We start from the raw sequence: 288,358 nt of genomic DNA, 5'->3' as shown, positions 1-288,358 counted from the left end.
GAGTGACAAATGCAGGTCATGTAACCTTGGATTCATTTGTCTAATCAACAGACTAATTCGTTTGATTGACATACACTGCTGTTTGAATGGTGTCCCCAACCGACAAAGCTGAGATGGTATAAATAACACATTTGTAGCTGATAGAGTGGATAGGACTAATGTGTGCTGCCCAGGATGTGTTTTCATTCTGACATGTGTGTCAAGGAGTGATTGCTTAAACTGAATCTTATTTATCTTTTGCTTGCATCGCCAATGCTTATAGCACTGTAGGAAAACGATTATAGGAAAACAGAGCAGGTTCTGTGTGACTGAGTGGTTAACTCAGTGTGAAAGTGTAGAGGCAATGAGAAGATAAAGTGGTGGACCTGACTGCCACCCTCCCAGTGTGAAAATTATCTCATTAATTCAGTTTCCCCTGGCCTCTTGGTCTCTGAATGCTACAGAGACTCTCTCTATATTTCTCTCATTCTCATTCTCTCTCTCTCTCTCTCTCTCTCTCTCTCTCTCTCTTTTCATACCAAGTCAACATTAGCATACCCTGGTTTCCCAGGCAACCAGCTCAGAATGATTCCCCTCAGCTTCCTCAGCACAAAAGCAGAGTAAACAGTAGAGTTTATCTTCTCCCAGTGTATGACAAATAGTATGACATGTTTGCTTGTCATAACGACTGGCTCTTTTGCTTCACCTGCAACTGCAGGCTGATTTTGCCTACAAGTACAAAGACCTCCTGACACACGTTCTGCAGAGTAACATTACCATATGGAATAAAACATGTTTGGTTAAGCAGCTCTCTCAAAGACAATGTCTTTCTTTATGTAGCTATATAATAAATAGCTTCCTTATTATTCCTTCCTTATTATTATGACATCAAAAATTTGGCACCAGCACAAGCTGGTAAATAGGAAAAAAGTAGAACTGAAAATTGATTTTCATTGATTATTTAATGGGAAAAATTGTATATTAGATACTGCCTTTTTTTATTTAGGATCCCATCAACGAGTGTTGGAGTAAATTTGTTAAAGAGTTTGTAAAACCAAAAAGCCAACCTGATCCCAACTTCCTGATTATCGTGAGAGGATATATCAAGCATTGCAGTAAACAGTTGTTGTTATCTTAATGCAAATATATTTCAGCATTCGTGACCTGCACATACAATACATATGTTTATGTTGACTCTATAAATCTAATCTCTAAATTTCTTTCCATGTTTTACAAGATTGCAATGTGTACAAAACTAACCATACCGAATGTGTAGTAGTGCCATTAGTGTACACCCAGTGCAGTAATACTTTTTTGCTTTTTCCACTACCACACAAAAACTGTAAGATGATAGAGAAGCGTTTATCGGTCTACACGCCAATCATAGTGAAAAAGCATATGAACTGTACATACTTCATATTTTCCATATTTCAGATTTTACATATTGTCCTAATGTCAGAGATGGTTGTAACAGTCATTTATTATTCTGTAAATAAACCCACAGTATAATAACCAGAAATAAATAAAAAATACTTGTAATATTTTGTTACAACTATTTGCTATAGATTCCTTTTGAAATCGAACACCAGCGTAAGTTTCAAAGAAATATAATGCAACATATTTTGTATATTTGTGTGTAACTGACAACAATTCATTTCATTCATATTCATCTTTATTAATTGCAGAGAAACTAAGACAATTTTTTATTATATTACATTTATACCTTTTAATGGATGGATAAATGTAGGCCTATTTGCCAAAGTGTATGAATTTATATATGGGAGTTAATTAAACTCAGGGTTTTGGAGCATTGTAGCATGAGTATAATTGTAATATTGTTATTCTCTCCACTAACCACCTTGTACATGTCTTGAATTCTTAAAAATCCAGAATTATAGCATCCTTACATGTTACACAACATCACTTATTTAAGTCAGTGACTGCAACAATACACACTTCATTTCAATGTCAAGTACACAAAAGGAGCTATCTAAAAATAAATCAAGGTAAAAGAAAAAAGGAAAAACTTAAATGGTAAATATGAAAAATAGGAAATATCTAAAAAACAATGCTGAAAAGTGAAAAAGGACAAACACACTTTTATTGATATCTATGTAGTGGAGATGTGTATTTAGTTATTTTTTCCCATGAAAATTTGCAAAGGAAAATTTTTACTGTGGTCATAATATTCAAGATTTTTGAAATTTATAATGAGATGTTACAATGTCATGCTGTTAGAACTGTACACAGGCTACGCCACCACAGCATGTGATTTTGGATGCAGGAAACATTACCACATGGTACTTATGTTACCAAGATTATTATGAAGGAAATCGTTGGTTGTTTTGACATTTGACATATAGTGCGGCTGTATGCACTTTCAGATGTAGCAAATTGAGCACGCAACCATCCGTGTGTAACCCATTGCATTAATTTTGCACACACATACACACACACACACACACACACACACACACACGCACACACACAGACACACAGACAAACACGCACTTGTCTTACTAGCCTTGTGAGGACCTTACATTGACATAATTATTAATGTAACTAAAGAACTCAGTGTCCCTACACCTAAATCTAACCATAATCATAACCTAAGTAACCAAATGGCGTTATAATAAAAGCTTCAGTTTTGCTTGTTGGGACCAGGCAAATCCCCACAAAGTCAAAACTATCAGATTTTCCAATCCTTGTTCCTTGTGGGGAAATTTGGTCATCACCAAGACATGAAAATGTCTCTCCAATCCCCCCCTCCCCCAGCAAACACAAAAACAAACACACACACACACACACATCTTACTAGCCTTGTGAGGACCTTACATTGACGTAATTATTAATGTATTAATGTAACGAAAGAATGCTGTTTCTACACCTAAAGCTAACCATAACCATAACCTATGTAACCAAATAAAAAAGTTCTCCTCATGGGGACCAGCCACATGTCCCCACAAAATCAAAACTGTCAGATATCCCTATTTTGTGGGGACATTTGGTCCCCATGAAGACATGAAAACATTTCTCACACACACACACACACACACACACACACACTTGTCTTACTAGTCTTGTGAGGAGCTTACATTGACATAATTATTGATGTAATGAAAGAATGCTCTCCCTACACCTAAATCTAACCATAACCATAACCTATGTAACCAAGTGGCTTTAAAAAAAAAAAAAAAAAAACTAAATAAAAGCTGCAGTTTTTGTAGCAAAAAAAAAAAAGTTCTCCTCATGAGGACCAGCCAAATGTCCCCACAAAATCAAAAGTTAGTCAGACACTTGGTCCCCACCAAGATATGAAAATGTCTCTTTCTCTCTCTCTCTCTCTCTCTCTCTCTCTCACACACACACACACACACACATCTTACTAGTCTTGTGAGGACCTTACACTGACATAATTATTATTGTAACGAAAGAATGCTGTCCCTACACCTAAATCTGACCATAACTATAATCTAAGTAGCCTACACCAAATGACCAAATGAGTAACCAAAACTATTTTATAAAATAAAAGCTGCAGTTTTTATAGCAAAAAAAAAAAAAGTTCTCCTCATGGGGACCAGCCACATGTCCCCACAAAATCAAAACTGTCAGATATCCCAGATATTGTGGGTACATTTGGTCCCCATGAAGACATGAAAACGTCTCTCTCTCTCTCTCTCACACACACACACACACACACACACACACACACACACACACACACACACAGAGTCAGTTCAATCCGGGTGGAGGAGTTTCACACCAGGCTTTGCAGCAGCTCCAGCAGCTCCTTGCTGGTGACATTGTATCAATCTGTCTGGCGGCTCTTGCGGGGCTCCACACAGGGAAGATTACAGTGGAGACTGACTGAAAGCGAAGCGACATGAAAATCTCCCAATCGTCGGAATTTATCTCCTTCGTAATCTGAGGAGGCGAGCAGCTGCAGGGTTTCGGGACTCAGGAGTCAGGACTGGGAGCTGAACAGGAATGAAGTGAGATGTCCAGGCGGCGCTGCGCTGCGCTCTAACAGCGGGGTCTGAGTGCGCGATGGCCGCGATCCGCTGAGCTGGCTTTTCCGCGGTCTCTCCGGATCTCTGCCTGTGCGTGTGTGAGTGAGTGAGTGTGTGTGAGAAACCCAGCGATTCCAGGCTCGTTTTTTCAGTTTTGCCTTTGCCATTAGGGATCTATGGAGTGCACATAAGCATCATTTGGACCGGGGACATCTCAGTGGGGTAAGCAGCAATGTTTCACTGATCTTTTGTGCAGGAATTTCTTTGCCCACTTTCAGCCACGGTTTAACCGAGTAGCTGTTCCCGGCTAACGAGCTAGCCAGATTAGCGCTGTAGCAGGCTAGCTAGCCTCAGCAATACAGTTCTTCCAGCGGTTATTTGTGCATATGTTTTGCATTGCTGAAATTCTGGTGGAAAACTGTGTGAGTTTTTTGAATGAGAGGGGGAAAAAAAAGTCCAGCAGTGTGTTTGTTTGTCGCTGTTTTGACTGGTCGTGGTTTTCCTATGCTATTTGTTGCTATGATGTCTTTAATGTCATTGCATGTGTGTTTGGGGGTGATCTGGTAACTGGCTGCAGAGGGGGAGGAAAAAAAGGCATACTAGGTGCCTATGGTGTGGTCCAGATCCCTATGACCTGCTAGCAAGCTAGTATTAATGTGCACTCTTTATGGAATAAAGCCCATGAGTGCAGTTGCACTAACGTTGTGCTAGTCCATGCCCTTCGCTTTGTCACATCTCTTTATGACTGCGTTAGCCTGCTAGCATTGCTGCTCTATAAGAGAGCATGTCTAGTCAGTTTAGCTATCAAAGAGGCATGCAGTGATTTGCAGTCAAACACTACACTTCCTGCCACAAAGTCCGCGTTTTCCCTTAACCTCAGTCTCACTCGAAATTCTCTCGCAGCTTATCAGTGCAAACACAACTTCTTTTTATTATTATTATTATTAATTGACCCCAGACACTTGAAGCTAGTCCTGCTCTCTGAGCTTAGCCAGCTAACTAGCGTGCCCTTGTATGGAGTCCTGCGAGCTAACAAGGGCCCACAGAGCAAAGCTCTCTCAGCTCTCTCAGCTCTCACAAAACACCTCAGGGAAGACAGACAAAGCATAATTGTCTGCTTCTAAGCAAACAATAATAGCTGCTTAAATGTTTTGTCTCTTCTTTTATGCTTCTTCCAATACATTGTTTGTTTTTTTTTCTCTCACAAAATAAGTACCAGTGCCATTTTCATGAACAGCTTCATGTGGTGAGGATCCAGGCTCATTCCTCACATCATCTCCTCTACAGAGTCCCAAAACTGCAGTATCTTTAAAAACCATTTGAAAGGATTTACAGCCTTAATTAATATAAAAGACCTGCCATTAACAACATTTAAAGCTGCCAGTAACTGGCTGATTTAAAAGCTCTTTACTTTAACAAGTGTATCTCACTGATATTGTGAGGAATGGAAACAAGGCAAAACTGACTTATAAGTTAATTTCAAGTGTAGGCAGTACAAGTATTTTTATTTTTGGCATGGTTGCTTAGTGGTTAGCACGTTTGTCTCGCACCTCTGGGGTTCGGGGTTCGATTCCCGCCTCCTCGCTGCGTGTGTGGAGTTTGCATGTTCTCCCCGTTCTTCAGGGGTTTCCCCTGGGTACTCCGGTTTCCTCCCCCAGTCCAAAGACTTGTAGGCTGACTGGCATTTCCAAATTGCCCATGGGTGAATGGGTGTGCGAGTGTGTGTGCGATTTCGCCCTGCGATGAGCTGGCACCCCATCCAAGGTGTCCCCCGGCTTGTGCCCCAAGTTCCCTGAGATAGGCTCCAGGTTTCCCCGTGACCCTGTGTAGGATAAGAGGTACAGAGAATGAATGGATGGATGGGTTATTATTTTGGTCATTGCCAGGGGAGCATGGTGGTGCAGTGGGTAGTGTTGTCACCTCACAACTCAAGCTCCAGACTTCTTGCATCTCTAGAGCTCAGATTAATATCTGTGTGGAGTTTTTCTGCATGTTCTTTTCTCTGGGTTCTTCAGTCTCCTTTTAAAAAAACATGCCAGTAGGTGGAATGGCTGGTCTAAATTGCCCCTATGTGAGTGTGTATATGCATGGTGCGCTGTAATGGGGGACTGGCGACCCATCCAGGATATTTCAGTGTTCCCGGGATACACTCCAGATCCACCACCAGGATAAAGCATTACTGAAGATCAATGCATGGCCACTTCCCACCCACTAACTAGCTCTCCCTTATCACACGACAGCTACAACCCAGATAGGGCGAAGCCATCTTTTCAGTCTGCTACTCATGCTACTGAACACAGGGCAGTGAAACTCCCTTCTGCATACATGAACTCACAGACACCCATGACTGGTTAATGCCGCTCAGATTGACGGGAGAGTGTAATGCCATTACCCTCGAGAGAACATGGCTGGTTCTTGCTCTCTTGGACTCTCACCCACCGGTGGCTGTGGCATTGCCAGGTTTTCGGTCTCACAATCTACCCATGATGAAGCGTAAAGTTTTTCTTATGTTGCACCACTCAGGAGCCTTGTTTTCCTGATTTGTTATACAACGCTGTTGAGCCATAACACAATTGAGACATAACATCATTTCTCCGTTGAGGACTGACTGATTCAAGTTCACTTACACTTAAGCATCAAGCCTGTGAGTAATGCGACATTGTGAGTAATGCGGCAAATGATAGAATGATTATTTCCTGAGCAGTTATAAGTTGTAAAAGTGCCACAACAGTTAATTACTAATAATGTCTAAATAGTGTCTGCTGCTTTAACAGACGCTGGGCCGTGAAATATCACATATGCAGAGAGTCTGTTTCCATTGGTGCAGTGAATGTTCAAATTTAATAGAAATAAAAAGGTAGTGTTTGCTGACGTATTGTCTTTCAAGAGAGTCAGGATTTTTGACGCTGATATAAGTTCACTGTTTTGAACTTATAATTACACTTGACTCAATTATGATATTTCAAGAAGACTTTCCAATCATAACGTTGCCTCACTTTTCACTATTCCATCATAAGAGACTATTTCTAATCTTGTGCAGAATCTAATAAGCAAATTGCATCTAATGGATCAGTGGACACACTTTCTAGTGTGCCTCATAAGTACACTTTAAATTATATGCAAGTTAATGATGTCGATTTTGAAACGCAATATCTGGAAGCCATAATGTGCAACTTTAATGTGCAGTAATAGTGTAGAAATCTTGTGTGGAATAGTGTGGAAATCTTTATTCTAAATTCAACTACACTATTTATTTACATTACGTCTTGACAGTGGTCTCTATGTGTTTCATTTTTCTGACAATCATAATTGTGAATTGCAATTTGGTCATCTTGGGTTTTGAAGAGAGTATTTCAATTTGAGTAGTTTTAAAAGTGATATGAAGCTACACAGCCAAGGGTTTAGAAAATATGTAGTACGGTACGTCCTGGTACAGTAACAAGCCTGTGATCTCATATTTGGTGACTTTCCATTGCCAAGTGACTCATAATTAAGTACTCTGGCTGATTTGGTTCTTACAAAGATACCAGATGTACTGCACATGGACATATGGAGCTACCATGTTGTTGTTCTTGTTTTTATTTCGCTGACGTATTTTATTAATTGATTAGGAATTATATAATAGTAGTCCGTTAGTTGATTACTTGTGGCCATCACTAGACAGCACTCAACACCCTTTAGAAAACTTCCTCTCCTTTCATGTGTAAAAACATATTGTCATGCTAGATCAAATAGGTCAGAGTCTAATAACATTATCAAGCTAAAACCCTGTTAGAGAGGAATTAGTTCAACAAGCTGGTACACCAACAAAAACAAGTTAAGGTTTGTTTTAAAATTGGCGCTCATTTAACTGCTTGGTGAAGAGGGAGCTCTTCAGTCTTCGACAGTCAGTGACTCGGGAAGTTCATTCCACCCGCTGGTTGCCAGACCAGAGAAGAGTCTTGACACATGTCTTCCTTGTATCTTGGTGGATGGTGGTACAGCTGAGCTGTCCTAGAGGCTCAGAAGGAACGTGGTGCAGAGCAATGTTTGAAAAGTGCGTTTAGGTAGGTGGCTGCTGGTCTGTTTTTAGATTTATAGGCAAGCATCTGTGTTTTAAATCTGATGTGAGCAGCTCCAGGAAGCTAGTGGAGAGAACTCATCAATGGCTTGATCGGGGAAAACTTGTGGAGATTGAAAACAAGTTGTGCATCTGCATTCTGGATCAGATGCAAGGGTGGATAGCACACAGGGGAAGACCTGCAAGGAGCAAGTTGCTGTAGTCCAATCTTGAGATGACAAGGGACTGAACAAGCAACTGAGTGGTCTCCATGGCATTGTCAGAAGATGTGATCTGTAAGTTCTCCAGGGAGGTCACAAGATCTTGACATGGGGTTGTGTCTTGCTGGTATTTAGTTTCCACTGATGAGCTGCCATCCATGTCGAGATGTCTGCCGGACACTCTGAGATCCGGGCAGAGACATGAGTGTCTGAGGGACGAAAGGAGAGCATGCACTGAGTACCATCAGCACAGCAGTGATATAAAAAAACCATGTGAGGATATGAACTCACTGAAAGCGTGTACAGAGGTATACATGTTACCATAAAGCATTAAAGCCACTGATAAATCTAGACAGTTGGTGATATACTTGCTGTTTTACTTCTGTTTTTGTTTCCCGTGAAGAGGCCCAAAGAGTGATAAAAGTGTCACCACATATCACTGGAAAACGAAATCACTATTGATTTAAATAACTTTTACTGTCGTCCATATTCTGCCTCTTCAACATGTGTTGGCTTGCTTCGTTAAAGCGGGTGATCCAACAAGTGTTCGAATGGCCATGATCAGGACGTATTTTACGCTCAATAATTGCAAGCTATCAAAGGAAAAAAGTCAGCAACTATTTCGTTTAATATACCAGTTAGGTAGATCAGTCCATGTTACTCTTTTATAAACAGCCTTGATTTGTTACAGCAGACTGTCCTCTTACTGATGGACATCGATGAATCACCATGTGCTTCACTAAGTGCGCAGAAAATGAGAACATGCCAATATTAGGAGCTCTTCTGACACACCATACCTGTACACAAACGTGTACAGGCAATTCGTTTGCGCCTTTACAAGTGAAAGTTACTGGCTAGCAATCAAACTCATAAATGGTAATTAACATCCAAGCATTAATAGGAGAAGAGAATGTTTCATGTTACTGCCAGATTAGAAATGAGGTATGTTCATTTCTCAGGAAGTGAAATGTGAATCTTTTAAATATTTGGGTGCTTATCAGTGGGCACAGTGCCAAAGTATCACCTATGTGTCAGAAACATTATGGGTATTTTTATTTATTTATTTATTTATTTTTTTTATATCCAATAGCTGATTTGTGCAGGTCAACAACCAGTGATCTCTTTTGTGTTGAAAGTTCTTTGGGTTTTTCCATGACAATGGATTACATAGCAATTTCATATTTATACACCAGAGAAACAGGACATGGTTAAAGGTAACTGAGAGCAAGAATGCCATTTTAAAAATGCATTCATTTAAAATAATCCATGGTGGTATCAATTTTGGTACATATACACTATATGGTCAAAAGTATACAGGCACCTAACCATCACAATCATATGTGCTTGTTGAACATCCCATTCCAGATTTAGTCCCTCTTTGGTGCTATAGCAGCCTCCACTCTTCTGGGAAGGATTTCCACTAGAGTTTGGAGTGTGGTTGTGGGGATTTGTTTTCATTCAGCCACAAGAGCACTGATGTTGGGCGAGTAGGCCTGGTGTAGAGTCGGTGTTCCACTTCATGCAAAAGGTGTTCAGTGGGGTTGAGGTCAGGGCTCTGTGCAGGACACTCAAGTTCTAGCACTCCAAATTTGGCAAACCATGTCTTTATAAACCTCGCTTTGTGCACGGGGGCATTGTCATGCTGAAGCAGGTTTGGGGCTCTTAATTTCAGTGAAGGGAAATCTTAATGTTACAGCATACAGAGACATTCTGTATAATTGTGTGTGTCCAGATTTGTGGCAGCAGTTTGGAGAAGAACCACATATGGGTGTGATGGTCTGGTGTCCACATACTTTTGGCCATATTGTGTATTTCTGAGAGAAGATACTATTTATTTTTTTTTTAAAAATGTTCTAAATAGGAAAGAGTCTCTCCTGTTGTGTGAGTGGAAAATTTAAATTGTGTATAATGTTTACTTTATCCAGTGATTTTTATGTAATTTTATGAAGGGTGCCAATAATTCTGGAGGGCCCTGTATTCATGAATATGTATACTTTAGTCTCCACCTAATGAAAAATAAATGTGGAAAATGGTCTGGCTCAGGCAGTCTGAATGTTAGAAAGCATTTCTTCACTGGTTTGAGAAACTGCCATTGTAAGTTGTCTCTCGTGTATTTAAACATTCAAAGCACAAAACATTTGCATCAGTGAGTTCCCAGATTTGATGGGTCAATTAACTCATTTTGGCGTACAGTGGCATTATGGCTCGTATTTAGCCAGCGAAGCTTCCAGAAGATAAATTGCCTGGTGCAGATTTCTGTTCTGCTGTTGAGTGCAGCAAGGTGATGTGAGGATAAGGTCTGCTAAGTCACTCGCTCTCACACTGACATTTTGTTATCCTGCTGCTATCTGGCTGGCACCCAAGTGGATTTTGGTGCAGTGGAGGAAGGAGGCGGAAGATTGTGCTCCCCTTTCAAGACTGACTGGCTCTACTGCAAATGCTATGTTTTGACAATGCTGAGAGGTCTTTTTTAGCGCTCAGTACTTGCAATGTCTGGAAGATTTTTTTTTTTTGTACAAACAAATACCATATATGCAGACCATGAAAAGTATTTGCACTGTATCTGATATGGTGTTCACCATTCAGACGCTTTCTGGATTTATCATTTGGTGCTTTCAAATGATTCAGAAACATAAAGACGCCATTGTTGAACAGAGCAAGAAGAAGAAAGTGTTTTGTGAAAAAGGTTTATTGAAACCTGGACCCGTTTGAGCTACTGTGGCAAACCCTGAAATAAACAGTTTGAAAACCTTTGGCGTTTTTCTGTATGGAGAAATAGGCCAAAATTCCTCCCTTAGTGAGAAGTCTATAATTACTGGAAACATTTGGTTTCAGTCATTGCTACTAAACATGTATAAGCGCTGTATGAGCAATAAAGCACATTTTATACATGGTTACTGGGTGTAGTAAAACTTTAGTATTTTTTACCCTGTTTAATGTACTATTAATTAGAGGTGTGGTCATATTAATGTTAGAAAAGCCTGCTTCATTATTATTATTATTATTTTTTTTTAAACAACGCTTTAGTACTCTATGACAGTTGTTTTTCTTTGTCCGACTGACTAATCTTGACGTGTATATTTGTTGCAATGCACCTTGTCAACGTTACTGTGTTTTGACTCGCGGGTAGACTTCAGCGAGACAGTGTAAGAAACCTGAGCTGCCGAGAGAACAGTAATCACACTTTATCTAAAGACTAACTGCCTTTAGGGTGGGACACAACAAAAGACAGACAAGTAGAAAACAATTTAGCAGTGCAATTAAATGCAATGCAGTTTAATGTGCATCAGATTTTTGGCATCAGCAACTGGTTCATTTAAAAGGTTGCAGTTAAAGCATATCGTTCAGTTGTATGTGTTTTATGGTCTCACACAAACGATAAAATGGATGTGCTACTAAATCACCGGGTTTGGAAAGCTGTGACCAAGCGGTTTATGTAGGACTATGTATAAACTGCTAATGCTTTGCTTCTTAAGTATTGCTTCAGGCTTAGACATCTCTTATGTAACCGCTCTGATCCCACAAGAATAACTTTGCATCCACCTTTTCAGAGTTTTATTTATGATTTGCTATAGATACATGGTGTGTACAAAGTGCTTGAAGTTTTGAATTTAGGGTTTTTTTTTTTGTATTTAAGTAAAGAACAAGCCTAGAACCTAGCTGTCTTTTACTGAGAAGTGCTTAACTGTGCTTGAATTAAAAAAACCTATTTACTAAATCTTTAACAGATGACATCTCTAGTGCTTGAGAAGTCCTTGAAAATCCTGTAATTTCATTTTGAAGCACCTTTGTAAATACTGTAGTTAGAAACCCGGTCAGTTTAGAAGGTACAGTATGAAAAAGCAAGGTAAACATTTTACACTGTGACTTTCAAGGACTTTTCAAGCACAAGAGATGTCATTTGTCAAACATTTAGTATTAACATACAGTTTTGAAGCATCTTTATAAATGCTGTAAGTAAAACTCAGATCATGTCGATTTTAAAAGGTATGGAAAACCAATGTGAAAAATTTTACCATCAAGCAAAAAAGATCCTAACTCGGAATGTTTCTTCTTGCTGTTTAGGAAAAATGGGAAATTAATGTTGCGTTTTAGGCAAAGTTGCAGCTTGTAGTTCCCCGCCTACAACCAGTAAAAGCCACCGAAATCGCCCCGTCAACTTGAAATTTTAGCTCGTCAGCTTCTTCTCAACTACAAGTTCCTTCCACGTTTACAGAGTGACGTCAGGTCAACATTTTTGTGCATGCCGTGGACAGTGTAAAGTCCACCTTCTCTACTTTTACATTAGTTTATAGTAGTATTGCTATATATTAGATCAGTTAATACACAGTGCTTTGTTGAATCTGTAACACTGACTGTACTAATTGCTGGTTTGAAAATCATCAACATCAGAGTTATTACTAACATTATCCGGCTAGCTTTTTATTAACGCTACTCGCTGTCGTCCGCTGTTGCTGTTCTGCAGTTTCAGTCCAGAATGTTGCGTGAATGTCTGAAGTTCAGTGTAGTAGAACAGCACCAACAGACACACAGGCCTAAAACTGTAAAAGAGCAGTTAAAGACGCTTTTTATGAGCTTTACGTGCTCTGACAGAGCAAACAAAAGAGACGCTTCCGTGGATGCCTCCATGTTTTATTTTCCCCTCACTTTGCATGTCTAACATTCCGAAGTGGGAAATGATGTTATTACAATTTGCAAATTACCACTTACAAGGTACCATGAACACAGCATAAGCCTAAATATTGGTAGGGGTGAGATGATCTGACAGTGTAGCATTATCTCCTCATACCCTTAATGTTATAGTATAAATAATGACATTGCAATACATTATTAGTTTATTCCTTCAAGATTTTTAAAACAAGCCTGGTTTTTAAATTAATGGGTGGCCTGGTGTTTAAAGAGGAAACCTGCCAGACTATATAAACTAATAAAGAAGGATGAAGAAAAGTGAGATTTCCCAAACAAATAATTTTTGCAGGGATTTAATGTCATCTTCTTTTGAAATGCGAAGTTGAAGTCAAGGTTGGATTTTATTACAGGGCAGATTTTTTTTTATACTATTCCTCCTGTAAATAGAGGTTGCGTGTTAAATATGCTGTGGAATGTTAACCTAGTAAAAGTCTCAGCATCGCTGGGTTTTCTTTCTTCAACATTTTTAAATCTAATGATCAGTTTGGTTGGGTAAGCGATATCATTTCCTCTGCTGGAGTTTTCACAAGTTATGCGGAAATGAATAATGCCACGCTGTCAGGTTGTGTAATAACCTTGTGAGAAAATGGATTAATGTTAATTCCCTCTTGCTTTTTCAGCCCTCAGTATATAATAATTTAGCAGTAATGTAGTCCCTGTGTGTGTATTAAAGTGTTGGTGTTGCTGGAGCCATTAGATCACTGGCTGAGGATTCTTCTGAGATCTGCTGACCGGCAACTGATCCTGCGCACTGACCGGAGAAATATTTATAAATTCAGGGAAAGCAGGACAAGAAGGAGGACGGAGAATAAAAATGGATTGAGAGATGTCCTCAGGAGGTCTGCATTGGAGCTTTTAACATTTCAAGTTTAATGGTTGCAGACCAAAAATTTGTTTCTCTACCACTTTAAATTTATGTTCTTACACGCAACATTTAACCAAGCTTCAAAAGTACTAACTGTGTCTTTTGCCCTCTTCAGTGCAGCTTATTTTTGGTGTCATGACAATGACTATGTTCGGTTAAACTACACGTGATATTTGAGAGTCCCGAAAGATCGCTTAAATCATTAGTAAGACCCAGAATCTGTGCTAATGATGAAGTTCATGCTGATGGTTGAATCATCGTGTTATTTGTATTGTGAAATGTGTCCCTAAGGATGGCAGAACCTCTTTGGTACTTGATGAGATAATGAGCTGTTGGCACTGTGGTCAAATAGTCACTATAGCATCATTAAAACAGCCTGCCATCTGACACGTAAGGGTTTTGGCTTGGTTACAGAAGAACATTTCTCAGAAACATTCAACTCCTGAGCCATAGGATACTGATACTGAGTAGGTCGCAGTGTCGGAAATTAACAGGGGCTTGGGGCAAAAATGACACCGAAAATGACCAAAATGCCCCTGTTTAAAATGTAAGGGCAAAAAAAAAAAGCCCCCATAATTCCTGTTTTTATTATGAACATTTGGTATACTATATATACGCTAAATGTAAAGACCAATCTAGGTTAGTTCACACAATGTTTCTGAAATCTCTGCACATACATATTTTATTATTATTTTTTAAATCTCTGCATGTCCACCTGTGTGCTGTGTTGATTAATGCACAGCAAAGATGGAGAGGTTTTGATTAAAAACAGTAAAATCAGCCATGTGAACCCAGACACGCCATCAAACACTCCAATATGACAGAAACTGGAGACTTCCAAATCCACTGTGAAAATATCTACTATTGGGTCATGGAAAATGGATTGGCTCAATACTGAAACTCATGCTAATCTTCTGGCTCTGTGATCTATAGGCATTCTTGTATATGTGTGGGTGCGTGTATATATGTATGTACAACAAATAAAAAAAGTTTGATGTAAATGGGTGGTGACACTGTGTTTTGTATGGTTAGAAAAAAAAATGCCCTCATAAAGATAATAAATGCCCCTGAAAATCAACTCCAGAGGGCAAATATTTGCCCCTTAATTAAAAAGATAATTTCTGACCCTGGTGGCCCGGGTGCCCAGTTTCATGTTGGGATTGAGTTTTGTTTTGTTTTGTTTTTTTTTTGTTTTTTTTTTTTTTTTGGGTAAGTTTTGGCAAGTTTCTTTTTATTTTCATGCATCATGGTGGTGCACCCGCTAGCTCAACACGCACAGTACGTCACCTTGCAGTTAAAAGGCTCGAGAGAAAGTAAAGACATTAGCCAGACCTGAATACTATTTTTACTTGCAATGTGAGGAGAGAACTCATAGACTACAAGGACTATGGCTGCTTAAAGTTATCTTCTCCCCAGGAATTCATATACTTGCTCATTTGCTCGTAGCATTGCTAAATATAAAAAGAGTTCGCAAGTGAATAAATGGATATTTTAAAACAGTGTTCCCATGTTTGTCCCTGGGAAAACCTCCGTAGACTCCACATAATCTGTTTTTCCCATCATGCTAAATATGGAATAGCGATGACACTGCCTCTCACTCTACCCCCTAAAAACACGCGTGAAGAAGAACATTGCATTAGCTAGGCGCTGCCGTGGCAATGAAACCATGGCAACCAGAAATACACTCGAAGCAGGAATACCTCCTGGCGACAAACATAACAATTAACAATCTGGAGAGCGAGATTTTCTGGTTTGAATACTGATAAAACACTCTCGTCATGATGCATCAGGTGGAGGAAAATGTCAAATTTCTAATTGCAGTGAAGAGCAAGTATTACTCTATTGACTCATCAGATAGTGGGTTTTTTTTTTTTTTTTTTTTTTTTTTTTCCCCCTTTTCTTTCCTCTTGCGTCTGCCCTTGCATGTTTGAGTTGATGTACATGTAAGAATGGTTGTATAGAGAAGACCCGGATGAGGCAAAGTGGAGTTCAAACCTCACTGAACCTGAAATTCAAACCTCAATAGACTTTTAAAAAAAATTATCCCAAATCATAACACTTCCATTTCTTATGATACTCCTCTGGTCTGGAGAGCTTGCTGAACACACACAAATAATAATGCATTTAAATATATTCCTGTAGCATCTGACCACTTCTTCGCAAAGGTCTTTTTCTTGGAAACAGTATAAACAACATCTTCATATTTATTTACCAGGCTCTGGAACGGTGTACTCCGCTGCTGAATGATGGGCTGTGGTGCAATATGTGAAGGAAACTTAACACCATATTATCTACGACTGGTTGATAGTGAGGATGCTGGATATTGCAGTGACCAAAGATTGATGCATGTAACCTCTCCAACGATCCAATTTTTTTATTTCTGTTACTGTGGACTATTTTATATATATATATATATATATATATATATATATATATATATATATAAAATAGAATCTGTACTATTTTACAACAGCCTAGACTTGCAACTTGAGGTTGAATTTTGCTTAAGGGCAGAAACACTGTGTCTAGTGCTAGGACGTGAACTGGCAGAAGAAGGATTGAACCAGAACTCACTCACGTCTGGATCCTGGTGTACAGCCTGCCGGCACCGCTGCACTTAGGCAGCATTTATATTCTGTGTCATATATGCTATATGTAAATCAGTGATAAAGCCATTCCCTGCCATTCCATGAATTGAAAAGCGTTGGTTTTTGTAATGTAGATGTACTTGTATTCACCAGCTGCAGTTAAGCTTCAGTAATTCTTCTGTATTTCTCCCTGCCCTTAAATTGACATTGTGTAATTGATGGCCTTTTCTCAGTGGAGCAAATCTTGACTGATGTTTCAGCTTCAGTCACTTATTCATGTGGACAGCCTTCCTCCTCTTCTGGCAAATTCCCAATGGGATAGACAATTACATATTTCCTCACAACTGGGTCATGGTGAGGCAAGGGCAGTGCAATTTAAACAATGCCTAGTGGGAGGCCATCAGCAAAACACAGGCATCTTCCTGTTTGTGGTCATTGATATGTTCCCTTTTAAGCCCATTGCTGTGAATCTTTCAGGCACCTGGTGACAGCCTTCTTGGTCTTGTCAGCTTAATGAAAAGGAAGTATTTTAAAAAGGATCACCATCTTGGCCCATGTCAGTCACATGGACTTGGGATAAAACAGGTTCATTACTTACACACTTCTAGCCCTTAAATTGGAGTGATGTGGCCCAAGCCACAGTTCTTCCCTTCTACATATTTAACAGTTATGGAGAAATCTGTGTTATAAACTAAATCTCTATAATATGGTATAACTCCCTATGAACATAGAAGATGCATTCTCTTCAAGCTGCAAATCTGATGATATATTTGATTAGGAATCCTACAGAAAATGTTTTGACCTATGAATCTGTTCAAGAATTTTAAAGATGAAGTGCACCTTCCTTGTCCCTGGCAGGCCACATCAGTACGGTCAGAATGAACACATTGCCAGAATTTCCAAAGTTCTTTACTGCCCTACATAAGTGGTGAACTTTACCTTTGGGCAGTTAACATCCAAGTATGCTCTTCTGAATAAGTTCATGTACCAAAGAAAGCCCTACCTGCATATGTATTGAAAACATAATCACTTCTAACTAGTTCCTTGCCTGGGGAACTATTGTTGTATAAGAAACTCAAAAAATCTTGGTGCAGTTGTCTTTCGTCTACTGTAAATAGATAATAATCATGGTTTAAAATCTGGTACAGCGAAAATACGTGTGTGTGTGTGTATGTGTGTACTCTGTGGTAAACAGCAGCAGAGATACTTATTAAATTCTTGTATAGTGAAGTCGCCCTGATAAACACGTTGTTTCCCTTTCTTAATTTAAACCTCCATTCATGTTTTGCAAGTAAAGACATTTGGAGGTGTTTGGAAGCTAAGATGCATAAGAGAAATATATTTTTTTTGCTCTGCTCAAAAAGTCAGACAGCAGGTTCATATAGTACGCAAAACAGGCTAACAGAAAATACGTATTACAAAATACAACACATTTTATTTTTTGTTGATCTTAAAGCTGCAAGCACATTTTCCAAAAGACATTTAAGTCGTCCAGCTTGATAGCCATTGTGATGGTTGGATAGAATCTATCAGTGATTCCAGATACGATCGTCAACCGTCCCAAGTTTAGTGTCCAAGATTTGTTTTGTAAAGAAATTTGGAGTTACCCACAATGCCATTCAACTGCTCCATGATATTAATGTCAATAGGAATTATCCCTTGTTTCAGCACTACCTAAAAGACCTAGTGCAGCCGCACTTTTGTCCTTTTCAGCTCTCAACTCGTCATCTGTACATTCTGTAACAGATAAGGTTCCAAAACCTGAACTTCCATGGTAATACCACCATCCTCTATGAAAATCATTTTTGCTTCATATCTTGTAGATTGATCACTAGCTGAGTTGGTTGCATAAATAACAACAAATATGAGGAACCTCCAAGTGGTGTAACTGTCTAAGATTTCACCTTATTGTTGAGGGGTGTTGAGTTTAAATTCCAGTGAATCCAGAGCCTTCAGTTGGTGGGAGCTCAAGATTTTGAAGTCCTATAAAGTTTCATCAGCAGCGTTTGTATGGCTTTGCATGAAAACATGGGTTCACACTGGGAAACATCTTAGCATTCACGCTTCCATGTTGATAGCTATTGTGCGAGAGGGGCGAGTTAGCTAGTCGCAAGTGATGACGAATAAATCGTTCCCTCCATACTTGCTGGAAACAACCTTTGTGGAACTCCGTGGACTACTGTACACTATTGCTAAGTCTCACTACAGAAATATTGTTACTCATCCAATGATTAATTCTAAAGCAGTTAAGAAAATGTGAAACATGATTTGTGACTTGTCCAGTAACATCAGCATTTTATGATAAATAATATCAGTTGAAGTGAATTTTACAGTGTCCTGAAAAAGAAACGGCATGTTAAATTTGTCAGCAGTCACAAAGACAAGCATACAAATCCAGCGTGTGTATTTTGTGGTGCGGCATGTGGTGCTTGGGTGGTTTGAATGGCTTATTTTATATTCGTCCTTTGGCTTCAGCCTTGTCACTGGAGTCTTTGTCCAACTCTGACGCATTCTGCTTCAGTGCATATAAAGCACAGACTGGATAGATCCAATGTGAGTGGTGTGAATCACTGGACCAACTTTTGGCTGTAACTAAAGTGATTAAAGAAAAATGGAAGTTATAGCCAGGCTAAAGGCCCGGTTGTAAGTCTCATTTGCTAACATTAATATCTAACCACAAGACATCGATCAGGACCTGTCCAGGATGTGTGTCTGATATTTTTTCTGGAAAGAAACTCAACAGTCTGTGTTGGCCTGGAAAATGTGCTTCAGTCCATTCCAGCACCAGTCCTGAGACTCCTGAAAACCCATCTATATGATTAATGATTAGTTTCCCGCTGGCCTGTAATAGGGTCATAAATCAGTTTCCTGATCTCTTACTTCGTCTTCTTTTTCTTTTCTTTTTCTTTTTCTTTCTCACCCTTTTGTCTATTTAAAGCATATTTTTTTGACATGGCAGAATTGCATGAATATTTCAAGACATTTTCTCTTAAACAATTTTCTATGTGAAAATGAGATTTTGCTGTGAACATGAAAAAAAAACGCACTGCGTTTGTTAGGGGAAGTGCTTCATGACGCAGTGATAGTACCGAATGACTTTATCTCTGGTGATAGTGGGGTTGTCTTTGATTTTCTTGCAGCACTTTTGAGATTAAGTTGCTCAGAAGCTGCCAAACAGAACCGGTAGAATGCTCTTGCTTTTCTAGGAAAGCTTGTCTGTGTGTTTCTCGCTTAGCCGCTGACCTTCTCTTCTCACATAATGAGTCACACTGTTGCAAGGATGATGAACGCACACTGAGAACTGCTACCGCTGATTTAATAACATTACTAATCACATTGTGAGTGCATCAGTTTATAAAGAGTGAGTGGTGCCTGAGTGAATTGTTTTGAATATTAGTTGATAACTTAAGGCTGTACAGTATGACTATAACTATCGTATTGAATGGGTTGTTTCTAAGTTCAGCCGATCACCAACATTCTTACAGAAAGCTGCTAACAAAAACCACCACACTAATAAATATCACAAGGCACATCTGTAAAATGGATGTTGAAATCTATTTGCTTCATTCAACTTGGCCAGTCATGTGAAAGTAATGTGAATACTACGATGCCAAATAACATACTGCTTTCTTGCTACTGTCATTAATCCAAACATGTCTAGAAGAAATATACCATTTTGTTGTCCAACATCATCTCGTTTGCGCTCATGCTTTTGGAAAAACATCTTCCAAATGTGAGGGTTTTTTTTTTTTTCCCTCAAATACTTCATCCACCCCAGCCTGCCCCCAGCCTCCGCCTCCCCCCAGCACAGACTTTATGATGCCAGTAACTCAGTGGTAGGATAAATTGTTGCCATTATGTTTTGTATTAATAAATACGATTTATATATCCATCCTAGACTATCCGTCTGGAGCTCGTGTTTTGGTCTCATTTTACTCCTATAGTTTTACTAAGGAATAAAACATGACAGGGATAGCTGTTATAGGAAAATCATCAATAACTTGGTGGTGCAATGCGTCCCGATGCAAAGCGGCACACCGTTACCTTTACCCCGGCCTATTTTCTTCTAACAGCATGTCTCAAAGTGTTTTATTCGTCCATAGCAGTTTGGCAACACTAACAATTTTTTTATTGAATAACGGCACATCTGCGAAACAAGTTAGTTCCTCGTATTATTTATGTTAAACAGTCATTCCTTCACAAGGCTCTCGTTTCTCTCCCTCTTATTAAGTTAAGGCAAGAACTAGACGGCTTGTAATGTTACCAAGAAACTGCACAGAGCAACATCCTCTGTTCATAGACTTTTCCTTGGGGGAAACTTTTGTGGAAATGAAACAGCTTTACCACTGAATGTTACAAAGCACTAACACTGGAGACTCCTTCCATAAATGTTACCTAAACAGCTCCTCGCAGAAAACTTTACCATGTCAGTGGTTATAGATATTTTTAATGGGTTCATGTGGAGCAGCCCTCGTACAAGTCTCTAAGGAAGTTGTCACTATGTAAATGATAATGTATTACAGTGGATTAATATAAATCCATGACATGCCTTGCAAACAGAACTACTATCAGAGCCGTGCTGTAAATTAATCAACACCTTCTGACCAATCTGATTTGAGAATTGAACAGCGTTGTGCTGTAAGTTTCTTTAACATCTTGCTGTTAACCATTCCACGCTCTTGATTTCAAGTGTGATCAAGGCTTTTGGTTGTTCCACGTCTACGGAACAGTTTATCGTTTTAAAATAATGATTTTTAAATAAATTTCAAAACGTACTTATTGTCCCTGGATGTTTATATATACAATGATCTGGCCTACTAGTGGTTCATCTCTTGGGGTCTTTTATAGTTTTATTCAATCTCTTTCATTCTGATATCTATTTTATGTGTGTGTAAATTTTGTTTGAATTTACTTACTGCACACAATCTGGCACACGTCTTAAAATGTATCCTATAGATAAAGGGGACTTGACTTGTCCTGAGGCAGTTTTCACCCGTCTGCCTACCGTGTATTCAATAATTCAACCAAAGTCCCTGTTCCTGGCAACACTGGCATTCAGATAGTGACTTCAGTCTTAGTACCTGAAGTTCTTGCCACATGTGACCACAATTCGAGACAGGATCAACTGATTTTTCATGCAGATGCATAGACGAATTCTACAACTTATCAAGGTTCATCTGATAAATTAGGTTTGTACTGTTACTCATTGCTCGTTATATTTCTAAAACATTGCTATAACACAATGGCCTTCAAAATAAAACAGAATAAAACAGAAATCCTAATTTAACGTTTCAGAATCAGGATCTGTGACAGAAGCTACAAAACCAGGATCTAGAAAATTGGTCAAGTGTAACGCGAGAAAAAAGACTCGCTTTTCTTTTATCTGCTCTAGCTAAACCAGTGCCAGCTTCTGCAGATCTGTTTCCATTAATTGACCGTCATTACCTGAAATTATCCAGTAGACTACACAGCATGAAATGGCATTTGTACAATTGCATGTGAGAGTAGATGAAAATGGGGCTGCTGGGAAAATGTTTTAACTGGAGCTTGATATTAATGTTGAAAATGTTGACTTTGATTGCATCAGTTGTGATTGCTTAAAAATCCCTGAGCACTGGTTGTGTAAATATTGAGCAGCTTTATTTTTTTTGTCAGGTTCTTGCCTTTGCTGGTTTAAAAAGAAATAAACCTGACTGCCTTCAGCACCTCATTGCTCTATTCAGTAAATGCATTGCTCGTGATAGATTGGAATTACAGTATTTTTTGGGACATGACTGATAATCTAAAAAGTAATTGGGAATATAAAGAGCTTGATATGTCTGAATACCCCTAAGGAAGGATCAAAAGAGTTATGGTTGTTAGGATTTTCTGTTTTTTCTTTTTTTTTTCAGGTAATTGGGTTGATGAACTTTGTACTACATTGCTCCGTGTCTGTTTTGTAGTGTTCACACTTTTCTTCACAGTCTAGAAGAGGCGTTTAAGATATTTGTGTGGGTGTGAGCCTAAAAGGTTTAGTCACTGAAGCAAGAATGTACAGGTGTTTCTGTGAGTGCTCATGGAAATACACTTGGATTTTCGCTCAACAATCCAGTTAGAGTCCGTGTTTTCTGATAGAAGTGCACAATCCTTTTCACCCCTTCAGCCTGTTCCAGCCCTCAGGCCTCATGGCAGCCACATGGCAAGATCTCTCCTGAAAACAACATTCTCTCCTGAGTGTCTAAACCAAGAACTCACACCAGACATGCACATCTAATCCACGCCTCTTGCGACTAAATTTCCTTCCTCCCAGCGTGAATAATGCAGTGGCGCACTTTATCCAGAAAAAGAATGGCCATACTTGCAATAGTGTCAGAAGGACATGGGGTAGGAACAGTCAAAGCTGGGCCTGCTGTGATTATAACCAGACACTGTATGGAGTAGCGTCAGGTCACTGCTTGAAATATAAATGGAGCTGCATGTAACACTCAACTGTATGACGCAAGTCCTTACTTCAGTCGCCTTATTGACGAAGGTGTAAAGAGGATAAAATGCCACGCCTAGCAGATTGTTACACTGACGCATGCACAGATTTAGGGCACAGTCTCTGCAATAGTCCAGACTGGTTTTAGACTTAAGTCCTCGTAATGGATGCATTATATCTTAGTTTCCTCTCCATATCAAATGCAGCAGCCAAGCTTTGGACTGGATATGATGAAAATGTTTCGAATAAGAAATGAATTTTCTGTAACAGCTCAGCTGACGGTAGTGCTGGCTGTACGTCAATGAGCTTGTTTTAATACACGATTGTTTCTACACTGAAAACCCTAACAAGTTGACTGTATTCAACTGATTGAGTAAACTCGTTCCCTCAATTTAATTGAGTAATGGGTTCTCCCAAAACTTGCATATTCATGTAGACTGGATTTAAATTTTTTAGTTCTCTTAACACGGTGCTTATGGTCCCTGGAGGACTAGTGGTTAGGCCACCAGTAGAGCTGCCGCCTGGGTTCGATTCCCAGCCAGGGAACCGACCCCAGCTGCTGGGGTTGCATGCAACAGTGCGCTCTCAGTGCCGGTCCCAAGCCGGGATAAAACTGGGGAAGGTTACATTAGGAAGGGCATCACGGACCAGTACACGAACCAATGATCGGCGGTGGCGACCCCTAACGGTTGTATAGTGTACTTTATAGCTTACTGACTGTGAATCGAACCCGAGCCGTGGCAGTGAGAGCGCTGCATACTACCCACTAGTCCACCAGGGAACCAGTGAAATAATTAAGGTCACTCAGTACTACACCGGGACCAGCAACAGAGGAGACGAAGAGGACTGACTTGTGCAATTATCTGTGCATTAGTTCTCTTGTTGCCAGGCGGAACTCCTTGCATGGCCAATTACATCACTTGAATTCATTTGAGTTCAACACTTGAAACCGTAAGTTTTATGTATTATGTAGGTAAATAACTTAAACAAGCTTAGAATTTTGATTCATAGGTTAAAAAAATGCAACATTTTAAGTAATGTTTAGTCATGATTACTTGATAGTTTAACTAAAGACAACATTAGAGTTTACAGCGTATAGTAACAGCTCATACACAGGGTCTTATGTCAGATGCACCACATAATCTTGTCTATCAGTAAACCGGTTAAGAAAATGTGTTATTTATGAAAGATGGACGTACATATAATCGTTAGTATGGTGAAGTTTTCTCTTATGAGATGTTTATGTGGGTGTCAATGCTTTGAAATGATCAGTTAGTTTTCCAAGAGAGGAAAGTCTTCATGACTGAGAAGTTTGAGCTTTTTTGGTTTCTCAGTAACATGACTAGCTGCAGTTTTTTTGGTCTTCTTAACTTTGATCAATAGAAAACAGAAAGACTGTTGAGGGAAAGAGTTTATAGCTGCTATAACATTTGTGGTAACATGAACTAACTTGTATCTCAGGCATTCCGTAACCCAGAATTTAACTGTAAACAGCTAAAAAAGTATGACCTGTTATTCGTTGATGAGTTAAATTTGCAATAGTTTGCAAATTAGTGTGGTATACGAGGAATAAACCAATGAACATGCTGTTGTAGGAACATAATCCACTTTTGGAGGGTAACAGTGACAGGTTGTATCACACCACTTCATCAAGGATTATAACAGTACGCCTGATGGTTTTTGTTTCTTACTTAGCTACATCTGTAAAAACAGAAAAGATGCCTGTGATCCCCCTATTCCATGATTAATGAGAGTACTTTGGCTACTACCTTAATAATAATATCTCTTGCTTTGGCATAGATGCAGACCAAGAGGAATATTTATGAACTTTAATAGAAATAAACTGAACAAAAGAGCAAAAAAAAAAACATAGGTTAAAAAAATGGAGCAAATTGAAGTTTTAATTGGAATTTTAATTAAAATAAAGACTTGAACATTTGGTCTTTGACGCACATATTGGTGCTGCATGGTTTAAGCCAGAGACGTGTCTTAGTTACGAGCATGGCTGGGTTTCCCACGCTGACTCATGTGCAGTTCGATACTTAATCTTTGCCTCTACAGGGCTTGTGCTATTCGTCTCTTAATTATGCATGACTGCATAAATAATGCTCTGTCCCAGTCAAAACCAAAAAGGTAGTGGTTTTGGTTTGTGTTTGTGGTCGTTTTCAGAGGCACAAATTTCACCAGCAACCACATTTGAATATTGGTCTCTGTCTCGCTCATGCTCTGATTCTCTTTCGGTCTCTCTTGCTATCTTCCTCTTTCTTCTGGGTATGACCTGCCTAGTAAATGTCAGGCTTTTCCCGCTCGATCAGCTCTCCATGTCTTCCCTGCTGTAACATCTGGTGTGTGGGGGATGGGTGAGCTTTGAACGAGAGTTTATGAACTTGTGCTTGTTTGAAAATGGGCGCAGGATGAAACCAGCCCCTGAAGGGCTGAGGGTCGGCGGCTCTTGACTTCAGTTAAGAGCTTAATTGATAAATCATCTGTGCCAAGAAACCATTTTGTGATTTAAGAGCCTCAGCTTTTGAAGGGCAAAAGATTAGTAGGCTTGTTAAAGTTCAATATAAGCGCATAGTTGATTTGCTGAAATATCTTATACCACAGCATGGTTGAATGCTCGAATCTGATTGGTCAGAAGGTGTGCATTATTTTCGTATAACAGCATGGCTGGGAAAGTAAAGTTTTGGCTTTAAAATTAACGACAGGTTAATATTAATGCGCTCGTTCTAATACATTGTTGTTTCTATAGTAACAGTTTATACACAGGCACTTGTAAAGCAGATGCTCCACATAATCTAAGACTAAGATAATAAGTGGATTTAAAAGCTTGTTGTTTAACAAAGTAAATCTGGGTGAGAGGGAGAGCGAGGGAGAGAGAGGGAGAGGCTGGTGAGGGAACAACTGTTTATCATGGCTATAACATAAATGGGAACAGGAACTAACTTGTCTGTTGGACATCCCACAACATTAATTCTGACTATAAACCACAACCTTTAACAAAACCCCCACCACCACCTACCACCACTGCACGGGGTGCATTACTTTCATATAACAGCACAGTCCGTCATACGTTAATCTTTACTAATAAAAAATACATTTTCCACTGCACTACATTGATTATTACTGTCAGCACAGACATATTCATTCATGCTGGCAGTTAAAAATTAGTCAAAATCAGTAAACACTAAATCTTGCAGTTAGCTGTTAAAGCTTGAACATACATAACCACCTACTAAAACCTTAAAGATAGAATGATTATCGCAGTAGTTCTTGGCAGGGTGTTTGTAACTGTACAATCAAGTTGAAAACACTCGTTATATTTCCAGTAAGTAAATCTTTTATGGCCCATATGCTCATCTCAGAAGCCGAAGCAGTAAAAAGACATGGCTCTGGGTTTATGTGCTCTCTGAGTATCACACTTGTTGGCTCACTACTGTGCACAGATTTTAGCTACGGTTCAAACTGGCTATTTGTCTGTATGTTGGCTATAATTGTTGGGAAAGTCTGTAGAATAGCCAGATTAATTTTTTTATTTCTTTGCAATGTAAAGCAATGCTCACAGGACTCCTAGCTTTCGTTCTCTTTCAGTAACCAGTTCTTGTGTGATTATGGTGAACAGGGTTAGGGTTAGTAATAGCGGCTGTAATACGATGTAACACGCCGCTGAGCCGGCTGTGACCTCGTCTATTAGAATCCATGTTTACGCTGAAATGTAAGAAACATCTGTTCGTACAGGTAGAGATTAAGATCAGGGATGATATGTATAAAGTAAACAGAGGTAAGAATAAAATTCTGGTCTTAAATACTGAAACATTCATAATGCTTATTAATCCTAGGAATGTAAAGCAATATACAAAAAGTCTTTGACCTTAAAAGTACTCTTAGTATTCAGAGGCGTCTCAACCTGAATGCACTGAGAGAGAAGATCTTCAGCTCTCGGGAAAACGATGGATGATGCATTTCTCTTAAAGATGTAGCTGATCGATCTGGACGTTGTCTTTTTTTTTTCGCTCGCAGATTTAATTAGTGATCAAATATTACACAATTACAGCCTATTGATGCACTACCAATTTGGACACACCACAAAATGTGGATTGTACATATAAATAAAAAATAAATATTAATAAATATTTGCTCAGGTCTAACCACTGTATTGTTGACTTTAGTTGGTATAGCTTCAGGAGCGCTGTGTCGTCGCTGTTCCTGTGACGTCTCCGCTGGAGGAACCGATCACAGAACAAACCATTTCTTCCAATAAGCATGAATTTTGTGTGCATACCGTCTTTTCTCACGCTCTTCTGTGGTTCACGGCATAGCTGGATATGACACATTAATCGCCTCTACCATCTCGTGGCAAACAGTTTTCTGATCCTGACTACTCTGATTGAACCCAGATATAATCTTTATGTTGTCCTTTCACTCTTTCATGAGCTGTCGGTCCAGTGGAGCTTGTATTTGAGCAGAGAATAATTAGATATTCTCTGTAATCAGTGCTTGGGACTGGATGTCCTCAGTGGAAGTGGAATTAAATCTGTTATGACTGATGCTGTAGCTTATTAAATGCAGGTTAATTTTTTTCAGCCTTCACAGAATTAATGTAGTCGTCTTATAAAATATGACTGAATCATGCTGTTATTATTGTTATCATCACTTTGTCATGAACATAAGAGTTCTGAACAGGTATAATTGTGCTTTGTCTCCTCGTCTGTTGGCGTCTAATGGACATGAGGTGTGGCAGGTCGATTTACTGTTGTGCTTCTTACTGCTCTCAGAGGATTAACTTCTTCAGCTCGCTACTGTTCTAACACGTTTTACTCCCACTAAGAATGTATCGGGTCTTAAGTACACTTCTCAGACTATTTTTAAGATTTAATTCTCAGAAGCGTTACACATACTACTCAGAAAAGACTCCAAAGAATTGTGTTATGAGCTCCAGTATCAGGCTTCTAGAAAGGAGTAGGAACAATTTATGCACGCAGTTGTTTGTTTTACATCATCATGGCGTCATTAAGCTTTTGTGCTGATGGTTACTGGTTATCCTGATTGTATCTATGTTGACATATTGTACCTGTGTCGTGTACTACGCGGCTAAAAGTATGTAGATACCTGACCATCACACCCCTATGTGCTTGTTGAACATCCAGTTAAAAAACTATGGTGATTAATATAGAGTTGTTTCCTCTTTGCTGTTATAATAACCTCCACTCTTTTGGGAAGGCTTTCCACTAGATTTTGGAGCGTGGCTGTGGGGATTTGTGTTCATTCAGCCACAAGAGCATTAATGAGGTCAGGCACTGATGTTGGGTGAGGAGGTCTGGTGTGCAGTCAGTGCTCCAGTTCATCCCAAAGGTGTTGTGTGGGGTTGAGGTCAGGGCTCTGTGCAGGACACTCGAGTTCTTCCACTCCAACCTTAACACACCATGTCTTCATGGACCATAATTTGTGCACAGGGGCCTTGTCTTGCTGGAATAGGTTTGGGCCTCTTAGTTCCAGTGAAGGGAAATTGTAATGCTACAGCAAACAAAGACAACTATGTGCTTCCAACTTTGTGGCAACAGTTTGGGGAAGAACCACATAAGGGTCTAATGGTTTTGGCCTTTTGGCCATATAGTGTATTGTATTGTATAGTTGCAGCTGAGTCACATTGCTGAAACTCTGCAACAGCAAGCAGTTGACTGTTCTATATTAAGACTGCAGTGACATTCTATATTAAATGTCTAATATGCAAAACTGTTACATTATATTCTTCTTTCTTCTTCTGTCTCCTAAAGGTGTTTACACCCTAAAAGGTAAAAAGTAACAACAAAATGTGACAAATTTATCTGCTCTGATTATTCCTGCCATGCCAACAACCGACACAAAGACAGTGCGTCGGTGTAGTATTTCCTGTTGAGTGCTGGTGAAATAAATAATTCTGAGGCTGCATTCACACCTGGCATTAACACACGTCCTGCGTGATCAGATCACAAGCGGACAGTCGAGATGTAAAGCTGTTCACACCTGGCATTATGACCACATGTGATCAGAATTCAGTAGGCGTGTGAATCTTTGGGTTGACAGCGAATCGATTTGACTCACGATTCATTGGTTTCAGAGCGATTCGATTCACTTGACAGCGATTCGATTTGGCAATTCAGTCCAGTAACTTTTTAAAATGTATTATTCACAGTATTTAACTTCAAATGTATCTCGAGCAAGAAAAAATAATGACGGACTACTTTAAACTGTTAATTGCACCAAGTTTTTATTGCAGGAAAAGTAAACATTGCCTAAACTTTCTGAACACACAGGCAAGCAGGAATACAAAGTGCAATTATTTCAACTGTTAGGGAAGGTTAGGCAGATTAGACCTTACCATATCCGAACTTGAACTAGCGACTGCTGCATTTGCTTCTTCAGGTATCTCTGTCTTAATACCATGGCGCCTGGAGTCTGAGAGTAATGACGGAATACACCGCGTCTGCCATTCGCACCGGTCCGCTAAGATACCCTACAGTAATAATTTCTTTAAATATTGTAACCTCCATAAAATAATCTCAATGCATTTGATTTTTGGCATTTTAAAACGTTAATCGACCGGCACTATCGAATATTGAATCAAAAATCATACTTCAAGATGCATATGGATCGGCAGGATTGGTAATCGATGCGTCAAGAAAACAAGTGAATCATAAAACCCATAGAATTCAGACATTGTTTCCGCTGGAGAAACGCCGTCACGCACATTTATTACACTAGTCAAGTGTTTTAATCACATGGTCTGCTACTGAAACTTATAAATGAGTAAGAGATGAGATGCCAGATGAAACTATGAAAAGCAGCTGCTTTCGTCTCTGCCGTTATTGCATTGTCTTAATTCACTATCCACTAAATGCTCTAGCGTTCAGCAAGATTTCCAGACAGTCTCTCAATGATGACGTGTTTTCTAGCTAGGACAACGAATCGGTCAATTAGCTGCTTCCTTCCTAGCTGTCCGGGACGCATCGAGATGCATTGACGCTCACACTACAACTGAGTTGTTGCCATATGCATCCCAGACCACCTCCGCATGTGGTTTGATGAGTGATCAGAGACCCTGTTCACACCTGTACTCAGTGCTGTCCACTTGTGATCTGATCACCCAGCACTCATGTTAATGCCAGGTGTGAACGGGGCCTGAATAATGTGAAGTGCTGTAAGTGCTAACAGTGATTTAGCTACTGATTGTCTCATGATGGTTCCTAATCTTCACTGCAGTACTCTTTAATCTTCTCCATTGTCAAGAAATGCAGTGTGGCAGTAAGTTTCAGATTCTCTTCAGAGCGCAAGATTGTGCTGTAGATCTGTAACAACAATTATGCGTTGCGTCTAAACTGTATTACATAACCAGCTTATTTTCGTTCAGGATGTCTTATTTGTGATTAGGAAACGTCTCAAACTCTCCTTATTCACTAGCGAAGTATCTTATGTATCAGGAATTTTGATCAATTGCTTTTAGATGTGTGTAAAAGTAGAATTAAATTGCTTTACTCTCAGTTATAACTGATTTCCTACTCTGAAATGTTTGATGAATACAGGCCCATATTTCTTTTTTTTTATCAAAGGGAAATTGAGACCATTGGATATGAATACTAAATACAGATTTTCCCTTACCTGTATTCAACTTGAGGGGTGTATAGGCCTTTTTATTTAATTAATTATTTTAAAATCCCACTTCCTCCCACTTCCATAGACATTCTTGACCATGCCTGACTTTCCTGCAGTTATCTCTGTCTGTACCCGCCTACGATATTTCCTAATGATCTTATTTGGTTCTTGTTTCAAAAAATGTAAACAAATACCTAATCCTGACCATGATAAAATTGTATGCGTGATGGAGCCTGTGAGTGAGTTTTGCAAACCCAAAGCACCTGATTTGTATCAGTTGAGGTTTGTTATAGCTTAGACGGTTTAGCTCCTTGGCATCTGAATCAACAATCACTGAAAACATGATTAAAGTCGATTTTCCCTTTGTTTTTACGGTAGCGTCTCGACCAGCGCTGAAAGATTTTTGCATGTCTGCCGGATTCATTTTGTGTCTTTAGCGTAAGACAGCTAATGGAGCTTTACTGACAGTTATTGGGGATGTACAATCTGTCTTTGTCCCACAAGCTCCATGTACATGACCACATGAGAGTAAAAACATCCTGCTCTCAGGACATTTTTGGTGGGTCACTGGGTCCCTCGATCCCTGTCCCAATGCACACTCAAACTTTAAAAGAATAAATAAAAAGAATAAATGCATCATTCAGCACACAAGTGATGTCCTCCGGAGATAAAAGACTAATCTGGAAATCTGCCCCATTGTCATTAAATGAGACTGAAGTGAAATGCATTTTTGGCTAATTAGAGTTGGGGGTAAATGTGTGTAGGGGTAAAGGTGTGCAGTAGTTTATGTTCACATTATTTTCACACTTGCATTTTGCTGGACTCTGGGCTATTTGCCCTGAGAGTTCAGTACATTTACTGATATGTAAGAGCTGTTTTTGATCCCTAAAGCAGTCCAGCGAACCGATTCCTGGTCCTCATGATAAGGGTGGTCTGGGGTTCACTTCCACTGAATCGTGGCGTGGTCTGCATCAGGTGTGGATGCTATCCACTCTGAGTAACATGATTATCTCAACATGTTACTCCCTATTTCAGTTGTCATGGTGGTAGGGAAGGGATTCTAATGGTCCGTGGAGGAGACCATGCTTGATCGACATATAAAACCAGACTAGAGCCCTGGAATTAGCTCACCTTTGAGGTTTGAGTGCTCGCACTGACAACATCGTGAAAGACACAGGTCTCGTGCCAGCCTGCATGGCTAAAAATCTTCTAATAAGAGAAGGGCTCTTCATTTGCAGGTATTCCTGCGCAATGACATATCCAAAGCTCTGTTCTTCACCACTTAAATAAACAACAGACGGATGAAACTAGTGCCTACCATTTTGCTGACCTGCATGCACAGATGTGTGGAATTGTGTTTGGAGGGAATTCTGCCATGTGAAAGGAAACCTGAGATTCTAAGCCCTGCCCCAAATGAGCACAGAATCAGTCACATGGGTGCAGACTCGGGTATTTGTGCCAAGTGTGAAAACTCCCTTAATTGGCTCTATGTTACCAAATGGTTGTTGCATCTCTGACATTACAAAGCTAACTCGCTTATTAACGAAACCATTCGGCCATCTTTGCGTGCACTGTTTAATTGTGATTTAGCCTTTCCTTTTTATTCTCTGTGAAATACTACATAATATTTGTTGAGGGCACTCAGGTAAGCGTCTTCAATCTACTTTTAAGGATGTTAACATGACTGAATACGATTCAGAAAAGAAAAAAGAAAAAAAAAACGAATCACACTACAAATCTGCAGTTAACAAACCCACTGTAATGTATGGTTATAGCTATGTTATTGCACATTGTATTCTCAAACCATTTCCAAAATCGATAAAGGCCTATAGAGGTGGAAGGTCTAGCTGCGTCGTTTGCTCAAGTGTGCAGGATGAATCTGGGACCTCGTTTGGCTTCTGAAAGTGCAGTCTTGTGCTATAGGTGCCTGAAAGAGCTATTTCGTCACTTTCTATGAATAGGCTGGAAATGATCTGTGACATGAAAGCTATAAAAGCTTCTGCCCCCTATCTTGCTTCCTCTCAGAGAAATTTGTGTCCTGCAGAGTCTGTCATCTTGCCTTCCAATTCCTTTCATTTGGCCCTCTCTCTCTCTCTGTTGCACAGTGGGTAGAGTTAAATATGACTCGAGTTGCCAGCCTGCTTTATTCAGATGTGCATCATGGGAATTGAGATGAAAGAAGTAGGAAATGTTTCATTTCTGCCTCTCTGGTTCTTATCTGTAGGCACAAGGACAATATCAAAGCACACTCACTTCTGGGCTTCCTGGGCTTTCTGATTACATGTCCACAAATCTCACAGTGGTAACTGAAGAAGGTCGAACTCAGGAATTCTGGTCTTGGAGGCGTTGCCTGAATGCGCATGTGCCTGCCATTCTCGTGTTGTTTTCCTTTTTCTTTTCTTTTCTTTTCTTTTCTTTTTTTTTTTTTCCCCCTGTCCCTGAGTGCTCCGAGTGCCCCGTGCCCCTGACATTTTGGTGAGTTGGAGCCTAGCTGACTTCTTCTTGATTCCAATCACTTGGACCTCCCAGTGCATTTCTATTTCAGTCAACAGCTCAAGCACACAACACAATCCAATTATCCAAGTGAGCCTCGTGCGGCTCTCCGTATAGAGCAACGAACCGCTCACCACCACGCTGCATCTCAGAAATAGCTTGTTAGAAAAGTTCTGCTTCTGTAATTAAGGGCCTGAGAGAATTGCTATTTTTCAGTTTCGGAAAGTGTCTCATGGTGGCCCTTAGCCACTCTAAAGTCTAGACACTGCCTTGTTTTTTGCGGTTTGTCTGAAATTACATTTCATGAATTAAAGGCTTTTAAGTGGCAAGTTGTCTTCTCTTTGAATTTACGTTATTTTACATAGGTATATGGACATTTAGGCTATCCCTACCGCTTGTTGCTGCTACACAACCACAACAGACAAACCTGTTAGTTTTTATTTCTCCTCATGCAAATGAATGCGATTTAAAAACATTTCACGTGACCTCACATACACACCGGATCGTATTGCGTCGCTTTGGTAATGAGATGAGAAACTGGCAGGGGAATTTGTTAAACGAACATTTTCTTAGCCGTAGATATGTGCTGCTGAACAAGTATCCACAGACCTTTCTGTGGTGTGTCCTCTACAGAAGTCATGGTTTTCATATTTGGTAAAATTATAGCTATCATCAATGCAAATATGATTTCAAATCAAAAAAATATATTGATAGTAAAGCCCCTGTTAACGTATTTCACCATCATGTGAGGCTTATAAAATTCATAATATATATGTTATGGTAAATCCAAAGAACAGCTAAAGTTGGAAGGACTGCTCCTCTTGTGAAAACTGATCTTGGATAACGTATTATTTTCTGTTTTTTTTCCCCACTCGTCTACATCAAAAAGGGGAAATTAGTAAAATGAAGTTTCCCGTTTTATAATATTAGATCATATTAATTCATTTTCAGTTCAATTTTATCTGTGCACCACTTTTAACAATAGATGCTGTGGCAAGCCATCAGCAGCGACATGGGGAAGAAACCTTGAGAGGAACCAGACTCGAAAGGGAACCCATCCCCTCCTGGGTGACACCGGATAGTGGAATTGTAAATCAATACACTATGCAGTTGTAGAAGTGTAAAGTCAAAGAGTATTAAGTGTGTTGAAAAGATGTTTAGCATGAGCATATTTTGAATAAGAGTCAAAAAATAAGCACAGGACAGTCTTTATGATTACAAAACAGCTCTTAGAAGGTTGAGCAATTTAACCGACTGGAACGAAACCTACATATATGGCATCCAAGCTACAGCGAGCGAGGAACCTATTCAAGTTCGAACTTAGAAACTGAAATATTTTGAATAATATGTATATATTATCTTGGTACAGATCTACCCAGGAAAACTGATGGCAGATTGCCGTGATTAAGGCGTGTCTTATAACAGTAGATTAGTCACAGTCTCCTCATCAGTGCTACTCTAAGAACTCCCAGTGGGGGTGGTGTGCTGTTTAGGAGCTGTTCATGATCAGATAAGCAGTGGCTTGCTCGCAAAACACTGCTGGTGATTATGGAACCAGTGCTTCTTCCCTGCTGAGCCAAATCGACAGAAAAACGGAGATTAATGCTTGTACATTTCTCCATGCCTAATGTTCTTCCACATTTGCGCGCACAGACTGCATGAATGCTGCAAGGAATCATTCTCCTAATAACTAGTGTATTTCTTTCAAAATTAAGTGGGTATTGAAGCACATTATGAAGGAATTGAGAAAAAAAAAATCTTTTGAGTTCCACCATTGAAAAATGTGTAGTTTGTATGGGAATGTGGAGCTTTCCCACCTCATAATGTCTGCTATTGTCTGAAATAAATGCTGTGCACAAAAGCCTGTTATTTATTTGTCAGTTAAAGTGGGTCTGTTGGAAAAACCTTACTCTACTATTACTGGGAAGGGAAGCGCAGCAGGTCAACTCAGCCAAGCTAGAGTTTCCGTCCGTCTCATTGTGGTGTGACAGGGCAGCCCAACCCAGTCCCTGCACAGCTGCTTCCTCACGTCTGCGTTCTGATCGAACATCTCCTCATGGCTTGCTAATGTGCCTGCTGGAGGCAGCTCCTGTTTGAAATGGGGAATTGATGGGGAATCGCTGCAAAGTCAGGACGTTGGATGGCCTTTCTGATGCTGCAGTCTTGGCTTAATCAGTGCCAGAAATGCAGGCGCAGCTCCTTAGTTGACAAGGGCCACAAATACAATAATGCTGCACCAACCAGTGCCATGAGAAACCCTGTGTTCACGCTAGCAAGCAACAAAGCGACAGCCGAACAATCACAAAGCTGTGATTTCAGCGACAGCAACAAAGCAACATTTGAACTGCGGTATTCTTAATTCTATGCAGATTAGGTATGACGGGGTAGAGCGAAAAAAAACAACAACAAATGATTGGCCTGAAAGCAGCCAATCCTGTAGAGCGCATGGCCTGATGCTTCTTTACATCCCCACTCATGACTATACTTCCTAACTGCGGTTAGGTCTTGTTTAATATTTGACGCACCAAAATGGAAGAAACCAAACTGTAGTTTCATCTTATGCTAAGCATGAGACAGAATATTATTGTCTCAAATATTGCGACACAAAATACTGGCAAGACGAATTTGCTGCTTATATCATGTATCGTGATATTTCCATTTACTCTTCATTATAAGCTCTACCTCTTCTTACACACGAGGCAGCAGCACCAAAAGTAGTAGCATACAGAGCACGGAGGTTGGAAGTAGGAACCTAACTGCCTCAAAGCATGTTTACTTAATAGTCTGAAAAGTTAAGCTAATCGAAAGGAAGTGTTATGTGCCAAACACGAGACCTGCAGTCTCGTTTCACTGGACCTGTGTGACTTCGAAAAAAATAATACTGAAATAGCACGTAGTACACTACTGCTCAACATTTTCACACTACTAGATTCACAGCAGATCCATAGTGTAGCCATCTGAAGGTTAGTTACCGTAAACCACTGTATATACACGCACTCTGGTTTCTACCATGGCTGGCTTGGTCACGGTCTGAAGCGTGTGTGAAAATCAACAGCTGTGTGCTGCACTTGATGTAAGTCACACTCACGTGTTGAATTGTTTCAGAAGCAGGTCATGTGTTGTGCTGGCGTAACCAGAACCTGGAGGGATGAGGAAAGATATGAAATAAAAGCATGATTGTTTTTCAAATCTGTACAGTTAAATTAGTGAGTGTGACATGCTCGTGCATTTAAGGTCGATGTCAGACAGCAGTAGGAGCAGTGATGAGACTAATTTATTATTTCGCCTAATCATAAGGCACAGTCTACCTCCAAACAATCTTTCCATATTAATAACGTTACCATGAGATACATTTATGACACTGAAAAAGATTCAAATAATATGTTAATAATAGGGGAAAATTACACCTTATGTTATAAATCCTGATCTACTTTTCTTACAATGTAATGTGTATTTATATTATATTCAAATTAAATATTTTATTTGTGTCAATGTCGTCTCGTGAAGCCTGTATGTCTCTGTCTCGTATCATGGCTTTATCATCTCATGCCTGTCTTATACTGTCAAATACGACCTTGTCGAATGTGTGCAGAGACTTTATGGGGAAAAAAATTGAGCTTGGAAGGAAGTAGCAGAGATTTTTGGTGTCTCTGGTGAGTACACGTAGCTAGTACAGTTAGCTCATTTTACTAATCTGCCAGAAAGTTAATGTGAAGCCTACGTGACATGTGCATCATGCTTGAATGTATTTTAAACAGAAGTGCTGTGTATAAAGGGAAGGGTGGGCTGTAGGTTGTAAATTTTGGCTACTAGTGTTTCTCATTGGAAATTGCAATAAATAAATAAACGGCACACCTACAAGTGACAACAGTTGCAGTCGCTACATGCCCACAAGAGGCAAACTACAAGCAACACAAGTGACTTGTCACCTGCTAGTGTGAGCGTAAGGTAACGCAGAGGCGAGAGGCCATCCGTGCAGCTCAGTGCGAGAGTCGCAGATAAATACTCCATTGTCACTTGTGTCTGCTCTCGCATCTCTGCCCTCGATGCAAATCAAAAGCCATGTGAGAGCAGTTTGGAAAGGGGGGAAGATGGAAACCAGAGTGGCGGCGCTTTCATCTGATGCAGTGTGTAATCTAACCAGGGGGACGTTTCTCAAGCTCCCTCCCCTTCACTGAGAACTGATTTACACAGAAAGGCTGTCACGTTCCCTATCTATCAGCAGGCTTTGAAAGCCATTCTTCATTAGCGATTGTCAATTACTTTGCAGCGAAGGGGGTATTAAGTATAAAAAGCAGCTGCTAAGGTATTGAATGCAGAAAAAGCTCTGCAATCAACTTGCCTGCTTTCTTAATATAACAGTTGATTTCAGTTTTTCCTTCTGTATCATTTGTCACTTCTGTCGTTTTTATTATTTTTTATCCTTTTTTACGCCCTTTTTTCTTAAATAATTATAGTATGCAGATTAAGTCGACCAGGCAGTAATAATTAGCTGTTTCATCTCTGCAAGGTGTTTGCAAATCCTAATTTATTCTTTTATTTTATTTATTTATTTATTTATTTTTTTACCATTCTGCCCACATTTTTTCCTGCAGCAGGGCTGTCCGCTGTAGATGCCTGTGTTAATTAGGCCCATGTCGTGTCGAGAAAGGCTGGAGAAGAGAAAAGCAGTTTGCTGAGCAGTTTCTTTGCTGCCTCTCTTCTCTGCTCTCTCCCAGCGTTCGCTGGCATGTGGCACGGAGAGCTAAATTAGTTTGGAGCCGTTATTTACTGCTCCTGGAAGGGCACCAGTAGCTGCACACTGAGCAGATGGCGTTTGTGTGTGTCTGTAATGAAGAGGACGACCTGTTCCAGATCTATTGAAATGTTGCTGTAGTCAGGGGTTGGAGGGTGTTTGTGGGGGCGCATTGATCTCTGACTGCAAAGCAGCCATATAATATATATATATATATATATATATTTTTTTTGCTGCCGTTCTGCCATCACCGCAGATGCAAATCTTCCAAGAAGGAGCGTTGGCACGTCGTGTCCCTGTTCGACTGACTTTCCTTCGGCACCAGCTTGACCATATTACTCCGTCTGCCATCGTTACAAACCAGAGAGCGTTGATGCCTCTTCCATTTTGAAAAGCGTATTATTGTCAATAACAAGCTAAGCACCTTAGGGACCTTAATTATGTAGAAAGTTGCTGCCCTAAGCACTGATGAGTGCTGTTTCAATAAAGTGGAGGAGGATTTATGAGCTAATATTAACAGTGACTAATGAGTCAGTCCCCTAGACAGGAAATACAATTCAATTGGCTTACTCTTGGTTTATAATCACTCAGTGAAAAGGGTTGGGATTAATTCATTTCAGTTATAAGTTTTATGATAAGTTTTAATACAGACCTCGTTCCTGATAGTTCAATAGGGAACAATAGGGAACAATAGGTCTTTAGTTCTGAGCTGCTATTGCTATTCTGCAGATCAATTCAGCACTGTGTGGAAGTTAAATGCTGTACAAAACAGTCCTTTGTTGTCATCTGTGTAATCATGAGTATACAATTTTAATCAGATAAATGAGCTCTCTTACTGTTTTATAAAGACAGTTATTTTAAATGCTTGGCCCCTGCCAAGCCTAGTTGAAGTTTTATTCATTTGCTCCCCTTTTGTGCTTACATGTTTTTATTTTTAGTTTAGTTTGTGTCTTCATTGATTCGACATCATTGATGTTTTGTGTGGAACAGCTAGGAAGTGGCTCACACATCCGTGCCATCACTGATTCAATATCACAGTCAATAATGAAACAGTGGCCTCTTTTCAGGGGAGCTGCAGTTCCACCCTCGGGCTGAGGGTGCTAATGGAGTGTATTTCACATTTCCTCAGGTCTGTCTGGAAGGGAGAGAGAGAGAGCGAGAGAAAGTACGCTGGTTAGGAAGCCTGTGAAAGTGCTTTGACATCTTTTTCTGTTGAGGTGTTTGTGTAGAAGTGGGTGATATGACAAAGTATGATACCAGAATATATAAGCTTTAGTGTTTAGGTGACAATTTATTGATCAGATAATACACCACAGAAGAAGCTATGGAAAACATGCCAAAAAGTGTGTGTTTTAATCTTTCTGTGTTCACTTTAGGGAAAGAAAGAGCTACTCAAACAGTCGCAGTAAGATTAGAGAATCTCTATTTCTGCATAATTCATCTCCATCTGAGTGTTCAAGTATAAATGATTTTTTAAAAATAAATAAGCTTTTGCATTGTAAGGAAATATATTTAAATTGTGTCTTGAGTAGTATGTTAGGCATCATCATGTTAACCACAAGTGCCTGCACACTACCAGAACTTTAAGCAGCAGAATATTATTAATAACTGCTTTTTCTACTGGCCAAAGGTGCAGTACCAAAGGATGCAGTTTATTGCCTTAGATACATTTCTGGATTCGCTCAAGATTGCCGTCAACAGGACCTGATGGTACTCAGGGGTGAAGCGAACAGCACAGTTTATTGCTGCTAAGTTACACGTACAACACCCATTAATCTATGAATCAGTATAGAGACACAGGCATAATTTGATGGTTAAGCAAATATCAGGCGAAGGAACGAAGTTCATGCGCGCTCTTCTTGTTTTTATTCTGCTTGTTTTTGAATGTACATTAGTAAAGCATTGTAAAAGTCCGTATAATATTTAGCTGGTCTGCACCTAGCCACATTGTGAAGTGCAGTTATCAGGATTAGGCTGTTATTCAGTCTTTATGGCAGCATGTCCTATAAGACCCCATACCACCGAGTAGTCATTTGCATTATAAAGCCTTTGCATTATTAAACGTGCAATTGCCTTCAGTGGATTAAAGTAATCTTCCCTCCTTGGAATTGAATTTTGGCACCAAATTGCCTTTTGATATTATTTAATATTGATCATCTTGCATTGCTCCCTATCCAGCATTCACTAGCAGACTGAATGATTTGATTCACTTACTGTGAAGTGAGTCCAAAGCAGCTGAGTCCAAGCTTTGGAGAGGAGTTGTGTACTCTTTACAGCTCAATTAATATAATGAGTCTGAAAATAGATAAAGTGTTGTACCACCATCAGTTTAATCACTAAATTCCAATAGACATGTTGCATAATTAAAAACAAAATGTTGTCTAATGAAGAGCATTTTGTGTGGAATAAAAAAGGAGCTGTTTCACCAATGTGTAATAGATGGCACGTAAATTAAAAGAGATTGAATCTGAATTGAATAAATTGAAATAATAAACTTTCCAGTGTTTCTTACAAATTTGTACAAACAGTTGAGCTGATTTAATGAAAACATTTTAATGAAAATTGGCCTATAGACCTAAGCTGACATGTTCAGCATGAAACACATTTTCCTTTGTGTGGTTGTGAAATGAAAAGCCCAATGCTGTCCAAGCTGCCCTCCAAATAAGCCTGTTGTCAAAATAAGCAAAAATTCTGGCCTAGTATAGTGTATCACGTCAGCCCGCTGTTTTCTGATTTGAAGATTATTTTTGTGTCAAATTACCTGAAAATGGAGGATTTGATGCCATTAATCAGATGAGCATGAATCTTATTCCTGTATGAGTCATTTCAAGCAATTTCATAAGTCAATTACTCTTTGACCTACTGATAGCTCCCTATAATTGAGAACAATATGAACTGGCTATTTTGCCCATTAAATACATGTTTTGTCAGATATCTCGGATTGAAATCTCTAAATATATTGCTAGCTGTTGGCAGTGATTTTGATTGTAATAACAGATCGCACAGTATTTGGCCTTCTCACTCTAATTTGTTTGAATGAGTATTCAGATATTCTGTTTTTAGTCTCATGTAATGAGTACATGTGGAAAAGAGTGAGCAGTAAATGATGTCTGTTGCTTTTCAGTATAGGAATTTACTCCGCTGTTGTATTAAATAATATAACAAGCAGTGATTGGAGTAATGCTCCTCTGAATTTAGTATTCAAGCAATACTAGTTAATCACACTGAGTCATTGACGGCACCATGTGCTTGGAGTATACTTGCCTGTTCATTTCAGGCTGTGATTACATCAGGTTGTTTGTGCTGTGATGGATTCATGTATGATTCTTCTAGATGCTTCTTTCCCTAAACGGCCTCTGAGACAATGCCAGTGCACAGCCGTCAAAAAGACAGATATTCCATACTAGCCCTCAAGAGCCGAAATGCCAAAGTGTATTCTGTTAGACCTTGTAAATAGGAGTGTTTAGAGAATGTTGTGGGTGAGCTATGTGAAGGATTAACAGTTGGGACTATCTTACACCTACCTGAAGTGAATTTTTGATGGAATTGTCGCATGTCTGCCTATAGTTTTCAGAATGGGTGGCAAGTACTAAAAACCAAAATACCACTGTTAAAAAAATGCGATAAGCTAAGTCTGTTGTTTCCTAACTCTGAATTTCTTCTGATTATAATTTTCTTAAAATGAAGAATCCATGTAAATATACAGGTTTTTTTGTACATAAATATTTCTACTGTGACTAATTTGATTCTGCAATATTTTTGTTTCCAGGGCAAAAATGTGGGCATTTGGGAAGTGGAAACCAAGACAACCCTGAGGCTACAGTAACAGCATTTCTTACTGCCCCAGAACGTCTGAGAAGGTCAGACCCCACTCCGGCACGCTTGGGCCGTTGGCAATAAGATGTCCCTAAGTAGTGGCACTGCAGGCGGGAAAGGTGTGGACTCGAATGCGGTGGACACTTACGACAGCGGAGATGAATGGGACATTGGGGTTGGAAATCTGATCATCGACCTTGACGCCGACCTAGAGAAGGACAAGCTTGAGATGTCTGCCACTAAGGACGGGGGCGGAATGGCTGCACCCCCCAGCGCAGTAGCTGCTTTGCCGGACAATATCAAATTCGTGAGCCCTGTGCCTGCTCAAGGCAAGGATGGTAAGTCTAAGTCTAAGCGTAATAAAAACTCAAAGGATACTAGCAAGTCCTCAACTCCAGATGGGACCAAGAAAGAGTCGCAGGTGCGGACCCCGAGCGAGGGTACAGGGCCGGCTACAGGCACAGCTACAGGAGCGTTAGCCAGTGCCGGCAAAGGTGCAGATAAAAGTACCAAGACCCCTCGCAATGTGTCGAGTGGAAAGAAGGACAAAGATGGAGGAACTGGGAAAAATAAAAAGGACAAAAGTGAAGGAGTAGCAACTGGAAATGTGACTGCAGAAAAGGACACAGCAGCTCCAGTTTTAACCTTAGGACCATCCCGCAATACCCCGTTCGAAGGAAGGCAAAACTCAGACCTAACCTGTGCTGAACAAATTGGGAATATTGCCATTGATGCTGCTGGAATAGTTCCTCCTTTGACCATTAAAAGTGAGCCTGAGGAGATGGAGAACACTGACTGTAGGAACTTGAAGAAAGTAAAAAGTGAAAAGGTGAGTACAGTGGTGTTTTGGGGTTGATTTAAAGCTGCGTTTATATTTCTTTGCCATTCAGTGATTTCTGTATTGAGGACTCAGCCGGTTGAACGAATCCAACATTTCTCAAAAAGCAAAACATCTTTTTACATTCTTAATAAATTCATAATATTAATTAATTACAGTATACAATGAAGACTTATCTGGGTGGTCTACTGGCAGACAAGCAGTGGAAGTCTTCCCAAACAACCAGATATCACTGTTCTGCATTTTTAAAAATGTATTTATTATTATTATTTTTTACTTTAATAATAAACCTTATGCAGAACTCAATCATCCAGTATCAAGACAGGTCAAGACCAACATAAACCCCACTCTAGCTTCATTGCTGATTGTCGTTCTGAGCCATTTTAGAGCTATTCTCAACATATTTCTTATGTTCCGCTAATAACGAAGACTCTATTGTCAAGATGAATTTGGGTAAATGGACTGACGTTCATCAGCACATACAAGAGCGATGCATTCCAAGGCTTGGATATCAGCTTGAATTCTCCTCCGTGATTGGGAAAATTATGTTGCGGAGTTGTCCTCAAAAATGAACTCCTCTTGGTTTTCTCTTCAGATTTATTTGCCATTTATGGACACACTATGATGCTAGGATAAGCATTATTGATTATTATTTTGATTTATTCATTAAATAGTCCAGAATGGGCTCATTGGCTTGTATAACAAAAAGCCCTACTGTTATTCACACATCAGGTGGTCTGATTAAAAATGATTTATTGACATTATAATCTGATGGTTCCAGTGTTTATTGACTCATAAAAATGGAGCATTTATGAACGCGCTTGATCCACTCCTCACGTCAGGGCTACTCGTATGAGAAAACAGAGCAGCCACACTTCTAAAAGGTTTAGAACAGGTCCCAACTGCTGTAGCGATCAAAAACACAATCCCTTATTATGTGTTGAAATTTTTTTGTCCCGACAGCAGTTTTCTTTGCAAGTGCCTTATAATTTTATAGATGCAGTTGTCAGGCAGTGGGAGTTTTCGCCCCTCGAGGCGAACGTTGTCTATTACACATAATTATTGGCTCTGTGGCTCTTCAGTATTCCAACAACATATTGCAATGTTCTGCGCGTGAGCCAGATAGTTGTAGGGGGGAAAAATAATAGACCCAGCATGAAAAGTATTTTTTTTCCCCTGTCCTGTGCTAGTTTAACTCCTAATATGTTGTTGACTATGCAACTATCTCAGAGAAAATATAAACTAAACAATACGTCACTGCTCAGAGTATACTGTGCAGCAGTGTGTGATGCGGCTAAGCAACAATGTGACTGTTCATCAATATCGCAGGATCCGGCAGGATCAATATATTTGCACTGAAACGTGATGGGAAAGGGTTAAAAAACTTTCGAGAAACCTCAGCTCTGTGATGTATGTAATTTTTTACAGTGTGCGGTTTGTATCGTTATTTATCATAGTTCATCCAAGTTCTGGGAAAAAATCCAAGGAAATCTAGGAAAATTAGGAAATATGGTGGTTTTTTTCCAACTTCTGTGATAGCCACCAAATTCTCTGGTCTTGGCATGTCTTGAGTTTCTAAACGCTGGAATGTCTTGAGTTCCTAAACGCGGCTTGGTTTTCAGCCAGTTTTACCATGAAATTGAATCCACTCCTATCTAGATCATTGCAGTGGGTCCTGTTGCTTGTCTGTCTTCGGAAAGTCCCATGCAACCTTTTCTCACTTTAGCAGTCATAATGAAGTGAAGATATCTTACTAATAAATTTCTGAATGATGATGGATCGTAAACGATAAATGTGCATGCCAAAATAAGGACAAGCTTAAGATGTCTTCCAGTAAGAACGGCAGCTGTTTTTCAGATGTGGAGTAGTGCTTGACAGTTTATGGTAAAGACTTAATCTATCAACCATGATCCATGCTGTGATTGTGTTAAAACCACTTAATTGGGCAATGTGCAGCCATTTACCAAACACACACACAAAAAAATCCCTGTTCCAATCTTTTACTGTTTAATTATTTATTTATTTAAATTTTTAATTTGAAAGTCACGCTCTATGAGGCTTTAGTGATTTGCAGTGAAACCAGTGCCAAGTTTCCAGTTTTGTTTATTAAGGGAATTCGTATTATCTGGCACGCTAGCCAAGGCTTCTTGGTATATTATCAGCAGTTAAGCCTGGATTTGCTTTTGGCTACCAAACCTGCTTCTCTTTAAGAACTGCTGAAATGTAATGTTTCTGTTCTTCTGCTCCATTTGCTTTTCACCGATAAAGTGCAAAGAGAAATTTACTGCCTTAAAAAAAAAAGGTTCTTATTTTTGTTCAATCATTTGTTAATTAAAACTTGCCCTGGACTGAGGACAAGGTCATGCCTTAATTTGTTTGACTTTTCTGTTCCATGTTTAGTTTAGTGTTATTTGGAGCTTTCCAGTGTGCTAGTGTTAATAATGATGTAACGATTCTATGTGCCAGTTCCTGACAACATGATGCTGTGCTGTCTAATAACATAAGGCTCAAGAGCCTAAATATAGGTTCCTTGTAATTGAAGAGTCTGGTGTAACTCTCATTCCAAAGCAATGTGTGCAGCCATTCCAGCCAGTGGTCCAGCTGAATGGTCGATAGAGAGGAATGCCATTCCCTAAAACCATAAAACTCTTCTTACATGGCTTTGCTACCACTATCCTCCATTCACAGCTGCCTCTGACTGCCACCATTCGCTTCTAAAGCATTCCTTGCACAAGCATGAGGGCTTTGTTCAGGGCATCGGAGGTAGCGTGGAAGCAGAAGAAATAAAAACATGAAATCTGAAGACAAAAAAACACGCCTGAAGGTGCGAGCGGATGCTATCGAGTAACGGAGGGGAACCAGACCTGCTTTTCAGCCCTCTCTAAAGTGGTTTATGGTTTCCGCATCCCACGGTGCAGCCAGATTGGAGTGGGCTGTCGGCACGGCTGCTTTCTCTCCCCACAGAAACCTCACTCTCATTCGGGCCATGCTGGAATGTGAGACTGTTGGGTCACGCTGGGCTCCTCTGCCAGACTGGCATCTGCAAACATGGCACACGCACACATTTTCCAACAGAATAACACTGGCTACTTTCATGCTCAGCCCTGTTTCTTATCTGTGGAGCACAGCCTTGAATTGGGTGGTGATGTGGTGTTCTAACTGAGGTTGTAAAGAAAAGAAACCTAAAGACCGTGTTTTTTCTCTGTAAGGGCAAATATTGTGTTTGAGGAAAAGGCACTAGTCCCTTTTTTTAAGCGCAAATGTAAATGAACTGTTAAGTGTTTGTCACTTTGAGTCAAGTAAATCCAAGATTCTTCCTTTTCAGCTCCGGTCTTCACTCCACGGCTGTTGTAGACACAGCTTTCGTTAGAATCTTGAAGCCTAACTCTAGCAGATGAATAGCAATCATCAGAATATGTTAGGAAGTGACAGACTTATGCCATTTTAACCGTGAGCTGTAGACATTTCCATTTGTCTTCTCCGGTTGCAAACTAATGCTGCCGGATTTCCACAGAGTAAACAAGCCTCCATTGTGGTTGCAGGCTCAGCTCCATTCTAAATGGGAGCCATTGAAGTGCGTGCAATTCTTTAAGTGGTAGCTGCTTCCTTTGAAATGAGCTGGTGGATAATTGAGAGCATGGATGAATAGTTCAGGGATCTGCCAATTTTTTTGTAGCTTTTTCCCTTTTTTTTTTTCTTTGTACTTTTTTTCTTTTCTCCTCTCAACATTTACCATCTCCATCAGTGTCATCTGGATTATAGCATTTGGATTATAAACTGCTTTGGTTGATTTTAAAACTCCAAATCAAAGTGTAGTTCATGGGTTTCTGAGACTCAGTTATACTGAGACACTCCAAAGGCATACACTGATCTAGTAAGAGGTAGTAGGAAGCAATTTTTATTTGGTCACCATTGCTTGCATCTAGGTTCAAGGTTCAAGGTTCTTTATTTGTCACATACATTACATACATGTGAAGTGTTAATGTAGTGAAATGTTTTTCCTTAGTGCCTCGTCCCACAGCGCAACAGTGATACATAATAAAACGGAGTATAATAAAAGCAGAATATAATGAATAAAATAGAAAAATAGAATAGAATAGGATCTACATGAGGAAATGTGAAACTTGGGTAATAAAACTAACGGTTAATAATGCATTCTCAGATAAATTTGAAAAAGAAATGCTAGGTAGTTGTCAGAAGGAGTGTGATGTCCATATCCATCCAAGTTATTGGGTAATTTTATCCAGCATTTGGTATAAACCTCATTGTGAATATATATCTTTGTATTTGGAAGGCTTGCTTTAGTTCATGGCAACTTTCTTAAAACAAAATAACGGCTGATGTCAGTATTTTTTCATCATATGGAGTTGAAACATTTTAGCTTTCTGGGTTTTGTTTGCGTAATGACGTTTCATCTTGAAGTGCACTCCGTTCCCTATTATAGCAATTCGAACTGTCCCAGAAACTAAAACGTTTGAAAACGTCATGTATGTTATTTGTGTATGTTATAAGGAGACTAAATCCTAGTTGAACGTAGATTTTCTTCAATCAGTAGTTCATGCTGGGCGTAAACCATTGAGCACAATGCAGACCAAGTCATGAGATCATACTTGTACTGCTGATTGACGGGCGTTGCTAGCTTTATAGTGAAGCTGGACAGCCATCCAGGAAATTCTTGTCAAAGCACTGAAGGTGCACTGTGTGTGTGGAAATGTTTAACTGTCCAACATCTGGCTCTCTGCTTGACCCAAAGCGAGCTGGCCCTAATCCACACCCTGCTAGTCCTCGTTGCTAGCTCAAATGAGGAATTAGCTGCCATTGTGTACAGCCCAGTGGATTTGCCAAGTGTCAGTGAATAATGTCTTACCAGATTAAGCTGAGTGAAAGGTCTGGAACACTATAATGCCTGAGATTCAACGTCTTGTGCTTCTGAAAAGGGGTGATAGCTTTCAGTGGCTATTATTGTTGTATTGTGATAGGGATTACTATGACATGCTTAGACACAATTAAAAATTAAAAATGTTTAACCATTTCGTCCAATCATTGGCAGTTAGAGTTTGTTTGAGTTTTTGTGTCATTGTTCAAGCAGATAATTTTAGTAACCAACCCAGTACTAGTAACACTTTTTATCAATTATATTTATATATTTTTTTTCAGATAGCTTTTAAGAATGCCTTTGACAAAAGAACATCATACAGTTGGGGTCATGAGTTTTCGTACGCCTTGCAGAATCTGTGGAATTTTAATGGTTTTTTTTTTCTTTTTTAAATTGCATTGTGTTTTTTTTATTTAGTACTGCCCTGAATAAGCTATTTGACAAAGCAGATGTTTACATATAGTCCACAAGACACAATAATAACTCATTTACACAAATGAACCATACTGTGTTGTTACCTGGATGTTGGATACAAACATTCACTGATGCTCAAGAAGGCAACACGATACATTAAGAGCCAGGGGCGTGTAAACCTTTGAACAGGATGATTGTTGTAAATTGTTATTTTGGTTAAAGATCTTTTTTTTTTCATTTAGTACTGCTTTTCAGAAGCTACATAAGATGTTTACATGTTTCCCGGAAGACAAAATAATAACAATTTTCACCAATCATCCTGTTCAAAAGTTTACACCCCCCCTTTTGTAATAGTTGTTTGAGTCCCTGAGTTGTGCTCAGTGTGAAAAGCTGGATCTTGTCATCATATAGCCACTGTCGGAAAGGGGTCAAATATGCACAAGATGCTGGAAAACCAGAGAATGTGTAGGACCTGGAGGATTTTTCTGAAGAACAGTGGGCAGGTTAACTGCTCAGGACAAGCAAGGGACCCATGAACAGCTATCACAAAACATAAAAACAGTCGTCCAGGTAACAGCACAGTATTAAGAATCAAGCGTATGTAAACTTTCGAAGTAGTTAATTTGTGTAAATTGAGTTATTATTGTGTCTTATGGTCTCTATGTAAACGTCTGTTATGTGAAATAGCTTATTCAGAGCAGTACTAAATAAACACAATGCAATTTATATGATCCCTTTTCCCATGATGGTCACATCACAAACACGACACTGTTGCCAAACTTATTAACAAACTCAAAAAGACTGGAAATGTTGCGGGCCAATCAGGAAGTGGACATCCACGAACACCCACTGACGAAGGCACAACCGACGTGGTGCTGGCTAACGTAGTCCCCTATGCATGGAGACCTGAAGGACCCTGTATTATGCTTTCCTCCAGTCATCTGAAACAGGCACAGGCATGCTTTCCCTCATCTTGAAAGGAACCAGATAACTGATACCTCTAACTATTTTTCACCTTTCCAGCTTGTCCTCGTGGACTCAGTAGCCTAGAAGATTCCATTTTTCTCATGTTTCCAAAGACTTAATTATTTGGAAGAATGGGTTCCCAGGGGTAATCTGTGTATCACAGCGTGTTTGGAGGCTCGGCAGACCAATAGCTCGGCATAATCCTGGCTGACATGCGGCAACAAGATTAGGTTTCTATTTATCATGGTGTGGTTTGGGAGAGCGTAGTTTCAGGATCATCAAATACCGGGCTTGTGGTTTTTCTAGTCCCAACACATCCTTCCTTACTTTTTTCCATTTACCTTAAAAGTGTGCCAATTTTTTGTAAATTGTTAAATTGTTGAACTTTTGTCATAGTTCACTGCATCTAAATTCTGAAAAAACCAAAAGAATTATTGAACGTTTGGAACTGTTGTTATGCCTCCTCCATTGAATGGTGGAGGTGTTATGTTTTCGGGTTGTCCATCCGTTCGTCTGCCCGATATTCTCGTTAGCAATGGTATCTCAAGAAGGAATGGTTGAATGTTTCTAGGATTTATATGGAAAAATCATTTTTACTAGCAGTTGAACTGTTTAATTTTTAGATTTTTGAATTGATCCAAACAGGGTCACGATCACCGCAAGGTCAAATCTCTGAAATAGTTTTACTTCAATGGCTTCCTTCTTGTTTGTCATACAGAGATCTTACTTACACGTTCCTGTTCAGGAACTCGAGGCCGATTTTCTGGCTATCCAAGATTTTTGCCATCGGTCCATCGCCGTGTCCGTCCGTGCTTCTGTCTGTTTTGGTTAGAATTGATTAGATTTTGGGATTGATCCCAACATGGTCACGATCACAGCAAGGTCAAATATCTGAAATTGTTTTTCTTCAAAGGCTTCGTTCATGTTAGAAGTTTATTTTAAGGGGATTTCAGGCATGCAGATTAATATCCCGGGGGACTAGACCGCTGGTGGCGGAGGCATCTCCGTTGATCCAGTTGGCGTGGAGTTCGACTTGTTAACTGTTGAAAAAGACAGTGCTGTGAGGCCAGGTTTCAGAAAAACAGCAGCAGTGAGAATGCCAGTGTAGAAGAATTGGTACTGAAAAGCGGAGGCACATCTTTGTCCGTTCTTCAGTTTTAGTCGAGCTCCATCTTAATCTGAGGTTTTTGTTTGTTTTTTAGTGAATTGTACTTCTGAGAGTGGTTTGAATGTGGACTGCTGTTTAATCTTATTCGAGTAAATATAAAACTATAAGACAGATTTACTTTGACCATGTTACATTCTGCACTGTTTTTTCACCACATTTCTTTTTTTCTTAACTGAATATCAAATGGTCTGCACTACACGTAGTGAACTGTGTAGGGTGTAGATGGTAATTATGTTGTACAATAGAGACATGCAGGTCTAATACTGTTTGTAAAATAAAAAAATTTATGTAATAATCTTCTACTCTATGTTGGTATGATATATTAGTTTCTACAGTTGTGTGTAAAGCGTAGCCGTGAGTGATTGATGAGATTGTCTAAGAGTACAGAGTCTGAATGAGGTAGTGGGAGTGTGTGTGTTGGTGTGTGAGGTGCTGCTGTTTTTAGTTTGGTGGCTTGGTGGGGGACGGGGATTGTTGACTCTCTTTCTCTCGCTCTCACAGAGCTCTCTGAAAGAGTCAGGATCAACTTGTTTTGCATACACAATTGCCGCGTCCTTGCAGATGAATCCACATTGAGTTAAAAATGAGCAAAGGCAGAGGGGAAGGTAATGATGGCCTTTATAATTCTTGTTCACTTTCTCCCCCGCACGCTGGGAAGAGGATTTTGCACCAATCATGATGGGTCTGCTGGTGTTTTTCACTGAGTCTTAAATCTTGTCGAGGATCTGTTATCATACCATAGTGCTGTAAAATGTACCGAGGGTTGAGGGAGATGAAATGGTGGAAGCAGCAGCAGTGGTGGGAGCAGTTGCCTTTTTTAAAAGCTGCTCTGAGCTCTTACAATGATTGAGGAATTGGGCAGGGCAAGCCGGTTGTGCATGAGCATAAAAGGGCAGCTTCCAGCATGGCTCTGATGAATGGTGAGGACATGGGGCATGCCTGATAGGCCTATAAAAGCGATCACAGGACTGAGAAACAAAGCCCTTTCATGGCTGCCTCAGTCTCCCCTCCCTCTGCCTTTCTATCCCTCTCCTTCTCCCTCCCTGTGTCTCTCTCAGCACTCGCTGTAAGCTGTGTGTGTGTGTGTGTGTGTGTGGATGGCTGTGGAGTTCACGGTGGGGGAGGGTAGAAAAGAGAGAGAGAGAGAGATTGAGAGAGGGGAAGAGGAGAAAGCGAAGGAGGGAGGGGGGAAAGAAAGAAGCTAGCTGGCACTGCTAATTCAAGCCATGAAAGCCCCGTTTGCAGTCCGAGCAGCTGTGCTCCATTGTCAGCCAGCACGTTTCCAGCGAGCCTCCTTTTCGTGTCTCAATGCACGAGTAGTGAGAGAAAAGCAGAAGAGAGGGGGAGGGGAGGACAGGAGAAAAGAGGCACACACCACCAGCACTGCAGGAAGAGAGGAGAAATGAGGGGAGGGTAAGATCAGACTGATGTCAGTGTGGTTTTCTACATGATGGGCCTGTGATGGGAAGAGATGGGCAGGCGATTTTTTCCCCCTTCTTTGTCATTACTGTCGTAATGGCACTTAGAGTGTAGCGTGTGTGTGTGTGTGTGTGTGTGTGTGTGTGTGCGCACAGTGAATGATGATCATGTTGCAACATAGGAGGATATGGAAGATGGGTGGAAGGACAGTTTAAGGGCATGAAGAATTTGAGATATTTGAACTACAAGAGTTCAGGTTTCTTAAAATGACTGTTTTTGATGTTTATCTTCATAAACTGACATACAAAGACAGACTGTCATTAAGATGTACAGAAATAGACCCAAGGGAAAAAAAAAACCCAGAAGTTAAGTTGAGAGAAGTTAAATGGGAGACTAAACGCTATCTAGGTTGCTAATTGGGCTGCACAAAAAAAAATAAATCTTGATCTCGATTTATTTCTCAATGCAGTTTGATTCAAGAACAATCTCAGTTCTACAGCATTTGAACTTTGCAACATTGCGTAAGAATAAGCTTCACTTTTCGCCCTCATTCACTGTGACTAATGAGCACACACCTAAAGAAGAAGAAGAAGAGAAAGAACAACATTGGAAAGCTGTGAGTGATTTTTTTTTTAATGACCCCGATCTCTCGTTGTAGTGCGAAGAAACTAAACAAATGTTTAATGTTATGTACTGAATATTAAATTCCTAACTCCTGAGCAAACAATGACTGAATATATGAATTGGATGAATGGGGTAAGTGAGTGATGGCTGCCCAGGCCTCCCTCAGTGTGTGTCACAAACATGAAAAACACACGCCGTGTAAATTAAAAAATAATAATAATAATAAAAAACCTCACACACCCCATGTGAATTAGTAATCGGCCACTGAATGGTGGTGACAAAATCGTGCATATGTAAAAAGTCGTACTACAAGGGGTACTTAAATAATGAAACTTTCAAGGGGACTTTTCCCCAGGTCTTTTAAGGGGAAAAGGTAAAAAAAAATAATAATAATAATAATAAAAAAAAAATGTCAAATTTTGTAGAAATGAATTTAATGAAATTTGAATATGATTAAAACAGAAACAGCTATAGGTTCCCTGTCTGATTTACATTAAATCAGTAATTCAGAAATCCAGATGAATCATTCAGAAACGTCCTTTGGGAAAGTGTAGCTGCTGCAGTCCTCTACAGTAATGTAAGAATTTAATAAACATGTTGTTCATTACAAAACTGGTCAAAGAATCGTGATCTGAGTTCCTAGCTTAAAAGTCGTGACTCCTATTTCACCATGAGTCACACAGCCCTAGTTGCTAATCAGCGCGAAGCGGTTTAGCCTTCTCTTTTCCCAGCGAAATCATTTCAGAGTTCACCGAGGCCAGGAAGCCTGTGCTCCATTAGAACAAAGCTGTCCCAGTTAGGAGGAGGGGGGAAGCCGAACCTTTCCTGGAATGTGTCCTCACTCTCGCTCTCATGCTCTGTTCTTCTCTTCTCTCCCACTGTGCTGAGGTTGTACTTGATCGGCCTTCAGATCCCCGTGTCCCTTTTCCACCGCTCATTCACAAACCCCAAGCTTTTCACTCTCCACCATCCACCATAAATCTTCGCTTTTGTTTACACGAATCAATCCGTCTACCCTCCGCCCCATCCTTTTATTCTTTCATTCTATCTGACAACTCCTCCCAGCCCCCCACCCCTGACTATGTGACATTGGCACAGTGCTGTAGTCAAAATGGACAAACTGTTAAACTTGCTCACCACACACTCTGCATGCAGCCTTAGGGTATTTTAAGCTCAGCAGGCAGACTAGGGAACGCCCATGCTGTCCGCGCTGTAGCTGAAATGAGACGGAGCCTACATGTTCGATCGCTGAATAGAAAGAAGACAAAGAATGCCTAGTACAGTAAATCACATCTCTCATGGCACGCATTAACCAGTTACATGGTGAACATCGTATATTTTAGGAACAAGCACAGTCATCGTAGCGTGTATCCAGATGTAAGTCTATTAGAGGCCTACTGATTTTCATTAGAGAGATGATAAATGTATAAATGCTACATTTCAGTTCAGTAATACATCCATACATTCCCATACAAGTTGCAGGTTCGGTTAAAGACATTGTAAGAACCAGAACACTGCCAATTTGCAGCGGAATGGCACCCGTGTATTTAATTATACTTATAGCCGCTTTAAAGTCTTTCCTGATGAACTTTCTTCTCCAAAGTAATGCTCGCGGAGGATTGCACTGTCAAAACCAAAAATCTATTCTTAGCGTTGTCGCTTTACACACACCTGCACAAAGACACAATTTGTTAAATCTGAGCTATGATCAGCTAATTTAATATGCGACTAATAACAATGCAAATCTATTCATTAAACATATTCAAAAATAGCTTTAATTATAATGGAAAATGTTTAGAAATGTAGTTTTGTAATGTAGTCTGGGGCATTAATACATGTAGCCCGGGTATTCAGAAGAAATGGTGCGTGTCATCTGCGATGAAAGGAATGGTGAGCTCTGGTGTACATTTGTGAAGTAGTTGGTATGTGTATCTGTACATATAGACACAGTTTTCAACGCTGCTATTTACATTTATTCACCACATTCCCACTGAGAGTGCAGTCACTGTAGCCCAGGGCAAAGACTCACACCAGGGTGTGACATGAAGGCCAGCCTGACAAGGGCTTTTAAATGTAGTCTTTTAGATAAGTGAGTCTTTTAGCCTTTTAGGTACATGAGATTTAGCTTGTTGCTTTTTATACCAAGACAAATAGAACAAAAAAAGGATATTTTTCCCCAAGCAGCCCTGCAGTGGTAATAGTCGTTCTCTGGCTGGACCTTTATCTGGGTTTCTGGGCTGTGGTAGTAATAAAAATGAACTCCATTTATCTTCCCAGAAAGGGACAATATGGCAAATATTGTTCATATTTCTATAAAATCCTGAGGGGACTTTACAAATACAAGGTGTGTGTTTAAGCTCTAACGTTACTGATTAAAACATAAAATTGGACAAGCTTAAAATGAGTAAATAGAAAGGAAATAAAATAACTTCCCACTTAGGCATAAAAAATTGAATTATGAAAGTGGCACCAGTCCAAGAGATACTAGAAAAGTGATGTTCTCAGAATATAGACTCTAAGGTGATGTGACTTGTTTAATAGTTTCTGTCAGAAAATCTGGTAAACCATTTAAGGAAATGGCTTTATACTCATGTTTCTGCTGGAGGATAATTAATGAGTGTTCCTGGTCATAAATTTCAACCCAGCAAAACATGTAATTTAAGCTAATAAAGAGTTCAATGATTAGCTCAGCTCACCGGATAACCACTGACCAAACAAACCACAGATTATTATAACTTTAGCAGCCATTTGGCCTGAAATCAAATGCTGTATGTCTAATAATCTCTGCTATTTTGAGTCTATGTCCAGAAATGGACTCTTCTACGGGGACTCTGAGCTCGTGCCAGGATACATACGCTGATCGGAGAGTATGCATATCTACAGCTGTGTAATGAATCGAGAGCGGCATCATATGTAGACGTGTCATCTCGTTCTTTAGCGCTATTTCTCTTTTATGTGGTTTTTTTTTTTTGATGTGGTTCAAAACCTTACAAACCAGTATAGACATTTATTTCATGTGATGGACAACTCGCATGATATCAGCCTGTCAAAAATGGTAGAGCAGGTGATGACTCGTCTGAGCATAAATAACTGTACATTATAAACAGGCTACAAAAATACTTTCTGTAACTGAGACATACTGACATGTATGTGTCAGTGCTGAGTAACCAGTCCTGACAAACAGTGCTGTAGAGGGAAAAGCTAATGCAAGAACAGATAATAGACAGCAATAAAATGTGTGTTCTCTTGGTTGAATTTGTATTTAGGGACAATTTGCAGCATAATATGGAGACATTCTATACCTTACTCAGCATCTAGGTTATTAATGTAGTAATTCAGAATGCAGACAGACATCCACTGGGAAAATTTCATTACCACAGTGTGATACAATAATGTAAGAATTTAATAAATGTACACATTGACCAGTATGTAATTGTTGGTCAGTATGTAATTGTTGGTCAGTATGTATTTGTGATCAATTGATATCTGTTTCACAAAAAAAAAAAAAAAAAAATCCTATTCCATCAAGAAACATTCACTACACTATATGGCCAAAAATTTGTGGACACCTGACCATCATACACCTTATAATAACCTCCACTCTTCTGGGAAGGCTGTCCACTAGATTTTGGAGCATGGCTATGGGGATTTGTGCATTAATGAGGTCAGGCACTGATGTTGGACGTTGGTGATGTTGGTGTACAGTCGGTGTTCCAGTTCATCCCAAAGGTGTTCAGTGGGGTTGAGGTCAGGGTTCTGTGCAGGACACTTGAGTTCTTCCACTATAACCTTGTCAAACCATGTTGTCATGGACCTCGCATGGTGCACAGGGGCATTGTCATGGTCAGGTTTGGGCCCCTTAGTTCTAGTGAAGTGAAATTGTAATGCTACAGCATACAAAGACATTCTCTACAACACTGTGCTTCTGACGTTGCTCTAACAGTCTGGGGAAGAACCACATATGGGTGCGATGGTCAGGTGTCCACACTTTTGGCTATATAGTTTATGTGAGACTAGGGGAATTCTGTAGAAAGTGAGCAGACAGCCTGAGGGTACATGCTGACAGGTTAGCAGGCATCTCGTTTGGTCAGCTTGTGTCACTCTGCTGAGGTCCATGTGGGCGGCAAGACTCGTTTAATGAGAGTATCACACTGTGGGAACAGAACAGTGTAGATGGGACAGAATGAACGGCGCTGAGAGAAAGGAGCATGGATCTTTGAGAACAGCTCTTTAGGTCTGGATTTCTGTGACAGGTGTGCTTTCCAGTTTTAGCATAAGTGACAGGGAAAGCAAGAAGCCTCCTGTTAGTTTTACAGGATTACAGGTCCCAGCTGTCACAGGTTTAAAAAAAAAAAAAAAAAAAAAGTGTGTGCATTTTTGTCAGGTTGGATGAGGGTAGTGAGAAAACAAGGAAGTCATGCCTATTTTATATTGGCAGTTAAAAATGCATCAGATATAAATGTTTAAAACCAGGTGCCATCTCCGATTAGGCTTTGTGAAGGCTCGCTGTCTCTCCTATCTCCAATATACTGGCAGTGACGAGACCGAAACTTCAGTGCCTCACAAAAGTTCAGCAAGGTGTGAGAAGAAACTCTTACTTTGCTCTACCTCTTCATCTAGCTTTATTTTTTTCTGCTTTTTTTTTTTCCAGAAAGATGTTGGATACTTGCCTTTCTTTGTATCTTCTGTGTAGCAGCTCTTTCAGTCTCTTAGTCTGTTTCAACAGCATGACAAATTGACAGGCTAAGTGTTTGTGCTTTAAAAGCACTAAGCTAAATTTGGCACCATGTTTCAGATTTAAGTTCTTGGCATTTGACAAAGTGCCCACGGAAAAGCTGACAGGCCAGTAGGTTTAGTGCGAATGGTAAATTCATCAGCTTTGGCTTTTCCCTGCAGTGTAATATAGTACAGCTCTGTGTTTCTCTCTCTCATGGTGGGATCATCTGTCACATAGCACAAGCCTTGCGCTGAGGTTCATGGGTTTTCTCTGGGAATATTAACCTGATAAGATAAACTAGCATTCTTGTTGTTCTTTTGTCTCTCTGTTGTGACTTGTTTTACTTTCTCTACTTTAGAAGTGTCCCTGTTTGTATCTCTAGGTTTCTGTTTCGTCTGTTTTCAGGTTTCTGATTGTCACCTTGTTATGTCTTGTCTGTATAAAGGCGATCAGCGTTTGTCAGAAAGCAAAAGCTGAAACAGAGACTCTCATGATGATCATAATCCCCCTCTCTTCTAATTGATAACTGCCAGCTTTTGCTCTTTTGCTCCTTCTGTCTGTTGTGTAGGTCTGACTAATTGCACAAACAGGGCTTTAAAAGCCAAGCAGGAGGAGGGTGAGATTTATGAGGTGTTGGTTTAAAGCCCCCGTGGCCTCTCACTCACTCACTCTGTGTGTTTGAACGCCTCTGGCTGGCTGTGAACCGCTTTTGTGCTGGAGCAGTTGCTCTCTGTGACTGCTGTGGTGTGGAATGTGTCTTCAGTTCAGGGTTTATCTCTCCCGTATGTCAGGGCCTCCACAGACCTGCTTGTTCCTGCACTGCCACCTTTCACCTAAGCCAGCGCATGTGTTGAGCTGCCTTTGATGCCTTGCCGCTCTGAAGGGATGCACGGTTCTGTCGCTGCCTGGATAAAGCTTGACAGACTTTATCTATTTCCAACCTCTCACAAAACACCGGCTGTTTGTCCTGATGTAAGAGTTTGGACTTTTACATGGAGATATTTTATTTGCTAGAATTTGTATTTTCAGTATTTGTCAGATGAAAAATGCACACAGCAGTCCTTACAAAGTTGTGCAGTAGGCTAGGTAGACACTCCGTCTGTCGGTGTGTTATTGAATTGGATTCAGAGCTTGGGTGGTTGAAATGTGGCTGCCTGAAAATATCTCCATGTGTGCCTCCTTTTAATTCGCTCTAAAGAGGCTTTCGGCTTAGGATTAGACCTCAGAGAGAACTTAAACTTAAAACACACCCATTTGTCCTTGGAGAGGGACACGGGGCCTACTTTCACCACCAATCTGTAGCATTTCAGGGGACACACAGTGGGCCTAGTGTTCTTCACTAAGGAACCTGCTGACATTTCTGTGCCTAAGAGAGCTTCTGGCTTCCAGCCCTGCAATTCTGTTTCCTGGAAGCCGCCAGCCAAACAGCTCTGCTTGCAGCACCACACCATATATTCAGCCATCCATCTGTAGCAACTCCATCAGCCCATTGTTTGGAGGAAAAAAAAACCCATGATTAAATGGAATGCAAGCACCATGCAGGAGCAGCCTCCAGCCCAGCACTCAGCTGTGTTCTGTTGAGCATTATGTTTCGAAGCAAAGTCTTCAGGGGACTGTTGAAGATGGTTTAAAATATCCTCTGATTCTGGAGACCTCTAAGTGAAGGAAGGGAATGAACTCGTGTTGTTGCAGAACAGAGGCTTGTCAGATCAGAAAAGCCGCTGCTTGTATTTTGTCTCTGCCTTGTTTTGCCAACCCCATAGCCCTTTTTCCACTATAAAAGAGGCTATACTTGACTGAATTGAATCTGTTCCACCAGCAAAACTGCTGCTGGCCAGAAACCAAGAACCATGTTGTCACCATGACAACAACAGTCATTAAAATAAGACATGAACGGTTGGGAGGCTTGAATGTCATTAAAATAGTTAAATAAAATTACAGAACTGAAATATTACAACCGTGACTCCGAGGTCTGAGGGGAAAAAACAACTGTTTTACTGGCAGCTGCGACAAAGTAAGCAGGTTGCCAATGTTAACAAAAATTCTTTTGAGCAGCAGTAAAAATTTGTAGTGTTGTCTGTCATGTAGACTTAATTATTGTCTAATGTGAAATATATCTGTGCTGTGTGAAGACACTGCAGGATCTGACTTCGAGTAGTAGTATTATTTTTTCAAAGCCCTTCACGAGTGTTGTTATTTTTAAGCAGTGTATTCGGAAACTCCGACTTCTAAATGTGTAATGGTTCAGCTGTCAAACTCGTGGAAACAATTTTTAAAAGCGTTTGCTGAACAAGCACTGGCACCTTTTTTAGCGGAAAGGCAGCAACGTTGCGCCCAGATCCTGAGGTGAGACCAAACGTGTCTTCTTAGAGCTCTCCACACTGAGGTATTTTCAAAAGCTGTGTCTGAGTCTCTGGCCAAGCAGGAGTGGAAGATTGACTAACAAAATTGCTACAATCTCAGTCTTTCTTGTGGGAAGATCTTTCTGAAACCCAACAATGGCACCTTTTACCTCATTCATGGCATTCCTGGGTCTAATCAGTCATAGCCCTTATAAGAAAGATTTATCCTTATTACATACCTAGAGTGTTTGTGGTTAATCCTGTAATACTATACATGTGTCACTACTTTAGTTTTATGGATTTAGTGCTATAATTTAAGCATATACACTACTTGCCCTAAAGCTTTAAATTCCCCAAGCTCCAGTCCTCAAGGTCCACAGCACTGTACACTCTGTTCAGTGGTTTCCTTGTTTGAAACACAGCTGTTATTTGTTGAATTGAATAAGGTGGATTAAAACAGGAAAACACAGTACCATGGCCCTGCAGTTTTTCTTCTAATATGGTAGCACAGCTACATAGCTGGCATTCCTACCACTATTTTCCATGAGAGTAGGTCAGTACACAGCTCCTACCACCCCCACCCCCCTTTCTGAAATCTGGAGTGGAACCTAATGGAAAGCACTCCAGGAAAATCTTCCACTCTTCCAATTCATTCCAACATTGATGTGTAATAATCAACGTCTTGTAGTGAGCTTGCCTGTTATTGTGGTCCAGCTTGGTTTCTGCTACGGCTGCTGAGAACAGAGCAATGTTCTGTTAATGTATTAATGTGCATTTTGGTGCACTGCCCTAATCTCTCTTGAACCATCATGCCATTAACGTACTGCAAGGCTGGTTTTGTTTTTGAATGGTATTAATTGACATCTGGAATGCGCATACACACACACACACACACACACACACACACACACACACCTCTCTCTATCTGCTCAGTCCTGGCTAGGCTTTGGACCTGGACCTGGACCTGGAGCAAGGATCTGTCAAGAGCCACTTTTATCAGTTCTACAAAAGTAGTGTAATTTCACTCAGAGAGAAGTGCAACTAGCGAGCTTGAAGGTGAAAGAGACACACCAAGATAGTTTGTCATTCTTACCCTGCACTATTTTTCTAAGATGGTTGAAAGGTATATCTGAGGACAGCAGAGCATGTTTTCACTCACGAGCTTCTGTCATCACCATGTTCTGGAGATTTATCTTCCCAGCGTAAAAAGTCATATTGTCCTTTGGGTTACGATGATTATTTGACAGAACTGACAGCACTGATACTCCCTGAGGCCTTTCATAATCTGCTTTGTTTCTTTAAGACAGAGACAGCTCTCTTTAACACATATTATTGTTTTGTGAAGACAATGTGCCTTATGTTTAATTGCAGTAATTAAATGTTTAATGGCATAAACCTGGTAAGCATAATGACAGGACTGGCAGATCGTAAAACTCTCAGTGGAGAAAATGGAAGTACTAGTTTCAGTACAATAAGCAAGTCACACAGAAATATAAGTTAGAAAGAAATGAAATAAGATAATGTTCAACAAAACAGCAAACATTGTTTTGTTCATGGTTACAGCAAAGAACATTACATAGAAAACAGGACAAAACCTTTTTCTTTATCAGTGACATGGAGGCTTTTTGGATTGGTTGGCAAAATAAAAAATAGAAATAATAAAGGCTGATTAATAAAAATAGTTCGCTCTAACACTAGTGATGTTAAATTATAGGTGCTGAGTTTACTGGAAGTGTTTTTGCTGCAATAAATGTTTAGACTTAGTCCAGCCAGTAGGTCATTATTCATGTTTCCTAGTAATAAATAATTTGGCAAGAAGTTGATTGTAGTATTTTCTGTCTTGTTATTAAAAATTCTTTACCAACAAACCAATTTTAGATCGTTCTCTCAGGACCTGGCCAAACTGTGTGAATCGGCTCTTCTGTCCCTGCAGAATCCTTAAATTAGCCTGAGTGCAGTTAGTGTTTGGATTCCAGTGACAGTGATAAGTAGTCTGGGATGTGAGGTTTTTTCTGGAACAGTGTGCAAACAGTCGAAAATAGCAACAGCATGCGGCATTCAGTAAACTTTTTACCACACAGTTACATGACGAACCCATTTGAGCCCCAGTCTGTTCGTCCCTTTCTCTAAGTGCTGTCTGAGTTCAAGCTGGAAGTTTCTTTCCTTTTTGTCTCTCTTCCCTGTAAATGGATCCTTTGGCTTGGGATGAAAAAGATTAACAGGAGTGCCTGGATCCATTTCTGGAGGCCCAGAGTCCAGCACAGTTTACTGATTTTCCTGCAAAACCTGGAGTTGTGTTTTAAACGCCTCCCTAACTCACTCATTCACTGTTTGCTAGATATACTCTTCTGTATGGAGCACAGTTTTGGGTACTGTCACTGTATCCGGGTTCTCCGGTTTCCTCCCACTTCCCAAAACATGCCAGTAGGTAGGTTGGCTACTTGATTGGCTAAATCGCCCCTTGGTGTGAATGTGTGTGTGCATTGTGCCCTGCAACAGACTGGCATCCATCCAGGGTGTGTTGCCTCCTAGCGCCTGTTGTTTCCGGAATAGGCTCCAGATCCACCCTGACTAGGATAATCAGTCACTGAAGATGAACATATGTATGGAGCACCATAAAATAAAGGCAGATGCCAGAACCGAATTTTTGGACAACAAATACTTTTACAGATTGCAGCAGAAACCCATCATAATAATGCTGTCGCATTATTATCAGTATATCATTATTTCAGAGGCTTGCAGTAATATTGCAAGACATTTAAGTAAGAAGGTCTAGCAGCATTTTTTTTTTTTTTGATATGTGAACTGAAACACTGAAGCATCAAATGAGACTCTGAGAAATATGAGAAATATCTTTCCTGACTTCGCTGGTCATTAGTTGAGGTATTCTCAAGTAAATTTCGAAATGAAAGAAAGCTATGCAATGTGTTTCTTTTTCCTGGACATAATGTGCATGGATGGTATATTATAATTTCAGTTCATTATGAGTAATAATATAGTGAAGTGTCCAGGATATACAGTATGATTGCTCACTAAGAATTTGGACAACACTAATAAAAATGGTCGACGCCATCAAATAGTGCACTATGTGCTATGGAAGAGATTCATGCACAGTTTGAGTTGAATGAGGTGTCTTTGAGCAGGAAAGTCACCAAATTATGGTGGTCTCCAGTCCTCCAGCACATAAATGTTGTTAAGGAATATGATCCATATGCACCGAGAAGAAAATCATAGTTATTAAGCAGTCCGTCACTGCAGTAGTGCTAAAACAAGCAAGTAATTTGCGCAAATGATGATCGTTGCAGAGATGGCCTGCTCTGCCAGTTGGCTGACAGCTTGTTCATTTATGATTACAGTCAGTAGGTGAAAATAGGTCATGTGTATATCACTGCTGTTTCTGCAGCATTGTTCCATTTTTTCCCCCCGAGGTAGCCACTAGTGATTTTTCTGAAAGCTACATGACCTTATGTCCTATTCAAACCACATATAAAAAAAAAGTAGGCAGGGTCATGTTGATACAGCCCTGAAGTATGTCAGCTCTCAGTCACATTTGTTATTTGTGCTGCTTTAGCCCTGTAATGTGAATAGAACATAAACTCACTAGATATCTGAAGTGTACACTTCGCCTTACCTGTGGGCTTTGGGAAGTAATTACAGAAGCCATCATTAGTACATCAGTTTCAGAACGTTCTGGGATTTGGAGGTTCATAACCTGGAATCAGCAAGGGTGAATAGGGTGAATCATACATTTCCAGAAATGATTAATGCTCCCAAATGTTATTATAGCTCTGCATTCCTGAACATTAGAATAGTTCTCTGTTCCCAAACGTTGGAATTAAAATGAAGCAGGGACTGCTGGGTCAAAGTGCAGGAAGTCAGATTTGAGGGTGATTGTGTTCCTGCTGGACAAGCCAGAAGTATTTACACAAATTAACATCATGTTAACAAAAACTGGTTTGTACTTGGCTGCAGATCCTTGCAGATGGTGGATATCCACCCTGGTGGTTCTCTGTCAGGTGTCTAATGCCACTCTTTGCAGTTCCAATTTTGTTACAGAGCTTTTAGGCCTCTGCCTAGAGGCTTGTCAGTGAATCACATCTTGTGATAGACTCAAATGCTGGTGTATGAGGTAATGCTGGTGTATTCTTATCTCTGACAAATGTAGTCTTTGACAACTCTTTGCCTATGCTAGAGTGTGTTCTGCTGATTACTGGCACCAGGGACTTTCTGGTATTCTTCACTCCTGTACTGTGATATGTTACTAACCCAATGCCACTTTGGTGTTCGAAATTCGTTTTTCTCAGGGACCTAGCAAAACTTTGAACCATTGGTGGTCCAGGAGGAATTCTGTTCTAGATGATATAGATGAAAGCATTTCACACACCTTTTCTCTCTGAATATTCACATGTCCAAATATATTAGTATTTTCATAACACACATTCACTTTATTCAGCTGATAGCTGATACTCTTGTATAAACCAGTCACATTCACACAAAATATATTAGTCAAATGAAATAAATGATGTCACCAGTTCATCATCATTATATTTGTCAAAAACACTGTAAGTGAAGTAACCTCAAATTAGGCCACATTAATGCATCAGTTAGTCATGTAGTCAATCCTAGTCCTAAACTGTACTGATTTGAGCTTGCCTTAAACTCAGAATGAAAAATAGAAGCATATCTTCATTACACCAAGGTTTAGATCCAAGCAAGGAATGCATCATGTCAGGGTAGAGACATCCTGTTACAAAACATGACTGCTTCTGTATTCCAAGGCAAAAGTGGTGAATAATGAGCAATAAAAATGCCTTATTTACTGAATTCATCACATTAGTTGGCAGTTATTGGTGCATATAATATCTAATCTCTTACCAACTCTCTTGTCACATCATTTTATTCAGTTTCAAAAGCTTGAATACTTTATGTGACCTTATTTGTTTCAATGCCACTTTTCGCTACATTAATGCACAGTGGCAAATAACAAAGTGAAAATTGTTCTTGGCTCAATTACACAGAGGAAAAGCCTTCAATAATTTATTTAGTTGATTTATAAGATACAGAATTGCCCGTAATAGCATAATTGAGTTATTAGGCTTGTTCTGTGCACGTGATTTCAGACGTTTGTCAGTGCTTGTGCGATCGTTTTAGTCACGTATATGCACACAGGCTTACATGTCTTCAGTGGTCTTACACATGAGGTGCTTGAGCATGTGCAAGATGTTCTTGCTCAAAGCTAGGCAGTTATTCCCAAGCTGTTCACGATGATTGAGTCTCCCAGAAACCACTATAGAAAGTGACAAAGCTGTCAAAATACCCCAGAGTCATATCCAGACATATTTTACCTTCACAGCTAACTTCTTTACTCTTTAAATGTTCTGGTCTCATTTTTATGCTAAATTATTATAAAGATTGTTGTGAGAGCTAGTGAGAGATGGTTCTTCTGTACAGACAGTCATATGCTCATGTCTTGTGTATGTAAACATCAGTGAAATGCACTAGTGCTGAGATCAAATTAGAAAACAGTAACACTGTTATCCGTAATTAAGGAACGCCCTGACAGCTGTAAACGGACGACTCGGTGACGCTTTGTTTGCCCTTCACATTTCCTTACAACCCTTGAGTTCTCCCAAGAGCACAAGATCATCTATGCAGAAACGCCCTCCGCTCTTTCCCTCTGATTCATGTCTATCTAGGGATCCTAAGATTTATAAGCAAGGAATAAAACACTTCGGGGCTTGCCGTTACAGAAAAATGATCAATGAAAGGGTTATGTAATGCAGCCCAGCGTGAAGCAGAGTTACTGTTGCCACTTTTTTATCCGTTTATAGTTTCAGTTAATGTGGAACGTATGCAAAACAAGTTATAACAGCTATAAACAGCTATTTCCTCACTAGCCTTTCCTTTCCTTTGTCTTTGTCTTCGTCTGGAGCACTCGAAGGAATAGCTTTACCACTGACTGCTACAAAGCACTGACACTGGAGGCTCCTTCCAAAAATGCCACCAGCAATTACACAGTCAGCAGCGCTGTGTTATAACCTGGCTTATTGTGTTCTCTTTTATCGTGCTGTTTCCTTTTAAGGTGATCCTTCACCTGTGCTTCTTGCTGGTTTTGCAGATAATGGCAGAGTACTTGTTATCTGCAAGGTTGTATCATGTGTAGTGTGAGTGACTGCCTCGTTCTTTGTTCCTAGCGTTTTCTAGCACTTCTGAGTGTCCACACGTGCACTAGCTCTTGTGCTGATTTATGGTTGTCTTTGTACGACCTGCTGTTATTTTGCACTTATTATTGGTCAGTTGGTGAAGATTTAATCTTGCAGCAGCTCTTTCAACAGTTAGGTGCTGATCTGTATTCCGCCTCACTTGTGAGTCGTTTTGGATAATAACCATCTGTCAAACGAATTGTAAATGTAAAGTGGCGTTATAAGTCAGTGCAAGCCTTAATGAGCCACTGCATCTTGAGGTGTGGGATTTTTCTCTCTTGCATGCCTGCTGCTTTGCTTGCTTTCACTTCAGTGATTTATGAAGGCCTCGATAATGCAAGACCAAAATTCCTTTTCCTTTTCCATGAGGTGTCTTTAGAGCGTTTGACAGGAAAATCCTGCTGCAATTCACAAAATTACTTATTTATGCCATGAGCATGACAACTAATATGACATGTACGTGTACAGTGTTCTGTAAAGAATTTGATGAAGCCTAGCTGTTTATAAGTGCTGACAAATGCCGTTTTTATCACAAGCACAGTCCTTGCCGTGGTACCCTGAAATGTGAAGTGCTTTCTGTGTGTTTATCAATCTGCTCATATCATCACTTCTTAATTGTTACAGTACCGTGCATCAGTGTTCAGTGTTTAGAACACAAACTAATTGGATGTTGTGCTTTTTCTTTTTCTTTTCTTTTTTTTTTTTATTGTTACTATTTGGAACCAAACAAATGAAGCTGAGAAAATCCTGACACATTGCACATTGCGTATTGTGTTGTGTCTTGTCCTACTTGTGTATTTTCCAAAGTTTCACAGTTAAATAGACAACAAAATGAAATAGAAATGACCTAAAATAGCATTTTTTCCCCACAGTATTGATCCAAGTGTATTGTGATTTTTTTTATTTTTATTGTGTCATTGATGAGACCGTGACTTCTACACAAAGTGTACACAAAAATGCTATGTAACACCTGGGGTCATACAACATGATCTAAAAATGTCTGTGTTGATTTTTAATAACTTAAATTGAAATTAGAATTGGGTAACTGCATTGTTATCAAGCTTATGACTTGCTGAATTATACTGTACAAACCGGGCCACTGGATTTAACAACTACAGCAATATTTTTTACTTGAAGTGGTCAATGGTCTGATGTCACGTTTTGTTAGACCTGATATCTATAGATTACAGCCTACTGATTTTTGTGAGGTTGTTCGCTAACAACCTGTTTGGCTAGCTAGTTATGTATTGTTGATTCTTGCTAGCATTCTCCATGGGTGTTTTCTCTAAATACAGAAGTGTGCATTAAATCTGGTTTAAGTTTCTACTATATAATACTGATTGATTGAAAACAATTTGTAAAATCTTAAGCTTTATTTTCCATTGGAATTGAGTAATTTTGTTAAACCTGACATTTGCGTAACTGTTGAATAGCTTTTTAGTTTTACATTGTGGTAATTTGCAAAGTCTTTCCCCATGGTGTAATTCCAAAAGTTGACCTCAAACCAGTGATGAATATAGACTGTATGTTCTCCTTTTGGTACTTGGTTTTGACACTAGTGGTAAAGCTGCATTTTAAAGCCGCTCTGTTAGTTCACGACAGAGAAAACAGTAGTTGTTTAAAAAGCAACTTTAATTTCATCTCCCTATATATCTTTCCCTCAGAATTATAATGCATAATTGGTCCATCTGTTTGCAGCCAGACCTACGACCCACATTTCTCTGGCTAACAAAAGACACAGGACTTATTTCATTTCTTCTCCACTAATGATCCATTGGTAGACTAAATAGAAACCAGTGAGCAAATTGGAAACGGGCTGCTAACTTGAAAGAGCACAGTCCAATTACATGCTGAAACATTGTGCTTTTCCTTGCTAGCAGTGGCTTTTAATCACTAGTGTTACTTTGTCCTTGCTATTTCTCTTTACTGCTCTAAACTCCACCTCCACCATCTCCACAACTTGATTGGTGGCCATGTTTTTGAGTCCCCAGTGGTCAGAGAATGTAAGCTGTCAGGCTGTCTGTTTGAATGATAGTGAATGGGGTTGTGGTGGGTCGCCGAATCCCTCCCCCCATCTCTCTCTCTCTCTCTCTCTCTCTATCTCAGGCCGACCTCTCCCATCTGGATTGTTGATCAGTAAGAGGAAGCCCAAAGCCTCCAAGCCACTATAAATAGGCTTCTGTCTGTCTGTGTCACGCTCTCGCTCTCCCCTCCTCCTCTCCTAGAGCTCAAGGGACAGCCAACTCCCTGATTATGCAGTGCCTCTGCCTCCCTGGCACTTGAGTTCAGCTCTGTCGAGCCATGTTGCTCTGCTGTGCTACAGATAAAGCTTGACTAAAGCACTGGAACTGGATTCCATGCATCTAACACTCTATAAAGCGTAGGCATTTTTTTGTCTCTCGGTTGAACAAGTAATGTCCCTGGTCGTTTTGTATAATCATAAATAGTGTGAGGTTTTCAAGGATTATATAGAGGGTTTTTTTTCCCAGGAAACAGGAGGAGGGCAGAGGGAAAGGGAGAAAAAAGCAAATAACCTTTTCAAGGCTGTGGTAGACTGATATAATAGGCAGCCTAATACAGCACTCACATAAGACAGTTTTAAGTGTGTGCGTGCTGTGTATGGAATTGAGGCCATGTAGGAGTTTGAAGCAGAAACCATCGGGAGGCCAGTGTAGTTTGTAGAGGTGGGAGGTTTTTTGCTCAAATTTATCCAAGGAATAAAACGAGTAAAACAAGACGTGCTGTTATAGAAAAATAAACAACAGTGTAGTGGTATGATGCTGATCATTGTAATATTTTTTTTTATGTAACAGCATACCCAGAGTGTTTTATTCCTTTTATACCACAGCAGATTGCACACCATTTTCATTTATTAAAGAGTGAAGTACTTTTTTTGTTTGTTTGTAGTTAAAAATAATGTTGTGGAAGGTCTGTGAAACATTTACGCAATACCTCACAAGCAAAAGTGTGGTTACGCTGAATATCAGCACTGCTGTGATTACGTTATATTCTGTATAACCACACAATTGCGAGTGCGATGTTGCTTTTGTACAACAGTACTACAAACGAACTTAATATCGAGTGACACTTTAGACACAATATGGCCAAATGTTCTGTTAATTATTGCTCAAGTAGTGGAAATAGATCCTGAAGGAGTCACACTCACTTTATAGGACGTCAGCTAGCTAGCTAGCTCACAATGATTAGTACATTCCTCTTAAAGGTGCTTCTGGTAAAACTGCTGTTCCTTCTTCCTTTTCATCTTCATCTGACGAGCTTTCGTATTTTAAGTCAGAAGTTATATTGATGAAAATTATTATACTGTAGTGTAGTAACCGTTTCGAACTAGGACGTGGAATTTTACGTGACGAACACAGACGAGCGACGTGATACACACAGTGAAATGTCCCAGTGTGGTTATAGTAAATATAAGCACTCTTGCCACACGACCAATCACATTAGTGGACCGGAACTAACTGTTGTATAAAATCACTTACGTTATAGCAGTTATAATAAACAGTTGTCAAGTCATGTCAAGTGGATTTATTGTCATTTCAAACATATATAGCTAGTTAGTACATAGTGAAACGATACAATGTTCCTCCTGGACCATGGTGCACAATAAAACACCACAGAACTGCAAGAGACTACACATTACTACATAAAGTGCACGTAAAACAGGACAATAACTACCAAAACAGGACAGTAGGCACAGTAAGAGACAGTGCAACGCCAACTAGTACACAGTTCTAGTATGAAAGTATCAGGTATAACAGAAGTGCAAAAGAATAACAATATAATAAATTAGTTGTTCTCTTACCAACCCCGTTTTTTTTTTTCTTCTGTTGAAGTTAGAAAAGAAAATTGTTGGAAGATTGTTATGTTACTAATAAGCTGCAAAGCACAAAGTCTTCCGTCCAGAGAACGTTACTACATCAGGAAACTTAAAGGAGCAGATATATTTCAGAGCACTGTGTGTAGAATCTCCTGCCATGTTAATGTTAAAGAAACATTCATCTTCCACTTTTTTAAATCAGTGTATTGTTAGACTTAAGTTAGGTGAGCGTCTGATGTGCAAGTCCCTGTGAGTTAGTTGTTAATATAGAAAAGATAACACATTAGAATGTTAATAGAAAACTGCACTCTGCTGCCAGAACTACTGTCAGAGCGTTATAGCGCTGTTATAGAAAATTAATCAACACTCAATCTGACCAATCACGTTTGACAATTCAACTCAGTTTTTTTTCGCCATCTTGAAAATAAAAATTTAATCAGTCTCTAAACCAGTCGTTATCTTCTCCAACCCATTATGTGTCTTGTTTCTCTCTATTTGTGACGAAGCTACATATTCTCTATAACAGCAACTCATTTACATAAAACTATAGGATAAAAGCCGGAAGAAAGATGTGAAAGGCGACAGACGTGTGGTATGTTCCAGCTGAGACTTTTTACTGAGGAAATGGAAATGTTGAGAGCAGTCTTGCATGTAATGACTAATAACACTGACGTTCACACAGACCACCTCCAGTGTTAGCGTCTGATAGAGGAGGTAATTGGAATAATTGACATTGAGGAAATGCCTTTAATCGCGGTTGAGATCACTGTATTATCAACAGTACAAGACTGATCACAGTACAAAGTGATTCCAAGCAGTAGTGATGTGATATATGATGTAAACAAGTATGATACAATCAACATTTAAATGTTTCGCTCTTTTCGTTTTTAGAAGATGAATTGAATATGAATTTATAAAAACGATTTTTAGCTTTTGGCTCAAAGTGAATGACAATATATTAAGATATTTTTGAATTAAACTAAAATTACCACAATATTAAGTGTTTTTTTTTATTTGGTTATAAACAGAAGTGTAGTTAAGTGTCTTACTCTAGGTCTTATAATACTCTGGGGGGTTAAAAAAAAAAAAAAAACGCTTATCCTTGTTAACTAATTACCCTTCACATTACCCTTATGATTGCATATGTGCACTTATTATGTCAAATGAGTAATGCTGACATATCCGAAAATGTTTAATTCTCTTCTGGTTGCTTAAATTTCATGTCTGAGAAACTATTACATTTTATTCCATTGTATTATTACAGTGATTAAAAAGCTTAATTCCTATAAATTTATTCTGAAAAGCAAGCACTCCAATTCACCAGCAGTATACGGATGTCATCATCATAGTTTATCCCAAATAGGAAAACACTCGTTGCTGCTGTTTAATCATAGTAGTTTTGTTTGATTTTTCATATCTGATCTACCCAGATCACTTCAAACAGTGTCGACTTTTTTTTTGTTGTTGTTGCTTGTTTGCCTTTTAAGGAGCTGAACAGGAAATCTGCCCTCTGTTATTGAGGAATTCTTATCTCTTTATCCTCTCACTATTCACCCTTCGCTTCCCTTCCCTCCCATGCTGCCCTGCTCCTGAGACTGACCTTGATTCCTATTGCAATAAATACTGCTCCTGTGGCATGAGTCAAGGTTTCGACATGAGGCATGGAGGAAATGAGTGGAGATAGGAGGAGAAGAAGCCTGAGAGGTGGGAACACTGTAAGAAAGTTACTGGAGGAAGGGATATTCTGGTAGGTTTTGTAGGTTTTTGTTTTTTTGCTCTAGTGTGTTTGTATTAGGTGATTTATTGTCACACACATGTAATTTTCTTGGCTGCCATATGTTCCCCAGCTTAATCTCTGTTGACTCCCAATTAGGAAAGTTATATTAGTATTTCAGGACACGCGCCTGTCTCTTGCTTCGTAACCTGTGACCATTCGCTGTTGTCATGGCGACAGAATTATTAGTCTCATGTTGTCTGTGAGCTGGAAAATTGCTTTTCTCTTTCGCTTTCTGTCATGACAGTGTGACAAGTCATGGGACTATAGTGACAGAGCAGTAATATTCTCCTTACTGTAGAACAAATGAAATTTGGAAAAATTTTCATGCTTCTACTCAAACACTTGAAGAATGCGAAGGTTTTTTTTTTTTTTTTTTTTTTTTTTTTTTTTAAATAATTCATTAGACTCATTGTCCCGTAGCTTAATAGGCATATACTGCATTCCTCATGGCTGCTTTACACAAAGCCTCCTTTGACAAACAGAGGTGTAGGATGTCCTGTAGGCAGAAGCACGATGTGACAAGGTGTTAAAAGAAGTTCACTCCTGCTAGTAATAAACAGTCAGTCAGCTAGAGCTCATAAGCACAGATGATTCCACTTGCTTTGTTGTAGAAGACAGGACTGACTCGATCTGACTGCAATCCTGGCTTCATCTTGCTTCATTTATCAGGGAGTCTAAATACACTCTCAGCCAAGAATCTGTACTGGTGCCATTGTGGTTCAGTATGTATTGTGCAACAGTAGTACAAAAATGTGTTAACATATTTAGATAAAATCGGTATTAGGAAGAATTATTTACAATGTATTCTACACAATGTATTGTGTTCCCTGGGCAGCATGTATTCCTTCTATATAGATGTACAGGAAGTAGCAGGTATGTGGAAACACTGCTTCTGAGTAAAATAAAATGCTTACTACATGGTCTAACTTTACGGTCGCACATAATTCAAGTATGATCGTTTACGTGTGATGTCAGGACAGTACACCACATCTTGTACCTGAAATCTTAGCCGCTGATGTTTTTTAAGAGCGCAAGCACCATGTTCTACTGTAGAAACTTTGTTAGAAGAGAATAATTATCATATACTTATTTGTTGCTGTGGGAGATATGACAATCTTAGATTGTGAGTGATTAAAAATGTCTCCCAGATCTGTTTTTACAGAGAGGTCACGTGTGTCATGATACTAAACACGTTTTGTCAGTTGCGCTGAAAAGGCTGAGACATGACACCCCATGTTGTTTTATAAACCAGACTTTACTCTGTTCGCTAGTCCAGCTTGCGTTCTGCTTGACAGACACACAAACAAACCGATGATGACAAAGATTAGGCAGTTCCTTAGCTTGTGTTTCCTCCCCGATGTGTTTGGTAACACAGTGGCAGTGCTGACAACGTGGAGGAGTTTGGTGCAGTTTATATGGAACTGCTGGATTTTACCCAACGGACACAGCACAAACAGTGGTTGTTTGCAAAATACACAAAGGCAAAGAAAGGCAGATCAAGGAAACACAACAAATTTGTTTACCGCCGAGAAAGTACCCCAAAAAACGTGTGTGCCGAAATCCAGATAACACGGCGAGGTGCGCGTGATCAGCACCACAGCCAGAAACTGCAGTGAAGCGAACAAATGCGTTTGAAAAAGGCTCTATAATGAGAAAGCAAGTAAGCACTGGAGAGACATCACCAATGCGTTTTTGACATTTTCCCTCGGTAAGGATTTAAAACGCATCAATACGGTCGAAAATTAGGATTTAAGCAGCTCCTAAAAATAGCTGATCCTCATTACGACGTACCGAGTCGCAAATATTTTTCTAACGCCGCTATTCCTCTGCTGTACACAGAATGCCAAGAATAGTGCAATAAAAACCAAAACAAGATAAGATAAGATAAGATAAGATAAGATAAACTTTATTAATCCCCGAAGGGAAATTCTGGTAACCGTAAAACAACCGTGAATTGCTGATTTTATAAATGTTAAATAAAAATGTAAAGCTAACTCAGCTAAATAAATTACTGTAACTCAGTATTTATACATAATTAAATGCTTGCAATCACCTTTTTATTTACTGCCCCTTTAAATACCAAAGTCATCGGTAGAGTTGATGCACTTAACAGTTTTTGAAATACGATGTCCATGCTTTATTGTTTTCATTTCAGAAGTAACTTCACATTTTATTGGGAAGTGCACTTTATTAAAAATTAGTTTGAAAAGCTTCTCTGGCCTAAGATGCCTCTGTTGTTCTTTTCTTCGAGGTTATGTTTGCTTGTACAGCTGTATTTTCATCAGTGAGGATAATTCGTTTGGTTGCTCTGTTCAGCAACTTTGCAAAATAGTCTTAAAAACCAACACGAAAAATAGATCTGATAAGACTGTGGATCGAGATTCAGCGTGAAAAGAAACGTGAAGTGATATTTTTGCTACATCGCTACATCGCCCAGCCCTACTCCTTTGCCTTTCTTTACTTTGCGTTAATGCAGTTAACAAGCTCAGCACGCATTATTAGTGCCGCAAGAGTGAGTCCTTAAACCTGGAAATTAGTTAGCATCTTAGCACTTCCTGTTCCATTGTCCCGAAGTCAATGGGTTTTTTTTGAATGGGGTTTTGGTTAAATGCCTGAAATAAGGTCTGTCATTAACACAGGCTCGAGATGTTTTCATGTTTTATTCTATGACATAAAATATATCAGTAATACCCCACTCGTGATTTTTTTAAGCTTTTACGTGTCTTGAAAAAGCCACTAACAAGTGGCTAAATGGGACTACAGAGGTTGTCAGGGACATTGAACGTCATCACGCCGAATAGCAAAACTCATCTACTACACGTACAAACAAACGGAAACAACTCCAAAATAATGCGACATGGACGCATTCCCAAAAAAGCTGGGGGCAGATTCATCCACAAGAAGAGCCCAGTGGACCCTTATCAGGGAACATGTTTTTAAAATAAAGATTGAAAGAGTTGTCTGTAGCTCAGTCGTGGTGACGTTGAAGTCACGCGACCGTGGTGTAGTTCGTTTGTAGCCTCACTTTAACTTTTTACTTCTGGTGATTGTAGTTAGGCTTCAAAATTCATACAGGTTGTGCTCTTTTGTGAAGATTGTCTTCCTGAGCAAAACGTGCAAGAATCATAAACTTTTGTTGGTCACAGAGCTTATTTTCTGCAGTAATCCAAAAGCCAGTGGAAAAATCCTGTTAGCTTTTTGTTGAGGGAACCAGGGTGATGCTAACTTCCGGGTTGGCCTACAAAAAAATGTCATCCCTGCGGCACTCTGTTAGCAACCACTTTATAGCTTAGGTAGTTTCCAGGCAGCCAGATCATGGGACTGGGCAGCACACTTGAGCTTTTACTTGACTGGTGCATTAGCTAATAAATTTATGATTTGTCAACCCCTGCTATATCTCTAGATAATCAGTGTACACTCTCTTCCGCCTTGTTTTCGTCCTTGAATATTGGTAGTGAGCCAGGACAAAGTGCTGTCTTTAATATTATACTGTTAGTGTTTGGGTCTCTGCTGGTTCTCACATTGAGGTCAGATACAACAGAGTAGCCTTGACTGTGTTCTCAGCGAACTTGAACGCCCCCTAAATCCCCACACACACTCTCCCTCCCCTTTCACTCTCTCACTCTTTCTTTCTTTCCTTCTTTCTTCCATATATGAAAAGCAAAATGTGTAGCCTATTATTGAAACGTCAACCACAGAGCTGCTCCAGTAACTAATAGGTTTCTGCCCTTCGGCACTTTTCTGTTTTGCCTTAACACACTCTCTTGGCTTTTGTTTTTGAAAGAAAATGTGGTTTCCTCCAATGGTGCAACCTCCAATGTGGACCCCCCCCCCCCTCTCTCTCTCTCTCTCTCTCTCTATCTCTCTCTCTCTCTCTCTCAATGGTAGACATGTCAGTAATCTTTTTCGGATTTTGAAGTAGGGGTAATTAGCATTTTTTGGCACTGATACAAAAGCATAAAACACAACAAGACAACAAGAATAAAAACATTCATCATTTTCATATGTTTAAAACATAATTGTAATGCTGTCAGACAATGTTGGTTTCATCTCTTCGGAATTCCTGCTTTGAATTTGCGAGGGTCAGTTTGAATTTGCTCTGCATTATAGAAGCTAATTCAAAAGAGAAAGAGAAGAACGCTTCTCTAAACAAAAATGAAGTTCTGAAAAACCACTTCAAAGCCACTGAACATCCTTCGGTGCAGTTTTGTTGTATTTCGTGCCAGACAGCTAGGGGAAACTACTGTGAGATCAACTGCGAAACCACACGCTATGGAGATTTCAGCAGCAACGGATGAGCAAGTTTGTTAGTTTGAACTGGAAGTGATGCACATTACAGCGAAGTTGATGAGAAAAGCCTGCAGCTCTCTGAAGCATACAGCCAGCAGAAATAAACTGGGGTTGAGTGGCCCAGTCGGAGTCCAAACCTTAATCCCTTTGAGAAGCCATGACATGAGCTCAGTAATGTCGTTTGTTGCAGGGCCTCAACTGGCCTGAGATTTTTTTTGTTGCAGTGAACCTTGGGGTTTATCCAAAAGGATCACTGGTTGTAACGGCTGCCAGAAGAGATTTAAGGAAATATTAACTCAAAGGTATTGGCATTAAAAAAAAGAGTATAGCATTATTCATGTTTTTGTTTTATTAGGTTTATTTATTTACTAATTTTTTGTTTCTACTGTTGGAACGAAGGCAGAAGAATAGATTGACAACCACAGTTTCATAATCAAATGCATAAAAAGCCTTGTGTGTAAGACTAAATCGTGTGTAAGGGAATAGATACATTGTCTCTCAGTTCTTTTCAGTTGGTCCCCGAATTAGCTCCAGGCCTCTGTTTGGTTTGCAGAGAGCAGACTTGCGGTTGCTAGCAACAGAGCGCAGGTGTTAGTGAGGTTGCCACTCCTTACTTCCTGCTTGAATTTTCATTTTCCATGCTTTACACTCTCACCTCTCTCTCTCTCTCTCTCTCTCTCTCTCTCTCATTCTCAAGCTTACTCACACACACTCATCTCATACCTCCTCAAAAGTGAGCAGTTATTATCTCGGCAGTGGAGGGAGGCACCACCTTCTGTCGTGCATTCACCTTTTGTTTGTTTCGTCCCTCGGATACAGGGACGTCTCTCTCTCTCTTCAGGTAAAGGTTGGGTTGGATATGTAAATGTATGGATTTTAGTACTGGAGACCAGTAGCACTTACGCCATTGCTTAAGCCTGATTAATTACTTCCATCTAGATCTGGTTTCTTTGTGATATCAGGACGTGTGGCTCTCTTTCGTCTCAGCAGCAGGTGATTGGATTCCCTGCAGCTGTTCTTAAGGGTAGGGGAAGCTTAGGGAAACACCCTGCTGAGAAACCCCCCTCCCCCTCCCCCTTTCCCATAAGGCCCTGTGCTTGGCCTCGCACACTTAATTCTGATGCTGAACAATAGGGAGCCAAACTCGCAGGCTGCCAAGCACTGTTTGGCACTGAACTTATCATTGGCTCGTAATTTAATTTAGTAGGGCAGGGACTAATCTGTAATGTGTATTAAATTCAAAGCTTGTGGTTTAATCCATAATGACCTACTGTTTGAAAAATGTGAAAAATCCCCCATACATAAATCAGTTTTTACAATTTCGCTTCCACATCTGATGTCCTCTAAATGTTTTATATTCACAAAATTTTGTTATTGATGATGCGCTCTTAAAAATGATAACACTCACATCACTCTGAGACTTCTTGCACACCCACTCTGCATGTTAGTTGATGTTAGTTGGTTACACTGTGGTATGTAAATTGCCTAGACAGGCTCTTCCTGCCCACCGCTTTTCTGTTCACCTGTTTGCCCGTGTGGCTCTCGTCTGCCACGGCAGGCTCCCACGCTTTCACATTGCGAGAGCACTCGCTTGGTAATGACTGAAAGCCAGCAGTGGGTGAGCCTCATACAAAGGCCACTTCCACTCTTCATCTTGACAAGACCCTAACAGGAAATCTGCAGGGATCCGGTGCCTGCGAGAAGTCAGGTGGAAAATTCTCCTTTTTTAAGCCGCCGTGCTACGATGAGAGCAGTTCTTTTCAAGTGCGAAAGGTGAGACGGCTCACTCAAATCAGCTATCATTTTGCATCTTGAATGACTCGCTCTTGGCAGCATGTGAATTGCAGCTCTGCCCCTTTTGAGAGAGGAAGCCTCGTGTAATTGTGGCGTTCTTTATGTGAGAGCAAGACAGTCACTTTGGAGCCATACGGTGGCTTTTTAAAAACATACTCTGCACATTTAATGAGAGTTGCTGTGAATAATAGGGCTCTTTGGAACCTAGGTTACGAGGTGAAGGATGAAAGTGAAGAGGCCTGACCTTATTTGCTCACTATCCATTATACATAAGTTGTGGTTCCTTTTTTGTCTTCGCTTAAGCTTCTATTTCCTTGCTCCTAGCTTGTCCTCGTGTTGTTTATTATACAGTTAAAGGTTCCTTGATGAATATATTTGGCTCATGCATCTACTGTTTCCTTGCTATTTTCCCCTGAGGTGTTACTTTCAGCATCAGTGGGGGGTTTCCAGCATGCTCTAGAGCTTTTTTCTGCTGTAAGACTGAAATCAAAAGACTTGGGTTGCAGGAGGCTTGCGGTTAACAGTCATGTAATCTTTGTGACAGTTGTGTGGTTGTGCTTGTGTTTCTTTGTGTATGTGTGTGTGTGCTGGGCTGATATTGCAGCATGTCGCTAGTAGTCTGGCATGAATTGCACGCTGCTCGACGTGCCTTTCCAACCGTCAGACTTGGGGGTTTGGCATCTCCACATCTACCAATTTAGCACCTCAAATGTGGTCAGCAGGGCAGCCTCGAGAGGCCAAGCTAAACTCAAATTACAGAGAGCTTTTGGTTTCCATGAATCAGATTTTCAGTGACTCCTGCTCTCTAATTATAGGTCAAGGCCATTTGTTGCCCGATTTGTTTTATGACTTGGAGGTATTGCTATATTCTGGTCTATAGCCAGCTCGGGCTTAACTCAAGTGACTGCTGACAAAAACGAGAAAGCAATCTCTTGCTATCTTGATTAATTTCATGCGTAGGTTTTCAAAAAAAAAAACATTTTGTATGATGTTCTTTTCAGTTGCATTGGTTATGATTAAGGTTCCTTAGACTTACGCAGTGTTACTCCAGCATTTCATTGTGCCTCTGACCTTAGAAAATCTTAGACATGAGTCAGCCTGATCGCAGTATTTCTCTCATTTTGTTCTATAATGTTAGTGGATCACTTTGTATACCATACACCTTGTGCTATTCCTTTTTTTTATCAGAGAAAATCAGGTCTGGAAAGAAAAAGCACCAGCCTAAAGCTGTGTGTTTTGGCTAGCTGTGCAAAAGTGTTTCTGTTTTAATGGCCAAATATGTGGTTTTCTCTGTTCTTTGTTTGTTTTCCAGCAGTCGTTCGCCTTTCAGACACTGTTTTCTCATGTGCTGGAATGTTGGAAGAAAAGCAAAGCGATGTCTCCTCCGCCTTCGTCCTCGCAGTCAACCTCGATGACATTTTTTCTGTTCAGGATGCGAGTTTGACAGGAGGATGTTTAAAGTCTTTCAAACACTTTTGCCCTCTCTTCTGTCTGAGTTTTTTTTTTTTTCTTCAGCTTTTAAAGCCCTTTAGTGGTGCGTTGTTTATGTAGCTCAGATTAATGTTGTTAACCTGGAAGAGTGTTTAGAGTGTAGTCTTTCTAAACATAGCGTGACATTCGTTAAACTGTGTCAACACCACCGGGGTTAAGTTAAAAAGTCTAACTAGATGGATAGGGATCCACTTAGCTTGAGCATGTCTGCTATTCTGCTAAATCTTGTTGTTATTTTAAGGGCTGTCAATGAAACTGTTTTCTAGATAGAAGGCAGCGGTTTATAATATTCATTATAGTGCATCAGAGCACAGAGGGATGGATTTAACTGTTTTTATTTGAATAGCATTGTGTCTGGAAAACAGCCATAACCTGCTCACAGACCTGTTAATTGAACCATCTTTGCGTTTCAGGTAAACACTATAACTCGATTTTCTACATCTCCAGGCACATTGCTGTTAGAGTATGTTAGTTATAAAGCACAGCGGCCTGACGTAAAGCCGTTGATTATATTTACAGCATGTCCTGAAGTGATTTATTCGTCTTTTGCCAGCAAATACAATTTTTAAAACTTGTAAAACACCCATGAGACAAGCTAGATCCTGTTATCACTTATGTTATAACTGCTATATAAACAGTCGTTCCCTCACCAGCCTTTCTTTTTTCCCTCTTGAAGTTCTGGAAGGGAAAAAAAAAATCATCTAAGTCTTCTACTGTGGCAACAGAAAACTTACAGACCATTACAAAACACTGACACTGGAGACTCCTTCCATAAATGTTAAATAAATGGCTTCTTAAAGAAATATGTTTCTTTGTTCAATATCAGTGCATTTTTTAATTTATTTGTCACGAGGCTTTGATTATGCGATTATTATTTATTATTATGTGATTGCTATTGGTTTTGATTATGTGGAACATCCGCCGTAGATGTCTCAGTGAATGAGCTGTTACTATAGAACAGGACGTTAATATAAACCTGCGATTTGCTTTGCAGCCATTACGACTGTCAGAGATGCTGTTTCAGAAAATTCACCCTTAAACCTTTTGGCCAGGCAGATTTGATCATTCAGCAGCGGCGTAGTATAAATCTATGTAAAATCTGTCAAGATTGAAAGCTTCCACACGCTTCTTTGTTTGCTACGCTGAGAACACGCAGAACTGCGAGGTGAGAAGTGTGACCCATCCCCCACCCTCGTCCCGACATAGCTCATATCACAGTAGACATTATTTCAGTTATTCAGTCACTGTTCATCTGTTTTTATTTCCATTTTTTCTCTTTTTTGTTGTATAGTAATAAAAACACAGACATGTGGTTTCTCTGGTTAACGTTAGAGACTTGTTGAGCAGATGTACTTTTTCCACCCTTGGGGGTTGTGCAGTGGTTAAGAGCAAGATCTGACCTGACCTGAACTACTTTTTTTTTTCCCTCCCTCTCTGACCAAGCCCTGACTCAGACTGTCAGACGGGGTCAGATGACCCTTTTCAAAGCTCCTGCCATTCGGCGTATGGCACTAAGAAAGTGAAATCATGCCATCGTGGGTGAGATCATGCGTCATGCGTTTTTCCATTGATAAAGATGTTTGTTCTCAGTTGAAACAGAGCTTTAATAGCAAATTCTTAACCAGAGGACTTTTTTTTTTATACCATAGCGGAGATTTTCTCTACAACTTTTCAAAATCCACTTCCTTCCCTTATGTGTATTTTCTTCTGAAAACTTTTGAGAAATCAGATTCTATGATTGAAGCACTATACAGTAGTGTACAGATTTGCTATCTGTCTCCGTCTATCTGAGTTGTTTGGGATTCCACAATCACTCAAGTCTAAAGGGAAAAAAGAGACTCAAGCTGATGTGGAAGATTCAAGCTCCACTTTTGTAGACAGGAAATGACCCATTCTTTCACAAGCAGTGTATAAAATGCTGTCCTTGCCTGACCCATGATTAATATACTTTTGGCTACCTCTTTAACAGCTAGTCAAATGTTTTTACTAGCGTTTACCTAGAAAAGTCAAGGTCCAGTATGCATGTGTGTGAGAGCATTTGGCCAGAAGATGTTTTAAATGCCTCAGTGTTGTTATTAATTCTTCACCATGAAGTATTTCATTATTGTAACACTTTCTCCAAACCCACCCTGTTCAGAAGTGTGGTAGAGTCTGTAAGGCACTCCGCATGCTTCTTACAAATGACGTAAACACGTTACGAAACTTGCAGTCTCCTACTAAAATTCCACAAAATTGTGTGTTGTCAAGTTTTCTGCTGCTGAACATTTTTTCAGGGATTAGCATTAAAAAGCTAGAGGTTACCTCATGAAACCTTGTCACGCATAACCACAAAATGGCAGATTTGATTGATGGGTTATGCAGTTTATTAATTCAATGAATTTCCCCACATTCCAGGCTCAAGACTGTACAAAAGATTATGCTAGTCCAACCCTGTGATGGAGTATTTTATGCAAATGAAATATGATTTACCAGCCATGATTCACTCTGTCAGTTGATGGTATGTTTCTACATGTCGAGCCTCAAGCCAAACAAGGTGAACCCTGTTGGCTTGTACTAACGCTATAAAAGAGTAGTCAGTCGCTCTTTTCTTGTATGAATTATTGTTGCACTTCAGCAAAGCTCGAGAAGTTACTTATTGGTGGCTACTGGTAAGGCTTGTCATCAGCCCAGACTATAAGCCAGCTAAGCCATCTTTTGACTTAGAATGTCAGTTGTTTGAAAATCTTAATTGTATGTTAACCACAAAGCAGGGTTTAGAGAGCCAGGGTGTGGACCGAGTGCAGGGCCAGCGTACGCAAACTTGGCAAAACCAAGACTGCTTGAAGAAAAACTAGCTCTGAACCACTAATGGTGTGTTTAAAACCACAAAAGAGAAACTGAGCCAGGAAGCTGACTTTGTTTTTATTGAACACTGCTGTCGCTCCTGCTACGGTTCTGTATTAATTTAGGTCTTGTTTCCAGTGCCTGTTCTCCAGCTGCACCTCCCTACACTGCCTTTGGCTCTGCGTCTCTTAAACATAAAGTGAGCTCGGGTTGTGGTGGTGTGTCCCTTCCAGAACACACTTGCTTATGGTTAGTGTTTGGTGGTCTTGCCTTAGAGTTGTAAGCATTGGTTTTTGGTTTGGAACAGTTCGCTCACTGGTCTGGAGGCACCATGCTTTTGATTGTAGGAGGTCCGTGTTGTTACTGTTCGCAGGTCCATTTTTCCTGGCTATTAAATGTAGCATATCACATAACTGCTAAATGTGTTCAGCAGCTCCGTGCAATTTTTATTCCTTTCCTGGTCCCAAGTATTTTATGTGACCTTTCACTGCCCTGTAATATTGAACCAGCTTGAAAAGGTGCCTGTGCAAACACTTCTTAAAGCAAGTGTGCCAAGAGACAGGTATTTGAGTGCAGCACTGCCAATCTATTTCCCTGTCCGATGCCCCTTTTTCCTTTTTTTTTTCCATTTGTTTAATGTACTACATTCATATTTATGTCAATACGCAGCTATTCAGTACATACAGTGCTAAGTGTGAGCAATATCATCATATCATATCAAATATCAAGTCATTTCTGTGACACACAGTATGTATGAGTTTGCTAACAAAACTCCCAGCAAAACAGTTGCATTTTTAAAATACTTTAAACACTGAGTTTTGTGATACTTTTATGTGTGTACACTAATGTGTAGAAAACGAAATGGATTAAAAGTCAAAAGCAGAAAAAAATGATCGATTTTACAATTCATTACAAAATTTGAACATCAGATGAGCTGCTTTGAAATTGAGTTTGTAAATGCTATTTAGCAAAAAATATATCATGATACCTGGAAAATCTCCGATATCTGCAAAAGAAATAGTGCTTTCTTCTGATTGATGGTTTTTTGATTCAGTTCATGATGATGAGAACAGAAGTAAGGTTTGTCGTAAGTGTGTTCATGGACAGAGATCAATTTTAAGTGAAATACGTATATCTTGTGTTTAACTGATAGACCTGTGTAGCTGTGTAAGCCGTTGCCGTAGTGCTGGATTGCTCTGAACGTGAGCCCTAGAACAAAAACGTTAGTTTCCCCTCCATCTTACTCATCATCGGCGTGATGACTGAAGCCACGCCCCCAACATACCTATTGGCTGACACGTTGCCTACATCAGTGTACGTTTGTGTCAAATGTAAATGTCGGGTTACCTTTGTTAACAGATAATGGAACATCGTTTTTATGCCTCATGTGCATGTTGTTTGTCAGTAAGTCATCTTTGTAAACATCTTTAGCAAGGAGTGCATTTTTGATGTATACCAATGTCCCTGCAAATGCTGTAACTCTTCGCATTGTTATAGAAAATTCACTGTTTGGGTTATCATGTAAGTCTGGGATTTTATTTCATATACACGAATATTTTTATTCCTAATACTCTTAGGAATGAAAGTGTTTTTAGGAAACTCCCTGAAATAGAAGAATTCTTGCTCAGTTAGCTTGTTCATCTGTGTACAACTGTTTATCATAAAAGACTTGAACTAGCATCACCAAATACTTCAGACATCAAGGTCGCCCAGTTAATGGGTTCATTCTGCTGGGCCCTTTATGATCTGTCGATATTCTAGTTTTTATTTCTCTGTTGCCTTGGAATACTTTTATTTGCCTGAACAATGGAAACAAAGTGAATGCTGATTTATACTGGTAGTTTGCTTGGTTTCTTATTGCCTGCCAGAATTAAGTGACAAGTGTGGCCAATGAATTAAGCCCAGCTAACAGCATGCCAGTGTGTCTAAAAAGGAACTTAGCTTGGAATGCACTTACACGTCCCAGCCGTCCACCACACTGTGCTCATAAAAGCTGCTGAAGAATGACTGCTGCCTGCTGCTGTTCAACAGGATTAACATTCCATAGCCCCAAAGAAACCCTTGTCCTTTTATGTAATAAAGCAGTCCTGCAAGGCTTACTGGTGAGATGTGGCTAAAATTAAAGTGTGTGACTCTCACACGTCTCACAGTGCCTCTGAGAACTGAGGATTGTTTGTGAAGACTGTTTGGGGTAAGTGTTAAAGGTTTAGGATTCCAGTACCGGGTTTCACTTTCTTGTGTAAGTTGGTAAATCTGACTGGTTAATTTCGCGTCATATTTTGCGTATAAACTACTTCTCCTCCCGCAAGTGCAGACATCTGTTCTGGCACCACGGGCTCAATAATATCCTTGACAGTAAGATCCTCATGAGGTGTTCTCAGCAATCCTCCGTCTGCTGAGTGCACCAGCTGCCTCCTCAATTATAGGCTTCTTCTCTCATCTCAATACAGCTGGGAGCTTGTTGCTTCTGGTGAAGAAGCAGCCAGACGCAAAACTGGAAAAAGCCGGCGCTCCTCTTCCTGCATGGCTCATTAATGCCACCCCCCTCTGTTCTCTTACCGAAATGTGCTCACTGGCTGTGGCGAGCAAACGAGCGTCAAATTGCTGCAGTGCTGTTTTGCTGTCATAACAGTGACCAGCATGGTTTGTCACATCAGCGTGATCTCACGATGAGTTGTCACTGATGAACTCCATGTCCTCATGATTCCTGAACAATACCTTTCATTATGGCTTGGGTTAAAGTTCATGAGAACATTGTTCCTTTTTAACTCTCGAGGGGGAAAAGCCAGCCAGGTTTTAGGGACATTCCAGTCTGATGGTGAGATGCAATAGTGGGCTGAAACTAGCAAGGAAGGCTGGATGGAAACAGATACAGCATATTAAATCAAATTCTCTAACCTGCTCTAAGCTGTGAATGTGTCCACTTTTTGACCCTGGTCAGTTTTCTCAACTGCTAGCTAGGTCTCTGTATAGGGTCCTGCAGAGGAATATGCCGAAGAAGCCTTTGAGGTTCTAGTTTTAACCTTTCCCCAAGATCGCTTTCCTAAGAATTTGGATTGCCACTAATAAAACATTATAGGACAGCTGAACGAGGAAAGGGGTTTCTGATTAAATGGGAAAAGGTTTTTGTTGTAACTCTAATGCCCATTGCTATTATTTGAGTATTGTTTGGGTACACGACAAGATGTCTTATATAGTGGCGTTCAAGTCCAGGCCTCTATTGCAAGCCATCAGAAACACTGAATTCGCTGGTTTTGACAAGCGTTAGTAAATGGGAGAGAGCCAAAATATGGACCTCTTGGCATTAGGCCCAGGTACTGGAGTGGAACACGCTGGCCAAGGCTAACAACGGATTCTGAAGCACCAAATATTTCTTTGCAGATGTACTGTGCAAAAAGCTGAGGTCAGAGTTTAGTCTGTTATTTTCATCAAAACATTCTTAGGATGTTCCTGAAATGCATGTTTGATGGAAAAGATATTGGTGCATGAGGCAATTCCCAACCCCAGAACTTCTGTTTGAGGATCAGTGCTTAAGCAGTAAATGTCCCAGTTGTTGTCGCTGTATAGATTCTTTAGTTAGGTATTGAAACTCATCAATTTGTGCAGGAAACCAAGAGCATGTAGCTGCATGTCCAGCGTAGGTATACACTAGCATTTGTTATTGAATATTGATTTGCTTGTTTGCCCGTAATGTCTGCCCTGTTTTCCATTTAATGAATAGTAGCCTAGTCTCTGGCATCGTTCCTCCAGGAGCTAAAAATGCTGGTTTTACTCTGATCTTGAAGAAAAAACTGTTTAGATCGATAACTATGTATATATAGGCTGTAGAAATATCTGCACACAAAGAGTAGTAGATTAGCAAATGTGCTTGTTTGTTGTATCTTCTGACAAAAATGGCCAACAGTGTAGAAAATTTTATACCTTAGATTTGCATAGATTTGCAATATATGCAAGACTGTGAATGAAAACCAAGAGCGAACAGAAACTGTATTTAACATGTGTGCAAATAAAATGCCATTTTCAATACAGTCCTTTTGTACAGTACAGTTCACATTTGGAAAAGAATAAATTGTCCTATTTGTCACTATAAAGAAATGACTTGAATTACAACCAAATAAAACAAATTGAAGCTAATTGCTCCTCATCTCACATGATTTATTCTTTCCTTGAAACGTCACACGCCTTTCAAATTGCATGATAGTTTGCACAAGTAAAAGCAGGCAGGGCATGGTGCTGGTTTCTTATGCTAACAGCCAATGACTCCATTCCGTCTATAGAAAGGTTTACTCCTGCTGAGATTAATGATTAATTGCACTAAATTAAACTGTACATTAATTTGGGGGGATTGGAAGATACGTGAATTCTGATGTACCTTTTCAAACGGAAGTGTCACAGGCGCCTATCGGTTGCATGAAAGTGCCCCTGAATTGTAATCGGAAAAGTTTTTGCTTTTCACGCTGTCATGGAAAAGAAAAACGAATCTGTGTCACTTGAAAAATATCTGCCTGTGGTGTGAGTAGTCCCTGCGGCTCCATTTTATCTGTTCCATACTACTGAGATTGCTCACTTGGGAATCATTAATGATCCTTGCTGCTGACTGTTTCCCTGAACGTAGCTCTGCCTTTGACAGTGTCTGCCACAACACACTTCTCATATTGCCGTAGATATTGATAGTTGAGTCCTCTCGTACAGATCGTAGTCACACTCAGTGTCATCGGTGATTCATCGCTCACTTTTGCTGCGCAAGTTAATCGCACTGAAACATTCACTTTTGGATTTCATTCAGTTTTAAACACTTAAACTCTTATCCATGTCTTCAGGTCCTAGTGAAATACTAACCTTATCTTTAGCCTTATTTTAAAAAAATAATAAAATTATGGTATGGATCATCACTATCCTTTAGAAACACCACTGGCTACGTTTCTTTTGCCACATTCACTATGAATTCCTTCTTTCTTAACGTCATTATAGTTTGTGTCTCGCCCCTACATCTGGTTTGTTGTGTGTGTGTCTTTTAGCGTCATGGATCCCAAACTGTGGAATTCCCTACCGCAGAATCATTGCGACATCTCTTCCATTGTGTCTTGTTAAACTAAATTCCTCTCTTCACCCAGTGTTAACACTTTTTTTTTCCTGGAACCCTTTTTTATATCTTGATTTATGTGGTTCAGTGTCTTTCCCCATGGGATATGTGTAATGCAGACTACTTTAAAGCAACACTATATAAATACAATTTCTTTTTCCAGACTTTCTTAATCTGTTTAGCAGCCAGTGCTCACTTCTGACAGTTTTTGACCTTACATTTCATCTTACATTTCAAACAGTTGTGATGATTGTTACAGATGGGGTACAGGTGACCTTATCACTGATGTGATGATAAAAAAAGAAAATTAAAAAAAAGATTACGTAGATAATGACATATCCCCCTAGGCCAGTGTGCGTGTGTGTGTGTGTGTGTGCTTACTTCAGTTCTTAGCTAAAGAGATCTCATTTAAAGTCATTAACCTCTAATCAGATGATCAAATTGAGTTTCTGAGCAGAATAAGGTAAGGAAATAGAGAAACACACGTAGTTTGGCTTACACTGTAATCATGCTGTATAACTAATTTATAATTACAGAACGCTAATGATGACAATTTTTTGCGAGTTTGGCTTTGAAATGGTACTTTTAATTAATTAGTTACATAATTTCTGGACTAAAAGGATTCCTGTGTACAGTTTCTAATGCTGCTTCTGTGTTGGCTTGATTTTAATTTTATGATTAGTGACTTTCGTTTTGAGGAAGAAATCATACGACCACATCTAAGGCAGTCGTCTTGTTGGTATTCTCTGGGTTTCTGCAATTGAGTCAGATTATTTATGGCAAATAATAGCTATGCATTTATACTTCAGTTGTTGTTTAAGATGCTACATGGCTTTAAGATGCCGTATGGATTATTATAGTCAGTTTGTTTTAGAATTGAAACACTAAAATAGTCATTTTGTTTAAACCAGTTCTTTCCTTTCTTCCCCCAATGCTAAACCCTGCCTTTTCCCCTTCTGTCTTTGTGCAGATGGATTCCCCAGTGTCAACGCCGGCCCCTCCACCTCTTCATCTCCTCGCTCCAGTTGGCAGCACTGATATCTCCTCTCCATGTGAACAGATCATGGTCCGCACACGCTCAGTCGCCGTCAACACATCCGATGTGGCTCTTGCCACAGAGCCAGAGTGTCTGGGCCCCTGTGAGCCTGGCACCAGTGTCAATCTGGAAGGCATTGTATGGCAAGAAACAGAGGACGGTAAGAACATTCAGGGAACACTTTGAGTAATTCATGCTTTATTGGGTTTTTTCCTCCCCCTCTTTGACCCACTTACATATATAGGAAATGTGTGGCAGGTGGGGAAAACCCACTGGATGTCACTCTGACTGAATTCTGGCAGCCAGTAAGATGAAAAATTGGATTTAGGCCAGAATTGAGGTTTTCTACCTATAACTATGTATATAAACTATATGCTTTGACACCTCTGCTTGAAGAAAACGTAAATATATTTCTATAAACAACACGTGGAAATGATTTACTTTTTAATCTTGTCTAGACTATCTTCCTGCAAGATCACAAACAACGATTCAGCCTAAAAATGTGTAAATTCTTGCTATATAGCTTATGTGCCATAATGTGTGCCGTTTGTGATCAGACACCGGCTGTCAAAATATCTGTGATGCTCCTCCGCTGCAGTCAGAATGGAATTTTTAAATGCAATTTTTTTTCCTCTCTTCAGACTTTTTAACCAGACTTTAAAACTTTACTAGTGGTTGATTATATGTGCAAAGATGCCATTTTCCGTTGAGGAAAACTTGCCTTTTTTTATTTTTAGAACTTAATAATTTTTATTTACCATGGGAATGGTTTTCGCAGGCCACCACACAAATATATTTGTTAGATATATACACTTCTGGGCAAAAAAATGGGCCAAGCCCAAAATGGCAAATATTAAGCTTTTAACGGACTTAACAACAAATAATCGGTCAGAAAATTAGCAAGAATTAAATAAATGCAAAAAAAAAGAAAAAAACTGTTTGGGGAAAAGCTAGAAACAGGGAAATTCTCTTGTGTAGTCTTCTTGTATGCAAACGTAAAATAATGATAATGATTCAAATGTTTGGTGTAAAATTCAAACTAACACAAAATTTTCCAAAAAATATCTTCTGGAATTTTTTTTCTTAAAAGATTAGTCATTATTTGGTTCTCTGCCACACCTGATGCAGCCCATCAAGGGCCTCAAGGCTTAAATATGTAAAGAAATCAAAAGGAAAAGCTCCCATACTAACTTCCTTTATCTATGTGTTCAATTCTTAATTCCTTTTTTAATTCTCGAGCATTTAAGACCATTAAAAGCTTAATATTTTCCCTTTTTTTTTCTTTTTTTTTTTGCCCAGGAGTGTATAGATCAGTAACTTGGCAAGATTGGAATATAGAGAATGCACAGGTTTACGAAAATAATATCAGTTTGTCACACAGCCCATTTTCATCTTTCCATAACAGTCTATGATTTGTCTAGGGCAAGGCAGACGGTTGCTGCAGTGCCAGCTCAGAAATAGCTCTGGCACAACTGCGTGCCTTTTTTAGGCATTTGCATTTCAGTGGTTTCGGTTGTAAAAGTACGTGTCCAGATGAAAGACAACATGTCCAATAAACCTGAAACACTGCTGTTTTGTTATCCTCCATGTGATGCTGCTAGGTAGCTGGCAGAAAAACTGCTTTTGTGTCACTTGTGCATGCTCAGGCATGAATCCACTGCATGGGTGTTAATTTGTTTCAACTCTGTGAGAGACAGAGATGAGCACTAAGGATAAAGAAAGTGTAAACACCTTTTGTTTAAAGTCAAACTCCAGCACAATGTTTTTGAAAAGCAAGCAACCAAAAACTTTACCTACTGTCATCCTGTCATCCATTGGCAAGCAAAAAAAATCTAATTATGGTGACCTAAGTAAACTGTGGTGCTGCTGAAATGTTTACCACTGAATCTCTTCCTCAAATTCTTATTCCGAATCCCACTAATGACTGATTAAATTGCAGTGTTGTATTCAAAATTCCAGCAATTTCAAACATGAGCCAGCCCACATACTTGCCAGCTCCCACGCATTCCATTAACTGCAGTGCGCTACTACATTTCGGTCGCTCTGGGCTAACCTGACAGGAGGATGGGGAGGATGTATGACTACTTTGCTCTCTCCATCTTCTACCAGTTCGTTCCCCTGCTCTAGGACTCTGCTTCGCAGCCCCTTGGTGATTCACCGCCTCGTTTCTAGCACTTCAGTAGCTCTCATGCCGTGTTAGTAGTGCCTGAGCCCCAGAGGTCTCATCATGGCACAGCAGCCTCCGCTTGACAAATGTGGAAAATAAGCCAGAGAAAAGTCTAAAGCTGCCTCCAGAGAGCACTGAGGAGATGAGCAATAGCCAGAGAGTGTGTTGGTGCTGTCAGTGCCATTTCACTGCTGGAATTACGGGGCTGCCGGAGACGAGTCTGTCAGGGCTGCTGAAACGATCTTAGCTTCGACTCTCATTGTGCATCATATAATGAGCTGGTGCTAGACAGTTAACCGGTCCTGGCTCTCAAAGCGTAAACATAATGAATGGTATATTTTACAAAATATCTAAATGGATGCATTTGCATATACAGTCTTTTCATAGAAACGATGAGTACATTAGAGCATCCACAGAGACAGCACTCCCGAAATTTACTACGACCTACTACAAACCATGACACGCTAGATACGTATTAATAAATTAAATGCATTATAATTGTAATTGCGTGAAAATCCACATTGTTTTTGTAATTAATCAGTAAATGATTACTTGAGGTTAATTCATTCCACAGATCCCTAACAAGTTGGGGATTTGCTCCGTTTCTAGAATATGATCACCACCTAAAATGCTTTTCTCCTTAATTGAAGTCATGTTCATTTTCACCCAAAGGCTGAGCAACCTTTAGCTGCCGAATTTGACTACCAAATGCTGACCTTTCGGCATGAAGTATTTAGAGAGATGTGTGGATCAATGAGCGCCCTCATGCTGGGCCATCACAGTGAAGTGCAGAGGAGGGGAGAGGAAACCGTGACCTACCATCTATGACCTCTTTCAATCAGTAGCCCAGGATGCCTGACAGCTCCCCATGCTCACACTGGGAGCCACAATAGTGACGAGAGGATTTGTTGAAAGGAGCGGGACTGAGAGGCTGAAGGATGACAAGAAAGAGAAGACGTTGATTTGAGAGCAGCATAAAGAAAGCGAGATACACTTGGAGAGAAAAAGGAGTATTTTGAAGGTGGCATAAGGACACACATCTCTCACTGGTGATACTGCAGTGACCCTGGGGGTGGGCCAGCAGAGCTTCAGCTCTCACAGGCACCGCATGCTGACAGTTGGAAATGTCAGCTCCAAATCCTCTGAAAGTTTATTGCTGCTGAAGTGTCGCCCCAGAAAATCCTTCCCCATCGCAGGCTGGCGCGTTGCTCCCTGGCTGAGGCGTTGAAGGCTGTGCCAACATTTTTGTGCCAGCACCCTGATGAAAGACCTACTCAAGGAAAGGCTGCTTTTAGAGTCCTTTTGTTTTCAGGCAAATCTAATGTGGATCAGAATTGCTTCTGGTGAAGGATGATTGGTGTCCATTTTGTTCTGGCTATCATGTACACAAGTTTTGTGATGTCCGTAGTGTAACGGTATAAAAATATTACACAAAGCCACACCAGTTGTTTGACTATTTCACGCTTTCAAACAGTGGTTGTTTGTGTAGTTCCTACAGAGCCCATGCATGAATTGATGAATTTGCAAATTTACCAAAAAAAAAAGTATAATTTTTGAAAAGTCATTAATAAAAATTGTTTGTTTTGCTACTTTTTGCACTTGAATTTTTCCATATATGCAATGACTTGCATTAGACATTTAACAGACTTCTGGGATCCTGGTCTTAATAACAGAACTGGGTCAATCTGTAGCCGATTTCCTGTTTAAAATAAACAGCATCTCACACATAGCCATACTGGGTACCTTATTCAAAAAGATTAGTAATTATCAAGAAAACATACAACGTTTCAAGTCTTTCATCCTTCAAAGAAATAAGAGTTAAAATAGGTATTATCTTAATAGTAACAGAAGCCTCAGATACTCCATCCACGGACCATCAAGTGTACATCTTTTGTACAATTTTCAGGCCATAAGCTTCAGCACATGAAGGTTGTAGTTCAGTGTCAGTCAAACTAACATATCAGTCGAACTGATTTCCCTGTGAATGTCTGAGGTTCCTGGCCATGATTAGTGACAAAGAATATGACTCTAGCAAATGCTAGAAGTCTGATTTGCAAAAGTTACAATAGCAACTTAGCACAGTGTGTCATAAACATGGACACCCTCAGGTAATCTGCCTGATGTGATTCAGCACACATCATGTAGTTTGTTGTTTGAAATTCCGCTAGAATGTGCACACTTGTGTGTTTGTGGTGCTGTTCCAGTGCAAGTGTACGTTTGTGAAGTCCAGCTGATAAACAGCAACAGCTCTTGCTCAGAGAATGCTTGTGTGAAGTAATAATTATTTCGCTCATTTTATTAATGAATAATGTGTTTCAACCATTTCAACTTCATTGATCCTCTTTTAAGCAGCCACTCGAGCTCCGTTCCAAGCACATTATCCTCTACAAATACACTGTGGCCAGAAACCAGATCCAATGAGGAGAAGCTACCATTCGCACCCACTGAACTCAGCTGCAGTGTAATCTTGAAAACGACACTTTCTTTATGACTGAAGCATAGCTCTAATCAAATCTCTAAAGACTAAATGGAAAAGAAAAGAAAATGTTCCCTTGTGTGTTATCTGTAGCTAGTATTTTGTTGTTTTAATTCATCTTAACTGAAAATGCTTTGATTTTACATAAAGGTCATCTTAACAAGGAAACCACCTTTCTCTCTTTTTCTTTAATGTTAAAGGTTGATGTGAGTTTGTGTGAATGTTCTAAGGGATTACCAATTAGACAAATCGACACTAAATGAGAGGTTGTGGTGTTGCTTTGTCTCAGATTCTGAGATCTGCATACTTTCTCACCTCACATTGGGGTTTATGGGCATCACCTGACTTTCATACTGCTTCCTTTAGAAGTCTAAAGAAAATGGCCTGGGGGTGCGGTGCATTTGTCACCACTTCCATTGACCACGAGCTACTCTGCTGTGCTAAATCACCAGTATGGTCATTACAAAAGAGAGGCCTTCAGCCACCCTGCCGCTTTTTTTCCATCTCCTCTTGTTCCAGGAGGACATGCTCACCTTGGTTGTTTGACCCGTATAATCAGAAGAGGCGGCCACCAGAGTGAGCAGGTTGGAAGATCAAACCTCATAAAATTCACATCTCTAACCAGAAGCTTCTCTTTTTTTTTTTTTTTTTGCCTATAATAAGCATACAGGGCTGTACTTATAGATTCTAGGGTTTGAAACATGGCTAATAAATAGCTTACCAATTTGAAATGATAGGTTTTGTTTGCTGTCTCCATAAGAATGTCCCAGAATTGACCATCCATTTCTCTAGAGGCATTTGCAGACTATTTGGTTGTATTTAGTTCTGTAATCCTAAAGTGCATAATTCTCAAAGCTCAGGTATCAAGGTGATTTGTGAACAAGTCTTAAAGAAAGATACTTGCAGGTGATGTCTCTCCTAATGCATGGAGGTGGCTTTTTCCCAGTTACTTTACACTGACTGAATGTCTGCTGGTGAAAGGGAGAACTAGACCAAAAGACAAGTTAAATGAGAATGTGCTTGAGGCACAAGGTCAATGCCTGGGGCCCCAGTCCTGCAGAACTCATCCCCCAGGGGGAAGATTAAAGAGGGTATGCTTGCCCATTAATGCAGCTCTTCAGTGGGAAAATTGAACTGGTGACCCAGGCAGGGAGGGAGGCACCTGCCCCTGTTTTTCTATGGTGCTTGTCAGTTGTCAGGTCTTTGTTGCCATTAAGGTATTCTTTGATGGGGTTCAGGGAAAAGATGAACTAAAGGCCCCATGGTGATTGAGGTGGCCCTCTTTGTTGCTCAGAGGTGCAAGGGCAGTGGGAGGAATATTAGGACTCTGTGATGACTGGTCTAATACGCTGGTGTAGGGAAGAGGTAGATGCTTCCCTCCCACCAGTTCCAGCATGAGTTACTGTAGTGACAAGTGTGACTAGACTGGTTTCAAGAGGGCTTAAGAACAGCCTTTAGTTAACTTCCAAACTCCTTTTTCTCTTTTAAGAATTAAGGAACTGTTAATGCTATCAATTATTAAATTATTAGAATTATATGTGACTTTAAAAATAGTTTTTACTACAACTCTTCATTGTGAACTAGTTTGTTAATGAGAATACATAAATCACTCGTTTAAACACTTGCATAACACTTGTGTAGAAAGAATGCTACGTGTCCTTTTGAAGGAAGGAAGATGAGAAAAGCTTTAAGTCTGCTGCCAAATGCTGTGTGCTGGTTAGTTCTTCTCTGAGCCCTGTGCCTAAGCTTTGTCTACGTTTGGGCTTGTCTGCTGCACCAATTTGCTGTTCTTGGCAGCCAGGCTGCACAGAGGTATGCAAAACAGCCGTGGAGAGTCCCACACCGCAGGCATGAAAAACAGCCGACACTAGCACAATGAGCTACTCTCCACACTGGGATTTACTGAGCAAGTGTGTTAGCCCATTTCATTTAAAAAAAAAAAAAAAAAAACAGCTTTCCTGAATGAAATGAATCTGAGAGTCACAAATTTGCTGTACTTCATCATAGTTTGAGAAATGGTTAGGTTCAGAGAGTATTTTTGTTCTTTCTGTCATGTAATTCATAAAATTCATATAAATAGAGCTGATCAATTTTTGAATGTAATGCAGTAGAACACAGAACCAGGTATGAAGCTGGAAATTTTAACCGTGAATATAGTAGATTCAGTTACATTTCCGGTTATACTTCTGAGTTTGTTCTAAATGGTTCTTATGGCCATAAACTAGATAATAATTTCCACAGTTACAGATTGCATAAGTTTTAACAGGCTCCTCATGCCAAAGAGCAAGGAAATGTGTAACATCTTAAGAATGTCGTCAGATAAGGGGAACCAACTGCCTCAGGCTTTACTCCCCGGAGAGAAAAGGAGAAAGAGTTCAAGCTTTGTTAATGATTGGGCAATTTTTAGAGGAGAGTAAACGACTGCCTCATGAGCAGATGGAAGAGAGGTTTGGTTTACATCTCACTGTGTTGCATTCTGCCAGCAGCCAACGCCCCCAATCCCCACCTTGTTGTCTCAGTCAACTCTGTGAAGAAAACACTTCTAATGTGTCTAAACCTGCGTGGAAACTTATTCAAGTGACTGGTTAACACTGACAGTCAGAGAATGCATGTCGTGTAGAGCGAGAGAGAATGGTTTATTGTGGTAAGGGACCCTTATGCATTTCCTGCATTATTCATTTGGATCTCTTTGTGATAGACACCGTGGCCTAAAGCTGAGTATATATGTGCGTACGTGTTTTGTTATTTAAAAAAAAAAAAGGCCATCTGGACACAGCTGGTTTGATCATGTAGAGATTCAGCTCTGTTCGCTGTGGAAATCAGAGCCAAGAGGAAAGCGATTTAACAGCACTGCAGCATGATAGCAAAGCTTCAGCTCTCCTCTGTGTGGATGAGAGCGAGAGAGAGAGAGAGAGAGATAGATAGGAGGGTGGTGTTTTCTGGCATGAAAGCTGAGAGGCCTGTTGTGCTCCCTCTTGACTTATGAATTAGTCTGCTGCAGGACGCAGCACTTCTGCCCTGTAGTGCAAATGTCATGTCAAAGCGGATGACTTGGACTCTGGTTACCCCTAAGGGTTTGGCTGACACAGAGGTCATGGTCTGTGAAAGCTATTTAAGAAACATTTGTGCTCAAACGGTTAATGCTAACACCCCAGTATTCACAATCTGACTGTAGCAGTCCATGTTGTTTCTGGAAGTGCTCAGTCTTTTCCCTGCCTTTATGGTACGGGATTGTTTTGAGTGGCTTTTAATGGGCTCTGAAATGGACTTTAGTCCTAAAAGCTCTAAAATGCCTTGGCTCAGATTCTGACTTCCTTTATGAGCCATGAAGTTTCAGCTCATGACTTGTGTCCCACTGGAAATACCATTGAGCTTTAGGAAATGACATGGAATTGGCAGCCTGCTTACTTTTTCTTGCACCTTGCCTGGTAGGTGGTCCCGGGTTTAATTTCAGCACTAACAGTTACTGTTCCAGCAACATCTGATGTCATGCTAATTGTTTGCAGATGTAATGTGTTCTCTCTGTATGTGTCTGCTTCATGCAGGCAAATTAACAATGGCTTCCTTTTGTGTGCGTGATTCAAACGATCTGTTCAATTTTCCCACTCGTTTCACTGAAACGGAATGAGGTTCATTGGAATGGCTCTCAGACATTTCTGGTTGTCAAGGAAACATGGTATGAAAGGCTGAGCCAAACAGTGGATGGTTTGGTCCAGTGCTTGTGAGTGCAAAGCGATTCTGTTTCCTGGCACACTTCAGATAAGCTGTTCAAAAGCAGCCTGTTCATGTCTTTTTGTGTAGCACCTTGCTGCTTTAAAGCAGTTATCTCAAGCATGCATTGCCACTTATATAATATAAATCATGTCAAAGATACAAGGAGAAATTTCTGAGATTGTAGCAAGGTCAGTTGCGTGTTTCAACGTTGGTAGGTCCACTCCGTGTCAGGAATGAAATAGTATGTCAGGCAATATAACACAGTGTTCAGAAATAGACATGTAATAGTGACGGCTGCTGCCCCCTTGTGTTAAGTATGCGTGAGTAAACATGACTTTCACATCCAGATTTCTCTTTGCATCTCCCTTTTTTCTTTTTTATATTCATAGATTCCTGTTCTTTTCTCCCACCAAAGACTTTGTCACTGTCGTTTGTCCTGTTTGCAAACATTGGTGTCAACAGTATGATATACAAATCACTGGAGAGACCATTTGTACTCAGGCACTCGGGAACAGGGGAACTCTTTTACATGCTTCAGGTGTTTCCTGCCTAATGCAAAAATACAGGCTTTTCTGAGCTGCAGCAATGTCAGGTGGAGGACGTTTGCCGACCAGAGTTCTCTCCCTTACTTGCTCCCTCTCTTGCTAGCATACTAATGGCTGGTTGCTTTTTCTGCTAGTGTATGCTAGATAGCTGCTCAGTACTAAATGAGAAATGGACCTGAGTGGAGTATGTGCTTCTCATACTGAGACAATGATGTGCACATCCTGAATACAAAACAATGTGTCAGACATTTTCAGATTCAAAATTTGCACAAGACATTCTATTTGTTGGTTTAGAAACAGCTGTGTAGCAAAGGAGAAGCAGAAGCCGTTGTTTAAGATCTCAGCTGAGTTTTGGAGGTTTTCTGCACCTTTAAGTTTTTTTTATGTGTTTGTGTTGCAGGTATGCTGGTAGTGAATGTCACCTGGAGGAATAAAACCTATGTGGGCACTCTTCTCGACTGCACCAGACATGACTGGGCTCCTCCACGGTAACAAAACACATTACAAAATATAATTACAGGAAAGGTGAAAAATGCATGACAAAAATAATATGTGCAATTAATGTCATTAATACAAGCTGCCTACAAGATATCGTACATCTAGTATGATACATATTTGTCATATAACACATATTACAGCTCGACAGATCATTTATCATATATATTAAATAGCTTACAAATTAGTATGTCCTTATCGGCTGAAAGAGAGAGCGAGCAATAACAGCATGTGGCAGAGTGTCCTTTCAGCGTTCTGTCAGTGGTTGATGTCTCAGAACTATGTGCTTTTGAAATGCAACATCAGGGTGGAATTGATTTTTTTTTTCCCCCTTTTTTTTCTCCTCTTCATTGATCCAAAGCATCAAAAGCTGAAGCTTTCAGCATGTTAGGATTTCTCTGTTTGATCCTGCCATTGTTGAGTCCAAGTGCTTTGCACATTCAAGTTTGACCTACTTTTCAGGTTCATAGTGACAGGCTGTAACAGTGTATCAAAGTTTTGAAGGTATACCTCTTAATAACCCTGTGCAGACTATGACTCTCATTGCATTTTTCATTATTGAATGCATTTTAGTAAGGTGAACACCAGAATGTTATGTTTTTTTTAATCATACAACCCTAGAAAAGTGCATTTCCATAGAACTTGATATCAGAGAATTATAGGAGAGTGTAGACAAAGATTGCAAACTTCATAATACATTATGACTTCATTGAAATCAGCTTCATTATGAATGTTGGTTCCAGTAAAACTATACAACTTCATGGGTATTTTCCCACTCCATTGTTTTTTTATTATTATTTCTGAGCCAGCAAATAGAAAGAGACGTGCTATTAGAATGAACTCCCTGGCTTTTTTTTTTGTCCAAGCCTATGCCCTCTGTTAGAGGATGTTATCACCACATATCTAATCAGTGGACAGGTCACCATATCCTAATCCTGCAGCAGTGTGCTGCAGCACACCATCCGTCAGAACAAGCACCGCTGGCGAGATCAGTGATAACGAGGATAAAAAAAACCCCACTGCACATCTCTCCTGGGGCTGTCAAAGTGGCACTTCCAGAATCAAAATGGAGATGATTCAGAAAAGAGGCTATTCAACTGAGTTCCTTCCTAGTACTGTTAGTGTCCGGTATGGTACATGAAAATTTAGGCCTTGCCGTCTAACAGGTCTGCTTTGCTCAGCTGGTTTGATGAGTAACTTGTCATTGTCATTATACCCATTGTTGCTTGCTCCATTCTCCAAGTGACAGTTCCTTCAAGCTAATAATTTCTGTTCTTGTTCTCACAGATTTTGCGAATCACCCACAAGTGATATGGAGATAAAAAATGGGCGAGGCAGGGGGAAAAGAATGAGACCCAATAGCAACACTCCAGTTAATGAGAATAGCAACTCCTCTGACAACAAGGGGAGCAATAGCAGCAAGACACGAGCAGCGTCCAACAACAAAGGACGACGGGGCAGTCAGAACTCTTCAGAACGCCGTACACCACCCAATAGTAATACTGAGGATGTCAAGGCCAGCCCGTCATCTATAAACAAACGCAAGAGCAAGCCTGCCTCAGACATGGAGCCAAATTCTAGCTCAGAGGACACCAAAGGTAGCAAGCGTATGCGCACCAGCTCAAACAGTGGAATGCCTCATGCTGTCCTTCCCATCCCCATTATCAAAGCAGAGCCCCTGCCCCCTTCTCTAGACCGCAGTTGCCCCTCCCCAGTGCTTATTGACTGCCCCCATCCGAACTGCAACAAGAAATACAAGCACATAAATGGCCTGAAGTACCACCAGGCCCGTGCCCACAATGATGATGATATCAAACTGGAAATGGATGGGGACAGTGAATATGGGGAGGATTCTACTTTGCATCCAGAACCAGGCAGCTGCAATGGAGCCTCTATTTCTCAGAAAGGCTGTGTCTCTCCAGCTCGATCAGTTACCCCAAAAGGCAGGGGGTTTGATGCTCAGAGCCCATCACCTTCATCAGGCAAGTATGCCTCCAAACAGTCCAGCAAAAAGAAGGCTGAGGCTGACCATGATTCTGGACTGCATTTAGACGGCTGTGAAGATGGGCCATGTCTGACAGACGAGGCTAGCAATGATGGCATTGATGATAAGAAAAGTTTAGACAAGGCTAAGAAATCTGGCAGTGGTTCCAAAGCAGATAAGCTATCTCAGAAGGCTGTAAAGTCTGCAAGACCGATTATACCATCCATACCACCACAACAGCTGTATGGCTTGCAAGCATCAAGCTTCCCTGCACCTAACTCTAGTTCCTCTATGAGCATGAGCACAGTGGTACAGTCAGTTCCCAAAAGCCCACAGCTAAAGGCTATCCAGCCTAAGCCTGTAGTAAGTGGAGACCCTTCTTTGAACCCAGCTTTAAGTGGTTCCAAGGACAAAAAGAAAAAAGACAAGAAAAAGAAGGAGTGTGCAAAGGAGGGCGACAGTCCCAAAGCCCCGGGAAAGGGAGGGAAGTCAGAGGAAGGAAAAAGTCCTTACTCTGAATCCTCAGACCCAGGCAGCAAGAGTGATTGCCTTCTCAATGGTTCAACAGATCCCCACCAGAGTCGCTTGGCCAGTATCAAGGCTGAAGCTGATAAAATCTATAGCTTTACTGATAATGCTCCCAGTCCATCAATTGGTGTAGCCAGTCGGATAGATAGTGGAGGTATGACCCAACCTGTCACCCCACTCCATGCAGTCACCCAAAATGGGGCAGATAACTCCTCAGTGAAAACCAACAGCCCAGCCTACTCTGACATTTCAGATGCTGGTGAAGATGGAGAGGGCAAAGTGGAAGGTGTGAAGGTAAAGTCTGAGGATCAGGCACCCAGAGAAGGTGCCAAAAAGGCTCTTTTTGCCACACAGCCTCCAAACAAAGAGTCTCCCTACTATCCCAATTATGAGACATACTACTCGCCTAACTATGCCAATCCAAATCCCAGCCCAGGGGTCTCAAATACTGGTGTGATTTTGCAGGATGGCGCTGTGAAGGTAAAGAAAGAAGAAGAGACGGACATAGGGGATGAAAAAGGCAAATCAGAACAGCCTGAAGATCGCAAGACAGATATTAACACGCCTAGTCAACAGCAACAACAGCCATCTGTCATCCAGCAGCGGTCTAATATGTATATGCAGCCTCTCTACTATAATCAGTACGCCTATGCCTATGGCTATTCACCAGACCAGGCTTATCATAATCATTTGATGAATACCAATCCAGCCTACAGGCAGCAGTGTGAGGAACGGCAGAGGCAGGCTGCTGAGCAACACAGAGTGGGAGAGAAGAAATCCGAGGCTGTTCAGAAGGACAGGGATGTTTCTGTGAAGTCAGAGGAGTGGAAACAAAAAGCATCAGTTCCTCCAACTTTGTCTAAAGCACCAAGCCTCTCTGACCTCGGTAAGCCCTCACCCCAGAGCAAGCCCAAAGAGCTGACCTCTGAGCCAACCAAATCCGTCATCATCCCAAAGGCTGAAGATGGGAAGCCACCAGCCCAGCCACCAGAAGGGCTAAAGATGAAACTGAGTGAAGGTGGACACCATGGAAAAGAGGAGCAGAAACCCAGTATTGACTCCGGAAGGCCATCAGCCATGGAACAAGCCATGTATATGTACAGACAGGTTAGGGAACTCTTGAGGGTTTTTATTTTTATTTATTTATTTACTTTTTGCTTCAACTAGTCATGTACATAAATAGTATATGTCAAAATACTGTGTAGAATTCTGGCAGTCTAGTATTGATACTAAAATAGCACAATCAGTATCATTCATTTTCTTTATGTTCTCTGGAAAAAAAGATTCTAAAGTAACTTTTTCCTTCCAGGAGCCTGATTCTCGTCTATGGCCCTATGTTTACCCCAGCAAGTACCCCGAAGCGCAGAAACAGCTAGACGAGGAGAGGTGGAAGGAAGAACGAGAGCGGGATCGCGAAAGAGATCGAGATAGGGACCGAGACAGAGATCGAGAGCGAGACAGGAAAAGTAAAGAGGATAGACCTCGTCCCAAAGATACTCCTAAAGATGAGGGCAAAGATGGGGTTGAGCCACGGAGCTCAACAGCCTCTGAAGAGCACAGAGGGATCAGTAAAGACCCCAGAGCCCATATGCAGTTCTCTTCAGCTCTCCCTCAACACCAGTCTTATATGCCATACATGCACGGATACCCCTACAGCCAGGGTTATGACCCGAGTCACCCAGGATACAGAGGGATGCCATCTGTGATGATGCAGAACTACCCAGGTAGGATAGTAGCGGATTGATGGGTCTTGACATTTTATGAAACAAAATGAAAAATGTAATGAAAATTTTGTGTAGCCTTCCTAATCTTTAGGTAACAGATATCGACACAGTTCTATCCAATGTTAATGGTGCATATCCTTTACAGGGTCCTACCTGCCAGCAGGTTACTCATTTTCACCGTACAGCACTAAGATTTCACCAGGTGAAGAAGGTGATAAAGCTCGTGCCAGTCCGACAGTAACTGGCAAATCAGCTTCAGATTCTAAAGCCTTGGATATTCTGCATCAGCACGCAAGCCAGTACAAGAGCAAATCGCCCACAGTCGGTGACAAAGCATCTCATGACAGAGAGCGAAGTGGAGGCGAAAGAGAGCGGGAAGGTGACCGACCACGATCCTCTCCCTCGCAGAGAATAATGCCTTCCCATCACCACCTGGGTTACTCTCTTATCTCTGGACAGTATGATTTGTCTTATGCCCCCGGTGAGTGAGTAAAGAATTTGCTTGTGTAGAGGATTGTTGTGCTGTCCATCTTTTCCATCTTTTCTATGCAAACATATATTTAGATTGCTTAGTAGAAGATTGTTTTGATGCTAAAGAGAAATTGACAGTAGGTTTTAGAAAATCACTCCCATCACCTGCCAGTCTTGAAACACACTAACTAAACATTTGAATACATAAGGTTCTTAACGATCTTAGAGTGGCCTTAAATTTGATAAAACGTTTCACATTAATAAATCCTTATGGCCATGCACAAACTGGTGCAAAACAGTTGACACTTTTTTGAGAAATATGGGAAGCTGAATATCTCAGTTAAGTTAGTATTTACATACTTTACTAAAGCTCCAATATGCAAATGCTGGCCATGCAAAATCACAAAAAGCGTTTGTGCATGTAGGGATTGGAGCATTTCTAATTTGCATATTCATAGAATGGGGAGTTCTTGATGAGAGTAAAAGTGTTGCATGTTTTTCTCTTGTTTAATCATGTTGTCTTTGTGAAACCACATGAAGTAATTTATTGTTCAGTATAGAAAAAAGCTATGTTCTTTTTTCTGGTCTTTAAAACATGTTTCTGGTGATGTACTCACTACCTTGTACCCATTTTTTTATGTGTCTCTCGCCTTCAGCCATTGTTGCGAGTCAGCAAGCCTCTGGCCCTTCACTCTACCCCCCTGCACGGAGGTGAGAATGGTAAGATATTTTTCTCTATGGTTTATAAAATGTCAGTTTCTAAATTCTGAGCTACAGCATGTATGCCTATCCTACAATCAGTAGTAGTATGTAGTCTTTGTTGCCCTCTAGTGGAATAAATCCTTGTTTCTTTAACATCATTATCAACAATATGGTATATCAGAACAATTTAAGAGCTTTATTTATTTTTTGTTTTTCTTCTGTATTATTGTAACAAGTCTTTGTATTCTATTTTTTTTTAGGCACACATGACAGTGTCAGTACTGTTCCCTAAATTTTGCTCCAGCACCTCCAGATGGTGACTTGTGGACCTCAAGCTTCCCTGCAGCCATGTGTGAGATCACATGAGGAAAGAGCGTAGACTTTATGACATCAGTTCAATGGTGTTCCTGAATTTTTTTTGTTTGTTCTTCCCGGATATCCCGGTGTCTTTGATCCCCATCATTGGAGATGGATGGGGGATGCCAATATCGCCCCAGCCCTATGCCCCTCTGGAAGAACTCGGTCACACGTCCCCTCTGTCACACTAACGAGGTACTCATGAGGGATGAGACACAGCGCCTTCTGCACAGAGTCATGATGTGGTAGCTCTTAAAAAAACCTTGAACTTCAGGAACCTGGGGGACAGAGGAAGCAGGAAATGGACAGCATGGAAATTTCATGTGACTACTTTACTTTATTTACCAGTCTGGGTTTTGAGGCAAAACTTGACAGAACTGTTACTCAAGTGCCCCAAGGACATACAAATTGATGGATATTTCCTCTTTCTTTTTTTTTTTTTTTGCCTTTTCTGCATTCTTTTTTAAGGGTAAGAAAGAGAACAATCCCCATCCTCTTGGTTGTCTCTTTTCTCATTTCTTGTCCAGATACAAACACCGGCTGGACTCTATGCAAGCTATTGATGCTCACCTCTTTCATCCAGTTGAGATTCAGGGGATATACTACAGTTCCTGTTACAAAAGTTTTACATCTGCTAACAGGAGTTCATAGAAATGAGCCTTTTGTAGTTTTGTTAAGACATTTACAGCACCACTCTCTTCTAATCAGCCTTTGTCGATCACAATACTTTGCTTTTATGGAGACAAGCAGACCTCTGCCCACCTGTCCTTTCCCATCAACCTCTTTGCATTGAATGCTATACTGGCTACGAGTAGTAGCAAATGGTTTTCCTCCAAGGGGCTCCGCATTACTCCAGCGCCATTTATACACCTGCTCTGTATTTAACTCCACAGTTTGGGACTACTGACCTTTGGCTGCTTTAGATGTGCTCCAACATGCTGCAAAGGACTCAGTATGTAAGTGGGGGAGACATCTAGACTGCATTCTCTGCTAGTAGGCTGGACCGGAGTAGTGCCTTCCTTTGTGGCAGCACAACCAGCACCTCTGAGCAGCCCTGCTAGGAGGAAGGCAGTAACACTCATATTCTTATAGGAGCTTCTCCGTGGCCTGGCTTCTCTAACTGAGACGGTGTTTCTGTGATGAAGCGCATGTGCCCGTGTGACATGGAAATGACCAGACATTTTCCAAACCACATGGCCTGGTCATAAACTGTCGAACACACCCACACTGTTGTTCACAATGCTGCTGCTTGAGAGTCTCATGCCAAACAGCATGACCAGAGTGTAAGACCTGGGGGAAGTGCCCTCATGAACGCACCAAGAGTTCAGAGAGGAGGTCTGTATGGGACAGTCACGTCTGTGTGCTGTGGCTAAACAGGCAACACTCGACCCGCTATGTGAGGTCCGTAGTTGGGTTGGTACTCCACACAGATTTCTCAGAATACGCTGATGCGTAGAGTTACTGTATACCTGACAGTGGAGTACATGTGCTTTGTCCGTGTTCACTGTTGGAGCTGATTTTCTTCGATTAAGCCCCCAGGTCCCTCTCCTTCCCACTCTCTCATGTGTATCTGCGTGGTGTAGTATAGCACTAGAAAAATATTAACCTACACCGAGAGGGAGGCAAGCTGTGCACATTTGCTTCACTTCCTGTTGCTACCATCCCCCTTTCTCACACATGCACTCATGATGTGCTTTCTGTATATATTGTACAGAGGAATTATTTTAAAGAGGTTGTTGGATGCTATTGGATTTTCCTACTCTTTTTTTTTTTTTTTTTTTTTTTTTTTTTTTTTTTTTTTTGTCTGTTAGCCTTTTTTTTCTACTATTGTTGATATAATATGAATATGTAGCTGGTGTAACGGCTTTATAATTGAAGTGTTATATATTAAATTTCCAGCTTTGCCCCCTCTTTCTTTCTCGCGATCCCATGTTTGCTAAGCATGTCACCACTCAATGTTCAGTTTCAGTTGGGCTGTCCCGGTTGTTTACGTAATATATGAATGCCAGCTGTGGTGAGTTATGTTAAAGGACTTTGTCCAAATTTGTGTTAGCATACAATAAATAAATACAGGTCAGTCTTTTGATGGAGATGCTCTCACTTTCTGCTCCCATCAAATTTGCCCTAGTGCCATTTTACCTGTCCTGTCAGGGGCCATGTTGTTAATCCCTTAACGTCCCAACATGTTTGTCAGTTATTCCACTTAAAGCATATTATTTAGTTGCTTCAGTACGACTAAAAAGGAAAGATGAGTGAGGAATGTAAATCTGGACCTGCTGACAAGTTTCAGGGGTTAAACTAGTTCCCTGTATGACTTCTACCTGCTTCCAGAAGATGCACATCATTACAGCAAGGCAGATATATTTTATTTATGATATGCCATTGGCACAGGAAGAGGTTTTTTCCACACTAAATAAAAATGATACTGAGCGTATAATGGACTGACTAACTGAATTGTCTACATTATCACTTAGTCCTACCTTAAACACTAACAGACATTCAGGTTTAGAAATGGAGCTGCATTCAAATTTCACATTTTCTTGAGAGATTTTTTGACTGTGCAGCTGAATCAGGGCAGCTCGTTTTCTGTCGGTCTTGCTGGGCAGATTACACAGATGATTTGAACACCTTTTTTATCCTAAACCCTCTGTGACTCAAACCAGAAGTTGTCCTTTTAAGCTGGGGTATGACTGTTTTCCCATACCCAAATCCAAACTGTACCAATTTACAGAAAGACCTGGACTTGCTTTATCAGAAAAGAAGAACCTTTGGGCAAATGGGGAGAGATTTTACGTAAGTAGTAGTAACTGTTTTATCTTTGATCATATAACCAGTTAACGTGCTGTCTGGTGAAAAAGCGCTTGTAATAAGTTATTTTTGAGGCAATTTCAGTACTTGTTTTTACCCTGAGTGAGGTAAGTCAGTCAATTTTGTTTTGAAACTTCACAGATGTTCACATTTGTCTCATACGGTGCTACTACGCCTGGTCCCGTGCAGTCCTTGACGCGAGGATGATGTGTTTTTTTTTCTTTTTTCCCCAGTTTCTACCGCCTGAATTATTCGGTCCTTACAAATTGTCATATCCATGGTTACTCCTCCATTTCTCAGTTATTGGTACTTGAAAGAAAGATGTTTACAGCTTTTGTTCATTTCTGTGTTTGAATGCATTTCTCTTGTAAGCCTGTCTGTCCCTCTTCCTCTGTCTCTGAGCTCTGCATCGTTCTTTCTCTGCCTCTGTCCCTCACTCTTTTCCTGGGGTTGTCGTATGTAAAGTGTACATTGCCACATGTCTTTTTTTATACAATATTCTAACTTGCCTTTGTACATTTAGGCAGAAAATAAATCTTTTTATGAGACAATCACTCCTGTAGCTCTGCCTCATCTGTACTTTTTTCAATTTTAGTTCAGTTATGATGGAGCACTGTCTTATTTCACTCTTGATTCCCTTAAAAACTCAGAATCACTGCTGTGCCCGTAACCCTCACCTGCTCAGCTAGAGACCTGGACTGTATTCTATCTCACTTGTGAGTCGTTTGAGATAAAAAGTCGAATGAATAAATGTAAATGTACATACTGAGTGTTACTAAGTTGTAAATACATTTAAAAGCAAAGTAAATGTTTTAACGGAATGTAAATGGTCAATATTAATACAATAAAATGTGATAAACACCGTCAACATGGTCATATTTTCACACATGAATGCCCTGATAAAAGATTTATTTTTTTTTATCACATATGATGTATCATTTCATAGTACATGAAATATTTAATGTATGGCAGGAATGAGATGCCATGATTCTAGGGTTTATGACTGATATCCTCCACCTTGAATGTTTAAAGTTTATTAAAAGAGCTCTTTTTCAAGTAATCTTCTATAATAAAAAAGAAACCAATCTGGGTTCTAGATTATTTTCAAGGTTTGTAAAAAAAAAAATGGTTTTACTGTAAAGAATAAATATGTAAATAAAAAAAACTAACAAGCTATAAACCCTGGCATACTGGATGAAGACCACTTCCACTGACGGAGGTATTGAACGTCTGTGCTTCCCCCCGTTTCACCGAAAGCTATGCTTTCAGGCTTTTAACATTTAGTTCATCCCATTCAAGTGCCATATTTATCTCAGGAAATGATGCACAACAGCTGCACACAGGGAGCTGTATTTATTTTCTAATTAGACTTTGCACAGTCTGGCAGATAGTTAATGTTGCTGTAATTCTCCTACAGCCTTTTAGAACCTATTACTCAGCCTTTGCTTGAGAGGCTTTTAAGTGCAGACGTGAGGGACTCTATCCCTGAGACTCGTAAGACTTTCTGAAATCTATGAATAGCATCCCAGGATATGGAGAAAGGTCCAGTTTCCGGGTACATTTCTCCCAGTTATATCCCGATTTACTGAAATGTATCAAATTTTCATGAACATATGTGAAGCTGTTAGACATTAACTTCATCCAGAAAGCTTTCACTTCTGAGCTATGTACAGGCCATTACAGATTCCTCACATGGCATCTCATTAGCTTCTTTCTTCCACACCAATAGACTCCTAAACTGCATCTTTACCCTCAAGGGTACATCTTCTGTGTCTTCAGTATGTATCTTTTTCCTAAGAAATCCCATGCTTGTAATGTACCTTTAATTTGTATGTATATAAAACTCATTTTAAGTGCAACTTTAATTGTCCCTAAAGTCTAATTTTGTACTTTAATTGCATTGAAAACAATTACACACTTTTACTGATTCTGACTCTTCGTGGCCATTCTCTAACTTTACTCTGCTTTAACCCCTGTATCCCTTATTCAGCCTACTGTGGTTATTGTTACACAACCATGTAAGCTTGTTAGTAGGTTTCCATTTTATTTCAATACTACAAGACAGTTTATTGTTCTCCTTAAACACATGTCCCTGTTAATTTCAAAACTTGGATGTCAAATCATCTTAATACCCAAATACAGCCAAATGTGCCAATACACTAATCTTTAGTAAACATCCTCACAAATTTAAATACAAACTTTATCAAATGCGTTAATTTTATGGCTGAGTCTCAACTCATGTTCTACACTCTAAATGACTGTGCATGTAGGTCACACGGTATCTATAATTTATACAGCTCCATTATGTTGTGCCCTATGTAGGACACAAGCAAAGTGAATATAGCAATTTAGGATTCACGATGTCCTGTTTTACTTCACTGGGAAGCCAAATGTGAAGCAATGTGAAGATGTTAAGGTGGGTAAGTGAATAAAGACGACAGAAGATTTTTGTGTCAGTGGAGAAATGAGACAGTGCAATTGAACAATCGATGCCCTGTATGATTTAATTTTTCTGGCATGGTTCATATGGAGCTGGGAATAGCACCACCATGACGGATCAAGGTTAATTTGCCAAGGCGAGCCGTGCTGCAACATCTGGAAGAAAAGCATTTTCTACTAGACATTATCTTCTCACAAAGAAACACATGTAATTTCATATTCACATTATTCCCATGTACCACCTCCAAGCGCACGGTCCCAATCTTGTCCTACAAAACGAGAAACTACAAAAAGCTGCTCTAGTCTCCAAACCAGCTTGAGCATCATGGCTGTCTCCATCTCTCAGCTATGATCTGTAGTAATCTGAGGGACTGACAGAAATCTGTCAATTTTAATATTCCCATGCATTAGCAGTTGATTGATCTGTAGCCTATTCATTAAGTTAATAAGGATGATCTTGTAGTGCAGAAGGAATCTGTGCTTGCTATTGAGTAACATTTCACTAATGTGCTTACTGAAAGAAACAGTGACTCACTCATGTTTGAGCAACATTTAATATCACTAAAGAAATCACAGTGAAGAGATCTACTTCACTATGCTGTAAGCAGGTTCTCTGGATATCAGGTGACTTGCAGGAGAATAAGAGCCTCAGGCCAACAAGGCTGTGATGAACTGAGCCGTTGCCACGGAGACTGCACATGAGATGAAGGAGGAGGTGGTCACAAGCGGTTCACTGGGCAGAATAATAATTTCACTGTCTTTCAATGGAATAGTAATAATTATTATTAATAAGTCCATTTATCATATTTACTCACCAAACAGTGGTAGGGTGAACAAAGTGCAAAGTTGAATTCAGGGTGAAGGTAGGTACTCTGGAACAATTTTTTTAATTTTGACCTTCATTTTCTGGCTTCATTCAATTATATTAGAACAATATGTGAGAGTTTTGTGAAATACCCAAGATCACACACAAGTCAAACACATCAAAATTCAATAAACAATACTGTAATTGCATTTTATTACATGACTACAGGGTGCATATGTTTTCGTTCCAATTAAATCTACTCAACCCAACTTTATTTATAAAGCACTTTCAATACCACAAGTGGAACCAAAGTGCTGTACAGAAAAGATATAAGAAAAAACATAAAATCAATACAAACATAAGACATACATCACTTACAAAGCATTATGAATGCTAAAGAAAACAAATAAGTTTTAAGCGCACTCTGGAACACACCCAATGTAGAAGAGGATTTTACATACAGCAGAAGGTCATTCCAGAGCCTAGGAGCTGCAACAGAGAATGCACGATCACCTTTACATTTTAAATGGGAACGTGGAACCATAAGGAGCAACTGGTCATTTGAGCGCAGAGATCTACAAGATTTACAGGGACTGATTAAATCAGTAGCATACTCCGGTGCAAGACCATGCAGAGCCTTATAAACATTCAACAGCACTTTGTAATGAATTGTGTATCGTATGGGTAACCAATGCAGTTTCATTAACACAGGAGTAATATGCTCTCTCTTCTTGGTGCCCGTTAAAAGTCTGGCAGCTGATTTCTGAACAAGCTGCAAATGAGAGAGAGAGGCCTGACTCACACCCAGATACAACACATTACAATAATCCAAACAGGATGATACAAAGGCATGAACAACCTTCTCCATATCTCCAAAAGAGAGGATAGACTCCAATTTAGATATAGATCTAAGATGGAAAAAGCTATTCTTAACAACAGCATTGATTTGCCGGTCAAATTTAAGCTCGGAGTCAAAAATGACACCAAGGTTTCTCACGCTGAACAGTTTTTTCCCAGGAGTCAACTCCAGGCAGTCATAAACTTTTCTACACTCCCTTTATTACCAAATAAAATCTCTGTTTCATCCTTATTTAATTGGAGAAAGTTATTCGCCAACCAGCACTTAACCTCAGTCAAACTTTCAGGGAGGGATTGAATTGTATACTTTTGCCCATATTTCAGTGATAAATAAATCTGAGAATCATCCGCATATAAATGATAATGAATCCCAAATTTCTCAAAAATAGCACCTAGAGGGAGCATATAAAGGGAAAATAAAATAGGTCCCAGAATAGAACCCTGAGGAACCCCGCACACAAGAGGGGCAACAGTAGAAGAAAAATCCCCTAAACTGACTGAGTCCTATCTTTCAAATAGGAAGAAAACCAAGCCCTGAATACCAACCTGATCCCTAAGACGATCAATAAGAATATTATGAATTATCAAACGCTGCTGTAAGATCTAACGAAAGTAAGACAACACTAATTCCAGAATCAACGCCGCGTAAAATGTCATTAGAGACCCTCAGAAGAGCAGACTCTGTACTATAACCAACTCTAAAACCTGACTGGAATCTATCTAAAATTTTATTCCTCATTAAAAAATCATTAAGCTTTGCATACACAATTGTTTCCAGTATCTTAGATATAAAAGGCAATTTCAAAATGGGACGAAAATTACTCATCTCAAAGGGGTCTAAGCCATTTTTCTTGAGAAGAGGCTGAATAACAGCATGCTTAAAACTAGCTGGAACCACACCAGATGACAGACTAAGATTCATAATAGACAAAACACTTGGACCAATAGAATCACATACCTGCTTAAACAGAGAAGAAGGAATCACATCACCAGAAGACCTAGTAGGCTTCATATGAACAATTATATCTTTAAGCTGATGCAAAGAAACAGACATAAAACAGGTCAGGTGATTAGCAGGGTCGACAGAAGCAATAAAGTCGTTGCTAACAGAAGAAATCTGAGATCTAATTCCAGCAGTCTTGCCAATAAAAAAGTTTAAAAACTCTTCACACATGTCAACAGAAGGAGTAAATGATGAAGTAGCAACAGGGTGGAGCACAGCATTCACAGTAGAAAAGAGTACATTAGAATTATGACAGTTTCTGGAGATAATGCCAGAAAAATACTCTGATCTAGCTAATTTAACGGCTCTTTGATATTCACTCAAACAGTTCCTCAAAATCTCATAAGAAACCTGTAATTTATCTTTAAGCCATTTACGTTCAGCCCTCCTACACTCCTGCCTAAGAGCACGGGTGATATTGTTCAACCAGAGCTGTGATTTGACTTTTTTTTTCCTGACTTCAAAAGGAGCCACAACATTTAAAATATCTGAACAATGCAATTGAAGGAGAGACCTCAAAAAACGCTGAAAATCTACTAGCTGTGCAGGGAGTGAGTACACGAGATGCAACAGAGACAGAAACATTATCACTCAGAGCACCACATGAAAAATTGGAGTTAAAAAGAACAGTCTTATGATCAGAAAAAACTGTATCAGCAATCTTCACACCATCAACAGAGAACCCCAAAGATAATACAAGGTCAAGTGTATGACCACGCTCATGAGTTGGACCAGAAACACATTGTAAAAAGTCAAATGGCTCTAATAAATTTAAAAATTCTTTAACCAGGGGCTTTGAAGGGCAGCACACGTGTATATTGAAATCCCCAAAATTAAAATATTATCAAAAGATGGGACAATTGCAGATAAAAATTCTAAAAACCCCTTTATAAAATCCCCATTAAAGTTTGGGGGTCTATAAATCAAAACACATAACACAGATTTAAAAGAATTCAACACAATTAGCTGAGATTCAAAAGTACTATAGGACTCAGAAGGTAAATGTCTGCACTTAAACTTGTCCTTAAAAATAACTGCAAGACCCCCATCCCGGCCAACAGACCTAGGGGTACTGAAAAAACTGCAGCCAGGAGGAGAAAGTTCTGAGAGAGAAGTCAATTCGCCGGCATTAAGCCAGGTCTCAGTAACAAATAGAAAATCAAGTTCATAAGAGAGAAAGAGATCGTTCAAAATAAAGGTCTTATTTGCCAGATATTTCGCATTAATTAACGCCATCGATACCGGAGTGATGTCAGTAGCAGTTTTCTGAGAGGAATTACAAAAGTTCTAGTTCTTGTAGACAAAAATGTAAAAATGTAAACATCTACATTTTTAGGATAGTTTCAAAGCCTTAAGTTCAAAGTTAGAAAAACCTAATGTCATCCATTTTACTTTTCTCTCAGTTCCTGTTTATTCGCCTTGCCCCTTACCCCACATACTCCTGTGACATCACATCCATAAGCTCATGTAAATCTGATCACACTACCAGTACTGAGACTTAATAATATCAAGAAATAAACATACCAAATCTGAGGCGTACCACATTACCCGAGTTCACGCTACATGTTTGTGTAAATTCTTTATTTCCACTTCCACAATCTTTTACTTTCTAATATAGGAGATTCCAAATTTCCTAAATTACGTTCTAAACGTGGTGCTTAAGACAAAAGCCACAGGCTTGAAATAAATTCAGAGCATGTGCTCCTCTGTGCTTTAAAGTGAAGGCATGTGGACCTCTTCTGCGCAGTACCGGTGGCTATGGCGAGCATTATCTCTGCTTGTTGGGTTTATCATTTCATTTTCTGCAGAAAATGTTTAGAAGCCTCTCATTAAGACTCAATATTTCTGCTCTGTAACCTAAAACACTGATTCCCAAACCCTGATGCTCCCCACCCTGCACATTTTATTGTTTTCCCTGCTCTAGCACTCAGAGTGACCCAGAAAGGCCAGAGTATATGTTTTAGTTACACTCTAAGGAAAACAGATTCATCAGGGGTTCTTTGGTAAAGGCAATGGTTCTATATGGTTCTATATATATGGTTTTACACTCATTTGATTGCTGAAGTGGTTCTTTGTGTGCCAAAGTTGTACACTCTAAGGAAGATTCTTCAAGGGTTCTTTGGTAAAGGCAGTGGTTCTATATAGAGCCATGATTATTCAAACACGCATTTGAGTGCTTCAGTGGTTCTTTGTGTGCCATTCACATTACGCAACAGACCTCAAGATGTCTCACTTAAGCGTTAGTTTCTTTAAAATCTACACTGTATATGTGATTAATCTTATATAAAATCTCACTTAATCTTATTAAAAATGAGAGAACTAATACTCAAACATAGTTATGCACAAGTGAGGCAGAGTCACAGGAGAAACACAGTGAGAGCAAAAGCTCATTTGTGCCACGAAGACCCTTGGGTGAGGAGGAAGATTGAAAGATACAGCTCAGGTATTACTGCTTAATTATATAATCATGCTACATGTTCATAGTGTTTTAACATATATTTTTTTTTTAAAAACCTCCAAATTCAGGTATAGTAAGGTATAGTCGAGTATAGTAGTCTAGCTTTCTAGTCAAATTTGATGACATTCTTTGTCAGCAGTTTTCACCTACCACTTTATTAGGTACACATCAAACATCAGAATGGGAAAACTGTGATCTCAGGGACTCTGACCGTGGCATGGTTGTTTGAGGCAGGTCAGATGGTTTGAGTATTTCAGAAACTGCTGATCTCCAGGGATTTTTACACATAGCTTTTAAGTCTCTAGAGTTTACACAGAATGATATAAAAAGCACCTAGTCAGCTGCGATTCTGTGGGCGGAAATGCCTTGTTGATATGATGAGAGAGGTCAGAGGAGAATGGCCAAGTAACCACTCTTCAAACTGTGCTAAGCAGAAAAGCATAAAGCATCTCAGACACACAACATCCAGCAGAAGACCACATTGGGTTCCACTGTCAGCCAAGAACACCTCCTAAATTTATGTGTGTGTGTATATATATATATATATATATATATATATATATATATATATATATATATATATATATATATATATATTTAGGAGGTTTCTTTAAAATAAATTTTAAAACTATCCAGTACGTGATAAGTTGTATAGTTTTATAGTTGCATGTTTTGCTTTATTTGCATTGCTTTTTGAGTATTTGTTATTTTTCACTTATTTCTTGTAACTCTTTTCTTCACTTGTTCAATACATGAACATTTTTATAAAATTAAAATTTGTGCCTGAGCATGACAAAGAAATGACTTGCATTACTGTGGTTGGGTTAAAAGGAGTGCTGATGTAAGTAGATGATTAATTTTGATTGGTACTTTGGTAGACTTGCTGTCACCTCTACAAAATATAGGCCCACCCAACTCAAATCCACCAGAGGAAGAGGAAAATCTCGTAACTGAGGGGGAAAAACCCATTGCTGGCAGTTGGTGGTAAATTCATCACAGAAGGTATAGCTAACAGTAAGAAGCTATTTATGAAACCAAGCTGACATGTGCTTTAAAGTAAAATAACAGAGAATACATTCACAAAAATAAAACATTGAAAAGCATATATTATTACAATGTGGTCTTGATATCTTTAAAACATCTTTCTCTGGTAAGTGCATTGCTGTTTGTTAGTTAGTTCTTATTAGTGTTTTATTTATTATTAGTTAAAACCAAACAGTATTTGAGTTTACAGAATAATAAGCCATTGTCTGTGTTTGGCACCGTTAAAAATCCACTGGAAGTGAACCTTGATGTGTAGGCCTTGAGCTGTGAATGTAGATGACAGTACCATAGAGTTTTGCTAGCTGGAATGTCACAACTTGATGCCGTCTAGCTCAACAGGGTAGTAACCTTGGTCCAACCAAAGAGGTCTTCACATATTTCTATGGGTTGATTTTCTGTCAAACAGCACATGGAGACACGCAGTGGCTCTACACCGCTTATATCCATGGTTGCATCTACCAGTACTTTGCTTTGTGTATTCTTTTGATTGTATCATTTCTGATTTCACCCTCACAATATGCTATAAGCTCATTTTGAACTTTGTGGAACAAATATCTTACATTTTCAGGAGCTGTCAATGAAGAGCCAATTGCTCTCATTAACACGATTATATGTTCTTGCACATGCATCTCGCCTACATCAGATGTGAGCCTGTAATATGTGCATTGCGTATCTTTCAACAAGAAGTTAAATTCTGGTAGGTTTCTGCATTGTAGCCAACATTGTGCCACCATGTTGTCAGGACATCATTGCTTCCTGACTGAATTCGACAACTGGTTACATGAGAAAAAAACAAAACTTTCTGAAACTACGGCGATCCGGATTTCAGTATCCTCCATAGCTATTTATGGCTATATATCTTAGACAGCTGTTCACCCAGCTGATGATGGATGGGAGAGCAAAATAAACAGAAAAAAAGTATTTGTAGAAAGCAAAATTAAGAAATAGCACTGTAAGGGTTCTCTAGGAATAAAATATAATAGGACTTGCTGTTATAGGAAAATAATCAACAGTGTTATTTTTACAGTAACAGAATGTTCCAAAGCCTCTTCTACCACAGCATCATCTCACCGCTACCTTTTTTAAAAAAAAATTTATTTGGTCGAAATGCAAATCAGGTCATGGTGTAATAGTGCTAATGAATATGGAAGACAGTTTTACACTGCTTTATGGAGAAATGCATTTAAATATGTAAACTGTGTTCCTTCAGTAAAGGCATTGTACATCAACATGTGTGTGTAGATGTAGACTACATTTGATCATTAACGCAAACTGTGTTCACTTCACTAGTTTAAAAAATGTATCACGTGTCTTTGGCATAAAAGAACCAACAGATATTTTCATGTAATATTAATGAAATAACCAAAAAGCAAGGAATACTGAATGAGCAACTGTGAACAGATACTGTATATAGAAAAGTTGTTTTGATTACATTTCCATGTTATCAGTATTAATAACTGCTTACTAACATATGAATTGAATGATACTGTGGAATTACTCTAAGTCCAAAACACACACTAGCACACTAAGTAGTTTGTGCCACAGAAGGAGTGCTGATTAACTTACTCTTTAGTATGGTAATACAATTTTTGTAGTATGGTAGTACAATTTTTACAATTTTGGACCTATCACTGTAAAAAAAAAATACTTTAAATGTACAGTATTAATTTTAGAGCAAAATACTGTTTTAATATTTAATGAGATTGTGCTGTAAACAGTTAGGCAGTTGGAGAAGTGCATTGGTTTACAGGAAAATATTAGGAAATGCAATGCATAGTGGGATATGTAACGTTTTTTGGCAATGGTGAGAATGGTAAAAATTCTGCTTGTGTCATCCTTGAGTTTCACTTTATATGCTTGTAAAAATTTGAATCAGTGTGAGCTAGTTGAGCTCGCTGTGGTGACTCAGTGATTAAGGCTTTGAATTACAGATCAGAAGGTTGTGTGTTAAATCTCAGCACAACCGAATTGCCATGGTTGTGTCCTCGAGCAAGACCCATAACATTCTGCTCAGCTGTATTCTGCCTCAGGCAAGTACAGGATTATGTTTTATTTAATACTGTATAACATTGTAAGTGGTAAAATTACTGAACATAGGATTGCACACTTGAGTGTTACTGACCTGAGAAGTTTTTATTACCTGAATTAAGGTAATTTAGGCCTTTTAACATAGACTTTTCAGTGTGCCACATTTTGGACAGAACTGTCCCACATTAGGAAATGCAGATTGTCTGAGACAACTTGGAACTAAGAATACTGATATGTCCATTTCTTCATTTGATCAGGACACATCCTGAGGATTTCAGAGTGGTACTGAATGTGGATTTAATGTACTGGCTTCATATAGCAATATATTCCAAAGGTCTGAAATGCAAAAAATGTCCCACATTAGGCTAATTCTCCTTATATTTACATATACTTGCAAAATGGAATATACACTAATATACTGTGAATAATAACAGGAATGCACGTGTAGCCATTTGCCTGCTAGTGTACAGATGGACAAGCACGTGGGATCCCCTCACGCGCCCTTCTGTACAGCATGACTGCAGCGGCTACATTTAAGGGGCGGGGCGAGAGGTCAAAGACACGCCCTCCTTCAGTGGTGCGGGTAGTTAGCCCCGCCCCTATTGCTCTTCAAGAAGCACAACGGAGTGAAGGCAGTGCAACAAGCAGCAGCGAGTCAGCTACCCGTCGTTCATAATTTATATGGGGTTAAGTGTTTTATTTCTGCAGTGTTCACTGACTGTCTGGATAAATAAACTCTACAGAAACTTCCTCTCATTTCTAACCGGAGTGAAGAGCACATGAGCTGGTGTGAAAAGATGGGCTCTTAAAGGTGGGTGAGCCGCTGGCTTATCATTATTATTATTATCATTAATATTATTATTATTATTACTGACTATAATGATATACTGGTCTATTATGCCGGGTTTTTTTAAACTGTCAGCCCTCATGGAAAGTTTTCATGTTGTCCATAATTTAGTCTGCTCTCCTGTAGTGTCATGTCCGCACATATTTCTTTTCCCTCACTAAACTATCTGGAAGAGGTAGTCTCATGTCGGTAGTCTTTGCTTGTCTAAGCGTTTTATTAGGGCTGGTGGCTACGTGGCGTGTGAAGTGGATGGATAACACGAATAATGAATGACAGGATAGTGTAGTATGTCAAAACAGCACACCACTGTATTGTTATGGGAGTTTGGAGTGTTAAAATACCACACTTTATTGTTTTAACACGACTCTAGTGTTGTTCTACGTCCAAAACTACACTTACTTACAATCCCACAATACTACTCACTTACTTACAATAACACAATACTACACACTTACTTACAATAACACAATACTACTCACTTACTTACAATAACACAATACTACTCACTTACTTACAATAACACAATACTACTCACTTACTTACAATCCCACAATACTACTCACTTACTTACAATAACACAATACTACTCACTTACTTACAATACCACAATACTACTCACTTACTTACAATAACACAATACTACTCACTTACTTACAATACCACAATACTACTCACTTACTTACAATACCACAATACTACACACTTACTTACAATAACACAATACTACTCACTTACTTACAATAACACAATACTACTCACTTACTTACAATACCACAATACTACTCACTTACTTACAATCCCACAATACTACTCACTTACTTACAATACCACAATACTACTCACTTACTTACAATAACACAATACTGCTCACTTACTTACAATAACACAATACTGGTCACTTACTTACAATCCCACAATACTACTCACTTACTTACAATCCCACAATACTACTCACTTACTTACAATAACACAATACTACTCACTTACTTACAATACCACAATACTACTCACTTACTTACAATAACACAATACTACTCACTTACTTACAATACCACAATACTACTCACTTACTTACAATCCCACAATACTACTCACTTACTTACAATACCACAATACTACTCACTTACTTACAATAACACAATACTGCTCACTTACTTACAATAACACAATACTGGTCACTTACTTACAATCCCACAATACTACTCACTTACTTACAATACCACAAAACTACTCACTTACTTACAATAACACAATACTGCTCACTTACTTACAATCCCACAATACTACTCACTTACTTACAATCCCACAATACTACTCACTTACTTACAATAACACAATACTACTCACTTACTTACAATACCACAATACTACTCACTTACTTACAATAACACAATACTGCTCACTTACTTACAATACCACAATACTACTCACTTACTTACAATAACACAATACTACTCACTTACTTACAATACCACAATACTACTCACTTACTTACAATACCACAATACTACACACTTACTTACAATAACACAATACTACTCACTTACTTACAATACCACAATACTACTCACTTACTTACAATACCACAATACTACTCACTTACTTACAATACCACAATACTACTCACTTACTTACAGTAACACAATACTACACACTTACTTACAATACCACAATACTACTCACTTACTTACAATACCACAATACTACTCACTTACTTACAATACAACAATACTACTCACTTACTTACAATACCACAATACTACTCACTTACTTACAATAACACAATACTGCTCACTTACTTACAATACCACAATACTACTCACTTACTTACAATAACACAATACTGCTCACTTACTTACAATAACACAATACTACTCACTTACTTACAATGCTACTCACTTACGTACAATACCACAATACTACTCACTTACTTACAATACCACAGTACTACTCACTTACTTACAATACCACAAAACTACTCACTTACTTACAATAACACAATACTACTCACTTACTTACAATAACACAATACTACTCACTTACTTACAATAACACAATACTACACACTTACTTACAATAACACAATACTACTCACTTACTTACAATACCACAATACTACTCACTTGCTTACAATACCACAATACTACTCACTTACTTACAATAACACAATACTACTCACTTGCTTACAATAACACAATACTGCTCACTTACTTACAATACCACAATACTACTCACTTACAATACAACAATACTACTCACTTACTTACAATACTACTCACTTACTTACAATACCACAATACTACACACTTACTTACAATAACACAATTACTACTCACTTACTTACAATACCACAATACTACTCACTTACTTACAATACAACAAAACTACTCACTTACTTACAATACCACAATACTACTCACTTACTTACAATACCACAAAACTACTCACTTACTTACAATACCACAATACTACTCACTTACTTACAATCCCACAATACTACTCACTTACTTACAATCCCACAATACTACTCACTTACTTACAATAACACAATACTACTCACTTACTTACAATAACACAATACTACTCACTTACTTACAATACCACAATACTACTCACTTGCTTACAATAACACAATACTACTCACTTACTTACAATACCACAATACTACTCACTTACTTACAATACCACAATACTACTCACTTACTTACAATACCACAATACTACTCACTTACTTACAATACAACAATACTACTCACTTACTTACAATAACACAATACTACTCACTTACTTACAATAACACAATACTACTCACTTACTTACAATACCACAAAACTACTCACTTACTTACAATACCACAATACTACTCACTTACTTACAATAACACAATACTACTCACTTACTTACAATCCCACAATACTACTCACTTACTTACAATAACACAATACTACTCACTTACTTACAATAACACAATACTGCTCACTTACTTACAATACCACAATACTACTCACTTACTTACAATAACACAATACTACTCACTTACTTACAATCCCACAATACTACTCACTTACTTACAATCCCACAATACTACTCACTTACTTACAATAACACAATACTACTCACTTACTTACAATAACACAATACTGCTCACTTACTTACAATACCACAATACTACTCACTTACAATACCACAATACTACTCACTTACTTACAATAACACAATACTACTCACTTACTTACAATACCACAATACTACTCACTTACGTACAATACCACAATACTACACACTTACTTACAATACCACAATACTACTCACTTGCTTACAATAACACAATACTGCTCACTTACTTACAATACCACAATACTACACACTTACTTACAATAACACAATACTACTCACTTACTTACAATACCACAATACTACTCACTTACTTACAATCCCACAATACTACTCACTTACTTACAATACAACAATACTACTCACTTACAATACCACAATACTACTCACTTACGTACAATACCACAATACTACTCACTTACTTACAATACAGCAATACTACACACTTACTTCCAATGCAACAATACTACTCACTTACTTACAATACCACAATACTACTCACTTACAATACCACAATACTACTCACTTACGTACAATACCACAATACTACTCACTTACTTACAATACAACAATACTACTCACTTACTTACAATACCACAATACTACTCACTTACTTACAATACCACAATACTACTCACTTAATTACAATAACACAATACTACACACTTACTTACAATAACACAATACTACTCACTTAATTACAATAACACAATACTACACACTTACTTACAATCCCACAATACTACTCACTTACATACAATACAACAATACTAGTCACTTACTTACAATACAACAATACTACTCACTTACTTACAATACCACAATACTACTCACTTACTTACAATACAACAATACTACTCACTTGCTTACAATACCACAATACTACTCACTTGCTTACAATACCACAATACTACTCACTTACTTACAATACCACAATACTACTCACTTACTTACAATACAACAATACTACTCACTTACTTACAATAACACAATACTACTCACTTACTTACAATACCACAATACTACTCACTTACTTACAATACAACAATACTACTCACTTACTTACAATAACACAATACTACTCACTTACTTACAATACCACAATACTACTCACTTACTTACAATACCACAATACTACTCACTTACTTACAATACCACAATACTGCTCACTTACTTACAATACCACAATACTACTCACTTACTTACAATACCACAATACTACTCACTTACTTACAATACCACAATACTGCTCACTTACATACAATACAACAATACTACTCACTTGCTTACAATACCACAATACTACTCACTTACTTACAATAACACAATACTACACACTTACTTACAATACCACAATACTGCTCACTTACATACAATACAACAATACTACTCACTTGCTTACAATAACACAATACTGCTCACTTACCTACAATACCACAATACTACTCACTTACTTACAATACCACAATACTACTCACTTACTTACAATAACACAATACTGCTCACTTACTTACAATACCACAATACTACTCACTTACTTACAATACCACAATACTACTCACTTACTTACAATACCACAATACTGCTCACTTACATACAATACAACAATACTACTCACTTGCTTACAATAACACAATACTGCTCACTTACTTACAATACCACAATACTACTCACTTACTTACAATACCACAATACTACTCACTTACTTACAATACCACAATACTGCTCACTTACTTACAATACCACAATACTACTCACTTACTTACAATACCACAATACTACTCACTTGCTTACAATAACACAATACTGCTCACTTACTTACAATACCACAACACTACTCACTTACTTACAATACCACAGCACTACTCACTTACGTACAATACCACAATACTACTCACTTACAATACTACAATACTACTCACGTACAATACCACAATACTACTCGCTTACAATACTACAATACTACACACTTACTTACAATACCACAATACTACAATACTACTCACTCACTTACAATAACACAATACCACTCACATACAATACTACAATACTACTCACGTACAATCCCACAATACTAATCGCTTACAATACTACAATACTACACACTTACTTACAATACTACAATACTACACACTTACTTAGAATACTACAATACCACAATACTACTCACATACAATACTACTCACATACTTACAATACTACAATACTACTCACTTACTTACAATACTACAATACCACAATACTACTCACTTACTTACAATAACACAATACTACTCACATACTTACAATACTACAATACTACTCACTTACTTACAATCCCACAATACTACTCACTTACTTACAATATCACAATACTACACACTTACTTACAATACCACAATACTGCTCACTTACTTACAATATCACAATACTACACACTTACTTACAATACTACAATACTACACACTTACTTACAATACTGCTTATTATACTACAATTATACTTACAGTAAAAATAATTTACTGTAAATTTTACAGTACTTTACTGGCAGCAGGGTTCCCTGTAAAGTACTGTAAAATTTACACTAAACAACTGCAAAACATATTTACAGTAAAGTATTGTAATAGATTATAGGGTATAAAATAACACATAATCAAGTGCAGTTGCTCATTTGGCTGAGGCAGGATGCAACTGAGCTGAAGGTTAATGGTCTTGCTCAAGGACCCATCATGGCAGTTTGGCAGTGCTAGGATTTGAACTCATGACCTCTGATCTGTTACGCCAAGCCTTAACCACTGAGCACCAGAACAAACCAAGACTAGCAGCAGAAGAAGAAAAAGAAGAAGCAGCAACAGCAGCAGCAGCCTTTATTTGTTACATATTCATTACAGTATAGTGAAATACTTTTCTTCGCATATCCCAGCTTGTTCCCATGATATGAGTTACAGGTCAGAAGGTAGTGTGTTAAAATACCAGCATCGCCAAACTGCCACGACTGGATCCAAGAGCAATCCAATCTTCAGCTCAGCTATTTCATGCATTAAATGCATCAGTCATTTGTGGCATTATGTGTTATGTTTACTGTAAATTTTACAGTACTTGACTGGCAACCGTGAACAGTACACAGTACAAAATGATAAGCATCCTACAATGTAGGTCCCCCCTGTTGTAAACAATATGGGAAGTATTGTTTTACTTCTTAATAGCAATTGGCCTAATAATTTCGATTAAACATATAATATGGCTTCAAATATTACACTCATTCTTGATTTTTGATCTGTTTAGTGTGTAATTACCTGAATTGTATTGTGTAAAGTGTATTGTAATTGCATAATTGGTCCAATGAATCACCAGCAAACCTTTGAATCCCAGTACAGAACTGTCACGTTCATCTCACAGGTCACCATTAGGACCCAAACATTTGTAGAGAAAGCACAGTATTACTAACCATTACCAAATCATGAAGAATGATAGAAAGCAGTAATGGTTGCCATGTTTTTTCAGCACAGATCCTTTTTTTGCGCTACGTCAAAAAATATCCTGCTGTTTTTACACACTAGGTTATGCAGTAGCTACAGGATGTACTCTCCTACCGCACTCCTGATTTACTTCTTAATTGTATTAGGAATTGGTGTAATGATTTCTAAGATTGTAAGATTATACACACACACACACACACATTTATATATATATATATATATATATATATATATATATACACACATTTATATATATATATATATATATATATATATATATATATATATATATATATATATATATATATAAATGCATTACATCTACAATGATTATGTGTGTAATGATTCAGTTGGTGTATCTCAATGGCTTGATTAACTCACTGATTAAGTCCAATAAATCACCATCATACCAGCGTTTATTACTTCCAACAGACTCCTTTAGCAAGTCAAGTGGAGTTTATTGTCATTTCAACCATCTACAGCCAGTTAGTACATAGTGAAACGAAACAACGTTTCTCCAGGACCAAGATGCTACATAAGGCAAACACAGAGCAACACAGAACTACAAGGGACTACATAAATTTATAAATAAAGTAAATTGTAAAGACAGCACAAGACAGTACAGTGACTACTGGGATAGACAATGGACACAGTAAGTCCCAGTGCAGCACTGACCAGTACACAGCACACATTTGACTCCCATTCAGAAAAAAACCTTCAAGTTTATCTACAATCAGTCACAGGTCACCATTCTCTCTCACTTTTTTCAGCAGGGACACAGTGAAATAGCGGGATAAGTCAAAATAGTCATGCTGTTTTTACACACTATTGTGGTAGCGTGCCTTTTTAGATGTAACCTGTTGCTTGAAGTGAGTTTAAAAAGCTCATTTCTCTGCTTCAAGTGTCCTTGAGGGTTGTTTTTAAAATAGCCTATATTAAAAGTGTAATCAAATAGAGAGTCTGAGGAAAGGGACTTTTATGTCAGCTTACATTGCAGCGAAACAAAGAGATCATCCAAGGACATGAGAACAAGGGAGCCATTGAAGGTTCAGCTCTCTCACAGAGACTCTCTGGCTTTTTTTTTTTTTTTTAACAAGAGGCCTCCAGGCACAATACCACGGTTTGCATGGGTCAGTGTCTCTGCATTGCTGGATGTAATTGTTTTTGGACTTCCTGGGAGATAAACAAGATCAGCAGGGGCCTGGTTGCATTTTAATCAATGTCTTTTTTTCTAAATGTGTTTTGGAAGGAGACAAGGTTTTAGTGTTTAAAGCATGTGTTCTCAGACTTTTTGTAGCCAGGGATATATTTTACTGTAAAATAAATTCCACACACCCCCTCAGCACAAATTTATTGCATGAAAATTATTTGTACAGTAATATTTTGTCTATTTGCTAGAGCCATGGAGCTTTCTGTTGTGGAACTTTCCACTGACAGAACATATTAAGTCCAATCTGATTTTATTTATAAGCCTACTTTTGAATTATTCAGGTTTGGATTAAACCTGTTGAATTCAATCAAACCAATCAAAGCCAGTCAAACACTATCAATAATAAATATAATAACTTTGAAAATAGTAGGTTGTGATTTCCTCCAGTGTAACAAAATTTGACAAATTGTAGACCCATGGCTATGCTTCATGGCCCCCTGGGGTTCCAGGACCCCATTTTGAGAACCACAGGTCTACAGCAAACAGATATAGAAAAGGCTATATATGTATATGAGTAGAGTATTCAGAGTGCTATGTGTGGGTTATTATATGATCTGGTATTTGCATATTTTTTTTCAAGTGAACATGTCTACACAGTCTAACTCTGTTCTGTGAATCAAAATAACGTGTGTGTTTGTGTGTCTGTGTCAGGGGACTGTTTTGGTTCACCAGTCATGTGGAACACCTTACAGCAAAATATGCACTAGGGCTGGGCGATATGCACAAAATCTTATATCACGGTATGGATCATTTCATATCGTGAAATGATATATATCAAGATATATAATCTATACAAAATAACTGCATACATTCATAACTGCTTTTTGATCATTCTGTGAACTTAAAACCAGTGAAAGGCACTTTTTCTTTTCTCCTTTTATTTGGAAGTGGCATTGAACAGAACTATCACAAATGAGAACAAGAAAAATATGACTATATCAAAATGGGAACAATATGAATACAAAATCTAAAAATAAACATTAAAACACTATTCAACTTCCATCTGACAGAAGCACCTCCCTTTTTAAGTACAGGTTCCTCATCTTTTAGCTGATGCCTGTTCTGAGTGTTGCGGGGAGTTTCACTGTGTCACTGTGTCACGCATTCCCCTACCTTTAACATGCAATTGTTGCTTTTTTACCTTGGGTTTTTTTATGTGTCCATCAATATTTATCGGTCGAAATATCCAGGCCACTATATCCTACAGCAGATGCTCATTTTATACCATTAATGTGAATTGGATTGTCATTATTGGATTGTTCAGACATCACAGCAGCTATGTTTACATGTACATTAATATTCCAATATTAATCAGAATTATATTCTATATAATATTCTAATTAGTACTGAGTCATGTAAATGCTGCAATCCGATTGCCCTGTTCAGATTAAGACAATATTCTGATTCCCCAAATTCCAATTCCCACCCCTGGAATTAGGCCTGTTTTAATCGGAAATTTGTTGCATGTAAGCACTAATCCACTGAAAGGAGATATATGCGCATGCTCAGTCCACAAGGAATTGTGGGTGCTAACAGATGCTTAGCTGTAGGCTAGGTGTTTAGGGAAGGCAACTCAGGCATACTTAAAACATCCATGTATACAGGAATATTCCGATGCCTGGACACATATAAACACCTTATTCGGAATATGGCTGCAGCCCGAACATAGACCTTAAACAGAATTTGATGTACATGTAAACGTAGCCACTGATTACTGATCAGGTTTCTGCTTCCACTGTCCTTTTCATATGTTACACTTGAATTATATCACAAGCTTGATCCTCACAAGGTACAAAACACAGCCAAGAACCGCAACACAGGAAGTGGTTGTTTGACTGACATTGCACTTGGCCAACCATGTTTACTACTACTATCCGTTTCAAACCAGATATTATTAACCTTTAAAGATGTGATGCTAGTAATTGGCACTTGTGCTTGTAAGATCTGGTAACTCTATCTTGCTTCAAAAAGCTTATTGTGTCAGTGCTTCTTAGGTTTGTTTTCCTGTTGCTTTCCACACAGAAATGTAAAGAGCCACTCAAATTCTAACCTAATAAAATTCTGGAGCTGTAGCAAATATATTACACTCTCTGTGAGCCATGGACGGAAACTCTGAGGCTGAAATTATTTGATATATGATAAGATATTTTTACAATATGTATCATAGGTTTGCTAACAACAAAAGGCCAGCAAAAGAGCAGTGTTGCATTTAAATGTAAACCTTAAAAAAAATTTGCTCACTGATACTTTTATTTAATGTATACACAAATAAAAGGAGGATAAAACAAACGTTAAATGTTTTAACATTTAAAGATTTAAATTGGTAGAATCATGAAACCATCAGCCTCTTCCTTAGTTTGTACCAGCATGTATTTAAAAAAAAAACACCCACAGTATCTCGCATAAACAGTCAATTAATTCCAGTGAATAGGTCAACATTCACGTTGAATGGGTACCATGGAAAAACCCACTGCTTTTTGTCTTGGCTTCCCATGGTTTTCAAGGGTAGTGTGAGATTTGTACAGCTGTAAGCTGTTAAGTGTGGGGAAATGTTAACTCATTTGTCTGTGTCATGACTTAGTGGCTTTGCAAATGCCTAAAATGACAATATTTAGGACCATTTGTAGAATAAAAAAAACCTTCAGACGCAAGAGACAAATAAAATCTATAATGCTGATTAATGTTTCCTTTGGCCAGACATGACTCGATAAAATTTTTTACCCTTTAATGGAATATCTAGCTCGTAATGTATGAAAAGTGTATTCCACTCTTGCCGCACCTCGTTCTCTCTGTGTCTCCAGGCGAGACTCGTGACATAAAAGCCCTTTGTATAGTTGTGACTCTGTGTGTTCCAACTCGTTCTCCATCTCTGTCCTGATTCTAATCACATCTCCAAACACGGTGCCAGATCCTCTGAGTAGCTGCGTACATTCCCTGGGGAGTCTTTGTTTGTCCACCCCCTGGATGCATTCCAGAGAAACAAGCACTTTCCCTCAGTGCCACCTCTGTGTTTGGACAGCAGGAAGACAGCCCGGCATTTACTGGGATACGTTGTGTAGAAGAACTCAAAAAAAAAGGAGGCTGTCTTAGGTGAACCAAGGGTTAGCAGCATGCATTTTGCATATTGTTAAATACATATGATTATATTTATTACATATATTTATTACATAATCATTCAACGATTATTCAGTTGCACCTGAGGTATGAGGTATGAGCTGCAAGTGCTGTTCTTTGGCAGGTAAATACATGTTCAGAAGTGTATGATTCAACTGAGATAGGAATTTTTACTGCTTTCACACAGAGCAATGCTATTTTAAATCCTAGTGCAAATCTGTTTCATGCATTTATCATGTCATGTACATCAACACTTTTCTGTAATACAGATCTTCAAAACTGTATTCTGCTAAAATCACATTGGCTTAGAAACTTATTCTTTACCCTGTCTTAAGTTTTTCGTTTAGTGAATGCGTACAGTATTTATATTTAATCATTTTATTATATTATGTAATTTTTGATGAGGTTTTAAAGAATAAGATTTTGCTTTGTACTTCCATTCGTCACACCTTCTCTGTCTGTTGCTTTTGCTCACATTCTCACATCTATATTTAGTGTTTGTTATCAGCCTGTTCAGCAATTCACACACTGTCCACTCCTCTCCGTCCCCATCCTTTTTTTGTCTAGCGTCCATTTTGGGTCATACTGATGTAGTGATGGTTTATTCTGCATCAAGCATCTAATATATAACTTCAACCAGCAAGAAACAGTCTCCAGTAAATTGTGTATTTGAAAGATGTTTGCTTGTTCAGCATTGTTTGCAGTACAAAATAGAACAAAGTGGTTCTTCCATACAGATTGTGAGTTATTTTTATTAAAAATGGTCACTCAGCTATTCAACTGCTTGATCGCCAAGTTATACCTCTATAAAAACATGAAGTTCGGCTCATACTGATTTGCTGCTGAACGATCATAAGTGCCTTCGCTGTCCTGTTTTTCTTCGTAATGAGCTCCCATGTGTTTTTCAGCTGACTGTCATTACAACTGTTAGCAAGTTACAATTATTAGCATTACATACATTTCTATGAAGGTTCATAGTAAAAAAAACAAAAACAAAAAACATCCATATCATAACCTTATCTGTCTGTGTATGTGATATAAAGCTGGCCATTCAAACAGTTCAGTGCTATATTCAGATTGTGTTTACACACCTGCCAGGAGGATTGTCACTAGTTCTTCTTCCTCTTCACCAGTAATACATCACTCTGCCTTGGAAAAGTACTGCTAAGTGCAAAAAAGTACAAAACTTTTTTGGATGCATGGTGGGTTTTTTGCATCCAAAAAAACATATAGTAAAAGTATATGGTTGTGCTGGGGGCTTACTGGCTTCCGCCATGTTTTCTTTTCTGAGCAGACTGAGAGAAGGGGTGTTGGGGAGTGTCTATAAAAAAGACTGACAGGAGGCCCATGTAAACTCAGACAAGCAGAACAGCCCAGACTGCAGTATTCCAATCGGGTTTTCTCAGCCACATGATACACTTGTGCTGAGGCCATGGCTTCAATATTTTTTTTTAAATCATGTTGTACATATTGTCCAGGGTATTTGTTCTAGTAAGAAAGAAAGAAGAATGACTATTGCACCTTTAAACACCTCTAAATGAAGGGACCAGTTCACTTTTTTATGACTTAGACCCTTCACCTTATTGACCTGATGATTTATACCTAGAGACTATTGAATGAATATATTTCATGCAATTGTTATTATCTTTTTGTGAATTCCCTCAGGCTAAGCATGATGGCGGAACAGATGGATCAGGGTGATGATGTGGGGCTGGTGATCCCGCCAGAGACCAGTGACCTTCAAAAAGAGGATGAGGCACACTGTCTCCAACATTTCAGACAAGGCATCATGTGAGAAAAACCCCCACACAAATGCCCGCACTCACTATAATACCACTTCTTCTTTTAGTCAGATGTTCATGACTTGGAATTTTCTAGAATGATATGGTACATCCCTGTTAGTCATGTCAGAAATTAAATCATACCTGCTGTCTCCTCACTCCTACAGGCCAGAGCCTGTACCACACTGACTGGTTCTGCAAAAAAGTCAAGGCAAGAGCAGCTTAACATAAAACTCCACAGTAAAATCCCAAGTGTTAAACACCTGCAGTGACTAATGAACATCTAAAGCCAGACACAAATACATACTGTAATAGTGGGGTTTTGTTGGGTGTATACCATTCGGCCTTTTGGATTTTGTCATAAACCTCATGTGTCTGTCAAATTACAATATGGATGAGTTTTCAGGGTGTTGGTACTACCATGAAGCTTCACTGAGGACAATGACTGACTGTTGATCATTCCTAGACTCCTTGTAAACACTCCCAAAGCAAACTACAACCCATTGGTTTGTTTTGCATTAAAAAAACCATTGCCATAGCAAACCGTCTTATTTTAGTCATTAAAAAAGCAGAGTGGCTTTATGAGACTATATGAGCTTAAAGGATCACTTTCAGCTCTTTCCTTATGAAAAACCTATGACATGACTATACACTTTACTCATACGTTCGTTAAGAGCTCTTTAACGTTCTTTTTTTTCAGTCAGGTTTTATAACTTTAGCTTCTTAGTAGCACAGAAGGGAGAATCACCTTCCCTGAATCAATGTAGAGCGTTTACTGATAATAATGTCTCTGTTTACAAAAAAAAACTCTAAAATTAGCAAAAATATTAAATTCAGTTCAATTGGGTTGTCATACACAACTTTATTATTATAAATTATAAATAGCAGGACAAAACACATCGTCTCTAATGACTGTTTTTGTTTGATCACGTAGTGACAACATTAAAGTTTGAATCATAACCTTAGTCCTGTCCTGGAGCATTGTGTCATGTGTAGGATGTTTTTTAAAGGCTACTGGGACTTAATGTCTCAAAATGATAGATTTAATGTTGTCGTGCAGAGAAATGTAGGAAAAAAGCTGAACCAGCCAAACAAATTATCTATGGGTACTAGCTAGAGGCATAGATGTAATTTGTTAGATATAATTAATTATATACTGAATACATCAAAATATTGTTCCGTTCAGAAGGCAGTTGCCTGGGGCTGTTATTATACAGACATTTTCATGAAACATTTGACAACCTAATCCTTAGAGGAAGCCAGTCCTATTCAGACTTAACAAATATGGTGATAAAAACAGTCAATCTTCTATAAAGATGTCTAAAACCTTGCTAGCTCTATAAGCGTGATTTCCTCACATGCTGATTGTTAAGCTTTGATGCTCAAATAGGCTTAGGAAATAATACACAATGCAAGTTGTATTACTTATGAACACAAATATGCTACTGTTGATCAAAACACAATCGTTCATATTATCTAGGAACTGGGAAATTCCTTCACACAGTGAAATTTTGGCATTTTCTGCCATATCTATCTCTGAAAGCTACAGGTTTTCCTGAACGTTGTTGAACAGCTATGTGCCGTAGCGAAATGCACATAAGTCTAATCAATTCAGTTTGTAATCAAATATCGGCTGTCAAAATGTCCATGATGCACTTGTGTCACAGTGAGAATGGAATCTTTAAAGGTGCAATAGTCTTTTTTTTTTCTTGCTAATAATACGAATAAGCTGGAAAAATATGTAGAACATGATTTAAAAAAAACAATGGTTTAAGCCCTGACCTCAAGACAAAAGTATAACATGGCTGAGAAAAACTGTTTGGAAAACTGTGTTATGGTCCAGTATGTATGTTTGTGTTTACGTGGCCCTTCTGTCAGTCGTTTTATAGACAATCTTTCACACCCCTTCACTCCGCTCCCTGCTAACATGCTAATAATGCAGCTTACCGCTCATAAGAGCTTATTATGAAGGAAAAAGGACTGACTGCACTCGTGACCATTCTCATAAATCATTATGAGCCAGATTTTTGTTTGTAGCGTTATATAGTGTGCTTGACAGCCCTTGCTAATGCTCTATCTCTAACGCTAATGCTCTATCTCTAGTTAGCACGCTAACTCTAGTTAAAACCACAGCTTCGTCTTCATGGGTGGGAAAAGGGGGTGGGCTCAAAGAGTAAAAACTCATTATTTAGCTTATTCAGCTCCACCTACTTTACCGTTAGAGATCTAATCTTGACAAATGTTGAACCTGTAAATAAATGTCGCATACACAGTGTGAAATTATGATATTAAGCAAAACAAGCAACACAGTAAGTTCTTTTTTTCGTTAATACTATTTTTAATACTAATAAACATTTAAATGATCAATTATCGTGACACAATAATGTAATATCGGCACATCCCTAGTCAGGTTGCGTCCATGACACACAAGAGAGAGGATGAGTGAAATGAAAAGGATGTCATGGATGGAAATGAGTGTAATGGAGGCGTACAGTGTATTTCAGTAGCCTGAAAGTGAGCCTCATTAGGAAGGAAAGCACCATCTTCCCTCTGCCTAAGCTCACAAAGACACAAAGAGCTTGTGATGATAGAGAGACCGAGTAATCACTGTTTGAGACCACACAAGGACCACCTATACTCCAGTGAGCCAATGTGGCAAAACACGCTACATCAGATGTCTCAATTTGGTGAGAAGGTTTGCACAGTCTTGTCCATTTTTAACCTATTAAGGTACATCAGGATGAAATATAAATGATGTTTTCCTGCTGAGCTGATTAGCTGCCAATAGCACACTTCTCCCATTATAGATGTGGGTATGGATGATTTCTGGTTGTCAAGATATATGACCAAGATGACCCTGTCCAGGATAAAGCAGTAAATGCGTCACTCAGGGCCACGTGAGCACCATATACAGTATACGCTCTCATTTTAATGACTGAGGCCTTTATTTATCCTGCAAGCTTCAGATCTAACACCTGCTCCAGCCTGCAGGACAGTAAAATAAAGCTCACTCCTATGACTATTTTGTTCCAATACACACCTATAGTGTGTTGCAGCATCCTGCATGTGATCATCGCTCATGGTCATCTTTTGAAGGACATTTCGTTAAAAATGCAAAACTTTAATAAACATGTATAGCAGTACTTTTTGGGGTGCTATGACAGTCGCAAGGTTGTCAGTTAAAGTGATAGTCTAAGAGCATTTTTACACTGGGTCTGAATACTCGAGTCCGTACTCAGTCCGTACTCGTTTGGGGATCATAATCACAGGTTTGCATTCTCATAGAAGAATTTTTCTGGACCATGGCTCGATCACGCAATTCCGTATATGTCACTTTTGTGCATTCAGGTTTGTAAAATGGGAATCACTCAGGTTTGCTGTTGTTTTCATTATTTTCCTCTACTACAAATACATGCAAAAGTCACGAATCATGGAGCTTTTTGGATGCATGGCTTGTCGTGAAGGAATACCTGCAAAAGCATAAAAGAAGATTTCTCTTGTATAAAAGAAAATTTTTAGCCAAGCAGGCCAGCATGTGATTTTTTTTTTTATTATTTTTTTTTTTTATTGTGCAATACTCCCACTGTGAGCACTCACACTACAAAAGTGAGCTAATAACATTGCTCCAGTCCAGTGAATGTCTGGATCTGTATATTAAAAACTATAAGAACACTTTCCCTGGCATCACAAAAATAGAAACAATAAGTAAAGTGACAAAGCTTGCACACCTGATGTGGACCATGCTGTGGTTTAGTTGAAGTAAACCCCAGATCACTGTTTTTTTTTTTTTTTTTTTTTTCCAGTAGGATCAGGACCTTAAAAATAACTAATCATGCCAAACTCAGGTCTCAAAAATTCAGGGAAAAAATGCAAGTGTGAAAGCTACCTAAGTTGATAACAGACTATTTATAATATTTTAACCAAAAGTTCTACCTTATTATTATGTAATTCTGCTGAAAACATGAAGACTAAAAACTTTCACTGACTGATTCTTGTGGAGAAAGCATGATTTGCTATTTTTGAAAAGATCAGCAATAAGCTGGTAGCTGTATTGACCTGACAAACTTTGCAGCCCCAGTTTTGTGCTCCACTGCCTTTATATAGTAAACCCAGTCTCCACTTTTAAATAAGGAATCCAATAATATTTTGTTTCAAAATATTTTGTTTAAAAAAAATTGTTGCCACAGACAAAAATAGTTCTTGCCATAAACGTCAGTCTTTGTACAGACACACTGATGACTCAGGATGCAGGATTCTAACCTTTTCTCCAAAGACTGTTTAGCTGCTCCATTGCAGAATTCAGATCATTCTCATCACAACAACTTTATGACAGTTTGAGGCCTACTGCTTCACTGATTCATTTGCCTGGAGGTGTGTGCGTATGTGCGTGCGTATGCTTGTACTGACATGATATGACATGTACCAATAATATTTCTCCCTCTCTTATTTACTAATTAGGAAGTCACATATTGTGCATGGCTGTCAAACTCTCATTTCTCACTGTGGATGTCAGTTTAGACAAGACCGAACTGAGCTTTACACATGTTTTCAGCAGCTTTGACACATTTCATGTTAGTTAGACTACAATGCCTGGTTGCACATCAAGTTGAGTTTTTCCAAAGGATGTATGGCAGAGGAGCCCGACTGTGGTCCTGGTGATTTCCCTGCTCCACCACACCTACTCAACTTGGTCATTAACTTACCCCTTATTTTCATATTTTAGTATGTTAGAGTCTGGAACCGCATAGCTCACAGCTGTAAATGCTGCCAGAAGTCATCTTATGAAGTGTTAATACTAATAATAGTACTTCTTTAGCGTACTTTGTGTTAAGGAGTGGCAAACATTATACAATTATCTATAATTAATTATGATAACTATGTAAACGTTATTATATTAGGTATCTGATGCAACCAGCTACAGGTCCAGGTTCATCTTGCAGCAAGCCACTCTCCGGTTTTTTATCACTACTCACACAAATTAACAGGAAAAGTGTAATGTCTTTGTCATTTGATTTATTATTTAATTAACTACAAAATAAATATTTAATCCACAAAGCTTTTAACAGCAGTGGTCCAGTAAGAACTGGTAATGACAGGAACTGAAATAAATAGAGTACCACTTGATTGGATTTAGTTGTGTTGTGCGTTATAGTGTGTGTATGGTTGGCTGTGGGTGGGTTGGTGTGTTGGTTCTCTGTGTAAATGCACGTGTTATTACTGTTATTACTGCTTATAACTAGCTATTTATGTTTTTTATGTTGTACATGATGTGGTAGTGAAATCATTCCACTAACTACTGAGAGCTCCAGACAGCTGATGTCAGATATTTTGTCTTCATGACCTACTTTGTGTAGTGCAGTTTAAACCCTACTGTGGTTGATTGTGCCATTTTTTTTTCCTTTTTACAGTTTTCATGGTTACGTTACTTTTATTGCAGCCTGATTCTGTGCTTGTTGTCAGAGAGACTCCTGTTACTGAAATCAGTAAAATACTTCATCATCATAGATCAGAGTTTCTCAAACTGTTTGCAATTAATTTTAACTGTAAAATAAATTCCATGGCACCCCTCAGTAAAAAATATTAGTATTAGGTTAATTAGGTTATATATTAGTATTAGGTTAATATTAAAATGTGTACAATAGTATTTTGGCTACTTATTGCAATGGGAATAAAATCTTTGCACTAACAGAACACATTAGTTCAAGTTAGCATTATTTATATGTGACTTGTTTTCAAGTTATTGAGATTTGCTTTTAACCCTAAACATTCAAGTGACCAGTCAAATAATTTAGCTAATAACTAAAATATAACTAATATGGGGGCATGGTGGCCCTGTGCATGCAGAGCTTGCATGTTCTCCCTGTGCTTTGGGGGTTTTCTCCCCCAGTCCAAAGACATGCATTGTAGGCTGATTAGCATTTCCAAATTGTCCGTAGTGTGTGAATGTGTGTGATTGTGCCCTGTGATGGGTTGGCACCCCGTCCAGGGTGTCCCCTCCCTTGTGCCCCGAATTCCCTGGGATAGGCTCCATTCGAGCCTCCATGTTCATCCTTTGTTAGCAGCAAGCTAGCCAACTAACTGTGATAAGTGGTTTATATTTTCTTCCTTAAAACAGCAATCTGTATAGTCAGTGTTATAGATTTAAGAAGCTAATATGTCTGTATGTTAATTAATTCAAAGCAAATACTTGTATATTCAGAATAACTTCTTTAAAGGTAAGAAGTTTTTTTTTTTTTACTCCTGATGCTGATGTTGATTTGACTTCATTCGCTGAACCCGTAGGAACTCGGAGGAAGCTTGGGGAGACCATCTCAAATTCCCGAGTAGGAATTCCGTATTGATGGGGCATTTTCTTTGGTCTTTCCTGGTCGGAGGTTGGGAATAATGGGTTACCATTTTTAGTCAAATGCAGCATATGCTTCAAAGGATCCCACTCTGAGACGCATGACCTTGGAGCACGGCCAGTAAGACATAGCATTTCAGTGCAATTAAAATCATTATAACTTGTTCATACTGGCCAGATGCCAGTACTGAGTTTATCTGTACTGATTCTGATTAATTTAGTGTTTTATTAGTACAATATGATCATTCTTTATGAGCAATGGCTTTATTGTAGCACTGAGACCAGTTCTCTGCTACCCAGTGTTGCCTGGTATTTTGTTCTATGAGCAAACAGTTGAAATATCTTCTGCCTCTTGAGCAGATGTAGTTTGGCAGATGAAGCCAGACAAGTGCTAATGACTTGGGTAGTGAGTGGTGTTTGAGGAAGCGATATTTGCACACTTTGCAGCCAGGGATGAGCAATGCCTTTGGGGTTAAAGGCTGTGCTTCAACATGCTCTATTACCTATACACCAGGGCTGGATTTGCATTCCTGGTGCATAAACACAAAATTCCACAAGCAAAATGGAGCTTCATTTCTGTACTCACATATTCAAATATTCTGGAAAGAAACACTGAACTGTTCATTGTGCGATTGAAACATGGCTTCTCAAAACAGCCCTTTTGATTACTTGGATTTGTGTAATCTTTTTAAGTAAAACAAATCTTTTCATAGTAAAAATTGTAAAAGCAGGTTTTTTTCTAGGATGTTTGTATTTATTACTTACTTTCGTTTCTTCTCTTCTTAACATTTTCTTTATGTGATGTACATATCACTAGTACAGACATGGTTATTATAATATTGTTTTATTGGCTGATGCAAAAAGTCAGTGCAATTAATTTAGTCATATATATACACACATGTGCATATATCCATGTGACCGTGTGTGTGTGTGTGTGTGTGTGTGTGTGTGTGTGTTTTATTAGGCTGCAGCTGATAGATGATCTCTCATATGAAGATGTAAAGAAATGCTATCGGGGATCTGTGAGTACCATCTATTCTTTCCTTCACCCACACAATTCCTTGTGGTGTCAGAATGAAACTTAAGTACTTTCCATTATGGTGAATATTTCCTGGGCATGAAACCAAGCATTCAAACATCATTCAACAGTTTCCTTTCTTTCAGAACTGTGCTATTCTGCTATTTGGTGTGTGTTAGGTTACGGTGTGTGTACATGGGTTTGTGTACATGTGCTCTGTTCAAGTGCAGGTGTTGTTGCAGTTATTGCTGTTTATACATTTGTTTAAGTAGGTGTTTATTTGTGTGGACATGAGTCCCTTTTTTATTTATGCCACACATCTTGATGAAAAGAATTTGTGGCAGTGAGCACCAGACAACTGACATCAGACTGTTTGTTTATTTGACCTAGTTCATGTAGTGCAGTTTAGTTCCTGCTGTGGTTGATTGCTATAATAGTTTTTTTTTGTTTTTTTTTTTTATGGTTATGTAACTTTTCTTGCAGTCTGCTTCTATGCTCATTTCACATCAGAGAAGCTCCTATTACTGAAGTGAGGCATTGCTTCAGGAATCAAAAATGTAACAGCAGGTTTGATGCTTCTGCTTAGAGCACTGCCAGTAGGACATGCATTTCAGTACAAGTCTAATCATCAACAGTTTCCTTTATCCCACCAGTGTGCTCTTCTGCTGTGTAGCATTTCACATGCTCAGTTGATTCATTTACATGGTTAAACATTAGGGAGAGGAGAGCAATAAACCGCACTGGTGGTGTTCAGTAAGGTTTTTATCAAGTGGAAATCTCTGCTTGTTTCCAGTTGAGATGCAGGTGTAAGACTTTCCATTCCTAAAGGGTGAAGATGAGCAGATTAAGGATGTAGAGACTCTGGGATAAACTGGAGTGGAGGAATGAGCTTTGAGCTCCCAAAGAGCTGGGAGGGAAACCATGTCGTGGAGTCTAATACAGCAGTAAGATGGTTTTGGAGTCAGGGAGATTTGGAAGGTGGATCAAGGTGAGGAAAGAGGTCATGACTGGTATTAGGGGTGATTTGGTATTATCTTTAGGAGAACATTTGTCAGATATATCTCTAAATGACAGAATTTTTCACATAACTAATCTGAAAATGCATTTTCTGATACGTAATTGCAGAAATCAAATAAAATTTTATATTACAGGGTGTCCTCAAAGTCAGGAACCAATGAGAGTAAAACTACATGTACTTAATTTTGTGTTTATTATTTACACACATTCACCCTTACGCTCTACGCATTTTCTCAGCCACTGTATCATGTTTTTGCAGATTTTGCTCAACATGTTTGGATCAATATATTTGCTCAACATAGTCCCATTGGTTCTTGACTTTTCAGACAGCCCGTAGTGTTTTTATATAAGAGGCTTCTTCAGGCAAAATTGTACAATGAGTGCACTTATCTAATCATTAACTTTAGCTGAATACGTTCTGTATAAATGTACAGGGTGTCCAATAAGGCTAGCATCACAGGTTAAATGTATATTTTTATCTATTTAAAGGCCATGATGTATCTGAGCAAGGAAGAACAAATCTGAATAGTTCCACTTTCAGAAAATCAAGGTCAGTTTGAAGGTGCAAGTATACACAAAGAAAATGCGGAATGCTGAACATTTGTGTTATTGCGCCATGCAACATCATTACTCCGTCTGATTATTGACCAGATATTAGGTCTAAATTTGTGTATTGAGAAAAAATGGTGGGCATATTGAGCAAATCCTGTAAATAAAAGATTTCATTTTGTCATTTATTCATTTTTTCTCCTATCATGCTGGACTTATTGGACACCTGTATAGTGGTGATAGAGATGACACACAGAGTGTACCAAGAGGATGTCTAGTTTAATCCAGAATCCAAGCTGGACACCAGCTGGATTGAAGCAGGCAGGCAAAAGGAGCGCTCACCATCTAACCCAGCCACCCTGTCTCCCCTTACAGACTGTCAGCAAGTACAACTCTCAGTACCACAAACTTTTCCAGAACATTCCCAAAGAGGAGATCCTCATGAAAGGTACAGTATGAGGTTTACTGTCTCAGATGTGTGTTTCTCATTGCGTGGGGCCTGCTGGTTTGGCTATAAACATACTTGATGTTGAATCTGTTTCAATCTACAACATAGTGTTGAACAGGTTTATTTAACTTGTCATGTACGCATATATCAGTTACAGTACACACTAACAGAAACATAAACTTCTAGTCGTTACCGCAGTGCGTTTGTTTTGGCAGCTGTGGAGTCTGAAACCACTTCATAAGAAGGAAAAATGACCCTAATTACATTTCTGCCTCAAATCTTAGTGTACTCGTGTGCTCTCCTACGGGACATCCTGCTGCAAGGACGACTCTATATCTCCCGCAACTGGCTGTGTTTCTACGCTAACCTGTTTGGCAAGGACATCAAGGTTAGCTCTGGAGGGTGGGAGTAGAAGATTGTGTACTTTTACACTAGGGAGAATAGTTTCACTTACACACACATGCTCTACATATGTTCTACTGAAGCCATAAATTTCACTTTCTCTTGAGCGGGTCCATGTTAACCTGAGGTCTAAAGTTTTCCTGGTTTAATACAATAGGTTAGAAATTAAGAACTGAGATAGAGTTTGATGTGGGTTACCTGGTGTAGGAGCAGCTCATCATATTAAAATCTTTTTTCTTGACTGGTACAGATGGTAGTTTAAAAACCCAGTAATGCTTGTTACAAACCTTCACTTTGCTTTCCATTAATCACTGTTCCTTTTCATAATTGTTCTGAATAGCACCAATAGTTATCTTTTTCTCTTCTTATGTCCTATGCACCCTTTTCATTCCTGTCCAGGTTCATCCCAAAACACTAAAAAAAAAATCCATAAAGAAAGAGGACAGAGAAAAGGAAATCATGTGCTTTGGGTGTTTTCATTTTTAGGTCAAAATCAGGATCCACATTTATTAAACCTTCTCAGAGGAGATCACTGACCAGTTCTTTTGCTTGGTCTGATAAATATGCACACAGGTCACTAGAGCACAGGGCTCATGACCCAATCACAAACCCAGTACATCCTAAACTCTTGACCTACTGCTATCGGTAACTTTGTCTGTTTACTCTTCTGCTGGTTTGATCTTTATTTTGTTTCAGTGGACATAGTTACATGACAGTTTTACCCCCTTCTGCCTGATTTGAATGTGCTTTAACTAGGAAAATGAGATAACTAGGAAAGTGATGAAAGGAGTCACAGTGAGAGAGACTGGAGCAAAGTTAGTCATAATATTAATTTTAGTGTGTGTGTGTGTGTGTGTGTGTCTGTGTGTGTGTCTCAGGTGGCTATCCCTGTAGTTTCAGTTCGTCTGGTGAAGAAGCACAAAACAGCTGGTCTGGTCCCTAATGGCCTCGCCATCACTACAGACACCAGTCAGAAGGTACTTTCAAATACATAGACATACATTGTACACCTACATTTAATTGTATGTCTGTTTGTTCACAAACCAGATTGTGCAGTCAGTCTAAATGGAGCCACAAAGGAGCCAATGGAAATAAATGGGACAAGCAAATATCAGAAGGCATACACAAATTGTGCAGTGTTTAGGGTTCAAAGACACATCACAGTAGATAAATACTAGCTGAACTTCTGGATCACTGACTTTTGTTATTGTCGAACATGGGCGTCTCTGTCATCATAATTATTGCTGTCATAACAGAAACAATATTTATGCATTAGCTATGATATAATAAACCATTTTTGGAAGCTGAACACCTCAAGATGAAGATATTATTTGCCATATTCATATAATTATTAGCACTGGTTCTCAAAATCTGTGTCTAAGATCTTTAACTCTTTCTCTTTCTGCAGTATGTTTTTGTCTCACTCCTGTCTCGGGACAGTGTGTATGATGTCCTCAGGAGAATCTGCACCCATCTGCAGGTAAAATAAACATGCACATGTGCAAGAGCAAACACACAGTCAGAATATCCCATATGCCACGTCTCTAACTCATATACACCATTACTGGATGCTTTTCTGTAGTAATGTTGTTCGTTGATATGAATCGTTTTTTTAAGTTCACGCATGTTGCTATGATGTAAATTTTGGTGGAACTTTGCTCTGCAGGTCAATGGTAAGAAGAGTCTGAGTCTAAAGCAGTATCTAGAAGAGCCAGGCTCACTATCAACTGTAAGAAACTTTACTAACTTATCCTAACATAACTAACTAACTTATCGTATCCTAAAATCCTAACTTTCTGAGTTAGGATTCATTTAGAGCACAACACTGTGTTATATTCATACACTCACCCACTTTATTGCGTTTCATGTGTGTGTCATGTATTTATAGAACATCCTGCTACACTTTACACAGCACTGTTGACTCAGTCCAGGTTCAGTTTGCTTTACTTTGGCAGAAACTGTTGACTCAGACAACGATAGCATGTGTGTGTCTGTGTGTGTAGATAGATAGATACATACATACAGTGTCAGTACTGTAAACGTACAACCTAATCTCTGTGAAATTGGGATTATTACTTTTTTGCTCTTCCGAAAACCATTTTTGTCCAAAAATTAATCTCCACTCTGAAACACATTAAATTTGTTTAGGTTAAAATATTTATGATGTGATTAGCAGTTGTGGTACTAATTTGTTGGCTGCCTTTTTTTTTTCCCCATGAGAAGATAGCAGATGTGTGCTGTGTTAGTGCAGTTACAATGGTGTTTAATAGGATAAAAAATTAAAGTGATCTCAAATAAATAACAGACAGGTTTCACTGTTAGCTCCTAAAAACAAATAAGTAAAGGTTTTTTTCTCATTCACCAGTTTCCAGTGAATTTAAATGTCTTATTAATGAGAAGTCCAATGTAGAGGTAGTGGAGACTGCAAAGATAGGCCTGAAAGTTCCAGGACACAATGCAGCTACACAGCGCAGTTTTGCTGAACCGTTTATGAGATGACAAGCATGGCGGCGTTGATGGCGGTATTAGCAAGTAAACTGAAGCGTTGGAACTTTATCTGTTTGAGCAGAGTGTACAGATGATAATATGAGAGGAATGAACAGATTAAAGGACTAAAGTGCTGCTGCACTGCTCTCTTCAGTTAGAGATGAAGCATGTGCTGAATCCCACTTGCACCACTGTCAGCAGGTAGCTGAATGGCATTGTGGGTGATGCAGGAAACAGTCAACCCAAGTAAAAATAGACCAGCAAGTTCATGAAAGAAGTTTAAACTAAAAAAGTCTATTCAGACTTTCATGACAAAACAAATCTTGGATGCCACTGAAGATCACGTTAGATTTAATGGTTAATATGCAAGTCGGTCAGTGTGAATTTTTCCTTATTAACCTAAATGTAACATATCAACATGTTGCATAGCTCAAAAGCAAAGTTGCAAAATCATCTCTGTTTCTTAGTCTCTGTGCTCTCTTTGTCTCTCAGGATGAGTTCCCAGTGGCCAGCGCTTACCCTGCAGTGTTAAAATGGCGCAGGAAGCCTTCGGTTCCATCCGTCTCCTCCTCTCTACCCGATCTGTTGGGAAATTCCACCAGCAGTGCTGGAAAGCCTCCGTTTGCAAGTGAAACTCAGCTGCAGGGTACAACACACACACATTATCAGACTATCATAGTACTGAGCATGTGATGTTCTTTACAAATCATACAAAAATTTATATGGATGCCCACTTGTTTATTAATAATTGTCAGTTATATTTTTCATATAAAATTGTAAATAAACAAAAGGTTTTAGAATTTTGAAATATTTAAAACAAAGTAAATGTTCAATATCTTGAATATTCAATATTCAAGATTCTGCACTATTTCCAGGCCCCTATTTAAATGTAAGCAAATGTGTAATATTGGCCATGTTAACTGCTTTATACAAAAGGTCAGATTTTCCTCAAGTCTAATCTCTTCTACTGAAGCATGCGCTCAGATGATGCTCTAATGGATAAGTTTTTGTACAAACTTGTGGAGTTCAGTCCAGCTCGAGTGCACACTTTCATTAAAGTAAAAAAGAACATACCAAATACTACAATACTCTGAAATGTATATAAATATTTCAGAGATTCTACTTTTCACTCAAGTCGTTGTCAATAATATAATTTGTAGTGAAAATTGTATTAAATTAGAAAAGAATACAAAATTGAAACATTTTCACTAGTGCTCTCAGACTTTTTGACCCCACTGTATGTATATGTATTTAATTTCACTTTGATTTGCTTTATATTATTCATATCTTTATTCCTAGTATAATACTATCCCCATGATTGTACTGGTTTACATTCAGTCAAAACACAACTGAAATACTTGGTATTAAGTAACCAGACTATTACTCTAGTGATGTAGGCTTCCATCCGCCAAGAGCTGAACATGATTTCACAGTAATTTGTGTTTTAGCACAGAACTCACATACTCTGTTATCGTGTTAAGCACCAGTTCAAATATTTACAGTATTTAAAGGAAAGTAAGTAAAGACCTTAAAATGATATATGCCGTGTCAAGGCTAGAATTTGTGTGACACTCACATACAGATCCAGAGATAGTAAGAGGAAAGTATATTTTAAAAAAAGGTTGTATGGGAAAAACGAAGTGAGGTTGTCTTTACACATATGATTTTTTTTTTTCTTTGATGAGACATGCAGCAGTTTTACCAAAACATCTTCACATGCTTGCCATTAGAAATTGACTTTGATGATTGGTTTTCATACAGCTGGCAGAAACCTGGAAAGAGTAATAATTACAGTTATCACCTAGATATTTAGGTAACTATAGTAACCAAATTGTAATGTTATATATTACAATCTCTAAGTTACTATGGAGGTTTTTAACCAACAATGCAGAAACACTCAAGGGTTTGACTGAAAATGCTGGAATAGAGAAATGAATGCTGAAAAGAAAAGGGAATCATACCAAAATGTGAGGCCAAAAGTTTACATGCACCTAGGCTAAAGATATTCAAACTCCTTACATTTCATTTTACCATACATTTCTTTTGGCAAGTCAATCAGGGCATCTGCTTTGTTCAAATCAGAGGTCATTGTAAAATAATCAATTCAAGACAGATTTATTTCAGCTACATTTCACTATATCAGAATTCCAGTGGGTGAAAAGTTGACTGTCTATTTAAACAGTCTGGAGATTCAAATTAACATCCAAGGATGAAAGACCTTTGGTCCAAACAGTTCAACTGAACCCCAAGACAACAAAGACAACAAAGTAACTGGTGAAGGAGTTGGAGGCACCAGGTGCCAAATATGTACATCCACCATTATGAGAGTCCTACATCGCTATGGCCTGACATGCTGTTGCACACAGAAGAAGCCCCTATTCCAAGTCCGGGATTAAAAATATCCAGACTGAAGTTTGCAGGTGATCACCAGTCTTTTGGTCAGATAGAACAAAAATTAGACTGTTTGTTTGGTCTAATGATCAATATTATGTATGGAGGAAAAAGGTTGAGGCTTTTAATCTGAAGAACACCATCCCAACTGTGAAGCATGGGGGTGGCAGCATCACGCTGTGAGGATGTTTTGCTGGAAAAGGTAACTAGTGCACAATAGCATCACGAGGAAGGAGGATTATCTGGAAATACTGAAGCAACACCACAAGACATCAGCCAGAAAGTTAAAACTTGGTCACAACTGGGTCTTTCAGCAGGTCCTAAGCATACCTCAAAGCATGTCTGAGCAAGGAGGTCCACAAATCTGACTGAGTTACACCAGTTCTGTCAGGAGGAATGAGCAAAAATTCTGGCAAAGTACTGTGAGAAAACATGTGGAAGGCTACGCCAAGTGTGTGATTATGTAATTAAAAAGCAATGCCACTAAATACTAACAAAGTATGGAAACTTTTGACCCCAAAATCTGATATAGTAAATAAAAGCTGAAATAAATCTGTCTCTTAGCTGTTATTTTGAAATGACTTCTTATGGAATTAAAGTAGATACCCTAATTCACCTTACACATGTATGGTGACAAGAAATGTGTGGAGTTGTGAAAAATTGAGTTTGAATGTCTTTAGCCTATGTGTATGTGAACCTCAACTGTAAAACCTGAATACGAAAAAAATCATAGTAGAAATTTCTGATATACATAAACATACTTTATGGTCCTGCAACTCTTGCACCAGATGTGTTAGTTTAAAGTTTTAATTTTATACATTAAGATATTTTTTTCTGGTTTGTGCTTTTCAGAGAGACGTCTCGAGGCTGAGAATATCCTTCTGACTGAGCCTGTACCAGAACTAGGTCACATGGAATATCAGCTTCTCAAGTTCTTCATCCTGCTGTATGTGCCAAAATCAAATCTGCTCCATCCCAGTATGTTAAGAAATGTTTGTAGATCATTACAGATAAAAACCATTCAATTGTTGTCAGTATGTTGTGTCTTTTGATTTATTGTATGTGATATTGCCCTCTATCGGCCAGTCCTGTGTCTGTTCCAAATTTGCTTTTAAATATATCACGCACTGTGGGCCTCACGTCTCCAGAATAAGGATTTATATCTTTTACTGCAAGAGTTCACGCATTTATTTTTCTGTTTTTAAAAGCAGATTTGATTTTAGGATTAGGCCTGTTGCCTAATTAGTGAAAGTAATCTAATATTCAGGTTTGTGTGTGTGTGTGTATGTGTATGTGTGTGTTTGCAAACCTTTGCAGTATTATACTGCTGATTATGTCATCCTGTTACCTGGCCTTCCGTGTGTGCAGTCTGGAGCAGCAGCTCTCCTTCCTCAACACACAGCCTACGTTACCTATGAGAGAGAGGTGAGCTCACACACTCTCACACCTACTAAACAAAACCCTCAAACACCTACACACACCTGTAACATCTGCGTGCTTATGTACACTCACTGGCCATTTATTACACACAACTATTATATAGTCACACATATAGAGTCATATTCAGTGTTGGCAACTGAAGTCCAGATGCAAAATTTACACAGGGAAAGTGCTTCATGTTCAGAGACTTGTCACGCACATGCTTAGTCAAATTTTCTGGGCTCTCCATACAGACTATGCAAATTGTCTGCATATAGTGTACACCTCACACCAGATCGTTCTTGAGTAGTAGAATCCGAGATGGTGTTTTTCCACCACCATTCTTAAAAACTTGCTTTTTAAAATTCTAATGGGAGGCTAGAAAATTGCCAATATATTGCTGCGTGAGTAGAATGTGATTGTAATTATCACACTAATTACAGCAAATTTGGTTTAATTCAACAATATTGCTTCTATCCTCATTATTCAGCAGCTTATAAAATAGCACTTGATCCAGCACATTTATTTATTTACTTATTTGTTTGTTTGTTTATTTATTTATTTATTTATTTTTAAATGAAGCTGAATAGAGGTTATGTACTTGTAACATGCTCTTTTGAGTAATAATAAAATAGTGCCAATTTTTTGGTTAGTTTGATGCTCACTCTTGTAAAGAAAACATGCCCATGATTTGAATGAAATGCTGACCAAGCACTCATCTGCTGTGCTTATGGCTGAGTTGTTCAGAATTTATTCATAAAAAAATTCTGCTCCCAAGACAAGTACTGTCTTGCCTTAAGATCTTAAGATGCTGTCTCCTCCAATGCAATTCTATAGTTTTTTTGAGTGTATTTACAGCCCAAAACATGAATATCAGCATGACATATTGTGGTTACATCAAACTGTCAAACAGTGGCATGAACTTAACACTCCTCACTTGAGTGGATATCACAAAAGAAATTAAGTTAATGCGCTTAAGTAACTGAGACACACCTACATTTTACGCGAATTCCACGTATGAGGTATTAACTCCTCACTATGAAAGCATAACTCAACTCTGAATATGGCTCTTAATGAACTATATACACTCACTACACACTTAATTGGGAACAGCTGCACATCTGCACATTCATGTAGTTATCCAATATTTACACTCGCTGTCCACTTTATTAGGAACACCTGTACACCTGCACATTCGTGCAGTTATCCAATATTTACACCCGCTGTCCACTTTATTAGGAACATCTGTACACCTGCACATTCGTGTAGTTATCCAATATTTACACCCGCTGTCCACTTTATTAGGAACACCTGTACACCTGCACATTCGTGCAGTTATCCAATATTTACACCCGCTGTCCACTTTATTAGGAACATCTGTACACCTGCACATTCATGTAGTTATCCAATATTTACACTCGCTGTCCACTTTATTAGGAACACCTGTACACCTGCACATTCATGCAGTTATCCAATCGGCCAATCATGCAACAGCGACATAATGATACAGGTTAAGAGCTTCAGTTAATGTTCACATCAAACATTTTTCAATCTGCTTCCAATCTTAATTCAATCAGAAGTGGAAACCGATGTGGTCTTCTGCTGTTGTCGCCCATCCACCTCAGTGTTTGACAAGTTGTGCATTCTGAGATGCTTTCGTGCTCACCAAAGTTGTAAGGAGTGGTTATTTGAGTTAGTGTTTACTTATAGTCAGCTCGTACCAATCTGACCATTGTCATCTGACCTCGGTCATCACTGAGGGGTTTCTGCCAGCAGAACTGCCGCTCACTGGATATTTTTTGCTTTTCTCACCATTTTGTGTAAACTTTACAGACTGCTACAGTCTGCTGTGTGTGAAAATCCCAGAAGATCAGCAGTTTCTGAAATATTCAAACCAGCCCTTCTGGCATAAACAACCTTGTTGTGAACATTAACTGAAGCTCTTCACCTGTATCTGCATTATTTTGTGCATTGTACTATTGTCACATTATTGGTTGCTTGGATAATTGCATGAAACAGCAGGTGTACAGGTGTTCCTAATAAAGTGACTGGTAAGTCTATATGCACTATGTAGTGAATAAATAGATACTGGTTTCACTCTTGAGTATCAAAGCTCACATGCACTATGCTAATTTGTGTGTGTGTGTGTGTGTGTGTGTTTACAGGTAACACAGGTTTAAAAACGGCTTTGCTCTTGTCCAGTGTAGCCATTAGCAGATAGAAAAGAATCACTTAGTGGAGTCTTGGACAGAATCTTTACTGATCCACTACTGACCAACAGCAGAGGAGGAAAATAGAAAAAAATGACACTTCTGTCATCTGTTAGTTTCTTGTCTGGACTGAACTTATTCAACAAATAAAGTAGGTCTTCGGTATAAGCTGCAATGTAATCTCACTAAGGAGCAGTTTGCTGATGGTGCTAGTTATCTGACTTTCCCACTATGGGAACTCTACGACATCATCCACCAGCAAGACCGAGAGACCGAGGACAATCGGACACACTGTCACTTCCTTCATCGTTCTTCAAATGTCAATCATTGCATGAGACTCACCAGTGAAAGACGGTCATAGTGCCAGTGAGATTTGTTTGTTTAAGAGAGATGTTTCATGAAGGTCTTTGCTTTGGAAAGTACATAGTGATGAAATGCATTTCAGGTAAGATGAATCATTTCACCCACAGAAAGATGGATTTGTCATAATGCTACAAGTGCCTGGAAGAGTGAAACGACTTAAATGGATGAAGCTTCAGTGTGTAGTCAGAGATGTGTGTTCTGTTGTTGGATAAAGAAGGTTTTGTGTGATTCAGACTGTTTTGGGAAAGCCAATTCAAAATTATAGGGGCAGTAATGCCACTGAATGGACATGAAGCATGTCATTGTATGATTATATGCCTGTTAACTTTGCTTTTGATTTACTACATTCTGCTGTAGGAAGAAGCTGCATGTAGTGATGTACTTGAAATTTCAGAAGACATAGGAGTACTTAGTTTATTGAAAATGAAAAGCACATTTTAAATGAGCATAGGTGCAATTTGCTTTCTAGTACAGATTTACTATATTTATTTGTGATATTTTGTACAACATAGTTTTTTTTTCTTGAGAAGGATATATACTCACAGTGTACAGCATAGTTTTTTAACTGTCACACCCAGTTAGACCTCATTGACCAATAAACGGTTTTAACCTGTTCCTGTGTATGTTGCAAATTTTTTCAGCAATGCATGAATGATTATACAAAAAACTGAGAATCCCAATTCTCTGTCTCTGTTTGGACAACTAATTTATTAATTCCTATTTCTGTCTTTTTAATAGTCAGGTCTTCAAGTTGCATACATACAAAGGTGACTCAGATAAAGGTGTTATTTTCTGTGGAGATCGTTATTTTCTGTGGATCGAAAGTATAATTACTGCATATACTATGTCACTGCATTCTCATCTTCATGGGAAAAAAATGATAAGATATTTCAGATGTTTTCTTTATTGTGTGTTTTGTTAAGCATGTCCTTTAGGGGGTGCTGCTTCCTCTGGTTTGGAATTTAAACTGGTTCTACCCTCTGGCTAATACTAAGATTCCTACCAATATTTTGCAAGAGCTTGTAGTCTAAACCAAAGTTATGTTTATTTTCCGTCTAGTAAATTTCATTCTTTGCAACCATATTGCACTGCTTACTGCCAAGGCTAGTTCTAGGTCTGTTCCTGTAACATTATGTCTCTGACACATGAATACCAAATATGCCAGCAGGCCATTTTCTGGTGAGAAGGAGAACAGTTTTCTGCCACTCTACTATTCTGTAACAAAACCATTTATTTATACTATTTATTAAAAAGCGACCATAATAGCAGACTGGAGACCTTAGAGTTTGCACGAAATTTGTCAATTAAGTTTTCGGAAAGTCATGGGATCTTTCATTAGCTTCTAATATGATTACACTCAAATGTAGTTACTTTTGGTTTAACATGAAAACAATGGGGAAAAAACATGCAGGAGTTGGTTTAAAGGACAAATGTGCAGGCAGAATTCAGTACCTCAGCTCTAAATTTGCAGTATTGTGGCAAATGGAATGTACCAAAAATACTTTTCTGAAGTGATGGAAACGTCAAGGACTGTTTTTGGGTAAAGATGTATAGGAACCTTGAGCAGTGTTTGTGCTATACATGCAAAAACACACGAGGGAGAAGTGAAAGAACACACTTCCATGGTCATATATAACATTCAGCAGGGTATTTAGTATTTATTTAATTACTTTGTTGGGTCATTTCTAATATTTTTTCTTCTCTTGAGCTGTGTTTTTTATTATATGCTGCATTGACTTTAACATTCCAATCTGAAGGAGACTAAAGAAGCCCAGTTATAAGTCAAGCGTGTCCAATTAGAAAGCTCAACTTAATACCTGTCATTACAAATGATGTGTTTTATGTTCTGTACTCTAAGATAAGAAGTATCTTATTTTATACAATTTCTAATGGCCTTTCAGTTTTTCAACTTTGTTACAGGTGTAGTATTAAAAAGAAGTCAAATAAATTGCTGTTTTGAGGTTGTAGGGTTCATTGGATCACAGGATCACTTAATCTACTGATAATAGTTTGATAGTTTGACTCACAGATGCTTAAACATAATACTTAAATACATGACTTCTTACATGAAAATCTCTTAAACGCATAAACTGTTTAAAATACAGTGCAAATGTATTAAAAATGTTAAACATTTAAGGTAAAATAACTACAGGGTGTCCCAAAAGTCAATTTACAATTTACACTGCAATTTCTCTTCCAAATTTTTCCAAGTTTATATATATATATATATATATATATATATATATATATATATATATATATATATATATATATATATATATATATATATATTAAGATAGCCTTTAAGAATGCATTTGACAAAAGAAGAATGTATTGAAATCATTCTCATGGCTGGATTGGGAAGCTGTCGCAAGGTTGCGATGGACTTTAACAGGAAACATGGCAAGCACCTCACACACACACACTGTTGCCAAAACAAATTCAAAAAGACTGGAATTGTTTCAGACCAACCGAGAAGTGGACGTCCATGAACGTCCACTGATGATGGCACAACCGACATGGTGCTGGCGTACATAGTCCAGTGAGTATGGAGACTTTTGGGACACCCTGAATAATATTGATCCATTCCAAGTATAATAAAATCAGTCATATTACACATACACATGCCAACGTTCACCCCGTGTTTGCATGGGTTTCCTCCCGGTTCTCAAGGTTCCTCCCATTGTCCAAAAACATGCAAGTAGGCACATTGGCTATGCTAAATTGCCCCTTGATGTGAATGAGTGTTTGAATTCTGGGGGCTCATGGTGGCTCAAAACCTAACTTAGACACTATGCAGGTTTTTCCTTTAATGTCACCCTTAGTATAAACAGTATACTGGTTAAAAAATATATAATATTTCAGAAAAACCTTCATCTACTCTGCTCTTCTAATACAAAAGTAACTACTTAAACACAGAGGAAGAATAGCTCATTGAAACTTGAGCATTTTTTTAAAAATGGTTTTCAGTTCCAGCCTAATAAACCTGAAAGTCTATTATAACACTACACTGTGAATCTGTGTTCCTTGGTTACATAATTTCTTTCTGTTGGGTGCAGCACAATCATGCAGGTGAGAGAAAAGTGGACTGCAAGTACACGCACACACACAACAAGCCTGGGCAGAGTACGCAGGTTGCAAACTCTGTGAAAAGAAAAAACAGGAAACTTCACCAGACATGTTCTGCTGTTTAATCTGCTTTGAACCCGACACTCCTGCAAGTCTTTTAAATCATGCTCCTGAACAAATATGAATCTGAATGTCTTGTCCTAAAATCAGTATTATTCCATATCTGAACACTTCTCATGGGTTATATTAAACCATTTTTGCATTCAACTCTGGGACAAGGTCAAATATGTTTGCTTTTGATGTAGTTTACATGAAAAAGCAAGTAATTTTCATTACCTGTAAAGGAGGCTGTAATAATCCAACTCAAAGTAATGCAGAAACATTTGAGCAATCTCAGTAAAGTCATTTTGCAAAAAGACATTCTTTTTATAGAGTATTTCGGGTATAATTATAGTGTTTTCCAGTGTGGTAGCATAGAAGTTAAATCCAAGATGCAGCATCAGTGAGACTGTAATCATATTGTCATCATGTGATCTCTCTGTGCTGTAGAACAGATGTGGTTCAGCTCGGTCCATTCATCTGAAACTCATTTCATTAACACTGTTTTTATTTTTTGTTGTACTCTATTCCTATATTTCTCTTTGAATGAAGGTGTATTAGTGTGAAAATTATTTACATAACCTCACTTAATAATACCTTGAGAAATATCTTTCTTGTCTTAAGGAAGTCTGATGAACTCGTGTTTTTATTTCTATACTGTATATACAGTACTTATACCTAAGCTTATCTTTTGTTTATGAGTGCTTAATGTGTACCAGTCCTTTAAATCCCTATTCTATAAATTTCCATTCAATAAGTACGAGACACATTGTTTATTTTACTTTATACATTTGGCAAACTGCCTGACTTTAATTAATAGGTTGCATTTCTGTCCTTTCTCATTTTATGGTCAGCCTTTATATGAACCGTCTCTCAAGATAAAAATAAACTAGAAGTAATCTTGGCATCAGTGACAGCCAGGATTTCATGAGCTAATGCATAGCTTCAGCTCATAAATCTTGTGTATGCAACAGTTGGCTGTATTTAAACAACTGGAAATGGGATTCAGAAACAAACGTAGCTGAAAAAGTTACTTGTGTCTCATAATTTGGAAAATAATAGTCGCTCAGGTGTATGCACAGTGTCCTAGATTACGCTTCTGACATGATGCCATCCTCTAGGTGATGAGCATCCTCTAAAATGTGCTCTGGTATTTCATCACCACTGCCAAATTAACATTTATAGCACCAATAAAATACTTTTATAGTGGCTCAAAGTGGGCATTCAGTGGTCCATCACTTAAAAACACTGAACATTTGAAAATGACCGGCTATTATGGTGTGTGTTGGGGCAGTGTAACAAATAGCATATTAACAATCACAGATGAAGCAATTAAAGTTGATGATATTACTGGGTGATACAGATGAAGAATGCTGTTATAGAAAGTTAATCAACACCTTCGAACCAATCAGAATAGAGCATTCATGTGTATGTTACTGTTGAATGCTGCCTAATATTGTGTAGGTCCTCCTTGTGCTTCCAAAACTCAACAAGACCTCTGAAGGTGTGCTGTGGTATCTGGCATCAAGATGATAGCAGCAGATCCTTTAAGTCCTGAAAGTCGTGAGGTGGGGCCTCCATGGATTGGACTTGTTTGTCCAGCGCTTCCCACAGATGCTCAATCAGATTGAGATCTGCGGAATTTGGAGACCAAATCAACGCCTTGAACTCTTTGTCATGTTCCTCAAACCATTCCTGAACCATTTTTGCAGTGTGGCAAGGTGCATTATCCTGCCGAAAGAGGTTACTCCCATCAAGGAATACCGCTACTATGCATGGGTGTACTTGGTCTGCAACAATGTTTGGGTAGGTGGTACGTGTCAAAGTAACATACACATGAATGCCAGGACCCAAGGTTTCCCAGCAGAGCATTGCTCAGAGCATCACACTTCCTCCGCTGGCCTCCGCCGGCTTGCCTTAGTGCATCCTGGTGCCATCTCTTACCTAGGTATGCGATGCACATGCACCAGGCCATCCACATGATGTGATTCATCAGACCAGGCCACCTTCTTCCATAGCTCCATGGTCCAGTTCTGATGCTCATGTGCCCGGTGTAGGTGCTTTCGGCAGTGGACAGGGGTCAGCTTGGGCACTCTGACTGGTCTGTGGCTACGCAACCCCATACGCAGCAAGCTGCGATGTGCTGTGTGTTCTGACACCTTTCTATCATAGCCAGCATTAACTTTTTCAGCAATTTGTGCTACAGTAGCTCTTCTGTGGGATCGGACCAGATCGGATCGCCTTTGCTCCCCACGCACATCAGTGCCCAAGACCCTGTCATCGGGTTCACCGGTTGTCCTTCTTTGGGCTACTTTTGGTAGATACTAACCACTGCATACCAGGGACACGCCACAAGACCTGCCAGTCGTCTAGCCATCACAATTTGGCTGATTTTTCCTGCTTCCAACACATCAACTTTGAGAACTGACTGTTCACTTGCGACCTAATATATCCCACCTCTTGACAGGTGCCATTGTAATGAGATAATCGATGTTATTCACTTCACCTGTCAGTGGTTTTAATGTTATACACACACACACACACACACACACACATATATATACACACATATGGGTAAGCTAAAAATAGTAGATAATGTAAAGTAATAACATATGGTCAGCCAGCTAGTTAAGAAGGTAAGTGCATTAATACAGACTAAGGGAAACAATATGTATGATCATGTAGTACATCACACTTGTACTCTTGACAAAAAAATTGCTCAGTTTCAGTGTTTCCACAGACTTACATGTTCCTGAGTCAGAAATGTTTGTCTATTATCTGTGTACACTAGTTAATCCACCCAGTAAAACAACATTAAGTAGGATGCACCCTAGTTGATGTGTGGTGCAGCAGGTGTCAGGATTCAGAATGACTGGAACAAGTATACATATATCAGACCTCAGATGTAAGTATGTAACTAAGGGCTATTCAGACTATAGCTTGGGAGTTGCAAGGTGTTTCCAAAAATTAGAGGCATGTATCATGGGATTCTGTGTTATTCTGACCTGACCTTTAGTCAAAATGTATGTTTTGGGCTGTAAATACACTGACAAAACAATGGAATGCTATTTGAGGCCAATATTAAATACATTAATATGATGATTAATTAATAAATTGTATTTTACCTTTAATGTTTTTTTTGTACAAAGCAGATAGCATTTAAATTTGCGTCATTGCTTATCTCGATGATTTTTATAGATAAAATTATGAACAACACAGAATGTGAGCTGTAAAATGGCAGATGAGTGCTCAGTCAGCTTATCTTTCACATCATCTTTCAAAGCATGTTTTCTTTACAGGAGAACTCCACAAATTAACCAAAACATTGGCATTGCTTAATTCATTTGACAATTCAGAATAGCAACTTAAAAGTGTGATATGACTTTAATATATCTATATGCAAATAGCCCACATCTCATGCATACATTACAATTTCATGACCTCAATTTCGCTGTATAGTGACTATATTAAATTTAATTAGTGACAATACATTGCTGCATTAATAGGCCTAGTTGTAATTATTGCATGAATCACTGCAAATGTGGTTTAATTTAACAATAAGGTTTCCATTAGTCTGCAGCTTATAAAATAGCACTTGATCCAGCACATTCAGTATAGACTGCTAAAATATAAGCTTGCTGGTTTAGCTACTTCATCTGAACCCATGTTTTGGTGATAAAATGTGCACATATGATTAAGCAAATATTAATCTGATTAGTTTGTTGCATGCTTTGGCCAAACCAAGCTTGGGACCGCTACCTTTACACCTAGGTTGGAATGTGTGTGCAAGATGCCCTTTGGGTGCCTGGCATGACACCCAGGGTTTATTCCCACCTCACACCCAGTGTTCCTAGGATAGGCTTCGGAATCAAAACCCTGAACAGGATAAAGCAGTTAAAGGAAGTTAATAAATGATACACTATATGGCCAAAGGTTTGTGGACACATGACCATCACACCCATATGTGCTTGTTGACATCCCAGATTTAGTCCCCCTTTGTAGTTATAAGCTCCACTCTTCTGGGAAGGCTTTCCACTAGATTTTGGAGCGTGGCTGTGGGGATTTGTGTTCATTCAGCTACAAGATCAATAGTGAGGTCAGGCACTGATTTTGGTGAGGAGGTCTGGGGTGCAGTCGGTGTTCCAGGTCATCCCAAAGGTGTTCAGTAGAGCTGAGGTCAGGGCTCTGTGCAGGACACTCGAGAATTTTCCAGAGGTTTCAAAACCTTCTGGAAAGATTGTAGTGAACATCACAATCACAACCAACAAACTAGCAAGCTGGTAGGTTAGCAGTTCACTGAACCACTATTTCTCTACAGCACAGGTTCTCAAAAAACACTAAAATGTGTAGGACAAGGGCTATTCCTGGACCAGGGTTGGGAACCTGTGTCCTACAGAAACACATTTCACCACAGCCCCGCCAGTAAGCAGCCAATTATTCATTCCTCCTCAGCGAGCAAAGTGAAATGGTGCAAACGCAGTTTTAAAGATTTGGAGCAAACTATATGTAGTTGCGGGAGGGGTGGTTTGTCTATTTAAACCAGTGTTTATTTTGGGGGGACAAATCTAAAAAGAACAAATACTTCATATAAATGTACTTAATCTATTTTCCAGATGTAAAACAACGTGCTGTTGTTGTGTTATCCGCCTCCATGCTCCCCCAGTGTTTATCTGTCCACTCGGTCACCCTCCCTTCCTATAGGTTAAGCGCGCTCCCGAGTCTCAATGAAGCGCGCGCACGTCACATTGATGTTAAAAAAAAAAAACCCAACAACAACAAAACAAACAAAACACACGTCCATTTCTGATTGCTGTGTAGTGAGAGTGAGCTTTGTAACTGTACTCAAGGCGTACGTGAGCGTCAAACAGGCTGGACGTGACTTGTATAAAAGCTCTGAGAGAGAGAGAAAAGAGAAAGAGAGAGAGAGAGAGAGAGAGAGAAGACAACATTAGCCGCTTTATCTCATCGTGCACACGGGCTGAGGGTTGTTTTTGTTTTTTTATTCAGCGCGGCGCGTGCCTTCTGGCCGCTACAAAGGTAACACCGGAGCGGAACTGGACGCGGACGTTTGTAAAGGTAAGGGGATGTTTTTGACGATAACCAGCGGGAAAAAAGCAACCCGAATAAAAACGAGGAACAGAAATATGCGCTTGGAGGAACTGGGAGGCTGGAAGTTTGCTTTAAAGGGGGTCTGGTTTGTGTCAGAGAGCTCCGAGGCGTCTGCGTTGGGCTCCGCGTTGACTCTGGCGCTCGGCTGTAAAAACTGACCTCTGCAGCCTTTATTTCAAGGAGCGGAGGCGTGAATTTATTAATAAATCCTCTTTCTAATGCGGAATCCGAGCAGCTCTATCCGACCTGGCTGAAGGCATCCTGTTCCTGTAACAGCACCGCGTTACATTTTCAAGGTAACAGCCGAGACAGTGGCTGTGTTCAGACTCGTACGGTAGGTGTAATAAGGCTAAAGGATTAGCTGAGTGTGACTGCAGACTGATTGTGCTCTGAGGAGCATCCTGAATGACAGCCACACTCAGCATGCTAAGCTAACGCAGGCTGGAGCTTATAAGGCGTATTATGCGGATTTTTCCCTACATACGCAGTCACGTTATTGTTGTTTTTTATCTACTAGATGCAAGCAATATGAATTTTAGTGCGCACATTTCTGACCTTATTGAACGTTTGCACGAATGCCCTGCTGTTCCTTTTCATTGGGCTCTGACGTGGATTAGAAAAGCCGTGCATTTGTACTGAGTGAAAGCTCCTGTAAGCTCTGCTCTGAGGGACAGGAAGCTGCACGTCTCCATCATTCAAAGCAGTGCGGGCTTAATAAAGCCAGAATGGCCTATTCGAGTCCATACTGAGAGAGAGAGAGAGAGAGAGAATGGAAAAAGGAAAAGGAGAGAGAGGGAAAATGGAAAAGGAGAGAGAATGAAAAAGGAAAAGAAGAGAGGGAGAGAGGGAAAATGGAAAAGGAGAGAGAATGAAAAAGGAAAAGAAGAGAGAGGGAGAATGGAAAAGGAGAGGGAGAGAGGGAAAGAGAGAATGAAAAAGGAGAGGGAGAGAGAGAGACAGACAGACAGGGAGAGAGAATGGAAAAGGGGAGAGAGGGAGAGAGAGAGACAGACAGACAGGGAGAGAGAATGGAAAAGGGGAGAGAGGGAGAGAGAGAGACAGACAGACAGGGAGAGAGAATGGAAAAGGGGAGAGAGACATACGGACAGGGAGAGAGAATGGAAAAGGGGAGAGAGGGAGAGAGAGACAGACAGACAGGGAGAGAGAATGGAAAAGGGGAGAGAGGGAGAGAGAGACAGACAGACAGGGAGAGAGAATGGAAAAGGGGAGAGAGGGAGAGAGAGACAGACAGACAGGGAGAGAGAATGGAAAAGGGGAGAGAGGGAGAGAGAGAGACAGACAGACAGGGAGAGAGAATGGAAAAGGGGAGAGAGGGAGAGAGAGAGACAGACAGACAGGGAGAGAGAATGGAAAAGGGGAGAGAGGGAGAGAGAGAGACAGACAGACGGAGAGAGAATGGAAAAGGGGAGAGAGGATATGAGTGTGTGTGAGTAGGGGGACTTGTTGTTGTTGTTGTTATTATTATTATATCATGGTGGGGACCAAATGTCCCCACAAGGATAAGAATAGCTGACAGCTGTGACTTTGTGGTGACAGTGGGTCAGTATTCTGACAAATTGTTCAGACTTTGCTTCAGCACTTCCATAAATTCACTCTCCTTCATATATTTTAATGCTTCATATATTTTCATTTAAAAACCAAAAGAGCTGAAAAGGTTGGAGTTTGATTTAGAGGTAGGCATAGCATTAATTAGCTGCATTAATAATTATGTCAGTGGAAGGTCCTGAGAAGGATAGTAAGATGTGTGTGTGTGCACGTGTGTGTGTGTGTGTGTGTGAGAGAGAGAGAGAGAGAGAGAGTGGGTTATGCATTATTCAGCACTATCAGTACCACAGAAAGACTTTTTTTGCATGCGTGTTAGAAGACAGACAGGTTGTGCTAACTATAGTATATGTGCATGAATGTCCTGTGTGCAGCAATAGAAATAAAATATTGCTTTTCCCAAAACATAATTAAAAAAGAGTAAAAGCTGATTTTGGTGCTATAGTGCTCATGGCCATGGCTTCATGATGGACCTCGAGCCATTCACTCAATATTAATGCACACTTTGTGTGTGAGTGTGTGTGTGTGTTTGTTGGAGCTGGGTTATAAATGGAGGCATACACATGTAGTCTGCCTACACAGCAAGGATAAGGTCAGCTTCTGTGTGTAATTTCAAGAGACTGATTCAGTTTAGAAATTGGCTTTCAGTGTAGAGGCGATGTTCAACTAATAAATGCAATTACATTACAGCTTCTTTATGGTCTGACACTTCTTAAAAGAAAAACTTCTCAGGGCAAATGTCAGTCAGGAGCCCATTTTATATCCCATACAAATTGACAAAAATTCCATTATATCCTTTTGGAAAGACGCTTTTTCTTCAGTATAAAAACAAGCACTCTCGTGTGGCATCTCCCAGCAAAACCAAACTGAAAGTACTGACTGAGTTTAAAACGCAGAACAATAAAATCTAGACAGGATTAAAAAGGATGTGTCAGAGAAGTGACACTTCCAGGGGTTTTAAGTCAGTTATTAAGTTCATAGCACAGGTACAACCTACAGACATATTATGGTCATGTGACCTAATGATCAACCCCAATTCACTTGGCTACAAGACCTACAATAAAGGATAAAGTGATCAGTTAGTATTAAAATGAGGTGTGTGGAGTAAACATGCAGATTTTTGTCCGGGTTGCAAGAACGCATGTCCTCTGGCAACATTACTTAACAGAGATATATGTCCAGAAATCTTATCCCATCCAGATAGTACATTAATCAGGAAGAGGACATGGCTGAACATGAGCCAGAATTGAAATCCCAGGAATTTCAATCTACCAGGCTGAGAAAAAAGTGCAATTCCCTGGAAAGTATCAACAGGGCTTTGGTGTGAACAGAAGCTGATACTTTACCAGGTAAGATGTAATGCTTTGAGGTGGCTGATTTAAAGCCTTATCACAGTACATAGTGAAAACACCAGAATTCCAAAAGACAACAGAGGAGAAGAACAGGAGAAATGTCTGAAAATTGGAGCGATTCAGAATTAAAAACTGTTGGCCATTTTCTCTGGGGTTTTCATCAGATTCTTGGCAACGTTTAGGATGTAGTCAGTTACGAGGGAATGAGTAACTCCGGCTTAAAACGAGAAAAATGTCAATTATTCAGAAAAGAAAACCATATTCTACCAGATGACTCGATTTGGATACATGTCACACTCTGTGTATGTGTGGTAAGAGTATTAAATTACCTTTTGAAGGCAGCAGGTCTGAATGAGTGTGTAAAAGGCTGTAGTGGTTCACCAAACCCACGCTCTGTCCATACACATGTTCATATTCAGCAGGCTTTTGAAGTTAACTGAGCATCTGTTCTGTTCTGACAGATTTCATCTTCAAGGCGAAGCCACATTTCTTAGAGCTGTACCTATCTCACATCTCACATCTTGGCATACCATGTGCGGACACGTAGTTGTGTGTGGAAACCGTGCATAAAGTGTAGCAGCACTCAACAGAACAGCAAGGGCAGAATTTGTTACAGAATATGACCAGAATATGTTTGTGGCCTGAGCCTTCCAGTAACCTCCTACAGTACGTGTTATAAGAATAAACTGAGATACACAAATTTGTGTAGCATCAAATTTTAAAGATGTTTAGACAGTTGCAGAATCTACACATCACATGTAAGTGTTGAATTGTTATACACAGAGGAAACGTATGCTGACCATGCAGAGGTCAGTGTTACGTTATGCCTGTACTGAAACACATTTAGCCTTGGTTGGTGGAGCTGTTTGCAAGGTTGACAGTAAAACTAGAGCAGGAGAGCATAAGCAGGATAAATGCTCTTACTTAAACACAACTGCAGACTATTCAGTAGGCAAATGCACAGCTTCAAATTAGCAACGTGCTATTAGTGTTGCTGACTTAAACGATAATGTCTGAGCAGTGACTTTTTTTTTCTTTTTTTTTACTCTTTTCCCTGAGGAAGACCTTCTGCTAAATCCTGTCACTGTGCCCATTTTATACAAGCTGAAGGACTCAATCTGTAAAATTTTAAATGAAAGGCTAATTGATGGAAAACTTTGAGCGGAGTGCGTTACATCTTGTCCATCCTGGCCAGCAGTGTCTGTCTATTTATACCTGACGGACAGTGAACTCTGCATACACGAGTGCCTGCTTTTGCATCAGCTGTCCACGTTTGTCTGTAATTAGATCTCCTTGTACAATCTACGAAGGATTTCATCCTTGTCTGTAATTAGACATTCGTGCATGTAAAAAGACAACCATGTGCCTTTTGCTGTCTAATTGAATGTTGTCCTGGATTTCTGAGGACATCAGAGATGGCTGGCTGACTGTTCCTGTTATAGACATTCATCTGTCTGTCTGAGGCTACCTCCGTGCTCCCACATCCAGGTTTGAGTCCTGTACATGGGTGTTGTTAGGTGTGGCTTAGTCGGATGCAAAACTGCTCATTTATTTCCTTTTGGGAGTACAGTTCAGGGTTGGATTTAGGCAGGACCAACATCTTTTTCTCTGCAGTTAGTCAGGGTGCAGTATGCCAGATAAATGAATGAGCAAATACTGATTTATGTGGCTTAACCAGGCTTCCCATGTGTGCATGGATTTTCTCCAGGTACTCCAGTTACCTCCCACCTCCCCAAAACATGCTGATGTTAGCTGGATTAACTCCTCCAAATTGGCCCTAAGTGTGAATGTGTGTGTGCATGGCATTCCATATAGGGTGTATTCCTGTCTCACGTCCAGTTTTTCCCAGGATAGGCTCCAGATCCGCCACCACCCTGACCAGGGTGAAGCTCCTATTGAAGCTGGATGAATGAATGAAAATGTCTCATTTATTTATACCAGCTAATTATCAACATAGAATATATTACATTACATGACTAAAATTTACATTTGCATTGCATTACTTCACACAGATATTCGTACACAATAGACTAATAGTTATACCAGTTCTGGATTATATGTATACTGTATGTAAGACTGAAAATCACTTTCTGTTGTTGGAGTCAGAACATCATTTAGCAAAATCCCAAAGTATTCCATAAATGCTGATTTTTTTTTTTTTTTTTTTGTGCAGGCGCTACAGAAATGTGATGGCTGTGTGCTTAGTCCTAAATTCTGTCAAATTCTGGCAACAAAACAGAAAACAGTTGAATGTTGAGTGACCTTTTCTGTCATTATGTTGTGCCACTGCAGCATTTTGTTGTGGCAGCTGAATTTAGGATTGAGATTTAATTTAGGTTATACAAAGATTATTTTGGGTGGCACCATGGTGCAACATGAGTTCAAGGTGTTGACTTGGCCTCCAAATTCGACAGATCTCAATCCAATCAAGCATCTGCGGGACGTGCAAGTCAGAACAAGAAGTCTGATCAGTGGCAGCTCCACCTCACAACTTACAGGACTTAAAAGATCTGCTCATAATGGTCATAATGTTTTGGCTCATCAGTGTATGTCTGTTCATGAGTCTTTCTGGCTAATAATGATTTGTTTTCTAAAATAACACATTGCTTCACACATTACTATATGACTGTGTGCAGCCTGTAATCCCAATATTGCGTTCAATTCCCACAATTTGCCAGCAAATTGATGATTCATGTCTCGATTAAGTTTCAGTCTGTGTGCGTGTGTCTGACAGGTCTGGTCAGATCTTTTCAGCTCTCTTTTGTTCTCTCTTCCTCTATCCGTCTAGTTTAAATACTTGAAAGATAAATTACCATTATCTTATTATTAGGTGGCATTATTCCATTTGTTGAAATTAGAAGGAGAAACGTTCAATTATGAATTATTAATTAGTTGAATGAATTCCTCTTTGTAACCCCCTTGGCCCACACACATACACACACGCGCGTGTTGAAATGAGTGTGATTACAGGGACAGTGGGACAGACAGGGTGTGGTTGCCATTTCTTTCTCTCTGCAGCACTTGTCTGTCTTTCCCTGTCTCTTGCTCTCTGTCTCCAAAGACGATCAGGTTTGCTCAAAGCTGCGGCCAGACAGCAAGCCAAGCCCTCTCTCGTTCTGTTCTGTCACTAAAATCCAGAGTGTGCCATTGTTTTTGTTGCAGTAAACACAGACCGAGTTCAGTTTACTGAGTTCAGTTCAGCGGCATTCCGTGCTATAACACCATCCATTCCTCCATTTTTTGAGTTAATTGATGGGGTAAATACAGAAGGAAATGCCGATGAAGGAAATGTTAAAAAAAAAAAAGACTACAGAAGTTGAAAACTTGCAGGAGATTTTTTCCTTTTACACCTATCAAAAAGTAAAATGTATAAATATGCATAATTACAATGTGTAATATGAGATCGCCTGTTGTATCCAAATTTTGACATGTTTAATCTGCCATTTGCAAAAAAAAATCTCTGATAAAACAAAATGTAATTTGTGTCTTGTGGAGGCAAAGGAAAACACTTATATATGACAGTTGACATTAATTGAAAAATCAGCAGATAGAGCTACTGTTTGCAAATAAGTATGCGTTTATTGTAATGATCTCCACCTCAGCCCATTCAAACATTCAAAACATTCAGTTGACAGACGTTTTAGATTCCGTGTCGCTGACTCTTTTCAGAGGAAAGTAACTAATGCATGCATGAATAGTTGCTAGATGATGTCATAGAATGATTTGCGTATTCATGGTTCCATCATGGTCATTTGCATATCAAATTGTAAATTAAGGTATAAGGTTTTATGAAGACACTTAGAGGGTAATAAAATAGAATAGCGTTTTATCAGAATAAAAAATAATAGATTGCAGTTTTATTTATAGAAAGAATTCCTCTTTGATCATGCCATCACAAACTAACCATATTACACATTTACAAAGCACTATACCTGCTATCAAGAAGAACAAGCAGTGTTAGTGAGATGAAATGAACATGATAGAAATGGTTAGGGATGGAGTGACTCATTTTATTACTGTAAATGTCGCCAAGAACAGAATGTAATCGAAGAACAAAATAGTGCGAGGGTGCGACAAACAATGGGGATCAGTGATTGGACATTAAGAGCAATGGTGATGGGTGATTGGCTGTTTTGAGGAATGGTGATCAGTGATTGGCCATTGGGAACAATGGTGATCAGTGATTGGCCATTGGGAACAATGGTGATCAGTGCTTGGCCATTGGGAACAATGGTGATCAGTGATTGGCCAGGCTTTACACATTGTGAGTCGACTCTTAGCTCATATAACTAGAAGCTATGATGTGAGCTGGAGAACTGCATCGATTGCAGAACACTTACTAACATCTGCTCTAAAAGTTGTTAGATTTGTGTCCAGACTCTTTAAAAAAAATAAAATAAAGTCACTAAAGATGTTTAAAAAGTCGCCAAATCTAGTGATGCAGTCTCTAAATTGGAAACACTGGTTAGATTAGTCTACAGCCTGTTACTTCATGTTGGTCTCAACAGTTGTCATAAGCATAACAATTTCATACTCCCTTTTTTTGTCACTGGATACCCCCAGATATTCAAGTTGAATATGGAACAGGCCTCACAAAATGCTGATGACCCAAGTTTAGATATACTACAAATAGACATATGAAATGTTTTTAAGTGAGTCACACATCTAGGCAACTTGGTGTTTCGATGCGCGTGTTCAGCGCGTGTACAAGTGCACAGCAGGGGTTTGCAGAACAGACAAGCTACTTTATTAGCTTCATGTGAATCAAGTCTTTTCAACATGGAGTTTCCCTCCTTTGTGTGAGCTGCAGTGTGTGGCATACATTTCTTTCCAAAGTGGGATTATGGCTCAGAAAAGGAGTAATGTGTTCAACACGAATAGTGGGTGTGGTGCTTGTGTGCTAGTCAGCTCTAGCAGTGGATTTAATGCTCAGCTCATACCCTCCTAGCTCACCTCATTTTTTTTAAAGATCCTCCTGCAGATAAAACAATTCAAATACAAATTTAGGGGAAAAGATATCCTTTAAATAGATTATCAAGGCCTCCATGACACACATTGTCTCTATTTCTCTATCTCTCATTCATATGTTTTAATTTGAGGTCAGTCAGTGGTGCAGATGAATCGTGAAAGGTGTGTGTGACGCTTTGTATCTTTGTAATGTGTCCTTCATTAATGTGTACACTCACCTTTCCATCGTTCTCTGTCTCTCTCACACAAACACTTCCCCACCCCCTACCATGTTACCCAAGCGTGTCATTAATAGCTCGTGTAATGGGTTGTTGCAGGACGCCTTTTGAAGCTCTCTCTACTTTCATGGCCTGCAGATGTGTAGGAAAGCCTGGGACACAGAGCACATGCCTTCCTCAGCTATTTTTCTTTTAGAAATCATCACAGACTGCCCAGTAGCTTTACCTTGATTTGAATTAACTCTGTGATACAGATAGAATTTGTGTACTGAGGTTTAATAGTGTAAGATCAATGCTTCATTTCACTTCAAGTACTACTTACATTCTGATTGAAATTTGACCAGTTAATTTCATTTTTTCTTTGCTTAATAGTCTGAAAAAATAGTCTGCTTTTTAGCTTTTTAGAGCCATTCAGTACTTCATGGCCACTATCTCTCTAGTACTGAAGAGCTCAGGACTGAATCAGGCTGCACAATTCATCAGCATGAAGCTTGATTCATTGAGAATGCTAGCTATTCTGTCACCCCAATGTCTGGCAGACATGATCACGTTCAGGTCGCTCTGTGACTACATGCGGTACCACAGTTAGAACCACAGAAACATACGTAACTGGTGTAATGTGTATTTGACTATATGATGTAATCTATGTAATGACTATATTTCAAAGAGAATTCTGTGATGTTCATCACAGCTGCTTGTGGTTAAACAAAATGTGAAACAGAACTGCAGTATAATACGATGGCGTTTTAGGGTCACTGTTTTAAAAATTGTATGTATGTTTGTATGCATGTTTGTATGTGGAAGAGGGCTGATAGCGCTTTCCTATGAGTGTGTTGTGCTGCCCTGTAATGCAGCATGTGCAGCAGCTTGAAAATAATCAGGTTGGCTTCATGTATCTCGGAGAAAGCTCGTGTTTGTGCCACCTTTCCTGGTTGCTGGGTGTTGGAGTTAGCTAGTGGGTGGGAAGTGGCCGATGACCAAATTGCTGAGAAAATGGCGGGTTGGGGGAGGTTGTGAATGTAAACTGAAGGCTGCCACAGGAAAGAAAAAACGTCATTGTACTGGAGTGAGGCAGGTGATTTGCTTATCCAGCGACACCCACTACAGTGTTATTCGATATGAACTACAGAGATCTTATCTCCAGGGTCATGGCTTGTTTCAGTTTTGTGTTGTGTAAGGAAATGTGTGTGTATATGCATGGTTACAGCACATGTCCAGAAAATAGAATGAAGCATGACTGCAACTGGCACAAAATACAAAGTCTGAGTGTCTGAACTTCTAATATGAATGAGTTGTGTGGTAGTTTGTTCGTATGTTTTAGCCAAAAGCCATGAGCAGAGAAAAGATATAAAAGTCTGTGTATTCTGTGTAACACGGCAGGTCTGCTGATTATGCATGTTATTTGTAGACAGGAAGTGACATGATGAGGTACTTGGACCTTCATGCTTGTAATATGTCTTTTAATAGCTTTGCACTGGAGCATTGTCTTAAAGATATGCTTTGCGGTGTTACAGTTAGTATTCTGAGTTTTAGAAATCAGACTTTGGCATAGCTTTTCCATCATTGTGCCCGGTTGGTATGTTTTATGTGGCTGTAATTGTATGTATGTGTGTTTGTTGTGTGTGAACCTAGTTTAGGTTTGTTATAAAACAATGCAATCGTGCTTGCTGCCAAAGATGTATAAACCATGACATTTCAAATTTTTATGTTTATTACATTTGCTGTAGTTCTAAGGAAAAAAAGAAAGAAGTATTGTTCATGGATCAAAACAAGGTCTCAGTAAATTACCCAAAAATAAAACATAACCTACTCACACTAACATAAACAGGGCGAGAAGCAGAACAGCACAGCGCCCGGACTCGGCCCTGTTGCTAGGTCGTCTACAGTATTTTTACTTCACAATTTATAGAATGTTACAATTTGCTATAAGTTTCCCGCCATCTCGTCATTTTTCTACCTGTAAGTTGAGATTTTTGTGTGAAAACCCTTGATCCTTTTCATGTCCATCTGAAGTCACTAATTGGTCAGGAAGCAAAAATGTAGCCACATGTAAACCACAAATATAGCTAAAACAATATCCACATGTTTAACTTTGCCGGTGTTCATATATGTTTAAAAGCCTTTCCCATGATGCACTGAGACCAGATTCCTCTCTTTTCTTTATTACTGGCCTTAATTTTCTATGCTGGATACTGGTTATTTGAAATTGTATTGGTTATTGTAAGTACTTCTGATCATATATAGCCGTGTTTGTCACTGTGTGTGTGTGTGTGTGTGTGTGTGTGTGTGTGTTAGTGGGTTGGGGGTGTTTACAGCTTCTGCATACTCCACCCATTTTGTTGGAGCATTTTGCCTTCAGGCCAGTTTCTGCTGAATGCAACCATTTACTCTAGTGTGTGTGTGTGTGTGTGTGTGTGTGTGTGTGTGTGTGTGTGTGTGTGTGTGTGTGTGTTAACCCTAATGGCTGTGTCCTTAAGGGCTAAATGGAGTGTGTGTAATCGAGGATACAGATCGCCTCAGAGGCCCTGTGCTTCCATCCCCTCCTCCTCACTCTTCATTCCTTTCTTTTTTATCCAGTCTTATGATATTGCTTATGGCTTATGACACATGACACAGTAACAAAATGACTACTACACATTCCTGAAGTGTTCCTGCAATATTTGTTTGAAATCGTTTGCAATTTAGTGTATTTGTATTTTATTTGTTTGGATGTGGCGTACATTATGATATGCTTTTATTATATACTGTTATATGCAATGATATTATTATATGCTTCAGGGTTTGTGTTTTATATGAATTAGCAAATTTAATACCAGTTTCTGGATACTGATGCACTTAAAAATAGCAGGAAGTCAGGAAAGTCTGCAATCATTTGCCTTTTTTTAAATGACTCGTCAGAAAGATCAATGCCTTGATTGTAAATTACGCAATAAATTCATGAACGCTTACGCATGCTTCTTGTCTTTTAAAGACAGGGTTTTTAAGGCAAAGTTCTCCACACATTCCTGTAGCTTTCAATAAAATATCTGTTGCATCCCCCAGGCTTCGAACAGAAGAGAAAAAAACAAATGATGAACCAGCAGCATCCAACCAATCAGGACAAGGAGGCGTCTCTACCCTATGTGGCCGGGTCCATTTAGAAAGCTCTCTCTCTTGCTCTAACATTCAAGAGTTTTAGCTGAGGCAGCGGTGTGCATGTGATTTGGGATGAGGTTTTGGAAGGAGCACTGAAAGACGAGACTGCATTTGTTTGATTTTTGGGATTCAAAACTGTTGAATCTGATAATAGCTATAAAACTGAAAGCACACATACCAAATCTAAATCCTTCATTTCTGCTAAGGAAAAAGAGGGAAATAGCAATATACCATCCTAGTGCTCAAATTGGTGTCCAGTTAATGAAAATTTACATTGTTTTCATGTTTCCGATACTTCATTCATTCAATCACTTTATGTTGGTCAGAGTTGCGCTGGATCCAGAGTGTATCCTGGGAACACTGGGTGCGAGGCGGGAATACACCCTGCATGGGACACCAGGGCACACACACATTTGCACACTCATTCACACATAGGGGCAATTCATACTGCATTCATCTAAAGGTTGTAACTTGAATTTTCAACCTCCAAATTGGAAAAAACTAAAAAGTCCTACTTGTGAACTTGTTATCTTCTCCTCAACTCCAAGTTCAGCAAATGATATCAAATCAACATGGCTGATTAGTAAAGAAAGTAGCACCTCTTACCTTTAAATAAGTTATGCTGTATATGCAAGTATTTGCTTTTGATCACTAAACATACAGACATAATTGCTTGTTAAATCTATACCACTGACTACAGTTTGCTGTCTGGACGAGGTAAATATACATCACTCATCACAGTTGGGTTTTTTTTGCACTTTGTAGCTTGAAAGCACGGAAATCTAAAATGATGTAAGTCTGAGTTCCAACTTCCCGTTTTCGAGGTCAGAATGCAGCATCCACCTACTGGCGTGATTTTCAGAGGTGGGAGGAAACTCGTGTGGATAATTATTTAATGCTTGCTTAAATTAATTGCGTTCTATCCAAATGTGTGACGCTGATTCTTAAGATGCCTTCCTCATTTTGTCATTTGAAAAGGCTTTATTCATTATTTCTATTTCCTACTAACATTTGGAGCATGCGTCACACCCCCTTGAGTGCATAGTTGATTGCTTTTCAGGTATAGTTCACAAGAAGTTTGTTGCATTTACTTTGTGGCCATCTCCTTCTCCAGACATTGCAGTGGTTCATCCTGTACTTCTGCCATTGAGCAAGGAAGAATCAGAGAGACACAGAAACAACAGGGAAGAGAGCAACCAAAATTTGCAGTCTGGGGTATTACTCAATCCTGCAGAACAATATATTCTTTCAAGCATATTCTTCCTGCACATGAACCCCAGCAGGGCTCCATCACCACAGACTGTCATAGGTGCGTCACTTCGAGGCATTTCGATTCAAATGTTTCGCAACATTTCAACTGGTTTCCAAAAAGTCAGCATCTTTCCGTTAGCTACTGTTGTATGAATAGCAAGATTATGTAATCAAACCAGCACCCGTCATCCAAAATGGCACATTACTCTTCTAAAAACTTCATCATACACTATAAGTTAAGGTAAAAGCAAGCTAAAATTATTTGTGCGTTTAGGCATTTCCACCCGGAGGACTTGTCTCTTGTTTGCTACAGAGTGGTAAAATTATCTCTGGAATCAGAATCTTGGCATACCATGTCTCTTTGAAACAAAGATTTGTTTTCGTCTCTTTCGTTCAGCATCCCGGGTATTTTTTGTCTCATGATGTTTATATACTGTAATAACACGTCCACTCTCTGCATCTGTTCATAGAACAGGAGATGATTTCATTACTGCTCTCGGATCACGTGTCTGGTGTAAAGAGCCTGCTTGATGAGCAGAGGTGCTGGAAACCTAAACCTGAATTAACACCGGTGATGTGAAGCCTGGAAGAGAAAGTAACATGGCTCATGGATATCTTCTTTTAAACCGGAGCTCTGATTTCGTATTCTCAGAATAGCTCCCTTCAGGCCTGAGATGGGATAGCTAAATACAAAGTGCCATGTTTTACCACAGTATACAGAAAGGCTGAAGAAATAGATTTCTGTAAACATTGAGAATAGCATCATTGTGTTGAAAACATACAATCAGGGCATGTTGTGAAGCTGTAGGGATTTCTCCAGTTTCTAAATATTGCATTATAATCTGTGCCAACCTTGAGTAGGAACTCCACATTTTAACATCGGAATACACTGAGTTATTATGCAAAAATGTGCAAAAGAGCAGTCTTCTTTTTTCCTCATTTAAAACGGTAGATGAGCTAATCAACATGTTGTGCAGATGTTTTGAACTCTCTGGTATGAACTGACCCTGTGAAAGCCGACCCCCCCCCACATCTCGTATTAGTCTCAACTCCCGATTTTCCCTCTTGAAAGATGTCCTGATGCAGCACCCTCACTTTCTGTCAAGGTAAATGGAGAGTGTTTTGCATTCATTAATGTGAAATGAAATATTGATGGTATGTGTACACATACTTCAGGCAGTATAGTGTACACCTGACCATCACACCCATATGTGGTTCTTCCCCGAACTGTTGCCAAAAAGTTGGAAGCACACAATTGTTAAGGATGTCTTTGTATGCTGTAGCATTACAGTTTCACTTCACTGGAACTAAGGGGCCCAAACCTGTTTCAGCATGACAATGCCCCGTGCACAAAGCGAGATCCATGAAGACATGGTGTGCCAAGATTGGAGTGGAAGAACTCAAGTAGCCTGCACAGAGCCCTGACCTCAGCTCCACTGAACACCTTTGGGATGAACTGGAACACCGACTGTACGCTAGACCTCCTCGTCCGACATCAGTGCCTGACCTCACTAATATTCTTATAGCTGAATGAGCACAGATCTCCGAAGCCACGCTCCAAAATCTAGTGGAAAGCCTTCCCAGAAGAGTGGAATGCATTGGAATGTTAAACAAGCACATATGAGTGTGATGGTCAGATTTTCACATACTTTTGGCCATATACTATATATTTGTTAACATCAGTTAGCTATATTTATTATAGACACCACCAGAAATTTTTAGCTGACAATAGTCAAAAATGGCACGAATGAGTGAATAAACAAAAAAAAAATTAAATGGGCCTTCAATGAAGTGTGAAATCGAACACACATAATTAGAAAGTAATAATTAGAAAGTGATTAAAAAGCTGCATCCTCTCATGTGCAGGTCAGTGTACACATATCAAACTCGTACATAAGGGTTTTACGGTCACTCCCAGGCAAGTTACACCAAATAATTGCCTTTTCTGAGCATTAGCAGAAGTGAAAATAGCAAGGATGAGTGTACAGAAGGGCCTCTGCACCATAGTCACTTCTCCCGCTGAGTAAGACCACAATGTTTATTCTTGGAAGAATACTGTGTAGGAAGGGTGTGAGTTTTACTGAGTCACTTATGGACCTGAATGTTACCTATAAAGCCTGCATCATAAGCTAAAGCTGAATAGATATTAAAACAGACACGCACAGACCATAAAGTGTTCGGTTTCCTGGTTATGCCTTTCATAAATTGTATCTTTTCTGTAGCAGGGCTATGTGACTGATGTTAATATCGAACTTATTGTCCAAGTTGTTGTGACTGACCATAAAAGCAGCAGTTATTAGAAGTTAACGCCCTGTAATGAAAACAGTGTGTTCAAATCAGCAGTCGCGTTCCCTCTTAGTTACAGCACTTAAACGAGGAGTTGTCTTTGCACGTTTTCTGTAGTTTCTTAGAGTTCAAGTGGTGAGGTCCCCCCCCCCAGTGATGTCATGTTTTTCACAAGGAGGTAAAATGTAGCCATGGAAGTCAGAAGTCTGGTTTGGTTGCATTCTTCCTGTTTCCACTAATGGCCTCTTTTACAAGCATGTGAAGTCTGCTTTTAGGCAAAAAAGTTGCGAAGAGTTTTGTGTGACCTTGGACTTTTTTACACTTAAATAGAGCAGAATTTTTCAAGTGGGCAGGAAATACTGGATAGTAAGTGCTACTGTGTTTAAGCAGTTCTTAAATGAAATGGCCTTGGGAGTGTACTTTAGCCTGTTGGATTATGTACTGTTAGCCTTATTTCTGCTGACCATGGGGAAAACTGACAGGCAAAAGGGGCTAGAGCATCAATTTGCATTGTTGCAGGTCTCAGAAGCACAACAGATAAGAGATACTGGGGCACTGAGACAGGAGCTGAGGTTTTATCATTGCCTTTGCTCAGACTGTGCCTGCTATGCTTTTCCTTTTTGTCTCAACTTCCTATAATCGGCTTTGATCCAAACATCAAGGTTTAGATTAGCCTGAGTGTTTGTATCTCACTTGGGGGGCTGCGAAAACCCATCGGATGTTGCTATGACTAAATTATGGTAAGTGGCCGAGCAGATTTAAAAAATTGGGATATGGCCAAAATAGTTTTTCTGCCTATAGACACCTCAACCTTTGACACCAGTTTAACAAACACAGTGATAAAAACAGTCTGTCTAAAGATGTCTGAAACCTTGCTAGCTAAGTGTGCTTTTCTCACACAGCAGATGCCAAACTTTGATGAAGTTGTTGGACAGCTATAGCGCAACTTACATAAACCTAATCAACTCAGTTTGTGATCGGATACTGGCCAGCATGTCCGAGATGCTCCTGCAACGCAGTCAGAATGGAATCTTTCAATGCAGTTTTCTTCCTTTTCAGTTCAGGAAAACCTGTAGCTTTCAGAACTCTAGAAAATGTCAGCATTTCACCATGTAAAGTGTTTTCCCAGGCTGACCCACTTGCTGTCAGTAAAACAGCTGACAAAACTAAGACTGTCCAACTCCTGTCTTTTAGCTTGATTATCCCCCTAAAACAGCATGAGTTTAGAAAATGGTTTGTCTCATGTCTAGTTCTAAGCTTAATTTAATTGGCAGTGAACTAATTATTTAACATATCTATCAATGAACTGAGTATTTAACAGATTTATTTAACACAGAGCAACTTGGTTTTCGGATCATTTTTAAATGTGTATGAAATATTTTAGCTAAGCTGTGAAGGAGTTTATTTGCTTTGGGGAAAAGATATGCATCATCTTTCTCAGTCTCCTTTCCTAAGTGTAATGGTCATACCACGTAAATGCCAAGTGAACCACTTCTCTATTTCAGACAAATATTCTAAACATCACGTGGTATTACCACATAACATCACCTTTATTTTGATCTCTGTGTGGTTGTAGGTTGTGCCCTGGTTGTCAAATACCATGTTAGTTAGAGAAGACTAGTATATGTCGAAATTCAGACAGAATGATGCATCACGACAATATCACCATTTCCAGTATCTTATTCTAAAGGGAAAATAGGTGCTGTTTAACCGCGTATAGTCCCTCACCTTTCATTAAGAGCCATTTGTCAATTGAAATGTGTGAGTTTTCTTAGGAGACAGGTCTGTTTTTGGAGGCCGATTTGCTCAGTGTTGATTGTGCCAAATGACTTGGCTATGTCAACAGCAGTCTCATATGAGGAATCTATGAGGAATTATTAGACAAGTAAGCCCATGAGCTCCTTTAAACATTACAAACACAGCTAATATTATAATAGAAACTTTGACAGGGCTTTGACATACGGTATGGTTCCTCTTTGACTGAGTGGAACTTATAAGTAATTTTAAATATAGTTTGGAGTCATGCTGCCATGAAAAATCAGTCACTGTGCTGTACTATATGATGACTGTATGATTTCCTGATCCAATGATATTGCATTCCCCTTCTTTCCAACACCACAATATAAAAAATATGAAAATTAACAGAATGATTGAATTTCAACTCATCAGCCTGTGTACATCCTTTTTTTCCCCCTCCATTTTGGTCATTTGCAAATTCCCACCTACTTACTACAGTAGTTGTGCCCTACTAACTGGAGAGGATGAAGGTTAACACGTGCTTCCATTGACATTTTCAGCTCTACGTCTGCATCTTTTCCAACTGCCGCTCATGCAACATCAAAGGGCAGCTGAATGCATTTGGAGTAGATGTTAACTGCCCTCGTCCATGGCCTATTGTGGCTAGTATCACTCAAAATGGCAGGAGAGAGTATTACCAGATTTCCCACACAATTATGTTTTCTTGGACTTTTGACAATAGGGCAAATGTTGTGCCACTCTAGTGCTCAATCTGAGGCATAGCTACAGGACAGGCAAGACAGGCAATTGCTTGGGTCTCTGAATTTTTAAGGGGGCTTCCCGAAGGCTGACACTAAGTCCATGAAAATGTCAGATCATGAAAACCTCAAATGGGCCCCCCAAAGGGCTAGCATGTGGGAATTTATTTTTGAATTGTCATGCTTTTCAAACTGAAGAGAACTTACCTGTCTGGAAGCCAGAAAAAAAGAGAAAGCAAGAAGAAGAGGAAGCACAACTGTGTTAATTGGTGGAGATAATATAAAAATCAAATAATGGAATAATTAAGGATGACAAATGTAGGTTAAGCCATGAAGTAATGTAATGCCCAGCATCATTTTGGTAAGCAAACAGCTAGCTAGGAGTTGGTGCTCAGTTTGGAGCACATAGTAATTATTTTGTTAGCTTTCGCAGTAGAATTTGTCATTTTGCTCAAATTGCTTTGATAGCTTGGTTCACCTAAAGTACACTACATGGCCAAAAGTTTGTGGACACCTGGCCATCGCACTCATATGTGCTTGTTGAACATCCCATTCTAGATTTAATCCCCTCTTTACTGTTATAATAACTTCCACTCTTCTGGGAAGGATTTTCCACTAGATTTTGGAGTGTGGCTGTGGCGAATTGTGCTCATTCAGCTACAAGAGCATTAGAGAGGTCAGGCACTGATTTTGGGAGAGGAGGCCTGGTGTGCAGTCAATGTTCCAGTTCATCCAAAAGGTGTTCTCTGTCATTGCAGTCAGGGCTCTGTGCAGGCCACTCCAACCTTGGCAGATCATGTCTTCTCTTTGTGCATAGAGGCACTGTCATGCTGGAACATGTTTGGGCCCCTTAGTTCCAGTGTAGGGAAATCTTAATTCTGCAGCATACAAGGACACCCTAATTTGTGGCAACATTTTGGGAAAGAACCACATATGGGTGATAGTCAGGTGTCAACATGCTTTTGGCCATATAGTGTATATACAGAGTATAAAAGCCAACACTTTAACAAAAGAGTTCTGTTGTAGCCTACATTATGTAATGATGGTTTATCTAATTGGGAAGCTTGATCTAGCACTACATCTAGCATGCAGAATATAACGCTAACACTTTCAGACAGTTATCCTGGTTCTATACAAAGGCATCTGGGTAACATAATGGCAATAAAGAGGAAACATGCCAAGAGAGCCCTTTGCATTTTCCTGCTTGGGGCCCCACAGTTGCTAGAATTGCCTGTGTTTCCTACTGACAGATTCAAAGGCTAGAGTTTCTCACACAGTGATGCAGAAACCCAGGGCTCTCATTGTGTCTCTGTACTAAAACGAATCAGGTCATTATCGTGAAAATAAAACTGAAGGATCTGTCGTAATACCTAGTTGTCCCTCAGATTCTTAAGCTGTGTCTGAAACAGAAGCACACCGATGAATACTAAGATACCTGTAAGGAGACACCCTTTGAAGGCAGCAATATGTCATCATGTTGGCACAACACTGACATAAGTTGTTTGCTAAGCTTAAAGCACTGCATGGCGAAATAAAATGAAGTATCATTGGTGAAAGTAGAACGAATATTCTGAGACTACACTAGTCAGAAATGAAATTGTAAGTCAGAAACAATTACAAATAATGTATTTGTCCACAAACTACCTATAGGTTCCTATGCTACGTTAAAAAATGGACATTTAATTCAAATATGGCTTAATATCTTCCTGTCTCAGAATACAGCTTGAGCAGAGATCTTTTTTTATGTTTCGGACAAATCCTTTGTTTGATAGACCATGTCTTCATTCAGTAAATAGTTTCTTCCCGCAACTAAACAATCAAAGTTGAATCTGCTGGACACATTAGATTCTGCCTCCTTTATGAGAAATATAGAAAACATCATGCTTTAATGCTTATAAAAAGATTTGGTTCCCAAAATGTGTTACCTATAACTAGACATTCACTAAATGAGAAAAAGCTTGTGGACACCTGACCATCACACCTGTATGTGGTTCTTCCACAAACTCTTACGTTGTACAGAATTGTATAGAATGTCTTCTGCTGTAGAATTAAGCTTTCCCTTCACTGGAACTAAAGGGGCCCAAACCTGTTCCAGCATGACAATGCTCCTGTGCACAATGCGGGGGCCATGATGACATGGTTTGCCAAAGTTGGAGTGGAAGAACTCGAGTGTCCTGCACAGAGCCTTTACCTCAACCCCACTGAGCACCTTGGGATGAACTGGAACACCAACTGCACCCCAGACCTCCTCACACAACGTCACTAATGCTCTTACGGCTGTATAATGACGTTATTTAGTGTATATAGTGTATTGAAAGGAGGGTCAATATAGGATATATGTCTGTGTGTAGAAAAGAGCTGGTATTCGTGTACACACAGTTTAGAAAATGTTGTAACTCAATTCTCAGTTGGGTGCTGTGGTATTGTTTCTCCAACCATATGCTGATGTTGCTTTTGGCAGAAAGAGACCTTGAGAGATGAAACCTAGTATCTGTCCTCTCCATTGTCTCAGATTTTGGCTCTGCAAGCTTAAATGAAATGGAGAGCAGTTTGACGAAATCACAGTTGGCTTTATGGTATTCTAAGTGAAAGCATGTTGTTGAATAATGCAACTTCCGAACAGAGAAGCCACAAAACTCTTTGAGGTTAGATTTAGGTAATAATTGAGATTTGTTTCTCGTCATTGTTTAGAGCTCAGATTATATGTTTCAATTTTCCCAGACTGCTGATCTTTTAAGAATATCCTAATGAATATAATTATAGACAATACTAGATCGGAAATGATCGATGCTCTGAAGTACTGTTTGTGCAAGCCAACATTGTATTCCCTTTATATTCTTTTTGACATGGACTGTTATGCATATTTGGTAGTCAAGATTGAATTAGTTAGTATAGTATAGTATTTTGTAAGTAAAATGAAATTCTAAATGACTCAGCAGTCTGGTTTTGGGCTATTATATGCTCTTTGATGACTTCAGGGTTGAAAAGGCTGTTTGTAAATCACTGTGCAACAGTCGCAGTGTGCCAAGGTGCTGTTTAGTTAAATCAAGCTCAGAGATGAAGCTGCCCCCCATCCAACCCCCTCCACCACCCCAATGCTGACTGTTTGCTATTCCTGTAAGTGCAGATCAGTGATCTCACAGGTCCTGTTCAGACTTGGTATTAACTTCCACCTTGGGCATGATCGAAATCCAGGTGTGATCTGGGTCAAGTGTGTCTTCTGATCTGATCACTCAGACCGCTTGCAGAGGTGATCGGGTACACATGTGGCCACATTACATTTGTAGTGTGAATGGTAATAAGTCCCGACACATCCTGTGCATCATCAAAAGCCTCCTAGTCACCAGTTCAAACTACTTTTGAACTGTTCAGCCATGTTGTTGTGTCTAATACATACACATGCAATCATGTGAAGTCTCCTATCATGCACTATATGGCCAAAAGTATGTGGACATCTGACCATCAAACCCATATGTGCTTGTTGAATATCCCATTCCAGATTTATTCCCCCTTTGCTGTTATAATAACCTCCACTCTTCTGGGAAGGCTTTCCACTATATTTTGGAGAGTGGCTGTGAGGATTTGTGTTCATTCAGCTACAAGAGCATTAGTGAGATCAGGCACTGATGTCGGGCGAGGAGGGCTGGTTTGTAATCGGTGTTCTAGTTCATCCCAGAGGTGTTGGTTGAGGTCAGGGCTCTGTGCAGGACGAGTTCTTCCACTCCAACCTTGGCAAACCATGTCTTCATGGAACTCGCTTAGTACACAGGGGCATTGTCATGCTGAAACAGGTTTGGGCCTCTTAGTTCCAAAGAAGAGAAATTGTAACGTCCTATACAGTGGTGAGCAACAGTTTGGGGAAGACGCATATGGTTGTGATGTATATGCACTACTTAGACGACATTAAACTCTCCTTGCAGTGATAACATTCATGTGGAGTTTATAGCCTTGTGCATTGTGATCAAATTTATTAGAGCTGTGTTTGTAAGGAACACGATGAGATCCTGCCTAACATGGGTACATGTTTCAGTGAGCTAAAGTCTGACACTAATTTCATTTTCTTGTTTATTTAATAGAGTGTTTAATGTCTAATGCTCAGCTGATGCACACATTACAAAGCACATAATATAATCAGTAGCAGCTATTGCATGTTACTTAAACTGGTATTAAGTAACACTCACACCATATAGGCTTACAGTACACAGCACAATCCCATACTAATATTATGGGTACTTAAAACACAATGATGTCAGTGTTTGCTTTTGTTCTTGCTGACAGTTGGTACTAGTCGGGGCACCACACGTGTGCTTTGTGTTATTTCTCACAAATTTCTTCAAATAGAGAACTTTATTCCAGTAACTTTGCACTCATCTATGCCCCCAAAATACCTGCTGTTGGTCATCTTGTAATGAAATTCATGTGTGTTAGTGCTAACAACTATTATGATGTGCAGGTGTGACTGGCTTGGTATTTAAACCAAGAGATTATAAAACAACAGGTTGGGAAAAGGGTTTATAAAAAAAAAAGATTTCGATAGCACCAAATTTTTTAATTTGCTTGATGTAGGTGTGGACTAGGTGTGTTTTTGATATGGCTGGGAAAATATTGTAGTTTTTATTCATAAAATTAGTCACTAAGCAGTGACTAAATTTATGTCTGCTCAGTGATCTCGCATGAACTCAGGCTTTACTTTTACTGTGGTTGGCTGAGCATAAGCTAACACAAAATTCTGTCTTATCACTGACAGTGTGATAAAGCTTTTAGCAACCACCCCAAGTGCCCAAATTGTTACGTAGGAAATGCCATTCGGCAGCTGATTTTAAATGTCTGAGTTTTGTTTTTTTGTTAGTATTTTTGGAGATGGTTTTAAAGTGATTATTGGGCTGCTTTTGGAAGATCTGGCAACACTTCTAGTCACCAAATGTGATCATAAGTGGTCACTGACGTTGCATTCGAGATGCATGAAAATTTTAGGTGTGAATATTGATACAGATCTTATGCTGCATTGACTAAAACTAACTTGGAATTTCTGAGCTCCAACTAGAAAAAACTAAGAAAACACCCCTCAACTCAGAATTCCTATTCGGGGTGGTCTCTTCAAACATGCATTCAGCAAATTATGTCAGATCAACATGGCTGTGTGCAACAAGAAGAGCAAACAAAATAAACAAAGTCTTCTTACCTTTAAATGTGTTATACTGTGTAGACAAGTATTTGCTTCAACATCAACATATAGGCATATTCGCTTGTTGAAACTATAAGAGTGACTATACAGTTCACTGTTTTGAGGAGGTAAATATACATCACAGTTAGCTGGCTAGCTTATTGCTAACAAAAGACGAACATGGAGGCATCCATGTTTATTTTCCACTTCATATCCCACTTGAATGCACAGAGGTTGAAAATGATATAATTCTGAATTCTCATTTCTGAGGTATGTTGAATGTAAGTTTAATTAATAACAAGTCTGATTAGGGCCACTGTGTGATGGATCCATCACTTTATTACAGCATGTTCAGGATTGGGGATTTCAGGAATAGGGGATTGATTTTATGATTACACAGTAGAGCGACTGAGATAGGAAGGGTTGTACAGTTTAACTGTATGGACAGCACATACAGTTCTCTCTCTCTCTCTCCCTCTCTCCCTCTCTCTGGCTCTGATCACGTTTCAGGAAACAACAACCCCCCCTCCCCTCCACCTTTTCCTCCACCCCCTCTCTGTCCCAGCTGCCAAACCACACATACACAAACCTCAACGCGCCTCTGCACCCAGTGTTTAGAGGACTGGCTGCATTTGAGCAGGACAGAATGAAGGACAGACGAAGACAGGGAGTGGTTTAGCAGAACTTAGGAGCAGCTTCATGTTTCTGTAAGAGGCTGATATATGAACGTGCATCACAATGTGATGATTTTCTTTGCTCATCGTGTGGCAGGACTGGATGGGTTCTTCAGTAAGGCATGAAACAGGAATCTCAGAGGACTGCTATAGAATGGTGAAATCTTTGGACACACCATCTTTTGTCTATCCTCATTTGGAGCCCATCAGAAGATCAGTCCTCCCTCGCTGAGTTGACAAGACCCTGGATCATACTGAGCACTCACAGCCGACCAAAAGCTTTGTGGTATTTGTACATTTGCGCCTTTCCCATGCTGTGGAATGTTTAGCAGCTCTGAGTGTAGTTTCTCAAAGCTGACGAAAGCTGGAGCTGAGAGCTTTTACTACAGACGAGCAGAGGAAGCCAGTGACCCTATCCAGCCAAGACACACACACCCTCACTGAGTCTTCTGCTGATAAGCTAAAGCTTCTCAATCCACAAGACCTTCTACGCTAAAGCTCTTAAGTCTAATTGAAATATTTGAACTGTTTCATCTGAAGAATCATAGTGCGGCTGCAGTTCTTGTCCATGCCCGTAATTACCCTTCAGGTCAAGGGGTAAGTCAGTGCACTTTGAACTTTGTCTAATTAAGAGGCAGATAAAAGCATGACATGATACATGAATGTTAAAAATGACTCTGTATGGGAGTGATGAACTGCTCTGATTTGTTGTGAGACGAAGCTGGTGAGGCTGTTTTGACATCCTTATATGGTTAAAGCTTTCACTTAAAATGCGAGGTGGTTTTTATTAACGAGAAGTAGCAGGGATACATTTTTCTGTGGCGGGGTAGATTTTTCAAGAAAAGCAGCTGCTGAAGATGTCCGTTTGGAGGGAAGGTCCTCGGACACGCTGACAGAATCAGTGGAATGCTGGGACTCAGTGTTTATTACTGTTGGAGGGGTGAGAATTCAGAGACCATCTGTTGACTTTACAGTGAGGAGAGTTTTGGCCACTCACACAGTAACTTGCTGTGTTATTAACACTGTATTGCTGATGTGTTATAAACAGTAAATGCAGTTGTGGTATTTATTTATATCTGGCATTTTAGTGAAGAACTGCCATGTTTCTATAGAGTGCTTCGCATCTCTCGTAGGTTAACGTCTAATAGACACAACAAAGCAACATAAAGCAACAGGGTTTTTTTTTCAGCCGTAATTTTAGCAGTTGTTTAGTCATACCTCACGAATAAAATCTTTAGCAATTACAGTCCCCTCCAAAAGTATTGGAATGCTAAAGTCATTTGTATTGTTTTTGCTATACACTGAAGACATTTGGGTTTGAGATGAAATGAAGATGAGATGATGGATCAGAATTTCAGCTTTAATTTCCTGATATTTATCTGTTTATGTAGATGGGATAAAAAAAAACTTGGGATAAAAAACAAAATATGGCTCCTTTTGTTTGAACTTACCCATTTTTCAAGTGATCAGAAATATTGGAACAGGTGACTTACAGCTGTTTCTTGTTGCCCAGGTGTGCCCTGTTAGATTTATTGTTTAAACAAGTAATACCTCTGAATGTCTGCTCTTGGTTTGAACCCTGAGTTTTGCCTGTGAAGACCGTTGTTAAAAAATATAAACCAACATGAACACCAGAAAGCTGTCTGTGGTCAGTCATACTGGAGGCAGTGTCATGGCTTGGGTGTGCATGACTGCTTCTGGAACGGGCTCACTAATCATTACTGATGCTGTAACTCATGATGGTAATAGCAGAGTGAATTCAGAAGTCTACAGAAACATTCTGTCTGCCAATTTACAGAGAAATGCATCCAGTCTAATTGGGAGGAAATTCATTGTGCAGCAAGACAATGACCCAAAACACACGGCCAACACAACAAAGGACCTAATCAGGGAAAAAAGTGGAAGGTTTTAGACTGACCAAGTCAATCACCAGACCATGAACTAATTGAACATGCATTTCACCTCCTGAAGAGGAGAATGAAAGGAAATGCTCCAAAACAAACAACAACTGAAAGAAGCTGCAGTACAAGCCTGGAAGAGCATCACAAATGAAGAATGCAACAGTTCAATGATGTCAGTGGGTTTTTAGCTTGATGCAGTTATTGCAAGCAAGGAATAGGCAACCAAAGGTGCATATGGTGTAACTAAAGGTGTCATGTTCTAAGTTGTTTAACTCATCTAGATGTAAATCATCTGAAGTTCATATTCATCTTTTGATATCGAACCCAAATGTTTTCACTGTATAGCTAAAACAAAAGAATTGTCCTTGCTGTTCCAATAGTTTCAGAGGGGACTGTATGTATTTTTTTTTCTTTTAAATATGTATAAATGGATACACAACACTTTTTCTGTACTGGATCACTTGGATTTATGAAAGCAAGATCACATACAAGACAGTCTTTTGCCAGTAATTAAAACAGACTCAAGGTTTCTTGATTTTACAATAACCATCTATATTTTGGATGGTGAATAAAATTGAATAAAATTGAATAAAATTGCTGTAGTTTAGCAACTCTAGTTTTCTAAACCTGAACCAGCTTAGCTTTTGTAGGAGATTCTCTTTTGTGGTTTATCCAATTCCACACATTTATGTAAAATTATTTAACTGAAGACTTAGGCTCAGAGACTAGTTACAGGGCTAGAGACAGTAGGTTAAAAAAGGGAAGAATTTTCACATACTTTTCTTAGATTTTTATTTAATTTACTCTCTCTGGTCTAATTAGTGACAGCACTTGTTAAAAGAAAAGTCGACAATGAAAACGGAATGTTTAATGGAGAGATGTCTGCATTTATTCTCACTGCGTCAATTCAAAACCGATATCGCAACTGTTCCGAGCCCATGGCAGAAGTCTAACATAAAGCACCACTGTGAAACAAACATAACCAAATTGTCTTAATAATAGCCATAAACTAATCATTAATGGTTAAGCATTAAAAGGTAAGTTGATTATCTAGACCTTTGTAAGCAAGGAATTTTATGTAACTGGACTGTTTACTATACATTATTCACTTAATGTAATAAATCTGAAGAGCAGATTTCTATGTATAAAGCAGATTATGTAATATCAGGAAGAGTTGTCTCTGATGGGGTGTTGACAGGATGGGATTGGAGTAGGCTGACATCTCTAAACCAACTCTTCTAGCAAGGGGCACTTGTGTGGTAAGTGATAGAAAGATCAGTCAGAATAAACAGCTGTTTGATTCTTATGTTTTCAGATTCACTTCATACAAAAAGTTCACGCTTGTGTATCTCTTGATGGGAGATTAAAAATAGCACATATACACCCTACTGAAAGAGATCCCAAAACTAAGAGCAGGGTCTATGATGTGCTTACTGCTATAAAGCTATCAAAAACTCACATTTTGACACTCTTCTGTATAATTAAATACACCAGACTTTCACCCTTTCTGATCAAGAGACATGCATTCAGTCAATTGATTACTTAGTTAAAGTGCTTTTTGTACTAAAGTGACACAGATTGGTTGGTTCAAGAGCAAAACTGAAGTAACTTGGATGCTTGTTAAGGCCGAGTTGGCATTCCCCTGCAGCACCTTGACCTTTCACCTTACATGAGCCATTATCTCACACCACCCAGTGAAAGTCTTACTGCTTTTCTGTTGCCCTTTGACTTTAGCTTTCATTTTAGTCTCTCTTTTTTAAAGGAGCAAAGTCATGTGCAGGATGTCTTTTCAGAGGTCACCTGGATTTATGAAAGTGAGATCACATACAAGACGGTCTTTTGCTGGTAATTAAAAACAGACTCAAGGTTTCTTGATGGAACAATAACCATCTAAATCTGAAGGGTCCATTTACCACCCAAGTGTTTGTTAATAATTTGCTTGCAGCATGAAAAACTGTGCAAACATGTCTAGAGAGCAGCCATATGTCTTCATGTGAAAGCTCTTCATGTGAAATTCTTTGATGACCTTCTGGAATTTTAAAACCAGCAACTTTGTGGTATATGTCTGCATACATCTCCCTGTAATTTCCCACCAATCATCATTATTGGTTCAAAGGGCAGATTTTTGCTGAAAGGGGAAGAAAAGCCCCAGACAAGCCCTAAAAAGGGTTAGCAAAACTGTGAGGAGGCCAGTGCTGGTGTTTAATGTAAACATTAAAAAAAATAGGATGAACTACAATGAATTAACACCTACAGTGAAGAATTACTTTTTGCAGTGTCCAGTTTAAGTCCGTAAGAACTCTTTGAGGGCTTGTTTAACACCGGGGGTTTTGTCTCACAGCTCCTGGGATTCAGACCTTGGGTTACTGTCTGTGTATCTGTATCTGTTCATGTTCTGTATGTGTCTGTGGGTTTTCTCCAGTTCATCAGTTTCCTCCCACATCCCAATGAGTGGACTGGCTATGCTCAATTGCCCTTGGTGTGAATGAGTGTGAATGTGTTTGTGCATGGTACGCTGATCAGGATACAGCATTACAGCGTTTTACACACACACACTTATATGTGTATATATATATATATATATATATATATATATATATATATGTATAATATTTTATACACATGTATAAAATTATATGTAATTTGTATAATGTGTGCGTGTATATGTATATACCCAATAATAATAAACACCTTTATAGATATTTCAGGCTCTGTTTGCTTGTTCTGTACTGTGTTCGTTTTGATGTCTTCAGTAAACCAGTCATTGCTGAGTGTTTCATTGGATGTTCAAGAGAGGGCTAAACGCTTGACTTGCTTTATGACAGTGTGAACGTACGGCCAGTCGGTTTCTCACTAAGTCATAGGCAGACCCCTACCCTACTGTACTTTGTTTCAGATCTGAGCAGCACTTATTTTCTGGAATCCTCCAAAGTTACAGAATTGGACTGGCAGACAAATATGAAAGGAACAAGTCTCTTAGAGTCAAAAAAAAAATGGCCCACTGATATACCATGCCTTGCATAAATATTCACCCCCTTTTTCAACTTCTCCACATTTTATTTTTGTTCAGTAAACAACAACAGGGAATGAATACTTATGCAGTCTCAACTTTTATAGTTTTTATTTGTATATAAATTTGCAAACTGTTTTGACTTCACTTCAATATTCTGGGCAATTTTGTTTAGATTCATGACATATAATCCCAATTAAGTTCCAGGTTGTAACACTGCAAAATCTGGAAAAGTTCAAAAGGGAGTGGATACTTATGCAAGGCATTGTACACAGCTTGGTGGAAAGAGTGAGAGCCTGCACACTAACTTGAATCCTGTTGTTTATCTAATGTGCTCATACATTTTCTTTCCTCTACTCCTTGTTTTATACCTTATTGTCTTTTGTTTATGATAAAATGAGTCAATTGCCAGTCAAACCAGATGACTCATTTGACTCAGACGCGGGCAACAGCGGTATTGCTCAGTTAAGGATTAAAAATCATTAATCATCAGTTATACCATGTACTTAGCATAATAAGTTCAGACTTGCTCTTGTGCTTTGATATACTATTTGGTGTGGAGGAAACTCAAGACACTAGGACAATAAGGAGGCAGGATGCATGGGTTCAGAATGACTGTCTGAATGAAATCCAGAACCGTTGTTGGACACCGCTGGTCTGACATCCTGTGTCTGGGGTTTATTTTAAGTCAAAGGTGGTGCAATAGTATTAAAAATCATATCTCACTGCAGTTTTATTGATGTTGCATTTTCTTGGTGTGGAGTCCGAGTTTGCATGTCTTGCATGAGAAACAGGCCATGCTGTGTCTTTGTCTGTGTCATGGAGGGAAAAAAATGCGGATTCAGCTGTAAGCATGCATACAAATTGTTATTAAAATGGCTTTCACTGTGATTTGTTAGTGAAATCATCTGGCAGGCTTACAAGATTACATACTGTCATGAGAATGTGAAATGTTTTCATTAGTTTAGAACCGAGATCTCTGACAGTAATTATGTCATATTGTGCAGTTATTGTGTTGTATGGATAGGATTTTTATTAAGAAAAGCCAAACGGTGCTGTTGTACTGCATGCGGCAGCTTTCAGTTTATGAATGGGCATCCTCAGGCTTAACATCAGCAGGAAGCGTCTGAATTAAAGCATTGTGTCAAGAAAACAGACACTTCTGTGTAGACGATGGCAGTTGTTGAACCTGGCAGTAGGGCGGTTAGATCCAGTGTGCTCGACTCAATCGTGGTATATCTATCTCACTTAGTTTATCACCATGTCTTTCTATTTACGTCTTGTCCAATTAGGACAGATGTTATTTGACAATTAGTTAGTTAGAAGTTCATCATGCTTTATGCCGGACTGTTTTGGGTGACAGAAATGTTGGTTTGCAGTAACATGAAGGCTACAGACTGAGGACTTTGCAGTCTGACTATTTCACCTTTATATTTATATATATATATATATATATATATATATATATATATATATATATATATGGATATTTATTTTACATGCACTCTAACACGTCTGTCTTGCTGTTTCTCTGCTCAGCTGGAATGTCTTGACTCCGCCCCCGAAGCTGTGTGCAGGAGGTGCCGAGGCGGACGCCGATGGGAGCTGCTGCTCAATGATGAGCTGCCATGGCGCTGGAGGGCATCGCCGGCGCCTCGAAGACTCAGAGTTCACCGTGCGCGTGTACCCGGGCACCTTGGCTGAGGGCACCGTCTACTGCCCTGTGTTGGCCCACAAGGTCACATCGGCCGCTGAGGTAATCGAGCAGGTGATCGAGCGTCTGCGGCTGGACCGCACAAGGCTCTATGTTCTGGCCGAGGTGAAGGAGTTTGGCGGTGAGGAATGGATTCTGAACCCGAGTGACTGCCCTGTGCAGCGCATGATGCTGTGGCCACGCACAGCGCTGGAAAACCGCTTCAGCAGCGATGACTACCGCTTCCTGCTGCGCGAGAAGAACCTAGATGGCTCCATCCACTACGGCAATGTTCAGATGTGGCTGAGGGTGACCGAGGAGAGGAGGCGGCTGGTAGAGCGCGGCCTCCTCCCTCAGCCCCCGGCCGGACGGCATGCTGCAGATCTCTGCACTCTGCCGGACCTCAATGAGCAGACGCTGCTCGAAAACCTGCGCTCACGCTTCAAACAGGAAAAGATCTACACGTATGCCGGCGGTATCCTGATAGTGGTCAACCCTTTCAAGTTCCTCCCTATCTACAACCCAAAATATGTCAAGATGTATGACAACCACCAGCTGGGCAAGCTGGAGCCGCACATCTATGCCATAGCTGATGCTGCATACCATGCCATGCTGCAGAGGCGCAGGAATCAGTGCATCGTCATATCGGGGGAGAGTGGCTCAGGGAAGACGCAGAGCACCAACTTTCTGATCCATCATCTTACTGCACTCAGCCAGAAGGGCTTTGCAAGTGGAGTCGAGCAGATCATCCTAGGAGCTGGACCCGTACTAGAGGTAAGTGTAGACACAGATTCAAATACAAGTGCTCATTTAAAATGGTGTGGAGAAATCAAAATAAGAGACAAACAAAATGAATAAATAAACTAATACATCAGTAACTATACACTAGGATTATAAGGAGCTCCAGCATCTCTTGTACTCTCTCTGTAATGAATTTTGGAGAAAAGCAATACTGTTATTGTGATTGTGTTGTTATGGAAGGCTTCTTCGCTTTGTAGCAAGAATAAGAACTCTAAGTGAAGAAGCAAGGCATGTTCAATCAAAATCATGTTGTGTTTGGATTTGCTATCAGATTTTTAGGTCACAGCAGTTCTCCTGGGTGCAGGAGTGATGAGAGAAATTCATCAGTGGTGTGATTTTGGTACCACTGACTAATCCTTAAGCACGATTCAGCCATATAAGTACAAACGTAGCGCTCCAAACACACTGCACAGTCTCAGCTGTCTCAGTGGAAGCTACCGATGCCCTTTGGGCTAATGCACACAGCCACGGAACCAGCTGTTCCGAGAGTACAGACAGATATCACCCTGTGTTTTTGGGGAAGGAACCAAAGCCAGATTCACAACAGACTGAATTCCCAGCATGATACAGCTGTGAGAGTCAGTCTCTATTTCTGAGCAACACGATTGGCTGTTTGCACAGGCTTCATGTGTGCCTCATTGGCTGAGAATTTCTGTTGCTAGTGTGTGCAGTTTCCTGCTTGTGTGTGTGAAAGAGTGAGATGCTCTCACTGCGCTTGTTAACCTAATTCTGAGATCATTCCAATATTGCTTATGGAATAATGTTTCAGATTTCTTAAGTATATATTGCCAATATTATACTATGCTTATGTATTTCCAAATGCACATGCACTGCTGAGTCTTTTGTTATTCCGCTCTGACTGCACTATGTATATAAATAATCCAGAGAGTAACTGTAATTGCAGCTCAGTTCAGTAATAAATGTATTAACAGTAAAATTGCAGTGTCTTAGTGAATATCTCCAAAGCATGGATTTAAGAGTTAAACCCATGTCAGGATCTGTCCTTTTAAGCATGTGTAGATAATAGCAGATGATTTAACACATTCCAGACAGGCGCAGTAATTAGAGTTTGAGGTTTTGCTCTAGCTTGAGGTATTGGAAGGGCCAGCTGGCCAGCGGTGACAGATCCAGACCTGTAACATACAGCTGAGAGACTGTTCGGAGAGATGAGGAGAGAGGAGCCTAGCCAGTGTCGAGCTGCTGGAGAGGCATTCCACACAGGCTTAGAGTGACGGAGCCATCCATCACCCGGAGGAGGGGTGTGTACAAACCCAGCAGAAAGCCAGCCTGAGGGACTGACATAATGATATTGTAAAGTAGTGTAATATAATTCAGGGACAAATAGACATAGTCAACAAAACAACGACCCAGATTTCCACCCTGAATGTCCATTTTATATAGTAATAAATGTTAAGCTAACTTAATTTTGTTGTGTATATGTACAACGCAACATTTCAGTTTGCTCAGGGTGTGTCAAGCCTGTTTTTTTTTTTTTTTTTTTCATTTTGGTATGAAATGTGTCCAAATATGCATGATCTGTGTTGACTGACACAACATTATATTGCATAAAATACAAGCAGTGGATTCATTGTGAAAATATGTTAAATTGGATCCAGTAACAGTTCAGTGTTTCAGGTATTATCTCATACCATTACTCACTATCAGCTCAGTACATCTGTTATTTTGTGCTGTGTTTTATTTTTACAATACTTAAATCAGTGGATTTGGCATGGGAAGGTTGTGATTTCAAATCCCAGAACCACAAAGCTGCCACTGTTGGGCCCTTAAGCAAGACTCTTAACCCTAAACTGCTCAAGTGTATCTCGCCTCAACTGTAAGTTGTTTTGGATAAAAGCATCAGCCAAATGAGGTAACTTTTGGGGTGACCATGAAGAACAGTGCAGCTTTTATTTGAAAAACTAGAGAGCCAAACTATATACTATATACTACATAACAATATGTATGTATGCGGGCACCTGACCATCACACCCACATGTGCTCATTCCAGAACCATGTGCATTAACACGGAGTTGGTCCCCCCTTTGCTGTTATAATAACCTCCACTCTTCTGGGAAGGCTTTCCACTAGATTTTGGAGTGTGGCTGTGGGGATTTGTGCTCGTACAGCCACGAGAGCATTAGTGAGGTCAGTGGGGTTGAGGTCAGGGCTGTGTTCAGGACACTCGAGTTCTTCCACGTCAACTTTGTCAAACCAAGGTCTTCATGGACCTCACTTTGTGCACAGGGGCATTGTCTTGCTGGAACAGGTTTGGGCCTCTTAATTCCAGTGAAGGGAAACTGTATTGTTACTGCATGCAAAGACATTCTATACAGTTGTGTGCTTCCAACTTTTTGGCAACAGTTTGGGGAAGAACCACATATGGGTTTGATGGTCAGGTGTTCACATACTTTTGGCCATATAGTGCATTTCCTTTGGGTTGTTGAGGATAAGGTTAGGGTTTGGTGAAGGCATAGCATTATTCGTTCATACAACGTAAGTCAGTGGAAGTATCTCACAAAGACTCGTGTGTGTTAGTGTGTCTTCAGGGGATAGAAAGAAAAATCATAACAAATGCTAATGTTTTCATTGGTATCACCCTGTGATATAGTGCTAATGGATCAAATCTTGGCTGTCTTCTGCATTACTGTGTGTGTGTGTGTGTGTGTGTGTGTGTGTGTGTGTGTGTGTGAGAGAGAGAGAGAGAGAGAGAGAGAGAGAGATGTACAGCTTTTAATTTTGCCCTGACATGACTCTTGCGCTTCTCAGTGGAGGTTTAAATTTGCTGACATTTCACTCCCGAGAAAACAATGTGCCTGTGGTCCATCAGCCTGACACCCTGATGTTTTCTCACCAAGCCTCTCACTTTCTCTCACTACAACACATCACTTCATATTACCTTGTATTCGGACTGACCAATGATTTCCAAGTTTTATTAATCATCTTGTATTGAGAAAGCTACCTGAGCCCCTGGAAAAACTCAACCACACTCTTTCCATCTCACTCTCATCTTCAAGCTTATATTTTCCTCTCAACTTTGGAAATAGTTTCATCCAGGGTATATTCCTGTCTTTCACACCAGTGGTCCTGAGATAGTATCAACATCAGTCTCGATCCTGACCAGGATAAAGTGCTCACTGAAGATGAATGAATGGATGGATGGATAAACTTTGGAAATATGTATACACACAAACACTTGCTACCATTGACATTACATCATTCCTCCTGTAACATCTAACTGGCAGTTTAGAGCTGATTTAATTCCACTAATCATTAGTTTCTATAAAAGTCCTCTACCACAGGACTTTGTGGCAGTAATAACTCTAATGGGTAATCCGATCTCGGCTTAACCGCTGGGCCAGTTGAATATCTCTGTCTGGGAGTATTATAGAGCTGACTGGAATAATCTATCAACTGCTTTACAGGAATTGCAGACGAATTTTATTCCTGAGACTGCTTAGACTCTTATCCTGATGATTCATTTTAACTAATGTTTTTTAAATCTTCCAAACAGTTTGGCAGTTTTCCGACTAGACATTTGTGTATTCATATATTTTAATGCTCTTTCTCTCTCTATATATTTCTATCTATCTATCTATCTATCTATATATATATATATATATATATATATATATATATATATATATATATATATATATATATATATATCTGAGATATATGTAAAATATATCTCAGATATATATATCTGAGATATATGTAAAATATATCTCACTGCATTTGAGTCATTTAAGGAGCCTGCCATTATTTGTTTAGTCTTTGTCTGACAGAGTTTACTCTTCAGCGTTGTTTCTTTGAGGAGCTTTACGATCAGAAACGTGCCATGGCTGACCATGGCCAGTATGACTCAGCTGCTTGATGGTGGACACAGTGCTCTGTGGTCTGAGATGTGGCCTGGAGCATTTCATGATTTAATCTTCAGTCAGTAACAGAGGAAGGAAAGAACTGTTTAACTCCTTCTGTGCAAAGATCCATTTCATTCCAAGGAAGATTGAATACTTAGTTGGGTTAATTTCAGAGTGTCTAGTTCCACAGACATTATTATTCTAGGATGCTGTGTTATAGATTTCAAAGCAGGGTGACAGGGTTTCCCTGGATAGTTTTAATGCTGTGTTTTGTTTTGTTTGTTTTTTTTTATCTGTTTTCTGCTGCTTTGACTACATCATTCCTGTTGTTATTTCTTAATATTATTCCTTTAAAAGCAAAAGTGTGTTGAACATTTTAATGAATGTACTTATCATGATGAAAATATACATTTTTATCAATCTTGCCAGAGGGATTTCAAAGCACCATTTTTTAAAATTTATTTATTTTTATTTTTTTTGCAGTGAGAAGGATTTCAGTATTGCATTAACGCAGTCTCTTTTTCATTTCCTTCTCCTTTGTTATTATTTCCTGCCTGTTAGTGCAGTGGAGGCTCTCAGCAGATGGTTTAAATCCACATGACACTCAGCTAACTGAGTCCTCAGGGACAGCATTGTATCTAGAACTTCAGATGGTGGCTTCAGAGGGGTGTGTGTGTGTGTGTCCATCATAGGATCTGCTATTTGAATTGAAATGTTGACGTAATGGTAATATTGCAATGTGTGTGTTAAGGTGTTCATGTGTGATAAAAGCCTGGGGAGATTCTGGATCTGAGTATTTATAAGAGGTGTTCTCTGTTTTCAGTTCCCAGTTCGACTATTTATTACACATTTTATTTGCTACCTGATGCTCTGACCTTCACTGAGCCTTCACTGAGCCTGAGACTCCAAACACTCTGGAGCAGCAGTTCTCACACACCTCTTTACCTCATTACCTGTAAAACAAATTTCACAGACCCTCTCAGTACAATTTCTTTTATGAACATCACTGAACTATCCAGATATTAGGCTCATTTTTACTGTGTGCAGTAATGTTTATTGTAAATAGAGAGCATTAGGTCCAACACGCTAGGTACAACTTGACATTATTTATAGCCCGACTTGTTTCAGTTACTGAGGTTTGGATTAAAAACGAATTCAATTCAGTTAACTAGTTAAATAGGCTAATATCTATTTAAGAACCCAGTGGTAAATATAATAACTTTGATAACAGAGGGTTGTGATTTCTACCAATGTAACAAAAAAAAAATCATGAACACAAGTAGGACACCCTACTTTGACAACCACTGAGTTTTAGGCTAAGTGTTAGGGGTGTAACGTAACACCAGTATCTGTGTCTGTGTATTTATTTTTTTTTTGTGCTCCAAATATTCATATCTGTATTCGGATTCAAACACCTGAAGTGGGTGTGGCCTAAGCCCCCAGAAACACTGGAAAACACTGAGGGGGGAAAAAAAACCCGAGGTAGAAATGTCAGCACTGTCAGCTTGTTAAAAATAAAAGCTGTAAATGCACCAGGGTCTTTGTTTTTCCAACAAGTTTCATATCTCTGTGTCTGCACACACCCACATGAAAGTAACAACCTCCCGCTTGCTCAACAGTTTTGTTGCATGTTGAGTATGTTCACGGTCGTATCCTACACTGTACTTCGGTTCAGCTTGACCAGCCTTTATTTAAAGACGCAAGGAGACAAGCACTGCAACACGTTTCTGTACTGGCGCATGGTTGGTGGGAAGAACAATTACCAGTTGCCTTAGCGTGCTGGTACCTTTAGACGCTGCACTGGCTGTTCTACACTTTGTATAAGAGCATCTGCCTAATGGCGTGAATGTAAAGGTGAGACGTACAGAGAGAGAATAGCTGTGCGAGTGTGTCCAGGTGCAAATATACTGTACACGTGGAGTGTGTGTTTATTTCTTCATGAACCCATCAGCCCCAACCCATCACTGTATGCCAGTAACTTTTGAGAGCTAAAAAAACCCTCAGAAGATGCCAAAAAAGCGCTCCACCATGCTGGTCTTTTTGGAAAGGACAAGCTTTTAGGAGTGCAGTACGAATTCAGATCTGTACTTCAGGCAGAAAGTAAACAATCATTGACATTTGTGAACTTTTTTCCTATCTTGGCTCTCTTACATTTGTTTTCTAATTTGCTGGATTTGCTGGTTTTTCAGATCTTGTCTGAGCACTCTGGATAATCATCACTCTGGATAATCTGTGTTCGCCTACACTAAATCTTTTTTTGTTTTGTTATAACATCTGCTCTCTGTATTATACACACCCACGTCCTTCTCTCGCTCTCTCACTCTCTCTTTCACTCTCTGAATCTGTATCTGATCTTGTAAGACTGACAGTTTTTCCAGTAAACTAATCCCTGATCCCTGCCCCTTGCTAAATTGGTTGCTTCATACAGTCTGTGACTGATGTCACCATTACCCTCAGGCATGGTGTCATTCTCTTACCGTTAAGTAATTCTGTTACTGCTGTAACAGGTTACGAACAATGAATGTGCAGGCCAAGGATTACTGCAACTGCAGCCACCAGCCTATACACCACATCCTTTTTCTGCCACCAGGTAGAACCCTAATGAGATTGTGTTTCAGGGTCATGAAGCTGAATGCGAGTGATCAACTATCACTCCCTTCCTTTCTACATCCTTTTGGCAGATTGTATATACTGTACATTTCTATGGTAATCAGTAATCCAGGACTGTGTGAGAATCTTAAAAATGAGAGTGATGATAACTACTTCAGTTATTCTTCATTAACTGGGCCTAGGTGTTGGCATGTGAATGGTGCCCTGTGATCATAGCCAGACATGAACTGCCTAGGTTATCCCGTAGTTTCAGTCCCAAGCTTCAGTCCAGCAGTTAGACTATCTTGAAAGATATATATGCTGGCTTGTCCAGTTTCAGTACTTCATTGAAATAGATGCTTTGATTTGTTTATTTGTAAGTCAACCGTATTTGGTCTTGTTGATAATGAGAAGGAACAGAGGATATTTGGTCTTGTTGATAACAGGAAGGAACGGAGGTGCAGTCACGTGGGATTTTGTTATTAGCTAGCTAATTGTCATAATGTCAGATAACACAAAATGTAATAGTGGAGCACAAAAAATAAACAAAATCCTTCAGAGGGTGTATTTTACTAACCTGGATTTTACTGAGAACTTTTATTTTTCTACAACTTTGCTACTAATAAATTCTGATGATGTAACTTCAGAAATAGGTCCTTACCTTTTAGTATTATATTTTAAGGATTTAATTTGGACTGGCTTCATTGTGGCTTTTTGTTCCATGGCCCATATTGCTGTCCGCTAATAATCCATGTTAGAGTGCGTTGTGTGAGCTGCTTATACGTGGTGGCATCGCGCCTTTTGTATTGCGGTAAAGTTAGGTTCATATTTAGACATTTGGGTTTTCATGGTCAGCAGTTCATTAACGGAAGGCAAACTGTTGTAGACTGAATGTTTTGAGTGTGACATCCAAAAGAGAACCAACTGATTCAGAGTTAAGAGGAAATTTTCTCCAAATATGTGCCAAGTATTTGTATTGCTGCAACATTAGGGACTATCACTAAAGTGCAGGAAAACAGAAAAGTGTAAAAACGATGGCGTAATGTCTTATTTCAGTATGGTCTTGTTGTGTAGGTGTTATGAAATGCAAGCTGCTCTAACCAACTACTGCCCACACAGACAAAGAGATTAACTGAATTTTTTTTCTGTTGGAAAAATTTAGAACATATGGTTCAGAAAAAACAAGTAACTCCAAAACTAGTTGTACAACAGCAAACAGCTTCTACAACACCAATTAGTTGGGCATATTTAGCCTTATTATATTAAATATTAAATGAAGTCATTAGGTGACACTGAATTCACAAAATTTGTCGTGATCTCTAATGTAAGCCTGCTTTCTCGCTATCAGTAACACTGGCATTATCCTCAAAACAGCTCCACTGTTTTTTTACCTTCTTTTTTAGTGTGGGTGTGTTATTATGCTTTTCTCTCCGCAGGGTGTGTGTTCTCTCATTTCTTCCAGAGCTTCTTTCTCTTGTATTGTTTCTTTTTCTCTCACGTCTCTTTTTCATCTCTCTGCACCGACAGCACCTCCACAGGGGAATTGGAAGAGTAAGGGATCGACTTACAATGGCAAATTAGATCAGAATTTTAGATGTGCTCGTAAATTGCTCAAAAAACGTGTGTCATGTTCAACCTTAAATCCGTGACCTCATCTGGACCACACACACACACACACACACACACACACACACGTTCACAGCATTTAAGACTTTAAAGATACCATCTGATGATGTAATGGAACTTAATAAGTTAAGAGCCCAAACCAAAGCAAAGTCTGTCAGACGGTTTACACACAGAAATGCAGCGTGTGTTCGGTTTAAAGCCTTCTAGTCCCATTCCATCTGTAAACCTTCACTGAACCCTCATTGCTAGTTTGGTTAGTTTTTATCACTTCCTTCAATAAATGTGGAACAGAAGCTCCTTTCCCAGTGGGGTCAAGGCAAAGAGAGGAAACCATAACTCTGGTTGAAATAAGCCTTTGGGACTTCTTCTTTCTGACCTTCTTTCTTACTGTGTGCTGGTATTCTTATAAAACTGAAATAATTTCCTACTTTGTTAGAAACTTGCATACATTTAATATAGAGCTGACTTGTATATGGATTGCAGTCAGCTAAGTTTACTGAACTGTGTTTAGATCTAGTGTATGAAAATAAAATGGCTATCATTCAGCAACTCGAGATTTCTAAACACGAACCAGCATGGCTTCTGCAGCAGACTTTCTAATCACATGCATTTGTCAATTATTTAGCTGAAGGCAGCTCATCGGCCAGAGACTAACTACAGGGCTGAAGACATTAGGTCAAAAAGAGAAGAGATTTCGCAGACTGTAACAGAGTTTTCATTGCATTTACGCCCTCCTGTCTGATTAGTCAAGTAGCAACATTGGTCATACGAAAAAAAGGAAAGAAAATCTGACAACAAAACAGAACGTTTAAAGATGAATGGACAGAGAAGTTTGCGTTGATTCTCAAGTTCAAAACAGATGTCTCATCTCTTCAGTCTGTGGCTCTAGCCAAAGTTAGTAAAAGAAGCACCACGAAACAAACCATAACCACTTTAAACTGATACCCATGTGTTATTTTTTTCTTTAAAACAACTAAGCTTTGAAATTATTTTTTTAATTCAAGCGCTTAAAATACAGGAAAACACACATAGCTTAAAAACGACTTGCACACAACTGCAGCTTTTGCAAAAAAAAACCTGTTCCTTTATATGAGGGCTTCCCAAACGACCCCAGAATGCGACCCCAAGCCCTGTCCACTGTATTTTTTTTTTTTAATTCCAAATTTATAATTTAGGAGTACTGTAACAGCTGAACATTTTAATGTTAGTAACATAAGTGACAGAAAAACGTAAGGAATATTCCTTGCACTGACTTTCTAGTGTAGCTGGAAGTGTTGTGTTGTTCTAAAGAAATAATCAACACCAGGGTGGTGTGACACAAAGCTGAGGAGTCTGGTTTATACTTAAAATATGACTTTGTGTGCAGACGCCAAAAAAAAAAAAAAAAAAAAAAGCGGCATTGTTCAAACACTTGCCTGCTTATCTTATGTACATCTGGAAGATTAAAAGAGATTTCCCCTGAATGGCACGTCAGAGCCCAAACATCCCTGTCCGTCACGTTTCCAAGTTGAAGTGTAAAATGTTTAGCAATTTTATGCACAGCAGCGTTAAACACACTGACGAGCTCTGTTTCTTTTTAACTTTGCACCATCATCATGATTATTGTCATGAGCTATGTCTCAGATTGAAAGTCCTGACCTCACATTCACAAGTATTTGCTAATCTAGAAAATCCAAAAGACTGGTACTCAAAACAGACCTTTCAGTAGGTTTGAAGCTGACATGAGAGGCTTTTAAAATTCAAACACTAACTGTAATAGGAAAACCGTATAGTGTTAGAACTCTGTCTAGAATGGTACATAAGTATGCGATTTGAAACACAACACTAGTTTGTTACGCAGAGGTAGATGAGTGGGGAAATTTGTCTATTTTTATTACTGAGCTACTATAGTGCAGCGCGTCAGGATAGTTAAAAAGGCTAAAGTAGTACATACACTATTTACTCACTTAAATGTGGCTTGATTGAATGTGACTCCCAGAAATATGATCCACAGGAAATAATCCACCAAATCTCTCTTTGATATTTATTATAATAATAATAATAATAATAATAGTGATAATAATTTCTAAAATAAATGAATAAGACGAAAGTGGGGATTGTGAATTTTTCTCGTGACCCCATTTGTAAATCAAACAACCCCACATGGGTTCGCGACCCCTAGTTTGGGAACCACTGCTTTGTACGTAAACATTTCCAGTTCCAAAAAAAAAATCTAATCCAAATACAATCTTTTCCATTTGTTACATGATCGATTCAAATTCATTGGGTTTTTTTTTTCCCCTATATTTGCTCCACTTTTTTTTTTTTTTTGGGTGGGGTGGTTATGGGTATCAGACCGGTGCCATCTTTACTCATGTTAGTTGTTGACTTTTGTAAGTAAGGAATTTTATGTAGCTAGACCTTCACACACATCTGTTCCAGATATCGATTACAAATTTATAACCCACATATAAATCCTATATGTGTCAAGTTTAGTGATTCAGTTTAGTTCTGGAACTGCTCGGCTTTGTGGGCCGGGTCTTGTCTTTACTGCTAGTTATGTGAGTGATAAACTCCAAACAATATGGGCATTTGAAGAGAGGAAAATTTACAGTCAGATGCTGTGTTTCATCTGCATTGCAGCTAACAGCATTGAAATCCGTTCAGCAAAGCGGTTTGTCTAGAAGGAATGCTGCATCATGCTGAAACCTAATCGTAATATATTGTGTTTACTGAGGAATAAGATAAAAATATCTCATACACATACAACACACACACACACACATGCTCACACTCACACTGATGAGACTTTTGTCCCAGTGTCATGGTGTGATATTGCTTGGCACTGCATTGCAGATCTAGCTGTTGATTTGTTCTTTTTGCCTGGTGCGAATCGGCCCCACATGCTGTCAGCAGAATCGCTACACACGCGCACACACACACGGCCTAGTTTACACCCTGCCTGCGCTCGCCTCTTCTCCAGCTTTCACTTCTGAACTTGCGTATCACCTCGAAATCTGTCAGCAGTTCATAAACGCTTCACTTCATCACTTCATTCTTTCTCTCACAGCTCCTTGTGTGTGAAGGATGCAATCAGCAGTCTTGCTGATGCCATTTTTTTTTTTTTTTTGCGAATGCTATTCCATGATAGCGTCAGGATTTTTTTTTTCTGTAAGAATATATGTATGTATGTATATATATATATATATATATATATATATATATATATATATATATATATATCTGTATGTATATAAAATATGGTTGAATGCTTGAATCTGATTGGTCAGAAGGTGTGTTGTATAACAGCACAGGCAGTTCCAGCTGTAAAATGAATGATAGGTTCTAATATGTTGTTGTTTTACTAGTAACAGATCATACACAGGGACTTGTACAGTGGATACTCCACATAATCTAAGACTAATAATAAACTAATAAAATTAATAATAACAATTTTAAAAAAACTTGTTGTTTAACAAAGTAAAACCTATAATCACTGATTTGGTGACATTATTGTTAGGAAACATTATTTAACATTTTATAGAGAGAGTCTTGGATGTAAGCATTTTATAACAAAGTTTCCCAGCTCAAGAATGTCTTCAGGACAGAGGCATATACACTTTCTGGAGAGAGAGAGAGAGAGAGAGGGAGAGAGAGAGGGAGAGGCTGGTGAGGGAATGAGTGTTTATCGCAGCTATAATGTAGGTGAAAACAGGAACTAACTTGTCTCTTGGACATCACACAACATTAAACCTAACTATAAACCATTAAAATATACGACATGTCGTTCATTAATAAATTAAACAATGTAATTGTTGGCAAGTCACTTGTTTGTGTAAGCGGAATAACAAACTCCATACCATGCTCTTATACAAAAATAATGCGCTTCTGCTTCTGTATCGTGCCACATCACACCCCCTGGCATGCATTATTTTTGTGTAACAGCACAAACTATTTCTCTTCTTATAAGAAATCCACCTTATAAAGGAACCGTAGGTAATATTAACAGAGTAATCTTACTCAGTATGGTACTCAAAGTCCAACCTTGTTTATTATCACAGGTTTATGAATTAGTCTTGTTTAAGGTAAAGTGAGCAAGGGGTTCAAAACCGACTCGTCAACATGAGACTGACGTGTTGAAGTTATTAGTTTTATGAAGATGTTATAAAGATGAGTAAAGCACATTTCTTCCTCTAGCACCTTTACACAAAGCACGATGAGATTCACTGTGGAAAAACTAAATAAATATCTCGTGCTCGTGTATGCGTGTGTTATATATTTGATTTAACATTTCTAGCTTCAGTGTGTGTGTGTGTGTGTGTGTGTGTGTGCGCGTGTATGTATCTGTGCCCATATGTATCTCTTGGTCTGGTGCCAATACTTCCGAGCTTCTTGATTTTCCAAAATTGAAAGTGCAAGCTCAGGACCTCTGTAGCACCCCACTCCTTCCCCATCTCAGTTATTATCCCAAATCGCTGAACATACTCAAGCAAACCAAAGTAACACACTTCAATCACCAATCACAACTTTAATCAAATAAACAAACTTTAAACTTTAACCACAATGTATGTTTCTTGTTCACCTCTGTCCATGTTGACAGGCGATTGGGAGATGGTGAGAAGCCATTAAGAACTCTTCCTGAGCCCAACTGGAACCAGATGTTGGTGTTTGTGTGTGTGTGTGTGTGTGTGTGTGTGTGTGAATAGTGTGAGGCTTGCACTGCTGGGGACGCAGTTTATCAGAACCGAGAGAGAAGTGAAGTGTCCCTGCCAGTGGAGCAGCCATTCATTCTGCCTGCTGAGTGCTGTAGTAGTACTGCAGCTTTTATGGGTTTTGGATCTACATGGAGAATAATCAAGCCTGTTGTCTGATGTGTGTGTTGGCAGGCTGTCAGACGCATGTTGCTGTGGTGTGCAGCGAACTGTAATATATTGGCTGCAGTTTAAGAGATTATAGTCCAGTTTAATTCTACCTGCTGTGTCGCTGAGCAGGTTTCACTTTCTATCTTTCTCTCTAAATGTCGGCATATTTGAGCCATTACTCCTCTACACCCTAATCCATTTTCACTCAGGCCATTCTTATCGTATCTGCTTCCTTGCTTCACCTATCTTGCTTCAGCAGAACTGCTTAACCCCCTTAGAGCAGTGACCACAAGCTTCCTGTTGTGTCTAACCACATCAGTCTGTTCAGTACCTTAATACCTATTAAGATATTTTTTTTTAACACAGTACACTAACAATGTTGAACACCCCAGCACTCTGCAGACCATTTTAATTTTATAGTCAACCACTTCTACTTCCTCACAGCACCTTATCAGTCAAAGGTTCTGCAAATGCACTGTGCACAGGCTGAAAGCTGTGCTGTATTGTTCACTTGTATTTGTAATACAGCTGAGAGAGAGACAAAACACAGGTGCTTTTGACAGGTTCCTGGGTCAAGTCAGAGATTGGCTCCAAGTTTCTGACATCCTCTATGATCTGTTTCCCCTCATTCTAGCCTCAGGAAAGGAACTGAGAAGCACAAGGGCAATGTTGGTGATTAAGTCATGTGATATTCATGAAACTCCAAGAGAATGCAGGAATTGGTCAAAGTGGTGCTGAATTCCCAGCAGTTCAACATCAAGCAACTAGTAGACCTTTGATTTTTCCTTTCAGATCTGGTGCTCAGATTGATTAGTTTAATTCAGTTCAGTTTAGTTTTATTTATTAACAATGGACATTGTCACAGATATCTGGATATTGATTTAGATTTAGACTTGTCCCTAGTGATCAAGCCAGAGGTGACCGGGCAAGGGAAGAACTCCTTGAGATGACATGAGGAAGAATTTTCATTTTGGTCACAAGTGTCACTAGGCCATCCTGGATGGCCTTTACAGTTCCTGAGTTCCTTTACAGCCTTTATGCATAATTATACTTCCCTTTTACAAAAGCATAAGTGGCTTGTTTGCTGTGGCCTTTTGCTCTCTTCAATAGTGTGTCTTTTAAAAATATGATCAAGTGGTCAGGCACCTCCAGATCTTCCAGTAAGTAGTTCTGGGATCAGCTCTGCCATCAATATAATCATGTTTATTAGGAGCTGAGAGAAAGCTGATCCCACATCAGGCCTTTGAGACGCTTGATCCGGGAGAACCCTGAGCTTCTGTGCACTACATGGCACAGGTAGGCCATTGTATTCAGAGCTTGGCCACCGTTGTTTATTACATAACGCCACTCAGTGAGCTTGGCAGCTGCCTCCTGTGCTGCTGCACACAGTCGTCTCAACTTCAGCTCCAGCTCCTTGTCTAGTCCTCTTAAGTGAAAAGGGGAAGAGGATAAAAAACTCTGTACTTATCTCTGGCCTTTGAAGTGAGTCACTGAAGCAAGAGTGTGTGTCCTGAACAAACTCTCTCTCAATCTCTCTCTCTCTTTCTCTCTTGCTCTCAGTGTCTCTGCGCTTACTTGTGCACAGGAAACACTAGCACTATTGTTGGCTTGTGGAATGCAGCAGGAAGGACTGCTCGAGGAGATCTCTGAGACATTCTGATCAAAATCACAAGCCAGGGAGGTCAGTGATGTGAGACAGTGGTGACTCTGGAATTTGTTTCTGTGAGCAGCTTAGAAGGGAGCGGGAGAGAAAATGAGGCCCCCGGTATTGCATCAGTTCCTTCCTTAAGACCTCCCTTCAGAGTAAACATGATCTTAGGCAAGACAAGAAGCTAAAGCTGAGCTGCTCTCTTTAGTTGTGACTACTTCACAAAAAAAGGACTGAAGCAATAGGCAATTTTAACCCATTAACCTCAATGGGCTTGTCAGGGGGTTCAAATTTATAATCGTCACTCCTGTACCTACACAGCTTTCCTATTTGTTTCAGTGTATTTACTGGATAGTCCATGAAGATTACTGAATAATACAATGAATAGCTCTAAGATGAAATCGGTGTACTCCTGCGGTGGTTGCTAATTGAGACTGCTACGTGATTTCACAACTAATACAAGCTACACACATAATACAGCCTTTAATGCATGGATAAAAGTGAAATTCCTGAAAGCCATAGCTCCTTATAGAAACAATTTGTGTGTGTGTGTGCGTGCTTGTGTGTTACATGGGAAATCTGCCAAACTGAACTGTACAAGTACAGTCATACTCCATAAATCTGCACCTGTTCCTACACAGCATGCCCCCAAACCACATCCTACATACCCTGCACTTACTGTGTAAGCCTGAGACTCTGTCAGGGTAATAACATCCATGGCCAAGTGCGTAAGCTGAGGATTTAAGCTTTATGAAGTTTTATATAATCACTCTGTAATCACAGCAGCCACTTAACTGAGAAATGATACATGCTCCAAAGTTTTTATTACTTGTTCTTATTCTGCTTGTTCGGTTATATGAAATCCGTATGGTGGATGTGGAGAATGCCAGAACTAAAAGCGTGCCACCATGCTGCCTGAGTGTGTGAGTGGCACAAAAGAGCTAGCCCTGGCATCCTCTCCCTTCAAATGTCCTTGAGCTCCTCACGCATTGCCGCTGTGTCCTGCCCGCAGGGAGAGAGTGACTCGTTCTGTGCAAATCACCCTGCAGATTTCCACCTCTTTTGAATAACTTATGGGCCAGTGCTGGAATTAGTCTCGGGCTCATTTCTGGAGCATCAGGGTGACTCATTGTGTCTCTAACTTATTTTGTGAATCTTCCCCTTGAGTGTTCTTTCCTGCTTATTTTGGAGCTTTCCAGGTATTTAAGGTTTGCATTTTCAACCATGGAATCAACAGAAGAAAAAGGACTTTCTCTTAGAGCAGCATGAAAAGATGAGTAGCAGTGATTTCCGAAACACCTAATATTGCGTTGTTAATATTACGATGACAATGTGGCTAGCAAGTAATTGAAGTCTGTTTCCCCCAAATCTTTACTGTAAATATACAACTCGGTCATGTATCATGGATTCGGATGTAGTATTGGCTGCTGTACTCTATAAAAATGAACATGACCTCGTGGGTGAATGCTGTAACGTTATGAAGGCAGCCGTGCTGGACAACGAGAATCGTATTTTCTTCTGAATCTGTAATTAGTATGGACATAGCATTGCTGCCTCACAACTCCAGGGTCCCTGGTTGGATCCTGAGCTTACTGTCTGTGTGGAGTTTCTGCGTGTTCTCCTTGTACCTGGGTTGTCTGGTTTCTTTCTACCTCCCAAAAAAAATTGCAGGTAGGTGGATTTGACCACTCTGAATTGCCCCTAGGTGTGAATGAGCCAGATCACAATCCACTTTCATTACTTGCTAATGGGATCCATGCATATTTTTTCACTATGCACATAGAACCATTTGCATATGGTAAGTGAGAGAAAGAAAAAGAGAAAGAAGCAGAAAATGCTCTCAGAGTATGAGAGAAAGCAAGCAGTCAGCAGTTAGTGCCAGTCTTCTGTCTGTTGCTCTGAGCCATCACTAAAACCCTGGTTGAGCTAGAATTAGACAAGCGTTTACCCTGTCTGACCAGGAGGGTGTGAAATTGTGCTTTTCTGTGTCCGCATACATATGAACAGCATGTAACAGTGTGTAAAATGACTGCTGGCCAGACCACAATCCACTTTCATTACTTGCTAATAGGATCCACACATACTGCTGCAGTATCTCTAGCACTATGAAGCACCATTGAATATATTTAAATCTGCAGAACATTTATTAAATCTTTTGCTGTAATCTGGAAAATGAGTCTCTGCTTTAGTAAAAAATACAGCAATGTGGTTAGCACATCATCTTCTGATAGTACTGTATAAGGAATAAGCACTTTTTTATGGCATTCTCTTTCTCTGACTGACTGTCTGGGTTTTTAAGTCCCAGATGGACAGTTTAACATACCAGAACCCAGCAAGAGCAAACTCTACACTACAGTACTGTATGGTGGGGTGGCTTTAACCTACCGCTCGTGCAGTGATGGCTCCCAGCGGCCTCTGGGCCTCAGGAACATTCTTTAGAGTTTCACAGCCATGTCCAGGTTCACACATTGCCTGCTATTAATTTCTCCTTTCCTCGCCGGGGAGCTCATGTGTGGAGTTCAGTGTGTTTACACAAGACTAACCTCTGTTACATGGTCTCACCTCTGTGTTTCCTTCTTAAACTACCTGTGGTACCTTTAAGCAGCTTGCACACAGGCAGTTTTACTTCATGGAAGGATGGAAAGCACTGGAATAGCTAGCTAAGCTAACATCCCGATCTAATTGTTTAATAAACTCAGGAGATCCACAAATTTGGGGTCCATATTTCTCTCCAGTTGGTATGTTTTTGAAATAGTTAGTTGGCTTAAGAAGAATTCCCTCCAAAAGTTTTTGAATGCTCCTGGAGGCAGGCAAGTCGTGATCAGGCATGTGTGTTTCTGCATGAGCTGCAGAATAAGCAGAGCAGTAATGATAGGAGTATTGTAGAAGGGCCTCCACACCATAAAGTGTTAATTGAAATGAGCTTACTGGATGTGAATGGCAGAGTTTCCTGTCACTACAGGAGATGGAGGATGAGGAGAAGTGCTTTTGAGAGATTTATCCTTCCAGTTATTTCTGCACTGAGCAGACACGGACTGGGTGTAAAGAGCACCAAGCACCAAACTATAATTAATATATGATTTTATTTGCCATGTGGTCAACTGTTAGCTTTGTCAGCTGCTATTCTGCCTTTGAGCATGAATAAATGTAATGCGGAAAGAGTCACATGTTACTAGAGAACTGTGTGGTGAACATGTTCTTGTCTGTAAGGACTCTGCTGCTGCCTGTTTAATCTGATCAAACTGTCTCAGAGCTCCATACCTTTCCATTGCTTGCTTTTCCTTTTGGTGTTTTGATTGTTTTCTTTTCTAAAAACACCTGTATCCTTTTTTGTCCTTAGGCGTTCGGGAATGCTAAAACAGCCCACAACAACAACTCCAGCCGCTTCGGCAAGTTTATCCAAGTTAACTATCAGGAGAGTGGCACAGTGAGAGGGTAAGCTAGCACACAGTATCTGTCTCATCTTCTTACTGCTTATCTCATTCATTTTCCTAATTTACAAGAAAATCTCTTGCATGTGTTCATAATGTGTTCAAAATGTGCTCATAATTATGTTTCAGAGCCTATGTTGAGAAATATCTACTAGAGAAATCTAGACTGGTCTATCAGGAGCACAATGAGAGGTAAGATCACGAGATGATACTTTTGCAGTGCCACGCTGTGTATCTGTTTAGTGCTCCAAACATCTGTATCTGTAATCTCTAGAGGTGGTACAATACCACTCTTTCTCTTCCTATACCAATACTGAAGCCTTGGGTATCTCATATTATTTCTTTAAAATCTACTAAGCTTTAAAATGTTTTTTTTTAGTTAAACTCTTTCACACAGAAACATCTACACTGTAAATATAATAATAAAAAAAATACTAACACATAAGGTATAAATATAATAATATCATTCCTTAACAAAAGAAATACTATGCAAGTGTATTTATATCTAAATATATAAAAAAAGAAATTTCTTTTCCAAATCCAGTTCCAGTCTTTGCCATTTGTTACAGGATCAGATATCCGATATGTTTTCTCCGATATCCAGTCCATTTTTCTGCTGGTTTCAGCCCGATACCGATACTGGGTATCTGATCTGTATTTCCATCTGTTTAAAAATAGATGTAAACCCTACCACTATGCTAGTTATTTTTAATTACCACAATATATAAAAACAATTTAATTATAATGGCCATATGATTTTCTTTTAATAATGATAAGGAACAAACATACAAGTTAATATACTTTAAATTAATTCAATTAAATTTGGAGACCCCAGCAGTGATATGCTGTGCACAGCATGTGGTCTGCTGGGAAGTGATGGAGACGTTTTTAAAAGGGAAATGTTAAACCGAAATCATCACACAAAGGGAGCACACAAAGCGAGCACAACCTGGGCCTGAAGTCAGCTGGAGTCCACAGTTAACTAGCAGACAAATCATTGAAGGAAAAAACAATAGTGTGTCTCCTGTGTGTATTTGTAGATGTATCTCTTTAATCCAAATAATGCATTTGTATTCCATTATATCCTTGTAATTATTTTTCTTAACTGGTCCATGTCCTCTATTTCGCTTGCCTGTTACAGTATCTGCAGGTTTTAATAATCATTGCTCTGCCATCAGTCATGCGAGTCCTCAGTCTCACATATGCCCCCATGCGCCTTGTTCTGTGAGACAAAAGTTAATATCACACATGAACCCAACTGGACCCAACTGAACTCCAAAGACCTGGCATCTATTAAAAAGCTGTTCAGTTGCTTCATGTTCCCAGAAAAGAAGTCTTATGATCTGAGAGCCAGATTGCCAGCCCTGTTTATGTCAGTGCCAATATCTATTCGTTTGAGTTTGAGAACTATGCATGTACTGCGGGTGACCAGGTTTTTGTAGATGGTTATAGTTTTACAGACTTTAATCTGGAGATATGCAAAAAGATCTTAATATGTGACACGGGTTTATTATTTATAGGTACATAGTGGTTTTTGTATAGAATTTTTTTTTTTGTTAGAAAAAAAAGAACTTCAGTGTATTTTGGATTGTGCTGGATATTGTTTTTTCATACACCAACGTTTTCTCTCTGTCAACAGGAACTACCATGTGTTTTATTACCTTTTGGCGGGAGCAAGTGATGAGGAGAGAAAAGCATTCCACCTGCTGAAACCAGACGAGTATCATTACCTCAACCAGGTGAGGCTCGGTCTGTCCTTGTCTCTTCCCCTCAGAGCTTCTGGCTCACAGCAGATTGAAAATAGTTTGTTCATCCCTATCCCTTTTTTCTTTCTCTGTCAAAATACAGGGTTTGTCTTATGTTCAATAATCTCCTGTAAGGACAAAGCACACAGACCTAGACTGTGCTTACATACTAGACCAAGTACTATACATACACTTGTTTAAAAAAACAAAACAAAACAGGGTTTAGATGCCTTTATTCCTCCATTTGCTTCTTTTCTTTTTTGCGAAAGAAGTACACAGCTCATTTTTTCCCCAGATGTTTGTCGCTACTGCGCACACCCAATGATCCTTCTCACACAAAGAACATGACGACGCTCCATGTTGCTGGGTGCCTCTGTTGCCATGGTGATAGTCATGGTTGGAAGCATGGGGCAGAACCAGCGTGAGATGGGGCGGGCGTTCTGCCTTTCCTGTCATGATAGACAGCTATGTGCTTACTCAGTACCGGGCTGTTCGCAGTGCTGCATCCCTCATCATCTCTGTAACTACAGACTGCACTGATGTGCTCTCTCAGACAGCGTGTCTGGGCTGAGCCTGGCCACCGATTCCTCGCTGGATGCACTGCTCCTGCATTTGGCAAACTTCAACCCTTTCTTCCATATTTAGCTGTGACTGCATCTATTTATTACAGAACTGATAACTAAAATGAGCTGATAACTAACTGAAAACTAAAATGAGCAAAAAAAAAAAAAAAAAAAAAAAAGATAGCTATTGAAAATGTGCTAATTTCATAGATGAATCCACATTCATTATTCGGTGTAATAAGTCTGTAAAGGATTTCAGTATGGGTGTCTGTAAACATCACCTATGAATTACTGAATGTTTGTTTGTATGTTTATCTGATCTCAACACACCTTGTGTCTAATCAGCACCTCATGTACTGTACATTATATGAGTGTCTGTGTGTGCCATTGAGAGAGGGAGTGGTTATCTGTACCTCCTAACAACTCCTTGTAACTTACTTCCAGATGACAAAGAAAGTGCACAGACTACACTGGGAAAATTACTATGAGAGCGAGCTGGTCAGTATTGTCTGAATGTGTGTATAACCTGTTTGTGCCGGGTGTGAACAATGCTTCCATAACGCTACCTCCCTTTCTTTTTTCTTTTTTTCTCTTTTTGCTTCGGTTAGTCTTTGTGTGTGTGTGTGTGTGTGTGTGTGTGTGTGTGTGTGTGTGTGTGTGTGTGTGTGTGTGTGTGTGTGGTGTGACACTGGTTATGCTTTATTGCCTGTTTCTCTCTGTGCTATACTCTGTGGGGTCTTTTCTGCACATCAGCACATATTTATTTGTGTATGGCTGCTTCAGTGTTATCTTTGCAGTAGGCATTGCAACAATTGTGCCAATATTGTTGTAATAGCCAGGCTCGGTGTGGGTGCTGTACATGTTTGACTGCTTACTTAACATCACTTTTGTTCTACTTGAGCATCTAACCAATTTCCTTATCCAAGAATGAGTATATGCGCAGTGTATATGAATACATGTGTATTCATTTACATATAATGTTGTGATGGATGAGCCTCAGCTCATCTTAAAAGCCATATTGGTGTACCAGATTAAGTTCCTTAATTAATGCCTCTGGCAGCGTCTTTGTAGATTTTTTTTTAATGTAAAAAAGCAGTGCACAAGGCACCAAACTAGCCAGCAGGGCCGCTTTCTTTTTAGATACATTGGTGTTAGGGTTTTGGTGTTTGGCCTGTAGCTCCAGCTCCTCCTGCCAGCAACATTGACTTTGTTTTTCCAGTGTGTTTTAACGTATCAAATATTGTCAGTTGGCTGATGAAAAGCAGCAAGTCAGCATTTTAATTGGAACGAGAGCATATAAACTTAGAGAACTGGCTTTTTCCTCTGTGGCACATGGTTGGGCCTTGGTAGGGAAAAAAAAATGAGTGGGTTTTGATGAGGTGTAAAGAGGTTCCTGGACCTCACTCATAGAGCTGAACGTTTAACAGAAGCCCTGGTATGTAATAATGATAAGCTGGCCGAGCAATAAAACAAGCAGTCTGAGGAAAAAAAAAAAACATGCATACCGAGTGTAAGTCAAGATTTCATGCACCACATGTATGCATACACACTCTAACATTGTAAAACTGAAAAATGTAGCATCACTGAGCTGGTGTCAAAGCGTATTGTATGCTAAAGCTGGACACACACTATTTTGTCCCAGAAATGTTGTTGCCCTCAACTCTGGGAGAAGAATTTGATGCTAGCTTGGTGCTAGACATTATTTATGGCAGTATTTCCTAATACCACATTTCTGTTGTTAATTAATGAAAGATTGTGGCGATTTAATTGCTCCTGCTGAAGAAGTTTTTTAACTTTAGTATGCTAGCAAAGCAAATAGCCAAGCATGTTGCAGTTGGCTACAGTGTGAGATAATAAGCATGCGAAACTTTTGCAGTGAGTGACTGGAATTTTTGAAAGCTTTTCTGATGCAGAAACTTTGACCTTTTTAGGACTGTTTCACTGTGGAAGGGGAGGATCTGAAGCATGACTTTGAGAGACTTCAACTAGCCATGGAGATGGTGGGATTCTTGCCAGCCACCCGTAAACAGTACGAAACGCATCGTACCACTTCACCAGCGTGAAGAGGACATTATATTTATCTTCATATACCATTAATGTGAAAACAAGGCTCCTTTGTTAAGAATCACGCAGAATTTCAAACCTGACTGTGTTGCCGAATTACAGTGAGGAGAAATATACTTCCTGTGCATATGTCCACTTCAGATTTACACACATAATCTTTTGATTTTCTACTTAATAAATATGAATGTTTTCATAAGCATAGAGATATGTTTTAAAAAAAAAACTGATCAGGGCTAAAAGTATTCGGACATCACAAAATTACCTGTATTAGTACTTTGTTGTTGGTGGTGCTGTTGCCATAATTGCCGTTGTTGGCAATGACAGCTTCAAGATGTCTACAGTGGGATGTAATTAGCATTTTGCAGCATTGTGGTTCAATTTTGGTCCATTCCTCTTGGCAAATCATTTTCAATTTCCCAAGGTTAAAAGGGTCCCTCTGATAGACTTGCAATTTCAAAATCCTCCATAAATATACTCAGGAGATTGGCTAGGCCAAGCAAGACCTTCACCTTCTTTTTTAGTAACCTGTCTTGTATTATTCTGGCTGTATATTTGGGGTCATTGTCTTGTTGAAACATCCATCTTTTCCCTTGATTCAGTTTCTTGGTGGAAACTCCTCTAATATGTCCTAGTACGTCACTCCGTTCATGTTTCCTTCAATGATGTGTAATGGCCCAGTACCGTTTGCAGGGAAGCAGCCCCATATCATGATGCTCCCATCTCCATACTTTGTTGTGAGTATGGTGTTCTTGGGATGATTGTGCTGCAGTTCATTGCTTATTGTTCTCTATGTAACTGTTGTTCCTGCTGCTTTCAGGTCATCCTGCAACTCTTTTTGAGTGACTGCGGGCTTCTCTCTTACCTTCCTTCATTCATTATCATATGCACTGGAAGTATATTAAATGGCAAGAAAAAGAGTCAGAGTGCTTATTTCCTCTCACTGTATGTGCTTATTAAAGTCATTATCTTGGAACTTCAGTCATTTTACGATCTAGAAAAGTGGATTATTCTCAAGTTGTTAGCATGAACATACTTTAAATTTCTTCTTCAATTGTTGGATCTTTAATGTAGTAAATATCTTTTCTGACAGAATCTTCTCCCTGCTGTCTGCCATCCTTCTTCTGGGGAACATACGCTACAAGAAGAAGACGTATAGAGACGACTGTATAGACATCTGTAATCCTGAAGTGCTCCCCACTATCTCTGAACTGCTAGAGGTAAGACATGCCGTGTTACAGTTTTGTTCAGGTAATAACGTCAGTGTTTCAAAAAGTGACAAGTCCTCTCAGATATGTTCAGATTACAAACTATATGGCATCTCACTGCAGTCAAGCCGTGCAGCGTATCTGATAAAGACCACACAATGTTGAATACATTTTCCCTAACCAACGCCCCTCATTTCCACAGCAAGTCCGTTTTATCTGATCATCTTTTTTTTTTTTTTTTTTTTTTTTTTTTTTTTTTTTTAAACTTAGCTTTCGGCTTTAGTAGAAATTTGGCATTAACGTTGCTTTAAATCAAACATAATTTTAAGATACATATGACTCTTGTTTTGGATTTATGAAGTGATCTCAGCATGTAAAAGCTGGGATTTTGGTAAGGGCCATTAAATTCACTGAATAGCCTTATTTAGATTTTACAATGCCTTGGCAATAAAATGTCTGAATTTATTTCAGAATTGACCAGACACAATATTAATATGCTTTTGAGACATTTATAAAGCAGCACATCATTTTTAGATTCACCACATGCTGGAAGCTTAATGCATTTTGGCATCTACTGAGTTCATGCAATCTAGGCAGTTTAAACCAAAGCTGTATTTATGGACTGAAGTTCTGTACCCTTTCAGATAAATAAAACATTACTAGAGCCTCAACAACACTTATCTTTGAGCTAATTTTTTTTTTTTGATATCACTATTATTCAAGCCACAGATATTCACAAAGCCATTTTTTCTACAAATGTTTCTGAATGTCGGGTGCTTTCTAGGTCATGTAGTAACTTGGCTTTACTTGTCCGCAGTCACGTCATTCATTTTTATAAATGCTGACTTTTACATTACTAGTTTTCCTCCACATGAGGTCATTTAGAGTTGAATGCCCAGGTTGCATGGGTTGTGTCTCTGATTTGCAACGCTTTATTTATTTTTCTTTTTGTGGTCAGGTAAAGGAAGAGATGCTCTTTGAGGCTCTGACCACAAGAAAGACAGTGACCGTGGGAGAGCGACTTATTGTACCTTATAAACTGGCTGAGGTATGACTTAAAAATGTATTTATTTTATTGAAAAATATATGTATATATAACCCAGTATAGCACATATTCATATTTTAAATAGATGCATTTTCTACATGATATTTATAATATCAGTATTTATGCATTTTTTTAATCCATTTATAGTAAATGAGCAAAATGTTCAAGGGGTATTATCAGCTCTCTTAAACATACCAAAACCTCTAACATCTCTGACATCCCCAAAGGCCGCATATTTACACAATGATGTGTTTAGCATAGCTTCTGATTACTGATTGAGTGGGATTTGCTGCTTTGAAATGTGTCAGAAATAATTGCAAATGTGTTGCCCATACATGGTCTGTAACATGACACAAGCCTGCTAAGAGACGTCAGGCAGAACAGTCATGTTACATTTTTTACAAACGAAAAATTGAGATTGAGAACACATTTTTGAAATTGATAACATTTTTACTTAATGTCTAAAGAAATTAATGATTTTATAATGAAAATGGGGGAAAATACAAACAAAACATGCTTCCAATCAGTTGGTGATGGTTAAACCAGGTGTACTGTATAATACAAGTAATTAACATCCTACCATGCCCTGTGGCATGTATAAAAATATCAGACAAGCCCAGTAACCCTTGATTTATATAGAGAAAGGTTTTGAAAGTGTGTATTATTGGGGTCAAATCACAGGAGCTCCCAATAATCAAAGTCTACTCAACTGTCTGTGTTTCGGTCCCTATTTAATAAAAATATAGTAGCATTTTATTTACAAGCACAGTGCAGATGCACCAGAGCAAAATGTAATAGTAATAAAAACAACAATAGTAAGGAATATAAAAACAAATAATAATACTAAAGAAGAAAAGGAAGAATGCATGTTTATATAACTATGAGAAAATAAACAGATAAGCACTGTATGATAGATGCATTAGGTGAGTGTAAAAGCAAGGTGGAAAAGATGGGTTTTCAGTTGTTTTAAAATGGGATAGGGAGGTGGAAGTACAGAGACGGAGAGGAAGAGTGTTCCACAGTAAAAGATGTATAAAGATGGAGGCTATGATGAGTAGGCGGGGCCAGACCATGCTTGGACATCTGAATTTAGATCTATTGGAAAGACATCAGTAAATGTGAAGGGTTGGATATTGTGTTCAAAAACGCACATTCAGTGACTGATACTTGTGAATTAGTGCGATATGTAAGGAAAAACAGAAGCACCCCAGTTCTTCACTGTTCTTCCTGTTAATGCAGGACGTGATCAGACTGTCAGCAAGAAACTACACTGAGAGGGATGTTAGCAGGGTCACAGTGCACAAACCTCTCATTACAAAGATAAATGCACATTTGACAAAACCATAAGCACTAGTCTACAGAGATGTGGAAAAAAGTGATCCGGTCAGATGAGTCATCCTTCACCATATTCCTGACGAGTGAGCGAGTGCGTGTGCGGCTTACACCAAAAGAGCGCTACTAAATGATTGACGCCTACAGTGAGGTGGTCTGCTGGCTCTGATAAGCCGTGGGGGAGTTTTGCTGGTGGGGTTTGGGTTCTCTTGAGTTGGGTTCACACTGATCATCTTTATCCTGATGGGAATGCTTTCTTCTAGCTTGATGGGCATGAGAGGTCACTGAATGGTTTACTGGTGTCCTAATTGAGGGGATTTATTTTGAAAGAATGGTGCACCATCAGCCATGTACAGTTCCAGAGACACGTAGAATGAAGCTTTTCTGGAGGCTCACGATGGTCTTATCAAGACCTTTAATGTCGTTTTTTTCCCTTTAATTTGTCTTAATCTAATTTGCCCATCTGTATATATGAACTTGTGACCCAAGAACTTTAAATGTTACTCACAGAAGTTGCTGCTCGGGTTTAAAGGTGTGTTTGTGTTGAGCTCTGAGAACAGTATTACCATGTTGGCTGATTTAATACAGTCTGTGGTCCACAAAGGCTGTTAGTCAGCCATTAGTCAGGATCCTAATAGCTCTAATCCTCTATTCCTCTCTACGTAGCATTCTTTATCAAATAACCAACACCACATGTGTTTATAGAACCATTAAGTATCTACATCTTGGGTGTTGTAGCTAAAAAGGTTGTATTAAGGATTTAGGATTATTTTATTTAAGTATTTTCGTGCCACTTATATAAGTTGTTTTGCCACATTTTCTTAAAAATAATAAAAAAATAAAAAATATTGTAAAAAATTCTCTTCCTGCAAGTGCAAGTGAAGTGCTGATCTTTTGATTGAAGTGTTGTTTAAAGCTTGATTTAAAAGTAATGATTCATAAAGGGGGCGTTTTATGTAATGTTGGTGGGTGGATGTGGTCGAGCTTACTTCCAGAGTTCAGCTAAAAATAAAACAGTAATCTATAATACAGGAAGGTTGGAAGGCAAGATTTTACTTCTGATTTAACTTCTGGAAATCATATCTGTAAGTCTGCAAAGATGTTAGACTCATTTTTTTTTTATTATTCCCTTATCATTACACAGACACGTGCACGTTCAGAAGCATGCATGTGCTGAAATACACACACAGTACAACATATCACAACAAAAATGACATAATATGTGAACTTTACACACCTAGATTAGCCTGGATAATCTCTGCTGTCTTCTGATAGACTGCGTTCTCATTGCTCGGTATGTTTGGCTTTCTGTACTATTTTAATGCTTATCTTCCTTTTACCTTGATCAGCCAAGTTTTCATTTTAGCTTACTTACATTTTACTCCTTTCATCTTCTGTGAAAAGGGAGGGTGTGTGTGTTACTTGACATGTTGATGCAATACAAGTGGCTTGCTTGGCAGGCTGTGTTTTATGGATCGATCAGTGGTTCAGAAGTTGATTTGTGGGTCTGGATACACTTAAAGCTTTTGGCATCAAACTTGCTGCGTTTCAGGAATCTGGAAACATAACAGCGACAGAGAGGAAATCACTAATGCTTTACTTGGGCCTGCTATCAGTAAACCACCGTCCCAGTGTTTCACCTCTAATAGAATAGTACTGACATATAGGGAGGTTTTGTAAGAAGGATATGGGTTTAAATTTGGATTCTGTGAATGCTAAATGACCAGTGAAGTTGAAGTCAGGTATAGCATATTGGCTAGTCGAGTGTCTGATGCTGGTGTTTCTGTGACTGCTGCATCGTGGGCGGCTTTGCAGACTGCTGCAAAACTATCTTTCTCTCGCATGTTCTGTTCTTTGTGCATTAATCTTGGATCTAATTTATTCTCTCCACCTGCTGAGCTGAGGTGTGAATTCCATCACAGAAACTGACCCTTCTTTGGAAATGTGCAGATATTTTTGTGGCTTTTCACACCTTGGTGGAGTTTCCTGTTGTCACACATACACAAATATTACACTGAAGGTGAATCAATGAATATATACAGGTGCGTGTGGGTGTGTGGGTGTGTATGTGTGTGAAGGTGTGTGGGTGTGTATGCGTGTGTATGTGTGTATGTGTGTATGTGTGTGTGGGTGTGTGGGTGTGTGTGTGAAGAGGTGAGGGAGAGATGGAGGGTAACTTCTACAGTGATCTGAGACACAGGCACAGACACATTTTTGATTTTGTGTGTGTGTGTGTTTGTGTGTGTTTTCTCTAGGCTGGAACAGTGAGAGACTCCATGGCTAAATCTCTCTACGGCGCTCTCTTTGACTGGATAGTCTTTCGCACCAACCATGCACTTCTCAACAACAAAGACCTAGAGGACTCTGCCAAGGTAGCATCTTTCCATTCAAGTCCACTGCTTAATCCCTAATTATCTCACAACATAATCTCTTTTAGAACAATAACCATGTAAAAGTAAAAAGATAAAATAATGGCTCTTCACCTGAAGAAGTTGAATTTCCCTGCTCATTGAATTGATTTGTGCTCTGTGGTCCATTCTGCTTCTTTCTAGCCATCATTCCCATAACTTTTATTTTAAAAAGAAAAAGAGCCAGAAGGTTTCTTTTGGTTCCTGAGTGTAAGGTTGGAGTTGGATTTTAGTGTCTGCATTGGATTAATTAGCTCTGTTAACAATCATGTCAGTAAAAATATCTTGTGTATGTAGTCAAATTTGTCTAGTATTTCCTATTCTAAGATTAAAATAAATCAAACATAAGATTATTAAACCTATTTCTGGGCCTCTGAAATAGTCTTGTTCTATTGGTAAAGGAATTTGCTAATTTTAAGCATTTATTTGTAGGAAGAAGCAAAATTATCTTAATAGAATAAGAAAATGTGAGTAAAATATCTAGTAATAGGTTTAATAGCCCTATATTTGGTTTATTGTAATCTTGTATATAGGAAATACTAGATAAATGTGACTATATTAAAGATATTTTTTACTTGCTAAGATACAATTTGTTGCAGTGTATTGGCATCTTTCATGGAAATGCGCAAAAACGATTGTGTAACATAACACACAATGATCAGTCACAGGCCAGTCAGTGTTTTTACGAGTTCTACTCAGAATTCTATACTTCTGAATCGTATAAGGATAAGAGTCTGCTTTCTTCATTCTTTGATGAGGTTTCAGAAGCTGAACTTGGAAACATCCTTTTCAGCTGAAGAGTTTATAGCCGCAGTAATGTCAATGGAAAATGGAAATCCCCTGGCCCAGATGGGTTTCCCAGCAAATTTTATCAAAAATTTACAAATGAATTAGCAACACTTTTATTAAGTGTATTTGAGGAATTTTTTTCTTCTGATACACTGCCTCCAACTATGCAATAAGCAGTCATATCGATTATTCTTAAGAAAACAAAGATCCTCTTGACTGTTCTTATCACCCTATTTCTCTTTTTAATGTAGACAGTAAAATTCTTGCTAACTTGCTGACTAGTAGGTTACAAAATGTTCTGCCTTCTATAGTATCCAGTGATCAAACTGGATTTATCAAGAATCAACAATTGTTTTTTTAAATTGCGCCAGCACTTAAATATTGTTTATGATTCCACCCCATCTGATGTTCCTGAGGTACTACTACTACTACTACTACACTCGATACTGAGAAAGAATTCGACCAGGTGGAATGAGACTATCTTTTTTATATTTTGAAGAAATTCAGGTTTGGTTCAAAAAGGTTCTTTATACATCCCCTATGGCAACAGTACCTACAAATAATAATTTATCTCCTTTTTTTTCTTTACAACATGGCATGAGACAGGGTTGTCGGGGTTGTCCTTTATCTGTCAATTTCTGTTTGCATTAGTAATCGAACCACTGGCTGTAACTTTGTGCAAACAGATTACCATTAGGGGAATTCACAGAAGAGCCACTGAACAGAAATTATCTCTCTATGCAGATGATATGCTTGTATACTTGTCTAATCCACTTACAAGCTTACCAGAACTGATTAGACGGTTAGTCACCTTTGGAAAGATTTCGGGATATAACGTTGATCTACAGAAAAGTGTAGATCTATAAACCTTACATCTCATTCAATGTTGTCTATTTTTTTCCATTTAAAATAAGATTTCCAGCTTTATGATAAACACTACTCACTTGCCAAAACTACTTACCAAATCACTATTTGATATCATTCTGAAAATCAGCCCACTTTCCAGAAATAATATTGGCATGATAGACTCTTTGATTAGTTCACAGAATGTAAAAATTTTTAACGAAGCTGAAGCAACAATGGGAAAGTGAACTTAACTCACAGTTTTCAGAGGAAATATGGCAAGATATTATAAGTAAGATTCACTCAGCCTCAATCTGTTTACAACGTACAATTATTCACTTCAAAGTAGTCCACCGCCTACACTGGACAAAAGCAAAGTTAGTAAAAGTTTTCCCCAAATGCAGACTTCTTGTGTGATAGGTGTGGAGTTGGGGTAGCTAATCATACACACGTTTTGGTCATGTCCAAAACTTTTTAACTACTACCACTTAATATTTAATTTTCTTTCAGGAGTTCTGCATATATCCATTAATCCTTCCCCCATTCTAGCCATATTTGGTTTAACTTCACCAGAACTCTGCTTAGATATCAATGCTAAAAATATGAGAGCTTTTTCGACTCTACGTCTTAGACGTCTTATCTTCCTTAAATGGAAGGACAGATCTCCACTTACTTTTAATCATTGACTCAGTGATCTTATGTATCATCGTACACTAGAGAAGATTCGGTACTCCACAAAAGGCTGTAGTCAAACATTTTCTACTATTTGGCAGCCAGTGCTGACATACATACAGAAGATGAATCTTTTTGCTGTTTGAGGTTTTTCTTGTTTCCTCCTCGTTCTCATTTAACACTATACCTGACCCTGTGAGGCCAAAATTATGTTATAGAATAGAATATTTTATTCTATTTCTCTTATGTCAATTAATTTTTTCTCCTCTCACAGAAATTCTTTCATCTGATTTTATCTCATATTGAAAGGAGAGTTTACAGATTAAGCATGTGTATAAGATGATGTGCAAGGGTATTGGTTTTGTTTTATCTTTACCTGTTTTTGTTGTTGTAATTATTATTATTACTATTATTATTATTATTATTATTATTATTATTATGTGTATATGTATTATGAAAGTGTGTATTTGTATTATTACAGTAAATGCGAATATTGAATCATGCCGAGTGCCAGGTTGCATCTGCTGAGAGAAAACCACGAGAAAAAAAAATTATGATTCCAAACATACATGCAAATCAGCACAAAATGGTTGCAGGAACACAAAAACAGTGTTTCTCAGTCTCTGAAACCCTTCTGAAAACCTGTAGTTTATGTTTGAAAAAGCATCTTCTATAAAACTGTACAGTAACTGTTGATGTTTAAGATCAAAATATCACTCATTGTGTATTATTCATGTTATATGTTTCTTTTTTTTTTTCTTTTTCAATTTTCTGAAAGATTTCTTATTTATTTCATCTGAAGTACGGCCTCAGTATAATGCTCATGTCTGTTCTCTTTTAGATTTTATCTATTGGAGTGTTGGATATCTTTGGCTTTGAGGACTATGAGAACAACAGCTTTGAGCAGTTCTGCATCAACTATGCCAATGAAAGACTGCAACACTATTTCAACCAGCACATCTTCAAACTGGAGCAGGTGTGAACCTCATTCTCCTTGTGTTTCTCTCACTCTGTCAGTAAGCTCAGGGGAGACAGGGATTCGAACTCGCGACCTCATCATTTTTTTTTTCTTCATTTTAATAGCAATGCATTCATTTCCAGCTGGGTTTACACTGTACAGTTTCCACTGTCACAGACAAAACCCTCACGATGAATTCTTTGTGAGAAGAATTCTTGGGATTAGAGGTCTTGGATCGTGTATGTGACGTGCTCACCAGTGGACAGTTTAGTGCCATTGCTACCAAAGACAGCTGGCGACAAAATTCTGGCACTATCAAGTTTTTTTGTTTGTTTTTTTTTTTTTAAATCTCAGAGTGTGACCATTGTTACGATACTCACCTAAATAGGAGAAATTTCACAGAAATCATGGGACAGCTCTAAATACGGTAGTTGCAATGGCAAAACATTAAAGAAACATGCTAATGGGCAGAAGAAATATCCTTGTTCCCTCAAGATCACTATTAATGTTTCTGTTTAAGTCCCATTTTCTGTGTGAGCTCAGATCTCACTGATTGATGATGTGAGCAGAACAGAGTCGTTTTTTAGTCGCAGGTTTATTATTAGAGGATCTTCATCATATAATCTGACATGGAGAGCACATGTTATCGTACAGTCTGTTATAGAATTCAGGCAAGACTTTATTGGGATTATCTTGTACAGTGTGACAAGTAATAATGTTAAAAGAGCACACAGTGTAAAACCAGCTTAAGGTAGTATGTAGTACTCTGTGAGCAAGGCTCCACAGGATTTTAGTTTTCATTCACTTTGATACATGTGTGCAGAGAAGATTTTGTGGACCGTCAAAAACCCTGTAAAATAATTGTTTCTGTTCAGAAGTTCAAGTTTTATTACAACATGAGGACTTGTAAACCTTTATATAAAGCCAACACAGTGTCGGCCGTCCTGCTCCTCTCTGTGTGTAAAACTGCTGGTTTGTGTGTCACAGATCCAACCTTTGTTTTCCGTCTGTGAAGTTTTTTTTTTTTTTAATGAGAACACATTAACTATAAAGCCGTACTTAGTACATTTTTATTTGTTATTTTCATGACTCTCAGAATGCAACGCTTTCCAAAGAAAGCACACCCTTAATGCAACTTTTTTAGTCACAAACTGTTATTTCTCAAAGACCACCATATCTGAGTCAAAACTGATTTTCAAATTCATTTAGTTTTCAGTAAAGACTTTGCTCTCACAGTCTGTGCAGTTCCTCTTTTAGTTTTTAGTTTAGTATGAAGTGTGTGGAGATTTTTGTTAAAAGGTTCTAATCAGACCAGACACATTTTTACTGCTGCTGTTAGGACTATAGTTTCCTGACCCTCTGTACCACACACAAAGCTGGACTCTATTAAAACGTTGTCCTGTTAGCTCCAGTGTGTGTGCATAAAAGATGTGTGGTTTAACAGTCAGATAACTCACTCTACCAGCACTGTTGTAATCAGTCAGTGATTATTTTTTTATTTTTTTATTTTTTTTGCCAGTAACAAATGGCACTGTGTTTCCACTGTGTTGTGTCATCGTTCAGCTTCTTCTGTTGCCATCAACACAACCACAGAAAAGAAAAAAAAGACTTTAATCACTCAAAGAAGCTTTCCCCAGTTTATCACATCCAAACCACGCAAACATGCTCACGCTCTTTTACTTCAAAGTAGGACTGAATGGTAATAACCATGACTGTTTTGCTCAGTATTAAAATCATGATTGTTTATCACAATTACAGAATTACTGGCACCCTTGGCAAAAGGTTCCAAAAAAATGACCTTGCATTTGGCACCATAGTTTCACACTGAAACTATGAGAGAAAACTAACCATTAATTGAATTAAATTTTAATTGAAGTAAAACCCTTATCACAAACTATGTGTCACAGTTATTGGCACCCCTGCTTGTAATACTTTGTGCAACTTCCCTTTGCCAGCAATAACAGCACTGAGTCATCACCTTAGGGATGTTATTCTACCTCCTTCAGGTGTTACAGTAAACATCTCCAAACATTAACTGTAACAACAAACGTATAAAAAGTTTGACATGTCATTTTTAAATCCCACCACGCCGTGCAACAAGAATACCCATGAAACAGTTTTACGGTTCTCTGTTGGCTTCAAGCTCTGGAAGAAATTCACGCTCTCTCTAGCATGCATCCTCTCTCTCTCTCTCTCTCTCTCTCTCTCTCTCTCTCTTTCTCTCTCTCTCTCTCTCTCTCTCTCTCTCTCTCATGCACACACACGTGCACAAACTATTCATTTGATCTGATTCAATTCAAACCAATTCTTGGCTTGTAAATCAATGCAGCTGTATAGTAGACTGTTTTGCAATTCGAATAATTTTTTTCTTTACACCCCTGCTTCTCCTATAAAGCTTGAGGAGATTGGTGAAAACATTTTCATGCTTGCAGTGTTCTTTTAATTTAAGAAAAAACATTTTTTATTGTACCTTATTTATTTATTTTTTTTTGATGATTAGGTTTGCATTTATAACCTAATTAAAGTGCTTTTGTCACTAGGTCTAAACCAGAAGGCAGATACCCTGCTGTCACTGCTGTCTCATAAGTCAGTGCCTTAGAGGGCATCTTTCAAAAGTGTGTGTTTTTACATGCGTTTCACAGATAACAGTATTCTGTAGCTAAAACTGCATATCTAGTGTGTGTGTAGAGGAACTTAGTGAGGTGTTTAATTATGACAGTAGGTAGCATGTGAAGCACACTGAGAGCAGTGAACATCATGCTGTTAAACACACACACACACACGTTCTTATCTTAAGCCAGTGTGTACCCTTTGAACAGTCGCCAAAGCAAATAGACAAACCTCCCTGCCGCAGGCTGCAAGGCCTCAGTCCAGTGTTTACTCTCCCACTGCCAATTACTCTTTAATTTGGCAATTTTTTTTGCGCTTGATTGCAGAGCATTAGCAGTAGATGGACACGCTGAGAGTTACAAATCAGAAGCGTAACACACTGCCCTTTCACAATGCATCATCTTTTTGCTATTGGTGACAGAACCTACATCAGATTTCTTCCTCATTTAGATACAAGATTGTATAACTGAATACGTTTAAAATGGTTTTATTACTGAAATGGTTTTGGTTTTATAACTCTCTAGTGATCTCCCACTCACCCTTCTTAGAGTCGAGTCCCCGGAAACACATACAGCTGTGGGACTGTGGGTAGCCAGAGGCAAACAAAATATAAAAGCGGACTCTGTTTCCTAAATTCAACTTCCTGTTCATCTGTTGCTGTGAATTTTCATCACTATGTTATCCTGAATTGTGGACAGTAATGTCCTATTTTTAAACAGAGAGACCAAAAGCAAGCAAGCAGTCAGTCAGGGCAACATATAATGTGTTCGGTGGTTCTGGTCAACCAAATGTTTTTCAGGACGAAAGAGAACTATTTATCTATCAACCTTCTGTGATGAGTAACTCGGATTCATTTTTTGTGCACAGGAGGAGTACCGTACAGAGGGCATCAGCTGGCATATGATTGACTACATCGACAACACAAGCTGCATCAACCTCATCAGCAAGAAACCCACAGCACTGCTCCACCTATTGGATGAGGAGTGCAAGTGAGTCTCAGTCGTTGAGCTGGATTTGACACTGTGTTACAGTTGAGGCTCTGACAGTTTACAGCATTATAAAATGTCCTAAATTATAGTTATCTAATGCTGGAAAAGATCATCTAGCTTGGATGTGATCCATTCATACAGCTAGCTATGATTAACTGAGAAAAGAGGATTAGGGGACAATGTAGCATTTGAGTTTGTTTGCTTGGTTGGTGGGTTGAACTGTGATATACAGAAGACCGTGATATTGGGTTTGTAATTTAGAAAAGCCTGATGCTTACAGTTGCTGTCACTAAAAGGCCCTCAGGATACACTGACCTCCTTGGAGGCAATGTGCATAGACCTTGAGCCAAATTGTAATAGCATTTACCCTTACCTACTTATACTAAAATGAGCTTGTGGAGGCAACAGTAAAGGAAAGGACATTCTCACAGCACATGCCCAGATCAGTTTTATAGCTTAGCACATAACTTAGAACAGCAGGAACAGAGACAAACTCAGATCATCAGTCTGACTTCCGACTTTCTCTAGCTTCCCCCAGGCAAGTAACCAGACTCTGCTGGATAAGTTTAAGAGGCAGCATGAGGGGAACAGCTACATTGAGTTTCCTGCAGTCATGGAGCCAGCCTTCATCATTCGCCACTACGCAGGGAAGGTCAAATACAGCGTCAAGGTGTGTGTCCAGGAGCTCAATTCTAATTGCTGTCCACACAATATCGCATCAAATTACACCACATTTTTAATTAAAATTGTGACATAATCAACTTAATTGTAGCATATTTGTTGGCTGGTTTAAATGTATTTTTTATACCTTGAATTGATGCACCTTATGTTATTGTATTTTTAGTACTATGGAGATATGCACCTCATAGACACTGTGTGTGTGTGTGTGTGTGTGTGTGTGTGTGTGTAAGAGAATAAGGCTCTTAGGAAGGAAACAGAATGCACAAACCACATTCACTGACCTAATTTTGCTTTCTAATCTGATTGGTTATATTTGCCTTTGGGTTTGAATTTATTTGAAGCACATGTTTAGCTGAGACTGTATTATTCATAGAACACTTCTTCTTTTGTACCAAATTTATTGTTTGTCTGCATCACACCCACACACACGCATCTCACACACACATGCATCACAGACACAGACACACACGCACCATCACCTCTCTTTCTAAACCACACCAGAAGGACTCTTCTGTGACTCCTTACACTGGCTCTAACACTTCCTCCAGTTTTTAAGAGTGCGTATTGCTTTTATACAGAGAGGACAACAAAAATGTAGATGGTGACTAGCATAGTTATAGAGATACAAAGAATCCCAGTCAGTGTAGTAACTTGGAAGTTTCCAATCATTTAAACAATGTGGACAAGACTGGAGCACACACCAGTCTTGATGGACCAGTGTGTAGGCCACAGAGGGGAATGGAGGCACTGTCACCCTAACTGAGTTATTGTGCCCTTCCCCACCACCATGTTGCTTTGTCTTTTGAGTTTTTGTGGGGTTTTTTTTTTGTGTTTTTTTTTTTTTAATAAATGCTTAGAAATTTAAAATAAAGTTATCCTGGAAGTGTAGGTCTGTCTATCCTTTGGGCTGTTTTTTTAATGTATGTGTGTGTGTGTGTGTGTGTTTATGCACAGTGCTATGAGTTTAACATCTTGACTATGCTTTATAGCATCATCTTTTAGCGGCTGATCGATTGCTAGAAAAATGTACAAAAATGGGCAAGGCTTGTGTCAGCTACAGCTTTCTCCTCTCAAGTAAATGAAGAAGGATATGAGCTCAGCTGGAAAAATCTTCAGTCCTCAGAACCCACGCAACAACAACACCATAACTTCACAATCTTCCTTTTAATCAAAAGCATAGTTGATGAAGATTTGTTGGTTGTGAAGGCCCATGAACATGATTTCATAACGCTGTGTTGTGTTGATGCTCCACGACACAGATATTTAGTATACGAGAACGGCCCATGGTGTTTGGGAACCTCTGCTGTAACTTATCTAATCTCTTCTTTTCCTATATAGGATTTCAGGGAGAAGAACACAGACCACATGCGCCCAGACATTGTGGCTCTGCTGAAGAGCAGTAAAAGCGCCTTTATCTGTGGCCTGATGGGAATCGACCCTGTGGCCACCTTCCGCTGGGCCGTGCTTAGAGCTTACTTCAGAGCAGTAGTGGCTTTTAGAGCAGCTGGAAAAAGACATGGGGAGAGGAAGAGCAGTACGTCCACAAACACACACGCACACACACACACACACACACGCACACACACACACACACACACAAAATCATGGTAATGAGTAAAATAAATCCTGTAGCATAAATTTGCATTACCATCTTTTGAGCTCTAACATTCTGATGTTCCTGATAAAAATACAGGGTCCCAAAAGTCTCCAAACATATGGGAGTATGTACGCCAGCACCATGTAGGTTGTGCCTTCGTCAGTCAATATTCATGGACGTCCACTTCTCGGTTGGTCCGTCTTTTTGAATTTTTGAGTTTTGGCGACAGTGTGTGTGTGAGGTGCTTGCCATGTTTCCTGTTAAAGTCCTTGCAACAGCTTCCCGATCCAGCCATGAGAATGATTTCAATACATTCTTCTTTTGTCAAATGCATTCTTAAAGGCTATCTGATATATATATATATATATGTGTGTGTGTGTGTGTGTATATGTGTATATATGTGTATATATATATATATATATATATATAAAAGTATGAAAAATTTTGGCAGACATTTTGCTAAAAAGTGTTGATTTCCCCTGTGTATGGAGACTTTTGGGACACCTTGTAGTTTAAATGTGGTTCTAACCTCCCTGTGTCAGGAGAGAGACATTTCTGCCAAGTTACATATTTTCCCAAATACTCTTCATAATTACATGTGCTTTAATTCAATTCAGTTTTATTTGTGTAGCACTTTTAAAAATTTACATAGTCACAAAGCAGCTTTACAGAAATATATAAATTCAGGATATAAATTTTAAATTTATAAATTTATCCCTAATGAGCAAGCCAGAGGCGATGGTGGCAAGGAAAAACTCCCTGAGACAACATGAGAAAGAAACCTTGAGAGGAACCAGACTCCTCTACTGATAGTTGACACCGTATAGTGCAACTATAAATAATTCCCTTCTATAACTGTGTACTACATGGTCGAAAAGTGCAATTATGTAACCAGGAAATTCATTGTAGTTTTCACATAAAGTCTATTTTGTTGAAGTTATCAGCTGTTCAGAGAGACTTGAGAGCAAAACTGTCCTAAAGCCATCATAGCAATTGTAGTCCTAAGCCATCATAGCAAAACTGTTTGTATCAATTGCAGTCCAAAGCCATCTTCATGGTTCCTAAGTGGTACTATCCACAGTAATCTCGTATCTTTTGGCTGTCCATATGAGACTATCCTCAGAAGTAGCAACACACTATGCCCGTGAACCCTCTAGATCTATTCCTTTACTTAAGAAAGGCTTGACTAAACAGATATGTTTTCAGCCTACACTTAAACTCTGAGACTGTGTCTGATTGGAAGGCTCTTCCATAACTGTGGAGCTTTGTAAGAGAATTTTGTGCTTTAGTGAATGACCCATAATACATTATTTCTAAATGCTAAAACTTATGTTCAGAAGTGTGTAAATGTGTAAATAGGTACTAATTAGGGCTAACTAGGTAGGAATATGTGGATGTATGTATATAAGATAAGCAATAAGGATGAAGGATGCTCAAGAGCTAGTTGGAAAAGTCTTCAGAAATGGCACAACATGCACTTATTACTTCACAGTCTGCCTTTTAATCAGAAATATGGTTGATTTGGTGCTGGAGATGAAGGACCTGTCCATATAATTTGTGTGTGAAATCACACAGCTGTCTTCACAACAATTGGCGTCCAGGTGGTGAGTGAATGCTGGTATGTCTGCTGCTATATTCCTAGGAATTTCTTTTGAAATCACATAAATTTTCCATTTAGCCTGTACTCTGTTTTGTTGTCTGGCTACTCATGACCGATCTGTGAATCTCTGACTCTTTATCTTGGCTTCCAGCATTATTTCTGCTAGTCTGTCCTTGGCCTGGCTGAGGGATCACTGAATCTTTTGGATTATTTTTATGGATTAATTTATTGGACTTTCTTGATGTTCTAATGGGGTCTATCTGGGATCACAGTTCTGCAGGTCATCCTATTTATCACTGGGGGATACTCATACTTGGAACATCAACCTCAGTCTGAACTGCTTCCCTTGGATGTGTTTCCGTGACCCACAGACACTGTTATTAAAAAAAAAAGTATAAGCAAATTAAACACTCTGCCTTAACCTTATCCACGGGGGCTCACATTGTTATTTCTTGATACATGGTGGTGAAATTACATCTTTAATCTGTGCCGATCTGATTGCCGTAAGTCATCTGTTCGAAGAATCAATTGTACGATCTTGCTTTCATTGCCAAAACTTGCATCAAATCCAAGGAATCGTCTTCCTGAAACTGCCTGTATTGCTCACCTAAATACACGTCGTGTAAAAAAATAAGGGAGCATTTCTTCATGATGTCATTGTGGATACAACACTGGTCTTTTACGCCTCCACTACTATGTTTGTTAGCATGATATCTCAAGTAGTTAAATGTTTGTAGGGCTTATATGGAATTATCACTGTAACCAGCACATGAACTGATTAGATTTTGGAATTGATTGAGACAGGATCAAGGTCAAAGCAAGGTCAAGTTTTTAAAAAATAGTTTTTCTTAAAGCTTCCTTCCTATTTGAAGTATATCTTAAGGGTGTTTCTGGCACACAATTTAGTAATAAGAAGGACTAGACGCTGTTGCCATAGAGTTCTACTTGTTTATTTGTTTTTCAATGAAACGTGGAACCAACCAACCAATTAAAACCAACTTCTCTAAACTGACTTTAGACTGGTTTGAGTTCTAGCTCAACTTCAAACTCAAATCTGACTTGATCTGACTATTTGTTTAACTGTCATTCTGCAACTCGCACGTTGAAAATTAGAGATTATTCTGATTTCACATGCCTGATTGGGAATCACAGATTAATAACATGATCAAAACTTCTTTTTTCTATCTGTCATGTGTTTAAAATCAATAATATTGTGTAATACTGTGAAAAATTTGTTCATGTTGCCTTTGTCACTTCCAGGCAAGGTTACTGTTAGGCATTACTTCTTGGTTTTCTAACAAATATTAATTGTAAATTCCAAAAGTCCAAGAACTGAACCGCATGTATACTTACTCACCTACCCACAACAACACAACTCATAACTAATATTCCATTACCCTTGTGACCTTCTTCAATCTTACACACCTTCCCACTCACTTCACACATCAAGTCTCTCTATTCTCCATCAACCCCACAGCAGGTTAGAAGCTGTGGGTGACAGAGCCTTTTATTACAGCTCTCCCTGACTTTGGAACAGTGCCTGAAGAGTTGGAAAGAAAATCTCTTAGTTTTTAGTCTCTTCAGATTTAAGAAAGTAAACCCAACCTTTTTAGAAATGCTGTTAACACCAGTACTAAGGAATTTTCTCTGGTTGCTTCTAGTACCATTATCTCTAACATAACATGTGCTATTGCTTTGACATTTTGTGTGTTTGTGTGTTATAATTATCGTTAATGCTGCTAATCAGACACTGCTCCTGCTACTGTTACACTTATAAGCGTTATGTTCTTTTTACGCTTCTTGGTTACTGCTTTAATGTATAGCACTTTGGATCTAGAAAGTATTAGTAAAGAGCATACTTGTTCAAAGAAAATAAACATCTACACAATGTGCTATGTCTTGTTGGTATTTAATCCCATTAGAAACTATCATTACTAATGTCTAACAGAGCGCACACCGAGATGAAGATGCTAATGTTTCTTTGCATTGCTCTGTTACTTCCTTCTCTCACTAGGCTCTGACACTGCAGTGCAGTGCACAGTCATTAAGAAGGTGGACAGCTTCAGTTTCCTGCATCACCCAGTGCACCAGAGAAGCCTCGAGATTCTTCAGAGATGCAAAGATGATAAATACAGTAAGGTTATATTGCTCAGACCTATTATAACTTTTCATTTGTTTAAGTAGTTCGATGAAGGGAAATAAAGAAAAGATTGTGTTACTTTGAGTGCTAACATACAGAAAAACTGGACTAGAAGAGCAAAGATCACTACTAGGACCAATTGACTGTTTGAGAGCAACATTATACTATTTATTCTTTGGTTAGCTAACTAGAAACCTCACGTATACATTCCTGTGAATCAGTTACATGGTTGATTGTCTTAATATCTATTAATATTTTGACTGAATGGCATTAATTAATTGATATTAAACATTGTGAACTGCATCTAATTTGAACTGAGCAAACTGTAACTGCCAGAACAGATGAGACAGTTTACTTGATCTGCTGTATTTGAAATTCAGCTCCACCTAGGCCAGCAGCCAAAAAACGTTAGAAGGGACTGTAGTGTATCTGCTGCTGAATCTAGGCAGGAATTTCTCAGAGGAAATAACTTGATATGTCATATGGTAATGGACACAATGCAGTTCAGCCCCTGAAATGCTAAGGTCATACACTGTCTGGAGCGATTTCCTTTAGACAGTAGACCTCACCAGTGTGTTCAGATTTCAGGTTCACATTAATTTTATTACTTCAGAATGTTTGCAATGCTTAGTGGTCATAAGAAAAAGGAATTTGGATTGGATTGGTCAATGTCATACAAGCAGATGTTTTATAATGTTGTAGTGATCATTATAGAAATATTAACATGCTTTATCCGGATCTCTTGAAATAGATTCTTGCATCACATGGAAGAATCAACGTAGTCCTCTGTCACACCTACAAGGCACCAACACTATCAATGAGAAAACAACAAGGTAGTTTCTGTTTCATCACACGGGCTCTTCATATTACAGAACGCTTCCATGCAGTGTAGAATACTGCACAGACATAAAGATAACCCTCTCACTTGCTCACTCTCTTTTCCTCCCTGGTCCTCAGAGACGGGTTTTCTGGGTGTAACGGTCGTAGCTCGAGGTCGGGTCGTCTCTCCTCCACTGGCTCCTCTCATGAAGAAGATGGTATTTTTGTTAATGCCATGAGCAGCAAGTTACTGGAGAGAGCCCAGGGCATTTTGATGTAAGTCCCATCTTCTTGTGAGACTTTACACAAGAACAATAAGAAATCATCCGAGCGCTTTTAATGATCGATTCATTCTTCTGTACAGGCGCAACAAGAACTACAAAGCCAAGCTTTCCCTTCCCAAGGTACAGCCTTAGTGCCAGCAATCACTCTTAACACTGTTAAGCATTTCAATCAACTAATTCAGATAATAACGATCATTATAAGGCTATTCTTGTGGGTGAAAATAAAACATATACCCTTATTTTGCCCTTTATTTTGTGTCCAGCATCTGTTAGATGTTAAATCTCTGAAGTACTTGAGCAGCTTGACACTTCATGATCGCATCACCAAATCACTCCTCCACCTGCACAAAAAGAAGAAACCCCCCAGCATCAGTGCACAGTTTCAGGTATAAAACTGGGAAGAACAGAATCACATTTCTGATGAGGTTTTAAAGGAGGGTTTAGCGAGCAATTACTTATATTTTACTGTTTCTTGTTGTGCAGGCTTCGCTGAACAAACTGATGGAGACCCTGGGCCAGTCGGAGCCCTACTTTGTAAAATGTATTCGTTCAAATGCAGAAAAGGTACTGCTAGCCTCTGCTTTGAGAGTTTAATTAGGTGCTGTAAAGGAAGACTAAGTATACCTATGTTTCTTTCTGTTTCACTTCCTCTCTATTTTTGTCTCTCAGCTTCCTCTACGCTTTAATGATGCATTAGTACTGAGGCAACTGCGGTACACTGGTATGCTGGAGACAGTGAGGATACGTCAGTCTGGATACAGCATCAAATATACATTTCAGGTATCACACACTTTTTTTTTTTTTTTTTTTTTTGCATACCCATTTGCCGACAAATTCCACCTCTTGTGCACACAAGCAGTCCAATGACTAGAAAGACAGCAGTAAATGGAGAAAAAAGAGATGTCCTTAGGAAGCTGAAGGCTGTTAAATGCAACATCTGTGCATTGAGCTGCAGTATCAAGAAGTATTTATCAGCTATGATAACCAGAGTTCCCTTTTCTCCGATTTTATGTTACATTTCATCTGTGCCATCTGTTTGCACCTTGTTTAGAACAGCAATTACTATGCTGACATGCCTGACTCATAATCAGTTTATCCATGATTACACTTCTCTATATCACTAGAGGTTCTTGCGTACGCATGATCAGGAGCGTGCGTAAATATACGCGCATCCTCATGCACATGAATATCTTCCGTGCATATAAACATGCATATGCGCAGTTTTCATACAAAACTATGCAGACCCACAGTTGATAAATGGTTCTCCCAAAGGCTCAGCTATGTTTGTTTCTGTGTGTGTCTTTCTAGGACTTCGTTCATCATTTCCATGTGCTGTTGCCTAGTGGACTGAGTGCTAGTCAGGCTGGCATTCGGGAGTTCCTGCAGGGAGTTGACCTTGATCCAGATGGCTACCAAGTGGGCAAAACCATGGTATCATCTCAGTTACATTTTCCAACTGTTTATCATTGTATTCACTCAAATGTTAGGCTGAATCTCATATGGTTTCACATTCAAGAAGTATGCTTTCTTCAAAAAGTATAACATTACAGTGTTCCTGGCCCTGTGTAAACTTAAAAAACTCTGTTTCAGCCACAGAAAAGGGTGACTCTGAATGTGCCTGCTGGAAATTAATTGCACAATTTTAGGACACATACTTTATATTAAAATTGAAAATTAGTGATTTTTTTTAAATTTAGAGTACTTTTCTACATAAAGTGACACAAGGGTCATTTTGTCAAGGTGAAAATGTGTTTCTGCTTGTTTTAGGCAACTAAAAGAAATATGTGAGATCTTGCACTTTTAATTGTGTGTTGCCTTTGAAGACAAAATTTTATAATTAAGCAATATTGCACGAGCAAAAGTAAGGTTAGATAGAACATCAGTATATGCCAATATTTAGTCATGCCAGTATATTCAGTATATCTGCACAATTGCAAATGCGATATTGTTTTTATACAAACGTTTTTATAAATAAGAAATTAGTATCGAGTAACTGACATTTCGGACACTATATGGCCAAATGTTCTGGTTATTTTTGCTCAGCGAACGGAAATAGAATCCCGAAGAAGCCACACTCACTAATAGCACGTCAGCTAGCTGACTAGCTGACTAGCTAGCTCACAATGATTTGTACATTCCTGTTAACAGTGCATGTGGTGAAACTATCTTCCCTTCTTCCTTTTCATCATCTGACGAGCTTTCATATTTTATGTCAGAAGTTCTATTCATGAAAAAAGTAATATGTTTGCCATGTCCGCTGATGAAGTTGCTAACTCGACTGTAGTAATGGTTTCAGTGGGACTGTTGCTTGAATTGTAATTTTACATGGCGAACACAGACAAGCGGAGTGATACAAACAGTGAAATGTCCCAGTGCGGCTATACTAAATATAAGCACTGTTCGAACGCCGCTTGTCCAATCAGATTAGTGGAACGGAACTAACTGTTGTATAAATGTGAATTGTATTTGGGCAGTGATGTCTGTTCTGACAGCCTTAAATAACATGCTGTGGATAAAAAACTCAGTAAACAAATAGATTAGGTGTTTACCTTACAAGTCCTTTTAAAAGGATGTTCAGTAACATTTGCATATTTGTGATTCCCTGAAAAAGACTGAGAGTATGTTTGTCTGTCTGTCTGTGTCTTTCCCGTTTCTGTATCCACTTCGCTCTCGCTCTCTCTCTCTCTCTCGCTCTCTGTCCATCTCTCTTGTGCAGGTGTTTTTACGAGAGGCTCAGAGACAGAAGTTGCAGAACTTGCTCCATCAGGAGGTGCTGAGAAGGATTGTAGCTCTGCAGAGAAGATTCAGAGCTCTGCTGGAGAGACGAGCCTTCACCAATCAGAGACGTGCTGCACGTGTCATTCAGGTAGCCAAGAGCTCTTCTATCAAAAAGGCTTGCTCATATCATGTATTTAGGGATGCAATCATTTATCCTCACTGAAGCATTAACATTTTCACTGCTCAGGATTTCTTTTTTTTTTGTTGAAGATGTAATATGTTGTTTACTGTTTAGGTTACAGTATTTAGGCTTTAAGGTGCTGAAAGGTTCTCCTACATGGTGTGAGATGTGGCCATGTACAGTATATGGCCAAAAGAATGTGGACCCCTGACACTTATGTGGGTCTTCCCCAAACTGTTGCCACAAAGTTGGAAGCACAGAGTTGTCTAGAATGTCTTTCTATGGTGTAGCATTAAAATTCCCATTCAGCTGAACCACACCAGTGCGTATCTTGCTGTGTAATTAATTGTTTTAATTTAATTTCATGTAAAAATCAGATGATGAAAACTATGTTTATCTATCTAGCAGCCTTTATTTATAGCCTACAGACTAAGTATTTAGAAGTCCTGTCCATCCAGAAGATAACTTTGTCATCTCTATATGATCTCAGTTGGAATTATCTCAACCTGATTTTATATTATCTTGAGCTGACAGGCTTTAGCAAGCAAACAACTACTTTATCAAAGAATTATAATAAAATTCTGACTCCACTAATCACTGTCTGCTCCTATATCAGTGTGCTTTTCCTAATGGATAATTTAACAGCTATTTAGACTCTTTACAGACAGAATCTATTAGGCTTATGTCTGTTTTGCTATTGCACATAGCCAATAAATTGATCAGAGCATGACTTTCACTGTGGGAGAAAAGCAAAATTAATTAGCAAGCTGGTAATTAAGTAATCTTTACGCTGATTGTTTTTTGTCAGTATATTTGTTAAACTGACTGTGTGTTTATATAAATATATTTGTTTTCTTAAACTAGAGGCGTCTGTACTGTATAGGCAAAAAAAAAACAACAAAGATCAGCTGAAGTGATATCAGACCATCACTTTATTAGGAACACTTGTACACCTGCACATTCATGCAGTTATCTAATCAGCCAATCATGCGGCAGCAACACAACGCAAAAATCATGCAGATACAGCTCAAGAACTTCAGTTAATGTTCAAATCAAATAACAGAATGAAGAAAAAGTGTGATCTCTGTGACTTTGATTGTGGCAGGGCTGTTGGTGTTGGTGGACTACTTTGAGTATTTCAGAAACTGCTGATCTCCTGAGAATTTCACACACAGCAATCTCTAAGTTTACACAGAATGGTGTGAAAAACAAAAAACAGTGAGTGAGCGACAGTTCTTTGGGTGGAAACACCTTGTTGATAAGAGAGGTCAGAGGAAAATGGCCAGATTCAACCCGCTAGGAACATAGTAACTCAAATAATCACTCTTTACAGCTGCGGTGAGGAGAAAAGCATTTCAGCATGCACAAACCTTTGAACGTTGAGGTGGATGAACTACAACAGCAGAAGACCACATCAGGTTTCACTCCGGGCAGCCAAGAACAGGAATCTGAGGCTATCATGGGCACAGACTCACCCAAACTCAGCAGTTAAAGACTAGACTGGTCTTTTCCCAGTCTTCAACTGTCCAGTTTTGGTGACCTCAGATTCTCGTTCTTGGCTGAGAGGAGTGGAACCTGATGTGGTCTTCTGCTGTTGTAGCCCATCCACCTCAAGGTTTGATGTGTTGGGCGTTCTGAATAATGCAGAAGATATAAAATATATCCAAGACAATACTCGTTCCTTTTTTGGGGGTGTCAAAACTTTTGCACAGCACTGTACATACAGATAGACAGAGAAAATAAACAGAGAGAATGATAGAAGATTTGTTTGATAGGCAGAGAGTGCCACAACAGTGCCACTGCCCATCACCTTGAGAACACCTTTTCTGCAGTGAAGCACGGTGGTGGCAGCATCGTGTTCAGCATTCCCCATCACCCTGAGAACTCACAGAATGTTTTTTTTGTTTGTTTTTTGCCCCATTCTGTGTAAACTCTAGAGACTGTTGTGTCTGAAAATCCCAGGAGATCAGCAGTTTCTGAAATACTAAAAGCAGCCTATCTGGCACCAGCAGCCATGCCATGGTTAAAGTCACAGAGATCACACCTTTTTCTACATTCTGATGTTTGATGTGAACATTAGCTGAAGATCTTGACCTGGATTTTATGCATTGTGCTGCTGCTGCCACATGATTGAATGATTGGAATAACTGCATAAATTAGCAGATGTACAGATGTTCCTATTAAAGTGAAGAATTTTTTTTTATTGTACGTATGCAGATATCTTTCTCTGTCTCTTTACAGCACTGGTGGCGTCAGTGTATGCTAACCCTTAGCAATGAGAGTGCTGGAGTTTCTGAGCTGCAGCATAGGGCAGCAGTGTGTGTGCAGGCAGCGTGGAGAGGCTACAGGGAGAGAAGGCTCTATCTGCTGCAGAGGGACGCAGTGCTGCTGCTGCAGAGAAGCTGGAGACGATGTGTGCAGCAACAGAGACACAGAGCTGCATGTCTTATCCAGGCATTCTGGAGGGCACACAAGCAGAGACAGAGATATTGGCAGCTATCCAAAGCTGTCATAACACTGCAGGCTGCCTGGAGGGGGCATCAGGCCCGGCAGAGGTAACGAACTATTTATGACTGGTTTGGAATAGAAAGGAGAGCTTACTGTTTCTCAGTCTGTTGTCAAGCTATGAGTGTTATATAGTTACTTACATTCAATTTTTTTTTTCTTTCAGTGGTAATAGGGTTTTTATATATTATTGATTGTTATTTTTGATTGAATATCATAATGATGTACTATTTCATTTAATTGTCATCATTACTTTTCTCCAGGTGTAGAAGCTTGAGAGAGGAACAGAAGAGTACAAGAACAGACCATGGAAAAGATAAAACAAAAGAAAGCTTGCATAACCTCCAAAACCTTTCTGATACCCAGACAACTAGCCTAGACTCACAGATATCTCAGCAAAGCTCAGCGACTTCACAGGAGTGCAGAATGGATACTGAGACCCTGCCATCAGAGCTTTCCAGACCTCTGGATGACAGCACTCTTAAGAGCCGAGCCAAGCGAGAGAGCAGGAGAAAGAGAGAACTGGAACAGGCAACATTCAGTCTGAAATTGCTGAAGGTGCGATCCAATACTCTTCCCCTCTCTGACAAACCAGTTTCTCCAGAAAATAAAGTCTCTTCAAAAGCTGCTCCTCTCTGTTCCTCCCTTCAGAGCTCCCTCGACAGCCCTGGGAGCTTTGAGCATATTAGTGTTGATGACATGGAGGTGGAGTCAGCTGACCTTCAACATCATGATCCCTTGTCTAATAATCAGGCATCACTAGTTGAAGGGAATAAAAGTGCTCTCATATTGGTACCTGAATCTGAGAAATCAGAACCAAAACAGCCAGAACCAACAAGTCCAGTGCAGGCTGGCCCAAGTGCCTCAAAGCCTCTGTTCTATATATCAGATGAAGCCAGTAGTCCTGTGCGCAATGAGCTGCACACACCATCTAAGTTGAAGTCTGTTCGAGAGAAAAAGGAGTCTCTGGTGTTTGTCATCAGCATGCAGAAGGAGAGTCCTATAGACCAGAGCAGCCAGGATGCTCTCGAGAGCTTAGAGAAGGAGGTAGAGTGGAGACCAGGCTCTGGCCAGCAGAAGAGCATATCATCAAACGTGCAACCTGGAAACGCTCCCGTGAATCATCCAACCGTCCAGCCATCTCCATCACCATCATCTGGTACAACCAGGATGATGGTGCAGCAGATGACCTCACAGCCCGGAAAGGGGGAGGATGCGGTCAAAATGCAAGCTCAGAAGAAGACAGTGGCTCATAGTATCAGCATCAGCATGAAGGAGAAAGCCACTAGCCTGGCCTTTTCTCCCAAACGCAGCAGACTGACCTTCTCCAAGTGAGTAAAGGATACGTGTGCTGAGTTAAATATGAAGATCCCACCAGCATTGCACTTTATTATAGATCACTTTTAAAACTGAGATACAACTTCTACTACTTTCACTACTTAATCAAAGCAATTGCTTTTTTCTGTCGTATTTTCCCTGCAGACATATAACCAGATAAGTTTGACCCATTGCTCAGTGTGATTTTTTTTCTTCTTCATTACTTACACAGAGATCTGTTTTTTTTTTCTCAGATCTGATAAAGACCTGGCAAATCAGGAGCGTTCTATGACCTTGCAAAGAGAAAGAACATCAGGTTTCAGATCTCTGAAGAGCAGAGAGGTGAGGCTCATTTCTCACATACATACTAATTGTCTTCTTATTCCTTCAGAATGATTATGACCCATTCCATTCCCAAGATTTAATTGTTACATGTTTTAGGCATGTTTTTAAATGTTCAGCATTTGTGATTTCATGAATGTTCAATATCTTTCATACTCTCTAAAGATTCATTTCAAGTGACTTTATTTATAAATTATTTATTTCTTTTAATACTCTATTTTGACCTCGTAAGACTTCTCTGCATTTGACAGCTTTTTCTTGAAACGTTTCTTGTTGAGTTTTGATGGACTGAATCACTTTATATGATCAGGTGGCCCGAGCTGGCCGCCAAAAGAAAACCCGCATGGCACGGACTCGCTCTGATTTCCTGAGCCGTGCCTGTAGCACTGAGGCTGATACTGACGATGAGGACGATGAAGAATACGAGTACACGCCTGTGATCTCTCACACACTGCCCCTCCCAGAGTCTCCAGACTCTCCCAGCCCTGAGCAAGACTTCCACAGTGACTCGGAGATGGTAAACGGAGCCACAGCATTGACTCCAGCTCTGTTCTAAACACCCACCATTCAGTGCTCTTCTTTTTGCCACTGGCTCTAACGACTGAAACTAAATCTTGGTCTATGGTTGCCACTAAGTCAACATTCTCTAACAAAAGCTACACTTGCACTGTTAAAAGTCTAGAAATATTAATAACGATCATGACATGCTTAATAATCATTTTAAATGGTGGAAGCCTCCAGTGAACCAACTATCATTAGAATCTAGTGTTGGTGGAAAATGACCTTTTATTGGACATCATCCTAAATCTGGCCACATATGAGTTTGTTGTGTTTGTTGGGGAATGTTGATTTTGTGTAAAGAGGCCTTCTCTCCTAATCTCCTCCAGGTTGGTTCTCCTGCTTTGGGCACTGGGTCTGTAGTGGGTGTTTCTGCTCTGGCTTACTCTCCTTACTTTTTAACTCCAACTTTCCTACAGTGAATTTGCACCCCCCTTCTTGTTTGTAAGAATGAAGAGACTCTACACTGAAGACCGAACTTAGTGCTTGACATAATTTGACTTTTGACACTGATAACCTGCATGGAGTAGATATTCCTTTACCATTTACCACTCATTCATTCTTTCATGAAATGCCACTCTTTCCCATTCACTGGTTCTCAGATGCTCATTCACATGTGTCTTTTGTCTCTTAGTTCTAGTTTCTACTACTACTTTTGTGGTGAGAAACAGAGAAGGGGTTTATGGGTCAGCATATCTTTGTAGAGGAGCTGTTGTGTACATGTCAATATCTTAACTGCACATTGTGTGAGACTGCTGTGCTGTGCACTGAGAAAACACTGATTGATCACAGAAGTATACCCGTGAAACTGGGATGAGAATCCAAAGGTGCCAACATCTACAGCTTGCTATTGTGATGCAGGAGCCAGCTGAAACCTATGTTTTTCTGAGTTTTCTGATAAAGAAGAGGTCAGACTATGTGCAAATAAAATTCACCTGGCAGCAAAGCCAATTCACTGAACGGTAAAGGATGCGGGATGTGATAGACACATACTCTCTTCTATTAGTAGTTTCATTTGCTTTATCTAGGTGAACTTTGACCTGTGAATTCACGAGCCTTGGACGTATGACCCAATAGAAATCAAGTGGGCGGGACTGTGGTCTTTTTGGGCAGTAAAAAATGAATGAGCTATTTATTATTAGATCATACCAGACTTTTGCCATGCTGTTTTCTTACTTTTTCCTGACAAACGCGTTAAACATAGCCATCTCGTCTATGACCAACGTACGCTAGGGTTTTTGTGGTAAAATTCTGTTCGTTCTCTCTGTCTACTAGGAATAGTAGTAATGGAACTAGCAATGTTGGCACCTTTGAGAATCAAATACTTAACTAGAACTAGAGCACAAAAGCAAAATGAAGCTGTTCAATGAATAATTAGTAGATATGCAGTGTTATAAGCACGTATATATTTCTTCACAATATTACTAAAGCAGTGGTATGACAATGAATTATTGGAAGGAGATGAGGAAGACCTTGGGAATGGTCCATGTTCATGTTTTGTGCAAGTATTTTGACAGAAACCTGTGCTTGATATCTATGTTTGCAGGGATGCGGAAGTATAAATCATCCCTTAATGCATAAAATACAACAAGTATTAATCATGTATAAGTAACTATTGCTGTATTTGACACAGCCAGGAGAACTTTGTATTCTGCTTTGAATATGGGTCTTTATACACTTTCCTATCTCTTCATAGCCCTCTCAGAAAGACCAGAAGCGGCTTCAGAAGACCATGTCCTCAGGAGATCTGGGAAAGGTCGACTCGTTGAGAAAGTCCTCGTCAAACTCTGATGGCAGGTCAGAGACCAATTCAACCTCTCGTTTTTCAGATTTAAGCATGATCATGCTCTTCTCCGTACAAATTAATGTACTGTTGTTCTGTTCTATTTCGCTGGACTGCTCAGTGGGGTGAGGGGTAAGATGCGCTTCTGGGGAAAGGGAAAGCATGGTGATAAGAAGATGTCCATCAGGGGACACTCAGCAGATGCAGATCTCTCAAAGACTCGCAATGGTAAGAATGCTGAAAGAGTGCCTCTTCTTGTGATTTAGTGACTCTACTGTTCAAATACTATTGGAATTTTTTTTTTTAATATTTACGTATAATATTTTTCATAAATTTGTGGATTTAAGGAAAAAGGTGGAATTCAGGCATGCCCAGGCATTGCTTACTGATTTGGAAACTAAAAGTGCAATGTCAGTTTTTCGAGAGACGAGTGAATAAATCTTTCATAATGCAGTATGATACAGCAGTGTCAGGTTGTCTGTGATTTTCTTTCTTTCTCTTTCTCTCTCCCTCTCTCTCTCTCTCTCTCTCTCTCTCTCTCAGGCTCTCCTTCTGCCAGTCCTGAGCAGAGCAGAGCAGCAGATCGTGGTCGGGACAGTAAAGAGAACAGGGAGCCAGAAGTGAGAATGATGACGATGAAGAGGAGGCGCAGCGTGAAGATTAGCAGTGTGCCTCAAGAACCGTCTCCATGGCAGAATGACTCTCTACACATCCTCACATGCACAGCCGACTACTGCAGCATGAACGACTTCCTTATGAAGAAGGTAGAGTTAGGATTCTCCAAGCTTCACACTGTAGTAGTAATGAAAGAAACCAAAACCACGTATCATTTGAAGTATAAACTCATAATCTAAGCCAGTTTCTTTTTAATCTTCATTTCCTTGAATTGTTGTGTGACAGATAAATGATCTGGAGACTGAGGACAGTAAGAAGGACACTCCTGTCGATGTGGTCTTTAAGAAGGCTTTAAAAGAGTTTCGTCTTAATATCTTCAATTCCTATTCCACAGCCCTGGCTGTAAGAATCTCACTGACAACCACATTTAGTCTGAAATGGATCAAACTTCAGCAAACTACAAGATGACATTTAATTTAAAAATGCAAACATTATTTTAAACATTTTATTTTTAAACAGTGCTGCTTTCTCACATTCGTACACACCGTGTTTACTCTCTCTTCTCTGTCACAGATGGATGATGGTAAGAGTATCAGGTATAAAGATCTGCATGCACTGTTTGAGCACATTCTGGAGAAGACCATGCGTCTGGAGCAGAGAGACTGGTCAGAATCACCTGTTAAAGTCTGGGTCAACACCTTTAAAGTCTTCCTGGATGAGTTTGTGACTGAGTACAAACCTATGCATGGCGCCATCAGCAAGGTAAAGTTTGTGTCCCTTCTCCGGAAATATTGTGTGTCTAGTCATTATCTCTGATTCATTGATGCTGTCTTACAGGCTCCCAAACCAGAAAGCAAGAAGAGAAGGAAAAAGGAGGCAGACATTGTGAGTTATTTTCTTTCTGCTTGTGAATTTTTCTTTCAGTGTTGTTTTTTTGAGCCATTGTAATGAAAACCAGCCAAATCACCTTAGCTTTAAAGCAAGCCACAGAGAGTATTGTGTTTATCTGTTGAACTCTGAGCACTAAGCTCACTCTAAATCTCTGCTGGCCCCTGCAGGTGGAGGAGCACCTGGGTCACATTTTCAAGTCCACTCAGTACAGCATTCCCACATACTGCGAGTACTGTTCTTCTCTCATTTGGATGATGGACAGAGCATGTGTCTGCAAATGTGAGTTTTATGAAAAGCACATTTCATACTGTAAATCTTCCTGTATGTAATTCTGATGGTGTGAGAGCACTGTAATCAGATTGGCTCCCTTTAACCCTATATATGTCCCTGAATAATTTGCAACACCCTTTTCCTCCTCTCCCACTCTTTCTGTTTCATCTCTTCTACCTTCTACCCATTCTTACCATGCCGAACAAGGAGTAGTCTTCCACATTTATTATTTTTAACTGGCTGTCATTCTGTTCAGTGGTGAGATGTTGACACTGATGTTGCTTTGTTTTCTGTCACAGTGTGTCGCTATGCCTGTCACAGGAAATGCTGCTTAAGGATGACGACTAAATGTAGCAAAAAGGTAAGAGAATACGTGTGTATCTGTTTGTGATACATTGAATCTGTTCTGTATTAGGCTTAAGAGAGATATATTTAATGCTATAGATATATTCTCTTACTCCGTTCTAAATGTTTTCAACCAGAGTGAAAGTATTTCATTTACCCACAATAAATGAATTTGCTTGTTTATCTGCATGCAGTTTGACCCAGAACAGTCTTCGCGGCAGTTTGGCGTGGAGCTGTCTCAGTTAACCAGTGATGACAAAGCTGTACCTCAGGTGGTGGAGAAGCTCATCAACTACATAGAGATGCATGGTCTCTACACAGAGGGCATCTACAGGAAGTCTGGGTCAACCAATAAAATCAAAGAGCTGAAGTTGGGCCTGGACACAGGTGATTCACACCTCTTTAGTCAAAATGGGCAAAACTGATTTGTACAAGCATTGTAAATGTAACTAGGTCTTTATAAAAACGACAGCAGAAATTTAGTGTGTTTGATAATCTTTGATAAGTGTCAGAGTCTCAATTAACAGCTACAGTACAGTTAAGCAGTGAGCCAGAAACCCTAAATACATACAGTACTATTATTCACTATCTTGTTAGAGTTATAAGGAGTAGTAACAAAAAAGGAAAAACCTGGCTACATATTTAAGAAGTACAGAAATACCGGTGCTAAAGTGTCATTTCTAATTTGAGCTTATACTCTATAATACTATTATTATAAAATTAAATGCTTGAGATTTCTACAAATTTAACTCTTTAGTGTCATTTTGAGAACATGCCTATCTGTAGGGATAGTTTATTGTTATGCTTCCTCAGGAAAGGTGGTGTTACTGTGCACACATTAATACTTCAGAATTTTATGTTGGGATTAACCAAAGCATCTATGAACATTTCCCCTTGAAGGGAAGCCTTAGAAACTTTGCCATAAAACCACATAATAATAATATTTTAAGATCATTTATTCATCCTGCATGCTGGCTCTTATTTTAGATGCTAATGCTGTGAATCTGGATGACTATAACATCCACGTTATTGCCAGCGTGTTGAAGCAGTGGCTGCGGGACCTTCCCAATCCTCTGATGACCTTTGAACTTTATGAGGAGTTCCTCAGGGCAACAGGTATGGTAACTATATTTGGTCTTTTGATCAGACATAACCACATTTTCAATGTATTTATGGCTCCTTCAATAATTTTACTGCAGCTTATTGCCATGTTGCTTGGTACAGGTTTGCAGGACAAGAAAGAAGTGGTGAAAGGTGTGTATACAGTAATCGATCAGCTCAGCAGGACTCACCTGAGCACGCTGGAGAGACTCATCTTCCATCTAGTCAGGTATGGCAAAGAAAGTACCTCATTTTCAAAGACATCACTGCACGTTGTTTTAACTTATAACATTTTATTTCCTTTATCGTACGTCTTCTTTACTGTAGATTTGCATGTGCAAAAAAACTTGATAACACCCTCATAGAACATCCAGACTGATTTACTAACAGGGCCATGTGTTGTCTGTTTTGCTTGTTAATGAATATGCGGATTGCAGATATGCAGAAACTATGTGAAAATAATGAGAAAGTCTGTTGAATAGTGACTCAACCTGCTCTCATGTCTGCACTTTATTTTGCATAATTCTTTTAAACACCTCTCATGGCTTTTAATTAACATTATTCTAGATGTGATAAGTTTTAGTTTGTTTTTCCCAGGGGTTTCTTCGAGATCAGAATTTGCCAAAGCTTTTGAGAGCAAAAACCTCATTTAAACATTGTTTCCTCCTGCTACTATGCACATGATTTATGCAGTTATTGACTGTCAGTTACCCACAACATGGCCACTAACTGCACATGAGTTATCGCATGCAAATTAGCATGCATCATTCTGGATCTTAGTAAGTCAGGGAATAAATGTACCATTGGTATTTTGAACAGAAAAAATTCTCCCCTTAAAGTATATATGTTTTTCAGGATCTCATTGCAGGAGGACACTAATCGGATGAGTGCTAATGCTCTAGCCATTGTGTTTGCTCCCTGTATCCTGCGGTGTCCTGACAGCATTGACCCTCTACAGAGTGTACAGGACATTGGCAAGACCACTGCGTAAGACATTCTCCGTGTGTATGTGTGTGTGTGTGTATTTATTATGTATGATTTAAAGTCTGTATATAACTTTGTTGATTTGTGCTTCAGCTGTGTGGAGCTGATCATCTGTGAACAGGTGAATAAATACAGAGCCAGACTGAAGGACATCAGCAGTCTGGAGTTTGCTGAGAGCAAAGCCAAGATCCGTCTCACACACATCAGGAGGTCAATGGTATGAGTACTGATGATGAAAATCTCAGACTGATCTGGAATCAGTTCTGTAGATCATCCCTCTTTTCTATTGATATTTTAAAATCCTCACCTGATTAACAAACAGCTGCATATATGGGTACTTGGCAAGAAATCACATTTCCGCATGTGTTTGGAGAAGTTCCCATCCCAATAACCCCTTTCTCCCCTCTTCCCCTCACTTACCCTCCTTCAGAAACCAGTACTAATCGCTGTTAGGTTTATGAGCATGAGCCGAACTGCCACCTCGGTATGTATGATTGAGCACTGTAATCTCTTAATGCTGTGTAGTCCTTGTAATCAGCATCAGTGTAGCATTGTCAGTCCTTCTTCGTCTTGTCACCTGTTTGCTCTGTAGGAAATGTGAAGATTGAAAATGGTGCATTAGCTGGTTGTTAATTTAAGTAGATGGATATGTAATAAACTGATAGTCTTTTGTCCTGTAGGCACTGTCTGAGCAGGCTGATTGTTCTTGTCCACATGGTTTGTCTTGCAGCCGTAAGGTTAATTACAAAGCTGGATTTATGGGCTAGCAAGATAGCTGTGCATTCACCCTGAGGTATCCATACATGTTCCTCTGCTGTTTGGAAATTCCAAAAATGTGTCAATCAGACCGCGCCCATTGTCGTGACAACTATAATACAGTCGGGTCCATAAGTATTTGAACATTGACACAGTTTTGGTAATTTTGCCTCTGTACACCACCACAAATGATTTGAAATGAAGCAATCAAGATGTGATTGAAGTGTAGACTTTCAGCTTTAATTCAAGGGGTTTAACAAAAATATTGCTTTAACTATTTAGGAATTACAGCCATTTTTTACAGAATCCCTCCATTTTCACAGGCTCAAAAGTAATTGGACAATTGACTGATGATCAGTTTCATGGCCAGATGTTGCCTGTTTCCTCATTATCATGACAGATTAAGGATATAAAAGGTCTGGAGTTGACTCCAAGTGTTGAATTTGCATTTGGTAGCAGTTCATAGGAACTCTCACTATGCGGTCCAAAGAGGTGAAGATACAAGTGAATCATTAGGCTGAAAAAACAAAACAGACCTATCAGAGAGATAGCAGAAACATTAAGAGTGGCCAAATCAACATTCTGGTCAACTCTTAAAAAGAAGAGTGTACCAGTGTACCAGTGCTGGAGAGCTCAGCATCACCAGAAGGCCTGGAAGACCACGGAAGACAGCTAAAGTGGGTGATTTCAGAATTCTTTCCTTGGTGAATAAAAACCCCTTCACAACATCTAGCCAAGTCAAGAACACTCTCAAGGAGGTAGACATATCATTGTCAAAGTCTACAATACAGAGGGTTTACCACAAGATGCATACCACTGGTAACACTCAAGAAAGGCAAGATTAGACCGCTAGAAAACATCTTAAAAAAAAAAAAAAAAAGCCTGTCCAGTTCAAGAACATGATGTTTTGGACAGCCAGGATTGACTTGTACCAGAATGATGGGAAGAGAAGAGGATGGAGAAGGAAAGGAAGGGTTCATGATCCAAAGCAATACCACATCATCTGTCAAAAAGGAGGCAGTGTTATGGCATGGTCATGTATGGCTGCCAATGAAACAGGGTCACTGGTGTTTACTGATGATGTGACTGCTGATAGAAGTAGCAGGATGAATTCTGAAGAGTCAGTCACCTGGCCGCTTCCCGATTGAGCATGCTTTTCACTTACTGAAGACAAAACTGAAGGCAGAAAGACCCACAAACAAGCAGCAACTGAAGGCTGCTGCAGTAAAAGCCTGGCAAAGCATCTCAAGGGAGGAAACACAGCATTTGGTGATGTCCATGGGTTCCAGACTGCAGGCAGTCATTGACTGCAAAGGATTTGCACCCAAGCATTATAAATAATCCTTATATTTATAATTATGTTAGTCTGTCCAATTACTTTTGAGCCTATGAAAATCGAGGGACTATGTAAAAAAAAAAAAATGGCTGTAATTCCTAAACGGTTAATACAATATTTTTGTTAAACCGCTTGAATTAAAGCTGAAAGTCTACACATCAATCACATCTTGTAGCTGAAAGTCTACACATCAATCACATCTGAATTATTGATCTTTTTCTAATTTGACTGTGATTTTTTTCAGTGTCCTCGTAATTAAGTGACTTCGTTTGTTTGAGTAACAGGAATTATAACAACTCTTTCCCTGAACTAAAATCACAGTCTTGGTTTAATCTGTGTAACCTGTAACTAAACAAAGTTGTGCTCAGCTCACTGCTATGCTAAGATGGAACCACTTACCACTAGCTTATCCAGCTTTGTAATACTTTCTATAGGATAGTGTGCATGCTGCTCTGATGTTACTAGTTCGTTCATTTGTTTGCTTATTGCTTTTCACACATTGGCTTCTCAGCTTAATAATATACAGTCCAGTGCATTCAAAAAGTAAAGATTGTCTGTAGGGCTGCCTTTGCTTAGTGTTGTGCTTTCTGCAGATCTGAACACAACTTAGCTCTAGTGTAACCCTTATTAGTGAATACTTCAAAATTCAAGTTTGAAATTTGAAGAGGGATTTGTTTGGAAAAAAAAATCACATGGCAAAGGTTCGTGTTACGTTTCCATTCAGGCTACTGACTGCCTAAATACTTCGATGAATCCAACTGTACTTTCACTCCTTTTTGATTTGCAAAATATATTTAATATTTTAGAAGGGTTACTAGTATTAACTGATATATGTAGTACTTTCAGCTGTCCATTTTTACCTGTAGGATCTGTTGACCACGTACACTTAATATGCACTTTCTCTTTGGCCTTCTCTCCTTCTTTCCATGTCTCTTTCTCTTTCTCCCTCCCCCTTTCTCTCATTCCATCAGAGTAAAATTCGGTTTTCTAAAAGCAGTCCCCTCACGCCGCCTTCACCCACAAGCCCACTGTCACCTGTGATCACCGAGGGAGATGGACCAAATGAAGATAGGGCGGAGTCAGGCCTGAGCGAACAGCAACAGGCAGCAATGCAGCAAGAAGAAAAAGTGCTTTCTCAGCAAATAGAAAACTTACAGAAAGAGAAGTCAGTATCCCTCTGTCTCTCCCTATTTCTCTTTAGCCTTCAGACTGTACCCTTATTTTCTTTAAAAGTCTGCTTATATTGTATATCCTTTGGTTCTAACATTCCTCTATTTGTGACTTTATAGGGAGGAGCTGACATTTGAAATGTTGGCATTGGAGCCACGGACATCTGATGATGAGCTGCTGGAATCTGAGGCTTCTATAGGAACAGCAGACAGCTCAGAAAACCTAATAGCGGAACAGGAAGGAGCAACAGAGGCCTGGGGTAACTCAAGTGTTCAGCTATACAACTAAACTGTTGTAACTGTGCAGTCAAATGGACTAATGCTGTTTTCATGATTTATTGATTGAATGACTTACAGATAACTGCTATTTAATTCCAATTCACTAATACAACTGGTTTTATTAGATTTTTTGTGGTCTGTTGTGAACTTACTCTTGTTTGCCTTACCTGTATAGTTGTATGTAGAAGTAGTGGACACTAGATGGCAGTGAAGTAAAATAAAAAAAAAAAAGAAAACAAACAAAACAAAAAAGAACAGGACGGCTTTGCACAAATGTACTGAATCAAAATTAGCATTACTTACTAAATTAGCATTACTTTAGTTACAGAGGGAAGCCCTGGTTCTCTGATAAAAGATAAAGGTATCTCACTAGAAACCCCTGGACACAGAAACAACAAAGACACCACATCTGTCTACAGCATTGACATGGTAGACCTGCCCTAAAATATCATCTGCTGTGACCCCCCCCCAATTGCATTCTCAAGCTTTCTTTTCCCCATGCTTATGAAAGGAGATATGATGAGATAATTCAATCTGTTAACAGAGAGAAAGCAGTGTTGGGTCATAAGTAACCCTGATATGACCCAAGCTTAAGCGCATTTACAAGGGAATGCATGAAACTCGCTCGCTCACTTAGTAGATGCAAGAGGTCAGTGGAAGAATTGTCTAATCTTATCATGGGATAGATCCCATGAGATAGATCCCATGGCGGAAGCAAATACATATATGCTGAATGCAAATGATGTGTGCACTTCATAAATTGGCTCACAAGGGGGCATAGACTGGCAAAGGCCGCTTAGTCAGTAGCTACGTTTACATGGACACTAGTAATCCGATCGTAATTGGACTAGAAGCACAATCAGATCTAAAAAGTCACATGTAAACACGTCAATCGGAATGAATTGGCCAAAACCGATTAAAATTTCATTCGGATCGTAAGGGGTGGTTTAAACCTTTTCTAATCCGATGGAGAGGACATATAAACACTTCATCGGGTTGAAAATGAAACCAGATAGTTCTGCGCATGTGCAATGACGTACAAACACGTAATGACGTATGACGCACGGCTGTCAGCGGTATTGGGGCTCTGACCGTAGCCTCACCAGGTGCCATGTTCCCCTCCACCATGGAGCATAGTGTCATAAATGACTGTCGTGTCATCCTAAAATTCTCCTTCCACTCCTCGTCTGTGAAGTGGTGCAAGACGACGTTGTCCCACCAGTCCTTGCTTCAGACCCTCATCCACAGACGCCTTGTTCTGGGCTCGGGAAGGGGCATTTTAATTGCTTGATAAATACACGCAGCACCGCACAAAACATCACGCGCTCGCGTCTTCTAATTAGCAGCTGAAATAGGCAAATGTTAAGTCTGCTTTTTAAAACGAAAAAACGAAGCAATGGCAAGAGAGTGGCTGCTAGTATCTGAGTGTTGGAACGGCTGGAAACGTGTAATCGTGCACTGTGCGCATGTCAGAAGATTCTGTCATGTAAACGTGCATATCAACCCGATTACTTTATTCAGCGTTCTTGTAAACACTGCGATCGGATTAATCAATCTGATTGATTTCATTCCGATTAAAACAAAAAGTGTCCATGTAAACGTGACTACTGTTTTGCATGTCACTCACTGTGAAGGTAGGTGCACTGTACAAATGATAAACATTATTAACATGAGGTTGAAGCGGTGACATGTCAACAAGACATTTTTGAAAACATCATTCATTCATAAGGCTAGCCCATTTTGCATGTTTCTAAATCCAGCAGGTACCTTAATCAGACAAAAAAAAAGATTCTGGCTTTGGTCATCCTTTGGAGAAGTTGGGGGGAAAAGTGTCTTTGCTATGTCACACCTGAGGGCTCATCTTATTGGATGTGCTTTGGAAAGGTCATCGTTAACTATGTTAGAGTTTAATTTGAGTGAACTTTGAGCACATTGTCAAGGTATCTCATCCAAGCAATGTGTGACATTGCCTGTAAGCAGAGGAGCACAGCTCTCTCCACAATGAATCAGTGGATTTGTCGGCACAAAATATTTTTGCCACTGATCATCTGTAGGCAAGCTGAAGTCCTGTGAAACATGACCTGCAGAAAAGACTGCAAGATACACCTTAAGAGTTTAAAGGATTTGTCCTTGTCCAACAAACCATGAACCCATTCCTTCACACATTTCTTAAATTTCTCAGCATACAATGAAGCTGTAGAAGGACCTTTGCAATCTAAATAGTGGCAGTTGTGTTGGGGGGAAGGAAACTGCCACAGATTTAACCTGTTATGCAGCAAATCCAAAGAGCTAACCAATCAGGATAGAGATGAAATACAAAAGGGGGGAAAAAAACAGCAAAGTGTCTTAGTAAGGTTTTGGGCCACCATCAGCCACAGAAGAGCTTCATTGTGCCTTTGCATAGATTCTCTGGGACTGCACTGAGGGAAAATACTGTTCTTCTGAAAGATATTCCCGCCATTGGTGTTTTGATGATGGTGGTAGAGAGCACTGTCTTAACACCTTAGTTCAAAAGATGTTCAGGTTTGGTGACTGTGAAGGCCATGGCATATGATTTTACATAATTTTTATACTCATCAAAACATTCAGTGAGCCCTCATGCTTTGTGGATTGGGACATCGTCATCCTGGAAGAGACCGCTCCCATCAGCATAGACATGTTCAATCACAGGATAAGAATCCTGCCTTGACACGTTAGTTAGGATAAAAACAACACACCTTAATGTGTAAGCTAACCAAAGATATGCCGCAGAAATGAATCTGCTAACTTTTTAGGTTAACATTTAGCCAGATGGAGACTAAGACAAAAGATATTACTTTTGTGAACATTCCTTGGGCAAGGTCTAAAAAGCCCATTTCCAGGACAATAATATGCCAATTATTGTAGCACTGTCACTTGGAAGAGCTTCAAGATTAAGCACAAGGAGTAGTATATGCATGGAAAACTAGTCCACCAACTTTGAGAACTTTAAATAAGATCAAGTGTAATTTCTACGTAGTTATTACCTATCCATCACACAATAGTAACTAATAGGTAACTAAGTGACTAATAGGTAACTAAGTGACTGTGGTGTTTTCTGTGTATTGGCCTGATACTTGTTCTTACATGAAACTGCCTTCTACATCTCCTTTTCAGAGAAAAGCTGCTCCAGCATTCGTTCCCGTAAGTCAGAGTCCAAAAGCAGACGAGCTTTACGCCGCCAGCCTGAATCCCTGGATTCAGTAGACTCGGCCGTTGCCTCTCTCTCCTCCAGCTCATCCACTCCTCACTACCGTTTCCGCTCGTCCTCCTCTGGCCCTCTCTTCTCTTCCCCCTCCTCCTCAGAACACGGGCAGCACCTCTTTCCTGAGCAGGAGGAATTGGAGACGGCCACGTTAACCACCCGTTGTTCTTCTAGTTCAGAGAAAACACGGCCCAGGAGCAGAGGCAACCGGAGCTGCCCACCCAAACCCAGAGATCCTGGAGAAGGTGGAGGGAGGAGGAGAGACACTGATTTCAGCCCTGTGCAGCCTCTGGTGCTATACGGCAGTAAAGAGTTTATGGTGTAAAAAGGAGAGTGAGACCTGTTAGTGTCAGAGCTCTGCTTTCCTCAGAACAGAGCTGAGACCTATAAAAATAGAGGGAGCCTACTAATGGACAGTAGGTTTTAGCTTGCAAGGTAGAGAATGTGGAGGGATAAGAAAGAAGAGGTATGCTGAAAATGAACCTGCCAAAGCTAAACCCTGACATGCACATGATGCACCCTGCTGTAGAGTGGACCTGCTGGACTGGTCCTATTCTCCCTGCTTCACTTTTACCTGTCCATCTTCATGTTTACAAAACTGAGCCAATCCGAAGTCATCCGGCTTCAACAGACTGCATAGTGCTTTGCTAGCATTTTTTTTTTTTTTTTTTCACCATAATGAGATGTCAGTACATCAGACATTGATAATGTATTAAATATGTAAGATAATATTATTGTATTACTCCAATGGAAAAGAATCATTGTACATAAAACAATGCAGCGCTGCTGGATGGTCCATGTGAAAAGTGTTTACTTGTCTTGAATTTTTTGCAATGGTATGTGTATTTTTTACATGCGTTTGTGACAAATATGTCTCGTAAGCTTGTTTGCTTGGTTTTGCGTTTGAGTCACTTTTTTTCTTTTAAAAGAAAAGTATCACTAGAGAGGACAAAATGACAGATGATCAGAACAGCCATGATGTAGCTATTTCCATTCATAGCCATATTGTGTTGGAATACGACCAGATAACACGTCTTCTTCTATGTTTCCTCTTTTTGTGTTTAATCTGCATTCATTGTGACCAAATCAAGACTTGAAATATTTTTACCTTATCTCGCTTATGTTATTATGTTTGCTTTAAATATGGTTTCTAATATATTGTTTCAATGCGCCTTCTCTTTTGTATCTTGGTATACATTAATTTTGTCCTGAGAGCTATTTTTATTTTTAAAAACAAGATTTTTTTTCATGCCTTCTGCAGCCTTTGCTTGTGTCTGTACTGTGTAGACTGTACTGTGTCCTCTCTATAAAAAGGGAACTATTTTCCCAGCAGTATGGTTAGAGTCTGTAAGTACAGTCCACTCATAATTGTCATACACATCTGAGCCTCATACTGTTTACAGTAGTAAACAGAACATTAAGCCACAAAGCCATTTAACCAGAATGATCAAGTACTCATATACAAGCACACTTGATCAGTCACTTCACAGTATATACTCTAGTGTATTTAATGAATATTAGCATCATCACCCAGAAAAGGGTTCAATTGAAATCGTTTACTCTTGAATGTGTCTGGTTACAATTAACTCATATAATCTGTGTGATGCCTGTATAAACTTCACTATGGTGGAATTGGTCAAGCAGTATGCAGCTATGTCTTTTATTGAAAACTTTTCTTTCCTTCCGTTCCAAGCAGTTTTTAAACGGTTAGAGAGTTGTAGTCTTGCCATATGATCTTCTGTGTCTGTTTGGCCTTTGTCTGAAATATGGACATAACATTGGTATGTTTCATCTCCAACTTTACAGATCTGGGCAAAGGAACAAGAGAAATGGCATGTTTGTTGTAAGTGAATGTACTGACCACTGGAAAGCACGCTTCACTCTGATTATTTTTTATTTTTATTTTTTTTAAACATTTCTGTATTTCAAAACCATGTGGAGTGTAGGTCACAAACAACACTGTTTTAAATGGATATATTATCCTGTTTGTGACTCTGGGTTTGAAGAAATCAGTGTGTGCATTAATTATTTTTCCAAACATTATTATTATTATTATTATTATTATTATTGCCGATTGTGCAATTTGTGTATTATTTCCTTAATGGACAAATCTGTTTATGGATGTAAAAAGAATATAATGAAAACCCACTTATTAAAAAAAATTGTTGATGAACACATTGTCTCTTAAAAGGGGAAATAAAACATCTTTGTAAATGAAATGAATGGACTGAGAATAGAAAACACTGCCATGCTTCCACACACAGACTTATCTGTTAAAAGACAGGAAGTCCAATAAGTAATACAAGAAAGTACAGTCCATTTACCACTTGAGTGTAATTAAGGTTCTTAGTGCAGAACAGGATATGATGAGTTTTTTTTAGTGCATCTCTTAATATGTGATTGCTTTTCAGTACATCTCCTGATATGACAGCTTTTCAGTACATCTCTAAATATGTGATAGTTCTTCAGTACATCTCTAAATACGTGATAGTTCTTCAGTACATCTCTAAATACGTGATAGTTCTTCAGTACATCTCTAAATACGTGATAGTTCTTCAGTACATCTCTAAATACGTGATGGTTCTTCAGTACATCTCTAAATATGTGATGGCTGTTCAGTACATCTCCCAATGCATGATGGCTTTTCGGTACATCTCTTGTGCTTGTGCCTTCTCAGATGTATCCTTACACATAACTTTTATCCTGAAAGCCATTTTTTTATTTTTAAAAACAAGATATTTTTCTTGCCTTTTGCAGCCTTTGCTTGAGTCTTTATGTAATTAGGTACCACTGAAGTATAAAGCCAGAGTTTCCGTCTCTCTCTCTCTCTCTCTCTCTCAGTGCATGTTCAGGCTTTTATTCTGGGCGAGGTTCACTGATCTGCTCGAGCTGTGTGAACGCAGTTACATTCCTCTCAGATTTGTCAGGTCTGAAGCAGATGGAAAGTGCAGAGATGGTGTGAGCACACCACACACCAGGCACCAGACACCGACTGAAGATCTTCGACAGTGAGCAGTTTTGCGTGTTGATCATGTGTTTTTTGTGGTTTCACCCGTTCACTGTGTTCCAGAGACTCTTCTCCAGGCACACCCATGGTACAGTAGCACTCTTCTTATGGATAGCCTTTATGTATGTACTGTGGCTTTAAAGTGAAGTCCAGGGCAGTCTATATGAACTCGGATGGAAGTTTGCTGTTATGAAAGCTGACAGGAAAATGTAGAGGAAACTAATGAATCATGTTTACAGGTGTTACTCATGGAGACGAAGAAACACTGGTGTTTTTTGATCTGGAAACTACAGGCCTAAGTAAGTCGAATGAATATAAACGCAGATTTCAGATTGTTTTTCATTATTATTTATTTAAATGAAATATTTATCCTGTCATTTGTTTTGTACGGAAGCCTTGCACGTGCTATATGTGCTTAGTTCCACTTAATATGTCATTATTTTGACGTAATAACTCGTTATTTCAAGACATTACGTCGTTATTTCGAAATTACGACAAAGCACTTGAACACAACTTGTGAGGTTTTTGTCACAACTTCTGAGCTACCGTAGTTGTGCTCGCGCTCAGTGTGTGTGTGTGTTTGGACTTCCTGGATTATCAAGTTCTATTCACGAGACATTTGATGACGCAGCAGGAACACCACTCTGTCCACAGCAGTGTTTAACCCCTGATACCCCACACTAAGCTTTCAGATACTGCTTTAAAAGCTCACAATAAACATTAAACAAACAAAAACATTGTGTGTATGTGTGTGTGTGTGTGTGTGTGTAGGGGGTTTGCATGTGATCAGGTATGACACTTGTCGGTAGGCATGTATAGTTTTAGTTTGTAGATTTACTTGCCAGGCAAGAAATAGTGAAGCAGCAGTAGACCTATTAGGAGTCATGATTTTAAATAGGAGCTCATGTGAGCAGAGCACTGCAGTGAGACAGAGCTGTGGGCAAGTTGCCTAAGCAGTCACATGAGAGTACTTTATTTGCGTTTGATTCCAGGTTGAATAACCTTACATACAGTTAACACTGACAATAATCACCAGATTACACAGGGACAACAGGTCTGGTTAATTATAAGTGGAATTCTGATAGTGTTACAGATATGTTCATGTGATTACGTGCTGCTGAGGGATCAAAGTAAAGGTCTTATCCACTCAGTTTCCGTAACTGCTTTATCTTGGTCAGATTGATCCTGAGCCTATCCCGGTAACACTAGGCGTGAGGAATACATCCATCACAGGACACCATCACACACATTCACACACTCATTCAAACCTATGGTGATTTAGTATAACCAAAAACATCTACCAGCGTTTTTGGAGAGGTAGGAGGAAGCCAGAGAATCCAAAGGAAACCCACATGGATACATGGAGAACATGTGAAAGTCCACACAGACAGTAACACGAGCTCAGGAATAAACCAGGTACCCTGGAGCTGTGTCGCAACAAGGCTACCTGCTATCCCACTGTACTGCCGCTTTAAAATATGTACTTATTAAATGCTATGAGAGTGACAGAAGTGCTTTGTTCTGAGAGTAAACATTCAGCATTATTTAATTTGACAGTAACACATGTATGTAGAGCAATAGTACAGCGCTCTGGGGTGACATGGTGGCTATTTTTAATAAGGGGCCACAAATTAGGGTGTGTGTTAATATTTTGTGTTGTTTTGCTGTAATCATAAAGACTGTCCTGTGCGCATCCCAAGAAACACTATATGGCCAAAGGTTTTTGTGCACAAGGCGAGGTCCGTGAAGACATGGTTTGCTAAGGTTGGGTGGAAGAATTCGAGTGTCCTGCACAGAACCCTGAGCTCAACCCCACTGAACACCTTTGGGATGAACTGGAACGCTGACTGCACGCCAGGCCTCCTCACCCAACATCATTAATGCTCTTGCGGCTGAATGGGCAAATCCCCACAGCCACACTCCAAAATTTAGTGAAAAGCCTTCCGAGAAGAGTGGAAGTTATAACAGCCAGTCACCCAGAAGAGGATGTTACCTTTTGAGTCTGGTTCCTCTCAAATTTTTTTCATCATCTCAGGGAGATTTTACTTACCACTGTCACCTGTGGCTTGCGTATTAGGGATCTGAACCTAAATGTACAAGTAGTAGGTCAAGCACTTTAACTTGTGGCTTCAATTTATTAAAAAATGACCAACATATCTTGACAAGAAATTTTGTGAGTCCATGTGGATAAAAAAAAACGTCTGCAAAATGATTAAATGTAAATGTGTATAAAATTTGAATGACTTTGAACTTTAAATCTCTTTCCAGACATCTCTGCATGTGATATAGTTCAGCTATCAGCCATCAGTGGAGAGAAGATCTTTAATGTCTACATTTTCCCTCGGTGCCCTATAGACTATGGTGCTTCCAGAGTTACAGGCCTGACCACACGCAGGCAGAAACTGCTCCTACATGAACAGCCAGTGCAAACGGTCCCATTAAGAAAGGCTCTCAATTTGTTCATCTCCTTCCTTAAAAGCTTCAGCAGACCAGTTCTGGTGGGTCACAACTGTAAACGGTTTGACTGTCCTATTCTGCTGCGAATCCTGAGTGAGTTTTCTCTGCTGGAGGAGTTTCAGGATGTGGTGTCAGGTTACCTGGATACATTGCTGCTCAGTAGGGAGATGTTTATACTCCAGAAATATTCTCAGCCCTTCCTGGTCCAGCATTTCCTCCAAAAAACCTATGGAGCTCATGACGCTACTGAGGATGTGCGAGCTCTCCAGGAGCTCTATAGCGTCTGGAGGCCAAGCACAGACCTGGTAAATAAGCACAAGTTCATCTTATAGCCCAAATAAGCTCAGGGGAGAGTGGGTCAATTATAAATGGGATCAGTTGTATCACTCTCAATTGCTTCAATCAGCAACACACTATAGTGGTGACACTCAGTCCTCACATACTCAATAGCATTCTCTGCCTGCAAAACAACAGCAGCTTAATCTTAGTGCTAAAGAATTCATCAAACGTCAAATTTTATAGTATGAAAGTAATTTTCCTCATCTGGAGAACATTTTGAATTATGTGTCCATTTTATATGCAAGTGAAACCAATATAGGCTAGGCTTTTATCAGTTTTAAAACTTTTATCAGTATCTAGTTGATAATAGTTTACAATGATAAGCTGGTTAGTTAACAATATGGACAGTTATCTGAAGATATTTTACTTTTTAAAGATATTTAGCAAAACTCAAAAGAGATTCCACATACCTGAGAAATGGATACCTTTCTAAAAAAACATCATAGCACAAGGGTGAAGACCCAAATCATGACACATTGAGTTGTCTCCACCCACTGGACTTTTGGCTTGACTATGCCTAGGTAGAAGACGCTGGACCTTTTGTTCTGAAGCGAGGGATACACTAATTTTTTAAAAATAAGATTTACAAAAATATGATAAATGTTTCAGCTAACCCCGCTCCCCTAAGATTTTAGTTTAGAAGTTATAGAAGTTAAGACATTGTTTCTACAATTGGTAAACATAAAAAAAAAAAAAGAGTAGCACATTTATTAAAAAAAAAAAAAAAAAAAAAAAAGGTTATATAAATGAGTGGGGAAAATATTTTACCACCATTTTTAATTAAAAAATAAATTAAAAATCACTCAGCAATGCAATGCAATTTTTTTAAATGTTCAATTTATATTTTTTAGCACTGTCTTAAGGAATGGGTTCCTTTTACAAGAACTTGAATGACATTTTCAAGTGTCAAGTTTCAAGTGTGACGTGATGAGAACTTTTAATAGCTATAAAAGTTCTCATCACGTTCCAGCAGCTGCGAATAAAATATCTGCTCAGAGTCAAAGCTCAAGTCTTCGTGGCACCCAAAGCTCATTAAAACAGGAGAAATGATGTTTACAGAGCTGTCCATCTTGTTACCTGTCCACCAAGCTCCTCCTCTTTCCAGTCAGTCGGGAGCTCCGGCACAAGAAGCATGTGTATTTGGGGTGTGAAACTGGAAAAACTGAAATGGAGGTCAAAAGAGCTAGCGTCAACTAACTTCTGTCAAAATCACTGACTTTACAGTGAAGGTAAACAAGAGACAAGATTCATGACAGTTTTCATCATGTGATCACTGTAACTGTCCAATTTTTAAGTAACAAATACTGTACAAGAGATTGCTGTTTACACTTTAAATTGTATGTCTTTAAATCTAGATTAAAATATCATGCAGGTTTACTTTGTGCAGAATGTTCCCTTCAGCTGAAATGAATCTCACGTCGTGAAGGTCAACATGAAGCTTCATTTCCCAGTTTCACTTCCAATGACAAAGCTGTATGTCAGTAGTTATAGCCATTCTTACTTTCATGATAAGCAGCAGGTTCTGCAAATTATATTCTTAAAAATAACTTATGGTCAATTAAACCAAACAAGTCAAGACCACAAACTTCCATGTTTGTCATAACTCCAGTAGCAGACTGTATTCAGCTCTAAAATGAAGATTTTATTATTGAAAGTCAGCAATGATGTTGATTGATGTTTAAATGTTCAATGAAAATGCATAACTTCACATGACATTAAACAGAACTACCAAACATTTTGGTATGGTATTTTATTACAAACTTCACACTGTTTAAATGTAATTATTGTTTTGACAAAAGGAAGATTTATCCTCACAATGAACGAGAAGCAGAATCACCACTTCTTGTTCTATTATCACCACAATAGAACAAGAAGCTGTAAGGTGAGTTTCAGAGATACTTCAGCTAAACTGTTAATGTAGCTGGCAGTAAATTGGTGTTATCACTGCCACTGCGCATGACATCAAATTCAATTCAATTGACTGGCAGCCAATTTAAGTGTTAACTTGGGCAAAATTTCAATCTAAATCTGTCAGCAATTAGAATAAAGGTGTTTCAGCTTGCCCAGATTCCCATGAACATCCACATCCAGGGGGCTCTGCGAGCTGAAGTGCAGTTACGGACAGTTACAGGTTAGGAGTAATCTCTCTTCAGAGTGTCACTTTTAAGGCCTACGGCCTACAAACAAATGGTATTTTCTTGAGCATCTTATTCGGCCAAAGCTCAGGCCAGGAAATATTTAATCAGCCATTTCCACGTCTTCTGCCAGTTTCTGTACCATCTTCTCCTCCAGCTTTTTGGGTTGCCCTACAGAAGGAGAAAGTGAGTGAAGTTCACATCATAGTAGGCTGCTGTGGTGCTTCAAAAATGTACATATTACACTCTCACATTTCATACAAAGACCAGTTCTGTGTGCACACCTCCATAATTTAACAAGAATAATCGCTGCTCAAAACACAATTAGGAGGAAAAAAAAAGGCCACACTGCATAATATAATTTTAAATGACTCACAGCACAGAGTCCTACAAGTATCAGACTATTCAGCGAAGCAGATAATCGTACTTTCTAAATAACTATCAAAGAACCACCTTAAAATGAGACTTCAGTGCCAAACATGATTTTAAGTGCCAAACTAATTTTTCATTTCAGTCCAGTGTGTAATTACGTTTAATCTTTACAGGCTCCAATATATGTTTATGGACTAACAATTCTGTCAGAAATCTAAAATGCATTAACTAGTTATTCTAAAGAATAACACCATAAGAATAATAACATTTCCTTTTATTTTTCCATCTAATAATCTTATCGATGGTCTCACATGTAATTCATCAACTAAGAGCTTTAATCACCTAAAGCTGTGCTTTAGGTCTCTATGTAAAGGTTTATATCAGTCACGTCAATAAGGTTGAATCATATTTAATGTAGACGGAGCTCATCTTTATCCATGTCCACAGGAAACCTGTGTTATATTTAAGAGTGTGTATACACACATTGTTTGACTTGACTGATTGCCCGTGTAAACTGACAGCACACGTCACTCACCTGCATGCGATGCTCTGATGAGGTGGATATTTTTCTTGACTTCGTTGATGTCTTCTGCCTTCTCCAGCTCTTTGCCCTTCTTCAGCCTTTAAAAAAAGGGATAAAAACTTGTTTCAAAACAAAGATTTGTACGCAGTGTGTCCTTACATTTCTATGAAATAAAGCACCTCTCACATGCCTTGCAGCCTAGTTTCTAATTCCACTTTCTAATAATCATTAAGACTTTAAAAGCCAGACATGTCCTGAGAGAACAGTCTCACCTGTTCATGATAAAGCGAGCCTGTCGCTTCTGTTTGATGGCCTCTACCTTCTTCATGGCCTGCACTGTAATTAGAAAAACCAAGCAATTACTCCAAAATGCATCTCTGCCAGATAACACAAGAAATTTAACTTAATGTGTGAGGAATAAAACAGATGGGGTGTGCTGTTCTAGGAAAATAACAAACAGCAGGATGGTGTGATACCATTGTTTTCCAATAACAGCATGTCCAGAAATGTTTTATTCCTCTAACACCACAACAATTTTTTATACATTATGAAGTGACATTTATAGTATAGCATACTGTATATGTTTATAGATACATTTAACGTTGAGGAACATCTGTGTTAGTTCCTGTTATCATTTACATTATAACAGCTGTAAACAATCGTTCCCAGCTTGTCGTTCTTGTTACCAAGAAATCACAAAAATCAATGTCTTCTGTGCTGAAGACTCTCTCACGGCAGAAAACCTACAGCAACAGCTTTACAAAGCACCTGGAGACTCCTTCCATAAATGTTACATCTCTTCACAGAAAACATCCCAATACCAAACAATTATACATTTTCTTTTGTTAAATAACACATTTTTAAAACTCATTTATTATTTGCCTTAGATTACGTGGCGCGTCTGCCGTACAAGTCCCTGTGTAAGCTGTTACTATTGAAATGATGACATATTAGACTGAGTGCTTTAATATAAATCTGTGATGTGAATTTTAGCCAGGACTATTGTCAGAGCTGCTGTTATAGACAATTAATCAACACCTTCTGACCAATCAGATTCGAGAATTCAACAGTGCTGTGAAATAAACATTAATAATTACCTGTCTCGTTCCATAACTCTCTCTGGTATTTAACAGGAATACTTCTGCGCTTTTCAAACTCCAGCGAGTTATCCTGTAAACACATACACAATATGATCAGGATGACCTTTAATGTTTAATGACAAGGCAGGTAATAAGTGTGTGCTGTTTCTGGGACCATGCCTCTGAGACTTATATTAAATATCATGTACTGCCTAAAACAACATACCACGGTCAGTTCTTTGCCAGCAGCTTTTCTGAACGCTTTGGTCCACCTGGTCTTTCTTGGATTGCGCTTCTTCTTGAAGTTCTTGTGACATTTTGATCTGCAAAATTTAAATACCTACAAGAGAAACAAAGTCCCATGCAAATCTGAGTTGGAGTGCTGTGTGGAGTGCAGCTTTGTGCTTCCTAAGGACGAGGGGTGTGATGATTGGACCATTTGCATCAGAGCACTGATTAAACAGGCAACAATTGATTATTACCAATTATGAATGATTATGAATCGATAATTACTGACAAGAGGACATACAACTGGTGTGTCAAAAAAAAACTCATATTTTTAAACTAATGTGTAAATAATTTAATAGGATAGCGAGGTGATTTGCCTTTAACTCTGATACTTAACCCAGTCCTTCTTTACATCATTATTATTTGTGAATTAACTGTAAGCATACCCTAGATTATGAACAAAGCTGGTCACAGAAGCTAATAAATCATATCGTAGCAGATTCAGGGGTATTTTCAAATACTGAATTATGGCCTTAAGAATCAAAATCATATCATATGGTGTGGAACCTGAGGTTAGGACAAGGACAAGAACATAAGACAATGTGTGGTTCATTTTACGCCTTTAGTATTAAACAAAACTCCAAGAACCGTAAGGAAAACATTATGAACAAAATAATAATAATAATAAAATCTCTTTTTACTATTGTTTTGTGAATTTTGCTGATGTCTAGTTGAAAGTTCGTGGTGATAATCTTGGACACTAATCAACTTAGTGCTTACACATACACTCCTGGGCAAAAACAAAGGGCCAAGCCCAAAATGGCCTTACCAACAAATCATTGGTCAGAAAATTAGCAAGAATTAAACAAATGCACTCTTGAGAGCTCCTGTGCCGCCATTTTCTCTTTACATTTGTTGTTTGAGGAAAAGCTAGAAACAGGGAAATTCACTTATACAGTCTTCTTGTACGCAAAGGTAAAATCATGATAATGATTAAACTCTTTGATGTAAAATTCAAACTAACACACGTCTGGGTGTACAAAATTTTCCAAAAAATATCTTCTGGGATTTTTTTTTTTCCTTAAAAGATTAGTCATTATTTGGTTATCTGCCACACCTGATGCAGCTCATCAAGAGCCACAAGACTTAAACATTTAAAGAAATCAATGGAAAAAGCTCACATACTAACTTCCTTTATCTATTTGTTCAGGTCTTGGTGATTTCCTGACCAATGATTTGTTGTTAAGACCATTAAAAGCTTAATATTTTGTCATTTTGGGCCCTTTTTTGTTTGCCCAGGAGTGTAATTGGCCTGAAAATAAAAATGCAATTATGCAGATAAATACACGACTTCACACAGTCTGTGATGATTGGTTGGTTATGTAAAATCTCCCTAGCAACTAAAATTTGGACCAATAAAAAACAGACTGTGGTGAGGCACTGAGACAATGCTATTTAATGTTGTATTTCTTTGATATGTCACCTAATAATCTTCATGTAAAAACCGTTCTCTCTGCTACATTTCCTTGAATCTGAAGTGATAAGAGAAGTGAATCTGAATGCAGACATGAATGTTGCTTCCTCACATTTCACTCTACTGAGGTTTAAGCTACATCACAACACGGGGGGCTTTATAACCGGTTTTCACTGAAAAGGCTTAAATAACAATAATCCCTGATGAAATTACTACATGACAGGTAAGTGTAGTTTATTATTTATAGTGTTTCTTTAAGCGTTAAGTGATCAAGAGGACGGAATACGGAATCTGTGCGCTCAAGTGCTGCTGGGAAATTCGTATTTACGAGTTGGGAAGTCGTAGTTATGACGTCATGTGCGTTCAAGTCACTTGAGCAAGATGGCGGTGAAGCTTCTCTTAATTAACTACACAAAATACAGCAACGTGTTAAACTCTACTCCTAGAAAAATGAAGAACAAAGACTGCGCATTAGGTGTGTGGTTTTTTTTATGTTTTTAATCAATTTATGAAGCCACTGTAAACTTTATCGTTACATAATAACTATATCGTAATTGTACAGTGTTACTGTATTTTGTGCAGGAAATTAGTTAGTTTTATTGTAAATAAAAAGCCTGACAGAGACACATCACTGCTAAATACATTCAATTTCAACTAATTTACACTCAGCTACAGACGCTGCATCCACTGATACCACCATGTTTTCTTACTGACACACCATCCCATCTCTGACCCTCAGAGAAAACCCAGAGTTTCCCCACTCGTAATTACGACTTTGTGATGGCGTCCATGTGCGTTCAACTCGTAAATACTATTTTTCCCGACATCACTTGAACGCACCATTATGCTTTAAAGCTAGTTTGTGGTGACGTCACAGCAGCGACTGCTAAAGGCACACAGTGAAACAAGAGGCTTACAGACAATAATATCTCCTACATTACACAGTCAGCCGGGTAGATAAGCCCCTATAGCTCATCATAACACCTAGCAGGATAAATACTACACAAAACCAGCTTGTTGTTGTGACAGCAGTAGTTACTGTTCAGCTAATAACGTGGCTCGCGCGACGGAAACCTAGCCGTTAGCTATTCCTCCATGTTTCACAGCGAGAGCCAGTAAATAAAAGAGTACCTTGCAGTCATTGCGAATAAACATCATCCCGTGTCCGGGGTAGATCGGTCCGGAGCAAAAATAACACTTTTCAATACGCATTTTGAGTTAATTATTCTTCTGTTATTCGCCCATGTGTTTATGGTTTCGACATGGACACTGAAAGGAAGTGGTCCTGCGTCACTTCCTGCGTTTGGGCCTCGTTGATGTTTTTTTTTTCCCCCGCCCTCTGTAACGCAGGAGTGGAATCACAAGCTTCAGCTCCAAAACTTCCTTCACTCTTTGGAGGTTTTAAAATGGCATTAATAAAATAATAAAATGACATCAAACTAATCTCAGGAATAAAATAATAAAATGACATCAAACTAATCTCAGGAATAAAATAATAAAATAACATCAGACCAATCTCAGGAGTAAAATAATAAAATAACATCAGACCAATCTCATGAGTACAATAATAAAATAACATCAGACCAATCTCATGAGTACAATAATAAAATAACATCAGACCAATCTCAGGAGTAAAATAATAAAATAACATCAGACCAATCTCATGAGTACAATAATAAAATAACATCAGACCAATCTCAGGAGTAAAATAATAAAATAACATCAGACCAATCTCAGGAGTAAAATAATAAAATAACATCAGACCAATCTCAGGAGTAAAATAATAAAATAACATCAGACCAATCTCAGGAGTAAAATAATAAAATAACATCAGACCAATCTCAGGAGTAAAATAATAAAATAACATCAGACCAATCTCAGGAGTAAAATAATAAAATAACATCAGACCAATCTCATGAGTACAATAATAAAATAACATCAGACCAATCTCATGAGTACAATAATAAAATAACATCAGACCAATCTCAGGAGTAAAATAATAAAATAACATCAGACCAATCTCATGAGTACAATAATAAAATAACATCAGACCAATCTCAGGAGTAAAATAATAAAATAACATCAGACCAATCTCAGGAGTACAATAATAAAATAACATCAGACCAATCTCAGGAGTAAAATAATAAAATAACATCAGACCAATCTCAGGAGTAAAATAATAAAATAACATCAGACCAATCTCAGGAGTAAAATAATAAAATAACATCAGACCAATCTCAGGAGTAGTGCTGGAGGGAAGAAGCTCCATGAAGTGCTGAAGCTTTCCACCTCCCTGTGTTGATGAATGGTTCAGGCTGTAAGTGCACACTGGAGACCCTTAGTGGTCAAAAGAATATGAGTCTGTGCAGCAAAAGGTTTTAGATTACAGACCTGTAACATTTGTGCCAAAAAAAGAAATTGAATAAATGTATAAACAAACAAATAAATAAAAGGCGGATGTAAACCATGTCTAATGGGACGTTTCACCACCAGAGTATCACTGAGGCATCAATAGTCTTCAAAAATCAACTTGTTTATTACATGGTTGCTAGTTATAGGGTTGAAGATCCAGGATAATCCATCTATCCATTATCCTACACAGGGTCGCGGGGAGCCTGGAGCCTATCCCAGGGGACTCGGGGCACAAGGCGGGGGCATGCTGGATGGGGTGTCAACCCATCACAGGGCACAATCGCACACACATTCATACAATTTAGAGATGCCAATCAGCCTACAGTGCATGTGTCTTGCCTCGGGGAGGAAACCGGAGAACACGGAGGAAACCCCCGAAGCACGGGGAGAACATGCAAACTTCACGAATCAAACCCTCAGCCCTGGAGGTGCTGCGCAAACATGCTAAGCACTAAGCCACTGTGCCCCCAATCCATGATAATATTTGCCATTATTCAGTAAAGGATGCCAATTTTGGAACCATGTGTCGCTTTCAACATCATGACAAACACATTTATACCAAACACATTTATACAATAAATAAATAAATCTTTTAAATTAACATTCTTTGTCGTTATAACATGCTTTGTAGTTAATCTTAGTAACAGAGTCGAGTTGTTGAACTGGACCGAGTCAAGCTGACAATATTTGAAAAAATATGGCAAATAGTTGAGGGGACATACTTTCCCCTTGGCCATTCTGTTAGATTTTAAAAATCTGTTAAATTTTGGCCATTCTGTTACCTTTTCTTGGTATTTTTATTTGGATTTTGTAATAGGACAATTTTATACAACTATTATTATTATTTTTTATATTCTGTGCACATATTCTTTGAACTTTTATGGTGGGACAAAAAAGGTGTTCTGTTGGTGGAATGTCCCAAATAACAGGAAGAGTATTATGTTTCTATTGTAGTGTAGATATGAACTTTAATAGATGTGGCAGAGATGACTTCCTGTATGCTGCTAGAGTTTATGCTGTTATTTGCACATGTTGTTGTATTTATAGGTCACTGATGTGCTCATGTCTGTAAGATTAAGATAACTGTGTGCTTTAACTGTATGGTGACAGTGTTTCTTGGAATGGGCGGTTAATGAGGCTTTGAAATTGAATATGCATCGGTCAGAGTATAGACTACTCCAAATAAACCACCAACCCACGATTCTTTTCAAAGCAAACCCTAAACAACTGATGATGTCATTACAGGAAAACAATGCAAGCACTGATATAGAGCTTCACCTGAATGTATCCTACCCAGGTAGCAAACTGATGCTGGGCCAAGGTCAGTCATTCCATGGGGTGCCAACATCGGGTCACCGGGGCCGACAGACTTTCAGCCACCTTTACATCCACCTTGCCAACACTGGCCCAACTTCAGCCATTCTGTTGACTATCTTCTCCACACATGCTTCAAAGCTCCGGTACCCAGCAGAGCATCACTACTTACCACAGTACCTTTTTTTTTTCATTTGTTTGTAAGAGTAGCTCTTTTAGTGTCTTAGCAGTGTTCATCTACAGTTACTGAAGTAATGTTTCTTTCAAAAACCTTGTTCTAGCAATCAAAACTGACAGCAAAATACAGAAGACATCCACACGAATGTTTCAGAAATATGTTTATTAAACTGCATTGTTTTGACCACTTCTGGCATGTATAAAAATGGTAAAGCAGCATATCACTTCATTATTGTTTGTTAATGAGTGCTGGTAACACTTTGGGGAAAGCAAACACAAAAACATAAGGCTAGTTAATTCTATACAGACAAAACACTGCATTTAAAACCGGTGACAGATTATTGAACCACAACTGTTCAAAGTAAAGAAATTATTCGATTATACGATATCTATAAGAAAGAACTGAAAAAAAAAATTGACATGCATTTCTTTCACCATTTATGGATATAACATATCAGAAGAAAGAATATCGTTACTGATGAAGGGCTGACATTACTTCCTTGTCTGATCTGTAGGTTTGTCAGGACTTTACAAAAGTCTAAGTAAGAACAGATAAAATACTAATCCAAATAAAGCAAGACAGTCAACCACCCCTCTGTGTTTCCTGTTGAGTCCATCCATTCAGCATTATAATCACATTCAGAGAGATTTCCATTTTTAGCGTGGCATGCTAAATATAGCAAAGCTTTGTCTGAAATGGACTTTGTATTGGATATGGTGCAGTAGTCAAAACAAGATGCATTTTTTGAGTACATTAAGCACTACTCAGTATACTAGGGTGACCATAACACTCTTTGGTATAGATTATTTGTCTATTAAATATGTAGAAAAGTGATTTTGTTGCACCTCACTCAAAAGGGTCGTCTCCAAACTGTTTGATTAAACATCGTACCAGCCTATGAAACCACATATTACCAAATATAAGCAAGATACTGCATATACTGAATTTATCACACTCCATACTGACAGTACCAGTCAAACGCTTGGACACCCCTGACACCTCGATATTTATATCTAAAGGTGTATGGTTGAAATTTGTCTGTATTTCATTTAGTAGCTTTTAGAAATGAAGCAGCCAACAAGTGCTGAAATGTCAGCCAGACTTTTGGAAAAGCTTCTCAGCTTCTTCATGAGTGGCTCCTCATGAAGCTGCTGCACAGTGAACAGTGCAAAGCTGTCACCATGAGTAGGTGTGTTTAAACACTTGACTGGTACCATATTGCAATTTCAAAATCACACAGTCATTCATCAGTCATACAGTCGTAGGTCCTTAAACTTGAGGAAGACATAATCACGGTTATTTGGCATGTTTGTGTCCAACCCAATTAAAGAAGTAAACAACTCTTTGGATAATAGCATCTGTCACCACTGCTGGTCATCTACAATCTATAAAAAGTATGGTCATAAAGTAAAGTACTGCGTTCATCTAATAGGTAAACGCTAAAGCTAGACAAATGAGTTAAAGACAGTGAAATTGTATTCTCTGTGGCACTTACAATGTACAGAAATATAATTATATATATCTTTGGCAGTAACAGTATTTTTTGGCATCATTCTACAACTTTCCTGCAATCACTCATTCATTCTTTGGATCAGGTATCTTTTATATACTCATATATTGCAAAATGGCCCTGCACCATAAGGCCATTGGGTTTTAAAGCTTTCAAGGTCTGATACACACAAAACATATATACGTGCATCTAATTTTTGGTTATTTCTTACTTATCACCAAGAAATCAAGAGATAAGAAATAAAGTATTACCAAAGCATACTGAACATAAAAACCTGCCACAGAAAACATACATATACAAATTAATTACCAAACCGATCTCAACATCGCAAAGAATTCAGAAGAAAATGCAACAAAATATTAAAGCTTTCATATCTTAAATAAAGTACCACAAAACAAAAATGGACCACCTTTATGATCCATTAATAAAAACAGAAGTCCAACACTTCACAAACATGGCAAATTATTTTCCCTAATAGTTCACACAACAAAATTGCTGTTTAGACGAGGTAGTACTGAAAAAAGTAAGCAATATAAAATACTGATAAGAAAAATCATGCTGGAGTGAGGTACTGCAGATCTTCTGGCAGTCTGTCCGTAAGGACGTTGCTGCAATTTGGCCCGTAAGCAGCTCCAGTTAAAACTACATAAAGCCTGAGTTACCTTAACGTGTTTCATAGAATAAAAAAATGTAAATAAATAACGCAGAACACTGCAACTCGGTAAGTAGAAGAGTTAAAACTCAAAGTGAGGTAGGTAGGCAGCAAAGAGGATTTAAGAACAATGAAAACATTCTATAGCCTAAAGACATTCATTATTTGGTGAGGTATGTTTTCTTCTGAACAAACAGAAGAAGACAAAGATAGTAGGAAGTACATTTGTTAGGTATAATTAGATCCCACAGAAGGCTCCAATGCTCTCTGAAGTCATCTGAAAGCTTCTTAAACAGATCGGAGAAAGTTTTCAAGGGATCAGTAAGGTCTGCGGCTGAGCTTGTGCCTTTGAGCCGACAGTGCAGCACAAGTTAGTGAGCTCGTTTGGTAAAACTATTTGAATATATTTTTGTCATATGATTGAGAAAGACTCTGGTCTTTGGCACATAAAGATCTCTCGTCTGTTTCCTGATGAGCAGCATAACCTGAGATGGAGAATGTGCAAACCTGTTCATCTGCATCACTGGCTGTGTACTGTGCTTGAGAAAGGCAGCTGGGATTCAGTGAGGTAAGTAAAAGCGAAGAAGATTCACGACGAAACGTGTGGACAGATTTTTACTACAATGTTGGACATGTCTCCCACATTTTCTGAGCTGTTCCTTTTCTCTTCACAGCTGTTCGGTTCGGCCTCATCCTGAGAGAAGTTTCCAGAATCTCCTGTTTCTCCGCTGCCCTCACTGGACTGAGAGCTCTCAGACTCCCCGAGTGGTTGATAGAAGACCTGTAAGGAGGAGTGCTGGAGAGATGTGCTGGCCTGCTCCTGCTCGTACTGCAACACCATCTTCCCCACCTCATAAAAACACCCTCGCTCCACTGCCTGCAATACAGTGAGAGTTTGATTGAATTTCAGATGAATAGTTTGAGTACTACTTTTCAGAATATATACACTGCACTGTTTTTCAGTATTCAGATGAAGCCAAAGTCAACTGAGAAAGAGAAAAAAAAAAAAACACCCTGGCATTGGACTACTGATTGGAAGATCATGAGTTCAAATCCCAGCACTACCAGGGTGCCATTACTGGGTCCTTGAGCTCAGCCCTTAACCCTCAATTGCTCAGTTGGGGGAAAAAAAGTGAAATGTAATCTTTTACTTCTGTAAGTTGCACTGGATAAGGGCATCTAACGAATACCATAACTGTAAAATAACATTATTTACTGCATTAGCTAACATTAACAAACCATAAACTTCAGCATTAATAAACTGTAAGAAATGTTAACAAAGTGACAAAGAAAGTAAATACAATCTTAATAAATCAAAATTAATGTTTATTCCAGTCAGGAATAATGTTTATTCCATCCTCGACTACAAAGCCGCCCACATAAATTAGTAAAGATTAAATTACAGCATGCTCTTCAGAATCAGTTCTGAATTTTAACAACCTTAAACATGTTAATTAAGGTGTTATGCATGTTGGTTTATTGTTGGTTTTAAAGTTTAAATTTTTGAACATTGGTTAATGCAGGAGTTGATTATGTTGCTTATTTGGTTTATCATTTAAAAGTCTATTACTACAATTGTTAGTTACTTTGTGAATGTTATTCATGGTGTATTAATGCTGAAGCTCATCTTTTGTCCATGTTCACTAATGTGTTAAATAATGTCAGTCAAGAGAACCTTAAAATGTTACACCCTTATACACAACAACAAAGAATAAAATGTTAAGACAAACTAGGACTAAAAATTGAGAGTCTAATATTATGCAACAAGAAAAAGCACACCCAGTGTTCTACCTGGATATTTTTTGGCGTGTGTTTTTCTGCACGTCTGAAAATGTTCCACTTCCTGTTCTGGCTGTCCTGACTGCTACTGATGATGGGTCCGTCACGGTTTATCATCAAAGCTGATCCACCCTGAAAATATACATTTATATAAACATCCATTAAAACTACATTTAGGGCCACTTTCACTAATCCAAGCATTGTTAGCTTAAAAGAAACCTTGTAATAAGTTAAAACAGAATAATTCTTCGTGATCTCACCTTGGTGTCAATATAGTGATTTCCCATCATCGGTACCAAAATCTCAGCGTTCTCTATCTGCAGGTGATTAGCCTGTGGCACACCGTTATGAATAATCTCAGCACTCATTTGTCCATTCATCTTTGAGGATGAAGAATTTCTTCTGAGAGAAAAAAGAAAGTACACACAATGGGTCTGTGTACCATTGTAGAAAATGTGTGTATACAATACACTACCAGTAAAAAGTTTGGGCTGCTCATAGAAGGATTTTCTTCATTTTTACTATTTTCAGCTACATGCAGTTACTGCATGCAGAGACCAAGTAAGGTGTTAAACAAAACAAATTTTAAATATATATTTTAGATTCTTAACAGTATTCCTGGTGAAGCTTTGTACACTCTTTTCAACCACATAGGAGGCTTTTCTTAAATTGGTTCTTAAAAAGGTTGAGCTGTTTCTCCTAAGTTCTAAAGGAAAACTATTTATTGAAGCAAGTTAATTTTAACTCAAAACCACTTGTTTTAATTAAAATATTTTTTAAAAAGGCTGTATTTTGTAGCTCCTAGAAAACAAATATGCAGGTGTATTAACTTCATTAGATGTACATCTTTCTCAGCAACAAATTTCAACCATAAAGTACAATATCTCAATAAATCTTATTTTTTATTATTGTTTTGTATTATTATTATTGTTATTATTATTATTTCATCAATTTTATTTTATTTTTCATTAAGACTGTGAAAAATATATATTCAGTCTAATTCAAATGTTTGAATTAGATGTCTGGTAGTGTACATAAAATACACACACCTTGTTTTGCTTTTAGTGATGAGGATGAAGACACAGGTAATGATGCAGGCCAATGCTATACACACACCAATCATAATGCCAGTCATAGATTTCTCATCAAAATGATAGAGACCACCTGGAAAATAAAATGCCCAGAGAAATGTAATTACATCAGATCTTATTCCAGATTGCATTTGTCAACAGTGAGAAGCAATACATCAGCATAAGTATGTAATAGCCATCCACATACTAGTTATCTAGTTATAAAACCCTGCAGTATATATATATATATATATATATATATATATATATATATATATATATATATATATATATATATATATATATATATAAATTTTTTTTTTTTACAAAATAAGATGGATTCTAACACACAGAGAGATAGACAGAGACAAGTCTATTAGTACCTATTGTCTTAGTCTGGCTGTAGGTATGGCGAGGGTTTTTGCCCGGGTGAGTTTTCCCCCTCAGCACAGGAAGTTCCACAGTGATGGAGAAAGGGCCATCACCTGCTTGATTTGAGGCTGAGATCTTCACCAGGTACACATTACCAGGCTCCAGCTTCTCTAACAGAGCCATAGTATTGCTTCCTGGAAAGTACAACATGATTTATCAGACTAGCACAGACAGAATGTTTTCCTTAAAAACTAGGGAAAACATAGTATAGATATATGTCTGTATTCTTTAAGAGAGTGCTCCTAATCTCAGCTCGTTACCTGTATAAAAGACACCTGGGAGCCAGAAATCTTGCTGATTGATAGGGGATCAAATACTTATTTCACTCATTAAAATGCAAATCAATTTATAACTTTTTTGAAATGCATTTTTCTGGATTTTTTTGTTGTTATTCTGTCTCTCACTGTTCAAATAAACCTACCATTAAAATTATAGACTGATCATTTCTTTGTCAGTGGGCAAACGTACAAAATCAGCAGGGGATCAAATAATTTTTTCCCTCACTGTATATACTATAAGCTTATATGCCAAATACTATGTCATAGTATGTTATGTTTCATTCATGTTACATTCATAGCAATTTATTATATTGTTATTCTTTTGCACTACTGTTATATCTGACACTTTCATACTAGAACTGTGTACTGGTTGGCACTGCACTGTCTCTTACTGTGCCTATTGTCCTGTTTTGGTAGTTATTGTGCTGTCTTAGTTATTGTACTGTTTTAATAGCGGTCTTGTGCTGTTTGCACACATTTGCACGTCACTTTATGTAGAAATGTGTAGTCTCTTGTAGTTCTGTGTTGTTTATGTAGCACCATGGTCCTGGAGGAACATTGTTTCATTTCAGTATGTACTAACTAGCTATATATGGTTGAAATGACAATAACGCCACTTGATTTGAATTAATTGATAACAGTTTATCTAGCATGGCCTTAATTTTGTCTTGTGCATACCTTCTCTCTGGAGGACCTGCCAGTCTCCTGCTAACCATGCTCTTTGAGGGGCATAGAGAATCGTGTAGTGGCTCACAGTCAGGTTGGGCTGTTCTGGCTCCCTCCAGGACACCAATGCTGTGTCTTCCTCTATCAGCGTTACTCTCACCCCCACAGGAGGAGACGATGGAGCTGAAATACACCAGAGCCAGAGTAGAAGATTAATACATCAAAGGAGAGGAGTTTACAATAAAGTTTTTATTTGAATAGTAATATCATATTAACATATAATGAATTTTAGTTATGCTCTTTAAAAATATTTAAAATTATGCTGAGAGTGTTAAAAATGATATGATTCTTTGTGTATGATATTTAAACCACATTAGTAAAAGCAGTTAACTGACTGATTAAATGTGTTTAAGTCCATTTAATCACCTTCCAGAAGAGTTCTCAGATATATGGGAGAGCTCCAGGGGCTGGACATTTGATCCATGTGTAAACGTACAGCAAACTCATACCGCGTATTAGACTTTAGTCCCTCCACCATTACTGTCTGTTCATTCCTAAACAAAGAAACACAGGAAACATTATTAATAGAGTTTAACATTTGGATAATGGTATTGCGTTGCTTATCTACCACAAATAAGGACATAAGGAGAGGTATAATATAACAAGCAAGTACATGAATTGTTTATTTGCTACGCTGTATTTCAACTGTATTTCTTATGTAAAAAAACATAGCTATTAGACTCACGTTTGGAGATAGCGTACAGCTGAAGCGTTGTACGGAGCCACAGGGCCATAGCGAACAGAATAGCTGACTGATTTTCCAGAACTGAAGGCAGGTCGGCCCCAGCTCAGGCTGACAGATGAGGAGCTGTTGGTCTGTCCATGGACGTGGTCCGGAGCAGGTAGAGTGGCCAACCTCCTGTTTGGAGCAGCTGAGAAAGAAGAATGTCAAAAGATGAATGAGTGCCATTTTAATAGCGAGCAGAAAGTAAGCAGTTTGATAAACAGCTCAAAATCATTGTTCAAAGTCATTTGTGCACTTTAGGTATAAATTTATGTAGTCCCTTGTAGTTCTGTGTTGTTCTGTGTTAGTCTTATGTAGCACCTTGGTCCTGGAGAAACGTTTCGTTTCACTATGTATTAACTGGCTGTATATGGGTGAAATGACAATAAACTCCACTTGACTTGATTTAAAAACATTCACTATTTCAGAAAGACCAATCATAAGACAAAAACAACCTTTACTAGAAACTAAACATTTATATTAAATTCTAAACATGTTCTTATCCGAGATGATGTATTTTCCATGTACACTTACAAGGACAGCCAGTGGTGCTGACAATCTGATGTGCTTGATAGCCATCACCATGAGCACTGAAGGCCAGAAGCTTCACATGATATTTTCTCCTTGGATCTGTCAGAAACACAAGTATCATGAGAAACATCAGTAACCGTTATGTCCTGGCCAGGGTCATCATGAATTTCAAGAACACTGGGAGTGAGGTGGGAATCACCCTCGGCAATCCATCTCAGTCCATGCACACTCATTCACACCTAGGGGCAATTTGGCATAACCCATCTACCTACATGCATGTTTTTGGGTGCTGAGAGGAAACTGGAGGTGGGAGGAAACAATGAGGAGAACATGCGAAACACCATACAGACAGTAACCTGTGCTCTGGATCAAACCAGGGACCCTGGAGCTGTGAAGCAGCAACACTACTCAGTCATCATGAGAGCGTGTCCTTTATCATTTCCCTGACTGAACGTGTCAGGAAAAAAAAGCTTTTAGTCCAAAAAAATAAATGGCGGATATTGACAGAACACAATGTTGACAGACATTGTGTTGGTTCTGCAGTGGCCAACTCTACTCTTTTGTTCATGTCCACTCTCACACAACAGGTCATTAGTCAATGTGACAATAATTAGCATTCAGCAGTGCTCTGGTCAATGCTAGCACCTTAGAAAAGTCCGACAATGCAAAACACAGCCACAAGCAGATAGAACTAGTCTGCAGCATTAGCAACTGCTCGTATCATATCATGCTTTTCTCCTTTACTGGACCAAATATGCTTGCGACCAGTGATCATTTTATGAAATGACAATAGGAGGGACTGTTATTGTTATTTATACTTCAAAGACAAGTTCAAATAATCTTATATCAAAAATCGAGAAAGCAATCCAGATTTGACCAATTGTTTTAAAAGTAGCCTAATGGATCACAAGTAGTATTATTATTTTATTTATTTATTTATTTTAACAAATTTGCATCTAACCACAACCATATATAGTTTTACCTCCAAGTGACCTATATGATATTGTTTAAATAGTCCTCATGTATTTTACTTATAATATCAATGTATTAATGTATCTGAGCTAAAAAAAAAAAAACTGCCATTTTTGCTGCAGATCTTAGGGAGGAGTCTTCCTCAGTGTGTGTAGTATGGGGGTCTGAGAGACTTTCGGGGGCAGACGTCAGAGGTCATAGGTCACTTTCGCAAGCACATTTCAGCTGCTGGGATGGCCCGTCTCCTGGGATACAGGGCTTAGGACCTTAGGTCTAGAGGTCAGCCTGAGATGAAACTTCATGTTCATGGACATAAACACTGAGTTAGGATAACTGCTTTGCTCTAAAGAACAGTGTGCTTTTAGCAAGATACAATTATGAAAGTACCTGAAGGAATGGCAAACTACAACTTCTATTAGACTACATATCTCTTTCAAAGGAAAGTTCTAAATTTTAAAACAAAATATTGCCCAAAAAAGTAAAATATATTCTAGAAACATTTTTTTTGCAATAAGAATCTATTCTGTAAGATTACTGTTCCTTTATTTCTCCTGATAGTTGAGGCAAAGTGGTCAGGACTTCCCTGCTCCTGTCACTGTGCTTTGTCTGTCCATCTCTGACCCATTCCCCATGCCTTTGTGTGAGGCTTAGTGTCCAGCTGGAAAAGAAGGAAGGTCTCACGGGCTTCTGCTACACCCAGCAACCTTACACAATAGACAGCTATGACAGGGCAAGGGACAAGGATGGGAAAATGAGGGAAGACACATCTGGGCTGTAACCTTTGACACTAAGAGGGGGTAGGTGACTCGCACAAAGCCAGAAGCAGGCTGATCAGAGGGAGCGTGCATAAAGCAGAACAGACCCAATGGCAAGTATTGATCAGGAGGAAAACAATGAATGCTCATTTGTAAAAAGTGTCTAACAATAATAACCAAAAAATATTTAAAGCACTATAATTATAGTCAAAAGACTGCATATATTTTATTAGAATTGTCTCATCAACCCCAAAGTGTATAGTTAGAGAAATATAATTTATAACGTACAACATGGTAATAATACCGGTACTGATTTGCTTTTAGTGATGAGGATGAAGACCGGTATTGAATCGCATCTAAATATAGTAAACTAGTTCTATAGTGTAATTGGGGAAGAGGATATAGTGGACATCACTTACATCTCTGTATAACTTGTATAACTGTATAACTCACCAAGTGCTGCAATAGTATGCTGGTAGTCCTGAGGACGGAGTTGGATAGTTGAGCTCTCTGATTGGCCATCAGGATGCCAGGAGAGTTTGTAACCCTGAACGACAGCATCACTGGGTGCAGGATGCCAGCGCACAGTAACTGAAGTGCAGTTAAAGGGCTCCAACTCCAGATTAGGGGCAGAGGGTACTGCACATACAAACAGGGAGAGAGAGGTCAACATAGTAAGTGGCCAATTACTTCTTCCCATAAGCAAGTTAAACAACAATTAAGAAGCATAATTTAGACGCATGTCATGACTTTATATCCACTACAATATGATTAGAAGCTAATGTGCTACGTAGCTGAAAAATACACACCTTTTATTAAACATGGTAATGTGTATTATAGACCTAAATACTGCTAAATGAAGAAGAGAACCAAATAAGTTGACATAGCACTACAATTTGCAAATCATGTATAACATCTCTGAATTACAGCTGGCTCAGTTGCACTTATATACAAAATCTACCAGCCTATACTTCATGGCTGCTCCTAACGCTTCTAATTAAACTTCTCACCCATTCGAGCATTGATTCACTTTTAATTTAAACATAATGAGATCTTTAGTATATGATCAATGTTTCAACAAAGCAAGTGCAGTAAAGCAACAGACAAAATAAAGCAGCAATTTTAAAATGGCACTGTTACACACTCTAATCATACAGTAATCTTGCTATGTTTCATTTGATTTAATCCCATAATCAGCATTCTGTAAAGCAAAGATTGTCCAATTGAAAACCCACCGCCGTGCACTCTTTTGATTTTTTTCATCTCTTAACATTCTAAATCAATGGAATAAAGGGCTTTATTCTTAGCTGACCATCTGTATCAAATGCTTTCTGAGCAGGCAAATCTCAAAACTTTGAATCCACAGGACTAGTAGAGTAGAGAACTGTTTCTGTATATCGGTTAAAGAAAATGTTATCAGTTAGACCTTTTTGCTTCATTAAACATTAACAAGTCACAATGCAACACCACTCCACCTGTATTTAAAGTCACTTAACATAACTAGACCACATATCAACTAGTTCAACTACCACTAAAGCCAACCATCAGGAGCACTGCACCAAACTTCTGTCTGGTCGAATATGCAGATAAATAAATGCAGTCAGGCCCCCTCTTTTTGCCGCTCATCACCCCTGCCTCTGAAATGGCCCTATTCTTCTCCAAGACCATACACAACCAGGGGCATTTTTCTTTATGACCCGTGACTGAGTTGGCCCTTGGCTCCTCACTGACAGACCAGATCAGAGGTCACTGAGCAACAAACCCAATGCTTTACCAACGTCGATTCGCAAACAGCTATTAGGCTACAAGCTACTTCAGCATCATAATAAAACAAAGTAAAATTTTGGACAGCGTTTTGTAGAAAACATTTTAATCAAAAAAAGTCAACATTTTTACTAATGTATCATGAATCACTAATAAATTAGGCACCCTAATTTCTTTTAGAATTTTTTTTTTCCAGAAATTAAAAGTTTGTCTTCTGCACCAGTTTGTCAGTAAGAAGGGCCAAATTTCCAAATAATCATTTTCCAAAATAAGTAAATGTTAGATATTTTTTGTTAAAGAACGCAAGATAAAAACAACATTGAGCCTGTCTGGCAGAACAACTGTGGCAAGTTCTTCACGATTTTTGGGAAAACCTACTAGCCAATTTCTTTAAAAACTGTACAACAGTGAACCTACAATAACTGATGAAGTTCTTTATGGAGTTCTTTCACACCAAATATTTATATTTATTTATTATATTCTTTTTTTTTGACTGTTGACTGGATTCATGGTAAAGATTTAGAAAATTTCATTATCATTATTTTTGAAAGCATCTTTATTTTACAGATTTTTCTTCCAGGTGTTTTAAACCTTAGTACAGTACTGTATGTCAGCATTTGTGGTCATATCAGGGAGGATAGTTCTGTGTTTGAATTTGCGCTCTTGTCAGGGGTTTTTGCTTTGCTATAAAAATGAAACAAAATTTCAAGCTGCTTTTGGAAAACACTTTTAGTACATGTAAACAGGTTTATATCTAATTCATCCTTGTTGTTAACAAGCTTTATCAAGTGTGTATGCCCTCACCTGTGGCTTTGGAGGTTCTGGGTGTGCGGTGAGAGCTCCAGGCTGATGGCTGGCTCCAGCCCACGCGGGTGGACACCTCAATACGCAGCAGGTAGATGGTGTCAGGCTGCAGGTCCTGAAGCAGGTAGTGGGTGGAGTTCCCACCACTTCCAGGCAGATCTACCGAGCTCACCTGTTCATCAGCGGCAGTGCGGAAAGACAGGCGGTAGGCAGAGACACGTCCGCGACTTACCCTGGCAGGAAGAGGCTGCCAGGACACCAGAATGTCAGTAGGGCTGCGGCTGGTAAGGCTTAGCTCAGGGGTACGGACAGGCACTGGCACAAAAAGGGAAATGTACAGTATGTATATGAGTATGAGGTGATTTACAAATAACAAATATAAACAGAGTTCATAAGAAGAATAAAATCCCTTAATGAAACCAAAGCACACAAAATAGGTTAATGTGTTTGCTAAACCAAAATGCACCGAATATACAGTGAAACGACAATGTAATTCTTTACTCCAGGGCTATGGATCCCAAGCAATACACAGTGAAATCAGCTGACTAAAATCATTAGTCTACCAGGAATATCTTCATGAGTTACACTGAATGTGTGAGAGAAGGAAAACATAAAAGTGTTGGGGTCAGTGTTGGGGTCCCACTAAGGAAACACTTGGGAACACTGCAACATACGTTTCTGTCCTGTAATAAAGACTTTAAAACACCATAACTTTACAGTGACTGCCCACTTCGCCACACTCACCATCCTCCAGTGTGTGTTGTGTGACTTGCTCAGACATACGGCTGGCTCCCATGGGCATGTAGGCCACTATGTAAAACGTGTAGTTACATGCCGGCTCCAGATCATCCACAATGTGGCTAGTTGTATCATTTCCAATCACTGCTTGGTACTCTTCATTGTTCAGACCTGTGGATACAAGCAATCAAATCTTTCAATCAATAATTCATAAAAAAAAAGTAACTAAATGGTAACTTATGTTTTCATCTGAATTTTTAAAAAGGTAATAGGAGTTAAGTAAAGTTATTATGTAGAAATACTTGAGGCTGCAAGGAAACCTTTTGGTCAATCTATCACGAGTTACAGTGACAGGTTAGTTACTGCCACCGATTTAAACTGTGCAACCAATCTATACAGATCTTACAGTTATTATTACATATAATATAAATCTAACATATAGATTTAAATGAAATCTAAGTGAGAGTCTATGAGAGCTATACTGTCTTTGCCAATACTCAACAGAGGAACAGTCTACTTAAAATACAACTAATTCCTGCCTCCAGGACTTCTCCATAAGCAAACTTGATAAAGCACCATTTTGAAAAGAGACACAAATTGTGTCTAATGCCCAAAATAACAGACAAGAAATGATAATTCTCTTTCAAGTATAAATGAACTCCGCTACATCAAATGTGACAGCATGGGAATAAGTTCAACTTAAATTCCATAATTCTTAATTAGCTAATGCGATGACGATTTTTGAATATACATTCTTATTGAGACATACAACCAGAACGCTAGAGGAAAAGAAGACACAAATGTGGACTGTGCCTTTAAGAGTAACTGGAGCTCAGTCCCTCTGAGTGGACAATAGCTGGCCTGCCCCTTTCTCCTGCCCTGACCTGACTGTTGTATGGTAACAACAGATGGCCAACAGTGCACATCACTAAGTTTCACATCACTAGGATTTGCAAATCTTATTACTCTTCCATTTTGGTCCACTCAAAAAAAAAAAAAAAAACAGATTTTGTATCCCTTAGTCATTCTGGTCAACATCACTTTTTCGGGCTGCAGAATCACAAAAAAGTATACATCTTAACTATTATTGTGCCAGAACACAGCCAAAGTTTAACATTTTTAGTGAAACCTCTAGTGATTATCTATGAATACACGTCTCTGGAAAACAGTAGGCAGTAGGTGCCAATAGTGATGTTGCATGCAATGTTATAGTAAAACTGAGATCCAGATAGGCTTCTAATGATATTTCTTACCATGATCGCAAATTACATTTAAAAATCCTTTTAGTCATCAAATAAAAGGTGACCCACAACTCACTTAAAAGCCAGCCAGCTGTACTATAAAGTGCCATTACACAAACGGTTTACACATAAATGCTTATAGCAGCTGGTTTTAGTTTCTGTAGGACCTAACAATTACGAATCAACTCAGTCTTAGACAAGCTTATTTACTCAGTTGGTACACCTCACTCTCACAAACCAACCCCCCCCCCCCCCCCCAAAAAACAAACAAACAAACAAACAACTAAGTAATGAGCTTTTTTTAGGCATACCCATACTCAACTTTGTTCAAGATTATATGCTGCACAAACACAAGAAACCTGCATTGATGATATATATGCAGTAAAACTGATTATTCCAAGCAAAGTCTTGCCATGAAGGTAGCTAGGACTTACCAGGATCCAGTACCTAATAAAAATAAAGCAATAATACTTCTAATACCGTTGAATAAGCAATAATAATAAAAAATACTGCTGTTAAAAATATTGTTTTATGAGTTACCTTCCTTTAAAAAAAAACAATCATTTCCACAATGACCAAATGGTAACTAGTAATCATAGAATACTCTCGTTATCAGTCACATCATGGCTATGGAGAGAAAAGACAACTGCTTCGTTGTCATTTCTTAAAGAAGTAAGCAAACGCGATGGGACAGAACAAGATGCTAAAAAGCGAGGGAGGTGGCATTTCTGTTTCTGACACTTGTTGGTCCATTGCTCACAAATTCATTCCTGTGCCGTAAAGGAAAAGGACACCGAACTGTCACAGACAGCAGAGCAAATCATACTGGGAGGGGACTATAAGTTACAGGACTATGTTGTTATATTCGTATTATGTTGTTTAAAGGGTATAATGTATATTTGTAAGACCCAGTGTTATGAGCAAAATGCACACCTCCAGTTCTCTCTCAGCATCACTGAAATGTTACGGTTCCAGTCCCTAATTGCACAATGTTCATTATAGCTACATTATTAGCACTAAGTCTACATGATGGCATTCAACACTATGGTATTACGTGAAGCGCTTGGATCACTGTTGTGTCTGTGTTCCGAGACCTTTTACCTCCCTGTCCACTTGCTGGATCACCTCTCTCTTGTTGTTCTTGTACCTCATTTTTCATAATTTAAGCACAGAGTTAGCATCTTTCTTGTTTTTCAATAAATTTTCATGCAAATATGTGCAAAGCTCTGCCACAAGCTTCCTAAACAGATTGCGTGAGTTTGAGGGCCACATATTTCCCATATTCACTGGCAACAATAGATGGTTTTATGACAAATGATTGGCATATCGTTTTAAAATGATAAAAATGAATGCAAAACTAACAAAGTGAAAAACAAAATAAGAATGTAACTGTCATGTATTTTAACATGTTTCATGCCAAGTTGGTGCACTTAGCATATTCGGATTTAACGTCAATAAATAGCACTGTAGGTGTAAGACTGTGTTGAGACGATTACATCATTATATAGTATAAGCTTAGATCCTGACCATTACAGAGAACAAAATGGTTAGTTTTGGTAAAAACTCATTTTTACCATTTCTTATTAATCAGTAATAGCAGACCCTTGCTCTATCTTTTTGTCTTTCCCCTCCCTCTTCTTTTCTAAGTCTTACCTTCCGCCTTCATGTAGTGCACCGAGTAGGCAATGACTTTATCTGCGTTGTACTGAGGCCTCTCCCAGGCCAGTAAGATGGCAGAGCTGGAGATGGTCTCAGCATGAATGTTTCGGGGCGCGCTGGGCCGATCCTCCGACATGACCACAATCAGCCGTGCCATGGACAGAACGGAGCCCTGTGAGTTCTCAGCCTGGCACTGGTAGATGGCATCGTCCTCAGGAATGATCTGGGTTATCACCAATTTACTGAAAAAGATAAGGAAGAACATACAGTATATAGGTCATTATGTTTCTTCTTATACAAGTCAAGGATCACTGACCTCAGGAGAACTTCATGAGGAGGTATAAAATTGGGTTTTGTAACCCCAATTGCAAGATGCGCTATATGAATTATGATGGTCCTAGCCTCAAGTAGTTGTTGTTCAATATATATAATTATGCAAACATCTTGCAGCTTATAATATAAGCTCATGACACAAATATTCATTTTCTTCTTATTATTATTATTATTATTAGGTGTCAGTAAATGTTTTTATGGTGTCTGCTGTTTTAGATTTGGGCCAGAAATAATACCCATTAGGGCTGCACAATATATCAAAATTATTTAAATATTGCAAATGTACATATCGCAATATGCATATCACAAGGGCTTGCGATAACTGAATGATTTTAATACTTCAAAAGGTTATGGGCGACGCAGATAGCAGAGAATGCTTTCTTTTCCTCAAAGAACATGAAACATATGTTGGTTATGTCATTTTCAGTTTTTAAATATATAAATATTTATAAATCTAATTTAATTTGATTTTACACACTTATAGCATTATCGTACCGCATATCGTATTATTTACAAGTTATCGCATATCATATTTTTCTTCAATATCATGCGGCCCTAATACCCATAATACCCATGGTAGAGAAGACCATATGGCCAGGAAGACCATAATTTTCACCTGAATGCCGTTGGCCTACCTGTTGTACATCTTAATCCTGCCATTGGAGTGGATGGCTTCCCCATTCTTCAGCCACTTGATGTGGGGAGTTGGAATACCCTCTGCCTGACAGCTAAAGCGAGCCGTACCTGCTCTGGGCCGAGTCTGACTCTCTGGCTTCTCTACTATTGATGGAGGCACTGTGAAATGACATTCAGACTGATTCAGAGTGAGACAGACATAACCTTCTGGCCTACTGCACAAAAGGACTGAATACTGAACAACAGTAGTCACATTAGTGAAGACTATCTCCTCACCGAGCACAGTGAGGTTTGCAGCAGCCGTGGTGTAGTTACGTGTGCGTGGTGTTGTTGCTCTACACAGGTAAACTCCACTGTGACGGGCTTTTACATTGGAGATGACAAGGTTCCCATTTCCCAATACTTTGACCCCAAACACGTCTATGGGCTTAGAGTCAGCCCTGCTCCAAGACACCAAGGGGCGAGGGTTGCCCTCTGCTACACACTCAAGAACAACAGTCTGGTATAAGCTGGCACTGATGTTCTGGGGCCCTGCAATGATCTTGGGCTTCATCAGTGGTCTGGCTCCAGGCACTAAAAGAGAAGGTGATGGTTTTATTGGCAGGAGAATTAACAAACAGTGGTTTTTGTGTGTCAGTCTTTCATTGTCTGTCTCTCAGGCACTACAAAGTAAGGTTGCCTTGGCTGCAGTTGCCACACACACACACACACACACACACCTGGGTTGACAGTAAGCATGGCCTCCCTGCTTCTTAGCTGACTGGCAGTGTTGGTGGCGATACAGCGGTAAAACCCAGCATCCTCCAGTTTTACCTCATGGATCTGCAAAGCTCCATTTGGCAACACAGCAATTCTAGAAATACATCAAAATGACTTTTATTATGTAACTCTGTCGCCATTTAACCATACAATCACACTACACAATTGGCTGGCTGTTTATCAGCATAAAGTGTAATCCAATAACCCCTGGATGGAAGTGCTTCTATATTAAAGTGATGCTTCACACAAAACAATTGCAGAACTGAGTGGGAGGTTCTGTACCTCTCTGTTTCCAGAGGCAGAACTCTTTGGTTGACTTCCCATGTGATTATGGCTGGTGGGTTGGCATTGACACTGCAGACAAACCTAGCTACAGAACCCTCGTTAACTACCACAGGAGAGGGTTGGGTCACAAAGGATGAGATACCTAAAAAAAGAGACAGAAAGAAAGATACTGCAGTTTATGATCACTGCTCCAGCGCTTCATGATGCATTTGAAACACACACACACACACAACTGGCTTGTAATTTGCACAGACATTACGGCAATAGTGTTGTCATTTTTTGTTGTCACATGTTCCTGATATTAGTAAGCAGAGCATTATTTAAACATAATTGTCAAGTTTATCATGTGACATGATGTCGTTTATCATGTGATTAATCAAATGTCAATCCATTAGCTCATTATTCAGCAATGACAATTATTCACTAAAACTAATAAGAAAGGTATGTAGAGAGTAAGGACTGTAAGTCTGTGTGTAATGGTTTACAATTATACACAATATTTATATTTAAATCAGCTAAGAGTACGTACAAAAAGCATGTGCGAACAAATGTAATTCTCCCCAGTATGACATAAAACACTTTAAATGTAAAAAAAAAAATTTTTTTTAAATGAAATGAAAATGGTATTCAATATAGTGACCTCTCTGATCAATGGATCAATACACCAATGGCAGTGAACGATGGCCATTCATGGATCATTATTAATCAATAATTGTCCTATTGACTCAGAGTCAATTCATTCAGAATATTGACTGAAATTAATCGTCCTATCCATTGGGAGAGTCGATACTTACAAAATAGAGCCCTGGGTAGCAGGATCTCATTACACAAAGTAATATTTAAGCACCATTATGTGGATTGAGAGAAGGATTCAAATAATAACACTGTTTAATACAGTAAAGTATTAAAGACAATGGTCATTTGAATTCCAACTCGAATCTACAATAACAATAACCAATAAATGTTATTTTGAAGATCTGAAATATTGTCTCAATTGTACAAATCATCTTATTAACGTTTGATGCTTTAAGGATACTATTCAATCACTGGCAACACTAAACATCAATTTGCAGTGTTAGTTAAGTTTATCCAACTTTGTCATTGCTTTCTTTTTCTTCACCCCAACACCAACCCCTCAACCCACCCCCACTCCACCACCTCTCCACTTACTCTCTCTTCCCCTCTCCCTCTCCTACTCCAAGTAAAGCATGTTAAAGGAAATCAATAAATGTTCATCACTGGATGTAAAAATCCACCCTTGTAAATCACGTTGGAAGACAACAGGGAATTAAAACAGCCTTTGTTTACATGTGCTGCTTAATTATAACTAAGAAACAGTCAAATAGCTCAATACCCCACTCCATATGTGCTATCACACTCAGAAATCAGCTAGGGTTTGCTTTGGTTCTTAACTTGACCTGTGCCAGGTTCAGCGAGTCAAGGGCCTGTAGATCACCATCTCCTCATGTAACCACCTTCGTTAGATTTCTTGGATCTGTGAATTCTCTGGGGGGATCATTTTTGCTATTCTACAGGCATAAGAGCTCTTATCATTGTGATAAAAGAGATTTTATTCTTGCTCAGGATCAGCTAGTTTAGTTACACAGCTGTTGCTGTAAACAAAGAGAAAAATGCAGTAGTTTATTCTCATAAACTTCAAAAGATTAAAAATCTATCAGGGAATTAACACCTAACCCTGATGTTGACTTTAGAAGACCTAATTTAACACTCTCTTTGAACTTATTAGCTAAAATTGAAGTGAACTTTCTTACATTTAGAGGCAAAATAATTTAGATGCTACCAGAAATTTCAGCTACATTATTGTTTGATACTGATTTTAGGGATTTAACTCCTGAGATGAGAAATCTAAACAGGCACCCTTCAAAATCTGCAAAAGCAATAAACTGAAGAAATTACCGCTCCCCCCCAAAATCAAACAGAGGCTTTATGTAATAAAGGGATGTCCCCATTTTAATCACCCCTCTTCTTTAATCAGCAGGCTTCTGTGCATGTGTGTAAAAGCGTGTGTATAAGCGTGTGCATATGTGTATGTGTCTAGCTGGCCAGTCCTGTGAGGTCAGCTAGGTCATAAAGTGAGGATCAATGCCTAGGTCAAACAGCACAAAGGTTTCCTATCAAAGGTCAGGGGTCACTTGAGCCCGTCTGTCCACTCAATTTCAGCCAGGACTTTGAGACCCCCTAACTGCATTTACAATAATCAAATACCCTGCACTATGGTGATATTGCGCAAAACTGTGAACACGTTGAAACATTTATAGGATCCTTGCCTTGCAAATCAGAAAATATCATGAGTAGGCATACTTGGTAAATAATGGTTTAACATATGATAACATTACACTTCTACAGCTACACGGATTTTATTTTCAGTCACACAGTAAGACCATTATAGTAAATAGCACTATTTTTAGTAAGTAGACTATTTTTAAGTTTTAGCAGATAAATAAAGACATCTATAGGGAGTTAGTGGGCTAATAGTTGTGGCTGACTTGTGGCTAGGCCAGAAATGACATGACACCAGACATTTTTTTCCTAAAAATTCACTAAACCCAAAACACTTCCAGAAAAAGTATATTAAAACCAAAAGATTGAACATACATTTTCTTAACTGACTAAAATATTCCTTTAAAGCCTGGCAGGAGTAACAAAGTAAACTATCTGGCTGATACAAAAAAAAGCCAGACTCTGTGAGGAGCACCAAGGCATCAATCAGGTCAGATCCAGGCAGCAGGCCAGGGCATAGACTATCACCCTGAAGTGAGACAAAGCCAGTCCCACAACCTTCCTGACCTATACGCCTCTCCCATGGGCCCTCACACAGGCTGCGAATAAAGTCAACTAATAGCCTGCCCCATCCCCCAAAAACTGCCCCAACATGAGCTGGCCTTGGCTGCACAAAGTTTTTAACCCCTCAGGTGCTGGGGATAGTGTGATTAGTAGATAGTAGAATTTTCTTAATCTACTTTCATGAAATGTCACATAAATAAGAGATAACAAGTCATTTGATGACCTTATCTTGTATTTTGTATATGGGAGTCGTTACACACCATAGTCATATATCATAATTAAAAGTATATGTAACATGATGCTATATTTATGCTCACAAAATCATTTAATCTCCTCATATCTATTTTATTTGAAATACTATAATTCTGTTTATGTGTAATATTCTCAATTGTTCAGAGCTGCAGTCTATCTATTTGACAACGTCATCACTGGCCTAGCTGAATAGGCCCAGCTGTCCTCTGTCCACAGGTCTGTGGCCAAACAAATGGCCTTAGTGCAGTGTTCTTTTCTTTTTGGGGATGGGGATGGCCACAAGGACAAAGAAGGCCAGCGAGAATGGCCTTTTAGGGATTCCTACGAGTAGCCAACCAGAAAACAACAGCATGTGAGGCACTGGCCGGACGAAACCTAATACATGCAAGTGTGTGCAGCTACAGGGTATGAAAGTGTGTGTGTGTGTGTGTGTGTGTGTGTAAAGGAAAGACTTTAAAAACATGAATTCTCTTCCTCCTTCTTTCTCAAGTACCTGAAATCTTTATGATGCTCCTGATTGACTGTCCACCCAGGCTTAAGTGCCCTTTTAACTGATTACATAAAATGTTACAGCCCTTTAAACTGAAGAAACAAGGTACCCATAAAGCTAACTGAACAAACCTGACTGATGGGAAAAGGCTAAAATGCAAATATTTATCATTAGAGCTCCAAAAGGTGAATACAGAATACAATATCTAACATTCAAGATAAAAATTTTATATTCCGGATAAAGCAACTTGTAGTCTGTGAATAAAGCGACACATGCACACACACACACACACTCTTTTCCGTCAGAATACAGATGTTGACACAGGAGTGCACTAAAAAGCTTACGCCTGATAAAACAGACTTGACTGCCTTGACCATTACTTCTGTCCCATACTCACTTGAGATTGTAAGGTGAGCTCTTTGGCTTAGGATGGCTCCGTATTTGTTGCGAGCAAGGCACTGATAAAAGCCTTCGTCTGATTGTTCTACTCCTCTGTTTACAGATGACAAATACAGAGATCCATTAGGCAAGAAACGAATACGATCACTCTCTAGAACTCTGGCCCCGTTTTTCTGCCATCGGACGTCCAGGGGTGGTTCTCCTTGGGCCAAGCAGTCCATCACTACATGATCGTTCTGAGATACTCTCTTGTCACTGGGTTCGGTCACAAACGACAACTCACTGAAACAGAAAACAACTGCAAAAGACACAGAGGACAGGCCAGAAGGTGCAGAAAGAGTGAGAAAATGGTTAGACGTTTTGAAAGTCATCAAACACTTGATAAGATACTAAAGCCAGTACGTGTAAAGCATAATAATAATAAGCTGACTTTAGGTGAAAACAGGTGAAAACAGCTCAGAACTTATATAAGGATAAACTACTGAATACTGAGAAGTCAAATTATTTCAGATCCAAGTCATACTTTTTCTTAGGATTAGGACTGACTCATTTTGGGTGCTTGCAATATTATAAAATTATGCATCAGAAGCATACTTTTTTCAAACTGATACAGCATGATATAGGCTCGATTTTACACTTATACAACAACATAAATGGTTTCTACAGAAATACTACTGAATAAATAAGGCCAAATCTTATTTAGAGGTTAGTACTGTAACATTTTTATCACTGACTACCATCTCCACCAGGACAGATCAGTCTTTAGTCAGTTAGATCACAGTGTCCATCTTTTTTGTTTTGTTTATGGTAGATAATAGAAAAAAGATGATGATAGTCCACCAGCATCCCAACACCTGAGTTTCCAGGAAGCAGACAGGGATGCATACAGCATCAGTTTAAGCTGGCAAAGGTTTTCAATCTCTTTACAATGGCCTGTCTCTGAAGCACCTCAGTAAGATTTATGTGTATTGCTTGAAATTATGTAAATATGAACAGTACAGTTGTTTTAATTGCCTAGTCTAAGTCAGTATTTTGCCCCAGCACTTTAGGATACTGGTGCCACCCCTGTGAAGACTCAAGCTCAAGCTCAGACCTTCCTGACATCCATTAAACGCAGTAAACAGGACATTAATGTTCGTCTTACCTGGAAGCCACAAAACCCAACTCAAAACCAGCAACTGCTGACTTTTCTTCCGCCGAATGAGCGCCATTTATTGTAATTTCCGTGGCATTCTGCCCGTGTTGAGAGGAGAAGCGCTCTGAGGGCTGCGCGTCCACAAACTCGCCTCACTAATAAGAGACTTTCCACAGAGCGACTTTCTGCTCAGCGTGCTCGCGCCCTCCCTCCTCACGCATTTACGTGATTGCGTCACTCAGCTCGGACCTTAAGAAGCCCCCCCATGTCAAGTGCAAGGCCATTAAATAGAGTGATGCTGCATGAGAGCACAAGTGTAGGCTTATCTTCTGTCTTACTGACACTTTTTGAATAGAAGAATCGGTTCTGGATGTGCAAATTGAACAACTGTTGTGAAAGAAGAACATTCTTTGAAAATGAATGATGAGTGAAGTGAGAAATTAAACAGCTAATGAAACTTTAAAAGATGTGGCACAGACATCCAAGCATTCCCCTCTCTCATCAGTTTCAGATAACCTTCAGTATAATGCTGTAATGTAAGTCACCTGGTTATGTTATTAGCTCTTGTGTTCTGTTTTTAATTTTAAAATATAAAACTTTATGCACTTGGCTCA

The 288,358-nt window shown here is 39.1% G+C and overlaps 6 protein-coding genes across 17 annotated transcripts; 4 read left to right on the top strand and 2 right to left on the bottom strand.

The window, feature by feature from the left end:
• Positions 1-3,709: 3,709 nt before the first annotated feature.
• Positions 3,710-105,745, top strand: znf609a (zinc finger protein 609a). 4 transcript variants are annotated; one of them, XM_053237246.1, is made up of 9 exons: positions 3,710-4,211; positions 41,478-42,353; positions 87,155-87,380; positions 96,523-96,610; positions 97,905-100,236; positions 100,439-100,853; positions 100,999-101,334; positions 101,981-102,035; positions 102,287-105,745. In XM_053237246.1, the coding sequence occupies exons 2-9, from the start codon at positions 41,610-41,612 to the stop codon at positions 102,294-102,296; spliced, it is 4,206 nt and encodes a 1,401-aa protein (XP_053093221.1). In that variant the 5' UTR covers positions 3,710-4,211; positions 41,478-41,609; the 3' UTR covers positions 102,297-105,745. The 4 variants fall into 4 exon arrangements, with proteins under 4 accessions (XP_053093221.1, XP_026775157.1, XP_053093222.1 ...); XM_026919356.3 differs by having other exon boundaries at positions 3,711-4,211; positions 101,981-102,044; XM_053237247.1 differs by lacking the exons at positions 3,710-4,211; positions 41,478-42,353 and adding an exon at positions 42,392-51,199.
• Positions 105,746-116,439: 10,694 nt separating this feature from the next.
• Positions 116,440-148,611, top strand: LOC113530155 (GRAM domain-containing protein 2A). Of its 3 annotated transcripts, XM_026919956.3 has the most exons (12): positions 116,440-116,637; positions 129,235-129,360; positions 136,658-136,715; positions 138,653-138,725; positions 139,010-139,113; positions 140,006-140,104; positions 140,536-140,607; positions 140,794-140,856; positions 142,107-142,260; positions 144,858-144,951; positions 145,323-145,430; positions 147,590-148,611. In XM_026919956.3, the coding sequence occupies exons 2-12, from the start codon at positions 129,242-129,244 to the stop codon at positions 147,591-147,593; spliced, it is 948 nt and encodes a 315-aa protein (XP_026775757.2). In that variant the 5' UTR covers positions 116,440-116,637; positions 129,235-129,241; the 3' UTR covers positions 147,594-148,611. The 3 variants fall into 3 exon arrangements, with proteins under 3 accessions (XP_026775757.2, XP_053093090.1, XP_026775758.2); XM_053237115.1 differs by lacking the exon at positions 147,590-148,611 and having other exon boundaries at positions 145,323-145,434; XM_026919957.3 differs by lacking the exons at positions 116,440-116,637; positions 129,235-129,360 and adding an exon at positions 137,540-137,699.
• A 7,313-nt stretch (positions 148,612-155,924) lies between these two features.
• myo9ab (myosin IXAb) lies at positions 155,925-251,670 on the top strand. Of its 6 annotated transcripts, none has more exons than XM_026918603.3 (44): positions 155,925-156,241; positions 185,831-186,758; positions 204,690-204,784; positions 204,910-204,972; positions 206,420-206,519; positions 207,533-207,586; positions 209,020-209,117; positions 210,243-210,369; positions 211,316-211,405; positions 214,990-215,106; positions 218,288-218,422; positions 221,882-222,003; positions 222,532-222,673; positions 224,023-224,218; positions 227,896-228,015; positions 228,773-228,854; positions 228,979-229,116; positions 229,205-229,244; positions 229,388-229,510; positions 229,608-229,688; positions 229,794-229,904; positions 230,433-230,555; positions 231,841-231,990; positions 234,265-234,578; positions 234,792-235,859; positions 236,100-236,187; positions 236,498-236,704; positions 238,442-238,542; positions 238,650-238,756; positions 239,072-239,292; positions 239,429-239,545; positions 239,717-239,905; positions 239,981-240,028; positions 240,202-240,313; positions 240,604-240,665; positions 240,844-241,036; positions 241,637-241,765; positions 241,874-241,979; positions 242,606-242,737; positions 242,828-242,951; positions 243,165-243,218; positions 245,798-245,991; positions 246,116-246,255; positions 249,410-251,670. In XM_026918603.3, exons 2-44 carry the CDS (start codon positions 185,907-185,909, stop codon positions 249,820-249,822), a joined length of 7,278 nt encoding a protein of 2,425 aa, XP_026774404.3. In that variant the 5' UTR covers positions 155,925-156,241; positions 185,831-185,906; the 3' UTR covers positions 249,823-251,670. The 6 variants fall into 6 exon arrangements, with proteins under 6 accessions (XP_026774404.3, XP_026774405.3, XP_034163093.2 ...); XM_026918604.3 differs by lacking the exon at positions 155,925-156,241 and adding an exon at positions 156,327-156,570; XM_034307202.2 differs by lacking the exon at positions 155,925-156,241 and adding an exon at positions 156,327-156,608.
• Positions 251,671-252,341: 671 nt separating this feature from the next.
• Positions 252,342-257,033, top strand: plex9.1 (PML-like exon 9.1). The gene is made up of 3 exons (XM_026918816.3): positions 252,342-252,592; positions 252,744-252,803; positions 254,773-257,033. Exons 1-3 carry the CDS (start codon positions 252,529-252,531, stop codon positions 255,291-255,293), a joined length of 645 nt encoding a protein of 214 aa, XP_026774617.1. The 5' UTR covers positions 252,342-252,528; the 3' UTR covers positions 255,294-257,033.
• Positions 256,922-262,402, bottom strand: rsl24d1 (ribosomal L24 domain containing 1). The gene is made up of 6 exons (XM_026919700.3): positions 262,243-262,402; positions 259,636-259,749; positions 259,428-259,500; positions 258,603-258,666; positions 258,343-258,428; positions 256,922-257,606 (listed from the first exon to the last, which is right to left on the bottom strand). The coding sequence occupies exons 1-6, from the start codon at positions 262,321-262,323 to the stop codon at positions 257,539-257,541; spliced, it is 486 nt and encodes a 161-aa protein (XP_026775501.1). The 5' UTR covers positions 262,324-262,402; the 3' UTR covers positions 256,922-257,538.
• A 2,760-nt stretch (positions 262,403-265,162) lies between these two features.
• Positions 265,163-287,970, bottom strand: prtgb (protogenin homolog b (Gallus gallus)). Of its 2 annotated transcripts, none has more exons than XM_053236952.1 (19): positions 287,754-287,970; positions 286,608-286,907; positions 282,661-282,805; positions 282,339-282,472; positions 281,896-282,192; positions 281,619-281,778; positions 280,645-280,892; positions 277,757-277,921; positions 277,013-277,327; positions 274,898-275,083; positions 272,721-272,816; positions 272,148-272,334; positions 271,829-271,956; positions 271,415-271,585; positions 270,410-270,592; positions 270,006-270,120; positions 269,217-269,355; positions 268,969-269,088; positions 265,163-268,054 (listed from the first exon to the last, which is right to left on the bottom strand). In XM_053236952.1, exons 1-19 carry the CDS (start codon positions 287,818-287,820, stop codon positions 267,767-267,769), a joined length of 3,444 nt encoding a protein of 1,147 aa, XP_053092927.1. In that variant the 5' UTR covers positions 287,821-287,970; the 3' UTR covers positions 265,163-267,766. The 2 variants fall into 2 exon arrangements, with proteins under 2 accessions (XP_053092927.1, XP_053092926.1); XM_053236951.1 differs by having other exon boundaries at positions 269,217-269,358; positions 287,754-287,968.
• Between the last annotated feature and the right edge of the window lie 388 nt (positions 287,971-288,358).

This window comes from Pangasianodon hypophthalmus, chromosome 9 (assembly GCF_027358585.1).
Source record: "Pangasianodon hypophthalmus isolate fPanHyp1 chromosome 9, fPanHyp1.pri, whole genome shotgun sequence".
Classification (NCBI taxonomy): domain Eukaryota; kingdom Metazoa; phylum Chordata; class Actinopteri; order Siluriformes; family Pangasiidae; genus Pangasianodon; species Pangasianodon hypophthalmus.
This window is presented reverse-complemented; position numbering and strand designations above follow the sequence as displayed.

Coding starts and splice junctions, on each gene's coding strand:
- znf609a (XM_053237246.1), top strand. CDS start 41,610: ATGTCCCTAAGTAGTGGCACTGCAGGCGGGAAAGGTGTGGACTCGAAT. Junction 96,611..97,904: donor CATGACTGGGCTCCTCCACG/GTAACAAAACAC, acceptor TTGTTCTCACAG/ATTTTGCGAATCACCCACAA. Junction 100,854..100,998: donor GATGATGCAGAACTACCCAG/GTAGGATAGTAG, acceptor TATCCTTTACAG/GGTCCTACCTGCCAGCAGGT.
- LOC113530155 (XM_026919956.3), top strand. CDS start 129,242: ATGATGGCGGAACAGATGGATCAGGGTGATGATGTGGGGCTGGTGATC. Junction 140,608..140,793: donor GAATCTGCACCCATCTGCAG/GTAAAATAAACA, acceptor TTTGCTCTGCAG/GTCAATGGTAAGAAGAGTCT. Junction 144,952..145,322: donor CTCAAGTTCTTCATCCTGCT/GTATGTGCCAAA, acceptor AAACCTTTGCAG/TATTATACTGCTGATTATGT.
- myo9ab (XM_026918601.3), top strand. CDS start 179,949: ATGCCCGTAATTACCCTTCAGGTCAAGGG. Junction 211,406..214,989: donor TACCTTATAAACTGGCTGAG/GTATGACTTAAA, acceptor TGTTTTCTCTAG/GCTGGAACAGTGAGAGACTC. Junction 229,511..229,607: donor GCATCAGTGCACAGTTTCAG/GTATAAAACTGG, acceptor CTTGTTGTGCAG/GCTTCGCTGAACAAACTGAT.
- plex9.1 (XM_026918816.3), top strand. CDS start 252,529: ATGTGTTTTTTGTGGTTTCACCCGTTCACTGTGTTCCAGAGACTCTTC. Junction 252,593..252,743: donor CTTCTCCAGGCACACCCATG/GTACAGTAGCAC, acceptor TCATGTTTACAG/GTGTTACTCATGGAGACGAA. Junction 252,804..254,772: donor TCTGGAAACTACAGGCCTAA/GTAAGTCGAATG, acceptor ATCTCTTTCCAG/ACATCTCTGCATGTGATATA.
- rsl24d1 (XM_026919700.3), bottom strand. CDS start 262,323: ATGCGTATTGAAAAGTGTTATTTTTGCTCCGGACCGATCTACCCCGGA. Junction 258,667..259,427: donor AGAGTTATGGAACGAGACAG/GTAATTATTAAT, acceptor TTCTAATTACAG/TGCAGGCCATGAAGAAGGTA. Junction 258,429..258,602: donor GCTCGCTTTATCATGAACAG/GTGAGACTGTTC, acceptor CTTTTTTTAAAG/GCTGAAGAAGGGCAAAGAGC.
- prtgb (XM_053236951.1), bottom strand. CDS start 287,820: ATGGCGCTCATTCGGCGGAAGAAAAGTCAGCAGTTGCTGGTTTTGAGT. Junction 282,473..282,660: donor CTGCCTCTGGAAACAGAGAG/GTACAGAACCTC, acceptor ATGTATTTCTAG/AATTGCTGTGTTGCCAAATG. Junction 277,328..277,756: donor ACAACACACACTGGAGGATG/GTGAGTGTGGCG, acceptor TTTTTGTGCCAG/TGCCTGTCCGTACCCCTGAG.